The 243,793-nt window shown below is 42.0% G+C and overlaps 5 protein-coding genes across 20 annotated transcripts; 3 read left to right on the plus strand and 2 right to left on the minus strand.

Annotated features, from left to right (window-relative positions):
• Nucleotides 1–7,933: 7,933 nt before the first annotated feature.
• RFTN1 (raftlin, lipid raft linker 1) lies at nt 7,934–122,450 on the plus strand. 7 transcript variants are annotated; one of them, XM_027822000.3, is made up of 10 exons: nt 7,934–8,248; nt 15,900–16,052; nt 44,801–44,987; nt 62,838–62,946; nt 77,573–78,008; nt 83,444–83,647; nt 92,396–92,514; nt 105,977–106,080; nt 107,549–107,630; nt 120,178–122,450. In XM_027822000.3, the coding sequence occupies exons 2-10, from the start codon at nt 15,908–15,910 to the stop codon at nt 120,628–120,630; spliced, it is 1,839 nt and encodes a 612-aa protein (XP_027677801.1). In that variant the 5' UTR covers nt 7,934–8,248; nt 15,900–15,907; the 3' UTR covers nt 120,631–122,450. The 7 variants fall into 7 exon arrangements, with proteins under 7 accessions (XP_027677801.1, XP_037746394.1, XP_027677808.1 ...); XM_037890466.2 differs by having other exon boundaries at nt 7,985–8,248; nt 92,399–92,514; XM_027822007.3 differs by having other exon boundaries at nt 8,025–8,248; nt 15,897–16,052.
• On the minus strand, nt 116,755–170,245 carry OXNAD1 (oxidoreductase NAD binding domain containing 1). 8 transcript variants are annotated; one of them, XM_037890473.2, is made up of 8 exons: nt 170,110–170,245; nt 161,239–161,318; nt 159,756–159,819; nt 155,033–155,139; nt 149,301–149,442; nt 141,848–142,090; nt 134,046–134,154; nt 116,755–119,451 (listed from the first exon to the last, which is right to left on the minus strand). In XM_037890473.2, exons 1-8 carry the CDS (start codon nt 170,170–170,172, stop codon nt 119,399–119,401), a joined length of 861 nt encoding a protein of 286 aa, XP_037746401.1. In that variant the 5' UTR covers nt 170,173–170,245; the 3' UTR covers nt 116,755–119,398. The 8 variants fall into 8 exon arrangements, with proteins under 8 accessions (XP_037746401.1, XP_037746395.1, XP_037746399.1 ...); XM_037890467.2 differs by lacking the exon at nt 116,755–119,451 and adding an exon at nt 132,867–133,292; XM_037890471.2 differs by lacking the exon at nt 116,755–119,451 and adding an exon at nt 132,867–133,292 and having other exon boundaries at nt 161,160–161,318; nt 170,110–170,135.
• DPH3 (diphthamide biosynthesis 3) lies at nt 170,146–177,311 on the plus strand. 2 transcript variants are annotated; one of them, XM_037890475.2, is made up of 3 exons: nt 170,146–170,278; nt 173,975–174,049; nt 175,417–177,029. In XM_037890475.2, the coding sequence occupies exons 1-3, from the start codon at nt 170,171–170,173 to the stop codon at nt 175,477–175,479; spliced, it is 246 nt and encodes an 81-aa protein (XP_037746403.1). In that variant the 5' UTR covers nt 170,146–170,170; the 3' UTR covers nt 175,480–177,029. The 2 variants fall into 2 exon arrangements, with proteins under 2 accessions (XP_037746403.1, XP_037746404.1); XM_037890476.2 differs by lacking the exon at nt 173,975–174,049 and having other exon boundaries at nt 170,150–170,278; nt 175,417–177,311.
• A 13,957-nt stretch (nt 177,312–191,268) lies between these two features.
• Nucleotides 191,269–195,668, plus strand: LOC102945695 (vitelline membrane outer layer protein 1 homolog). The gene is made up of 3 exons (XM_007053244.4): nt 191,269–192,364; nt 192,456–192,571; nt 194,509–195,668. Exons 1-3 carry the CDS (start codon nt 192,092–192,094, stop codon nt 194,804–194,806), a joined length of 687 nt encoding a protein of 228 aa, XP_007053306.2. The 5' UTR covers nt 191,269–192,091; the 3' UTR covers nt 194,807–195,668.
• Nucleotides 195,669–195,692: 24 nt separating this feature from the next.
• GALNT15 (polypeptide N-acetylgalactosaminyltransferase 15) lies at nt 195,693–236,817 on the minus strand. Of its 2 annotated transcripts, XM_027822032.3 has the most exons (11): nt 236,460–236,817; nt 235,702–236,265; nt 230,196–230,362; nt 227,795–227,999; nt 207,572–207,739; nt 205,067–205,184; nt 204,048–204,242; nt 201,481–201,612; nt 200,118–200,219; nt 198,297–198,437; nt 195,693–196,693 (listed from the first exon to the last, which is right to left on the minus strand). In XM_027822032.3, exons 2-11 carry the CDS (start codon nt 236,262–236,264, stop codon nt 196,547–196,549), a joined length of 1,938 nt encoding a protein of 645 aa, XP_027677833.2. In that variant the 5' UTR covers nt 236,265; nt 236,460–236,817; the 3' UTR covers nt 195,693–196,546. The 2 variants fall into 2 exon arrangements, with proteins under 2 accessions (XP_027677833.2, XP_043396927.1); XM_043540992.1 differs by having other exon boundaries at nt 235,702–236,800.
• Nucleotides 236,818–243,793: the final 6,976 nt, after the last annotated feature.

Below are 243,793 nucleotides of genomic sequence, written 5' to 3' on the forward strand. Positions count from 1 at the left end.
TGAAGAAGATGGATCTCTTTAGGAGGAAAGTGTACTCCACCAGAGGGCTCCAGCTTCACATTGCGAACCAGCAAATGATCTCAGTTGCTATAATTTTAAATCCTGGGATGCAATGACAAATTTAAAGACTTTGTGTTGGCAGACTCGAAGTCTGAGTTCTCTGCCTTGGTTGATGAGGGCAAGGTGGAGGCGAGGACCTCATCGTAGGCCTTGCTGGACTCAGCGGACTCAGCAACCTGCACCATATCTTTGGGGATTGCGATGCGTCATTGCTCCTGGCTTCCGGCCTCCGGGGGGAGGTTCAACAGACTATTCATGACTTCCCGTTCGAGGGCTCCACTTTGTTTTCAGAAAAAAAGGACTCGAAGCTGCATAGCTTAAAAGATGCTCGAACCACTTTAAAATCTCTGGGGTTGCACACACCTGCCACCCAGCACAAGCATTTTAAGCCCCAGCCTATGCTGTACCCATATCAGGGGTTCTCAAGGCAGGACTTCAATAGAAGAAGCAGAAACCATTGGGATCGCCAGTCTCAACCCCCTACCAACCAGGGGTTGGGGTCATCAAGACAACCCCCAGGTCCTAGGCACGCTTTTTGAAAATGTGTCCAGGGCGACACACCAACCCAAATCCTGGATCTGTCACTACCTTCTCGGCCTGTCTATCCCATTTCTACCATGCGTGGTCCCAAATTACCTTGGACCATTGGGTACTACGCATGGTAGAACTGGGATATTCCCTCCAATTCAGTTCAACCCCTCCTTCCCACCTTCCTTCCCTGTCCCTCTTCAGGGACCCCTCTCATGAGCAACTCCTAATACAGGAGGTACAAACCCTCCTGTTGGCAGGAGCAGTAGAGGAGGTTCCACAGGAACTAAGGGGCAGGGGTTTTAATCCTGGTACTTCCTCATACTAAAAGTGAAAGGGGTCTCAGACCCATCCTAGACTTGTGCAGTCTCAACAGGTTCATGAAGAAACTAAAGTTCTGTATGGTTTCTTTGGCCGCCTTCATCCTGTCCCTGGATTCAGGGGATTGGTATGCCACCCTCGACTTGAAGGACGCATACGTACACATTTCCATAATCCTGCCTCACAAGAGGTTTCTTAGATTCGCAGTGGGCCACACTCACTACCAATTTACAGTCCTCCCCTTCGGCCTGTCATTGGCCCCTCAGGTATTCACCCAATGCATGTCAGTCATAGCCACCTTCCTGAGGAAAAGACAGTTACAGATATTCTGGTACCTTGATGACTGGTTGGTCAAGGGCCATTCCAAGATGCAAGTGGAACAACAGGTCAAATTGATAAGGTCCACATTTGACACTGGGTCTCCTGGTGAATGTGCAAAAGTTGACTCTATCCCCTACTCAGAGAATACAGTTTATAGGGGTAGTGTTAGACTCAAGGCAAACCAGGGCTTTCCTACCACAGTCTCATTTTCAAGTTATGCACAACATTATACAAGGCATCACCCAGTACCCCATAACTACTGCAAGGAATTGCTTAAAGCTTCTCAGGCACATGGCATCTTGCACGTATGTAGTGCAACAGGCAAGGGTGAGGCTCGAGGCTCAGACCACTCCAGGCCTGGCTAGCATCAGCGTATTGATTGCTCAGACACATTCTGGACAAAGTAGTCACTCTCACTGCGGGTTCTTGAGACTCTTCAGTGGTGGCTCGATCCATGAGTGGTGTGCGCATTGGTCCCCTTCTCCAAACTGCATCCCTCACTGTGTCTGGTCACTGATGCTTGGCAATGGGATGGGGAACACACCTCGGAGAGCACAGAACTCAGGGTCTCTGGTCTCCAGCAGAGCTGTTGCTTCACATCAATGTCAGGGAGCTGAGAGCAGTTTGTCTGCCAAACTTTCCAGATTCATTTGGCAGGAAGATGCATATCAGTCCTGATGGACAATACAAGTGATGTTTTATTTAAATAGATGGTGTGGAGCATGCTCCTCTCCCCTATGTCAGGAAGCTCTCAAGCGCTGGGACTTCTGCATAGCCCACTCAATACTCCTAGAAGCTTCCTACTTCCCTGGATCTCAAAACAAGCTAGCGGACCACCTCAGCAGATCCTTTCACAATCACAAGTGGTTGTTTGCCCACATGTGGTGAACAACATTTTCCAATGGTGGGGTGTTCCCCAGAATGACTTGTTCACCACAAAGAGCAAAAGGAAGTGCCTACAGTTCTGCTCTTTCCTGAATCGCAGTCTGGGCTCACTTGCAGATGCATTTCTCCTTCTGTGGAAGGACCACCTGTTCTACGTGTTCCCACCTATCCTGCTCGTTCACAAAGTCCTCTTCAAGATCTGGAGGGATGGAACCTCAGTGATGCTGGTGGAGTTATCAGTGGACACCCCAATCACCCTACCTTTAGTTCCAGATCTGATCACCCAGCATCACGGCCGGCTCCAGCATCCCAATCTCGAATCTCTCCAGCTCACGGCTTGGAAGCTGCATGGTTAAACCCGATAGAGATCAAATGCTCAGCTCCTGTTAGGGAGGTTCTCCTTGGCAGTAGGAAATCATCCATCAGGACTACCTATTTAGCCAGGGGGAAGAGATTCTAAATCTGGTGTTCGCAAAGCTGTACCTCTCAGATGCAGTCATCAGTACCCTTTACCTTGGACTACCTGCTACATTCACCTCTCGTAGATAAAGGTGCACCTGGCCCCCATTTTGGCATTCCACCCAGGAGAGGCAGGCCGCTCGGTCTTCACTAACCCAATGATGTGGCATTTTCTTAAAGGACTGGATAGGTTATACCCACAGGTTCAGCAACCGACCTCGGCTTGGGACCTTAATCTGGTGCTTTCAAGGCTGAGGCCTCCTTTCAAGCCCTTAGCAACATGTTTAGTGCTCTACCTGTCATGGAAGGTGGCTTTCCTGGTCGCTATAACTTCAGCTAGAAGGGTGTCCGAGCTCAAGGCCCCTCACATCTGAATATCCTTATACCATCTTTTACAAGGATAAGGTGCAGCTTTGGCCACACCTGACCTTTCTCCCTAAGGTCGTCTCACATATTCGCGCCAACCAAGACATTTTTCTCCCAGTTTTTTTCCTGAAGCCCCACGCTAACAGCTGGGAGTAGAAGCTCTGCTCTCTGGATGCTCGGCAGGAATTGGCTTTTTATATTGAAAGAACAAAGCAGTTTCATAAATTGAATCAGCTGTTTGTCGCGGTGGCAGACAGGATGAAGGGCCTTCCCAGTGTCCTCCCAAAGGATATAATTGTGGATCATGTCCTTTGTCCGAGCATGCTACGATCTTGCAAAGATACCTGCCCCTGCGCTGACGGCACATTCCACTAGAGCACAGGCCTCTTCGGCCGTTTTCCTGGCCCAGGTCCCAATCCAGGAGGTCTGTAGAGCGGCAATGTGGTCCTTGGTCCACACTTTCACTTCTCATGCCATTATCCAGCATGCCAAGGATGATGCAGCATTTGGCAGAGTGCTGCTTCAGTCAGCATTTCCATGAACTCCAACCCCACCGTCTAGGTAAGGCTTGGGAGTCACCTACTTGGAATCGACATGAGCAAGCACTGGAAGAATAACTCGATTAACAAGACTGGGACTTTTCAGCTTGGAAAAGAGATGACTAAGGGGGGATATGATAGAAGTCTCTAAAATCATGACTGGTGTGGAGAAAATAAATAGGGAAGTGTTATTTACTCCTTCTTGTAACACAAGAACTAGGGGTCACCAAATGAAATTAATAGGCAGCAGGTTTAAAACAAATAAAAGGAAGTATTTTGTCACACAACAACTCCTTGCTAGAGGATTTTGTGAAGGCCAAGACTATAAGAGGGTTCAAAAAAGAACTAGATAAGTTCATGGAGGATACGTCCATCAATAGCTATTAGTCAGGATGGGCAGGGTTGGTGTCCCTAGCCTCTGTTTACCAGAAGCTGGGAATGGGCGACAGGGGATGATTACCTGTTCTGTTCAGTCCCTGTGGGGCATCTGGCATTGGTTGCTGTTGGAAGACCGGATACTGAGCTAGATAGACTTTGGTCTGACTCAGTGTGGCTGTTCTTATGTCACATCATAGAATGAAATGTATGTGTGTAGGAGGTAAATGCCATACACTGTCATTATGAATGATGTGACCACTTATGAAATGTTAGGGAGAGGTGTGTGGATTGTCACACCTTGTAGCTGTGAATGACATGACTGTTTATGAAGTAAGGGTGGAGGGCGGGTGGCAAGAACTGTGCATTTTCATTTATGGCTTGATGTAGAAAAATGCATTGAGTAAAAGTACTTGCCTACTACTTCCCAGTTACCGCTTATCATATTTACCTTTTTATTATTTGAAATACAAATTATATGATGTGATGCAGTGATGGCAATGACATTTCTTAATAAATTAAAAATCTTTATTTTTGAACATATATTAGAAAAGCACAATATTAAACCATTGTCAGGCAGGCCAGCTACCATTAGCACAGCAACGCAGCAGTAATAAATCAACACCAAACTTTTAACAAAAATAAAGTTCATGTACAATGCAACCAGTTCCAAACAATAAGTCCCTACTGTTGCATGTCCCCTGGCCTCCCATTCTCCTTTCACATTTAGTGGGCACTTGGCGCTGCATCAGGGGGTGGCACTGTTCAGATGAGTGCAGGCTTGCAAGGGAGAGGGTGGTAGGGGGTCAGCGTGGGGCAGATTTGCCCTGGCTAGCTGCTGTCAAGTCCCAATTGCATGGGCCTGCCAACCATGGAATTGTCCAAAGTGGTCTGCAGCACATGGTACTATAGAAGGGATTCAGGATGTGGTGCAAGTGCAGCAGGAGCCTGTACGCTGGTGGCCATAAGCGTAAGCAATTTGGGTTTTTTCATACTGTGACAGTTTCACCAAGCATCAAATTTCTCTTTTGAGGGAAATGTTGCTCTCAGTCCTCTTGCCCACTTACAAGATGGGCTTTACTTGAGGTCCTAAATTGGTTCTAGACTCACCTCCATGGGGCAGTGTTTTTGTTCTCTGTTTGCATACCACCTAGCAGAGTGGTTCTCAAACTAGGGCCGCCGCTTGTTCAGGGAAAGCCCCTGGTGGGCCGGGCCAGTTTGTTTACCTGCCGCGTCCCCAGGTTCGGCCAATCGCGGCTCCCACTGGCCGCGGTTCGCTGCTCCAGGCCAATGGGGGCTGCGGGAAGGGCGGCCAGCACGTCCCTCAGCCTGCGCCGCTTCCTGCAGCCCCCATTGGCCTGGAGCGGCTAACCGCAGCCAGTGGGAGCCGCGATTGGCCGAACTTGCGGACGCGGCAGGTAAACAAACTGGCCTGGCCCACCAGGGGCTTTCCCTGAATAAGCGTTGGTCCTAGTTTGAGAACCATTGACCTAGCACAATGGAGTCCTGCTCCATGACTAGGGTTCCTAGGACCTACAGCAACTTTAGGTCAGTTTTGTCTACCCAAGTGGTTTTCAAACTAAGGCTGTATACCTCTAGTAGGTCACAGAGCACTTTCAGGTGCATAGTTGTTTCTGGCACAAAGCTTGAAGCCTCTGTCTTTTGTTCATTGTAACTCAGTCCAGGACTCTTTCTAGCATCTCCAGAGATTTTTGTGAAAAAATTGGAATGTCTTTGCATGGGATTGTTGATGTTGACATTGATTTCCATAGGGCCAGAAGTGCAAAGGCAGGTTAAAGCAGTTCATTAGCTCAGTACTCGGAAGGAGCTGAGCCAGTGAGGCTAGACAGCTTAGTTCTAATGTTAGTCCTCAGTTTTCAAAGTAGCTGGCAGCTCCTAGTAAAATTTTTTTTATGTATAGTGGCTGGCAAAACTATGGTCTGGTCTATAGGCTTGTAAAAGATGACCCAGTGGAAATTTTAAAAGAAATTAGAAAACAGGTTTTTTTTTTTCCTTTTCTCAAGTAAAAATTGCTTCATGGCAGGAACAGAGTACAGCAGTGTATTCTGGACTTGTTTTGATTGGATACCTTCTCTTTTTGGCTGAAGTCCCTTCCTATGACAGAGGAAGTATTTGCATAGCAATAGCCCCTAATCGCTTTGAAGCAAGGTATTCTTCAAGTTCAATCTGTGATGTGTAGTTCACCAATCATGTGGCATCCGCAACCACTGCCTCGCACCCAGGACCTGGGTTCTGGAGCCATTCATGACCTGACTTGCTTATTATGCTACTGGGAAAGCTGTACTTTCACTCCTTGCCCACAGATTTAGTGCTTCTTCCCCATATGCTTTAACACCAGTATCAGAAAAACAGCGTAATTACATGGCCCCCTGATGTGACTGCATGCTGCTTTCTCACACAGTCAGAAAGCCAGACAAGCCATTGAGTGGGGGGGGGGGGAATGATGAGGTACAGAAAGAGGGGGAGAGAGAGGAAAAACACTGCAAATAATAAAGGGAAAACTCCAAGGAAAGAGCGAGAATAAGGAAGGATAGAGGAGAAGAAGAAAGAGAAGAGGGACTGAAAGACAAGGTAAAGCTATTGGAAAACTTACACAAAAATGTACGGTAGGTGATTGCTTTATAGTTAAGAATAGGTAAGAAGCATTTTATACAATTGATGTTGTCTTTAATCTTCTGTTTCTCCCTCTACTTTAATCTTTTCTCTATTTTGTGTGTCTTCTTTACCCAATATGATTTAGAATAATATTTTATGTTTACATCTCACACTGTTTTACCGTTAATTAGTGGGCTGTGCATTGAGAGCTCGTATGTGGTATAAAAGCTGTGCTGCTCTCCACTAACAATGGTTATATTCTTTAGCACCTGACAGAAAAGTGATAGGAAGACAGTTCCGTCTGGAGTTGTATGTGTGACTAGAGCTCATGTATGCACAGCACCAGCCTTAAATACGATTAATATTCTGCAATCATGGTCACAATATTGAAGCTTACAGTACTGGTACTGCAGTGTTTTCTATTAATACACAATAGATTTTGTTTTTAATAATGGCAACTGGATTTCTACACTTTACGTATAGTCTCCCCTCTCACCTGTTTTAAGCACAATGTGCCTCTAAGAAGCCACAATGAGCATAGCATGGAGGGAGGCTGGGTTGCAAAAAGACTTCCATTGACATTAAGGGTCAAAGTGGGGCAGTGTACTTGCAGTAGTGTAGCTGAGGGTAATTTGAGTAAAGAGAGTTTACTGACTTCTCTGGAGGAATATGGAGTTTAGTTCAGGTAGGTTTAATCACTTATTTTTTTCACCACTCTTCCACTGATTGTGTGTCTTGAAGGTGAGGCTAAACTAAATAATGGGAGAAGTTCCAGCCTTAGGCAAGGGAGTTGGGCTTCATTCTGATAGGAGTAGGGTGGCTAAGGAGAGCGGGATTTGAGTGTGATGAGGAAGCAGCAGTTCTAGAGCTCATCAAAGGGAGAAGCATGTGATGATGGGGGGGGTTCTAGATTGGCCAAGGGGAGCAGGGTTTGGGTGTGATAAGAGATGGGTAGTTCTAGACTAGCCAAGGGGAGTGGGGCTTCAGTGTGATGGGGGGCAGTTCTGGACTGGACAAGGGGAGTGGGGTTCAGTGTAATGAGGAGGAGGCAGTTCTAGAGCTGGCCATAGGAAGCAGGGTTTGAATGTGATGGCGGGAGACAATTCTAGAACTAGGCAAGTGGAGCAGGGTTTGGGTATGATGATGGGGCAGTTCTAGACTGGCCAAGGGGAGTGGGGCTTGGGGTGTGATGAGGAGGAGGACAGTTCTAGAGGGGACCAATGGGTGTGATGAGGGGGAGGGCAGTTCTAGAGCAGGGAGCAGGGTTTGGGTGGGATGAGGGGGGCAGTTCTAGACTGGCCAAGAGGAGCGGGCTTTGGGTGTGATGAGGGGGAGGGCAGTTCTAGAGCAGACCCAGGGGAGCGGGCGGTGGGTGTGATGAGGGGGAGGGCAGTTCTAGGCCTGGGGGGGTGCCTTTCACAGGCTGGGGGGACCGCGGCCCGTAGCCCCTCTCCTGCGCCCCGCGGCCCGTGCGCTCTGGCGGGAGGCTGCGGAGCGGAGCAGCGTGTGCCGCCGAGCTGAGAGGAAGAGGAAGTGCAGCGGCTTCGGCTCGGGCTCTGCGCGGAGCCACCGAGGCGCCTCCCAGTCCCAGAAGCGCTGCCTCCCCCGGGCAGCGGCAGCGCGGCGGTCTACGCTCCCCACCTCCCCAGCGGGGCTGCGCGGCACAAACTTTCTGCCCTGCTATAAGCCGGGCTGCGAGCGGCGGCGGCTCTACCATGTCCCTGCCCGGGCGCTGAGCGGGGGAGGTGCAGCGACCCAGCAGAGACGACCCGCTCTAGGTAAGGGATCCGCTACCTCCGCCCGCCGGGCACCTTTCACCCCCGCCCGGCATCGCCCCTCCCCAGCCCGTGGGGCTACGGCTGGCTCCAAGCCCTGCTCGCCCGGCAGACTTCCCCCAGAGACCCCAGCTGGGTCTCCCGCCGCCCCCAGGGCGTAGGTGCGAGGGCGCGGGGCGCTGCAGTCACCGTCCCAGCCAGCGCCCGGGCTGGGGGAAGCGCTGCCCCGCGCTGCGGCTGGAGTGCGCGCCTGGGCGGGAGGGGAGCCCGCTCTCCCTGGCTGCCGAGCCCGGGGCAGCGGGGAGCAGCCCCTTAGGGAAGCGGCGCTCAGGCTTTTCCTGTGCGTCCTCTTGAAGTTTGACAGGGGATCCCCGGGCACCCGCCTCTCCTGAACAGGGAGCTGAGTGATAGGCGGCCGCCAGGGGATAACGGGCTTTTCCTGCGTGTTGTTTTAATGAGCCGCTGGATGCCTTCAGTTCCGCCAGGGCACTTCTGGGGTTGGGGTGGGTTATGAACGGTAGCTGGGCAGAAAAAGCCCAGCTTTCTTTTGTTTCCTTGTTGTGCGAGGGCCTGATCCAAAGCCAGTGAAGACAGCTGGGGTTTCCAGACTTTCATGGGCTTTGGATCAGGCCCCAAATAGCCAAGCGCATGCATTGATTCATCTCTGACAAGCAGCCCTGTACACCTTAATGGTGATGTTGGGACTAAACTGGCAGCTCATTCAAAATACTCTTAGCTGAAAATTGACACATTAGTTCATGGCTGCTCTTCTGATTCTTTGATGCTGTGTGTCCTGGATTTCAGGACATTGCAGTTATTATACCCCTAGGGCTGGTAAGTCAGGTCACAGTTTCCACCTTGGTGGAGATATCGTCTCCAGAATTGAATACATATGATAAGGGCCGAAATGAGGAAGGAACTGGAGATTTTTTTCCCCATTAGGTAAGCAACACAATGACCAAAACCAGTTTAGGCTACCATGTACATAATCTAAGCTCTGTAGTACAGCTTCACTCTGGCTTCAAGCAGAGGAGGATGCCTGAGGACCAGTGTGGTAATGGCTTGTTAGTCTTTCTGGCTTGAAATTCCTCGGTAAATTAATTGAGACTCAAGAACAGTGACACACTGATGTGATACGGTTCACAGAGATAATGGATATCAGTGACATTTTGGCAGTGTAGGACAACAGTTATTAAATATGTGTGTACAGGAATGTGTTTATGTGTGTGTGTGAATATGAACTTGGTTAATCTAGAAAATGGGAATGATGTACTTTTTTCCCCTAGCATTGTTTAATCTGCATCCTTGTAAGAGCTATTAATTTCTCTGCTTGCCATTGTCCCAGTAGCCCCGCATACTCTTGGAAAAGGGGAAGTGTATGGGTTGGGATGGAATGGGAATTGGATGAGCTCATCTGTAATGTTCACAACTTGGCCAAAGGATTCCTGTAGGACTCAGTATGCTCTTCCTATGGCACTCAGAGCCTTAATGGGGAAAGCAAATGGATCTAGAGGCTGCTGTATGGCAGTGCAGTGCACCAGCTAAGCCACCAAGCTGGATTGATAGATGTGTTTTATCCTACAAAATATTTATTGGGGTAAAACTGTAAATATTCCATTATACTGTAGTTTCCAAACTTTATTTGAAAATTTTAAAGGATATTTTATCTGGTTAAAAGAAAGGGCCAGTTGTTCCATTTGGAACCCAGTAGTACTCAGTTACCTTTTTTTGACTTAATAGAAAAATAATTAACATTGCTAAGACATAAATGATCTTCAGTTTACAAGGGGAAAATGTTGTTAATCTTTTTATGTCTATTAGTTTCAGTTTTTGACATTAGTAATAAATTATATGAATAATGTATTTTTTCACAATACCTGTGGTCACATTTATGACTTTATTTCAGTCTACCTTCCCTGCATTTTTTAGAGGAACATTTAACTGGGTCTCATAAATTTGTTACATCAGGCATGGGGTTTTCCACCCCTTGAACATTGGTAATCCCCTGGCCTGAGAATGAAAATGTAGTGCAGAGCAAGTATGTATAAATATTACTAAATACTTACAGCAGCCCTGAGTTGTGCTGCAAAACATAATTAAATAATTTTCTTTTTCAAATAATTTGGAAACATAAATTATATAAACCAGTAGTTCTCAACCATGGGTACGTGTACCTCTGGGGGTACACAGAGGTCTTCCAGGGGGTACATCAACTCATCAAGATATTTGCCTAGTTTTACAACAGGCTACATAAAAAGCACTAGCAAAGTCAGTACACAAATTTCACACAGACAATGACTTGTTTATACTTCTCTATATACACTAAAATGTAAGTACAATATTTATATTCCAACTGATTTATTTTATAATTATATGGTAAAAATGACAAAGCAAGCAATTTTTCAGTAATAGTGTGCTGTGACACTTTTGTATTTCTATGTCTCATTTTGTAAGCAAGTATTTTAAGTGAGGTGAAACTTGGGGTTACGCAAGACAAATCAGACTCATGAAAGGGGTACAGTAGTCTGGAATGGTTGAGAGCCAGTGACATAAACAACCATTGTCTACCTGTGTGTAACAAAGCTATGTCACCTACTATTCTTGTATATTTACATACAAAGTTATTTGTAAACACACTTATAAAACACATGTAGATAGTTCAGGACAATTTCACTTTTATCATGGGAAGGGAAGTCCTAAAAACTCTTACAAAGTATGTGAGAGATTACAAATTGTAAAAGAAGGATGAATTCAAACACTTTGTGAGAGCTTGGCAGGAGTCAACTGTCGCTTCTGTATGCCCACTTTCAGCACAATGTGCTCCCTGCTCTAGTTGATTGTGTGCCCTATTTCCAAAGTCTGGTGCTGTCCATCATCTTCCCCAGTCTTGGTTCTCTCCCCAGTACTTCTTGCCCCCCTTGTCACTCTTCTGCTTCACATTGAACCACTTTTGTTTAACCGTGGTGGAGGAAGGAATCAGCTTTCAAGCAAGTCCTGTCCTCAGGATTTAGCTTAAAAGCTGAGTGGGTTTGGGGCTGAGAACCTCTTTATGTTTCTTCAGTCAGTGTAGGGAGGAGAGAACTGAAGCCATGCCCATTTGCCCTAGACTGGCAGTAACTGAGCTAAGCTAAAACTTCTGCAGAGCAAAGCTGCTTTCACCAATTCCCTCCCTAAGAGCCATTCTGTAACTGAGTAACATACTTTCAGAGGAGCTTTGATGCTTCCTTCTCCAGCGATGTATTAGGCCAATGGCTGGCCAAAGCACTGAGCAGGGTCAGAACCAAAGCCCTTTTCATTATGGAGTCCATCAGTTGATCCTCTCCAAAATGGGAGGATTAAAATTGTGGGAGCTTTAAAAAAATGTGTGATCCCCTTGATTGCCTAGCAAATCTAAAGCCCTGTACTTATTTTTTAAAAAGCCTTCCAACATCCCTGTAAGGTAGGTAAATATTGTCCCTGTCTTACAGAACGGGAAACTGATGCAGTGGGCAGTTGTGACTTATTCAAAGTCAGGGAGCGGGTCACAGAGAGACCTGTAAATAGAATGAAGTGTCCCGGCTCCTAGCCCTTACAATTGCCACTGAAAACACTGTCTTCCAAAATGCTGTGAAACAAACTTCCAAGAGATTTTATTTCTTGCAACTGTAAGAACCCATGAATAAGTCTTCACTTCTACTATTTAGCAATCTTCATTAGATTTTGCCATTTAAAAAAATCATTCAAGTAATTTCTAGAAACAAGAAGCTGTTGTATTGATAATGAAGATGCATTCTTAATGAAACGCAGTTGTCTGAAAATTTAGAACAGACAAATATTTGCTATTCTCATTTTCATACTAAATGTAATGGGTTGAAAAATAATAATTTTCCACCTTACCATACTAAAAAGTAAATAAGGATCAATAATCAAATTCTTCTTGTTGAATTGTGCATAAGAGCATGTTGTTACTTGTTGTTTAAAATTAACGATCTCTTAAAAAGATGGCATGATGGAAATTATAGAAAACTTGAAAAACACTCTAAGAAAAATTCTAGTGATTTATAGATTTCTAAGTTTTTTAAAATCTTTTTTTATTACTAAGAATTCTCATGTGAATGCAGGTTCTTTTATTTTTTAAGAGTTTGTCTCTTCTGTCATCCCACTTGAATCATAAACCTCTGTGACATCATAATCGTTTCCATAGCAATTGATTATGCTGTCACTGTGGAACCCGTTTCTGTTTCTTATTTATTCTTTTAACTTCTGAGAAAAGATCCTGTTTTCATACCCTTACCCCAGGCATTTAAAAATACCTAATTAAAAGAAAGGTGGGAACTTGCTGTCTCAGGGATTAGATATGGGTTATGGCATCTTTCACCATTAGGTCATTAGTTGACGTTAATTGAAAGTTATAGCCATTGCGTAAATAATTATTCAGTGCATCAGAATGAAAATAGTTGGTGTTGTCAATCCAGTCCCAAATGCAAAGGTGTCCACATCTTAAAACTCACCATTTTCAGCAGAGACACCAACATCTGAATGAGCAGGAAGACGCAAAAGATTGTCCTCTCAGAACAGGATTGAGAAACATTGCCAGGGAAGCCTGGGGAAGCTTGTGTTGCTATATCTTTCTGTGGTAATCAGAGACATTAATTCTCTAGGACTGTCAACTCAAGTCAGAAAAAATGCAAAATTGTCTGTAAAATTGAACAAAGTTTTTAGTAATTTCTCAAGTCATCACAGAGACTTTAAAGACTTCCTCCTTCACCCCTTACTCACTTGAGGAATCCTATGGATTCCTCTGGGACGCCTCACATGAAGAAGGGTTGCAGGCCCTGAACTAGTAATACTAACAACTTACATAGCAATTTTCATCCAGAGTGCTTTATAAACATTTGCATACTTATTAGTGTTGCCAACCCTCCTGGTTTCGCCGGAAGTCTCCTGGAATAAGGCTCTATCTCCTAGAGGCTACTGCAGACAAACCAGGAGTTTTTAGGCGCTAAAAGCCTGGTGGCGCAGCGGAGCTAAGGAAGGCTCCCTGCCTGCCCTGCCTCTGTGCTGCTCCTGAAAGCGGCCAGCACGTTCCTGTGGCCCCTGGGGGGAGGGTCAGGGGGCTCAGCACGCTGCCCCTGCCTTGAACACCGACTCTGCAGCTTCCATTTGCCGGGAACTGCGGCCAATGGGAGCTGCGGGGTCAGAGCCTGCAGGTGTGGGCAGCATAGGCCCCCTGACTCCGCCCCTGTCCTGTCTCATCCCAACCCATTCCCCAAAGTCCCTGCCCCAACTCCGCCCCCTCCCTGCCCCATTGGTCTCCTTCCCCAAATCCCCGCCCCGCCTCTTCCCAGAGTGTACTGCATTCCCCCTCTTCCCACCTCCCTCCCAGTGCTTGCCGTCACAAAACAGCTGTTTCACGGTGGGAAGCGCTGGGAGCTAGGGGAAGAAGCGGAGCCGCGGCGCACTCAGGGAAGGAGGCGGAGCGGAGGTGGAGGTGAGCTGGGGCGGGGGGGCAGGTCAGGGAGGTGAGCTGCCAGTGGGTGAAGAGCACCCACCAATTTTTCCCCATGGGTGCTCCAGCCCTGGAGCACCCATGGAGTCAGCGCCTATGGTGGGCAGCACACGGAGCTCCCTGTCCCGTCCCCCCCCCGAGGGGCCGCAGGAATGTGTGCTGGCTCCACAGCTCCCATTGGCCGGGAATTGCAGCCAGTGGGAGCTGCGGGGACGGTGCCTGCTGGCAGGGGCAGCGCGCGGAGACCCTCTGGCCCCCTTGCCTAGGAGCTGCTGCCAGAGGGATGTTCCGGTTGCTTTTGGGAACCACCCAAGTTAAGTGCTGCCCCCCTCACCCCCTTCTGTACCCCAACCCCATGCCCCAGGTGTGAGACCACACCCAAACTCCGTCCCAGAGCCCGCATCCCCTCCTGCACCCAAACTCTCTCCCAGAGCCCACGCTCCACACCCCCTCCCACACCCAAACTCCCTCCTAGAGCTTGCACTCCACACACCCCCGCACCCAATCTCCCTCCCAGAGCCCACATCCCACACACCCTCCCACACCCAAACTCCCTCCTAGAGCTCACACCCCCTCCTGCACCCCAACCCTCTGCCCCAGGCTTAGAGCCTCCCTCCCACACTTCAAACCCTTCAGCCCCACCCCCCAGTCCAAAGCCTGCACCCCCTCCCGCACCCTAAACCCCCTGCCCCAGCCTGGTGAAAGTGAGTGAGGGTGGGGGAGAGTGAGTGACTGAGGGAAGGGGGCTGGAATGAGAGGGGGCAGGGCCTCAGAGAAGGGGTGGGACAAGGGTATGGCCTTGGGGAAGGGGCGGGGCAATGGTGTTTGGGTTTGTGCAATTAGACAGTTGGCAATCCTGTACATAGGGATTATCTCATCCACCACTGAAATACAGCCGAATATTGGTTTTCTTGATAAGACTTCTTGCGGCCTTTGGCCCTGATTCAGCAAGGAACTTAAGCATATGCTTAAGATAGTCCTGTTAAAGTCAGTTGGACTTCTCTCATGCTTAAAGTACGTTATCAAATCAGTACGTTAAAGTACAGGCTGCTTTGTCACATTGTTTTAACATATTGTTTTCTTTGTGCTAGCCATATTACCAAGATCCTTTGTTGTACTGTGAATGGATATAGCTAAAGAAGCAAAGCAAAGGAATTCTTATTTGTAAAAGGAAGCTCAGTCATTACATAACTCTGTTAAATATTTTTGGCTACCAAACATTTTTGAAATGTTGACTATCGTCATTGATCGCAGACTGTGCTATCTAAAATAGAAAAAACATTAGCAATGCTTAGCTTTTAATGCACTAAGTAAAGTATCTAACTCCAGCTTTATAGAAATGATTTAAAATAATGAAGTTCATGTAATTCTGCCAAAATAAACAGAGAAGCATTATTTTTTCTATAGGGTAAATGGCAAAACACTTAAAGCTTGGCACAACATATAACACACATTTATGTAACATTTCTCTGGACACTTTCATACTGAAGCAACAAATCTTCTTTTTAGCACATGTTGATTTCTGTTTCCAATTTGTGTTTAGGCTATCATTAGTGTTCAGCCAGCTTTTATTCTATTCTAAAGTTGACTACCTAAGGTAACTTTTATTTCCTGTAGCTTACCCTGAAAAAGACGAGAGGGATGGGATAAAAACAAGATTTTTATCTAAAAACCCATAAAAGCTGAAACATCTAGTTTGAGATACATGTTTTTTTTCATTTAAATACAGATCTAAGTGATAACTTTTAATATTAGGACAGATCTTGCAGTTGGATAGGTATAACTATATTTTCTATAGCAGTCGTAGATCTATAATAGAATTGTTGCTTTATATATATATATATATATATATATATATATATATGTTGACTGCTTAATAACATTATATTGCATTTTATATCATTGTCTTTGACTGAACATGTGTCCTTCAGAGTATATTACAGGTAAATTACATTTTCAGCTTTCAATAAAATAATAGTACACCTGGTAATTTTATCTTTAAAAAAGTGAGTCAGGAGTGATAAATATAGCTTGTTTAAAAGGTCTATGGATAGCGTATTTAAAATAAATATAAATCACAGAAACTTTAAGACTGGCATATGAAATAGAAAAATGAGTCCTGTTATTTTTTTTCTTTCCCCTTCCCCTACCTCTCTGAATCAGCAGCTGTTGAAATGGGTTGTGGACTAAACAAATTAGAGAAACGTGATGAAAAACGGCCTGGTAATATCTATTCAACTTTGAAGAGGCCCCAGGTAGAAACCAAGATAGATGTTTCCTATGAGTATCGTTTCCTGGAGTTCACTACTCTGAATGATGGTAAGTACAAAAGTCTTTTTCTTTTCGCTTATTTTTGATGACACTGAGAAGCCAATCCATTCATAATGCTTTTAACTAGTATGGTACATGTGAGTATTTAGAGTTTTTAAAAAAATCTTGTTTAATCTCTTTGGTCTTAAATAACTTTTAAATACATGCAGTCACAATGATCTTGATGATTTTACCACCTTGACAATATCTTACTCAACATTTTTTTTCTACCATAGATTTTAAACTAGTGCATAAAATGTAGCTCTTCAGTTTTTAGAAGGGATTCCTTATATTGAGTGTATTTGATATGAAAGGATATGTTTAGATTCCTTTACCTTTGCACATTATCCAGATTTCATTTGGTAAAGTGATTCAGAGCTGGAATGTTGGACAGTTTTCCACCGTTTCCCCCTCCCACTGTCATCCTCGATAGCTGTTTTTAGAGGTTGAATTCAGTGTTGTCACTTTGCTGACCTGTCATTCATAACCCTCAGGCTGTGACTAATGCCTATGGCATTCATATGCTTGGAAAAATGGAAAATGACAGAAGCCCACTTTAAAAAAAAAAAAAAAAAAAAGCTGAAAGGCACACAGCCTTGTAGTTTTAATATATCTCTTAACTTTGTCCAGCAATGAGCCTCTTCCTTTCAACAGTATGCCAAATATTCCACATCTTAATCCGATGACTGCTCATGAATATTCCATTTATTTTCTCTTTTGTTGACATCTATGAACCTAGAAGCTCTTCCAGAAATGCCAGGCTGCAGTCATCCATGCCTTTTTGTTATTTCAAGATTAGGCTACTATAGTATATTCTACATTGGGCTATACCTTAAATTTCTTTGGAAACTGAAGTTGGTGCGGAGGGCTGTGGCCCACTTCTTAACATATGACAACTGTGCTTTGGAATCTGCATTGGCTGTTGGTTTCCAGACAGAGTTTAAAATCATGGTTCTGCCCTATAAAGTGCTAAATGACTAGGGACCTGTCTGTTTGAGAGATCACTTCTTTCCTGGTGCAACTCTGTCAGTGTAGAAGCTCAAGCTGCAAGTCACTTATGTGAGAGCGGGCATTGCTGGCAAGATGTTCTCCTTGAGAGCCTCTTAAAACTCACTTTTCATCCAAAATAGCATGAATTGTTTAACCTCTAGGGCATAAGAATGGCCAGGCTGGGTCAGATAAGTGGTCTATCTAGCCCAGTATCCTGTCTTCTGACAATGGTCAATGCCAGATGCTTCAGAGAGAAGGAACGGAACAGGGCAATTATCAAATGACCCATCCCCACTCGTCCAGTACCAGCTTGTGGCAGTCAGATGTTTAGGGACTCCCAGTGCATGGCATTGCATCTGTGACCATCTTGATTAAAAGCCATTGATCGACCTATCCTCCATGCTGCAAAGCCCTTCTGTTTGGCCAGGCATTTGGAGAAAGTTGAGGATTTGGAGGGGGTGGTTGAGTAGGAATGTGAATTTGAGTGAAATGGAGTTTGGGGACGTGGGATAGAGAAATTTTGGCTTTGTGGACTAGTTTCTTTTGCTGGAGAAGGGATGTTTAATTTTTACAGCTGCTTCTGTCTTAATTGGAATGCGTTTCTAGTTATTTGTCAAGAACATCAAGAGGCTGGGTTAGGCATTCTTTTTATATTTGTGTGTTGAAATTGAAGTAAATAAATACAAAATCAAGTCAAGTAGCTCATTTTGAAATTCTGAGAGCCTTCATGTCTGTACTTTGATTTTCTAAGCAATCTTACTGTGATATATTGCATACTGTGGAGCTGGTGGAAATGAATTAATAGTGGGGACATTTGTTTTATAGTCTTTTCTATGTCACTCATCACCACCATATCTGAGTGCCTCAGAATCTTTACTAGATGTATCTTCCTAACTAGGGCTTAAATTCTCCCCAAGTATTCTCTGGAGCCCTGGGGCTCAGGGTTTCAGCCTAGCGGGGTGCACCAGCGGGGTGGCTCTGACTGAATTTAAGCCCTGCTCCTAATACTCTGAGGTTTGGAGATGTTGTTATCCTCACTTTACGGATGGGGAACTGAGGCACAGAATGATGGTGTGATTTGCAAATAGCCACACAAGAACTCTGTAACAGAACCCAGATTTCCTGCGTCTGGGTTAAGTGTCTTAGCCACAAAACCATCCATCCTCCTACACTTGGTCCCTTGGTTAGCAGGTTCATATGCTAGGTCTTGTGTGCAAAAGTCCTGAAACAGGAGATATACAAGAACGTCCATGGGTCTGTCTGCAGGATCAGTCCCTTTATAAACACGCTGCTGCAAAGCTTGTATTCAAAAGAGGAAGTCAGAAATTGATTTAGTTCTGCATATTGTTTAACTGATTCTTTACTTGTGTGTGTTTGTATGTTCCTTAGTGTAACAGATAGCATCTTTATAGTAAAAGAGAGCAGAAAAAAAAAAAGCAAAGAGATAAAGGTTAGAAAAAGAGAACTCTTGAGTTACTTCCATCCCCACTTCTTTTTCTGTATTGTCGTCTTCTTAAGATTATATTCCCAGTTCTTTACTTGTAGTGTGCAAATTAAAGTACATGCATATGTCTTTGCAGAACTGGGGTCTTAGATTAGGTCCATTCTCTGAATAGATTATATCTTTGTATATATCTTTAAAATGTGTGACATGCTGTTGGACATGAGACAAGTAACATTTTTGGTGTTCAATTATATTGTTCAAACAACAGTTGTTTCAGATTTATTGAAGTCAGTGTTTTTTTTTTTTAAATCAAAACACACCATTATGGTATAGATGAGCCTTTTATGAGGTCATATTTTATGTTGTAAAATCAAAAGTTAAGTGAACCTTTACTATTGAAATATACTTAAATTAGTATCATATTTCAGTTATTGTCTCGACAAGGTACTTAGTTTAACTGATCACAATCTCACTGGGGGGAATCTAATTGTATTCATAGCTGGGTTTTGGACACCTCATGCACTGAAAAAGATGCAAGTTTTCATTGAAAATTTCTATTTTCTGCAGGATATCGCATTTGCTATTTACTTCATTGATTACCTTCCCTTTCTAGCAGTGATTTTGATATTACATTAAACAGTTGCTTGTGCCTGGTCTCTGCCTTCTGTTTCCTTTCACAATTCATTTTAAAAATTGTATTAGAGTATGTGGCTGTACATTTTAAAAAATACTGCATTTGCAGGTGTTTTTATTTGATTTAAGACTGGTAAAAGCAATTTTTTTCCAATTTGAAGTTATTTAATTACCTGCTTTCATTTTGTAAGCAGAGGTGTCTAAAGGAAATCAGTATTCTAGTTTTGTATTTCCACTTGACCAGGTAGGTTACCACCATTTTGTTCTTGAGAGTGATTAAATGAAGTTAGCATGGTAAAATATTATTAGTTCAGAGATCTTTGTGCATTGGCTACAATGAGATCATGCACCATATATAAAACAGAGATAAATTATAAAGGAACTTACTTCTCATAAACCTGGCTTCCTAGCAGATAAATATGGAAAGATGAAATCCACAGATTGAGAGCAGTAAGATGGGAAGGAGAAGGGGATGATGGATTACTTGTCTGAAAATTTTTATCACTCATATATCTGAATTTAAATGTTGTATTGCTCTAGGCACTGATCCTGCAAACACTTACATGTGGCCTCAACTTTGTTCATGCATATGCTCACATTGATTTCTATTGGACTACATACATGTGCAAAATTAAGCACATATGTTTGCAGGATAAGGGCATTACTCCCTCTCCAGTAATAGAATCACAATAAAATATGAAAGCAAATATTCTACTTTTTGTCTTCTGATAAGCACATCAGCATTTCCTCAAATGAATTACAGCTGCTCAAAGCAATCTGCAGTAAAATTGCTCGCCACTATAGGTCAAAGCAAAACCCAATTATCAGACTACAGCAATGCATAAAATGTTTTCTCCAAAGCATAGAAACAATTTTTATATGTAATATGACATAAAAAGAACATTAAACATGTTAGTGTTATATGCTGCAGATTTATTGCTTTTATTAAAAATAATTGGTATAACTGGTAGGTAGAACTTCAGATTTCTTTACCCTGTTTGGCTTTTAACTAAAGTTTAATAGCTTGGGAAAGTATATCAACTACATTCTAGTTTTTAAATAGAAACTTGCTTCCCATACTTTTTGTGTATACAGCTACAGTATGATAGACTCAAAAAATTGTTTTTTTTTAGATAGTTTCTTGTTTGCAGCCTCATACCTCTTGACAAGGTATATTTTACAGATGATATATGCTAAGTATTCCAACAGCATGTGTCTCAGATGATTTAATCATTTTGCCTTCTCTTGTAAAACAAAATGTTAAATAATAATAGTTTTCATTTATATAGTACTTTTCATGCAAGGATCTCCAAACACCTTATAAACATCAATTAATCTCAACATCCTAATGAGGTAGAGAAAGATTAATCTCATGTAACAGATGAGGAAACTGAGGCATATAGAACTTGAGTGCCTTATCTAAAGTTATATGTGTGGCAGAGCTAGGAATAGAATCCTAACCTGATACCTAGTCCTGTATTTTACCTACCTGGCCATGGTCTTGCCCAAATGCATGTTCATCAATAGATCTAAAGTAAGGAGTAGGTCAAACTGGCTTTATTACTCAGTATGCTACAAAATTTCTGTACTGAGGTCTTATTAATAACATGCAAATGCCCTGAAATTTTTAAAATAGCCATCAGTCTTGCCTGTGCACTCAAGACCAAACTGCTCTGGGGAAATACCATGTTGTAACAGGATCCGCAACAGGGTAGTTTTTTGTAGGGTAGATGAAAACCTAGCTATGATTTGGTGATTTCTTGTGAACCTAACAATTGCTCATAAAGGACACGTGTAAATATGCAGTTCATGAATATACACTTATGGTGTATGTAAACTTATGGCGTATGTATTAGAGATCAGTGTTTCGATGCTTTGCAAAGCACTTGGACTGTGGAGAGCTTTCTAGTCACATAGGTCTAAGTCTTCTCCTGGGTTCTATCTGCTAAATCAAGGAATTGGTTTTATCAGCTGTCAAGTGCAAAGGCTTTGTTTGTGATTGAATGGCGAAAATTTCTCAACAGCTACAAGCCAGAAGGGCCTGATCCTGTTTCTATTCAAATTAGTGGCAAGATTTCCACTGATTTAAATTGGAGTAGAATCAGGCCCCACAGTTGCTTGTATTTTGTTATGGATTAAATAATGAAACCATAATGGCTTTATGATGGTGCTGGGGTAAGTGGGAAGGAACCCTGAAGTAAAATGTTAGGGGGGGTTTCCATAATTTTTAACTGCATATTTAGAGAAAATATCCCTTGACTTGTTAAGTAACAGACACCATAAAAATATATGCAACGCTTAATTTTAATGGAGAAGTTCTGAATAGTTTACTTTGAGAACAACAGTTGATCTTTGACTGGAAATTTGTGCAACTGTAGCATGATGGATGGAAGGTTAAAATCAATTAATATTGAGTGGTGACAGCCTCCCTGCTGAGAGAAAACAGGAAATCTTGGTGTCACCTAGCTCTTGACTAAGAAGTCACTTTTCTTAATCGTACTGAAAGAAAACCCTGGGGGAAATATAACTCATTTCTTTTTAGTTTGCATTGTAAGCCCACCAACTACAGGGGAAGTAAAAACCTCTCCATGAGAAAAACAACTTGTACCGTTAGCAGTTATACATGACAGGCCCATGAGGAAAAAGCATAATTGCTTTTGAGTGTGTGGGTGAACAGTTTAGTCTTGAATCATAGGCTGCATGTGGTTTGGTGTCATCATGCTGACACCAGACCTTGTTACTATAACAGAAAGGCATAGGATCAAAATAATCCTACCTGTAACAATCTACATACAGCCACAGTCAAGCAACTAGAGATACAGGAATAGTAAGCAAAAAAGATTTTTTTTTTACTCCGTGGACAAATAAGGAACTCCACCATTTTAGTAATAAAAAGGAAGTATTTCAGTGACTCTGCAGTCATTCTGGAAAACTTCCTGTTGACTTCTCTGAGAGTTCTGCTTGTGTAAGTGTAACCTACATACCTCCTGTGTGGTGGTCTGTCCCATCTAGTGGCACTGAGACGAGGGAGGGGGAGAGGGAAAATGTGTGTGTGTGTTAAATGAGTCTGCTCTACAGCCAGTTGGCTTTTAGCTTATGCTGTAGAGGCTCATGCACTAAGCTCCAGAGATCCCCAGTTTGATCCTGCGCGACGATGACCGGGGGTCTGTCGGCATTACATAAGGACCACAGCATTGGGTACATAGGCAGTTGCAGTGTTATGGTCAAAAGTAAAATGGCTTCTCCAATGCAATACAAGACATCTATGGTTTCAAATCTTGCCTTCCTCTAATGTGTGTAGTTTTGAGATAACCCCCCCTCCCAAAGTTATTGAGCAGCATAAAGCCTGTTTTGAACCCACAAATGGAAGAAGTGACATTAAATTACAACAAAAACTGAAACATAAGATGAGAATTGTCTTTAGCTAATTTAAATGTTGCTACCATCTCCCATTGTGCCTAGAAATTGCAATATAGTCACTTATGGGCCTGATTCTGCAAATTAGTGGGATTTTTGCCTGAGTAAAGAGTATAGGATTGGGCACCATAGTTTATATTAAGAAGACCAGATTATATATATAATGTTTAATGGTCATACTTAGTCTGAAGTGTTAACTCCACATTTGATTTAATAGAGGTATTAATTTTTCAGGCTTTTTTATTATTACTTGTTTTTTCTTCCCTTTTAGATATTTTAGGTTATTAGATAATTAGATATTGGAATGTATTTAGAAAGTCTGAGAAATGTACATGAAAAGTCTGATATAACTCTGTAAATCAAGTGTTTTGACATATTTGCTATTTATTAAGATATTGACTAAATAAAAGTGAATGGAGTTACTGAGTCTTGTGATATTTGATTTGATTTTGTGTTAAATTCTCATGATCTACCAGTTGTGTGCACTAAACTTTCAAAATGTGGGTTCAGTTCAAGATGGCCATCACTTCCATTACTCTGAATGGGACTGCAACCACTAGGTATCTGGTTTTCGACTGGAATGCCCGGTTGAAAAGGGACCCTGGCGGCTCCGGTCAGGTCCGCCTACCAGGCCTTAAAAGTTCAGTCGATGGTGCTGCAGGGCTAAGGCAGGCTAATCCCTACCTGTCCTGGAACCGCACTGCACCCCGGAAGCAGGTCTGGCTCCTAGATGGGTGGGTCACAGGGTTCCATGCGCTGCCCCCGCCCCGGCTCTGCACTCCAATTGGCTGGGAACCATGGCCAACGGGAGGTGGCGGGGCGGTGCCTGTGGGCGAGAGCAGCGTGTGGAGCCTCCTGGCCCCCACACCTCGGAGCCGGACCTGCTACTGACCCATCCAGGGTGCAGCGCAGTGTGGAGCCAGGACAGGTAGGGACTAGCCTGCTTTAGTGCCGCTGACTGGGAACCACTCGAGGTAAACCCGTGCCCCAACCCTGAGCCCCAGCCCTGAGCCCCCCCAAACCCAGAGCCCCCTCCTATACCCCAACCCTCTCATCCCTGGCCCCACCCCAGAACCTGCACCCCCAGCAGGAGTCCTAAGCCACCCCACACCCAAACCCCATGCCCCAGCCCAAAGCCCCTCCCAAACCCTGAACCCCTCATCCCCGGCCCCACCCCAGCCTAGAACCCATACTCCTTCCTGTACCCCAACCCCCTGCCTCAAGCCACACCTCCTCCCACACTCCAAATCCCTCAGCCCCACCCCCCAGCTTGGAGCCCGCTCCTGCACCCCAAAACCCTCATACCCAGCTGCCCCAGAGCCCACACCCCCAATCAGAGCCCTCATCCCCCCTGCACCCTAACCCCTTGCCCAGTGAAAGTGAGGGAGGGAGAGTGAGCCACTGAGGGAGGGGAAATGTAGTGAGCGGGGGCAGGACCTCAGGGAAGGGGTTGGGGCAAGAAGTGGGCCTTGGGGAAGGGGCGGGGCTAGGGTGTTTGGTTTTGTGTGATTAGGAAGTTGGCAACCCTAGCAACCACAGGCTGCCTTCGGTCAAGACGGTCACCATTTCCCTACAACGTTGGCACGGGGAAGCGAGGCTGCCCTCGTAATAATAATCGCCATTGCCTATTGCTTCCAGTGGAACTGCCACCTAGCTGCACACCAGGAAGCTACTTGCCTCCTGGGTTTTGTGGTTAGGAGAGTGTATGGGGAAAGTATGTGGCGACAGGAGAATATAATGGTAGAACAGAAACTGTTGGAAGAACAGGGAAATGTTGAGGGCAGGAGGACACTGAAGGAGCGACAGGAGTCGGGGGTTCTATAGATGAAGGCACAGTAATGTGGCCACATGAATGTAGGGGATAGATAGGAGACAGTAGGGCATAGGGGATAGCAGGGAGAATGTGAGCGAGGCGGAGGAGGAGGAGAGGAGTGGGCAGTGCTGGGACTTGGCATTAAGCAGACTAAGCAACTGTTTAGAGCCCTGAGCAGCTCAAGGGGGCCCCTTATTCACTTTTATAGTATGTGTCGTGTGGGCCCCCCCTAATATTCCTGCTTAGGGCCCCCAATGGGCTAGTACCTCCTCAGGGAGCGGGCGACAAGGTAGTGATGAGCATTCAGCGAGAATGGCAGCTACCCTCCTACAAGAGATAAGGAGAGGTTAAGTAGAGTTCTGCTCTGGACTATTAACAGTGAGGTGCGTGGTCTTGTTTGTGCATTCAAGGTTAAATTTTGAACTGAAATGATCACTCCAAAAATTAGAGGTATATGGCTCAAAAATGAGGATGGACCAAAAACCCCTGCAATGTATTATTTTTTTAAAATCTTATCATTTTTAAGTTGCTCTGATGAATTTTTTGGGGAAGGAGGAGTTGATTTATGGCTTATGAATGTTTGAAGTTTGCAGTGGAGAGTAAAAAGGAATTGCAGCACATGCTCCAGGGAAAATATTTTACTAGGAGGGATTAAATATAATTGTTTTCTATTTTTAATGCATAATGTGTACAAAACATATGGGCTTTCTTGAATTCTCTAATAAGGTTGTCAGTTTTCTTCTCCAGCTAGTATGTACTGACACTAAAGCCTCATTCCAAAATGGGATGCTCTAGTGCAAAACCCTATGCCCACAGGGAGTCTCAATGACTCATAGGAGTCCATTATTTCAGATCTCATTTCATGAGTGGAGACCAAATGAAGAGATCATTGCCTGAAATGGGTAGTTGTCTCATTTGTCCTTACAATGGTTTAGCTCATCCACACAGCAACACCTTTGACAACCACTTTGGCATGTTCACGTGCAGTCATGCTTACACAAGTGCACTCTGGGAAATGTGAGGCACTCTAGTGTGGGGTAAGGATAAAAAGACCAGTTGAACCAGTAGAGCTGCAGTATTTGTAGTTTTCCAGCTAAATGGTGGAGAAATCTGTTGAAAACTGTGCAGGTTCAGCTGGACCTAAGGCCCTCCCAGCCATCACAGCCAACTGGTATGACCAGCTTTTGTAAAATGTTGAGCATGGCTGTCGTGTTTAAAAGTAAGATATTGTACTGAAGCTGCAAGCTCAAGGCATTCCAACCAGTAGTTTGTAGAACCTCTTTCCCTAGTATAAACAGGCTTTTCTTTATAGTTAAAATAAATAAATAAAAAATTTAGAAATGCACATATCAGCTGTAGATTTTTCTTGAAAGAAACAGTTTCTTCAAGGGAGAAAAATTCTCATTAAGTCTTTGCTATGAACTGCAGCTCTTGATCAATGCACTAAAGACAAGCGTGACAGTCATCAGGTGCGTTAAAAATGGCAGAAATTCTACTCATCTCTCTTAAACAGTCATTGCGTAAAGGAATTCATCTCAATTCTGAAAATACAGAGCCTTTACATGGTATGTGGTACATAAAAAATTCAAAGCATCAAGGACATGAGGAGTCCTAAAGATGCCATGTGTTTTGAAATGAAATGATAAAAGCCTTAATCTGAAAGGGAATGAGGTATGAGGTTTACAAATTAAATAGAAAGAGTTTTGAAAAAGTTAGAGATGAGTCAAGAAATGGTTACTCATGAAATATAAATAAACATCAGTCTGCTGTTGTTATTCTTTGGTTGCTAAGCCCTATATTGGTTCTCTTTTATTTAAACAATTGTTTCCTGAATTTCTGAACAACTGACGCAAGAATTGACAAATGGTGCTAAATTGCATGGGTTAATTCACCACCACTTATTGTACAATTTATTAAAAAGCAAAAAATTAGCATCTACTTATATCAAACAACACAAAACAAAAGAACGAAAAGAGAGACCGACAGAATAAATGGTCTTTTGTTAAGTTATTGTTGTGTAAAGTTTGGAACTGTGTCAGAATCTTTTTTGTTTTGTTTTTGTTATTTATTTACTTAGGAATGCTAAGCTCAGATGCAGCATCTGTCTTTCTCTGTGGTCCTTCTTCTATCCGATTTTTTTCCAGCTGGGTTGACTGCCTTGATGAAGCCTTTCAAATGATCAAATAGATAAAATTGTATATATTCTGCAGGATTATTTTCATTGTTCTTCACCACATGTGCACTGAATAAAATACTTTATAATTGTCAGACTTTTTGTTATCAAGCTGCACCCTTACAATATTTGTCAGGTTTTTGTTTTAGTAAATTTTGGGGAGGAGAAATTATCTGCTCAGCAGCTGATATTTCCAGGAAAAGCCTTTCCAAAACCAGTGGTAGAAGCTCAAGCTACCTTTCCTTTGAGTTTGGTTAATTGCTCATAGGGCATTATTCAGAAGTCCTAACCATGTAGGAAGATTTCTCTACTTAGGAAATTCCATTATTGGGCAATGGAGACCTAATACTACTTAGAATCTGGTAGCTTTATATACACATTGGGAGCAATTCTCCATTCCAGCTGATATGCATTCAGCACAGGAATGGTGAAGAGAGGAAGAAAGGTGGCTTTTAAGCCACCTCTGCACGCTCTGGTTTGTGAGACCTTGCTGAGATGCTTCTTGGCCCCCAGTGGAACTTAGAAAAGCTTTACGGCTGCTTTTAACTTGTGCCTGGATTTCCTGTGGCCTGCTAAGGATTGTGAACAGCCAAGACTAACCAGAGCACCGTTTCACTCCTGCCATGCATTCCATGCCGGATGCTGCTATTAGGTTGTTGCATTGCTTCTGCCACTGGCTCGGGAGACCCCTGATGCTGGGGTATCCTGCTGCCTTTAAAGCCCCTTTAACTTGTTCATTGGAGGGAACTGAGAATCTGACTCTTTTTTTTTTTTTTTTTTAAAGATGATATGCAGGAGGTGGGATTATAAAACTAATTTCAATGCCACTGATTGTCGTAAAGGATGGTAAGAGCCTGAACATTTCAGGGGGTGAGGAAGAGGTTTATATTTTGTTAAGATGGACAGCATGATGCTTCATGTTTACCATCTTCATAGTGTAGTAGAATCCTACCCCTGTTAGATGGGACATCTGTTATGTCTTTATTATGTGCATTTATTACTTTCGGATAAGATTATTATACCTCCAGTAACTGATTCTTTAGCAGCTTTGAAAGCAAGATGTTTCTGGTACTTGCATTTTTATTTCCACCAAGTATTTTCACATGTTGCACTGTTTTTGAAAGGATCATGTGGACTCTTGACTGTACAAAGCAATGATGTTAAACTTCTGTTTTCTCATCAGATATTTTTTGGGGAATGCTCTATTATTCTTAGCAGGCATTATTATTAAAAATAGTCCAGATCTCTGTTTTTGATCTGTCAGCACTGGCCTCTTGTTTGTTTTTGCAGTTCAGTTCTATTCTCTGGTGCTGGAGTTTGTTACCATGCTCCTATGACCCATATTTAGGGTTTACGAGGTGGTTTTCCAATAGACTTGCAAACTACCAATATAACTCTGTGAGAATTATTCACACACAAATGAAACTGGCCACATTTTTATGCAGAAGGGGAGTAGAAGTTCAACTGCTGGAGGGCAACATCAACGTTTGAGTTAAAGAAAAAAGAAAAGCAATTTTTTTGGCAAAAAAAATTTATTTTTCCTTAGTGAATCCATCACCCCTACTCTGGCTGGCGTGCTTAAAAACAAAACAAAATGGTACACTTGGGAAGTGCTTTGCTAATATTTAAGTGCCTTTTCCACTATTCTTTGGCTTCCTAACAGGTTCTCCTGCCTACTTTGATGTGATGTGGTGCGTTGGTGGTGACATATCTCTCTCAGCTGCCAATGCTGAGCCACAGCCTCTGCCCTGATTGCCATTTTCAGTGTACTATGAAAACCTTATTCCTGATAAATGCACTGCTAAAGATAAAGGGCAAAATCCTGGAGACTTTTCTGTAGGAGTTTTGCATGAATTAGAGGTGCAGACTTTGACTCAAAGGATTTTAGTTGTGTAGTAAGCTTTTTTTTTTAAGTAACAATTTGTGGAGAAAGTGCTGTATAAAATAGTAGTAGGCATCATAAAGGCTTTGTTTGTTTCAACATACCATAGGTAATTTACTAATAAGTTACATAATATCTTTAACCAACCTCCAGTCTAAAAAGGGTAGGCACATCTAGGGTTGCCAGTTTTTGGTTGGATGCATTCCTGGAGATTTCATCACATGACATCTTTAATTAAATTCCTGGGGACTCCAGGACAATCCTGGAGGCTTGGCAACCATAGCACATCCAGTAACGTGTTTCTAATGTGGCTACTGTTCATTATGGATGTAGCCTACCCCTGCCACGATTCTAAAGGAAATAATTACCTAGTTTTAGTCCTAAATGTGTTGAATCTATTCTTTCTCCTCTAGCTTGATGTTTTCTGGAATTAATTTATTTGAGTTTGTGCTGCCATCATAAAAATCCTGGGCTGAGTTTCTCTCTCTACTTTTACATCCATGCCTAACAGAAACTGCTGAGGGAGTGGCATGGTAGGAATCATTACCACTGTATGTTTTCGCCTGTCCCTGCACAGGCCTACCTCTGTGTGACTACAGCCTGGGAGTCAGTCAGGGCTCCATGAGGATTTGTAGATTGAAGGAGCTGGATGAGGGAAGCAGCCATTTCATGACAAGTTTTCCTGCAAATATCTGATCAGCATTAACTCCCATTGGGTCAATTCCTCCTGTGCTGCTATGTAGCTACAGAGGAGACTACAATTAGCAGCTAACTGCTGGGGTTAGGAGGCAATCATAGCCACTGTGTGAAGCTAGTGGGCCTCTGCAGGCCAAGATCAGCTGGTAGAGTGGAAGTAAACACCTGCTCCTCTGACACAACAATTCCAGGATGAAACTCACACCCTGTCCCAACATGGGTGTTCCCACATATGGAAGAATACACCCATTAATAATACAGCTAATCAGAAAAAAGGATGGGGATAAAGGGGAAATTGCAAACAAAAAAATTTTTTTTTGAGAAACTTCATTTGTTTTTCATCACAACTTTCCAACCAGCTGGAATTACTATAAAAGAAGAAAAATCTAACGTATGTTTCACCTTTTCATGCTGTTTTGTTCACTTATTTTGCATTTCACTCTATGTGGAAAATTGTATGAAACTAGATAGGGCCATTTCACTTTTGTTTATAATCTACACTGTATTCTGGTTCACATGTACAAGGCCATGGTATTGTTTGTGTTCACATCACTGCAAGGGAATGCTTTTTAAAAAACAAAACACTGCCAACCTTAGTTTTCTCTGAATGTAATCCCCTCTTCCTATGAACATGTTCATATTACATGTCATCATAGGGTGACCAGATGTCCTGATTTTATAGGGACAGTCATGATATTTGGGGCTTTTTCTTACATAAGTGCCAATTACCCCTCCCCCTGTCCCGATTTTTCACACCTTGTTATCTGGTCGCCCTATGTCATCAAGACCCGACCCATCCCCTCTCCCTTTTGTAAACAAAACCTAATTTGGGGGGCAAAGTCCAGTTTACAGTGCCTTTAAATAAAACTGGGTTCTTAGTTGTACAATGCAGAATGCATGCTCTGTCTAAATACTGCTGACTGCATAACTTATGAGTATTTAATATTTCTACAAAAGCTGAAACAGGGCAATTTACTTTTATGAGAAATCGTACAAGATTGCCCTAATAAAAGATTTTGATTTGAAAGCACATCAGAAAATTATACTTTGAATAAAATGTTTTCAATCAAATGAAAAATGTGAATAAATCTTGAAATAAAGAGAAGAAAGTTATCTAAAAATTGAAATATTTTAAATCAAGTAAACTAAAAAGATGAACATGACTGCTGTGCCTTATTTGATCTAATTAAAGTCCTAAGTGGTTGGTAAGTATCATTGCCTATGCAGAAGAAAGAATGTTATAAATAGAGGCAATTGAAAAACAAGAACATTTGAAACAGGGACATGAATTGGTAGTAGTAATAGGATTGGATAAAAAAATCTAAATTAAAAAATACCCTAAACTTAGCGCACAGTACCAGTATCATCCTAAATAATTTTCTAAATTGCACTGAAGATAACAACAAAAACAGAAGGGAAAATGTGTATGAAACTGTGTAGATTTAATGTGAAAGGAAACATAAACCAGCAGGTAACATTTGTATGAAACCCTCAAACATTTATACAGTCATTTATCCCTTTTAATCTGTGTTGCACCTTGCAGTATGTATAAAATATATAGGCATAATGTGCCAAGAGGATTGTGGTTTCCCTGGAGGCTACCAATCCTCTGTTGCACGAGTTGGCTTGTGGAACAAAGACTATGTTGATAAATGCAAAGGTCTTTTCCAAGGGCGAGCGGATGTGCTGTTGAAGAATTTAGACCTTTATACTGGAGCCTGCATTAATTTAACGCATAGGCCAAGCGTTGTCCTCAATTTTCATTTTAAGTGTACCATGAAAACTGTAACACCAATAAATGTACTTTCTAAAGATAAAGGCTCAAATCCTGTTTACCCAATCAAAACTGCTGTTGACTTCACTCTCTGTCTTCCCCTTTTTCATGAATTATTTGAAATTCTCTTGTTACCTTTTGGAAACCACCCCTGAAGCTTCAGTGAGATTTCTGTGTACTAATTACCTTGTGAATATGGAAAAGCCTCATAATATAATGCATATAACCTACTTTGTTCTTCTATGCTTGATTAAGAAAAAACAATAATTCCAAAATTATTCTCTGTTGGTTTGGATGGAAATTTGTAGGCTGATGCAGTGTTCTTTGTACCTTTTTAATTCCTCACAGTTACCAGATAGCAAATTTTAATGACAATAGGGTTCAGTGATAATACATAAGAGGCTCTCAAAAATTGTACATTTCCTTTTTGAGGAGATTATTTCTCATTTACTGTAGAATGCAATAAAATGAATAAAGTTTGTATAGCTTGCTATTTATTTAAAGCTATAGTATGTGTATACTTGGTACAAATATGCTCGTGATATTGTAAACATCTGTCTTGGGCCAAACTTGGTTAATTTAGATTGGCAAAGATTCTCAGTTTGTTTCTCTATTGTTTCACTAGCATTAGAATGTGGAGTAAAAACTTGCCAGGTACATGGAAAGCATATCAAAAGGAGCCAGAAAAAAAAGTGTGTGAAATGCCCATATGAAAAGAAGTGCATATTAAAAAGAACAGAAAAGTTCCACAGAGTGTATAGTTAACCTCTGAAACTCATTGCCATAAATTGTTATTGAGGCAAAGATCTTAGAAAGATTAAAAATGACTGCATAAGAATATAATAATAATAAATGAATGGTAAGTACATGAACAAGAACATTCACAGATACATTAGCAAGAGAATACGAAATAATAAGGTGTATCAACCCTCGCATGTCAAGCTACCACAAATTACCTGATTTTGGAAGAAACTTCTCCAGATGGTAAGTTATTTCATAATCGTTGGGTTTCTTGAATCTTACTTTAAAGCACATGTAATGTCCACTGGCTATGACAGGATGTGACTGGTTGGATTACTGGTGTGAGCCAATATGACAATTCCTAGATTCCTTTCTAAAGATGTTGAAATCTTGAAATGAATGGGGTATATTGGCTGAAGCTGGGCCTAGGTAGCTTTAAGTAACATGACCAGCACTCACCCCATAACTCAGCCATTTACCCACTTTCTCCAGTTTGTGGCTCACATTCGTACATGGATGGAATGTTATAATTTTGAACACTTTTTTCAATTTAAGCATAATTAGACTTTAACATGTGGCATGTAAATTATCTTTCTGCCTCCACATGTCTGGTTCTATAGTCCTTATGTGAGGAAAAACTCCCTATCAACTTGGGCAATGGCAGCAAATCATCCCCTCCTGCATTGATGTTATGTGGGAAGGGACATAATCACAAAGTTCTCTTCACAGAGCTCCCTATGAATTCTGCCATTGGAGGGATGGGGTTGGGCTCTTCCTACCTTCAGGGCCATCTGAGCCGAAGTGCTATGCTCCTGCACCTGGTGTGGGCCACCCCCATTCTTCCAAGTTCATGGGTCATAAAGGTTAAATGCAATTCAGTATGGGCAGAAGATGTGGAAGCAACAGCTTTTTCAGTAGTGGAAATGACTGAAGTAATCGTATCCCCTGTTTCCCATGATGGGTCCAAAGAAGTTCGATTTACTATTCATTGTTGGAGGCAGTTTCATGATAGAATGCTGTACACAGGGTAGAGTGTGCATAAAATAACCCCACTGATTTTTTTTCCCCTCAAGCCTGTTGTTCTTTCCCCTTTTGTTTCTCCCTTATCCCTGCTCTGGTCTGTTAGACTTGCCTCCACTTTGCACTCCTTCTTTCTCTGTGCCCCTGCCAGTGTCAGATGAAGGTGTGAATCATACTAGCATAATTAGTGGGGCATGTAGATTGAACAGAAGCTGTCTGACAGGCTGTGGATAGTTGCAGGAGGAGCATCAGATGAATTCCTTAGTTTCTCTTAAAAAAACTAAAACAAGCCCAGCCAGTGTGCAGTCTCACATGTTTTAATATTCTTTGGAGAAGCTACTATGTCCCCTATAAACTCATCCTGCTGGACAGAGACTGTAAGAACAGGAGCTAGGGAGAGAAAATCACTTATGCAGAAATTTATACAATTTCTGATGTGGTACTTTACTGTCTTATCAAATTAAATTTTGATGGGTAATCGGAACACTTTCTAGATTTGACTAATAATGATATCTCTGTTATTTCCTGGAGGTAACAGAAGAATAAATATATATTTATTTTTAAAAGTGTCCTTTATGCTCAGTTCTTGCCTTCTTGAGATACTACGATTTTGCGTTTGAATGTGTTGTTTAAATTTAACATTTATTAGATATTGTCATAAAAGTAAGCATGAGGAGCTTATTGAACATTCATCTTGTTTAAATTCCAGATTTCTCTTGCATATTCATCACTGTTTTCTTTGTTGGGAATATGTAATATACTGCCCTTCAAAGTCAAAAGAAAAACTACTGAGAATGTCACTTAACATAATAAATCAAGAAAACAGCATGAAATATTAACAACCAGTCTCTTGCCTGACTATGACGGAGTCTGAACTCTGCTTTGAGATTATTTTGCTTGGAGGTTCTTTAGAATTTTGGAATCTCCATTGCTCTCCATTCTCATCTCTTTAAAATAATAATAATAATAAATAAGTCAATAATGTAGGTTTAATTAAATATTACTTTAAAACCATTGGGCTCAGCTCATAACAATTGCATTTTAATATTAATGTCTCAAATGATTAAATCGAAGCAACATAGTGTCAGAGACATCTTATTTCTTCTGTAAGTCTAATTAGTTTAGCATTTCAGTCAGATTGTTTACCTTGCTTTCAGTTCAAGCATTCTTAGGAATTATTATTATTTTATTTTATGATTTTACAATGCTGTCCAGACACAAATACTCATGGGAAATGTGTTTACTGCTTTGTGTTTTCTCCAAGTTGTACTAACAATGTTATCATTGCTTGCCGATGAAGGAAATTTCTTGTATATTGTGATTCTTTGATGACACTTTCATTGCTGTTGACAAGAACCTATTTGCAGCCTTAATAAGGAAATGCTTTTAACAGTTAAGAAAAAACCAACTTGATTGTATGGCAAACCAATGCAAACTATTTACGGTTGTGCCAAAGAAAGTTCAGCTCTGTCATATGTAACGTGGGAAAAAACTTTGTTTGTAATGGGCAACTGTTTATTTCCTTTTGCTTGGAACCGGCATTTAGAGCTTGATCTTACATTTATTATGTCAATGACAAAGCTCTTGTTGGCTTTAATTGTGCAGAATCATGGCCTCAGAGAATACCAATATTTCTCTGGTAATATTTATACCATGTTCAAATATAACCTTCTTGACCACTCCTCTTCAGAATAACTAATTAGACTTATTGAAGGTTAATTGTTGGAAGGAATGGTGATGGTGACCCCTTTCAGTGTTCAAAACCAACTGTTCAATTAACTATTGAAAAATACATAGTGCTTGCATTACAATAGCTTTTAAATTTTCTGATTTATAAGAGGGCAAATTGACCCTTTCAGGCCTATGCTGTATCATTACACCATGCTGGGAAGGTCAATGCTCTATCATAGTGGTTTTCAACCTTTTTTCATTTGCAGACCCCTACAAAATTTCAAATGGAGGTGTGAACCCCTTTGGAAATCTTAGACGTAGTCTGCAGACACACAGGGTCGAAGACCCTTCTTCTATGGTAATGACAACCTTTTGCTGACCCCTTAAACATAGCTGGCGGCCTCCCATGGGTCTGCGGACCACAGGTTGAAAACCACTGCTCTATCACTAAGGGCTATATACTCCACACCTTAATCCCACAGAGTGAGGTTAGGGCCTGTGTGAAGTGGAAGTGAGGCTCTGTGAGTTGTTCCTTCATGTAGCTGCCAATGTCCTGTCTGCCCTGTGTGGTTGTTGGGCAAAAAAAGGGGGGGAATGGCTAGGGAACAACTGGGAGAGGTCAGGGAGTAGTGAGTCGCATGTTTCTCCTCCTAATGTGGCCTCATGTCTGCATTTTAAAAAAAAATGCTGCTCAGAGCCCATTAACTCCTCCTTGCAGCTCTGTGTACACCCTTCTCCACACAGAAAAGTGACTAAACGCAACTGTACCCCAGGAATAAATGAGTGTGTAGCAAGAGAGCTTGTCAGGGCCAGGGGTGATTGAGAGGAACATAGAGGATGACCCTCTCAGCATCTTCTCAGGGATCGGTGGTGTGTGGTCCTTAGTAACTTCTGTGTCCACACCTTCTGTCCCACCTACATTGCCACTAGCATTGTGGTGCAAGGGAGGATACAGTGATGCTACTCACCCTCCCTCACAGCAGTTTTTCATGGAAGTGTTCCACTCTTGTGCATTTTTACTCAGGAGGGGAACTTAAGAGTCTAGAGTAGAAATCCTTGCTGAGAGAGACAACATGGCCCCCTTCACTAAATGGAGAACTGAAACAGTGACAATTAAAAGCCTGTTTGAAAATTCTTTAAAAACATGTCCTCGTCAATATTTATCTATCTAATGCATTGAAAGTAATTACTGGAATTTTCCTTTAAAATCAAGCTGGGCAGGCTTTGCTGTCAGGGTGAAGCTGATTTGGCTCAGGAAAAAAAACCTATAATTTTTTTTCTTGATCTGAACAAAGATTTTCAAGATTCTTTTCTTGAAATATGGGCTTTTCTGCAAAGACCAATTTCTTCCCCAGTTCTAGCATCTTCAACCTGTGCTGACTTCATGTGTACTACAGGTTGCTAAAAGGTCGTAATTTCAGCAGCTCTGATAAAATGCATCCTCAATACTTGTGGACAATTACCTGTCAAACTTGTTCATGCAACTTGTTCACACTTGTTCATGCAAATTAGAGCTGGTCGGAAACCAAATTTCTGTTTCATGGGAAATTCTGAAATTAGAATTTTTGTTTGTTGCTTTGTTCTGAAACAGCAAAACAGCCAAAATTTTGAAACTTCCTGTGGGACAAAAATTCTCCAAAATTTCTAATCAGAACCACAGAAACATTTCATTTCAATAATGTTGAATCATTTTGATAATGTCAATGGTTTATGATATTTAAATATATATTATATAAATAAAATAGTTGAAACAAAATGAATCAAATTCATAAACTAGAAATGTCTTGATGTTATTGAAACAAAGTCTAAACAATAAGTAGATTTTGTCCAGTCAACATTTTTGTTGAAACTGGTACATTCCTGTGAAACATTTAGATTTTGATAAAACTGCCTTTTCCATCAGAAAACTCTTCTGTCGGAAAAACAAACTTTTTTTGTATTTATTGCAAATACAGATTTTTTTTGTACGTGCCCATGGATATGCCTTCAAGTATTGAAGGTTGTACTTTAGAAGCCTGTTTAGAACTTGGACTTAAGGAAACTAAAGCCTGGTTTTTATTAATATTTATTTAAATTAAGCAAAATAGGGTGTGTTGGAAAGGAGTAAATATTAAATAAAAGTACCGGTCCTCATGCGAACTAAATGTCATGTGCTTTCCTCTGAGATCCTACACACAGAGGATAGATAATTACATAGAAAAGAGTCATTCACCACATCTTCCTATTCTGTCTATACAACTGGTGGGTTGCTAAAAGAGGCAGTAAATATGGCCAGGAATTCACACATAGACCCAGGGTTTGTGAGTAAAAATGTCAGAAACCCTGTGAGCACAGGGCTAATTTATTCATCATCCATGCCTGTGCTCAGTTGTAAACCCCCTACTCCTAGCGCTGGCCTCACTGCTGCTCTCTGGATGTGCTACCATTAGCTTCCTCCCAGCAGATTTGTAGTTGTGACCCTGCGAGTGAGCTTTGCAGGATGCAACAGAGCAAGCTGATGCTGATGTAGACGTCAAGCCTGCAATCAGCTCCTTCTAGATGCCGGGGTCTGCCTGCTCCATTGTAAAACCCTGCAGGATGTCCACTAATGTGGCCTGGCGCACTGCAGCTTTACTACTATACTAGTGGAGCATTGCCTTTACCTGTTTTCATCTTATGCACCAAGTGTGCACCATGTTTTAGCCATGTGCTACTACAGACTGCTTGCCTTTGCACCACATAACAGAGAAGATATATGTATATTCTGCGTATACATATTTCTTTTTAAATATGTATTTTTTGCCTTTTGTTATAAAAAATTCCAAATAGACCATTTTTTGTTACATCACACTGCAAACTGGGCAGCCATCTAGATCTTTTGGGATTTCAGAATAATTGCCTAATGATGAGAAGGATTACTGCAGGCATGAAAACCTCTGTACAAGGGAACACAAGTGAGTTAAAATGGGTCCAAAAAAATAAACATTGATTTTATGCAACAATTTTATCAGCAGTGTCACTGTCCTCACGGGGTAAATTAGCCTCTAGCAGTTGTGGGTGACTGTGGCCAAGGGCTAAAAAGCTCAATCTAGGAAGTATGTTAAAAGTTAATGCTCTAAAGTCACATTAGGTAAAAATATTAATAAATAAATAGATTTTTTTAAAAGAAAAATCCCATAACATAGGTTGTTACAGCTTATAGTGAAGCACTATGCCCATTCTCCTTTTTCTAATTTTTTAAGTGGCAGTGCTCAGAAGTTGAGGCTCTAAATTTCACTTGTCTTAAAAATGTTATAATCTGGTTGAGGGATTTCCTCTAGTTTTCTAACTATCTTAAAAATATTTTTAAAAATACTCCTCTAGTGCAGAGAGATTAAATAAATACAACTTTGGCAGATAACTAACAAATGCTCTTCCCGGGGCTATGTTGAGTTCCTTGATTATGTGGTTGCACAAGTAGAAAGAAAACAAAAGGAGTAATGTTTACTTTAGTTGTGTTAGAAACAGAAGGTATGGAGAAGGACATTACTCCTTGTCAAATGGGAAAGGTTAAAATTCAGGGGAAAGACATATTAAGTCAAACTAACTCAATAGCTTTCTAACTATTTCTAACAAGCCTCGTGGATAAGGGACAAGTGGTAGATGTGGTATATCTTGACTTTAGTAATGCTTTTGATACTGTCTCACATAACCTCATAAACAAACTAGGGAAATACAACCAGATGAAGCTACTATAAGGTTGGTGCAGAATTGGTTGGAAAATCATTCCCAGAGAGTAGTTATCAGTGGTTTACTGGAAGGGCATTATCAAGTGTCCATTTCTGTTCAATATCTTCATCAATGATTTAGATAATGGCTAAGGTTAAGATTCTGTTGTTGGTATTTTTAGTAAAAGTCAGGGAAAAATTTATGGAAGCCCGCCACCTGTCCCTGACTTTTTCTACAAGTACCCTGAGGGGAGGTCAAACAGAGCGCTGTTGGGGCTTGCAGCTGCTCCAGCCCTGCCCCTGCTCCTGTGGCAGGGGCTCACCCAGCCCTGGCTGCTGCTCCAGTGGGCCAGGGACTGCTGCTCTGGCGGCAGGCTGTCAGTCAGCAGTTCGGCAGTCCTGGGGCTGACCTCTGGTCAGGTTTCTGGGGGCCACTGCTCCAGCATCCCTGGGGCTGGCCACTGGCTGCTGTTCCAGTGGCCTTGGGGCTGACTGCTAGCCAGATGTTCCAGGGGCCACTGCTCTGGGGCTGGCTGCTGCTCCTCTGGTGGCCCCAAGGCTGGCTGCCGGCCGCTGCAACAACAGACCAGGGGCTGACCGCTAGCCAGCTGTTTTGGTGGCCGCTGCTCCGGCAGCCCCAGTACTAACAGTTTCTCTAGCCCTACCCAGAAGAAGTCTCAGAGGTCCCAGAAAGTCATGGAATCCATGACCTCTGTGACAGAATCGTATCCTTAATAATGGCATAGCGAGCACACTTATAACATTTGCAGATGATACCAAGCTGGGAGGGGTTGCAAGTGCTTGGGAGGAGAGGATTAAAATTCAAAATGAACTGGACAAACTGGAGAAATGGTCTGAAGTAAATAGGATGAAATTCAACAAGGACAAATGCAAAGTACTGCATTAGGAAGGAACAATCAGTTGCACACATGCAAAATGGGAAATGGCTGCCTAAGAAGAAGTACTGCGAGAGGGGATCTGGGGGTCATAGCAGATCACAAGCTAAATATGAGTCAACAGTGTAACACTGGTGCCAAAAAAGCAAACATTGTTCTGGGATGTGCTAGCAGGAGTGTTGTAAGCAAGACACGAGAAGTAATTCTTCCGCTCTACTCCATGCTGATTAGGTCTCAACTGAAGTACTGTGTTCAGTTCTGGGTGCCACATTTCAGGAAAGATACGGACAAATTGGAGAAAATCCAGAGAAGAGCAACAAAAACGATTAAAGGTCTAGAAAACATGACCTATGAGGGAAGACTGAAAAAATTGGGTTTGTTTGGTCTGGAAAAGAGAAGACTGAGAGGGGACATGATAACAGTTTTCAAGTACATAAAAAGTTGTTACAAGGAGGAGGGAGAAAAATTCTTCTCCTTAACCTCTGATGATAGGACAAGAAGCTTAAATTGCAGAAAGGGTGGCTTAGGTTGGACATTAGGAAAAACTTCCTGTGAGGGTAGTTAAGCACTGGAATAAATTGTCTGTGGAATCTGCATCATTAGAGATTTTTAAGAGCAAGTTAGACAAACACCTGTCAGGACTGGCCTAGAATACTTAGTCCTGCCATGAGTATAGGGGACTGGACTAGAAGACCTCTCAACGTCCCTTCCAGTCCTACAATTCTATGAATCTATGATTCTATGATTATTTTCAGATTTTGTTAAGATATTTGCATAATATGAAAAGTTTAATATATTTATATGATTGTCCTCCTAATCATGGGTGAGGACAACTGATGTATTATTTCACATAATTTCCTTATAGTTCTTATTTGTGAAAGGTGTAGACTGCAGCTTCCCAGAGTTATCCAAGTCTAATTGTTTGATACAGGTGGAACAGCCCACTGCGTTTGTAATATTCTTCTCTCTTAATATCTGATAAAGGATGCATCTGCTTATCTCAGCATAGACCCTAGCACAATTGCTATGGGTGTTTTGGCTTAATTCCAGGGGTTATGGAGTCCTTAAGGGAACAACAGTATTTATAAACATTGGCCCAGAACCACAAAAAGACTTGTTCTAATTGTCACATTAAGCTCCTAAAGCCAACATTTAGGCACCAGAGTTCATCAAAACCTCACTCATCTGCTGCCTAATTCTGTTTATGTCTAAAATCCCTTGGCGCCTCAGTTTCCACCATTAAAGTTCCCTAGGCCAGCGGTTCTCAATTGTTGGTCAGGACCCCAAAGTGGGTTGGACCCCTTTTTAATGGGGTCACCAGGGCTAGCTTAGACTACGTGGGGCCCGGGGCTGAAGCAGAACCCTGAATCCCACCGCCAGGGGCTCAAGCCCAAGGGCTTCAGTCCTGGGGATTGGGGGTCAGGTTACAAGCCCCCTGCCTTGGGCTGAAGCCCTGGGGCTTTGGCTTTGCCCCCCTCCCTCCCAAGGTGGTGGGGCTTGGGCCCCCCTTCTCCCCCCACCTGAGGTGGTGGGACTCGGGCAGGCTCAGGCTTTGGTCCCCCCTCCTGGGGTCATGTAGTAATTTTTGTTGTCAGAAGGGGGTAATGGTGCAATGAAGTTTGAGAACCCCTGCCCTCAGCAAAGCCTAAGTCCTTTTTGTGGATTTAGCCCATTGTCTTTTGGAACAGATCACCTTGTGATTCAGGGACAAGACCTGGGATAGCCATAAGTGGGTGAACACTGGGAGCTTTGGACATCACCAGTGCCACTTTCTATGCAAACAGGGGGACAGTGCTACCAAAGTAAATACTCTCTATATCTCTCCGTGGCTTCTGAGAGGGTCACTATGGTTGACAAAAGTCCAAATTATCCTCTCTGGTGCAACAAGCAGAGGAGACAGAGATCCATTGGACTCTGTCCTGTGGGACACTAGGGGAGTTGCAGATTTATGGCATCATCTGCTCATCATAAGAACTTGTTAGAAGCCTCTCTGCAGGGACTAGGCTTTGCAGGGTTTTGGGGAAGAAGAAGATGGACCTAGGTACTAGTCGCTCTCTGTGGCGCCATTCCTTGCTAGCCTTTCTGAGTTCTATTTCAAATTCCAAGAGGAAGTTAATGCTGTTGGAAGCAGTGTTGATTTCTGTGGATTCTCCTGCTCAGCTGCTAGTTTGCAGCCAGAAAGGGTTCACCAAATGGTAGCCTTGTTCCAGAAAGAGCTGTGCAGTCAGGAGAAGATGAGGCCACCAGAACAACTCCAAGGAGTCCCCTTGCTGTAGCTGCCTCTTCATCTGTGATTCTCAGTCTTCGCTTCCCTGTGGACCTCAGGATCTGTGAGGTTGGGAAATTGCACCTCCACCTTGCACTGCCCCTCAGATAGGCCCAAGCACCTGAGGGAACAATCCCCTTCAAATTTTTTACAGTTCACCCTCTAGAATTCTGTGTCTGCTCTGCCTCCCTGTGTTTCTCTGCAGGAGGGAAACGATCTGAGATCTCTCCTATTAGCAATATAGAGTTTATGAGCTAACCCTGAAGTTGTAGACTCCAGGAAACTCATGGCCCTTATGGATGTCAGTTGTTTCATGGGGGAATATTCTTTTCCTTCTCTAGGATCTGTAAGATACTGTTTAATCTGTTGGTAATGAGTACTGCTGGAAATAGTTGCAGCTTCAATTATCAGCCAAGCAGCAACCTAATTTGCCTGGGAATCAGTTCCAAACACACCCCACACTTCTGTTTCTACTTTCAACTTTAGCTAAATTGAAAAATACAGCATCTGTCATTTACAAGCTTCTCACATTCTCGTCTAAACCTAGACTGAATAAACAGAGCAATCACTGAGGTCAGGAGGTGAAGTGTAACAATAAACATGGAAATGTGGAGCAGAATCTGCAAAAATGTTAGTAGAGCTACAGACACTTTAAAACCAAGATTGACACCACAGAGAAAAACCTGTTCAGAATTTACTGGACCTGTGGCAGGATACACAGGTTTGCCGTGTGTAATTATTGTAAATACTGGAATTGTGGAAAGGTTTGCTCTGCCACTGACCTGCTGTGTGACCTTGGGTATGACACTTTACTTCACAGCTTCAGTTTTCCCATCTTTAAAATGTGGAAGGTGAAAAATGCTATCAGTTATTGAAGTCAAAAGGACTTTTTTCATTGACTTTAATTGAGGGTTGGATGAGGCTCTATGAGAGTGTTAAGATAGATGGAAATAATACTAAGGATTTTTAAAGTGCTTGTCTTGGGGCACAAATATGTTTGCTTTGACATTTTCCCATCGTATTCGGCATTTGGGAGGAAGTAATTAGGCAACTGTCTCATACTAATGTGCTGACCGCTGTTCCCTCTAAGCTGCGCACGTGTGCGCGCGCACACAGATCCTAAACCCCATGCACACGGCAAAACACTGCGTGCACAAAAATTTGCACAGAAGCACAATAATTTGCACAGAAGAAATATTTTGCGCACACGGCCTGTCAAAAATTAGAGGGAACGTTGGTGCTGACCTTCTTTTAGATCCCCAAATCTTTCTTTTAGGGTGTATGCAAAATAATCCAGACATAGGTAAAGACACATTCAGTGTCCATGCCCAAGGTAAGCATGAGTAAGGCTGCGAGTTTGTCACAGATTCCGTGACTTTCCATGATCTCCGTGACTTTTGCAGCGGCTGGTGCACCTGGCTCAGAGGCAGCTCAGGCAGCCCCTGTACCAGTCATACCGGCCTCTGCTGGGGCAGTTCTTGGGCCACTGCCCCCCGCCCCCCCAGCACAGTTTGGGTGTGGGAGGGGACAGGGGTTGGGGCAGAGGACGGGGTGAGGCGGACTCTCAGCAGCGCTTACCTGGGAGTCTCCCCGGAAGCAGTGACATCCCCCCCTCAGCTCCTAGGTGAAGGCATGGCCAGGCAGCTCTGTGCGCTGCCTCTGCCTGCAGGCATGGCCCCTGCAGCTCCCATTGTTCCTTAAACAAGAGCTCTGAGAAGTGAAATCACCCCTATTCATTGATGTAGGGTGTTAACTCTGAAGCATACCGAGGATAAATCAATGTCAACATTAACTGTCAACATTTTAGCAAAAATGTTCTGGTGGTGAGTTTTTATATCTCAAAACATAGGGTAGACTAGATAACCTAGCTCTTTACTTTCCACTGGCTAGTGTGGCATTGTTCTCTACTACATATGCTCCAGGGGTTTGTCGAGGTCAGTTCTAAATTTCTCACACAATAGGGCTCCCACCATTCCCTTTGAGAAACTATTCCATATTCTTGATAGATCTCACTGTTAGAAAGCTATTTCAGCCTACATTTTCTTTTTATTAATATCATTACTTCTCGTATACTCTGGGGCTCACAGTGAATAGTCATTAGAAGAAGTGGAAGGGAGAGCCCTCCAGAGGAGGTAGGCGTTTTGAACAACACATAAGTAGAGTTTGGACACTTGGGCTTTTCCCTCCACTTTACTCCCTAACAGGACCAATATAATTAACAGCGTGTTTCATTATTTATATTTATTATACATTATTTATTGGATAGCTCTTTTTATGAATCCCAAGAGATTTGTGTGCTGTTATAGATCTTAGAGAGCTGAAGTGTCTGTCACCATGTACATTTCTTAGGTTTCTCTCTTTATTTACACAATTAAAAAACTGTGTCATATAGCCTTCAATCAAAAGCTTCATTATCCTTGTCTGGAACACGTTCTTATGTGTTAAGAAAAAGTGTACATGGCATAGCTATCCTATTATTATTTAAATTATTCCTCACTATTATTGGTTTTGAATATTTATTAGTTTTTGATAACTTCTTTCATTATTCATAAAGGATACCCACACAATCTGATGGGAAATGAAATACAATAAACCTTTATTTTGCATAACTAGCATCTTTCAACAAACTCTATTCCAGTGCAACTTACAGCAAGGGTCCAGTCCTGTGGGGAGCAGAGCACTTCCTGCAAACGGCTGAGTGCTCTCAACTCCCATCGATTTCAGTGGGCATTGAGGGCACTTGGCACCTCACCTCACAAAACTAGGCTCTTGGGTTGTAGTTAGTTAAAAAATAAATGATAGCCGAGGGAGAGAGGAATTAAACAGCAAAGTCAGGGAGGAAAGATGTGTTTGCAGATAACACTTGAAAAAGTATGGAGGGTGGCTGAGGCAGGTGCAGGAAGGTTGTTGTAAATGATTTACAGAGTCTCTTGTCAAGTATGCAGGGCTACTGGGATAAGATAGGATCTGTCAGACTGGATCAGACCCAAGGTCCATCTGTTTGTAGTAGCCGGCACCAGGTGCTTCAGAGAAAGGGATAATCGCAGTAGGTAGAGTGTGGGTGGGAAGATTATCCCACTTATTATGACTGGATATTCTTTTCATTCATATGAATATCCATTTTTTAAAATCTTGCTGGGATCTTGGCCTCAATGGCATTATGTTGCAATGCGTCCCGCACTCTGTGCATTGTGCGGAAAAAAGAGTGCTTCCTTCTATTATTTTTGAATTTGTCATCTTTTACATTCATTAATGAATGTCCCCTTGTTCTTGTGTTATATTTTGACCATTGGTGCTGATCATTATAGTGGGATAGAATGATGTCTCCTGAAACTTGGAATGGTGCCTACTGCTGCATGCTTACTAAGTCTTCCCTCCCCATGCTATCCATGAAAAATCCAGCAAACTTTGTATTTCATTGTGAGTCTGACCCTTTACGTCTAATTGGACAAGTCATTTATGCAGTAATTAACCCTTTTGCAAAACAATCTGTTAACAATTCTGGAATCAAGTAAACCTCAGTTAGCTACAAGTAAATCAGATGGAATGGTGCACATCAGTGTGAAGCATGCTTACCTCCAAAGAGGCTGGAATACTAAAAAAGATAGTTTACTTTAGGATTATTGATCAATTTATTTTTTGTTTTTGTTTCCAGCTGAGCTACCAAGATCCTCTGCAATCAGGCTCTCTTCCTGGTGTGATCTTCCATCTCAGCTGCAAGAACTGTATCAGCAGGGTTTCATCTTGGCTGCTGTCCACCCTTTTGTGCAGCCAACTGATGAAAAAGAGAGGACTCCCCAGGAACAAATCTTCAGGGCTGTGCTGATCAAGAAGACAGAAAGGTAAAGCACTTCCAGTGAGCTGGGATAAAAATAGACAATGAGATTTCCTGCTGAGTTTTGACCTAGATCAGGAAATTATAGCAATGTCATTGCTAATGTTTGCTGTGCAAGGCTTGGATATTTATTTGTAGGCTTGAATAGACTTAACATGTTCTTCATGTTTATAATCCATCTGCATTTTGTCAGCTAAGACAGAAAATAACAAGTTGAAATCTGCTTTATATTTTGGAATGTGTTGTCATGAAAAAGCAAACAATCCCTGTGCCTAATAATTTGCTAAAACAGTCCATTTTGTGTCCTTTACTCTAATAATTTATTGGATTAAATGCAGCTAGAAAAATATTTACTTTGAAGAGGCATACAGCCAGTGGATAACACAATTAATCTGAAAATTGTAAAGTAACGTGCATTTTTGTACCTATCTACAAACTTTACCCCCAAAACTATAAGAGTACTTTTAATTTTCCAACCCAGTACAACTCATTTTAAATCAACAGAAAATGAGTCTGTTTGCTTTATTCTGTGTTTAAAATTGTACTGAGTATTTTTGTGTAATACATTCAGTGGCTAGGGATGAATAAATAAAAGGGAACACAATTCCTTCTATGTTTTAATCTCCCAATTTAATAAAAATCAATAGATTTTTCTGCTTAGTCATTCCAAAAAGAGAGAGAGAAATTGAGAATAAACATTCATAATAGAATTAAAATTTTTAGTAAAGAGTTTTTAAAAATACCTTTAGACTCATAAACTTTAAGGCCAGAAGGGACCATCATGATTATCTAGTCTGCCCTCTTGCATATTGCAGGCCACAGAACCTCACTGACCCACTGCTGTAGTAGGCCCATAACCTCTGGCTGAGTTACTGAAGTCCTCACATTTTTTATTTAAAGACTTCAAAGAGAATCCGTTTCATGCTGGATTGATAGCCATGGGGACCACAGTCCACTATTTGCAGGACAAGTACAAACAAGCAGTGCAGTCTTCTCATATCACAAATGCTTCTCAGCATTGCTATGATACGGTCTAGATTAAAGGCTTGACGCTGAAGCTTGCAAGGATTATCCCCTGCCTCAAAACACTAAGCCTGCTGTGGACGATGTTGAGCAATAGGCAGATACGTGTCCATTTGGATGACAAAGTCAGCTCGCCCCAGTTCCTCAACAATGGATTGCCATAAGGCTCAGTACTCATGCCAACGCTCTTCAATGCCTACACGAGCAATGTGCCACCAATGAAGTCGTGCAGATTTGTATATGTGGATGACTTTGCTCTGGCGACACAAGCAACCACCTTCAATAACATCAAGTCGACCTTGAACGGGGACCTAAACACCATGGAGGAGAATCTCCTGAAATGGAGGCTCAGGCCAAACCCTCACAAAACAGCAGTCACCTCATTCCATCTTGATAATAGGAATTCTAAGCGCACCCTGAAAGTGACCTTCTGCTGCAACACTGTGCAACATGACCTCTCTCCAGCTTATATAGGAGTGAAGCTGGACCGCACACTAACCTTCCACAACCAGCTGAAGAAGGTAGCCCCGAGACGAAGACAAGGGTCAACCCGGTCCAGAAACTGGCAAGCACAAGCTGAGGAGCATTAGTGCTATGGACATCAGTGATGGCCCTTGTGTATTCCCAAGCTGAGTACTGTACACCAGTGTGGACTGAAATAGCCATACTCAACTTGTTGATGTCCAACTAAACACTGCAGTGCGATGTATCACTGGAACCCTCAAGTTGACCCCAACACCCTGGCTGCCCCTGCTGTTGCACATCGCTTTCCCATATATTCACCGCAATGCCAGAACCCTCTGGGAAGTCCAGCGAATCGAGAAAAACTAATGTCTCCCCATCCACTAGGACCTCAACGATGTCCCTCACCACCGCTTGAAGTCATGCAAGCCCTTTTGGACCTATGCGCTTAACTTATAACAATGTGACTTCAACCCTGATGGAGCTTGGAAAGCTGAATGGAGTTCACAAGAAGTTACAAACACCTTGTGAAAGACCTGATGCAGAAGATCCCTGGCTTTGATCTTCCGTGAAGCTTATGGACAGCACCAAAGAGAATTTGCATAAACCATGGCAGATGTGGACACTTGATGCACAAATGGAAAATTAAAAGCCCTCCAATATGTGACTGTGGGCACCTCGAACAGACTGTGGAACATATAACAACATAATGCCTGCTTCACAAATACGAAGGAGGCATCACAGCATTACAATCCTCTACTCCTGATTCAATTATCTGACTTAACCATTTACATGTGAAATTATAGTTGTTGTTCTACATCTACATCAGCCATAAGAAGAAGAAGCCCTACTATGCTGGAATAATTTCCAGGAATTAGAGAGTATTTCATTCTCCATTGCCTATTCTTGTCCTTATCTTTTTCTGCTGAGGATTCAGGCAAGGAGGCTAATTGTGGTTTGGATACTTGTTCAATAGAAATTGGAGTCAGACCACTGTCTCACTTCATACAGCCTACCAAATGATCATCAGACAGTAGTGACTTGCCATTCCTACCAGCTGCAGATAGGGCCAAATTTGAGCCAGTGGCCTAAGGGAGAAAGGCTCCATGTTTCATTACAAATTACATATAGGCATTAAGTATCCCAGGTAGATTGACTTTTTAAAAGAATTGTCATTCTATACGGACCTGCTTTGGGGCTTGTCTACACTACCGGCCAGATAACGGGCAGCGATCAATCCAGTGGGGGTCGATTTATCGTGTCTAGTGTAGACATGATAAATTGACCGCCGGTTGCTCTAGCATAGACTCTGGTACTCCACCTCAACGAGAAATGCAAGGGGAATCGACGGGACACCGCAGTGAAATCACTGCAGTAAGTAGATCTAAGTATGTTGACTTCAGCTACATTATTCACATAGCTGAAGTTGCGTAACTTAGATCTATTTTCCACCCCCCCCCCCCCCCCCCCCCCCCCCCCCCCCCCGCATAGTGTAGACCAGCTCTTCTTTTTATAAATAAGGAACTTCATGCTGTTTTGCACTACCAATATTCTTGACAAAGGGGGTCACAGTTTTGTGACTGAGACATGGGACTGGGAATAAAGAGATGTGGGGTCTGTTCCTGTCTCTTCCACAGATGTCCTGCATAATATTGGGCCAGTCACTTACCAGAGCTGTGCCTCAGTTTCTCCAGTTGCAAAATGGGTAGTAGTTCCCATGTGAGTAGCTCCCTTGAAGTTACTCAGACTACTTGCTTAAATTAAACACATGCTTAAGTGTTTTGTTGGGCTAGAGAGCTCAGCACCTTTCAGGATTGACTGTAAAAGTGGGCTAGTGTGCATGTACATGACATTATCTTACACACAGTGAGCTTGATTTGTCAGTGCCTTGCACCTTGTGTAGTAATTTACACCTGCGTGAAACTGAACCAAATCTGAATTCTCTGCTCAGTTGTACTGGGGACAGTGTTTTACACCCACTTTGCATATCTGTGAATGAGTATACAAGATATAAGGAAGTGGAGAGTCTGAGTCAGTCAGAGCCCCATTATATTCACACTCTATTTGTTTGCATTCCCTTAACTCCCATCTCTCAGTTTGGTTCACTGAGTCTGAATGGGTCTAAGATGGTGTAATTTATGTGTTTAGGTGATGAAAAGGAGGTAGCAGAAAAAAAACCCCAACAGAAGGGTGAATTACACCAGTTTAGACTCGCTTAGAATCATTTAGGTGGCCTCTGACTTTGGCCAAATGTGTGATGGTGGCTACTGCCACAGAACAAGGGGGAAATGCAAATTTTGAAGATCTCAAGCAGAATGAAGAGAGATGGGCAGCTGACTAAACTCAGATAGCTGTGGCAAGGGGCTGGGCAGAAGGCTTTTTTGCGTAGTCTGTTCTGCAGTCTAAATGGAATAACCCTGATTTTACATGACAGAAAAAAGGATTTCAAGGCTGCTTCAGAAAAATCATCCTTATCAGAAGACATTTTATAAAATAAAATAAAGGACATGTGATTAATCTGTGATCAAGTAAAAAGACCAGTTAAGTATCTTTAAGTTTGGCAAAGGTCTGACATCTATCACTGTCAGGGTTCCTTCCCCACTCTGAACTCAAGGGTACAGATATGGGGACCCGCATGAAAGACCCCCTAAGCTTATTCTTACCAGCTTAGGTTAAAAACTCCCCCAAGGTACAAACTTTGCCTTGTCCTTGAACAGTATGCTGCCACCACCAAACGTTTTAAACAAAGAACAGGGAAAGAGACCACTTGGAGACGTCTTCCCCCAAAATATCCCCCCAAGCCCAACACACCCCCATTCCTGGGGAGGCTTGAGAATAATATCCTAACCAATTGGTTACAAAATCATCAAAGACCCAAACCCCTGGATCTTGGAACAATGGAAAAATCAGTCAGGTTCTTAAAAGAAGGATTTTATTTTTAAAAAAAGAAAGGTAAAAATCATCTCTGTAAAATCAGGATGGAAAATACTTTACAGGGTATTCAGATTCAAAACACAGAGGATCCCCCTCTGGGCAAAACCTTAAAGTTACAGAAAACAGGAATAAACCTCCCTCTTAACACAGGGAAAATTCACATAAAACAAATGATAAACTAATCCGCCTTGCCTGGTTTACCTATACTGATTGCAATATTGGAGACTTGGATTAGGATGGGTTGGAGAAGATGGATTTCTGTCTGGCCTCTCTCAGTCCCAAGAGAGAACAACCACGTAAACAAAGAGCACAAACAAAACCCTTCCCCACCCCCAATATTTGAAAGTATCTTGTCCCCTTATTGGTCCTTTGGGTCAGGTGCCAGCCAGGTTAGCTGAGCTTCTTAACCCTTTACAGGTAACATGATGTTGTTTCTGGCCAGGAGGGATTTTATAGCACTGTATACAGAAAGATAGTTACCCTTCCCTTTATATTTATGACAATCACCTTTGTTAAATTAAACAATTGGGTGGAAGAAGATGATTACTGTATTTGCTGAACACACTATACCTAATGAGAGCTTACATTTAGTGTTAGAAGATTGTAGGCAGTCCAGTTCCAAGCATAAACTCATTAGCAAAGTCACCTACCCTTTGAACCAGAAATGGCCTCTTTCTGTTTTTTGTAGTATCACCAAGAATGCACACAAGAGCTGTGCTATGTCAAAAAAAATCTTTTAGCTTTCATGAGCACTCAATCTCACTATTCACTGCCATTCTGTATGGTGCATCTGAAAGACTGTAGAGCTTACTTATTTTTCTAATGCTTCTTATTAACACTGATTGTTTTGATGCTATTGTTTAAACTTTCAGTTCTCTTACAGTGATCATTATCTGTCCTGTTTTTCTCCCACATCCTTCCTTGCTTTCTGAAGATAGCAGAAATCAAAGAGTTTTGTTAGTTTCTTTTTTGTGCAGTACTATCAATCAGGTATTTGTGTGTACCTAGACATCTAATTGTGCCTTTGAATTAGTCTATATACTTCCATCAGCATTACTCCATTTTATTTCAGACTGATATTTTAACATGGTTGCTATTGACATGCATTTCTAAAATTTTGTTTTTCGTGGGATCACGCCTCCTAGACGTGTGCTAGCAGATGGTATGCCTAGTGGCCAGAGCAGGAGATGGATGTCAAGGCATCTTCCTGATGCTTCCAGCAACTCACTGTAGTCTTCCTGTGCTTTAGTTTTCCCAGCTATAATATGGAGATAATAATACTTACCCCATCCTGTAAAGTACGGTGAGATCCATGGATAAAAGTGCAATATAAGTGCAGTGTATTACTGCTGCTGCTGTTGTTTTGGCATTGCCTTTGCATTTTAACATGCTCAGTGTGGGTTTGCAATGTCATTCTATGGCTTTTTTTTAACATTACCAGGACATTTCCATTAACTTACCTAGGTATTTTTATTGACCCCGTTCTGCTGACCTTATACAGTACCTGTGACAGAGCACTGGGCAACAGCAGCTGAGCCAGCACTCTGATCACTGCAGCTCCAATTAAACACTGCAGAACAAACTCTGTTAAGAAGAGCTGTACCTAATTGGTGGGTGGAGGAGACCTGGAAGGCTAATTAAGCCATTAGGCAGAGGTACAAAAAGGCACAGGAAAGAAGTAGGGAAGGGGATGGGGACAGAGGGATATATATATCTTCCATGCTTGCCTCAGCAGCTGAGGGCTCCCTAAAACTGAAGGAGTACGGCTGTATGGTGTACGAGGATGGTGGGAATCAACATGGTAAATAAACTACACTGGGTGTTTTACTACCATGAAGGTCTCTGAATGGTTTGTGGACTTGAGCAGAAGCTGGAGCAAGGGGGCCCTGCCACACATGGAGGCTTGTCTGGAATCTTAGCCAGTGCAAGGGTTTGGCAGCCTGCATGATGGAGGAGACCCTGCAATGGCTGGTAAAACAGCAAGAATAAATGCAGAAGACCCTGCAAAGTTTTGAACAATCCCACCACAGGGAGAGGCAGGCTTTGTTTGCTTGGCAAGCGGAAAAGCCTGAAAGATTTCATAAGGGAACAAGCCAACATGCAGCAATACCTCCTACAGAATGTGATGAGTCCCATGGTGGGGGGTGGTGCCTGGACACAGGGCCTAAGACTATGTAAGATGGGCCCTGAGAGATGATCCTGATGCATTCCTGTGCACTATTGAGAGGGTAGCTATGGGTGCAGGTTGGTATAAGGCAACCTGGGCCCTGATTCTGACTTCCTATCTGTCAGGGGAAGCCCAAGCAGCATATAGTTTTACAAAAGGTAGATCGTGTCAATCCAACCTGATCTCCTTCTGTGAAAAGGTAACAGATTTGTTAGACAAAGGAAATGCAGTGGATCTAATTTACCTCGATTTCAATAAGGCATTTGATACGGTTCCACATGGGGAATTATTCGTTAAATTGGAAAAGATGGGGATCAATATGCAAATTGAAAGGTGAATAAGGAACTGATTAAAGGGGAGACTACAGCTGGTCACAATGAAAGGTGAACTGTCAGGCTGGAAGAAGGTTACTAGTGGAGTTCCTCAGGGATCAGTTTTGGGACCAATCTTATTTAATCTTTTTATTACTGACCTTGGTATAAAAAGCGGGAATGCGCTAATAAAGTTTGCGGATGACACAAAGCTGGGAGGTATTGCCAATACAGAGAAGGACCGGGATATCATACAGGAAAATCTGGATGACCTTGTAAACTGGAGTAGGAGTAATAGGATGAAATTTAATAGTGAAAAGTGAAAGGTCATGTATTTAGGGATTAATAACAAGAATTTTTGTTATAAACTGGGGACGTGTCACTTGGAAGTAACGGAGGAGGAGAAGGACCTCGGAGTATTGGTTGATTACAGGATGACTATGAGCCGCCAATGTGATATGGCTGTGAAAAAAGCTAATGCGGTCTTGGGATGCATCAGGCGAGGTATTTCCAGTAGAGATAAGGAGGTGTTAGTACCATTATACAAGGCACTAGTGAGACCTCATCTGGAATATTGCGTGCAGTTCTGGTCTCCTATGTTTAAGAAAGATTAATTCAAACTGGAGCAGGTACAGAGAAGGGCTACTAGGATGATCCGAGGAATGGAAAACCTGTCTTATGAAAGGAGACTCAAAGAGCTTGGCTTGTTTAGCCTAACCAAAAGAAGGCTGAGGGGAGATATGATTGCTATCTATAAATATATCAGAGGGATAAATACCACGGAGGGAGAAGAATTATTTAAGCTCAGTACCAATGTGGACACAAGAACAAATGGATATAAACTGGCCATCAGGAAGTTTAGACTTGAAATTAGACAAAGGTTTCTAACCATCAGAGGAGTGAAGTTCTGGAACAGCCTTCCAAGGGAAGCAGTGGGGCCAAACGACATGTCTGGCTTCAAGACTAAGCTTGATAAGTTTATGGAGGAGATGATATGATGGGATAGCCTAATTTTGGCAATTAATTGATCTTCAACTATTAGCGGTAGATATGCCCAATGGCCTGTGATGGAATGTTAGATGGGGTGGGATCTGAGTTACTACAGAGAATTCTTTCCTGGGTGTCTGGCTGGTGAGTCTTGCCCACATGCTCAGGGTTTAGCTGATTGCCATATTTGGGGTCGGGAAAGAATTTTCCTCCAGGGCAGATTGGCAGAGGCCCTGGGGGTTTTTTGCCTTCCTCTGCAGCGAGGGGCATGGGTCACTTGCTAGAGGATTCTCTGCACCTTGAAGTCTTTAAACCATGATTTGAGGACTTCAATAGCTCAGACATAGGTTTGGGGTTTGTTACAGGAGTGGGTGAGATTCTGTGGCCTGTGTTGAGCAGGAGATCAGACTAGACGATCATAATGGTCCCTTCTGACCTTAAGGTCTATTATTCTATGATATGTGGCTCTGAGTGAAGAGCAGGCCAGGAATTCCGAGATGGCGAGGGCAGCCATCCTGGATCGGGTGGATCTGTCAATTGAGAAGTACTGCCAAAAGTTCAGATCCACAAGGTGGACTGGGGGTTTATGGCCCTGGGCAGTTCCCCAAACGTTGATGGACTGGGCCACCTGCTGGTTGAAACCAGAGGGGAAATAATGAATGTTCTGGTATTAGAACAGTTCCTTCAGGGCCTCCCTAAGAACATACGAGTGTGGGTCAGTTGGCCTCGACCAGGTATGGTGGATGTGGCCATGAAATTGACGGAGGAATACAGAGACAGACTTTCCCAAGAAAGAGGAACAACCCAGAAAAGAGGATCTAGAGAGTGGGAGGAAGACCAGAGAACCCACAGCAAGAAAGGGCATAGAGAGGATGAAGGAAGAACCCCAAGGAGCTCTGGCTGGGGCTTGACCCATTACATGCTATCAGTGCAGGTGACAGGGGCACATAAAAAGGGACTGCCCTTATACAGGGACTGTGGTTTTGCCAAGTTTTGTGGCTGGGCCAGAACTGGAGGGAAGAAACAAGGACAGAAACTGTCCACCAATTCGGTAATGATGGGGAGGACATTCCAGAGGGGCCCTGTGGATATGGCCTCAGGTTGCTCTCTTGTCTGGAGGGAGCTGGTGAAGTCTCACTGGATGGTTCCAGGAGCAACTATGGACATAGAATGTGTCCATGGGGATAAGAGACACTGCCCTATGGCCCAAGTGCCCCGGAAAGCCAGGGGAGGTTTAGTTGGAAACAGGTTGCAGCAGTGGAGGGGCTGGAGTCCCTTCCCAATATGGAAACAAGGTGGTGTAAAGAATCCCAGGTTGGGGAAAAGGAAACCAGAAGGGAGAGAAAAGAATAAGCCCATGGGAGAAACAATAGAAACCCTTAAACAAAAAGAAAGCCCAAGTCAGGAGGAAAGGAGACCTCCCCAGGAAATTGAAGGTGGGGGGATAGGAATTTAGGAAGGAGGTATGGGGGAAACAGACAGCCCAAACTCCTTAGGAGAGGTTGAGGGACATATGGTGCTCCCTGCAACACAATCCCACGGAGAAGAAACCCAGGCACCGTTTGGAGGTTTGGGAGAATCTGAGACTCTGAGGGATCAGGAGATAAAGGGAGTAACCTTGATCTTCTGCCAGATACTCTCCCTATTCTCCCCCTTCGTAATTCCCCATGGTGCCCTGGTGTGAAGACTTGTGGGCTGAGATGGAGCTATGGGGGTCTGCTCCACTGACAAAGTGTGACTTATGTGGGTGGAGAATGTGCAGACCCCACAAGGCAACCCAGATGATCACCCCAAGGACAGAGAGAGACTCTCACGGGGTGACACCTCAAATAAGGGTGGGAGAACATGGAAAGAAGACTTACTGTCAGGTAAGGGGGGGAGGTGTGTGAGAGAGCTCTGGGCAATAGCAGCTTGAACCAGTGCTCTGGTCACTGCAGGTCCAATTAAACACTGGCAGGAAGGAAGTCGGGACAGGGGGAAGCAGACGGAGGGAGGGAGAGATTACTCTTCCCTGCTTGCCTCAGGAGCTGAAGGCTCCCTAAGACTGAAGGAGTAAGGCTGTGTGGTGTACAAGGGTGGTTGGGTATCAAGATTGTAAATGAACTGCACCAGGTGTTTTACCAGCATAAAGGTCTCTGAGCAGTTTGTGGACTTGAGCAGAGGCAGGAGCGAATGGTTCCTCTGCCACAATACCCATTTCAAGTGAATAATGAAACAGGGCTAAATTCTCCTTCTGGATGTATATGAGAAGGAGGCATTCATAGCAGATAGTGGGAGCCACATGCATCTAAAGGAAGGTTTTTGCCCTTAAAGTGTTAACTTTGTTATAAAGAATATTAGAAAGACAACAGCTATTTTTCAATCAACATGAAAATTTACGTTGCATTATGGACATTATTAATGATGATGATGCATAAACAAATATAAGCATGTTAATTCTTTAGAAGCAATTGGGGGTGATGGCAGGATATCACGTCGTTGAAGGACTTGATTCAGCTCTCATTAAAGTTAGTGGAAAAACTCTGTTTTGACTTTAATTTTTATCTAACTACTTCTATATCCTTGTTAATGTAGTACCCTGAGTGTTCACACACATTAATGAACTGGTGGGAGTTGGATTGGGATTCAAATGGAAAAGGACAAATTTAGTAGGGTAAAAAACTATATTTTAAGCTTCTCAAAAGGTATTGCAAAAAACTGTAGGTTTTTTTTAAACCTCTCTAATTAAAAGTAGTTGACAGTGATCTAAGTAGTGATTTTTTTTCATATCTTGTTTTAATAATGACTTTGACAGAGATGAATTCTGAGAATTTGGATCTTCAGAAGAGAGATTTCTCAGTTAAACAAGATGTGTAAGGGGCAATGTGTGAATCCAGGCTCTGCAAGAGGGGATTTCTTTTATAGAGGGGTGGGAAGGCAAATATAAGGTTTAGCCTAGAGTCTGCTGATTCACACTTGAGAAAAGTTGATTCACACTGATTTACACTTGAAGAAAGTACTCTAAGTGATGGGCATGTGACAGTAGTATACTAGACGGTGAGAGCCTATCACAGTATGTTTCTCTGGCAAATGGAAAGTAGAGAATCAGTTCATTTCCAATAAATAGAAGGCTCTGGCTAACCAGAATAAGAATAATCAGATCTGTGAATGGCGCAGAGGGAACAAAAGCTTAAATGAGATTATTAGTGGTCCGTTTGTGGGAACCAACTATTCCTCATTGGTATGTTATTTTCTGACTCTTTAATATTTCATCTCAGATCTTTTATTTAGGTGTTCAGCACATTATTAGATCTGAGACTCTACTGCTGTTGCGGCAAACCTACCCCTAACATAGCAGTCCCAACACTGGCCTTTGAATGAGTTGCCTGCATCAGGTCCATAGTGCTGAGTTGCTTTAGTTTTTCCTCCCTGTTTTGCTCTCCCAGCTGCCTTTGGTATGACACTCCTGTCTAGTGTGCTGTAGTTTCAAAATTCAGTGTCAATTAAAATGTTTTCACTTCCCACCCTGACTAGTATGTGCCAAAAAGAAAGCCACTTTCTCATCTGTTAAGAGAGATCTATATCCCAGGCTCATGGATAATTTGCTTAGAATAGTGCTCATGTGTTCATGCTTACTCTCTTTACAGTATTAGAGTGAGGTAGCTAGAAATAAATTGGATCCGGGCGAGGTCTTTTTTGCCACATTGCTGACAATCTTTAAGATTAATCCTTATTCAGGTTTCAGCTCTACTCATTAAAATAATAATTAAGGAAAGAATTTCAGTGCAGGTTTAGAATCAGTGGTTTTATTTGGGGGTAAATTTTCAAAGCCGAGCACTGGGTTTATCTCAGAAACTTTATACATGTTCTCCTTTACTGTTAAAATAATGAAATCTGCTGTACAGTGACACACTTGATGAGATCATGGTGCTTTGTTCTTCTTATTTCCCCACATTCCAAAACATAAATATTCACAATTTGGACACTACAAATTTTACTTACCTGCCAAGGAATCTGACAGAGAGGTCAAGGTGACTCATCAAAATAGCATAGCTTTAAATAAAAAAGAGTTATAACTATTGTTATGACTTGTGATTTATTAAAAAACAACAACAAAATAGCACGAGACAGATCCAGCTAACAGTACTTTGCTTGGTGTAATCAAGGCCCTGGGTGCTCAATGGCAAGCTGGACCTAAAGTCTGTGACAAGGTCTGTGGAATCTGTAGCAGACTTGAAATTTTGCTCTATCTTCATTTAAAAATGGAGGATTTCATGATTTACATGTGCATGTGAATAATGCAATCAGTACAGTAGTCCCTCTGTTGTTTATTTGATGGTGTCCGTACACTTTCAGTTTTCAGTATACACTAGATATTTGTGTTCATAATAGGAATATATTGCATACGTGGTTGAGGATGGGGAAACAGAGTTTGGACAGCTAGGTATGGGAGATTTGAGGCTTTTCACCTTTGGAGAGGCATGGAAGGCAATATGAGGTTGTGGGAAAAACATGTTAGTAAGATGTTCTCCTATATGACTAGCAGTGAAATATTTAATAACGCTGACACCTTGGTTTCATATTTGATGAGAATGGAGTAGTTCACACCTTTTGTTTCAGGTTGTCTATGTACGCAAGAAGATTTACACTCAGTTTACATTTTTAAGGTTATTTTCATAAACTATGAAAGCTAGAAACACAAATTTTAATGAGAGTTTGGATTCTAGAATGCGGTTCTGCTGCAGGGAATAGAAAACCTGGCGAATTCCGCAGTCGTGGAATCATGGTTTATGTGGAACCTTGGGTAAATTCTTCAGATTACTGGCTGCTTAGAATCTTCAATTCATTTCAGTTACCTAACTAACCCCTAAACCAGTCCTGTGAGTTAAGTATGTATAATCCTGTCACAGGTTCGCCTGAACCAGTGGAGCATCTCACAAAGCAAACTCCTTTTAATTTTGCAGCACTCAATGGATATGCAACCCAAGGTGGCCATCTGGGCTTTAAATTCTACAATGTGGAACCTGGCCAGACCTGATTTAATTTTTTTTTTGCATTAAAATAGGGGAAATTCTTCCTCCCCTGTCCAATCATCACCCAGAACTGCCCCTGGGAAGAAGCAACCAGCTGTTTTTAGCTTTCCTGATGGGCCCCAATTGGCTTCTGTCTTCTCTGTCTCTTCTAGCTGCTGGAGGACCAATTCTTATTGGTTATGCTAGCAGATGATCCTGCATGAACTCTTTAGGCAGCTTTTGCAGGTGTAAACTTCCTGCTCTTCTCTCCCAAAAGGACACCTTATTTGGGCAAGGAGTGCCAAGAAAGAGGGCATCAGATACCTGAGTCACCTCATTACGAGTCCCCATTTTACAGATGGGTAAGTTGGGGGAGAGAGATTCATAGATTCCAAGCCAGACAAGATCATTGTGGTCATCTAGTCTGATCTCTTGCATAACACAGGCCATAAAATTTCACCAAAATAATTCCTAGAGCATATCTTTTAGAAAACATCCAATCTTGATTTAAAAATTGCCAGTGATAAGAGAATCCACCATGACCCTTGGTAAATTGTTCCAGTGGTTAATTATCCTCACTGTCAAAAATGTATCCTATTTCCTGTCTGAATTTGTCTAGCTTCAACTTCCAGCCTTTGTCTTTTAGACTGAAAAGTCCATTGTCAAATATTTGTTCCCCATGTAGGTACTTATAGACTGATCAAGTCACCTCTCAACCTTCTCTTTGTTAAGATACATAGATTGAGCTCCTTGACTGTATCACTATCAGGCATGTTTTCTAATCCATTAATCATTCTCGTGGCTCTTCTCTGAACCCTATTCAGTTTATCAACTGCCTTCTTGAATTTTGGGTGTCAGCTTGTCTGGAGTGACTCTTGAACATGGGTACCAAACTCAGGGCAGACTGCTACAAATCAGGGCACAAACCCCAAATTGGTTATATGTTCTATAATTAGATTTCCTCAACCAAGCTTCAAGTGTGTACTCCTTAAGCACTATAACTGCTTTAACTTGGAGTCACGGACAGTCCCCTTGGGCACTCCAGTCTACCTTGCCACCCAGGCAAGCCTGCCTTTGTGATAGATGGTCCTTTACAACAAAAATCACAATAATATTGAGGTTACTCTAAGTCCAAAAAGACCAGTCACTTACCCCAGGCCAATTGTACCTCAGATCTCAAACCAAAGACAACATTTATAGCCAATCCTGTAATAAACTAACTAAAGACTTATTAACTAGGAAAAAAATCAGTTATTAACAAGTTTGTTTATATTTACAGGAGATAATGCTGCCCTCTTCTTATTTACAATGTCCCCAGAAAGTGAGAACAGGCATTTGCATGGGACTTTTGTAGCCAGCATTGCAAGCTATTTATGTGCCAGATATGCTAAACATTTGTATGCCCCTTCATGCTTTGGCCACCATTCCAGAGGACATGCTTCCATGCAGATGATGCTCATTAAAATAATGTGTTAATTAAATTTGTGACTTAACTCCTTGGTGGAGAATTGTATGTACCTGGCACTATTTTACCCACATTCTGCCATATATTTCATGTTCCAGCAATCTCAGATAATGTCCCAGCACATGTTCATTTTAAGAATACTTTCACTGCAGATTTGACAAAACGCAAAGAAGGTACCAATGTGAGATTTCTAAGGATAGCTATAGCACTCGACCCAATGTTTAAGAATCTGAAATGTCGTCCAAAATCTGAGAGGGATGAGGTGTGGAGCATGCTTTCAGAAGTCTTAAAAGAGCAACACTCTGATGCAAAAACTGCAGAACCCGAACTACCAAAAAGAAAATCAACCTTCTGCTGGTGGTATCTGACTCAGATAATGAAAATGAACATGCATCAGTCCGCAATGCTTTGGATTGTTATCAAGTAGAAACCATCATCAGCATGGACGCATGTCCCCTGGAATGGTGGTTGAAGCATGAAGGGGCATATGAATCTTTAGTGCATCTGGCACATAAATATCTTGCATTGCCAGCTACAATAGTGCCATGAGAATGCCTGTTCTCACTTTCAGGTGACATTGTAAATAAGAAGTGGGCAGCATTATCGCCTGCAAATGTAAACAAACATGTTTTTCTGAGTGATTGGCTGAACAAGAAGTATGACTGAGTGGACTTGCAGGCTATAAAATTTTACATTGTTTTATTTTTAATGCAGTTTTTTGTACATAATTCTACATTTGTAAGTTCAACTTTCATGATAAAGCGATTGCACTACAGTACTTGTACTTGCAGGTGAATTGAAATGCTACTTTTGTTTTTTTTTACCGTGCAAATACTTGTAATAAAAAATAAATATAAAGTGAGCACTCTGCATTTTGTATTCTGTATTGTAATTGAAATCCATATATTTGAAAATGTAGAAAACATGCAAAAATATTTAAATAAAGGGTATTCTATTATTAACAGTGCGATTAATCGCAATTAATTTTTTTAATCACTTGACAGCCTTACTAAACAGTAATAAGTCATCAGGACCAGATGGTATGCACTCAAGAGTTCTGAAGGAACTCAAATGTGAAATTGCAGAACTGCTAACTGTCGTCTGTACCCTATCATTTAAATCAGGTTCTGTACCAAATGACTGGAGGATAGCTAATGTGACGCCAATAGATGAACATAATTTGTTGGGGAAGGGTCAACATGGTTTTTGTAAAGGGAAATCATGCCTCACCAATCTACTAGAATTCTTTGAGCGGGTCAGGAAGCATGTGGACAAGAGGGATCCAGTGGATATAATGTACTTAGATTTTGAGAAAGCCTTTGTCAAGGTGGCTCACCAAAGAATCTTAAGCAAAGTAAACTGTCATGGGATAAGAGGGAAGATCCTCTCATGGATTGGTAACTGGTTAAAAAATAGGAAACTAGGGGTAGGAATAAATGGTCAGTGTTCAGAATGGAGAGAGGTAAATAGTGGAGTCCCCCAGGGGGTTGTACTGGGATCAGTCCTATTCAACATATTCATAAGTGATCTGGAAAAAGGGGTAAACAGTGAGGTGGCAAAATTTGCAGATGATATAAAACTACTCAAGATAGTTATGTCCCAAACAGACTGGATCTCATAAAACTGGGTGACAAAATGGCAACAAAATGGCAGATGAAATTCAATGTTGAAAAATGAAAAGTAATGCACATTGGAAATCATAATCCCAAGTATACATCTAAAAAATGATGGGGTCTAAATTAGCTGTTACCACTCAAGAAAGAGATCTTGGAGTCACATCCACTCAATGTGCAGTGGCAGTCAAAAAAGCTAACAGAATGTTGGGAATCATTAAGAAGGGGATAGATAATAAGACAGAAAATATCATATAGCCACTATATAAATCCATGATACCCCCACATCTTGAATACTGCATGGGGATGTGGTTGCCCCTTCTCAAAAAAGATATATTGGATTTGGAAAAGGTTCAAAAAATGGCAACGAAAATGATTAGGGTTATGGAATGGCTTCCATATGAGGAGAGATTAATAAGACTGGGATTCTTCAGCTTGGAAAAGAGATGACTAAGGGGGGATATGATAGAGGTCTGTAAAATCATGATTAGTGTGGAGAAAGTAAATAAGGAAGTGTTGTTTACTCCTTCTCATAACAGGAGAACTAGCGGGTCATCAAATGAAATTAATAGGCAGCAGGTTTAAAATAAACAAAAGGAAGTATTTTTTCACATGACGCACAGTCAACCTGTGGAACTCCTTGCCAGAGGATGTTGTGAAGGCCAAGACTATAACAGGGTTAAAAAAAAGAACTAGATAAGTTCATGGAGGATAGGACCATCAATGGCTATTAGCCAGGATGGGCAGGGATGGTGTCCCTAGCCTCTGTTTGCCAGAAACTGGGAATGGGCGATAGGGGATAGATCACTTGACAATTACCTCTTCTGTTCATTTCCTCTGGGGCACCTGGCATTGGCCACTGTCGGAAGACAGGATACTGGGGTAGATGGACCTTTGGTCCGACCCACTATGGCCGTTCTTATGTTCTTACTGATCTAAATAACACAGTGGGAGTAAGAGTTGCAAAACTGGGGTCTCTGTGTCTGTGTTTAACCATCTGTAAAACTGAGATATTAGTAACTACTTCAGAATGGTATTATGAGATTTATTTGATGTTTGTAAAATGCTTTAAGATTCATGGATGAAAAGTTTTATGTATTATTTATTTATTATGTTGCGTGGGCTGGAAAATATTTCTTACCTACCCAAATTGACTCCATGATTTGCTCAGAAAATGACACATTTTATATTTATTTCCTTATTCTGTAAAGTCAACCACCATTCTTGTTTTTTAAAATATGGAAAGCCCTGGGTTATTTGATTTTTTGTTTGTGACACATTAATAAACTCTTGACTCTTCCTAAAAAGGGGCAAAATCTGGTTCTTGGAGCCAGATAGGCGATGATGGAAGGGATTTCCCTACTTTAACTTACAAAGAAATCACTGCCCACAAAACACTCTCTCCTTTTAGTTCTGTCCCTCTGTTAGATCTCTGTGATGCCTGGCTCTCTCACTTTTATACCTGTAGAGAAGGGGGAGCTCATCTGTCATACTGGTAAAGCAGGCCTGTTATGCTTGTCTGTGTGGGGTCAGATCCACTGTCAATCCATCGGGGTGGAACCTGCCCCCTCCACAGTCCAAGAGGCACATGCGTACTACTTCTTCCCTAATATCATTCTGAAGACCCTAGCTGGGGCATGATACCTTGGGGCAGATGAAGGGATTAGGCAGCCACTTAGGCATAACCCAGCCATCATTTGGGGATAGCTTCCCTCCTTAGGTAATACATAGCGCTCTGAAGCTGCAGGTTCACCTGAGCTATGAAGCTGTGTTGGGTTCTGTGTAACATGTGCTGGGACTGAATGATAGTTCTGCATGGAACCAAACTTTATTAAGAACAAGTACTTAAGGATTTTTGGGGATTTAATTTTAAAAGCTCTACTTGTGTTTTTCTGTCTCTTCAGATCTGTGAAAAGTGATGTTCACAGTGAAGGACACACACTGGAGATAGAACTGTGCTCCTCCTCGGACCAACTCTCGGATAAAAAAAAGATACCAGATTTTATTGAGAAAGTAAGTATAAGGAAAACAACTTGAAAAGGACACAACACGCCTAATGACTGCTGCTAGTTGTGTCCGTCAGGGGAAATAGCCACTGCAAGTTCATCTTTCCTCCTCCTCCTCCTCCTCCTCCCCACATTCTGTATATTTCAAACATTAACAAGGCTTCAGTAGAGTTTGCTACTCTTTTATGATTCCAATATCTGGACAGCATCTTCTCAAGCAATTATAGTGACCAGTGAAACAAGTCATTGACCATTCTGTTATGAGAAAATGACTTGCTGTACCACAGGGTGAGTGATCTCAAGTAGATGTTAATTAACTCATTTTACTACTGTACAATATATCCCTGCACTGTAATTGACTGTTGGGCACAGTCTCAGCTAAAATAATATCTGTTTCCACTTTGGTGCCAATTGTTCGGAATTATTTGAGTTTAACACTGGGATAATACTGTAGGTAAAGAGGCTCATTATTTCCCAGAGTTGTCCTTGCATAAAATTATTTTAAGCGAGATGTGTTCAAACTTCTTCAGTCGTGGTCCCCCCTTACTAGTAACGGAATCTCTCTGTGCCCTTCCCCCTTTACTGCACAGCCAAGGCTTCCTCAGCAGCGGAGCTTGGGCTGAAGGCAGAGCTGGGGTTGGGGGAGGAGCTGGGGCTAGAGTCAGAGCTGGTCTGCGGGTGGAGAGGGAATGAGGGCAGAACCAGGCTGGGGGCCATGAGGAGCTGAGGCTGGGGTTGGAGCTGGTTTGGAGGCAGAGAGGGAATGAGGGTGGGGCTGGGCCTGGAGGACTGGGGGCTGAATGGGGTTGAGGGAGGAGTGAGGCTGGTGGCAGAGTTGGGGTTGGAAGCGTGGTGCTTCCTCCTCCCCCCCCCCCCCCCCGTGGAGGCCGCCTCCCCCCCCGAATGTTTCTCCATGCCCCCCTAGGCAGTGAGGCAGTGAGGTCCAGTCATGATGTCACTTCCCCCTTTTATATCTTATTCCAACTTGCTGGAAAGCTCTTTTTCTGTGACCTGGGTCAAACAGTTCCCATTGTATAGTGTTATCTCTGAGAGGTTTCTATCGTACACAGTTCCTGGGGTAATCCTTATGCTTGTGCATATATCCTCAATAAGCCATCAACTTTGTTTGACCTTTTTATTGTTGTACCTGAAAGGCTGCTTGTGGGTGTTCTCAACCTCATATGTTTCAGTAGCACATACATGGCCAAACTTCATAACTTCACATACAATGATAGCACATACAATCTAATGAGATATTAATGTCTAGCAGATCAAGACTTTTAGAATGATACCTCACAAGGCATACTTTGTATAAAACATTGCAAAATTATATGACAGTGGTGAATATGGGGATGCCAGGGTGGCACAGGATTGTTGGTTGTTTTAAAAAGAGAACACCACCGTTAATCTCCCCAAAGCATGAAACACAATACAAGCTATTTAATTTTTGATTACTGAATATTCAGATCCTCAGTCATGTGGATTCCTACTACCTTTTGACTTACCAGTGACTTTTCTTGGAGTGGAGATTTTTTTCCAGTAACTTAATTATCTATATGAGTTTTATTATGCAATGCTGAACGAGGGTGATTAACATTGACTCTGAGCAAAGGAACATCTTTGATAGTGTCTATCCTCAGTTGACTCTCTGCTTCACCCCAGACACTAGCCATCACATTGCATACAACTGGACTATTTGTTCCTGGAAAATGCAGGGGAAATTCTGCTTGGTATAGCCATAGGTCTTGAACAAACATTAGCAGTTATAAAAAGAAAAAAAGTTTTGATTGATTCAAGTGAAATATCCTGTTTTTCTTTAAAGACACTGAGACATGATGTGAGCATATGTTCTCTTTACTTGAAAACAAAACAAGAAGCCCAAGAAAATCTTTCAATCACATCTGTATTCTAGGTGTAACTCGTGTTAGGAATCTTCTATGATGGGACCTCCCTCTAGCCTCCCACTTTTATTCTGACCTCCCATAAATGATCTGCCATGGCTAGATGCATGAAGGAAGTGTTATGGAGACAAGTGTTGAAGGAAATGTTATGGAGCTTTGTGGAGACAGAGGTGTAGGGAAGGGGAAACTGAACTGATGTCTGTAGGAAGGAGATAGTAATTTTCGAAATGTGTCAATATGTGAATACCAAACTTTGCAAAATAGATATGCTGCTCTCAGGACTTTTGCTTTACACATCAATCTGCGATCCTCTTCTGTAGAAGTTCTGTAACAGACATAGAGGATTCATACATTCCCAATAGATTCTAGATTAGTGAGGCATTCAGGTTAAAAAGCAGTTGCTAGTTGTGATTCATTTTCTGCTCTTTGGCTGTAAAAAATTACTGATATGCATCATTTTGCACCTTTGTCTCCTAGCCAAATAATGTTCTGTAGAAAACTTTCAGTTTGATCCCACTGCGGAGGTTGGACAGCCTGCTTCTCTCTCCCTCAACTCCTCTGAACTCAGTATCCTTCACTGTTCCAGTTGTGATTGGCCTGGGGAAGGCTGAACCAAAAACCACAGTCTGAAACCCAGTGGTGGGCATTGTCTTTGGATCTTTCCAACCACACCTAAGTCTTACTCCATTGCTCTGTCCACTTTCGCTGAAGTGACCTTAAGATGCGGCTTATTGTATTTAACTGGTCTTCAGCAGAATGAGCACCACATACAACCTGATCAGGGCTGTAACTCATGACCTAAACTCACTGTGTATCAGTGAAGTCTGGCTGGGTGACTCTGGTGGACCTGTACTAACAGCTGGTGCCAAGTGGTAACTTTGTGATGCCTGACTCTAGGGGGGACAAGGAAGGAGTAGCAGCCATAGTTTTGCACTCTCAACAGTGGACTAGTTCAAATGTGTTTGCATGGTATGTGAATGCCAGGTTAAAGAGTAGCCATATGATAGTTGTATATAACCACACTCCTGTGGATTTCCTACTGGAGCAGATCAAGCTGCTATCAAGCCTGTTTTTAGCATCCCCCTGTAGTCATAGTCTTTGGTTACTTCAGTGACCGCACAGATGACATCTCCAACACTGGCTCAGAATCTGTCCGTATTCAGCATGTGGTTCTTCTCTTTGATCTCCGAAGCAAATTATGTAGCCAGACACACCCTGACCCTGATCTTTACTGCTCGCTGTACTCATCTTCTACAAATGGAAGTGCCGAGCCAGGGCAGTGATAGTCTACCTTCTGAGACATTAGAATGCAGTGGGATTCTAGGCAATCTGGAAGAGGTATACCACACAATTGCCAGATCGCTAGGCCATTAATCATCTGCTACCCATAGTCATTGATTTACTTAAACCCAGGAGTCAGCACCCCATCCAGGTCTCCCTGGCTCAAAGGCAAGCTGCAACAGATGAAACAGGAAGGTCGGATAATGGACTGTTGCTGGAGGAAGGGCAGCTTTGAATCTGTGGGACAGCATCACAAGGCGATTGTACAAATCTTTGCCAGAACGATGTAGGAAAGCAAAGAAATCTCTTTCTCGTCCTCCATCGTTGTCGCCGCATAGTTACAATAGTGGAGCTGTTCCAGAAGCACCTTTCTCCTTAAGTGCATGAAAGGGCAGATAGATGGGGAAGACTGCAGTTGTATCATAGGACACATGTGGAGTTAGACAAGATACATGTGTATTAACTGGAGAGGGGGAAAGGCTAAAGAGCTACACTCTGTAGTACATTTAAAAACAACTTTGTTTTTAAGTAAAAGGGACTAACACTTTGATTTCTAATCAATTATTTATATCTTCTACAAAAAAACCCACAAAAAATCTTTCAGATTATTTTATTTTGTTAGATGACTGTTCCTGATTTCTTCCAGTTTTGGGTCCTTTTATTCCACATCTCTAACTCTTCATTGCTAGTACTTTGCTTTGGACTTAACCCTCTTTTCAGCAGGAAAGAATAGCTGGACATGGCAATTTTTGGAGTCTATTAATGCTGTTGCTGGGCTGGTTAATGGTTTGCTGCATAGTGGTTGTCATAAATATAAAGGGAAGGGTAAACCCCTGTAAAATCCCTCCTGGCCAGAGGAAATCTCCTCTCACCTGTAAAGGGTTAAGAAGCTAAAGGTAACCTCGCTGGCACCTGACCAAAATGACCAATGAGGAGACAAGATAATTTCAAAAGCTGGGAGGAGGGAGAGAAACAAAGGGTATGTGTGTCTGTCTATATTTTGTCTTTGCCCGGGATAGACCAGGAATGAAGCCTTAGAACTTTTAGTAAGTAATCTAGCTAGGTACGTGTTAGATTATGATTTCTTTAAATGGCTGAGAAAAGAATTGTGCTGAATAGAATAACTATTTCTGTCTGTGTATCTTTTTTGTAACTTAAGGTTTTGCCTAGAGGGGTTCTCTATGTTTTGAATCTAATTACCCTGTAAAGTATTTACCATCCTGATTTTACAGGGGGGATTTTTTTTTATTTCTATTTACTTCTATTTCTATTAAAAGTCTTCTTGTAAGAAAACTGAATGCTTTTTCATTGTTCTCAGATCCAAGGGTTTGGGTCTGTGGTCACCTATGCAAATTGGTGAGGCTTTTTATCCAACATTTCCCTGGAAAGGGGGGGTGCAAGTGTTGGGAGGATTGTTCATTGTTCTTAAGATCCAAGGGTCTGGGTCTGTAGTCACCTAGGCAAATTGGTGAAGCTTTTTACCAAACCTTGTCCAGGAAGTGGGGTGCAAGGTTTTGGGAAGTATTTTGGGGGGAAAGACGTGTCCAAACAGCTCTTCCCCAGTAACCAGTATTTGTTTGGTGGTGGTAGCGGCCAATCCAAGGACAAAGGGTGGAATATTTTGTACCTTGGGGAAGTTTTGACCTAAGCTGGTAAAGATAAGCTTAGGAGGTTTTTTTCATGCAGGTCCCCACATCTGTACCCTAGAGTTCAGAGTGGGGGAGGAACCTTGACAGTGGTACAAAGAGCTCTTCCCTGTATTCTCTGAGTACATTGTCTCTGTTGAAGCTCAGTAGAAAAATATTTTGTAAAAATATCAAACATTATTCTGTAGTTTAAACTGGCATTCTTGATATGCTTTTTGCTTAGAAATTTATTACAGAGCCTATCAGATGATGGGCAGAGCAGGTGGAAATAAAAGATGGAAAGGGGGAAGAATTTGGACCATGAATATTGGTCGTAGCAGTCATTCTTCAAATGAATAAACAGTCTGAATGTACTTGGATGGTTGGGAAATTACCCCTCTAGAGTATCATTTATTACTCAGAGGGATTACTTATCTTGATGTGATCTGAAACTCTTTCAAATCATTTCCATCCTTCAGACCCTTGGTTCTCAAGTGTACGTACAAGAGAACAATACATTTATTTCTGTAACACATTGTAATAAAAACCATCTTAGACCAACTTTGTTTTCTGCATGTTTTCAGTGCAGAGTAATGCTTAATTTTTTTTAATTTGGGTTCCTGGTGTAGATATGATCTAGAAGCAATGGTTAAAACTGGACAGCAATGGCCCAGCTGTTGGCTGTCTGCTGCAATAATGGTATTTGTTGAAGTGTGTTTTGTTAACATTTTGAAAGAATGTATAAAACAAAGTATGGTGAAAAATCACATATACTGTATGTTAAGCAGTATAGTGTGAAGGGGAACATCTGTTCCTGGTTAAACTTCTTTCAATGTGAGTTCTTTTGACTCAGCCATTTAACTCTGGTGTTGAGATATAAGCTGCATGAATGTCACAAAACTATTTTCATGATGTTCCCAGGGGCCTTGGAATCCTTTGACCCAGTAGATTTTGGGGTCATCCTCTTGACCAGGGTAAAAATAGATGTAAACTACACAGTCTATGGCTTCAGTGTTCCAGTAATTGTCTGGAAAAAAAGAAAATATTTGGTAACAGTGGATCTGTTTGTATTTGGTATTGTCCTGAAGGAAGGTATGGGCAAATTGTTCAGTCTGTTGAACTGCAGCTTCTACTGTAGATACTAGATAGTTGTTAAGTGAAAGCAAGTATGGGTTGAGGCTGATATTCTCAGGTTAAAAATAATACTTAATTCCTGCAAATAACATTGTAGATCACGAAAACTAAGACAACTTGTAATATCTAATCTATGTCCATTACACTTTACATTTTGTGTTTTTCCCAGCTTGGACAATGAAGATACACTGAGTCAGTGTTTAGTGTTGTGTCAACTGACTATGAGTAAACCCAGCATAGAACACAGTTTGTCATGATTACACTGACCACTGAATCATATTCAGCCAGCTGACATGATTGTTGAAAGCAATTTTCAAACTTATATTTGCATAAATCTTTACTTGTTCCCGACTTGTATTCACCCATTAGAAACTGTTTTTAACAGAAGACTCAGATTCAAGGCGGTGTTCAGACTTCAAAGCTACAGTCACAAATCTGTAGCCTATACCAAACCATTAACAAACCTCCAGTAGGTCACTGGTAAGATTTATCCAAAGTGACCTGTGGTTAAAGCATATGCAGAGGTTTGTGGGGATTGAGGAGAAGGATGGTTGAAGCCTGGAGGACGTTCCAGGTGTATACCAGTTTTAAAGCGTAAATCTTATACAAAATAAGGCTATGGCTAGGCTGAGGTTTTTTTCTGAAGTTCTAGCACCCAAGCTGGCCTGAGGTTACAGTAGCCACTAGAATTCTTATAATTATGTCATCTAACACTGCTCTAATGACACAGTGGTGAATACACTTGTGGACAGTCTCCACTAGTGTTCTAATGGAGCTTGCACTGGTGCTAGGACCATAAATTTCAGAAGAATCTTATTTCAGGCAAGGTCATCAACAGCGTGGCCAGCAAGGTTGAGCTGTACTGAGATGGGTAAATCCCTGATCTCTGTTATTGTACCACAATCTTAACTTTCAACTCCTGTTACTATTTTAGTACCCAGTGCTTACTTAAGCAAATCTCCTTTGACTTCAGTGGAAGTTTTGCTTGACAGGATACTGAGTTATTTGGGGCCCCTAAGGTTGGAGCCTTTGCTGAGCAAAAATTGCCAGTCATACTAAATAGTTTGATAAGTTTGTGAAGTGAAAAATCCTTACCTTACCTAGCCGGCCAGCTTGATTTGCCAGTTACATTACATTCCCCAGTCAGACCTCCCTGGGGAAACTAATTAGTGCCAGAGTGACCAGAGTGCTGGCTCACCTGCTAGTTCCCAGCTTGTGGGTGGGCTAGCGCCTGCCCACCCCCAGAACTCAGTAGGTGCTAGCTCCCAGCACTTTGTCACAGTAAGATTTGTCACAGTGAGATTTCACTTTCTGCAACCTAACATTCAGGATGCAAAAGTGCTGGAAGTATAAAGTTTAACACTGTTTCTGAGTGGTTATAGAAGTAACTAAAAATCTTCCTTCATGCCATTGGCTATGCTTAGCCTATTTTAAAATGAGCCTTAAATCCTGGTTTATTGTTTCTGTTTTGGAAATGAGCATGAGTATAGCAGACTTACAGAAAGTGTCCAAGACTAACTAAAAGATGCTTTCAATTTTAAATATCTCTTTTCAGAAACAAATACAGAAACCAAGGTGACAAAAAAGGGGAGCTTTGGTATTTATGATAAAGTATGCACCAATAAATCCTAATGAGGAATGATCCAGTTGTAATGCTGTAGCCTGGAACAGTATTTTCATGTCAATTCCTGACATACAGCACATACTATTCTCCTTGCTCCTCACCAGCATGTACTCTTTGCCTCAAGACCTTTGAGGGTATGTCAGTTATCAAAGTACATTTGCATGACTTGTGACAGGGACTTGAGAGATGACCATGAAGTTGTTATAAAAAATAGGAATATTTCTTTTATTAACTGGGACAGCCTAGACTTGTTTTTTTAAAATATCTTTTGACCAAATTTGACCAACCCATTGTTTCTAGTGCAGTGTATTTTCTCATTAGCAGCACTAAGTAGCAACTTTCTGTCTCTGAACTTATTACAGACCTACCCTAATGCATCTGGCTTGTGGAAAATTGGTTGATTGTTACCAGAGAGTGACTTTTTTCCTCTGTCCAAATGGAATTCTGCTTCATCTGTTCTCTGTAAATGTTTTCTGTTGTTTGTTTTGTGTTAGCAACAGTTCCCTTTAATTGGTTGCTACTACATTCACTGGGCACCTTATTTTAGCATGAATCATACACCAAACCAGTCTATAAAGCATTAATGAAATAACCACTCAGATGTAATGACTAGTTTCTGAAAAATTATTACCTAAGTCACCAGGGAGTCTAAACCTCAGAAACACTGCCAGCTGTGATGAGTTAGAGTATCCTGGTGGCATTAGTACAAGGTATATTTACTTTGAATGCATGCCAAGAAATTCCAGCTCCTGGCATCAAAAAGTTAAGAGAAGTTTAGAACACTAGTCTTATTAAAATCAACTGCCCATTTGTGCTTGAAAACCCTTTCCAAGAGACGGGTTTTCATTATTAAATTGTTTTGCTGTAATTTCCATGCTTGTTGATTTAGATGAAATACTGTTCTGAACTTGAAAGAAATGTTTGACCCGCAAATGTCAGCCCGTGGGAGAAATGCACAGACTGCTATTGGGAACAATTACAGAAACTGGAAAAAAAACAGTGTGCTACTCAGTGTTTATATCTGCAGTCGTCATGTTTCTGAATTGACAGCAGTGTCACCTTGTCCATTATATATCAGAGATTATTTGACAGTTGATAATGCAGTTATAAATATACAATCCAAAGTAAACTTTCCAGGAGATTTCATTTAAATAATTTTAAAAAAAATCTATTTATAATTGTTCAATTATAAAACTAACACTTCCCCCAGTCCCTAAAATTTGGATTTCTGTGATGGTTTTTGGTGCCTGTAACTCAAACAGATTATTTTTTGAAAATAGCATTTTGTAAATCAGCTATACCACCATGAGATGTGATTTTACTACATATTAAAAGCAAAGTTGGGATGGGTCTGTAATTAGACAGGAGATATCCAAGGAAATCACAGGTGCCTCAGCAATTGATTCAGTAGGGTGGCACTCTGAGCTATTGCCTCAGCACGGTGTTTGTCCGCACTATACTGTGCTGCTGACAATGCCTTTTTTCAGCTGAGGCATAAAACTAAAGTCCCAACCACTTAGGAAGTAATCCATGATTCTTTTCACAAGTGTTAGGAGGTGTTAGTCAAAGTGTCCTGGCCAAATTCCAAGTTGGGTAATTACAGGAGAGATTTGATGAAGGTCTTGTTCCTGTTCCCACTTGAGTCCACGGGAGATTTGCCATTTACTTTACTGATAGTAATGGGTAAAGCTGTCTTTTTTTGTTTTGTTTGTCATCAAGACAAAATGCCATTTTTATGAAGCAAATTACATGGGCAACATTAAATTCCAAAAATATATAGGTTGTGGCTACACATGAAACTTGCACCTGGTTAAACAGAACCTGTTTTTGAATTGACGTAATTAAATCAGTGCAAATCCATTAATATAAGACAGCTGTAAACTGATTTAAAATGAGTCCACTTACGGATTTACACTGGTTGAACTAAACTGGTTTGAAAATTCTAGTTAAACAGGAATACGTTGTGTGTGTAGACCAGCCCATATTATAATGGCCCATATCAACTAAACAATGCTTTATTAGGTGCTAGAAATGTTTCTGTATGTATCCGAGGAATGAAACAAGAAATTTCTATCCTTTTTTTATCTTATTGGGGCTTCCCTTTGAAAAATTCCAAGAATTAAATGCTAACTTGCGTATAACATGTTCAAAAACACAACAAATTTTAATAAAAGCCTCAGTCAATCTGGAGCATGTATTGTAGGGAAGTTTTTGTTATGTTGAGTTCATTCTGCTGCAGCATGCTGTACAGGTGCAATTTCTGTGTTTTTATGCTCTTGTTTTTCTCATTTAGCAATAGAACATAATGTGAAAAGGACCTTTCACTATTTGTGCTGTGGATTGGCACATAAAGACAACCAATTGTAATATTTGTCCAATCTGGAATACTTTCAGCACTAGCCTGCCAAAATGAAAGTGTTCTTTTCATTCAGTCCCGCTTCACTACATGTATTTCCCCTACATTGATTCTAAATTGTGCATTTGCTGGGATATTTTCCTCAAAGGCTGGTATGTTGGAACAGATTTGATTTCCTGTGTGATGCCTTGAAGGGTTAAAAAAAAAAAATCTGCATTGCTTCAAAGAATTTTGCAGCTGAATTACATGCGTTTTGTTCCATGTAGTCACACAGCTTCTGGGCACAACCTGTCATGGTGTTGGGGAGATTTTTTTTTTTAAAACTCTGTTCTTATAAGCATCTTCTATGACTTCTAGTAAGTACAGTCTCTCATCATGCACATAGTGAGTTTTCATTTGATCTGCCTCATGCTTAAGTATAAAACAGCAGCCTGCTTTGCTACCCTTTTACTGTTACATTGGAGTGTTTGTGATGAAGAAAAGTTGCAGCTCTAGCACGTGCAGTACTTCGTTTTCTTTTTTAAAGAGATGTAGCCAGCCAAGTAGTTTTCTGGGTAGAAAATAACAAGAAAGCCTGTTCTACCTTTTGGTGACTTGCTGGGTGGTAGTGCTGAAGGTTTGTCTTCAGCCTGCAAGAGAAGCTTGTACCTGACTGTCCTTACAGAAGCAGGTGTGAAAGCTACTTTTACATCTACAATCAGGCCATTTACATTCATCAAGTAATTTGTCCAAATGACCTAAAACAAGTTTAGCAGATGTGCTGCACAAGTTACACGCACTTCAGCCAGCAGCACAAGGTTCAGGCTTTCCCCAAAGTGCCAGCTTATATCCTGTCACCAACTCAAACTCCTTTGGTAGGAAGCTCAGACTTCAGATTATTTTGTATTAGCACCCACACCAGCTCCAGTATATTGTTTACAAAGCTTGATTTTTCGTTGCCGTCAGCTGTTTCCCAGTCACTGAAGCTGAAATTTGGCATCCATGGTTTCAGCCTCAAAAGAAGTGGGGGTTGGAGAAGTTGGTGACTGTCTATTTTTAAAAACAACAACAAATAAAATGAAACAGAACCTATGCTGAAAGTTGCTTGAACTCATCATAAACATTCTGATTTCAAAAAATGGTTTAAAATTTGAGCAATGAAGTTCAGTGGGTAATTGAAACTTAAAATAAGGGTGAGCATGGTAAGCCCCAATGACCTGATGTGTATATATAAGTTTGAGATATGTATATTTGAAAAATAATTACTGAATAAATGCAGTAATAACTTTTCAAAATATGAGAAATTTCAATAAATACTAGCTGTTTTGAAAATGCATCAGTCCAATCATGGCCCAGAGGTTGTAAGACTCCACGCAGATGCCTTAAGTTGATTAGTCCACTAGGCCAACAAAACCTACATTTCTTAGGGCTCTAGGTAGGATTCTAAAAATAAAATCAAATTCTAAATAAAAACTGCCTCATTTTGGAAATGTAAAATGTTAGGAGTTGATTCTTTGATTTGTGCCAAGGGTCAGCTCCTACATGTTTCTGTGGAGAGTGGGGAGGAAGCATTATTGCAGTAAAATGATACATCTGCTGATGTATAATACCTTTCATTGCACTGCTAGTGTAACACTTTCACTATCCCTGCCTCATTGAAATTAATTAGATGCTTGCCCCACTGATTTTATTGGGACCATGTACAATGGGATTTCAAACAAGGCACTGTATCCTGGTTACTGCTTTATTGCTGATTAATTTATTTGTAAAGTGCCTTGAAATAAATTCTACATGGGTTTTTTAAGTCTCTACGATATGGTTACAATCCTAGGTTGATCATGATGAGAATATCAGTCTATCCTCAGTTCCCCTCTGTCCCTTCTGAAAACAAGAGCCATTTTCCAAGAACTGATATTTCTAAGAACAAACACCTTTTCTGGATGTGCTGAGATCTTGCTGCAGTACCTGTGAATGCTGCTGTAATTCAGTGCACAGTGTGCGTTAGCCTGCTATGGGGTGACAACCAGTGTTCCAAGACCAGTAAATTATTATACCTGTACTGTGCTCAAACTCTGGCAGCTGCCTACTAGTTAAATTACTATAATTAGCTGATCTGACATTCTACTATACGAATGCAGTTTAGATTAGCACTGGAAGATGAAGAGACTTTGTAACACTTGCTAATAATGAGTGTATTACAAGTATTTGTAAAATTGCAACAAGGAGTCAGACACATTAGGCTATTATGAGTGCATAATATCGTTTGCATGCACTTGGATCAACTGAGCAAGCCAGTCAGGCACTGACTTTCTTCTAGCCCAATACAAATAACATGCTTCAGTTTATTTATAGAGACCTCTAATGCTGTCCGGCTTTCTTCTATTAAATAGGCCACTGTAATAGCATTTTTACTTTCCTGTTAATTGAGACGAGATTGCGCTGTGGTAATTATTCCATTTTAGCAATGAGCCTCACTCCAGTCAGCAGCTCCTGTCCATCTGCAAACTCACCCTGCTGACTGTCACCCTGTTTCCTGGGGAACCATGCTTCAGTTCCTACCGTCACACTCTTTAAGAGTTAATTAAACACGAAAAATCCCAGTCGTTTGAAAGAGGAAGTTCTCTGTGTTGATCAGATGTCACCTGTAGGTTGTGTATATATTCAGCACAGTAATGTGATTCTCAGGAAATAATGATTCATAAAAAATGTCTGTGGGTGGGGGCAAAATGCAGAAATGAGCTTCCTCTTTATTTTTTAGTGTTAAATAAAATTGTTAATATCTCAAACTTCTACCCCGCCCACCTCACTTCCCAGTGCTGTAGAACTAATGTGATGGGTTCAATGGATAATTCATTCTTTCACTTGCAATTGAAAAGCCTGAGCAGCTTTTATTTAGGTTCATATTAATCAGAACTGTAGAGAATAACCAGGATGCTCCAATTCAGCTGGATTATTTGCCTTGAAAACACAGTATTAGCCTGAGGCTGAAGAACTCCTATATTCTGAGGCCATTTCTTTTTATAATTTGGGGTTTTGCTTAAATCAAAATAACTAAGAATATGCACCAGAAATCCACTAGTCACTAGTGTCTTTCTTCTCCCGGAGGGGGGCGGGGAAGAGGGGGAATACTGATGCATGAATTAGCAGCCAGTCACCTCTCTCCCTGACATTTTAAAAGTCTAGCTTATTCTCCTGGTTCTCTTCTCAATTCTACTGGTGCAAACAGATTGAAGTCAGTGGGAGTTTGAGTCAGTAGCATTGCGCCTGTTTAACTAGAAGGAGAATTTCAACAGCCTCTTGCTGCTCTGTCTTGGACCTTCCATCTGTTACTTCCTGCTCCATTCATATATATTTGTTATTACTTGTACAGTCTCATTATTGTTCTTGCATTCTTACAATTTCATTCCTACACTTTCCCATCATTCATCTTTATCTAAAATTTTAAGAAGCAGAGTACCCAGGGGTTGGTCCTGAGGCCAGTTTTGTTCAACATCTTCATTAATGATATGGATGATGGGATGCATTGCACCCTCAGCAAGTTCGCAGGTGACACTAAGCTGTGGGGAGAGGTAGATACACTGGAGGGTAGGAATAGGGTCCAGAGTGACCTACACAAATTGGAGGATTGGGCCAAAAGAAATCTGATGAGGTTCAACAAGGACAAGTGCAGAGTCCTGCACTTGGGACAAAAGAATCCCATGCACCGCTACAGGCTGGGGACTGACTGGCTAAGAAGAAGTTCTGCAGAAAAGGACCTGGGGATTACAGTGGATGAGAAGCTGGATATGAGTCGTCATTGTGCCCTTATTGCCAAGAAGGCTAACGGCATGTTGGGCTGCTTTAGAGGGAGCATTGCCTGCAGATCGGGGGAAGTGATTATTCCCCTCTATTCGGCACTGGTGAGGCCACATCTGGAGAATTGCGTCCAGTTTTGGGCCCCTCACTACAGAAAGGATATGGACAAATTGGAGAGAGTCCAGTGGAGGGCAACGAAAATGATGAGGGGGAGAGGGCACATGACTTACGAGGAGAGGCTGAGAGAGCTGGGCTTGTTCAGTCTGCAGAAGAGAGGAGTGTGGGGGGATTTGATAGCAGCCTTCAACTACCTGAAGGGGGGTTCCAAAGATGATTATTCATTATTTTTCTTTGTTTATCCACACAGACATTTTTACTCCAAATGTATCTCTATCTCTAGAACTAGTTCAAATACTAAAAAGGTACTACAATAACTTTGTTCTTTGTACTCTCATTTGTTCCTCAATTTAAAATAAGGGGCTAACAAAGATGTATATGTAGCCCAGGGAATTTGTGGGACTTTCACTTGCATATCCATCGAGTAAACAGAGTATATAACATTCTGCTCCTCAACTCCAAATGTCTTTAAGCTGGCACTATAAAACTTGGGTTAGGCAAAACTACATCTGGTAATGTGTCATAAATAAAGCCTTTCAAACACAGATATTCATTCCCAATGAAGAAATCCAATGCATGTTATTGCATAGGCCTTTCTCTTTCTTTTTTGATTTTCACATTTCACAGACAGTTGAAGGAACTTGTCATTCTGTTTCTCTAGAATTTAACATTTTATGTAAAGCTAATTATGAGAACTTCCTATAGTAGCAGATGAAATAGTAAAATTACATGCTAGTTCCCGTTAAGTGTGTTATTTTCAGAATATGTCTAGTCCTGTAAGACAACATGCAAATTTAAACATAATCTCCTTTGATTTGTAGATTCAAGATGCAGCAAGTCAAGGCTTGAAGTTTGTTGGAATTATACCTCAGTACAGTTCCCAGGTGAACTCCCAGGCCAGCACCACTGTGGCACCCACCAGTAACAACTCTGCACAACCAGAAGATGTCAAAAATGCATCAAACTATTCAGAGAATCACGCTTCATTGGATAGCAAGAAAGCAGATGATGCTAATGGATGCAGTGCACCAGCCCCAAGTGAGGAAAATGTTGACCAGAGTGTAGAGCCCAGTGGGGATGTAAGAGGGGAAGAACCAGTTACTGAGCATCTGAGCTTAAACTCTGCAAGGGAGAATGGAGAGCAGTTTCAAGGAGAGAGCCCAAGTGTTTCACCAAGACTCAGAGAAGCAACAGACAATCAAGAAGGGGTAGCACAAAGCGACACATCAGCATTATGTGCAGAACCACTTACTGGAAGTAAGTACTGTAGTGACCTTTGATATGAACAAGCAAGTTTTAAACTGCCCTTGTTATGTTCACAGCATCTTGGAAAAGTGAATGTAGCATTGCAACAGGGAAAAGATGCACACTATGAATAATAAAACCTTTTAACCCACTTTTCAACTTGGCTGCACACTTCATGATCATTTAATCATAAGTGTTTAGGCATTCACAGGAGCAACAGACGATCAGGTGCAACTCCATTCTGACCAATTAGGTTCATCCTTCTGTGTTATTTTAGTGGGGTTGTCGTTTGCAGGGGGCAGTTGTCATCTCAGATTTGGGCTTCCCTCTTTAACTTATTTTTGCCTCTTTCTCATGTGGAAAGTTCATATGCTTGCTGTTCAACTGGATTTGTTTGCTACTGCTCCCTGCTTGTGGCATTGAAGTCCTCAGAGCTCCTGAGCTTGGTTGATTTCCATCTGCTACTTGCTCATCTGAAAAGATAATAATGTGCCCGAGTAGGCTTTACAGTTCTGAGTCACAAATGGGACAGTCCTCAAACCCTTTCAGTGTGTGTCAACACCACTGTAGGTGAACACATAGCAGAAAATAAACCAGCCCAAAAGTTCTGAGAACACAGAGAATCTAGATTCTCAGACAGGTGGAGATGGTAGTTGCAGATCTCCAGTTAGGACAGGGTCAGATAGCAGTAAGAGGGAAGGAGTAGTTATTCATGGTAAATGTTCATTCTCATAAATTCATTACACTTGATCATTTTCATCTTCTTATTCTTATGTATTTGTTCGTGGAGGGAGGTTCATCATAAACTATTTTCCTGTGTCTGTTTTGTTGTCCTCTAGTTGCACACTATACTTTAAATGGGCCATTTTTCACCACTTAAAAAAAAATATCTTGGCAGGGAGATGCCACTGGACTCCCTATTTTATCTGTTTACTTCTATGTAGCTTCACCTGCAATTATTGCAATTCAGTAACTTCACCTGCAATTACAAATAAAATACGGGTTAGAACAATTTAGAAACACACAGTGTCATTGGGGGAAGGAAATGTGTACTCTTACCTTTTCCCAAATTATTCTGAATTGAATCTTATGATTAACGATTAGACCTTACAATATTTTTCCCTATCTTGTCTAGCTTCTTATAAAACACTTTTTACACTACTGCTTTGCTTAGTTGTCCATTTGGTATTAATTATTACTTTATATAATGAAATTCCACCTAACTTATTTTCAGAACCATCATCTCCTTGGTTGTAGTTTATTCCCATGCCTTATATTTTACATAAGCTCATCCAAACTGTTCTATTCCTCTCAGGATTCTGTATCTGACTGTGAGAGTGACTTCTTAGCCTTCTCCATAGAATATTGGCCTGATTTTTTTGTATTTTTACATAACTAGGTTGGCAGGAGGGCTTACTCAAACTGGCCACCTTTTACTGTACTTTCTTCATTGTTTGTGGGACAGTAAAGCTGCCAGATTTATCCAAAGTATATCCCAAAGTGGTTGCATTTGTCTCTTATTAGAATAGTTTATCGAGATTTGTATTAGACCCTTACGCATCTCAGCATTGTATTTGCATTTACAACTGCTTCTAAATAACGGGTACATCCAGTTCATCCAGGCAAGTTACTCTCTCTTTCTTACATAAGAGTACTTTTGAGAATACTCACTTCCCATGTTTTATATTCTCCTTAGCTTTACATTTTTCTACACTGAATTGTATGAGCCTCTTACTGCATTTTCCCATTCTTGTAGTCTGTACAATGTATTATGAAGTTTATCCAGGACATTGGATACATAAAGTGAGGAAAAACCGGTTCCAATCTGGTTTCCTGAAGGGCACCACTTGTCTGTCTGGCACAAACAGTTTCCATTCCCTAATTCCATCTGTCTTCAGACTCTGAGATAGCTCATCTGTGCCCAGGTTTCTGACAATTGTACTGAAACTTTTAGTTGTGGAACTTATTTTAAGGCCTTCTTGAAACCCCCCAAAATTTCACCCCAGCTGCTGATTCACTAGAGAAGATCTTCAGTTTCTCAGTCTCTGCTGACCTTTGTTTAACTTCTTTCTCCTGAGTGCTTTCTGATTTGAGAGTACTTCTCAGCCAGTGTACAGGTTGGTAATGCTTCCATTTTCCAAAAAGGGGGATCTGAGAAGACAGTTTTATGAAGTAACTCACCTGTAGCTGGATTTTTCCAAATATATTGTCGCCACCATATAGCTGATTTCTTTATTATTCTTGAGTGACAGGGAGTTCTTTCAGCACTTCCTTTTTCTTCCCTGGAAAATGAATTTCAGTCTTTGGCATCAATCCTGCACCCACCCTTGTGAACATGGAATCCCTGCATAATTTTTGCGTTGTCTCCCTTTTCTTTCACCTTTTCTTTCTCTGCTCTCTCTTGGACTTTTCTTCTCCTGAATTCATCTTTTGGAAATGGTTGTAGTATTTGTTACAGTTTGTGCAGTCTTCATTTTATTATTTAATGTAGGGTACATCTACACTGTTGCTGGATGTATAATTACCAGCTTGTGTAGGCATGCCTGCACTAGCTTTGATTGACCTAGTGTGCTAAAAACAGCAGGGTAGTCATGGCGGCATGGGCAGCAGGGTAGTCTGTCCACTCAAGTACTTATGTAGGGTCTTGGATGAGATTGTACTCAGGCAGCTAGCGTGTGCTGCCACTGTAGCTACACTACTCTTGTGCTCTAGCTTAATCAAAGCTGGCATGTGTATGTCTACCTGAGCTGGAAATTACATCTCCAGCTGCAATATAAATGAACCCTTTGTGTTTCTCATTCTTACACTCTTACAATATCATTGTTACGTTTGCCGATTTGTGTCTTTGCCTAATATTTTGTAGAGCCCATATGCCTTTTTCTCATTTTTTATTACTCTTTGCATGTCTTTGTTTATCCACATTGACCTTTTTCTATTCTCATGTGTATGTATTGCCAAATGTTCTATGCAACTCACAGGCATACAGTACTTTCTCACAAGAAATTCTTCCAAGTGCTTTCCCCACCTGCCTTTGTTTTGTCACCTAGCTAATCCCCCCCTTATGTAGAAGTTGTTTTCTTGACTTTATTATCTGTATCTATTGTTACATTCTTGAGCCAACATGTTTATTTTTATACCTGTAAAGAGCCAACCACCAACTTAGCTGCACAAATAATAGTAGTAGTAGTTGAACATTTCTCTTTTATGTTTTTTTTCTTCACTGAATTCCATTCCTCACTTCTCTTATGGCTTTTGAAATTCAGAATCTTTGTCCTTTCTGCTTGTATACCTGTCAACAGTTGACCCATTATTGACAATGGCTTTCATCAAGGGGTCCTCCAAACCTGGATTGGAAATTATTTTAAGTGCACGTGTAACCAGGATAAAATATTTTGAGTAGCATTTCAGAAAATACCATGCTTTCTGAAACTGTACTGAAGAGGATTTTGATCTTTTTACACTTTGCTGAAAGTCATTGTCAACAATGGTCTATTTTCAAGTGTAGACAGGACTTCTTTGGTATCAAATTAGTTCTGATTACAAACCAGACCAGATTTTTCTTGCTATTGTTTGTGCCTACATTTACACTTTCACTCACGTCATCAAGGGCCTGGTCTAATGCCTATTAAGGCCAATGAAAGAATCCAATTGACCACAAATGTTTGTAGGATCAGACCTGCACAGCTCAAAACCAAATCAAAATAGCTACCTCCCTACTTCCCTTCATTTCCAAGTTGAAAAGTGTTATAGTTATCATATCTACAAAAAACCTTCTCCATCTATTTCTACCTTTAATAATCATGTCCTGGTTTATCTCCAGTTAGTTAACATCTCTCCTGATTTATTTATGTTCTCTGTTCATATGGTTTTTTGAGTAGTATACCCTTTTGAGTCACCTTATCATCACTTTGTTCTTTCTAAACAAGTGGTGTGTAGTGAGTGAATTCCTGTTAACGTTCCCTTTGCTGGTATTAATTTTGAGTTATGTCTCTTCTCTGCATCTCCTTCCTCCAGGACTCATCAACTGTTGTTTCCCAGCCTTCCTTTATATAGAGAGAGTATTGAGCTCTTCTCTGAGGTACACTCTCTATACTTGATTAAGCCTTCATTCCCTTTTCGCTCCCCACCATGCTTACTTCAACCAGGCTTTAGCTAAGTCATTGGCATTATAATCCCATGGAACCCAGTTCCACCATCGTTGTTCACATTGAGTAGTGACTTACTCTAAATTTTCCCTGTTTGCTTTGTGTTCTTTTAGTTCCACGATGAGACCTCCATGAGAAAGAACTGTCAGAGTGACTCTCTCATAGTAACACCTGGGATTAGAAGATATTATCTTTACAAATATAATATGAGATACTTCCAAGTTAATGGGCTGCCTGAATTTTTTATTATTTTTATTTGCTTTAAAAAAATATCAGTTCAATTGGGGTCCATTCCTGCTGTGTTTGAAATCAATGGGAGCTTTACCATTGACTTCACTGGGCCATTAATCGGGCCACTAATATGTAAAATAACAATATATTAATATTTTTCATTGTAGAAATTTTACTGTTAAGTTTAGTGTTTCTTTCTTCCTGGGAATTTTGATTATCTCTTTAACTTCCACTTAGCCCCAGTACTGCAGATGTCTGTGATGATTTTGTTGTCTACAGAGACTTACCTAATGATGAGATTTAAATTCGTCGCTCCTCAGGTGGGCTGGAAGCTACATCACACACACTGGTATCTAGCTAATGTCCTCATTTTTAAGGATCTTCGGAATTCCATTTTTCCTCCCTATTCATCTGCTCATCTCTTACTGCTTTGCCTCTTCTCAGACACGGAGTAAATCAACTAAATAACCCATTTGGCCTCAATATTTGTTTGATCCACTGTACATTCCTGATTTTAGCTCTCCCACTTGCCATTTCTGTGCGCAGCCCATATAACACCAAAATAAGTTATTTACTTCTTTAGTGGAAGGTCACATCATTGGAAATGTAACTTGCCCTAAATTTGCAGTAAGATCTCAGATTTGAGCTATGTCCTTGATATCACAGTTAGTAGCTATCTCCTTTGTGGTGCTTACACAGAGGCAAACAAGTATACAATTTGGGTGAATTTGCTAATAATACATTAATTCTACGATGATAAATTCTACTAGTAATGCTCATTTGTTTCCACTATGTTATTTATTTATGCTAGTCGACTGTCCCTCTGAGAGGGAGTTCCATATTACAACTAGTTAATACTTATATTATGATAAGGCCCCAGTCAGGATTTGGGACCCTGTTGTGCCGGGCATTGTATAAACACGTAAAGGAGATGACCCAGCTCTGAAGGGTTACTATAGAAAAACAAGCAGACAAAAGGGGAAGGATGTGATTATGATAGTTATAATAGGAAACAATAATGATATCACAATATGTTTATTCTAGTATTACTATTTAAAAACTTTTTTTTAGCAGTGGAAATATTTGCTATCTTCAACAAGCCAAAGACCCAACAAAGATGCAGCCAGTACTATACTGTGATGATTCCTATGAAGATCTCCAGGAATGGGCAGACTGTAAACAGCTTAGAAGCAAATTGGCTGGAGCATATGACAGATCACTTCAGGAAAGGAGGCTTGCTGGTGAACGCCATCTTCAGCCTTGGAATGGTAAATGGTATGGAATTTACTGAAAGCACTACCCTGTGACTCTTTTTCCTTTTAAGGGGCTTACTGTAGTTGAAGAGAAGACATTTGATAGGTGTTTTTAGGATAAAAGCCAAAGCAGATTTTGGTTTTGATCAACCTATTTCAGTGATGGAAATACCAAGTACAGGAAATACTTTGGTGATTGAATGAGGAAACCTGAGATCATGCATTATATTTTGTGTACATTGTAGAGATGCTTCTGCATTCACAGAAGTATGGAAACGTAGATAACTTCTGCTTATTTACGTGAGTCAGTTTTTGATCTTTAATCTTTGAGGTTTTAACAAAGAGTAGCCTGTTTTTTTAACTACACTCTGGAATCACATACCATACGTGCAGATTACTTGTAGATTTCACCCCCACAGCAGCTCGTGAAATAATATCTCAACATTTTAAAGCAGTTGAAATAAACTAAGGGAGGCATTTCCTATAAACTGCCCTGCTGTACACTGCTTCTGGGTCTGAGTGTAGGTGACTGCAAAGACACTACTGATTCTGTTTATCCATTATCTAATCAGTCTGTCTAGGTTCTTATGCAGCACCCATCACCTGAGTACTTCACAAAATTACAAAATGTACATATAATCTCTCTTTTACTTTGCCTTCTCCGATCTGGAGTATGTGCTGGAAAATGGAGGTGGTTCATTTGTTTTGTTGATGTTATAGTGAGAAGAGTAGATCAAATAAATGGGTGGTTTTGTTCTGAAAATTAAGCATCTTTGCCAGGATTTGAACCCTGCTCTCTTGGTTCCATAACCAGTACTTAGAACATACTTGGCCACAATGCTTTACTTAAAGTCAAGCCTTCAGCCCTGTTACAGAGAAGTACAATATTGACTTAGGGGTGTTCCGGACCCAGAAAGGATGGAAAGGAAAAGAAGGGCCAACGGAGGGAAAATGTAAGACAAAAAAGAAATGTGCAGGTCATAGACAACAAACTAACTTTCTTGGAAGAATATGGTAGTAGTCCTCTCAAGACTAGAGAAGTAAGACCCTGATCCTATGAATGCTGAGTGCCTTCACATTCTACTGACTTCATTGAGTTTGTTTAGCCATTCCTTAGTATTAACTCACTGGCTAGAGTGCTGATTTAGGGGCACAAGGTTTGTGGCAAAGTGAGACAAGGACTGCTGCCAGAAGGTTTTCTTCCTCTTTTGCTGCCGGCAGAAGTCTCTTGGCCAATGATAAAACACAAGAAAATTAATTTATCCTGTTAAAATTCAATTGGGAAATTAACAGTCAGTCCTAATTTTTCATTCTGCAGCAAATAGCAGCAAAGAGAAGGTCCAAAGTTCACATGGTGGAATGATTTCTCAGAGCTTCCTGGCAAATCCTGTAATTGGTAGTTAACTTGCTTAGAAACAAATGGTCATTTATTTTGTGTATATAAAATTGAAATTTATAAAGTATGAGTCACTGAGCCTGATATGCCCAATTATGTCTGCTTTTTAATGCAAGTATTTATTCCTGGCCCCTCATCAGTGTACTATTAAACACAGCATATGAAAAGTATTCTTATGTTATTTAAACATTAAAAGTTTTTTTTACATAATATTGCTCTGGGGGAGGTTCATGCACTCAGATACCATGTTGAGGAGTGCTTGGAAAATGCCTACATGCAGCGGTGAAGAGGGATTAGAGGTTAAGTCTTAAATGTTCTAAACAAACAGAATAGTACAGTTAGTTTAGAACTGTGTAAAAATGACCAGATCCAGAGTTAAGCTAGAGTAAAGGTTGTAAACAGACCATTAATTTACAATATTATTAGAATTTTTTTATTGTGAAAGCAAAAAATTTGAAAATCAAGAAAAAAGTGTGGAAATAATGAATTTAGAACATTGTTGTTGACTCAACCTAAATGTCACGAGGCTTAGAAATAGTCAGTATTGTGCCAACACTGTCCTTAACTCTGCCCTTTATCCTTAATCTCTTTCAATTCTGGGCCATAGAACACTGTATAAACTGTGGCTAAACCCACTAAGTAGCAGCTAGAAGCCTGCCCCTTCACTACCTTCATGGTAAAGGTAGCCCACGAAAGCTTATGCTCTAATAAATTTGTTAGCCTCTAAGGCGCCACAAGTACTCCTGTTCTTTTTGCGGATACAGATTAACACAGCTGCTACTCTGAAATAAAACATCTAGGTATCCCTGCTTCTCCATGAGATGATAGCACTTGACTCTACCCATTTACTCTCCCAGTCTTAGTCAGAAACCTCATATTCCAAACACAGGTCAGAAGTCAAATTTTCTATATTCATTCAGAACTAATGAGTTATGGGCCCTCCATATTCTAATTGCCCTTCTAAGGTGGGCTTGAAATCCTCCTGTACTTGAGGAAGGTTGGACGTGTAGCTGCAGGTTATGTCATTAGAGAACAAAAGACCATATTATTGTGATTCATATATAATATACAAAGATTTTCATGTGACAGCTAGTGCAATTCTTCCACCAGTAAGAAGAGGCTAGATGAAGGCAAAGGGTCAGAGTTAAGCTTGGAGTTTGATACCTTAGCTGAGTATTTCCAGATTTTATGTTGTTTAGGTTTTTTGTTGATTTATAGTCCTCTAAATCAGTGGTTCTCAAACTAGGGCCGCCGCTTGTTCAGGGAAAGCCCCTGGTGGGCCGGGCCGGTTTGTTTACCTGCCGCATCCACAGGTTCGGCCGATCGCGGCTCCCACTGGCTGCGGTTCGCCGCTCCAGGCCAATGGGGGCTGCAGGAGGGGCGGCCAGCACATCCCTCAGCCCACGCTGCTTCCCGCAGCCCCCATTGGTCTGGAGCTGCGAACCACGGCCAGTGGGAGCTGCGATTGGCTGAACCTGCGGACGCAGAAGGTAAACAAACCAGCCCGGCCTGCCAGGGGCTTTCCCTGAACTAGCGGCGGCCCTAGTTTGAGGACCACTGCTCCAAATTCTTAGTTTTCCTACATTTGCTTGTTACCTTAACTCTGAATTTCCAACTTTTGGACTTTTAAAAAATATCTACAATGTGCAAAAAAAACCAAAAGCAAAATAGAAGAGTTGCTTGGAAAAACAAAATGTCTGGGACATTACTGGTCACACTGGACAATAATCATTGCTAGTGTGACTGTACTGACCTCAGTGGAGTTGGCCCAGGATGCATTTGGCCTATTATTTCCCTATATAATTAACTAATGTGGCTGGGATTCTTGTCACTTATGCTGAATTTGTGTGTGTGTGTGTGTATGTGTGTGTGTGAGCGCTCAGCCAAAGGCTAACACACAGATCACATGCCAAGTAGAGTTTATGCCAGTATGTTTCACTCAGTAAAAACAATAACAACATGAAGGTTAACTTTATAGATGAGGTGGCTTAATAGTTCAAAGACAACAGTGGGGAAATTGTTGCGCCCTAGTATAGCTGTCATGATAAAATAAGAAATCTTTTTCCATACCCTTCGTTTAAATCACAAGCAAGAACATTACAGCAGCATTTTGCCAACAGATCTGCATCAAATATTTATACAGCCGAGTGAAAATAGCTTATTGTGCACAGTGGGGGAGAATCTTTACCTTAATAAAAAATGCAGTGATAATGGACCATTTGCTGGTGAAGGAGGGTGATTTAACCTTTGTATTCTGAGCCTTCACTCTGAGAAAGAATGAAGTTGTATGAGCTAGGAGGATGGAGAGGAAAATGACACCATGAACCAGACAAAATCGAAAGAGGGTTTATTTTAATAGCATGACCAGCTGTGTGGCCCAATGAACCATTACTAATGGAAATGGCCCAATGTTTGATTGCAGCACAGGGCTTGCTAACAGTATTTGAGAACTAACTGGTTGAATGTAATACACTGACTTCCAAGAGATTAATCACACTAATGAAGAGATTATTGAAAGATGAGTAAAACACACAGGAATCAGGGAGAAGTTAAATTGCTGGCATGGTAGATGGTGTAACTACTGCAGACTACTGTAGGAATTGTAAAAGAGAGTCTTGTTGTGTGGCCTGCAAAATTTTGGATGGCTATTTTTCTCGACTTGAGACATGATGGTTATGTCCCAGATCACACACGTGCTTGCACATTAGGGTATATACTTAGGGTATATCTACAATGTTGAGCTGAAGATATAAATTCCAGCTCACAGAGACGTACCCACACTAGCTCTGATAAAGCTATTGTGCTAAAAATAGAGTGTAGCTGTGACAGTGCAAGCGGCAGGATGGCCTAGCCAACCCAAGTACATAACTGTCCAAGTTGCTGGGAATGTGCTTGGGGTGTCTAGCCCCTCCTGTTGCCCATGCCACTCTGGCCACACTCTATTTTTAGTGCACTAGCTCAATCAGAGTGAGTGTGGATATATCTCCTTGAGCTGGAATTTACAACTCCAGCTCGAAGTGTAGACGTACCTTTAGTAGCTTCAATAGGTGGAGCTCATAGTACATACCTGCATGCTCGAGCAATATTTTTATACTCCTCCCTAGTCATCTGTCCAAGTTTTCACTTCTTGTAAGCTTCCTTTTTGTGTTTAAGCTCACCAAAAATTTCTCTGTTAAGCCAAGCTGGTCGCCTGCCATATTTGCTATTCTTTCTGCACATCGGGATGATTTGTTCCTGCGTCCTCAATAAGGCTTCTTTAAAATACAGCCAGCTCTCCTGGACTCCTTTCCCCCTCATATTAGCCTCCCAGGGGATCCTGCCAATCAAAGTCTGCTTTTCTGAAGTCCAAGGTCCATATTCTGCTGCTCTCCTTTCTGCATTTTGTCAGGATCTTGAACTCGACCATCTTATGGTCACTGCTGCCCAGGTTGCCACCCACTTCTACTTCCCCTACCAATTCTTCCCTGTTTGTGAGCAGCTGGTCAAGAGGAGCACCGCCCCTGGTTGGTTCCTCCAGCACTTGTACCAGGAAGTTGTCCCCAACACGCTCCAAAAACTTCCTGGATTGTCTGTGCACTCTTGTATTGCTCTCCCAGCAGATGTGGGGAGGGATAGCTCAGTGGTTTGAGCCGTGGCCTGTTAAATACAGGGTTGTGAATTCAATCCTTGAGGGGGCCATTTAGGGATCTGGAGCAAAAATTGGGGATTGGCCCTGCTTTGAGCAGGGGGTTGGACTAGATGACCTCCTGAGGTCCCTTCCAACCCTGATATTCTATGATTCTATGTCAAGGTGATTGAAGTCCCCCATGAGAACCAGTGGCTGTGATCTGGAAACTTCAATTAGTTGTCTGAAGAAAGCCTCATCTACCTCATCCTCCTGGTCTGGTGGTCTATAGTAGATGCCAACCACAACATCACCCTTGTTGCTCTCGCCTTTAAACTTAACCTAAAGACTCTCAACAGGCTTTTCTCCAGTTTCATACTGGAGCTCTGAGCAATCATACTGCTCTCTTACATACAGTGCAACTCCTCCACCTTTTCTCCTTGTCTTCTTTTCTGCTTGTCCTTCCTGAAGAGTTTATACCCATCCATGACAGTGCTCCAGTCCTGTGAGTTACCCCACCAAGTCTCTGTTGTTCCAATCACATCATAGTTCCTTGACTATGCCAGGACTTCCAATTTTTCCTGCTTGTTTCCCAGGCTTCTTGCATGCATGTACAGGCACCTAAGATAACTAGCTGATTGCCCTACTTTCTCAGTATGAATCAGGAGGCCTCCACTGTTTCACCCACCTCCTTGTGTTTCCTCCCGGTATCCCATTTCCCCACTTATCTCAGGGCTTAGGTCTCCATCTCCTGGCGAACCTAATTTAAAGCCCTCCTCACTAGGTTAGCAAGCTTGCCTGCGAAGGTGCTCTTCCCTCTCTTCGTTAGCAATCCTCCTTCCTGGAATAACATCCCATGGTCAAAGAATCCAGCCTTCTCTCCGAAAGCCTTCTCTCCGAAACCACCTGCGCAACCACGCATTTACTTCCACAATTCGATGGCCCCTACCTGGGCCTTTTCCCTCAATAGGGAGGATGGACAAGAACACAACTTGCGCCTCAAACTCCTTTATCCTTCTTCCCAGAGCCACATAGTCTGCAGTGACCTGCTCAGGGTCATTCCTGGCAATATCATTGGTGCCCACATGGAGGACTAGAAAGGGGTAACGATCCGAGGGCTTGATCAGTCTCGGCAGACACTTCGTCACATCCTGAATTCTAGCTCCAGGCAAGCAGCACACTTCTCAAGTTTCCCAGTCTGGACAGCAGATGGCTGACTCCGTCCCACTTAGGAGGGGGTGCCTGACCACCACTCCCGGAAGCGGTCGGCACCACATCCCTGCGTTCCCTGGGGGAGGGGAGGGCAGAGGGCTCCGCGCACTGCCCTTGCCTGCAGGCATTGCCCCCTGCAGCTCCCATTGACCAGGAATGTGGAACTGCGGCCAGTGGGAGCTTTGGGGGAGGTACCTGCAGGCGAGGGCAACACACTGAGCCCTCTGCCCCCTCCACCCTGCCCCAGGGGCCGCAGGGACATGGTGCCGGCCGCTTCTAGGAGCAGCGCGGCATGGGGCCAGGGCAGGCAGGCAGTCTGCCTGAGCCCCACTGCGCACTGCTGCCACCCCAGAGCCGCTCCAGGTAAGCAGCACCAGGCTGGAGCCCACACCCTGAACCCCTCCTGCACCCCTGCCCTGAGTCCTTTGCTGCACCCCTCCTGCACCTCAACCATCTGCCCTGAGCCCCCAGCTCCCTGCCGCACCCCTCCTGCACCTCAACCCTCTGCCCTGAGCCCCCTGCCGCACCCCTCCTGCACCCCTGCCCTGAGCCCCCTCCTGCACCCCAACCCCCTGCCCTGAGCCCCCTCCTGCACTCCAACCCCCGTCCCAGCCCTAGCCCTTCATTCATGGCCCTGCATACAATTTCCCCACCCAGATGTGGCCCTCGGGCCAAAAAGTTTGCCCACCCCTGAGCTGGGCACACTTTTGATGTGTTCTCCCTTGAAGGCAGCAGTGCTATCTTTCTAGCACCCCATGAGTTCAAGACATTCCAAAGGGGGTGTGGGAAGGAGATGGGATCAGAGCAAAGCAGGCTGTTGTGGACAAGCAGATATGTCAGGGGCGCAGCAGTGGGTGTACTTGCTCCCTGCATGTCTGGGAGTTCTGGGAGTACTGTGATGCCTGGCTCTCCTATTGAATGGCGTTGCTCTACATCACCTCCTTTGTGAGCCATGGACAAAAAGCAGCAGTTGAGCCCATGGTTTTATCATTGGCCTTTAAAAGAGGCCAGTGGGTTTGTCCAAATGGGTTGTCAGCTCTACGTTCATGTAAGTGTAATTGTCAAAGAAATGCTGTGTGGATAGTTTCTGTTCCCTCCATGTAAATGTAGATGAATAAAGACCCCAACTAAAGGAAATGATAGGAGCCTTGACAAGGCACTACACAATAAATATAGGCATTGGCTCAGACTGAAAACGTCTTTTCTAGCTCTAATTTGTATGGTTTACCTGCAATATTTCCAATAGCAAATATGACAACTACTAAAACCTTTTAATAACAGGTTTACTGAACAAAATGTGCCCTTGGAGTCACTCTTCTATGGAGAATCCATCATTAGGTTTGCTTTTCTTTGGATGTGTGTGATTTTCATTAGTTATCTCTGTGTGATCTATCGTTCGGGCATATCTGGTTCCACTCCAAAATGACAAATTATGGCCATGTGCAGAAAATAATTTAATTAAGAATTAAAAGAAATTATGCTATAAAATGTCACTTTTTTTGCAGGGAGAGAAAACATGTGCAAGATCTCTTATAATCAATCATCCAAAATAAATGTGTTATTTAGGAGCTATTTTAAGGCAGTCTGGCTGAAAACATGTTTTACTAAGCAATGTAAAAATAATTCACAGTACATTCTATCATACACAGAGTAATCTTTTGTAATCGTTTTTGAAATATATGTTGATTATTTCATAATTTAGATTATTTATCTTACAAGGAACAGTAACTCAATTGCTTCTCAATTGTGTATCTTACAAAATAGCTCCTTAATAGAGCACATACTGCAAAACATTAAAGAAAGGAATTGGTTAGTGACTTCTACTTATGAGTACATGACTAAGGCCTAGGAGAACATGCTGCTAAAATTACTTAGTAATGATCTATGAAAACCAAAAGAAAGGCTGAACATGCAGTTATATATATGATTGAAAAGGAGTAGGGGACACTGGCCCTAGTGATCAAAGTACTTTCATAATTCATGCAATAGTTGTGAGCACATCTTTGCTCTCACACAGTCCTTAATTTGCATATGCTAATAGTTACTTTGTGCATGTAGATTAGGTAATTGCACTTGCAAGTGCAGTGGGATTACATGACTTGTGTGGACTAGTAGACGTATTCGTTAATATTGTAAGCATAAATAATGAGGCCTGTGAAAATTTGGCAGTAAATATTATGTCATATGGTCTTCATCCATAAGCGTATAAGTATGTGTATAACTTTAAGCATGTGAGCAGTCCCATTGGTTTGGGGCCTAACGTGGGCATATTTCATTTGGCATATTCAAACTGAAGTAGTTATGTTGTTGAAAATAAACACATGAACACATAAGTGATCATGAACCTTGCTCTTACAGAATCAAGGGTATTATTTAAAACTGCAAGATGAATTAGTCTCATTCACTTTAGCTGAACTGTAATGTATGGGGGTCTCCGCCTGTGTCCTTTTTTATTAACATGCTGGGGGAAAAGATCAGATTTTGATCATTAACAAAGTAAAATGCCTTGCTGTGTGTAAGGTGTCTACCATGCAGCTTACAGAAACCTCTTGTTTTAGCAGATTCCATGCAGGGCTTGACAGATGGAGTGTTTGTCTTTGAAGATCTTTCCATGGAAGACAGTAAAACTATACAGGGCTATGATGCTATTGTTGTGGAACAATGGACTGTCCTGGAAGTAAGTATATCATTTACTATAATTTTGTTTCCACCATCACGGTATTGTAATATTTTTCTAAATCATAAGCTGGCAAGATGGTGTAATAGACTTCCACATACTTCATGGGTTACTGCCTGGTCTACACCGAGGGTTGGGGGGGGGGTTGATCTAAGTTACGCAACTTAGTTGATGTACTTAGACCTACTCACTGTGGTGTCTTCACTACGGTGAGTCGACTGCTGCTGCTCCCCTGTCGACTCTGCCTGTGAGTCAATGGGAGAGTGCTCGGGGGTCAATTTATCGCATCTAGACTAGACACGATAAATCGACCCCCGCTGGATCGATCACTGCCTGCCGATCCGGCGGGTAGTATAGACATTCCCTGAGGTAAAGGAAAGAGGGGGCTTGAAAACATAATGACATGGTAAGTTAACCATAAGTGGGATGTGTACGTGGCTTAATAAGAGATGTTTCGTGTGTTGTACATTGCAGTTCTCAGCTAAACTGTTTGAACGGCATGAGTGGTGGTGACAGATAGAACTCAAGACCCTTCTGTTCCAAAAACATGCCTTTGCTGCATGAACTATAAAGAGAATCTCCATCAGTTGTCATGGCAGCATAATCAGGCATGCTAGCTCAAGTTCTAACATTACATTCATCCTGGGGATAGTGGTACTAAAAAGATCTTAGATAGATATAGATGCCATGAGTACACATAACTAGTAATTCGCTTTGTAGTGACCTCTCTGGCCAACACAAAAAGAACTGACAAGGGATGAGTAGAGATGCGTCTTTGGCCAGAATGACGGTCAGCACTAACCAGAGTTGAGTGTTCGCAGATTAAAGGCGAGAAATCGGAGCAGAGTGCAGAAAAACTAAGCATGCAGCATATCACCTTATTACTATGAAGTCAGTAGAAAGACTCTTTGGATCAGGCCAAAAGGTGTATATCTCCAACTGCAGGCAAAACTAGTTCAACGAAACTGAGCTTCAGAATTCTTTGCATCTAAAACGAAGGATCAAATGGAACAATGCGTGTGTATTGTCACCCACGTTTTTACTTTAATTTGCTTTTTGTATGTCTATGTCAGTGCTGCCAGAAAAAAATAATATGTATTAAAAAAGATAATGGCTACACGTCTAGTTTGCTGTGTGGAGTAAAAGGGTATAAAATCCGGAGAGAGGCTTAAACAAAGCATGGTTTCACGACAAGTATGCATAACAAAAAATGTTGGGCAACCACCAGTTTAAATATGTAAAATCCCAAGCAATTAAAAGTTAAGCACCACCGATTTTAGTGATGATCAAGGGATGGCTTGCGGCGTAGTGAAATAAAATGGCCATACAGTAATGTTCAGAGATCTGATCAAAGAACAATACAGGCATTCTGTTAACCAGCTAGTGGTGGGTCCTCTTGTGGCTAAAAGTGTCTGAATAAATAATTTGGGTATTCTGTTCACTCTTAATACAGATAGTTATACTCTTGAAAGTAAGTTGGAACAGGCTCTTTTTTGCACATTTTAGGGCTAAATTCTGGCATTAAGACAGAGCTTTGCAAAGAGTGCCTGTGAGCCTTTGCATCTCACAGAGGCATTGTATCCTAGTTGTGCACTAGGCCTCCAGGTGTTCTTAGGGAGTGCCCTTGCAGAAATTCTTACAGAAGCTGCAGCATATGCTCCTTTCCAGGGTAAGGAGGGGGAATACCACCATGGCCTTGCCTATGCCTTTCCAGTTTTAGGGTGACTGCTGCTTGTAACCGTGCTACACAGAAGCAGTCCTCATGCTCAGGAGCACACAATAAAACTGTGGTCGGCCCTTATTTTCTTATATAAGTGTAAGAGTCAGGGAGAGAGGTTCTTTCTGACCTCCCCTGTCTTGCTTACCCACATACGGGCTAGGTACAGTCTAGCCTGTCTGTGCTTTAAGAATGCATTTTAACACCAAGTTATTTCAGCATTTATTTTTGAAAGAGCTTGACTTTTATCCTGATAAATATTCCAATTGTATAAATTGAATTGTTAAAGAGAGGATATATAAACAATTAAAACCCTTTGAAAGCTACAAAGCCTTTCTTGCTATAAACAATGCTTTACTTTGTTTTCATAAATTTTAACTGATTTGGGTGTTAAGTATCAGGCGACTCAGAGAAAACAATAAATACTCGTCTTGTGAATTTCCACAGGAAGCTTTGGAAGTCTTATTGATTTCTTTCAAGGTACAAGCCTTAAAACTATATATTTTCTTTGCTATTGTTGCTGTATAATATTTTAAACATTTATAGCATTTGCTTCAGTTGGATTGTTGCAATTGTATTCTCTTTTTATTGATTATATCACTTGATAGTTTATCTTGATAGATTTTTGGGTTAGGTTTTCCTCACTGGCTGAGGCATGAGAATACTTCCCCCAAACCATCTAAGACTTTTGAAAAGTGAAAATTGGAAGTGACTTCTGAGGGAGTGGAAACTATTCAAAAGACTTTTTTAAAAAAGGCAAGAATGAACACATTTCAGAGGCAAGTGGGCCAACAAGCAGAAATGGCTGACCTAAAAAAGAGTGCCATGCATATCCGTATCCAGGGTGTGCAGTTGTTTCACCCCTCACATTTTGCCTTTGTAATTATCTGTCAGCCACAGTGGTTCTTCATAGAACATCTTTGGGATGGATTTTGGACCCATTGCTAATTGGACAGATTCTCCAAGTCTCTTGAGTACAAAAAAGTTTTCAGATTTTTTTTTTTTTGCCTTTTCTAGGGCTAACTAATCCTCTTGAGCAAACACTTCATCAAAATGCAGAGTAAGATAGGCTCTTTGCATGCAGCATTATTCAAGCTATAGAAGGATATCCAGGTATAATTGTAGTACACTAGGTGTTAAAATCATCAGTACTCATACAGGAGGTAACATGCACATAAGATGGGGTACACACCGTGTGGGCCAAATTAATCCCTTGTGCAGTTCCCTTGACTTGGTTGTGAGATAGGTCATTAACTGGGTAGGATGTGGATTTGAATTGGGAGAATCTAGGTTTATATAACTCAGGTGCCATGGCTAGATCATCACCTGATGTAACTTGAGATCAGGATGGCTTGCATGCTACCTGGCAATCCTGCTCTTTATGTTTGTGTTGATCCTAAGAAACTCTTGCATCCAAACCAATTCAAGAAGATTGAGAACCAATGAATTTATCACATAGCTAGAAAAGTTTGAGTAGCAGCCGTGTTAGTCTGTATTCGCAAAAAGAAAAGGAGTACTTGTGGCACCTTAGAGACTAACAAATTTATTTGAGCATAAGCTTTCATGAGCTACAGCCACTGAATGCATGCGATGAAGTGAGCTGTAGCTCACGAAAGCTTATGCTCAAATAAATTTGTTAGTCTCTAAGGTGCCACAAGTACTTCTTTCCTTATAGCTAGAAAAGTATCTCAGAGATTTGTTGGGAAGCCATGTAAGCTGGCTATCCATGACATCATTTCCCTTAAGAGACTTAGCCCAGTATTAGTATTCCTATAATTCTTACTGTTTTCCTTAGAGTCCCCAACTGAGATCGGGCCCCCGCTATGCTAGGTTCAAACACATTAAGAGACAGTCCCGGCCCTGAAGAGCTTATACTCTAAATCAGTGGTGGACAACCTGCGGGCCACCCGTGACCCATCAGGGTAATCCGCTGGCGGGCTGCAAGACAGTTTGTTTATATTGACCGTCCACAGGCATGGCCACCTGCAGCTCCCAGTGGCCGCGGTTCATCGTTCCCGGCCAATGGGAGCTCTGGGAAGTGGCAGCCAGGATGTCCCTGCGGCCCGTGCTGCTTCCCGCAGCTCCCATTGGCCAGGAATGGTGAACCGCAGCCACTGGGAGCTGTGGGCAGCTGTGCCTGCAGACCGTCAATGTAAACAATCTGTCTCGTGGCCTACCACGGATTACCCTGACGGGCCGCAGGTTACCCACCACTGGTTTAAATAGACAAGGTAGACAGTGGAAGGTGGAACAGAGGCAGAGAGGGGAAGTTTGCAAGTCAGTGGAAGAGATGGTATTGGAATTGGGAATGGCTGAAAAAGAAGAATTCAGAAAAATGTTGAGGTTTTGATCTTTGTTTTCATTTTCCATTAGAACAAACTTTTATGAGAATGAAAGACACACTAACACCTAGGGCGGTGATTAGGGTGCTCATCCTGGAATATGGGGTATCCAAGTTCAAGTTTCTGCTCTGCCTGCTTCAAAGCAGGGATATCCAAATCCCAGGCAAGTGCCCTAATCTCTCAGGCTTTTAGAGTTAGTCTCTCACTCTCTTCTCCATCTTTCTTGGTGGAATTTTTCCACTTATATAAATAGTTAAATATTCACTCAGTCAGCAAGATTGACTCTGTAGCAGTTAGGTCACTCCCCTGGCATTTGGAAGGATCCCAGTTGGAGTCTGCTTAATTCAGAGCAGGGAATTAAATCTGCCTCTCCTGTGTCTCAGATGAGTGCCCTGACCACTGGGCTGTTGGCTATTCTGGAATGGGTCTCTCTCTGTGATTTCTACCAGAAAGTCCATCCTGGACCTGAGAAAGTTTTGTCAAAGCCAATATGTTTCAATGAATAGGCATTTTCTGACCCCCCACCAAAAAACAACATTTACTGAAAATTTCCCAACCATTTCTAGTTAGAACCCAAGCTGCCTGACTCCTATGCCAGTGTTCTGTCCAGTAGACCAAACTGTCTCCCAGCCAGATATTCTTAGAATTCACCTTTGTTCACAGACAAATGCAGGGAAATCAAGCGGCCAGAGATGAAGATTAGATCACAGCTGGAGAGAGAGGGACTTTAGGTTCATGGATGACAGAAGAACTCACTGAGACACAGTGGAGTTATCTGGAACCTTAATAAGTGCTTTGCCTCTACTACAGATACACCAAAGAATCATGAGCAGAGTTTTTCAGAGGGGTGAAGTGTCTGGTTAATCCAGACTTTCTCATCCTTATGCAAGCTCATGGTTGGAGCAGTATAGGCTATGCTCATCTTTTCTAAAATTCCATCCTGTTAGAACATGTCTGTCTTGCACCAGACATATGGAAGAAACATCCATGGACAGTCAGAAATTCATGGATAAATTGACTCCCATTTTGAGCTTATATCAGACCTGCTTATCTTGAAGCTTCAGAATTTTGGGGATGGAATCAGAATTATATGTACATTTCAGTGTAATTTCTGCAGAGCTTATCCAACTTCCCTTGTTTGTGTCCTCCTTCTGGGGATGAGAACTGGCTTATCAAATATGTTGTTTCTTTAACTGTGCTCCAGTTTAAAAAAATGCAGCCACAACTATGAAAGAAAAGTTGCCATATATCTTCCAGTCCCATCAATAATAAAGTAATAAATAAAAAGATGATAATACCCCGCGTTTATACAGTGCTTTGCATCAACAGATCTCAACGCGCGTTACAAAGATAAGTGAATCTATTGAGACTAAATAAAAGGTAAACTTTCCAATAATCATAAAGGCAAATGAGGGGGAATTGGCATGCCTCTCTACAGAGAAAATACTGCCTGTTTAATTGCTATTAAACAACCGTAATGCTTCCAAGTCTAATGGCGAGAACAATCTGAACACTCTGATGCACTTGGTATGTGTGTAAAATGTCAGTTTGCAAGAGGATGTAAAGCTTGCAGCTGTCACAGTATGCGGTCCGCCAAGCAACCGACAGGATGTAATAGTTCTGAGTTATTTAACTGTTTCCACTCAGACAGAACAGAACTCTGGTATCTTTGCAAATGACCAGAGAACTCTTAATGACTAAATGCTTCCCTCGACCCTATTGCTTTAGCCCTAAAAATGTCAGGCCACATTATTTTCACTACAGTCTGTGAGCTCTAGCATTAAAACATCTTTGATGGTTTTAATTCTGCTTGTGCAGGCAAATGTGAGTAGGCAGCTCTGATTAATCAAGAACTGTCTGGTTTCCCTTCTCCCCAACTCCAATCTGTCACCTTCTCTTTCCTGTACCCAAGAAACAACATGTTGACAAATTAACCAGTACTTTATTAAAATGAAGTGCTATAAACAATTATTTCAAATATTTGCATTGTTTCTCACTCGTGAGTAACAGTCATTCTGAAAATATTTTCCTTGGCTAAAGGCTGTTTCCCCACTGTGCATCTTCAGCTCTCGCTTCAATATTTTTTTTCTTCTATGTCTGCAGCGTGTTGACTCGAATTAAACTATAAGCTCCTAGATATATTGTGATGTTGCAGTGTCTGGTAGAATGGAAGTCATGTGATATAGTATCAGCTATAGGTGTGGTAAATGTTCATAATGTGGTACCTATCCCAACAGACAAAACAAAGTTATTTCTTCAGCTAAGCCTGGGTGACAAGTTTCCTTAATTCAGTGCTCTTTCTGGAAATTTCTCTGGACATCTGGCCTTAATTTAGTTTTAAATCTGATCTACCTTAGATTCCAGTGACTTTGATCTCCTCACTTTGTTACACTTGTCAGTCTGTGGTCATGAGAAAGACTCATGACTAGAATAGCAGGAGGGTTGAAGGTGATGACTACTAAATTCAGTCCTATGAAAGGCCTGTACCACATAAAAGTAATCTGCTCAGTGGGGAAAATATTGGCGGTTTGTCCTTGTTTTGCTCCTTTATCATGTATATACAGCTAAAAAGCTTGGGGAAGGGCATTGGGGTTTTTTTTGTAATGTTTGTTTCTTATCTTAAAAAAATAACAGAAATGCCAAGTCTGATCTTCCCTTGGTTTTGCTGGAGGTCTTAGTTGGGGAATCTAGAAATGTGTATTCAGACCTTTTTCAGCCCTTGACTGCAAGGACAGGAATGTTAAAATTCTAACACAGACAGCATTTCTTCTGTCTACTTATAGGGGGCTTGAGTTAAATAGGTGTTGCCAAAAGCAGACAAAATACAGAGTTTTAGACACTCTTAATTATGATCACTTTCCCTCTCACTCATGTTTTGTTTTGGTATCTATGATTTTGTCATAAGCCTGTTAACTGTCCACTCGTCCATAGAGTCTTCAAGGAAAAATTGGGAAGGGCAGACGCAGACCTGAATTTCCAGTCTGGAAACAAGCAGGAAAAAAACTCTTCTAGCCCTTCTTTATACTTCATAAAGAACCAAAAAGGCACAAATTCATTTCCATTCCCTCATCAGGTCATCTTTAAGCCATGCAGTGGAGATGGGAGTGAAGCAGCTGAACAGGGAATTGGGTGCTGTGCATCCCCCTCCTCCAGACTAACTCTGAATAGGCCTGTATGTTGGAGGGATCTTTGGAGGCAGGCCAGGGGATCCATGACAACACCTATCCAGTAGCCCCAACCCTGCATAGAGGAGGGCAATGGCTGCTCTTCCATCGACTGGAATAGTGATGGTGAAGGGTCTGCTCTTTAGCTCTGTGGACTGCCTAAAGACTGGGGTGCTGTGTGTGTGTGGTAAATTTCATACTCATGGAGTTGTCATCACAAAGGCTGATTACTTGGGCGTTGTCCAGGCAGGGGGATGAATTTACCCTGAATGACTTGCAGTGGGAATCTGAATGAATAACATTGAACAGTGTGTGCTATGAAGTGTGCCTGGCTATCATCAGAGATATCAGTTCCTGAACAATAAATGAGCTAATTTTTTTCCAAACATTGTTGACTGACAGATAGTAGAACCAGTACCAAAGTGAAGCTATGTGAGAATCTAGTAGAGCCTAATTAAACAGGTGTCACAAGAATATAACTACTGAAATACACCAGATGCATTTTATGGTCTAGATAAATTGGTTTAAAAAAATATACTGATAAAAAATTGTTGGATTATATTTCTCATACCCTATGGCCAAGAATGTGAAAGTTTCCCACAGTACTGGCTGTGAGAATTGCCATTGAAATGTTAGTTTAAAACATTTACAAAGACACGTTCTAGTGATGAGTGAACTGTATTGGTGTGTTAGCCGCATAGAGCCATATTTACAGCTGAGCCTCTACTCTTCCTCCATTGTGCAAATTGCATCTCTACATAAACATGTCTGTGCTCTGCAGGTGCAAACACCAAGTGTGAGCACTTGAACAATCCTAATACATGTGCATGTGTCGGGCTAGAATCTGCATCCACAAAACCCACTAGGAAAGGAGATTTACCGTTGACATGCACACAGGTGTTAAGACTGTTCAGCAACACACACAGTTTTGGACTTGTGACATTTGGGTGCATTTAGGAGCATGCAATTTGGCCCATGCACAGTGGAGCTGGGGGATGAAGATGTAACTGATAGAGCAGAATTTTTCTCATCTTCATTAAGCTAATTCGCAAATCCAAAATTCTTACAAAACAACTGGTAGTCTCTCACCCCTGTTCTCAGTTAAATTGTCATAGCAATGTGCTGTAGTGATTGTACTAAGACATTCTTACTTTCTCAAAATATACACAGTGCACGTGTACCATGAACTATCTGAACTACACCTGTCCAGAATAACTTGCAAAGGCCTCCCTGTGATTTTGTTGTTTTTACTCACTGTTGTCTGAATCCTGCAAACTGATCTGCTAGGGTAGATATCACTCACACCAGCTGGAAGTCACTGGGCTCTATATAGATGCAGGGGTTTGCCCAAGCTGATGAGTTTGCAGGACGTGTGTCTAATTTAGAAAGCTGGTAGTCCACCGTGGACTTCCCAGTCAGTGCAAACTAGCAATGTTCTGTTGTGCTGTGTATTGAAATTTAGGATGATCCCAATATGAGAGCAGGATAGTTCAACTTTTATTGCTGTACCCTACCCAGACACATAACTAATCTTTTGCTAACAATAAATATCTTTTTAAAATAGATCAATAATATTATATGATCAGCCCAAATGACTTTATGGGAAGAGTGCAAAAATAGAACAGAAATATCATTAACAACTCCATATTAGGGATTATTTCACCTCATAATGCACAGAGGACAATAAACATTCCCCGCAGACCCTCACCAGCCTGTTCTCAGTGAGCCAGACACATTTTTATTCCTCTCTCTTTTTCTGTGGTGCAAATCCTGCTCTCCCCACTTCCCCTTCCCATGGGGCTATGGAGAGTCATAACTGCAGTATGACTGGGGGCAGGTTGTCCGAATCTGATACAGGGGTGTGCATTCCCTGTATGATTATGAGGCTGCTAGGTGTTATGGCAATACAAATAATAAATAAAAATAATTGACAACCCATTTCCCCACACAGAGAAGCAGGGGACAGTTACAATTTGTCTGCGTTTCTGCTCCCCATCCTGATTGCCAGGATTCCTTCTCCACCTCCAAATCCTATCATTCTTTTCAGTGCACAGCTCATCCGGATTTGCCTTACATGCTTTATTAAGACTTATTTAATGGGATGCTCCACCTTTTATTCCTTAATCTTGGTCTGTTTCATCTCCACATTGCAAGAAAATATACATTAGGCAGTGACCAAAGTTGGCTTACTTGTAACTAAACTACATTTACTTAACTCAAGAAAAATAAATCATTTTGACTGAATTTTTTTCAGTCGTACAAGAACTTAGCAGTCTTTTTTGTGTGTGTGTTGCTCGGTGGCTAAAACTGCAACTGTAGAAGAAAATGAATATTGTGAATACAGTATGTTGTATGGTTTGCCCTAGATATTATCTTTACCTTTTTTTAAAATCAGGTTTTAGGAATTTCTAGTTTTCTAATGAGCTGAGACTATTGTGGAGGGAAAGAAATGTTGAAACCAAACAGCAAAACAATAAATAAAAATGAAATCTTATTATGTGTTGCAAATCAGGGAAAAAACACAGCTCAATGTGTTCTAGTTTTTTGACACTCAAGGTGTGATCAGAGATTACTTATCAACCACAGGAGAGTGGGAAGTGAGTTAATTACAGTTTTGCTCCCTTCACAGAATGAAATGTCTCCCAGTTTGATACAGGGTATTATTTGTGCACCTTCTTTTTCATCAGAGCTCTGTCATGTACTTTCTACTTCTTCTGTCTAACCAACCCTGAGCTTCAAAAACATCCTGATTACAGTAGTTAAATCTCATGCTCTTCTGTATTTGAACTTAATATAGCTACATTTAATATAAGAATATAAATTACATTTACTAAAAGATTCGAGACTGCTTTTTGGTGCGTGGCAAGATTGTGCTAAAATTTACTATGTATTTAGCTGTTTTTTGTGTTGGAAAGAACTATAACGGTGACACTTCGGCATGGTACCACACTCAGGCTTATTATGAATATGTGTATTCCCATGTGTCGTAGTCAGCTATGACTCCTGGTGGAACACAAGTTCCAGCTGTGATACAATTACACATCATGGCCTCTTTTTGCCCTTCCATGTTAGTGCCTCTGTGGCTCTTGGTTCTAAAGCTGCTAGTACTGCCAGTGAAGAGTTTGAGCTCCACTTGAAAAAAAAAATTACTTAAGGTGAAAAAAGGCTGCTGTCCTCTCCCCTACCTACCACCACTGAACAGAGCTAGTTGGGATGGGGCAGGAGGTGTGTGCCTGCAGATCACTGGCATGGTGACCTGGGGAGAGGTACTTTGGCTGATTCCACAGAGGCATTGAGTGACTTCCAGCAGAACTGTTAAGGAGGGCCATGGAAGTGATTCTAGGGCCAGGTATGTACCTTGGCAGGGTATGGACATGCTTTTTCATGGGTGCTAGAAACCCAGCTGACTGGTATTCGGAAAAAAGGGTGGATAAAAAGGCACCATGAGACTAACACTTACAGAAAACAGAAACCACCTTTAGAACAATTTCTATCCACCCTTTTCTCCTAATCCTTCCCCTTCAATTTTCTTATACACTTCAACCTTCTGAACTAATAAATGCTTTAATTTTGTTGAACCCTAGCCTGCTCTTTTCTCTCTCTAAGCGTCTATTGAGACATATAACATCATCTGCTACAGGTGATGCATAGATCTGACAAGTCAGACAGGTCAAAATCCCACAGGGTTTCATTGTCTTGCCGCTGCAGGAGCCTGCTGAGAAAACTGGCTGTGGCAGGAGACAACGCATTGCTGAAATGGTTTGACTCGTGCAGCAGCCAAATGTGATTTGTGTTGTCGTGGTGCTCTTCCTGGTTGCCATAACTACTCTCGGATTTTGACATGTTTGTCAAATTTCTCGATGAAACAGGAAGGCTGTCTTTGATAATCTTAGCCCTGAGGTGCTGAATCTGAAGTCTGAATCCTTCCTGCACCATCAGACATCGCTTAGGGCACAAAAAAGGCTCCACCATCCCTGTCTGTCCTGAGCCACTCTTTGCATGTCCTTTGTTGTTAAGTCCCGAAAGTTTTCCCGCTCATGGTACTGTGCGATAGAGGGAATTTTTTTTCAATCAGCTCCTTTTGCAGCTGCCCAGTGGCGTGCCTGCCACAGCAAATGTTCTGGTTTCAGTCTTTATCCTTGTCCTGGATATTACTATCTTCTTTTCTGGATAATTCTGGAGATAAGGAGTTGTTGAGCTCTCTGACAAATCTCCGATTTTGTTATAAATTCATTCCAAAACACCTAGTATTTTCCTAGTATTTGCTTTCAAAGGCATTTGGACATCTGTCTGTACCTTTAATAGATTTTCCTCAGGCACTGGGCCATTTTAAAAACTGAAAAGAGGAAAAGGTCAGTTTGGCAGCTGGAGGGAGGGAAGACAAAGATGGTGGGGTTGGTGGAATCTCTGATTTGTGCAGCTCTGAGGCTCCATAAACATGGCACTTCTGCTGTCATGGTAGTCTTGAAGAAGTTCTGATAAGCTTCTGAGGAATTGAGTCAGAAGCTAAATTAGAATTTATCTTTTCTCTTAAAAGCCATCTTCTTCCTTTCCTGTACCTTCATGCTGCCTTATATAAGGTGATGCTGCCAGTCCTTGCAAATATGTCTCACCTCTGTAAGTAGGTGTATCATTGTGAGCATCTGACAGATTTTGTGAAGAAACCCAAAGCAAGGTTAATCCAATGTGTGCTCATGTGCATATTTTAGGACAGATTTTCAAATCATGGCTTTCCTTTAAATGGGTACAGTTTTGCTCCTTTAGTTAGTTCATATATAGTTTAGGTCATGTTTCAGAGTAGCAGCCGTGTTAGTCTGTATTCGCAAAAAGAAAAGGAGTACTTGTGGCACCGTAGAGACTAACAAATTTATTTGACCATAAGCTTTCGTGAGCTAATTTGTTAGTCTCTAAGGTGCCACAAGTACTCCTTTTCTTTTTGCAGTTTAGGTCATGTAAGTGATTAATTACCCAGCTATACCTGCCTTTCAGTTATATAGCTATCTAAGTGACATAAATCGCATGCACAAAAAGGAAAGCCCAATTAAGACTGAAAATCAGGTCCTCTGTTTAAAATACTACAGTAGGATATGAATTATGTCTGTTCAAATTATTGTTATTACAATATGTATAGACTTTGATTTGAACTAGTACCTTACTGATTGACACTGATCACTGGTAAAACTATAGTGCTTTACCCTGTTTTGAGAATTAACAAGAAAATGAATACACACACACACACTCACAGCATCACAGAATGTATTTGTGCATTTATTTTGGCAAGCAGAATTTATACTGTCATGTAGTGTAATAGTATTTGTAGTGACAAGTGTATTAGCAATTTATGATAATACTTCAGTAAGATTGGTAACACTGAAGAGTAAATGTGCAATAGATTATTTTGTACGATTAGTGCTCCCTGTAGCAATCTTTACTGAGACTACTGTTTATTCCTTTCGAGCGAATTATTGGGTTTATAGATTAGCAGAGAGAGAATTAGCAAGGGTCTATTGTTCAGCATCTCTGAGTGAAGCTAGACTTTCACACTAAAAGGTAACGTTTTGGTCTCGCCCACATATTTCCTGATTCAGAATAACAAAGAGGCAATGTTTATTTGCCTGCGGTGACAAAAGGAATAAAACAAATTGTACTTATATTTTCTTTCTGCTGCTGGATGCAAATAACATGGGTTCATTACCACCATACTATCATTTAACTCCCCATGAAATGCTTTGAAATCGGAGGGCCAAATTTAGCTCTCAGCTCTGCTGGTGTAAAGCAGAAGTTAACTTGCTTGTCTTCAGGAGAGTTGCTCAGGATTTGCACCAGCATGATCAAGAGCAGAATCTTGACCACACAGTGTAATGCGTTTTTGTGCCTCATGAATTCCTTTTTGTTTGCAAGGATGTAATTCTTCTTTTTTCAATGAAGATTGCAGGAGGCCACTTGTCCAAGGGAGCTCTGATAAAACAAAATGAATTAGCCCTGTTTATCTGATTCATCAGCTGTCACATGAACGGTTTAGAGCCCAAAAAGAAATTTCATATTTGCACTGTTTAAACAAATATATTTAACTCTTCAGTGAGAACTGGAGAATGATCCTACATGTCTTGCATTTTCAAATATTTTCTTAACTTGCAAAAATGATCTAACTTTGTAAAGAAACAACACAAAACACTGTTTTAAAAAAAAAATTGTCACACATCAGGCGATAATCCTAACAGTTGATTTTTCTTTCCCAGGGAGTTGAAGTGCAGACAGATTATATTCCACTGTTGAACTCTCTCGCGGTGTATGGTTGGCAACTGACTTGCGTGCTTCCTACTCCAATTGTAAAGACAAACAGGTACTGTGTGGGCACTGCATTTTGGTTAAGGAAGTCTCTGTATCAGCATGATAGTTTGTGCTGACAGCTCCCTGTTCTCCTAGCATATAGTTCCCTGCACATGCGCACTAAACTGTCCAAGAAAGCCACATTGCAGCTGCCACTGGGCCAGTCTGAGCACTTCTGTCCCCACCTCAGCCCTGTCACAAATCTTGCGGGCAGGAAGGTTAGAATGCTGCCAGACTTGTATGTGGAGTGCCAGGTTGCAGGTGTAAGTTCTTAGTTCCATTTTAAAAAAACATAAACTAACTGTGGTTCCCTTTGTAGAGTGGTGTGGCCTAGTGGTAGAAGCACATGTTGTCTTTCATCAGTAGCTATCAGAACAGTGTGTGGTGTTATACATCGTTTGCTGCAGTAGCTCAGCAAAGTGGGTGAAATAATACTGATAGTACTGTAGTAGCCTTCAGCTGGAATTTCCTTTGTTGGTGGGTTTTGGTCATTTTTATATCTACTTTTACATCGTGAGCATAATTATATTAATAGAAATGTAAATAGTTTTAAAACATTCTTCATGGGGACTGGCTAAAAATACAGGCATGTGACAGCAGTTGATCCTTACTACGGCACATTCCGGAACTGCTCTTCAAATAGGTGACTTCATCAGTCATGAATAAAAAAAATAGATCTATATGCCAAGTTGTTGTTTATTAAAGCACCAACATTGTGTCCAGTGGTGTATGAGACGCAGATGAAGACAATTCCTGTCCTTGAATGGTTACAGTCTATAAAGACCAAACACGCTGGGAAAGCCAGTGGAAGGAGTTATTCTAATCTAATGTTTTTCATACACTCTTGAATAAATCTGTGGATGAAAAATCACAAATAAGGATTTTTAATCCCTTTTTGCAACATTGTGCTGTGTCCTCCCTTCTTTCCACTCCTTTCTGTCAACCATTTTATAATTACCTCCATAAAATGCTTCAGATTGTTCGTTAGTGCTGATTAACGCACAGCCTGAGTGATGGAGGCATTTGGCTTTGCCTTGTGCTTTCCTACACACCCGAGCTGTGCATTAATCAGTGCTATCACTATTGCAGAATCTGGCAGCTCTTATTGCTTGGCTAGTAAAAGCACACTGCAATGTGTAATTGACATTGTAGTGCACATAAAGATTATTATGCCTGTCACTAGACTGATTTTTTTTCAAAAACTTTATTCTGTGTTGATACTTGAATTCTCAAACATTTGGCAGAAAAAACATCAGCGATTGAACTGGGATTTTAGGTGTATCAAATTAGACATGAGCCTAAATTAAGATGATGGTTCCCAACAAATACCATTCTATCCATATGCATTTGAGACAGTCAGATGTTTCGGTTATTTCTGGTGGTTCTCTTTTGCCCAGTTTAAGCAAATGACTGAGGTATTTCTTGGATTTTGAATCCTACTTTGTATGAGCTTGACTCATTTTCAGGATTATGTTTTACAGGGAGGGGAATTTAGCCACTAAGCAGATTGTCTTTCTTCAGAGACCCTCTCTACCCCAGAAAGCAAAGAAGAAAGAATCTAAGGTAAATGACCTTGAATTCCTGTGTAGGTTTATTGTGGCAGTACTCTAATATTCTAATTGATTTTCCACATCAGTTTCAACATTTCTAATGACTTAGAAGGTTTGCTGAATATTATCAAAACACTTTAGAACTCTGGTGTGAACTATTAAACCAAAGAAATAACAAAATACTCAAAGGACATGAAAGGTGCTGTCCTTCACTCTTCCTTCCATTGGAGGGAGCTAGAGACTATGTGGCCTACTAAAAACAATAAACACAGCGAGGAATTGGAGTGGGATTTAGGAGATGTAGGCTCAATGCCTGGTTGTGCCACAGACTTCCTATGTGATCTTGGGCAAGTCACTTAATCTCTGTTTGCCCCTGTTCATGATTTGTGCGATGGGGACCGTAATATTTCCTTTCTCCCACCCTTTGTCTGCCTTATCTGTTTAGACTGTAAACTCTTTGGGGCAGAGGACTGTCTCTTGCTATATTTTTGGATAGAGTCTGGTAGAGTGGAGCCTTAATCTCAGTTGGAGCTTCTAGGTGCTTCTGAAATATAAATAAATACTAACATATGAGATTGGGAGAATTTCACTAATCTATAAAAAGTAACCAAACCAAGCTAGCGTTAATGGAGCATGCAGCTGACAGGTATCAGTGCATCTTCATTTTATTCCCACTTCCCTGAGGTGTTTCACTTCTCTTTATTAAATGAGCAGCATGCAGAAACCCTGGCCCAAACATGTCATACTTTAAAGGATAGGAGAAAATGCAGAGATTTGTACAAGGCAAAAAATGGCAGATTGCCGACCAGCAGGTCTTGTTCACATGTGTTTCACCTTTCCCAACCTGCATGCAAGGGAGCCAAAAAAGTGAAGTATGAAGATGAAATACAACCCATCTAGTGAAAGCAAGCCATCAGAGGATGAAGAAGCTCCTAGTGCTGCCTCCATTTTATTCCTGCTCTATCTACTGCAGCTACTCTGACATTAGTTACCAATGCAATGGGATGACACTCGGGGACCATTCAGAAGTTCAGCTAGTGCAGAATGTTGAGCCTGCTTATTAAGTGGAGTTGGACATTAGGAGTAGAGCTGGCCAAAACACAGGATTTCCAGTTCACAGAAAATTTTGTAGTTTTAAAATTTGGTTTCATTCCGAATGGGAATTAATTCAGTTTGTTTTTTATTTCCTATGAATCAGAAATCCCCCCAAAATTTGTTTCAGAATCACTGACATACGGAGTTTCCAAAGTAAAATCTGCTCCCCAGTCCCAGACAGCTACTGAGTAAAATTGACAGTCTTGTCAGTTTCATCACTATTACTAGCAGCATCAAAATTGACAAGACTGTCGGCTTCACTGTCCTACTGCCAGGGCTCCCAGGATCTACAGTTCTGGGGTAGTCCCACCATGTGGACTGCTTTTTAACCAGGATGATTTGTTGCCCAGGATAACCTTTTTCGTGGCTGTTGGGCATCCACTAGGATGTTCTTGATCAATTACCAGTTTTTGTTAATGCTTCCCATTTTAAATTTATATTCCGTCAGTTATACTGACAATTAATTGCCTTATTCTTTGAAAAGTTGGCCTCTTAAAGTTCCAAATAAACATATTACTAGTTGGTGCCATATTCTGTTTGCACAAAGTAAATATAATCAGATCATGATCACTAGTATCTAGGCAACCACTGATTTTTAGGCCTGCTATTAAGTCACCTTTGGCCATCAGAATGAGATCCACTATTGAGTTCCCTCACACCATTGTACTGGTTTCAGGACTTTCTGTTTTAAGAAATCATCAGCTATTAATGTTTAGAAACTTTAAGGACATTTCATTACTGGTTACATGAAATGTCCAGCAAAAGTCCACCAGGCTGAAGTTACCCATGATAACACAATCTTTTCCTTCTACCCTTTATGGGCAGATGCCTAAGGAGCAGTTCATCCTGCTCACTAGTGGAATTTGGTGACCTGTAACATATGCCCGCCAGTAGCCCATCTTTGGTTTTACTAGTTAGAACTTTAATCCGTAAGCTTTCAAGGTTCTGTGATTCTGAATCCTCTATGACTCTAACACTTCCCAAGAGTACCCAGGGTTGGGAGGCACCTCGCTACCACCTGCCCTTAGCATGAAGAAGCCTTATCTGTGTCTATCATGTGTCAACTTCCTGACTCCACCAGCCCTGGGCAACATAAGCACTCCTCTCTCTGGCCCTCTGCAAGTCAGTGATAGGAACACTCAACTGCCAAGCCCTCCAAGCATCCCCCAGGAGCGTCTAGCCCTTGGTCCATTGGACACTCACAGAATTCACAGATTTGCTGTTCCCAAAGAAGCAGAGCACTCCCGCTTACCAGTTTCACCTCAGATCACAGTTCCATTTAACACACCGCACTTAGATATATTTATGGGAAAAACAAGCAAAAGTTTGTTTAACAAAGAGAAGAGATTCAAATGACGGCAAGTAGAAATATTGGAAACAAATAGTTACATATAAAATACTTTCATAACTTGCATTTTAGAACCTGGATTTATTTAACAAGTTACTTTCCTGTCTTATATAGCAACGCCCATCCCAAAGTCCTCCCAGCGTTTCACAAGCCAGGCTCAGTTGTGATCTTTGTTTGTGAGACAAGTCACACTGCCAGCTTGCCTACTCAAGGAAGGGTGCGGGAGGGTACTGTGCAGGGGAGAACTCTGCCCCCCACATATACTCCAACAATTCATTTTCTTTACTCATAAACAGGATCCCCCTCCTGCTGTTTTATTTCTTCTTGTAAATTTCCTCTCTTGAAGATTTCACAATCCCTTGATTAGCATTTTGGCTCCAGATGCAAATAGATCTATATTGTGCCATGGATAATACACAATGCCCAGACAGGGAAATAAGCATTTATTACATCCTGTCCGGAAGGAATCAGTCTGAGTCACATCATCTCCTGGTTACCTGCCTTAAGGCCTAGGCTTTGTGACTATAACTTCTATTATAGATACATAGCTCCTTAAATATTAACTTGTACATACATTTCAAAATGATTATGATGATCAATGGACTACTGGCTCTCAGTAGAGTCCTCACCTATCACCCTTTGGTGAATTATTATGTGCATACCTGATGCAGGGGATCCATGTAAAACTCTGTGCATCTCCTGTGCCCTCTGCCAGTTGGCATCAGGAGGTCCCTGGGTAACACTCTCCTGTGTCTTTGATGTAAAGTGCTACTCCCTCCTCTTTTTTCCTCTATTTCTATGGAATAAGTTGTAACCATCAGTTTTAATGTTCCAGTCACATGAACCATCCCACAAGTTCTAGTAATACCAACCATATCATACTTCTTCTCATACATGAGCATCTCCAACTCCTCTTGTTTATAACTTAGGCTCCTAGCATCAGAATATAGATGATTAAAAATGTGTCCCTTACCTTTACCCTTTGTGCTTGGATTTGTCATATGCATGACACCATGTGGCTGGTTTACATATTTGGGTGTTGGCACCACGATTGCTCCATTAACACCCTCTGCCTTTCTGGTTAGTTTAAAGCCCTCCCAGATACCCTCGCTGGTCTATCACCCAGGAGATCGGTGCCCCAGTATTCCACAAAACCTTCTCCCCTACACCACTTACTTAACCAACTGTTCACCTCTGATTTCTTCTTTCTTCTCTCACTTGAGGCATAGGAAGGATTCCCAGAAGATAGTCTGGATATTCCTCTCCTTCAGCTCCCTTTCTAGATCCCTGAAGTCTCTGGAATAGTGCCAGGTGTAGTGTCATTGGTGCCAATGTGGATCACCACCTAAAGCAGAAGTGGGCAAACTACGGCCCGCGAGCCACATCTGGGCCACGGGACCCTCCTGCCCGGCCCCTGAGCTCCTGGCTCGGGAGGCTCACCCCCGGCCCCCCCCCTGCTGTTCCCCCTCAGCCTCAGCTCATTGGGCTGCTGGCGCAATGCTCTGGGCGGCGGGGCTGCGAGCTCCCGGGGCAGCGCAGCTGCAGAGCCAAGCCTGACCTGGTGCTCTGTGCTGCGCGGTGGCGTGGCTGGCTCCATCTGGGCGGCGCGGCTGTAGCACCGCCAGCCACCAGTGCTCCAGGCAGTGCGGTAACGGGGCAGGGAGCGAGGGGTTGGATAGAGGGCAGGGGAGTTTGGGGTGGTGGTCGGGGGCGGGGGTGTGGATAGGGGTTGGGGCAGTCAGAGGGCGGGGAATGGGGGCAGCGGTCCTGGGGGAGCAGTCAGGAAGGAGAGAGGGGGTTAGATGGGGCGGCGGGGGGGCAGTCAGGAGCAGGGGTTCCGGGGGCAATAAGGGGACAGGGAGAAGGGGTGGTTGGACGGGACAGAGGTCCTGGGGGGACAGTCAGGAATGAGAGGAGGGGTTGGATGGGGGCGGCAGGGGGCAGTCAGGGGCAGGGGTTCCGGGGGCGGTCAGAGGACAGGGGGGTGGATAGGACAGCAGTCCCTGGGGGGCCGTCAGGGAACAGGGGGGGTTGGATGGGGCAGGAGTCCTGGGGAGGGGGGGCATCGGGGCAAGAAGCGGGGGGGGAGGATAGGGGGCGGGGGCCGGGCCATGCCTGGCTGTTTGGGGTGGCACAGCCTCCCCTAACCGGTCCTCCATACAATTTCCGAAACCCGATGCGGCCCTCAGGCCAAAAAGTTTGCCCGCCCCTAACCTAAAGAGTCTCTCCTTTCGACTTCAGAATCTTGTTTATTCCTGTGGTGATGTCCTTTGTCTTTGCTCCTGGAAGGCAACAACAAACTGTCTTGCTGTCCTTCTAGCCCTTGCAGAATGTCCTGTCCATTCTCTTTAGCATGTAATCCCCATTGAGGATTGTCTTTCTCTCTGGCCAGTTGTGGATATGCTCTCTTGAACTTGTCTGAGACCATCTGGTTTGAGCTGGGCAGCGGTTCTCAGGTCTTTTCTCCGCTGTCTGTAGGTCCTTTGCTCCAATTTAGTCTTGCTGGTTGTTCTTTTCAGATGTCTTACTCAGCACATAGTAGTGATTCGATATGTCCAGCTGTGAAGACGCCCTTTGGGTTCTCCTACTTCTGGTGATGACAAATTTCCTATCTTCATTTCCTTGTCTGCTCTTGGCACCTGATTCTGTTACCATTCCCTGTGGGATTTTCTGTAGTATTGACCAGAAAATCCTCCATATCCCTGGCGCTTTCCAAGGTAGTCAGCTGTTCCTCAAGACCACAAACCGTCACCTCCATCAGGGCTACCAGCTTGCACTTCATACAGACAAAGTCTCCTCTCTCTTCAGGCAGGAAGCAGAAGATGACACATCCACTGCAGATCACTGATGACTATCAGACTAGCTAATGACTCTCTATCCTTGTTGCTGAGTCAAAACCGTACTTATAAAGCAAAAATCCCCCAAACTCCCTCCTGGAAACTCCACTATTAGCTGCTCACTGTTGCCACAGCTGAGATCAGCAGAGATGCTCAAGCTCGATCCCCCTTAATATAAACAAGAATAAGCTGCTGGCATGGTGTTCTTTTATGTTAGAATTCACTTCTGCTACTTGGTTAACCAGAGCCCAGATTTATTACTCTTCTAGGCATGCTGCAAAGCCTGTCTTTCTCAGGCCTTTTAGGAGGAGCTGGGCTGAGGGATGGGGTGGTTATCATCATGGGCAGTGCTTTTGTTTGCTTTGTGAGTTTTTAGTGAAGAGGATGGGAACCTATAATACATATTAGTATAAATTCAAATAGATAAATCCATAACTAACGAGTTGACGGTAGTGGCAGCTGCAAACCACGAAGTGTGACTGAAAAGGTTATTTTTACATATACCATTGAAAAGATTCATTCAAATTTTACAAATGTCTATTGATAAGAGATTATTTACATGCAGGAAGTCTGAAATAAATGTAGTACAAAAATACAAGTAATAAAATATGATGGTTTTCACATTACACCTATGATGGGAGAGGTAAAATCATCCAAATTCATACTAGTTCTGTAAAAAGTTATCATTGTTATTCAGCTGCTGGTAAACGCCTGACATAAACCTCCTTACATTTGATTCAGTTGCTAAGCATTCTGCACAGCACAAAAGCATAGGCACAAAGATCAGATAGCTTTATTTAATTTTTGATTACAACATGTTTAAAACTTTCTTGTAGATAAACACTTGGAGGGGGGAAATATGAGGTGCTGATAAGATTAAAATGATATTGTAGGGGTGGAAACTAAATCCTACATATGAACTAGTCTGGTGCTATGCAGTTCAGCCAGCAGAACAGAAAGGAAACATATAAGGAATTGTACAAACTCTTCTGTAAGACAGCGATAACTGTATCTCTCATTGCCCCATCACAGGCTGCAGGTTTAATCTAATTACTCATAAAGTTTATCTGCTGTTTCTTGAGACAAAATTAAGGCTCATTTCAGCAGAAATTAGGCTTCATGAACATTAAACCCTGTAAAGGCTGACCTTAGTTCAGAAGAAACTTTTTAGCATTTTGGGCCTGATATGCAGCCTCTACTCAGGGAAAACTCCAGCTGATTTAAATGGGAATTGTGGGTGCTCAGCACTTCTGAAAATCAGGACACTTTTTTCAAGTGTCTAAATTTAGACACTCAAGTTAAAAAATTGCGGTGTTCGCTTTAATATATTTATATGCAAGATACATTTGGTGAACGACATCTAGGCTCAAATAAAACATAAAAGAATATAGGCTAAATCTAGCTACTGTTAGGAGATTTTTTGCTCCCTCAGAGTTTGACCAGCTGGAGCATTACTTCAGCATTATGAAGTAAGGGTCTCAACCATGCCTCTGTATGCTTGTAAGCAATTGCATGTGCAATTAACTGTGGGCATAACATATGGGATTTACACAACTACCTTATCTGTGAGCAGAACCGGATCACAAATGGCAGACTTTGTGCTCACAGTTATTTGTGGGCTTAAAACTGTGGGTGCAAAATGGGGAAGGCTGGTTATCAAAATTTCATTTGGAAAATGTTTTTTCTCTAAGATATGGTTTTGGGTGGTGCTCTTGCATCAGATTGCTAAGGAGGGCAAAAGATTTGTGAACGTGAGCTGTCCTCTTGGTGGTCTTTGGTATAGACCTGTAGCATTGGGAAAATGACTTCTGGACTCCAGCTGGACAGGCAGAGGAGAAAGCTAAGGTCCACAGCCTCCCGTATTTTATGTAGTATGGAAAGCATGGATGCCAGAAGAACTGCAAATGTGTGAGGCAAAGTGCCCTTCACCAACCTAACCTTCCCCTCCCCTCACCAACCTGACCCTCCTGGACTCCCTCCCTTCTCCCCTGACTCCTTAGTTTACCCTCCCTGCTGGTGAGCTCTCAGGTAATGGGTCCGTCCCACTTCCTGGATCTGCCCAGTCCCCGATAGGAGCTGCTGCTGAATTTTTGACAGCTGGCATGCTGTTGGCATGCAGCACGATGCAGAGTGGGACCTGGGTGCTGGCAAATTGGTGAGGCAATTTGTTTAAATGGTGAAGTAACTAACCACTTGAAAGTTTCGACTGACTTTGCTTGGGAAGGTTGACTTTTTTCCTTCAGGGATGAGGCAGATAAATCCTTTGCCCTCTGACTAATTTTTGGATATTATAAGCACATTACACCTATTAGGGGTCAGGAAGGGATTCTCTCCTCCCCCTTGTTTCTTTTTTCTTTTCATCCTTCTGAAGCCTCAGAGATGGTCACAGCTGGAGATGGGACACTGGACAGAGTTGGCCAGTGCTCTTAGGTGCTTGGCTGGCTGGTTCTTGCTCACATGCTCAGGATCTAACTGATTGCCATATGTGGGGTCAGGAAGGAATTTTCCCCTAGGTCTGATTAATAGATTCATACATTTTAAGGCAGAAGACATCATTATGATTATCTAGTCCAGGGGTCAGCAACCTATGGCATGCGTGCCAAAGATGGCACGCGAGCCGATTTTTAATAGCACACTGCGGCCCACCGGGTCCCAGCCGCCAGCCCCGCTCAGCCTGCTGCCAAACCCAGGTTGGGACCCCGGCAGACAGTAGCATGCCATTAAAAATCCTGCCCCCTCTCCTGGGGGCAGGGTGAAGAAGCTTGGTCCTGCCGGCGGCTGCTGCAGGGCAGGCAAGGTCCCCCCTCCTCCGCCTTTTCCCCCAGCGTGCTGGGTTCCTGCCCTTCCTCTCCCTTCCTGCCGTCGATCAGCTGATGGCCCTTGCAGGGGAGGGGGAGAAGTGGAGCCACAGCACAGTGGCTGCTCTGGGGAGGAGGTGGAGAAGAGGTGGGGATGGGGCCTTGGGGAAGTGGGGTGGAATCAGGGTATATCCCCTCCAGCCCCTTGCCGTAAGCCGCTCTGGGCAGGGGGCTGGGAGCACCCCAATGACCCTAGCTCACCCCCCCCAGCCCTCTGCCCTGACCCCTGCACCCCCCTCACACACACCCCAGCCCTCTGCCCTGACCCCTGCACCCCCCCACAACCCAGCCCTGACTCCTGCACCCCCCTCACACACACCCAGCCCTCTGCCCTGACTCCTGCACCCCCCACACATACTCAGCCCCCCAACACCCTCTGCCCTGACTCTTGCACCCCCACATTCTCACCCCCACCCTGAGCACCAGCGGGAGCTCCTGCACCTGTCCACCACATTCCCACCTGCACCCCTCGCACCAAATGGGAGCTGCCCAGGTAAGCACTCCACACCCAAACCTCCTGCCCCAACCCTGAGCCCCCTCCCTCATTCTAGCTCCCGGGCAGACCCTACACCCCAACCCCCAGCCTGCTCCTTCACCCCCAGCCCTGCGCTCAGCGCACTCCCACCCTCAGCTCAATGCAGAGAGAGAGAGGAAGAGAATGGGCTAGAACCAGGGAGATGGTAGGTACCCACTCTACGTGGGCAGAGCCGGGATCCCAGACTGGCAGCAGGCTGAGCGGGGCTGGCAGCTGGGACCCTGCCGGCGGACGGAACCTCAAACCAGCAGTGGGTTGAATGGCAGTGGCTGAGCCGCTCAGCCCACTGCCAGTCTGGGGTTCTGGCGACCAGCCCATGCCAGCTGGGGTCCTGGCCGCAGGCCTCACTCAGCCTGCTGCTGGCCTAGGTGAACGGAACCCCAGGCTGGCAGCGGGCTGAGCGGGCCGGCAGCGTAAGATCAGCATTTTAATTTAATTTTAAATGAAGCTTCTTAAACATTTTGAAAACCTTGTTTACTTTACATATGACAATAGTTTAGTTATATAATATGTAGACTTATAGAGAGAGACCTTCTAAAAAACATTAAAATGTATTACTGGCACGCGAAACCTTAAATTAAAGTGAATAAATGAAGACTCAGCACACCGCTTCTGAAAGGTTGCCGACCCCTGATCTAGTCTGTCCTCCTGTTTACTACAAGCCTCAGAACTGCCCCAAAATAATTCTGAGAGCATGTCGTTTAGAGGAGCATCCATTCTTGAGTAAAAAAAACTGTCAGTGATGGAGAATCCACCACAACCCTTGGTACATGATTCCAGTGGTTAATTACTCTGGCCATTAAAAATTTACACCTTCTTTCCCGTCTGAATTTGTCTAGCTCCAACTTCCATCGCTTGGATGTGTTATGCCTTTTTCTGTTAGACAGCTGAGCACATTATTAAATATTTGTTCCCCGTGTAGGTACTTATGGCTGTAATCAAGTCACCCCTTAATCTTCTCTTTGATAAGCTAAATAGACGGAGTGCTTTGACGCTATCACCATAAGGCCTGTTTTCTAATCATTTAATCATTCTTGTGGCTCTTCTTTGAACCCTCTCCAATTTATCAACATCCTTCTTGAATTGTGGGCATTAATACTGGACACAATATTACTCCTAAGCGAATTCTTTGCCAAAAAGTTAAAAATTATGTGCACAACATTTTAAAATTCTGCAAGTTTTATTTGTCAGTAAATAAATGTGGCTCCAGCATGGCAGCACAGGCCACTGGCTGCATTGAGGTGGGAGATCACCCTGAAGCCTCCACCTCCCCCAGTACAAGGACTCAGCAGTGAGGCTGCACCTGACCCTGACACAGTGCAAGGGCTGGGCCTGCCCCAGAAGCACCCTGGGGGCATGCCCCCCTGTGCCAGGTATGGCTGGGCAGGCTCAGCCCAGCAGGATCCAAGTGTGGAGAGGCTTAGTGTGGGGGGGATCCAGGTGTGGGGTGAGAGGTTTCTGTGTGGGGCAGTCTGGGTGTGGGCGGCTCAGTGGGTGATCTGGATGCACAGGGGCTCGTTGGGGGGTTCCGGATGCAGGGACAATGGGACTCTGCAGGAGGTTCGGGTGATCGTGGTTGGGTTCAGCGGGGGTGGGGTCTGAGTGTGGGGGGAGATGGGGCTTGGCGGGGTGTGGGGGCTCAGTGTGGGGGGAGTCTGGGTGTTGGGGTCCAGCTGCAGATGGTTGGGGCTTAGTGGGGTGAGGGCCTTGTCAGAGGGGTGCAGGTGTAGCGGGGGGTAGAGCTTGTCAGGGTGAGAGTTTGATGGGCCTGCTTAACGGGGGAGCCCCAGCTGCTGCCAAGGGGACACAGCATGTTAGGCTCCCACTTCCCCGCTGTTATTCCCCTATTCCCTTTTCTTCTCCATCCCCTTCCCTTCACTCCCACATTGCCCTCTCCCGGCCCTGTTCCACTCCTTCCTTCCCCTTAGCCCCCTTCCCTCATTTCCCACCATTACCCAGCCCCGCCGCGGGCACTCATTGTTCCACAGAAAACAGGAAGGCTCCCAGCACACAGATGGGGAGCACGACTGGCGCCAGGAGGCTGCATGCAGAGTCAGCGGAGCCCGAGATGCAGCCTCTGAGCTGGGCAGCTCTGCGTTTGCAGAAATGTAACCCCGTGTGCTCCCCCGCCCATGCCTCAGCTCTGTCTGGGGTGGTAACCCCCCGCAAAAAAATGCACACATGATCGGCCCACCTCCTTCCCCCAAGTGCAGCTTCCCTGCCGTTTTCTGCAGGGAAAAGCAGGAAATCTGCAGGGGGAGGGTGTTTTTTCTGCAGGTGCACAGTCCCGCAGAATCCCCCGAAGAGTAACAATATTCCAGCAGTGGGTGCACAAGTGTCAAATACAGACGTAAAGTAACCTCTCTCCTCTTACTCGAGATTCCCGTTTATGCATCCCAGGATCGCATTAGCTCTTTTGGCCACAGCATCACACTGGGAGCTCATGTTCAGCTGATTATCCAGTGGTCTTGGGGTGGTTTCATTTCCCTTTGCAGCATGTGGTCCAAGTTGCCTGCCAGGTTCATCAGGGTACCTCTCAATCAATTTCCTGCCCTTCCTGGGGCCTTGGTGCACCTCAGTCTCTCCTATTCTTTGCCTGTGGCACGCAATAGTCTCCTGAGGGCTATACCTTGATCTAATTTCAGTTGTTGGGTTCAGTGTGTGAGTGGTAGGTGGTTTTGATGGCCTGTGATATATTGGAGGTCAGACTAGACAATCTGGTGGTCCCTTCTGATTTTAATTCTATGACTATTGCATCAACATTTCAAGAAACCATAGTTACTTTTATTGCTAGTCAAAATAGAGCCTTCAGCATTAGTCAACACAGATCATCCAAAATGGTGGTCAAGATGAGTCTTGTGGTGTGGTGTTGTATGAGGTGGCCTTGTGCATTCTCCCCCTGAAACTTTTGTACAAATGGCTCAGGATGTTTTGCTACTTACTTGCACTGTTTATCACTTGGTCTTTTAAATGCTCAGTGTTTAAAACATTGTACTGTAAAATCACTTCTGGATTCTGCACTGTATGTATGGCTTAGCACAAGCAGCTCAGATTATATATTTGGAATTTTTTAGTCCACAAACTGACTTGGAAAAGTTCCTGAAAGTTTCAAAATGTTGGTTTAATCTTGCAAATGCTGGTCTTGTGGGAACTGTGAGCTTCTGAAAAAGAAAACCCTTTAGAGTTATTTTGTGGCAGACTCCAAACAGTACATAGGATAGAAGTACAGTACTTTTCTATGTGACAGACAATACTTGAATGATTTTCTTATAAAACTGTTCTTGCACAGCTCTTTCACATTTTGGTTTTATATCAATGTGTACATAGCACACTTTATATACACACTTACACATATCTGAGAGAGAGGATAAATAGTCATAAAACAAGCAGTGGGATTCCACCTTAAAAGCTGAATATCTAATTTTTCTGAGTTGCTGTCTTCACACGCTTAGTGAATGTGTGAGCTTGTGTTCTCAGTCAGGCTTTGTTACTTCTGCTGCTAACTTGTTGAAAAACTGGAATAATATTCCAGGATCTCTTCCTCTGTTTGTCTACATTAGCACAGCTTTCCATTTTCTTGCTTTCAGAACAGTTTGGAATGTCTGCCAGGATATTGTGGGTTATTACCTCAGCACTGAAATATCCTTCATCAAGAAACTTACTAAGCATACAAAGCAGTAGAGACAGAGAAAGGAACAGAAGCTTTGTATCTACATGTGTCTAATAGCTACAAATGTAACAATTTTAATGGGTACTCATATACAATATATATTTTGAGGTTGGATCCTTTGGCCAGATCAACCATTATTATTTCAGAAAGCAAATTTCTACTTGAGTTTTTATTTTTGTTTAAAGTGACCTTTAACTTTCAAATCTTTTATTTATAGTTTCACTGGAGGTTCTCCAAAGAAGAGATGCACAACAAACAAACAAAGAAATCAATCAAGGCTAAACTAAGTTCGAGGGAGAAACAAACAGCAGAAGAAAAACCAGAGGGTGAAGTTATAGAGAACACAAGAAATTTAGAAGCACAATTGTCAACAATTGAAAATGTTGGGAACTGCAAACCAGTCTTGAATGACCAGCTGGATAGCGTCTCAGACAAGGCATCTGAGATACGAGAGGACAAAGACACATCGATCCATGGCAATGAGGAATCAGAAGAAAAATGGCATCCAAGTCATGATACTGATCAAAAAGAAGTGGAAGTGTGCTTGAGTCACAATGATGCATTGGACAACTGTGAGAACCAGATCATGCATGAAGGAAGCTGTGTTCTAATAACTGACAATTGGGATGGGGACAATGGGGCTGGAGCCATGGATGCTTCTTGCGATTAATCACCTGCATCTCAAGATTATTGAAAGAGTTGCAGATCTTTTGCCAAACTAAAGGACAAGTTTTGCTAATCATCCTCACTAGCTTCATTGCTTAATACAACTTTTAATTTGGCTTTGTACATGCCCTATACAATTTTATTCTCTCCAATTAACATACACAGGCATCTTAAAGTTCCAACTAACTGTAGGGCCCGCTTTTGTTCCCACATAAGTTAATGGCAAAATTTCCATTGACTTTACTGAGAATGGGACTGGCTCTACTGCCCTTAGTTTCTAAAGGTACAGATGAAATGTATTGTGATTACCAAGCTGGGAGTGAAAACATAGTCAGGCTTGTTCTGTGACTCAAGAAAAACCACTGACATTTAAACTGCTCTGTGCTGTTTTAACAAAAACAGGTTTGTATTCAGTATTTCATATTAGTTTAGGAGAAGCATTTTTAGTCAAAGTATCATTGCTGAAACAGTTATTGCACCCTGCCGTGTTGTGTTGTCAAGAAAATGGTATTGAGGCTTACAGAGGCTGGAACTGGGAAGTTTGATAAAGTGGCTGTAGCTGTATTTATCTTCAATAACGTATCTACTCACTGCTATTCTCTTGAATTTAGTTTACTCTTGCAGATATATAAAGCAATAAACAGACCACGAATATTGTAGGTACATAATGGGAACCTGATGGGGAAACAAACCTCTTGATGAATGCATGTTGTGTGTTAAGCAGATGGCTCTAACATAATGCCTAAGATTCCCTATTCTCTCATTTTGGTGTTCTGGATTTTTAGGTTGCTAATCAGCCCTTTGGCAATGCTTGCTGGGGTTTCAAGAAATAGAAAAGAAAATGAAAACTGCACGTAAAATGTAACTCATTAATTGTACATATTCACTAACAGTGGATACACTCGCCATCTGCTAGCACTGCTATTATGTGACTTTTCATCATTTATCAACTGGAGTAGTGTGTGTCACATGAAAGATGGGTTTTTTTTTAAATCAAATAGCTACCAGGCAAATGTCAGTGAAAGCTACCAAATGACCCTCAAGAATACAACCTGATGACTAAACCTTTCTTTTACAACAGGTAACCATGTTTTTCAGCTGACATACAAACTTTATGATGTAAAATGGTCAACATTTTCATGTTTGGAGGTATATTAAAATCTTTACAGTAACATGTACGTGTAACAGTTTTTTTAGATCATATTTGAATATACTCTTAAACAGTTTTAGTCAGCTTAAAAATGTAACATGTAGTAGCTTTTCTTTTCTTAATAAGCAAAGAGTCCCAGTTTATAATTAGTTAGGCAGTCCTGCGTGGTGTTTTTAAAAAATACCTTCTGTTTTTCATTTTCTGTAAACAAAGTAATTCCATAAACAATAAAGTTTCTTGACACCTTAAATGACTGCTTCTTTGAGTAGCTAGTCCTGGAACCCACAAGAGGAGAGACAATTCTTGATTTAATCTGAAGTGGAGCACAGGATCTGGTCAACAGGATATAGCTGAATATAGATGAACTACTTGGTAATAGTGTCCATAACATAATAAAATTTAACATCCCTTTGGGGTTGGGGGACACCAAAGCACTCCACCATGGTAGCGTTTAGTTTCACAAAGGGGAACTACACAGAAATGAGGAAGTTCGTTAAACAGAAATTAAAAGATACAGTGCCAAAAGTGAAATTCCTACAAGCTGCATGGAAACTTTTTAAAGACACCATAATGGAAGCTTGATTTAAACGTATACCGCAAATTAAAAACCATAGTAAGAGGACCAAAAAAGTTCCACCATGGCTAAACATCAAAGTAAAAGCAGCAGTGAGAGGGGGAAAAGGCATCCTTTAAAAAGTGGGAGTTAAATCCTACTGAGGAAAACAGAAAGGAGCATAAACTCTGGCAAGTGAAGTGTAAAAATATAATTAGGAAGGCCAAAAAATAATTTGAAGAACAGCTAGCCAAAGACTCAAAAAGTAATGGCAAAACATTTTTAAGTACATCAGAAGCAGGAAGCCCACTAAACAACCAGTGGGGCCACTGGACAATCGAGAAGCTAAAGGAGCACTCAAGGAAAATAAAGCCATTACAGAGTAACTAAATGAATTCTTTGCATCCATCTTCACAGCTGAAGATGTGAGGGGGATTCCCAAACCTGAATCATTCTTTTTGGGTGGCAAATCTGAGGAACTGTCTCAGATTGAGGTGTCATTAGAGGAGGGCTTGAAACAAATTGATAAACTAAACAGCAATAAGTCACCAGGAGCAGATGATATTCACCCAAGAGTTCGGAAGGTACTCACATGTGAAATTGCAGAACTAACAACTGTGGTCTGTAACCTATCATTTAAATCAGCTTCTGTACCAGATGACTAGCTAATGTGATGCCAATTTTTAAAAGCTCCAAAGGTGATCCCAGCAATTACAGGTCAGTAAGCCTAACTTCAGTACCAGGCAAATTGGTTGAAACTATAGTAAAGAACAGAATTATCAGACACATAGATGAACACAGTTTGTTGGGGAAGAGTCAACATGGTTTTAGTAAAGGAAAATCATGCTTCCCCAATCTACTACAATTCTCTGAGGGAGTCAACAAGCATGTGGATAAGGGTGATTCAGTGGATACAGTGTACTTAGATTTTCAGAAAGACTTTGGGCAAGGTCTCTCACCAAAGGCTCTTAAGTAAAGTAAACTGTCATGGGATAAGAGGGAAGGTTCTCCCATGGATTACTAACTGGTTAAAAAATAGGAAATGAAGGCTAGAAATAAATGGTCAGTTTTCAGAATGGAGAGAGGTAAATAGTGGTATCCCCTAGGGGTCTGTACTGGGACCAATACTGTTCAACATATTCATAAATAAGCTGGAAAAAGAGGTAAACAGTGAGGTTGCAAAATTTGCAGATGATACAAAACTACTCAAGATAGTTACGTCCAGAGCAGACTGTGAAGAGTTACAAAGGGATCTCACAAAACTCAGTGACTGGGCAACAAAATAGCAGATTAAATTCAATGTTGATAATGCAAAGTAATGCACACTGGAAAACAAAATCCCAACTATACATATAAAATGATGGGGTCTAAATAAGCTCTTAGCACTCAAGAAAGAGATCTTGGAGTCATTGTGGCTAGTTCTCTACAAACATTCGCTCAATATGCAGCGGCAGTGAAAAATGCTAACAGAATGTTGGGAATCATTAGGAAAAGGGATAAATAATAAGACAGAAAATATATTACTTCTATATAAATCTATGGTATGCCCACATCTTGAATACTGTGTGCAGATCTGGTTGCCCCATATCTCAAAAAAAGAAGAAGATATATTTGAATTGGAAAAGGTACAGAAAAGGGCAACAAATTAATTAGGGGTATGGAACAGCTTCCGTATGAGGAGAGATTAATAAAACAGGGACTTTTCATCTTGGAAAAGAGACAACTAAGGGGTGGATATGATAGAAGTCTATAAAATCGTGACTGGTATGGAGAAAGTAAATAAGGAAGTGTTATTTCTCATAACACAAGGACTAGGGGTCACCAAATGAAATTAATAGGCAGTAAGTTTAAAACAAACAAAAGGAAGTATTTCTTCATGCAACACACAGTCAACCTGTGGAACTCTTTGCCAGAGGATGTTGTGAAGGCCAAGACTATAACAGGGTTCAAAGAAGAACAAGCTAAGTCCATGAAGGATAGGTCCATCAATAGCTATTACCCCAGGATGGGCAGGGATGCAAAACCATGCTTTGAAGTGTCCCTGGCCTCTGTTTGCCAGATGCTAAGAATGGGCACCTGGCGATGGATCACTTGATGATTACCTGTTCTGTTCATTCCCTCTGAAGTACCTGGCATTGGCCACTGTTGGAGGACAGGATACTGGGCTAGATGGACCATTGGTCTGACACGGTATGACTGTTCTTATGTTCAATGTAGTTTTTCCCATAGGCTGATTTGTGCCTGGTAATTCTCATTAGTCTTTCTTTGCACAGTATTTTGACTCAATAAAATGTTTTCTAAGTGCACACCATGCATGTTCAAGCTATTTTCTTAAACTACAGTCCACATCTAAAAGCAATAATGCAATTTGCCGAACACTGCAGGGAGAAAATAATCATACAACTTCAAATGCCCATGTAATTTGGATAATCGCGGCTAGATTTAAATCACTCCATTTCATGCACAGAAAACATTAGTATTTTTTTCCCCACAGTAATGGAAGAGTATTTATTTTAATGGAATATTAAAAAAACAGGACTGTAAATAATTTTAATACCTTATGGGACTTTACAGTGAGTTCATTCTGTACCCTGAGGCAAAGGTTTGTTCCCATACCCTAAACATGCTTTCATTTATTTATCCGATGAAGTGAGCTGTAGCTCACGAAAGCTCATGCTCAAATAAATTTGTTAGTCTCTAAGGTGCCACAAGTGCTCCTTTTCTTTGTACTCTGGATAGTTAGCAAAATTTGTTTGCAGATTTTATTGGCACAGTATCTTTTCACTGAGTATAAAGCTGGTCCTTAAAATGCAACCGGTGTCTTAAGTTTCTCTGAATTAAAAAATTACGTCAACCAGCGTTCTAGGAAAATAGTTATAATATCGTGGCCATGTATGTTAAATAGTGAATTTCCACTGGAAAACGTTTGTTTGGTTGCACATTATGATGTACTTTGCTCTAATTGGATGCCAAACGTTTACAAAGCTAAAAGAAGAAACAAATGTGAGTGGGAGGCATCTTATTTTACACTCTTGCCATTAGCTTGGCCTAGAAATAAGCATGATCAGTCATGCTGGTGGGTGGTTAAAGCAATATTCCATTAGCATTAATTGCTGATGTTACAAATCTGGTTAACTAGTTCACTGGCCCCTATTTGAAAGAAATAAGGAGAGGCTATTAAGGTTTAGATCCTCAGAGATATTTAGGCTCCTAACTTTCATTGATTTTAATGGAAGTTAGGAGCCTAAATATCCATAAGGATCTGAGTTTAAACCCTTGTACCAGATTAAAGGTGTGATTTAAAACTGATTTAATTAAACTCCTGTTTAATTTCAACTTAAACTAGGCTAATGTGGTCTATGTTAAATCAATTAGGAATCTCTTTAATCTAAACTGCAATAAACCACTTTGAAACCACAAAGTGTTTGCACCACTTTAACTATATTGGCTCAAAATTATACCTTCAGTTAAACTGATGCCACTTCCTCCATGTAGACAAGGTTGAGGAGATATTGCCCCAGTAGGTACAATACATTTTTTCCAATTGATGTACTTTTCAGTCACTTGCAGGTTCAGTGACGATTAGAAAAAACTTGAAAAAACAGTTCTCTATTCTTTTATTGGGTTATAATTACTGAAAATTTAAAAACCCTTTCTCTGGGAGCATTTGACTCTTCACACCCTAGCAGTTTGTGTGTACTATTTCCAAATCCTGAAATATTCAGAGGGCCAATTATGGCAATGATTTCCACTCCAAGACACCTCATAGTCACAGATTTTTATTACTTACCAGTACCCAAGTGCAATGGTTGACATTTTCAAAGGCAAGTAGGGCTTTATCCACACACGTTCCACTGAAATTAACAGGACCTGTTTGGGTAAATCCCCTAGTTGACTTTGAAAATTCTCATCCACTGTCCCAAGGGTGGCTGTGATGGGGGTGGAGAAAGGGGGAGAGAGAGCAAGGTTCCAATGATAAGATCATGCAATTGTTTAATTTAGTCAGTGTTAGCTCTCCTTGCCATTCAGAGACTCGAAAGAGAGCAGGACAGAGGCAAAGAACATGAAAGTGACTGCCCAGGTGCTGTACTTGAAATCTGGACAATGGGAGGTGCTGGGCCAGAGAAAAGGAATTGCTAGGGAGGAGCTTGACTGACATGCCTACACAACCAATCATACTCAGTCTAGCCTGCAAATGGCTGGGACTGCCCAGACATGGGTATCCAATCCAAACAAGCATGGTATTTGGGGCAAGATAAGGGAGTTGGCTTCCAGCTGCAGGGGATAAGGTCTCTCTGTTGCTTTCTGCATTGCAGGAAAGAGAGCTCCAGTTTGCTTCTCAGCCAGAGGAGCATAACCAACTACAAGCACCCAGCTTCACAGCAGTGTCCCCCCTTCAGATAGTTCTCCCGCAGACCAATTTGTTTCTCAGAGGCAAGAGGCAGGGAGAGTAGCTAGTCCCCTTTCCTTCCCCTCCCCGCACCATCCTCAAGCCAGATCTAGCCAGGACAGAGAATTACCTTGCTGTGGTCAACAGATTCTAGTACTCAGTGGGACAGGCCTGTCTGCCACCTGTTATGCCTATGTCTTGAACAAGAAGCCAAGGGAAGACCAAGTTTGAGCAACCCAGGGACTTGCTCCCTGCCAGAGGGTGAGCTGCGTGCCTTGTAGAGGGCTGACATCACAACAAAGAGCACTGATTGCACAGTTAGGAAAGGGCTTTTCCAGGTGAGTTAAATCCTGGTGTGTGTGTGCTTGGCGCAGTGAAAGCTCAGCCAAAGGGTGTGCCAATAGCACACCATGCCAGTGATGCACAGGTCTGATGTGACTATTTTAGCATTAAATGTACCTTTATTAAACCTGCAAACTTTCTACAGCTTTTACCCACAGTTTAATTCATTTATGTCCAGCACTGCTAATGGTGACATGAGTCTCATTTAAGTGGGGCTGACGACCAGTGCAAAAATTGTCATCAGCAACAGTGTACCTATACTGTTGACTGGAGTCAATTACCATGTTCAGCACGTCATCCATATGAGGAAAAAGTCTTCACAATTTAAGAGCTTTCTTTTATTTGTTCTAAAACTCCCTGTTAGCGAAGGCAGTGGATATCTGTGAGGTGCTAATGGTAACTAGCCATAAAACATTTTCTAGTTAATTAATGGAAAGCCTATAAGAGTATCTCATCATACCCACGATACTAAATGAGCTCATGGTGATTGATACAAAGGGAATTAGGAATACATTTAATTTAACAATAGTACCAACACAAGGGTACCTTGAAAACCATTTTTTAAAAAGATATAAGAATTCATCAGAATTGTGGGTTTTTTTCAAGTGTCTCACTTTTTCTAGTACCGGCCCATCCCTGTTTACCACACAAAGCTTGAAGAATGCTTTTCCAAAATGAAATGCTATGGTTCTTCAACACAATCAGCAGAATGATTGTTGTTTCTCTTTAAATTTGTGCCCTTTAAAGAGCAGAGGTTTCTTCGTGTTTCCTATCACTATAGGCTAAATAAACACTTTTGCTGCTGGCCTGCATGTCTGTATGCTGCACGAATAATTCTTCCATTAAGATGGCTTCAGAGCAAATGAATTATAAATTACTATGTGGTTTGAAAATGCTGGTGTTTCACTATTAGACTATTAAGATGCAGAAGAAAGATGCCAAACTATTCATAAGTAAACAATCACCACAGACAACTAGTTAGTGATGAGTCTTGTGATACAGCATGGCCAGAGGGCAGCAGGAGAGTGTTAGAAGGCAGCCTTATTCCCTGTAGAGGGAAGAAAGTTTGCTATAGATTAATTAAAGCACCTGAAGCCAGTCACCTGATAAAACCCCCCTACTCCAATCAGACAAGGGAAGGAGTTGAAGCAGAGTGGATTGGTGTTAGAGCAGAGAGCAGTTTGGAGGGAAACAGAGGGGAGTTTGGAGAGGTGCTGCGGTGGGCTAAGAAGACCAAGACCCTAGGTAAAGGGACACCTGGTTTGTGCAGAGGGAGGGCAGGAAGCCCCACAAGCTGAAGGGCAGGAGAGGGAAGTAGCCCAGGGGAAGGAACTGCTAGTTCAAGCAGTTTACCGTTATCCCTAAGGCCCCCTGGGCTGGGACCCGGAGTAGAGGGCAGGCCTGGGTCCCTCCCTCTCCACTCCCCTCCTCTAGGACAGTAGTGGGGCAGTTTATACCCCCGTTCAAGGGCAAGAAATGGTGCCCTGAACCCTCCCCAAAAAGAGAAAGCGCAAGACCCATCAAAGTAGTGCTGGCAATTTGCCACAGTCTAAAGAACATAATTTAGTGTAGCAATTACATGGGGATTTTTGGACCACAAGAAAATTTTCCAGGTAAGTCAGAATTTGAACAGCCATGTTGTGTATGAATTTAAGATGTTCTGTGCTCAGGGTAATCAAAGGAAACCTGTGCATTCGCCAACAGGCTAAAAGGTCACAAGGAAAGAAAACATGTATTATGAATCTGATTATTTTTTGAATTACATCTGTTAGTTCTGAGCCTATTAGTGCAGATGGTCATGTTGCTGAAATTATTTTTGTTATACTTCAGCTGTACATAACCACTTACAATAAACAAGACATGTCCTTTTCCCTGTCTCAATCTGCATGTAACATGGGATGCCAGAGGTGCTGGGGAGGTGATAATTACAAAAGCAAAAGGATATGAATTGTCATTTGTTAAGTAGCCATCTTCATTTAACTTTGTTAATGTTTATGTTTAAGAGAGCAGGGTGTGAAAGGGATGGTATTTGTGATACAAGGAGAATATGCCCTATTGATATAGTGTAAACCAGTTTAATAGCTTAAGAGTCAATGGGAATCCATGTTTAAAGATTGACTTTTAATTGGGAAATGGAAAGCATACTGGAAACTGGTTTCTGGCCTCTTCTTTAGGGCTCTAGCACTGCCAATGGCACAGAATCTCACTTTTCAGGAAGATGATGGCTTCCCTCCAAACTAAGCCTTGAAACACTAGTTCTGATCTCTTTAACACAACAGATCCTGACATTTATTTATGTGGACAACTGCTTTGTTCCCTCTGCACTTCTGGTGTGAGCAAACCAGACACTATTTTTCTTTAAAACAGCAATATCAGGCTGCCACATGGACCCCTTTGAACTTACATTTGCTGTCTGTGGGAATGCCGGCTGTCAAATGCAAACCGCACACCTGACGCCTTCCCACAGCCCTGACCCATGGAAAGCAAATAGTTCTAATCCCTTCTCCCAGAGTGCGGGAGGTGGTGTGGTTCATTTTTCCAGGGGCCCCAATGTTGTTAGGGGCAGTAGGAAACCCCCATTCGTGGGTGCTGTTAGATAGGGATGGTGCTGGCAGAAGAATAAAATGGTGCATCAGAGAACCATATTTAGCTCCAAGAAAAGCAATAGGAGCTACAGGGACCAGTTATTACAATGACAGGTGACAATATAAAACTCAATGCTCTATGGCAGCAACCTGAACCCAAAGAGCAACTACCACACAGGAAATTGCTAAGGTTGCTAGATGGCCCCATATCAATACACTACCAGCTAGCTCTTTATTATTGTGACGCACCCTTGGGAAACAATGGTGTAAACAGTAGTATCCACGTGTAAACAGTAGTATCCTACTATTTCTCCTTACTGGTCCCTACAGCCTGCTAGTAATGGACTGGGAGAGAAGTCAGTCCCAGAAAGGAAATCAGTAACGAATTTTCCATCCGCCGTTCATGTGGAACGTTGCAACCACTTTGGCCAGGAGCTTGGGCTGAGGCCTGAAAGTAACCTGATCCTTATAAGGGGAACCTGCCATGAAGGCCTGAATCTCCTCTACCCCTAAAATTGATGTAACGGCTACTAAAAAGGCAATTTTCATCAATAAGAGGTAAAGGGAATAGGTTGCTGACAGTTGAAATTGAGGACTCCTCAATACTGTTACTATGATATTGAGGTTCAAGGTGGGGGGAGGCTTCTGCCTGGAGGGAAAACATGAATAGAGCCCTTAAAGAATCCAGACCTTTAGGATGAGAAAATACGTGGCACTGGGTAGGAGGGTAATGCACAGCTATTACCACTGAATGAACACTTCTGTCGCTTACAGAAAGTCCAGATTGCTTCAGAGATAGCAAATAGGCCAACAGTGCTGAAACTGGTGTGAAAGAAATGGATGCTGAGATGCTCACATAGAAAACTCTTCCACTTAGCTTTATAAGTCATTCCAGCTGAGGGTTTCCTGCTTTGCTGCACAATGTTCTGAACTTTAGGTGAACAGACTCTTTTGGGTGATATCATCCAGCCAAGCATCTAGGCAGTCAAATGTAAAAAGCTGGGTCTGGGTGTAGGGTCTGTCAGGCAGAACACGTAAAAGTGTTTCTCAACCAGGGATACATGTACCCCTGGGGGTATGCAGAGGTCTTCCAGGGGGTACATTAACTCTAAATCAGTGTTTCTCAACCTGGGGGTTGTGACCCCCAGGGAAGTTGCAGGATGAGTTTAGGGGTGTTGCAAGTGCAGGGCCGGTGTTATGGGGTGGCAACTGCCCGGGACCCATGAAGCTAAGTTACATGCTTCAGCCCCAGGTTGGGCTGGGCTTGAGCCCTGCCTCAGACTCCTGAAAGAGGTACAGTAGTCCGGAAAGGTTGAGAACCACTGAGCAACGTGTTGAGAGGTTCATCAGATCGAAATATGAGAACTGCTGGCCAGATGTCTCAATAATCAACCCTGCCTCTTGCATCAGTTTCCTCAAGTCCGTAAGTATCATGGAGATCGGGGGGCAGGAATACCTCAATCCCAATATCCAGGGGATGAGAAAAGCGTCTGACCATGAGCTTGGATTGGAGCTCCCCGCTCAAGCAGAACACTTGGCATTTCTTGTTGTGGCAAATAAATAGGTCTAGAGCTCTGCTTGTGAAAGACTCCCTGTAGCACTGGGTTCTTGATCAACCACTCGGTGTTGTCTGAGACCTGTCTGCTGAAGTGATCTGCTAGCAAGTTCTGAGGGTCTGGCAGATGCAGGAGCAGTGGTGTGATCTGGTGGTAAATACACCAAGACCAGAGCCAACTGGGCTTCTGGCAGAGCAGAGAGAACCTGGTCCTTCCTGTCTCCTAACATAATGTGCTGTCTGGCAGCAGCTGGCTTGTGGCTATCTGGGATGGAGGTAGGAAGGCTTTGAATGCCAAGTGGATGGCACTAAGCTCGAAGTGGTTTATGTGTAGCTGTGCTTCCCGCAGAATTTGGAAGTAGGAAGCTTCCTAAATTTGTAGGTGAGCCACCAACTGTCAGGCTTGGTAGGGGGAGGTGTCTAAGTGAGCTTTAAGTCAGTCAATGAGAGTCACTATGATTTGGAATCACTCCTGTTGGAAGGTAAGCTTACACTGCTCCTATGAACTCTATGCTTTAAGTCGCAGTAAGTGAGACTTCTTCTCAGTCTTTGAGGCCCAGAGTGAAAAAAGCTTTAAGATGATTTGAATCCTTTTGGGGTGATCTTCCTCGGATCAGGAATCCTCTCTTCTGCATGGATGCTGAGCAAATCAGTAAGCTCATTATCAATCTTAGGAAAGAGAAAAGTCTTCAACAAACAAATCACATGCATGTTTAAGTATCTTAACAAATCATACTACAGTAGAGTTATGAACCCCTTGGGCCTGAACGGAGGTTGTTCATAACTCTGAAATGGTCATAACTCTGACCAAAACATTGTGGTTGGTCTTTCAAAAGAACTGAACATTGACTTAGTACAGCTCTAAAACTTTACTATACAGAAGAAAAATGCTGCTTTCCCTTTAGCTTTTTTTTAGTAATGACATTTAACACAGTACTGTACTTGGCACTTTTTTGTCTCTGCTGCTGCTTGATTCTTCTGGTTCCAAATGAGGTGTGTGGTTGACTGATCAGTTCATAACTCTGACATTCTACTGTATTATGCAATTTATTTAGCACTTTGTTGGCCTCAAAACGTTTCACATAATTACAAACTATACTCATACCAGAGTATAATGATCATTTAACTTACCACCAACACAGTTGGCAGTGGCATACAGAAGTCCTTCTAAATGGGTTTTTCCCTTGTACAGCAGAAAGTGAATGGGTAAATTAGCCAATTAAATAAAAGAAAGTTTAGGTAAGCAGAATGTAATTTAGAATTAGCCCAAGAAAAGGTGAGACTGCTCTAGTCTTCTGAATATAATTATAAGATCTTTAATACCTGGAAGTGGTCAAGAACTATTTTAAATCTCATTCGAAGAAGAGTTGTCTCAGGAAAACAGCACCCTTATCAGGCTGCGGTATCTAAATAGGACTCTAGGAATTGTGTCAATATCACTATCTGCAAAGCTGGGAGATGAGACCCTCACCAACTAGTGACCCAGTCTGGCCTTGCTTAGCTTACAAAACTAGGGTCTGAATTAATACATTACAGACTACATCTGGTCATTTTTACACATTTAGTTAATTGCAAGTTATAGCTGTAATGAAAATAGTATTTGAATGTTTAAAAAGCTGCCTCATTAACAAAAAAAAGTACTACACAAAATCAATAGCAAATGAGTGAAATACAAAAATCAAATGGCTCATGTCTTTAATATAAAATACATTATGCTTTTTTTCAAAAGCAATAAAACAATAATGACCCAAATCAGAGTGCATTATAGGATAATTTAAGAATTGATACTAGATACAAGAAGATTTCATGTGCCTATAGTGAAATCTTGCAGTCAGTGAGGTCATAGTAAAGTCCATCTTCTGTGCATTTCAGGCACTTTTTATCTATCAATACATAGATTAGTTTTCAGTTTTTATTTTCTACTAAGTAGCTGTTGCTACCACCACTTTTCAAAGTAAATGCAGTCTGTAGGAACACCAAAGTTTTCTAGTAGTTTGGATATAGATTCTATCATTGGAGGTGGACCACAGATGTACCATAAAGTATCCTTAGACACATGTTTTTCTAGTTCCTTTTCAGATATTCTTCCCTCTACCAAAGAGAACATACGTAGTTAAGAACGGAAATTCATATGAAGATAGATATTTATACAGTCAAAAGGCAGTGACCTAAAGTTTCTAACATGGAGTAGTGATTCTGGCATTTTGACACTGGCCCTCTGAAAATCAGGCCTGTTTAAGGTTGCTCAAGTTAGGAAACCACACACACACAGAGGCATCCAAAACCACTTAGTAAGCTGAAAGCGTAGATCAGTGTTTAAGAAAACAGTGTCAATTTACAGGACATTAGTTCTTCAACTACCATTAAGAGTAACACAATACTGTAAAACTAAAATATCCCATATTTCGTTGAGAATAGATCTCTCTCTCTCTCTCTCTCTCTATGTCAAGGCCAACTTAAAGGCCATGGGTTTATCCTGCTTTGTCACTGCAGCTTTAAACAAAGTAAATATAAGTGTTGAACACACAGAGGAGTGGACTGGGTATGAAATGTAAATAAGAATTAACAGCAAGTAGAAGCAATTCAGCCATAAGTGTAACACAGAACTTGTGCAAGCACACCTGAGATAATTCAGAGGACCAAAAAGTACATAAAATTAAATCATTCATGTTTCTCATGTACAAATTTTCCCACTTACCCACTGGGCTCCTACCCCATTTTGTATGATAATTTTTTAGATATTGTAAAGCATTATATTATGCACATCAAACCCCTCTAAAAGTATAGGCTGAACAACACTAAAGTCATAACTTTAACATCTCTAGGCATCACCACAGTACGTACCAGTGATATACGGCTGAAGTTCTTCACAGATTTGTGAACTCTGTTGGGTAACGTGGAAACTGCATGTGATCTTTCCAGGAAATTCGTTCATCAAACCAAAGATATTATTCTGGAATGTTAAACATACTTGGTCATACCACAGAGTCTATTAAATCAAAGCAGATGTGTACACAGAATCCCAGAACACGGTTGATTGTACTATCTACTAAGATTCTGCACATCATACTCTCTATTTAAGAGTTTGATGGTTTGAGTTTTAACAAGCCAGAACTTTAAGGACTTTGGACTTCTTTATCTGGAATCTGAATATGCAACCAATTATATTGCTGATGTTTTTCTCCATTTCTGCAACTGTTTGTAATTAAACCACACTTGCATCTTATAACTATTTCCGCTCTTTTGTGGCTTCTCCTCTTGCAGCTGTGAAGCTGTCAAAAAAGGCAAACTGGTCCCCATTTCCTCCCTCCACCTTCCAGAAACCTGATGTTTTTACTTTAAAATGAACATATTGTGCATTTCAGTGCTTTAGGTCCAAGCCTGGAATCACCTTCACTTGGTAATGTTACTGGCCTATTTTTAAAAAAATTAAAACCACCTACAGGATAAATTTTAATCCTATTAATACCTTGAGTAGAAACTCACTGATTCTCAATTCTGTAATCCACAAATGTGATCGTTCTCACCAAAACCCCAGTGGCCTCATGCCAAGCCTCAGTGAAAACATACTAGACAAGTGCTGTAATGAGGTCTCACAACTACGATTTCATCAGTTACTATCTAGATCAGGGGTGGGCAAACCTTTTGGACCAAGGGCCACATCTTGGAATAGAAATTGTTTGGTGGGCCATGAATGCTCACAAAATTGGGGTTGGGGGTGCAGACTCCAGGGTGGGGCCAGAAATGAAGAGTTCAGGGTGCGGGAGGGGGAGGGCTCCGGCTGGGGATAAGGAGTTTGGGGTGTAGGAGGGTGCTCCGGGCTGGGACCGAGGGATTCAGAGAGTACGAGGTTGGAGTGCGGGGAGAGGCTCAGGGTGCAGGCTCCAGGCAGTGCTTACCTCAAGCAGCTCCCAGAAACAGCAGCTATGTCCCCACTTTGGCTCCTATGTTTCCGGAAGCAGCGTGGAGCAGCCTCCAACCCTGCTCCCCGGCTGGAGCGCGGCAAGCCCCAGACCCCACTCCCCAGTGGGAGCTTAAAACTGCTGGCAGTCCGGATCCGGCCCCTGGGCCATAGTTTGCCCACCCCTGATCTAGATTCTAAGCTACTTGGGGCTTTCATAACTATAAAGGGCATTGGTAGTGCTCTACAAATTCATTTTAAAGAAAGTATATTATAGAATATTTGCTAGATTATTATGAAGTAAAACCAAACTATTTTGTGATAGTATCCTGGATTGTTTTATCATTTGTTTGTTTACCCACTAGTATGAGTAAACTGTCATGGGTCTCCCAGTCAATAAGAACGAGACTAACTGCAGTGTATATACAGAGAGGTATATAGAGAAGTTCTTGAACTCACTTGGAAGACTTGTTTTTAATTTTGGGGTGAACTTCAGTGTTCATGAAAGTAAGAGGACTTCAAATAGGGTAAGGCATACAGACAGACAATTCTGCAAACAGCTCTGCCAATACCCCTCATACGGACCCATTTTTACTTCCCTGCATATCTTCTGAACAGAAGTTAGCAATAATATGGAACTGTGCAGTGTTCTGTGGTACTTTTGAGACAAATCTTCTCCCAAAGATTGGAGACATCAGGACCTGGCTAAGCAGGTTCCCCAGCAGATTCACAGACTTCCCCCTTACTTGTACGTGTATTGCCTATACATTCACTCTCAAGGAGTGCAGGCCATGATTCTACACAAACCTCAATGACAAAAACTGGTGCAGAGAAAGGCAGTGCCTCCCCAGCATCCTTGCACCAGAGGTGGTTTTCTTTATTCTGTCTGGCTGAATCTGCCAATTGACAACTAATGTACAAAACAGATATGGCAGCTGGACAATGAGATTCCCCACTGGGGAAAAGATCTCCCTTCGCATAGCGACTGGGAGGTGGGAAGGGAAGAACAGTCACGTTCACATTTAAAGAAACTTGAGACAGCTATTTAAGCAGAGACTGGCAGTAACTACATTAATATGGCATAATGTATCTAGTGGGTAATATACCAGAGAGCTACATTTTCAAAGAGTTGGGCAACAGTAACTGCCTATGAAGTTGCCTAAGAGCATGCAAAAGAGTAAATGTCAGAGCAATGATTTACTGTAACTTGACAAGGTGATAGAAAGGAAGGTCTACTTCACAAGTAATTTTTTCTTGGGGGTTAAAGGGTCCTCTGTATCCTTGCTGAAGCACTAAAGGTTTCCTGGGGAGTTTAATATGGAGTTGTCTCATGATAACAAGGAGCACCAAGCAATGATCGTGTGTGCCCCATCCTGGTGTACAAATTTATCAAAGCATTTTCATACATATTCTGAATGCTAAATTTCAAGACATCATTGCATAATAAATCATTCAAATGTGGCAATGCAATCTCTAGTCACATCTCATTATCACACTCTGTTCTCTTGCAAAATGTTCAAATACAAAGGCTATGCTCTCACAAAATTGCAGAGGTAGATCTTCTAGAACGTATGGACACCCCCACCCCCATTAAAAATGGTATATATTTATTTATAAAACACACACGAACATTAGTAATTGTTCTACTGAATGAAGCTATTGGTGCAAGTGTGTTGTTCTGCCCCCAGCAGCAAAGAACATTAGATGCTTTAGTGGAAGCAAACACCTTCTCTGCCCCGCAGGATGCATCTGGCTTAATTATGCAATACTGTGTGTAGAAGGAAAATTTTTTACTGTGTCCTGCAGACAATCTACCTTTCAACTGGATGCATAAGGTTTGATTAATTTTGACTTGCCTAGCACAACTGAGAAGTAAGGATGATGTAATTACCCACTTCCCCCCCAATGTATTGCTTATTGTTTGTATTACAATGAAGTCTATAGGCCCCAATAAGGGGCCCCGTTCTGTTAGACACTATACAGACCCACTGTGAGAGATGGTCTGCATCCCAAAGACCTTGTAATCTAAATAGCATGACAAACAGAGGACTTGCTGCAAGCATCATACAGTTTCCAGATTTTTTTTTTTCTTACAGACACTAAGAAACATTACCTTTTATATCTAAACATCCTGTCTTTTAATTTCATAGTGTCATCTCATACTATGCAACAGGGTTTTAGTAACTAAGAAGAGGGACTCATCAGTTCTTTTCATAGTTTAATATATTAAGTCCCTAACTCCTGTCCCTGAGACACTAAACAACCCCACTATAGAATCACTGGATAAAAGTAGCCCTGGCATTCTTATAGCCATCTTCCTTGCCTTTGTAACTATATCATTAAAGTGCTGTGATCAAACATGCAGACATTTCATTAGATGAAGGCAAATCATTGCCAAATGTCACAACAGCTTTTGCATTATTTTACTCATTTCATATGCAAGAAATTATTTTATTCTAATTTGGCTATGCAATGGGTAGATGCCTTCACTGACCAACACAGATTGACTCTCTTTTTTTCACTCAGGAGAATAACAGAAGTCAGAGTCTACCGGCAGATATGAGCACTTTTGACAATGTTATACTAACAGGCTTCACCTTGCATTTTACCTTGGATAACCTCAGCCATCTTGCTACTCAATCCCCTAATGTGAGAATTTCCTAAACTTCAGTCTTTGCAAACCAAAATATTGTTTCACCTGAAGTTTTCACCCATTCGCTGTCTACTTCCTCCAAGTCATTAATATATTAAACCAAACCCAGTAGTGACCCCAGCCTCAGGCATTCAACCCATTTACTTATCCACATTCAGAGGAGCAGATCACACTGATCAGCCATTTTTTATATCCACACAGATCTTTGCCCTTTACCTCGTATTTATTTTCTTCAATCCTTTATGACCAAAAGCCACTGAGTTCTTCAGAGAAACCTAACTCATTAGAGAGAGACAATTTTCCCTTATGGAAGCTATGCTGATTTGACATTAACAGTGTTATCAGTGACCCTACATCCAAGTGCTCTACTACTCAATCCTTAAACTGTCACAAACATTGAGATGATGGCAAAGTATTATCACAAGGACTATATTATACTAAACAACGAACATAGTATGAGATGTAGCACCAACATGATGGTTGATCAAAACTAGGGCTGGCAAAAACACAGAACTAACAGCTTTTTCCCCCAATTAACTTGTGTTTTCACATTTTCGAGTTAGGAAACAGAAGCAACTTAAAAAATGTTGTTTGAAGAAAATCTGTATTGGTACTTACACACCTAGCATTAGCAAATTCTGAGCACCTCATAATTGCTAACATTTTTTAGCCTTGGCACCCCATTGATGTAAGGAAGCATTATTCCCAGCCCTGTGCTACCATCTCTACTTAATTTTGTCAAAACTCTTGAGTATAAATTTGACCAAACCCAGCTATTTGAAATTCACATATGCAAAATTTCATGCAAAAAAAAAAAAGTGACTTTTTGTGTTTTCAAATTATGCAAGAAAATTCTCAGTCTCTTGACATTTCTAGGTGTGAAATTTATGTTACTTTTTTAATTTGGTTACATTTAAAAATGTTATAGATTCAGCTTATTTCATCCAGATATAATCAAAACATAACAGAGATGCCAACTTTGCTCTGAGACTTTTAGGGATGTTTATGGAAAAAAAACTAGGGAAGTTGCTTGGACCTCTTCCCACCTCCCTTCCCTTCCCTTCCCCCTAAAGGCGGCAGACCTCCCCATCCCTTCCATGTCTATGGTCAAAGGCAGGCAGAGGGAAGCGGAAAGCTGCCCGCCTATGCCACTTAGAGCCTCAATTATCTTGGTCAGTCCTTGCCTTGGACCTCCTTCCATCCTCCTCTTCTCTCTCCTCTGTCACGTTCCCTCTCTCCTACTCTTACTGTCATTGCCGCCTCCAACCCCTACAGACTCCCTGGTAAGGGTTTAATGGAAGACAAGCTGCAGTGATTATCTGTAGGGCCACAGCACAGGCTGCATGTTGTCCTCTCACTGCTGCACGCGGACCCTCCTGGCGTGCTCTAGGTATCTACAGCACATTAACGTAGTCCAGCAGCTAGAGCACAACACACAGCCTATGGTTTGAGCGGTTAATTCAGCAGAGCCTCAACCCATTCTAAACCATCATGGCTTGCCTCCTATCAGACCCTCACTGTGCAGTCTGGGCACATGCCACAGCGGCTACAATACTATTTGCTATATTCGTAGGACCTGAGTGGTGGTTAGTGACACAGGCATACATTTAAAAAATATATATATATATATGTATATATATATGCGTGTGTGCACACTTGAAAGATTTAAGGCTGACATAATTTCATAATTACATGTAAAAAAAACCAAGAGAGTACCAAAAATAAGGGAGGGTTGGCATGTCTGACGTAGCAGGTCAACAATAGTACAGTAAAAAAAAAAATACAGGGTACATCAGTAAGGCAGAGCATAGAGATAAAAATACACTATATCTCTATGAAAAAGTTTCTTTCCATTGGTTGAAATAGTATTGATATATTAAAAATAATAGCAATGAGTAGATTGTTAATGAGAACTTTTCACCATGAGGTCACTAAATCCAGCCCAGTTCTGTAATGAACAAGCCATGACTATATGACAGCTGTTTAGTGGCCCATGTATAATTTACTCCAGTTCCAAGTGCAGGAGTGGGCAAACTACGGCCTGTGGGCCACATCCAGCCCATCAGACCTTTTAATCTGGCCCTCAAGCTCTCGCCGGGGAATGGGGTCAGGGTCTTGCTGCGCAGCTCCTGGAAGCAGTGGCATGTCCCCACTCCAGCTCCTACACATATTGCCCCCGCCCCAAATACCACCCCTGCAGCTCCCACTGGTCAGGAACCACGGCGAATGGGAGCTGCAAGGGAGGTGCCTGCAGACGGGGAAGCACGCAGAGCCACATGGCCGGCGCCACACCTCCACGTAGGAGCTGTAGGGGGGCATGCCGCTGCTTCTGGTAGCCGCGAGGGTGGCGCGTGCAGATGGGGCAGCACATAGATCCGCCTGGTCGTGCCTCTTCATAGGAGCGAGAGGGGGGACGTGCCGCTGCTTCAAGGAGCTGCTTGAGGTAAGCACTTCCCAGAGCCTGCCTGCACCCGAGCCCCCTCCCCCATCCCGGGCCCAACCCCCTGCCCCAGTCCTGATCCCCCTCCTGCCCTCCAAACCCCTCAATCCCAGCCCCACCCCAGAGCCTGCACTCCCAGCTGGAGCCCTTCCACCCCCCACCCCCACCCCCTGTCCCACCCCAGAACCTGCACCCACGGCCAGAGCCCTCACCCCCTCTTGCACCCCAACCCCCCAATTTTGTGAGTATTCATGGCCCGCCATGCAATTTTTATACTCAGATGTGGCCCTCCCACCTGTCCTAGTCCATATGTTCACATCACAAAAAAGCAGAGGAGAATTGCTGCTACCTCTGTTGGGAGGCCAAGAACCAAATGAACAGGGAGACCAAATAACCCTTTAACCTCTGGACCAGGATTCTGACACACATTTGCGGGATACTGTTGACAAACTTACACTGCCACTTCACACAGGATACCTGTACCTCTTCTGCATGCTGAAAAATAATGCTGCATAACACATGCTGCTGTTCTGTGGGGAAAGGACATCGATCTGCAGGGCTATCAATCCAACAACAGTCAGCAGCACTACATTCACCAAATCTTTTGAAACAATACCAATAAATATGTTCAGCCATTCGATGTGTACAGATATATTCAACAGGGTGTGATACTTCAATATTCAGTTATGGTTTACATGGAGCAAAAATGTTTTGGAGCAACAATTTTGATCAGTTTGATAAATTCTTATTGTACAAGCCAAGAATGTGAATCACATAATCTGAAAAAAGCTGAATCCTAGCTTCTCTGAAATTCCATCAGTGTAACTATATGATTTGTTTTCAAGAGTGGTCTCTAGTTTCATATACTCAGCTTTAAATACCAAAGGTCTGATTATCAGGAATGATAAATCAGTGTCTTAAGAAGAGTACTCAGAAATAGAGGCATCAAAAATAAGATGCAACTTTTGAAAAATTGGCTAATTGTCTTTGAGGAGGTAATTTGTCTAGATCTGTACAAGAATCATAGCTTTTTGACTAGAAATTTGAAAGGCTTATTTTGGAAACGTTTGTGCTTTAACTGCAACTGTGGTTAATGCCACAAGCCTATATTAGTTTAGAAGCTCCCCCTCATGTACTGATGCTGCTTCCTGACTCTGCAATTTTTGCAAATGTGGGCACCTTGAAGATACACAAACATGTATGGGCCTGTGCGTAATTTTAGCAAGAATTTTTCAGAAGACATTTTCCATTAGAACTGGTTTTATAAATCGACTTGACAACCCTGTGACTAACTTTCAATTGTCTCTTTGGCAACCATTACACTGGATCATAAGGTCAGATGCTCCCAAACAGAAAGCAAATCAAAGGTATTTAAGTTCAATAAAAACAGCAACAAGGGGGGAAAGGCAGAACATTTACACATACAGGGCCTGATTCTGCACCACAGAAGTCAATGGGAGCAGGAAAAAAGATATGCAAGCTTCTTGAGGCAGGGACAGTTTTTTTGTTCTGTGTTTGTAGAACACTTAGCGCAAGAGGGGCCTGGTCTATGAGTAGCACTCCTCCTCACTACATTAATACAAACAAACTGAACAATAAGCCTTCTGAAAAGAACAAACAATTCAAGAAAACTCTACTTTCCTTTTACCTACCTTAAATAAGAGTTCATTTGTGTTTTTTGCACTATAGTACAGCTTCACTGTTCCCATTTTATACCCATTTTCTTCACTCTCTTGATTTCTATGAAAATCTGCTACATGTAGCAGTATGGAAAACAATGGGTTGATTCCTACTCCCCCTGCTATCAGCACAAGGTTTACAGGGGAGTCAGCAGGTTGAGGATCAAAGAAGAAATTGCCTCCCACTCGCAGAGCCACTTCTGAGTCAAGGGAGCACTAGGGGGCAGAAAAAAGAGACAATTTTAACTTTAACTAAAAGCAAAGGACAAAATACAAGTTGTCATACATCGTTAAATCATAAGACAAGCTGGGCTTCAGAATAAGATAATCATTGTTAGTTTTTACATATTTTACCTGTGAGGGGAAGCTCAAGTATTTTAAAAACACACACTCAAAATCAACCCAGTTATCTGAAGTCAGTTGGTTGAGTGCCCTGAAGGGGCCTGTTTTTTGCCTTCAGGCCAAGGCATTGCCCTGATAAAGAAGGACCGATGACATTCCCCCATGAGGGCTGATCCAGGATATTTCACACTAGGGAGTGATTTATGTTAGGATTTTTTCACAATGAAAATGTGTGTTGTTGTGAAGATCCAAGGTTAAAGTATGAGATTCCCATTAAGTCCAGGGCCCTTATTCTCAGAAAGGCTCTGCTAAGGGGAAACGAGTCAGGCTACAGGAGGAAGTCATGTTGCAGTTTTGTGGACCTAAAAGGATGGTCTTCCCCACTGCCACTCCAAAAAAGGAGAGAACCTCCTTCTCTTACAGTGATATTTCTATCTGCTTTATTAAACTACTACAAAAATCACATGGTAAAAATGTTATCCTTTCCCCCTCAAAATCAAAATTCTAGCCACATATGAATAGAGGTAGTTTCTGGGAGCAACTCTGCAAAGAAAGTTTATTACATAGAAAAGTGAAACTGCCTTAAGTATATCATACTGGGATAATAAAAAGGAGTACTTGTGGCACCTTAGAGACTAACAAATTTATTTGAGTATAAGCTTTCGTGAGCTACAGCTCGTAGCTCACGAAAGCTTATACTCAAATAAATTTGTTAGTCTCTAAGGTGCCACAAGTACTCCTTTTCTTTTTGTGAATACAGACTAACACTCTGACACTGCTACTCTGACACTGGGATAATGTCCTCTTGGAATATGAGAAAGCTTTTTCAATTCCAGACTGACACCCTTGCATGAAGGGGGAAATGGAGATATAGAAATTAAGCAAGTTGTCCAAGGTCACGAGTTAGCAGCAGTACCAGGAACAGAAGACAGAACTCCTGATCAGAATCGTATGTTCTCACTCTAGACCACGCAGACGGGGAAGAACAGGAAAGAGGGACAAACAAAAAAAGAAGGAGAGGTAAAAATACAAGAAAAGGGGGAAAAAAATCTTCCAGGAACAGCAATTCATCAGTCACAGACAAAAAGCGCTGCCTCCAGAAAGTCGCTTCTACTATCAGGAAATAGCAATTGAAACAGACGAGGCCAAATCACTTCACATTAAGGTGAGAAAAAACTAAAAAGAAAATGTTGAGGCAGGAGGCTAAAAGACTGACCCTTATTTGTCATTTTGGTGGGATGCTACTACTACAAAACCATTTATTAAGTGAACCTGAAGATTAAGCTAGTCACTTGTCAGGCTCCAACAGACCGAGAAATTACTCTCTTAAGTGCTTTACAAACCAATAAGTAAAGCAAAATCAAAAAGGCGAATCTTGGGCTTAGAGTTAAGTGACATTGTGTCAGCCACGTCTACTATGAAGAGTAGATTTCCATCAGCGACAGGCATATATTAAGTAAAGATCCATGTCCCAAAAGACTACCTGTACCAAGATGAGGAAAGATCCTTTGAAGCAGAGTGTTACATACAACTAGGATTGTAAGGAAGCAGGAGGCCCATAAAGTGACTACCATCACCTGGATCGATTGGTTTTCGGCTGTCGTTAAGACTACGCCGATCACAACACGTCTGCCATTCTTCTCGCACTCTTCCCTTTCTTCTCCACGTTCATCCGAAATGTTTAACAATGTAATCTTCCCATCTTCTTGGAAGCCAACCGGGTCGTCTTTTCTGTTCTCGCAGGTACCACTCAGCAATGATTGTGGTCCACCTATTGTCCGTGAGCCGTGCTGTGTGGCCCACTCATCACATCTTGTTATGTCTGCTTTCCACAACAATGCCTTTCACACCTCTGTGTTCTCTGATCATTTCATTTGGGATGCGATCCAGAACGGAAATTCCCAACATAGCTCGTTCCATTGCCCTTTCAGCTACAGACAGCTGCTATTCTCTCTTCGTCAGTGCCCACGTTTCACTGCCATACAGCATGGCTGGCAGCACTGTTGAACTGAAGATATTTGTACGTGTGGTCTTGTCGATTTTTCCTTTGAGGATGTCTTTGATGGAATTAAACGCACACCATCCTGCCCGAATCCTTCGTGAGAGATCTCCGTTCAGGTCTTGGCGCATATTAACTTCTTGGCCCAAATATATGTACTGTACCACTTTGTTGATTTCTTCTCCTCTTACCGTTATTCGGGCTTTTCGTAAGATGTCTGATCACATGTATTTCGTTTTGCAGCGGTTCATTGTCAGGCTGACCTGACTTCTTTTGTCGTCAAGTCTTCGTAGCATGCTCTGCAGTTGGTTGGTGCTTTCAGCAATTAGTACGATGTCGTCCACTAATCTGAGATGGGGTAATAGTTTTCTGTTTATGTTGACACCACTCCTCCAACTGATCTTGTTCATAACCATTTCGAGGCAGGCAGTGAATAGTTTCGGTGAAATCATATCTCCTTGCTTTATGCTCTCTCGATTGGGATGCGGAGGAGAGTTTCGAGGAGAGTAATGTCTGTTGTACATCCAGTATTTGCGTCCTTCAACAAACTGATGTACTGCATGTTAATGCCCTGCTCTGCGAGTGCCTTTAATATTGCGTTAAACTCGACGCTATCAAAGGCCTTTTCATAGTCGACGAAAGCACTGCACAGTGGGAGTTTGTATTCCCTCACTCTTTCTAGGAGCTGCCTAAGGGTAAATATATGGTCAATCACGCTGAAATTTCTTCGAAACCCTGCCTGCTCTCTCGGCTGTTGTTCATTCAGACTCTGTGAGAGTCGGTTCTTCTTTGTAAAGAGCTTGTAGATGTGAGAGAGCAGTCATATAGAGTAGTAGTTCTTAAGATTTTCCTGATCGCCCTTCTTGTGCAGCAAGATGGTATTCGACTCCTTCCAGTTTGATGGTATTTTTCCTTCTCCAACATATCGACTAAATCTTAAAGTGAGGGCCTTCCAAAGTTTTTTGCCTCCTGCAGAAATAATTTCTGACGTTATTCCATCTTTGGCTGGAGCTTTTCCCTTCTTCATCTGGTGTAGTGGGCTTCGGACTTCGCTGACGATTACTGGGGGGATGCGTTCTTCTAACTCTTGGAGCATTGGGAGAGGGACGTTGATTCTTGATTTGAACAGTTCTGTAGAGAAGTCCTTGCAGACCTCCTCCATCCCTGCTCTGTCGATTACCGTCTCTCCGTCCTTGTTCTTCAATGCTGTTACGGTCAGTTTATATTGCGTCAATTCCCGCTTGCATGTCCTGAGGCTCTTGCATGATTCAGCTGTTTTGAGGAGCTTTTCTTTCCGGATGTTCTCAAAGTTGTCCTTCAGTTTTTGATGTATAAGCTTGCACAGAATGGATGGAGTACTTGAGGTTATTATCCGAGCTCCTTTTCATGTTTCTCCACTTCTCCAACAAGCTTTTCATTTCATTCGAGAGTCTTCCCTTCGCCTTCTTCAGCTTTTCAATTTCAGCTGCTTTTATGCATCGTCTCAGCTTGTCAGCAAAGATACTATAGTTCTCCTCACATTTTTCCATCTGGCTCCAGTCAAACCCAGAAATCGCTTTCTTTAGCTTTGCTTCATCAAATGTCTTCAATCGCTGTTTCCTGTTTGCCATCTGTTACACCTGCTTTTCCACTGCTTTGTCGAAAATCAACTTCGCTCTAAGCAGGCGATGGTCACTGCCAGTGTTGAAAGGCTGCACCACAGAGACATCTTGAACGATGAGCCTTTTATTGACTAAAATATAGTCAATTTCATTCTTGCTTTTTGCGTTTGGCGCGATCCATGTCCACCTTCTTGCGGTCTTCTTTTTGTACCAGGTGTTTGCCACGTACAGTTCTTTCGTTTCTGCCATCGCTACCAGGCTTTCTCCTCTTTCATTCCTTTCGCCACTGCCGTATCTCCCTATGAACTTTTCGCCAGCTTTCCCTCGCCTGAACTTGGCGTTGAAATCTCCCATTGTGACAGCGTAAGTGGACTTTTGTGCAAGGGCTCTTTCGAGCTCTCGGTAGAATTCTTCCACTTCTTCGTCCTCACCTGCACTTGTGGGACCGTAGACCTGGATGACCTTGAGGGTCGCTTTTGACTCCATCTGAAGATGCAAAATCCACTGCAAAATCCTACCTCAGCACCTCATCGTGGTGCAGCTGTGACCCTGGCTGTCTGACAGCTATGATAGCGGGGCATATGCCCTGGTAGGTCTAACCATGCTACAAAGGTGTCGGACTATCCAATCCAGGGAGGGGAATTGCTCTCTCAGAGGAAAGAGCGCTTTTCATTCTCCTTAGAGGTTGAAGGCTAGCTAACCTTGAGGAGGTATGCATGCCTGCCCGCCTAGCCAGTGGGATGGCTTGAAGTTAACGGCTAAAACAACACGAGTAAATGGGTCTTAGTTCCCTGCGCATCATCGAACTGTTCTACGGTGGCGGAGCAAAAATTGAGCGACGAGAGGTTGCTAAAAATGTCAGGTGCTAGGCCAACATGGAAAAGGACAACCCTTGCTGTGTACACTTACAATTGTAGGTTGCTGGTGAGGGAGGAAACGTTAAACCATCTGATGGAGGAGAAGAAAAGGATAAGATGCGATACCCTATGTGTCTGCGAAACCTGACGAAAGGAGGAGTTGGAAGTCAACTGGAAGGATGGAAGCGCTGTGAGGCTCGGAAAGGGAGATGGTGCTAGAAATGTTGGAGGAGTCGGATTTATCATCAGTAAGGATTGGTCTTCGAAAGTCATATCATGCCAGCTAATTAATATCACGTATTGGTGTGCTGCATCTTCAGTGGCTACCATCATCACCCTAAAACCCAAAATGTTTCTTTCCTTGCTAATTGCACTGTGTAATGTGGACAAATGAGTGAATTCCTCTTATCTGTCAGTCAAGTGGTATTAGACAATCCGTATGTGTTATTTCTGAGCCCAGTTCCTCCTCCTTTTCCCAACACACTGGCAGGCTCTTTCAATTCTTCCATGCCTCACAGAGGCACCTTCCTTCTTCCAGGCCTCAGAAGAGGTCAAGTACCACCTGGAATAGGGGAAGACAGACTTTCTCCCAGAAAATAAAACAGGAAGAGACAAAAGTGCCCATCCCTGTCCACTTTGTATCCCTCACCACCTTGGCCTCTTGTAGAATGAGCACAGTCAGGCCTCAGGGTGGGGCGTGGCTCTGAGTTAGGCAACTGTTTTTTACACCAGCAGCCCCCTGTGCAGTTCAGGGACCAATGGAATAACCTGGCTGACAGATGAGCAAGACACACCTATGCATCTCTACTAATGGAACCACATTAGAGAAGAAGCTTATTATTAAGAGTCACCATGTTAGTGAAGACTATTAATTCTGGGATGATTTGGTGGGGAAGCATCACCCTGTAGCATAGAACTAGCATATTCTACTAAAATTGCAAGCATTGCATTGAAATGGTTTAGGCAGAGAGAAAAAGAAGATGGATCAAAAGCAAAAAAACTACCCTACAACTTTATCCACAGAAGTGTATCTTCTTGAACTTGTTAAGATTATAAAGTGTATTGGAAATGTGCAGATGAAATATACTATTATAAATAAGTTATTAAAGGTTAAATACGAAAAAATCAATTTGAAAAAATCAGGTGCAATAAGTAAATAAGACAAATAATATTTAGCATTTCTAAAGCGTCCTATATCCTGGAATCTCAAAATGCATTACAAATTAACTTTAATTAATTAAATCTCACGGCTTCCCTACCAAATAAATGTCACAAGATTCGAAGAGGTCATTACATTTTTTCCTTCCCCTTTCCTCATTACAGAAATAAAGCACTTGCTTAATAGAAAACTCAGCTCATATCCTGAGGATTCTTCTGCAGCATCAGCGTTTGAACTAGTTTACATGTGAACTGAGTATTTTCCTGTGAATTCACCTAAAAAATTCAACAGCAGTGTTAAGGAGGGATAACAGCTTCAGAGATGCCTCAGAAATGGAAGATTAAGTTAGGCTTTCAGTAGTATGTACTGAGCAACACCAAAGAAATAGGAAACGTCCCTGTATACTATCATTAAGTGTGCAGCTAGTGACATTGGACCTACATTTTCTACATAGCCTTTCAAAACAAGTCATTTCTTTTGAAGTCCAGTGATGCATGAAACTAACCTGATTTAACAGCAGCAGAAGTGCAGTGCAAGGTCACATGGTAACTGCTGGGTTAGGATCAACCTGGGGATTCTCACTGCTTGATTTTTACTGTGACTCTTCTGCTCAATAAACAGAGCAGCAATGGCTGTAACCTTGGAAGAATCTGTTAGCTTAGACCTTGGAGCCACACTTAGAGAACTATGGACGACAGGCATAGGATAGTAAGTAGGAGGAATGATATCTGAACGAAAGAGCAACAGCGTGGAAGGAAATCTTGTGACCACAATTAAACTGTGGTAAATAGGAGAATGTATGTAAAATGTAGAATGTAAAAAATGCTCCAAAGCCTCAAGTACCACCCATCACAAAACAGCAGGGGAGAAAAGAATCAGACCACTCTTAGCATGACCAAAAACGAAAAAAACAAACAAAAAGAGGCTTTAAATTGTCTCAAAGTGTAATCCAGAGTATTGAGATTTTGTCAGCTCTGAAGTATTGTGCTGCTTTACCAATTATTTATTACCGACATAAGGGTCCCTTTTATAACATAAGATTTTTGTCTGTCAACCATTTGTAACTGTATAAACATTTAAACTTACTAACTGTGACCCTTCAGTTAGACATGATTGCTGGAAAGTTCTACAAATACAGGATGTTAGATATAGCTATGTAATAACAGAGCTGTATCTAAGAGCCAGATTCAGAAGAGAGGCACCAACAAGTTAGAAGATCACAACTTTAGACTCAGGTTACCACACACAAATTATGTTATTTCACGGCCTCTTACAAAGCAGATTATTTTATTCATGATAAAAGTTAGGGCCAATTAAATGAGATGTTTAGAAATTGTGTATTAATAAGGGCCCATATCCTACTCACTGAAGTCAATAGGAGTTTTGCTACTGACTTCAATGGGACAGAATCAAGTTCTAAGTGAAAAATTACTTGTTCAGTGTGTAATCATCTGCAAGTATCGTTTACCTGAGTGTGAATCCAGTGAGCAGGAGGATGTACAGTATGTTTTACTGCCAGTTCCAATACTCTCTCTTGTTCCAGTAGACCAGGGCTGGAACATATTGAGAATCCACCAACTACGGCAACTTCAGGGATAAAGAAATCTACCCTAAGAAACAATTAAATAAAAGGAACTTTAAAAACAATGTGAGAGAATGTTCACCGAGTTTCCTTCAACAAAAAGCAGTTGGCTTGATCTCAGCTACTCTGTGTTTACCAAAACGTGTGCATTTTGATTTCTATAAGGTTCAGAACCCAACAGAGATAGTGCACTAGCAGTTTTTGTATCTGTATGTTTCGATAACAAAATAACTGAACAAAACTTTTTTACAAAGTTGAGTAACCACTTGTTATTACTAGCTTAATAATAAGAAGCATTTGGCATCTGAACACACAGCTTGAGTAATGCCATCAAATCAGAATTCTTTTCACCTATGAATGTAAAGGGACAGGATTATTTCTTTTTATTTCCAGATTGCCAGAAAGTAAAATACATCTATACTATACTGGCACATTTCTAGGTTGTTCTTGAGGCTTAAGTGCAATGTATAAAAGTATTAGTCATTTACTAATACTATTAGTCATTTAAGTATTAGTCATTTACTTAAGTCTAGCTATGTATTTAAAAAGTCAGTATGGTCCAGCCAGAGGACTCAGTTCCCACCATTTTCAGCACCACAGATACTCCCTTTCATTTTTCAAACTATTGTACCTTACTGGGAAAGGGATTGGAAAACTAATTTAGGAAAACAGATTTTGACGGCATACACATACATTCTTCTGAGAGTAAGAAAAAGGACTGTAAAAAAATTCTTTACATACCTATTTATTTTTAAATGTCAAAAAATGAAAGCTACTAAAATAAGTGATACTGCTTCACATGCTAAACTGCAGCACCCTCTAGTGACATACAACATTTTGATAATGTACAAGAAGCATTTTTATAACGTGTGTTGGTCTAAACTAAATTTAAAACACATGCTTAAGAACTTAAAGTTCAGAAATTAACATGTTATAGAATGCTAGGTATATCAGTGGCTGGCAAGTTACAAGACAAGCCTTTGCCATCAGGGGTTCTCTCTGTGCATATGGATCGTTCCCAAATGATGCTAATAAAGCTATAGAACAAAAATATATCATAAAATATAAGAAGCCTACTAAAAAAAATTGGAGTCTTAGTAAATGTGTTTCACATCGTATTGAAAAATAAGGTCATGTTACTTTCAGGGCAGCTAAAAGTCAAATTCAATGCTCAACAACATTACAATTCTGTGTCTTCCATTTTCATCCAGCTGCACTCACAAATGAAAGAGACAGATACCTCATAGTTCAGTTTAAATAACTTCAGAAAACTAGGGGTAATTTTCAGAAGTGATGAGCATCAACCAAGGTCAATGGGAATTGTGGTGTTCCATCATCTCTGAAAATCAGGTCTTAACTTGGAATCTTCTATTGGTGCTTTTCAAACTCCTAAAGAGAGCTGCCTTAATATTTAAGCCATCAATAATATTCCCACTTCTCTGCTGCAAACACCAAAATTTGGACTCTTATTATAAACTTTGTTAAAGTCATTTGGGCTGCTCCCTTTGTGAACTGAGCACAGTGGTAATGACTGCTAAATATGGGAGAATGACTGATTAGTCAATTAAGGTCTGAGATGACACCCCGCACAAAATACTGTAAAGTAAATATTCAGTTCTGATCAAAATTATGTCTGTCAGCTTCTTTAATAGCCCCAGATAATGCACAATGAGTTATTAAGTTGGCTAGTTAAATGAGGATGGCAGTAGTGTGGTTTAACTTCTATTGCATGGGTGTTTTTGAGCAGTGTTTTCAACTGGTGGGTTGTGATCCCAAAAGAGATTATAAACGGCAGGTGGGGCAAGGAACTGACAATTTTATTATCTAAAGCACAGAAAATCTCTCATATCCACTCACAGCACACCCTTGCCCTTCAGAGAGAAGTATTCTTCATCACTCTCTCAAACACACACACACACACACGTTACATAGGCTTATCATTAATACATTTTTTACTCTTTTATAGTAAATGTATGGTCGTCATTTTTTGGGTTGCCAACCTGAAAAGGCTGAGAAACATTGTTTTACAGAACAGGAGGCCTGAGGAGACTGCCTAATCTAGAGAAATTAAGGGCCTGAATTTCAGATGTCCTCAGTGCCTGCTGCTCCCATTGCCTTCAGATGGAGCTGTCGGTACTGAGCACCTCTGGTAAACAGGCTCTAAAGTAATTAGACTGGGAAGTTGAGTAAAGATGATCCAATTCTGTGCTGTAATACTTACTATACCAAAGAACACCTCAACTGAGGATACTAAAGCTCTGTACCACTGTGTCCAGGACAGGAATAAACTGGAATGCTCAGATTAGGATGGAGGGCACTTAAACCACAAATCATGGTCCATAATCATGCCAAAGTAAGTATTCTGGTTATGGACAGCGGAAATTATTAGTTTCTTAGAATCCTGTTTGAGATCACATTAAATTAAAAAATTATTAAAAAGCATGACTTTTAAGTAAAGATTTTACCTTCTAAAACAGTATTTATGCAAGTGTGTAGTTAGAAAAAAATACATAATTTTTTTAAACTTAGCTCACTCCGGACAGCAGACGTTTTAGTAGGCTATGTACTATGTTGTAGTATATCATCTTAAACTGACTGCTGCTTCTGAAGGCTTGCCTTACTTTAACAGTGTATGAGAAGACATGGGAGGACTTCCAAAGTAATACATTACTGGTGATGGTTTAAGTGGAGTAATTCTAGAAAAATATATATATCCAACAAGGGGAAGCCAAGATAAGGGAAGATGCTGCATTTAAAAAGAGGAAAGAGAATTTGTAAACTTTTAGGTATGTCTCAGTCACATAACCTCCTTTGTCTCTTAAAAGTTTTTAAAGTCAAAGATTCAGAAAAGAGATAAATATCCAACAGTTGCTGGAATAAAAAGTTAGAAGTATTAAGATGAGTTCAAAGTTACTGGTCCTTTGTCCTTCATGATACTTACAAACATATGCATGCACAATCTGTCACATTCAAAATGCCTTATTACAGCAATAAATCTCTTCTTGTTCATTTTAATTATTACTTGTAACTTGATAGACAACAAAAGTCTATTATATCCTGGGACAACAAATCAACTTTTGCTTATGTAAACCAAGATTATGAAAGCTGCATTTTCTGTGTTTATGCTGTGAAGACAAACTTTAGCTCTGGCATCTCACTATCACATGTAACTGACATGTTAGGGTTTTCTATTCAGGAAATTGTTGATTCTTGGCACTGTTCCTCAGAAAACATGACCTCAGTTTATAGCTTCCAGTACAGAGAAGTTGCCATGCCAAAAAACAGCCTTGGAATACTTTCAAGGAAAAAAAATATGAAAAGAGTAATTATAATTAAAGCTTTCATTTTTCAGAGTGATAATTGCTAAAACATTTTTGATGGTTAAATGTGTTTTTCGAAGAACTGGCAAGCAAGAATTTAATATGCGTCACTCCACATGCGCAAAAACTGCAACAAATTGCTCCACAAACAAAAATTATTGCAATCAACATCTTGTTTTTCTGGTTCTAAATGTAAGAGTCTGGATATTAAGACTACACTGGTAGCACATGCTGTTAACACCCTAGCAGTTAAACTTTGATTCCAGCAAAAGCAGTTTCCAGCTGGACTAAGCCAACAGGAAGTTTAAAAAAAAAAAGTGAAAGGACCACTGTGAAGAGTTGTTTGCAGTGTTGCTCCCAGGATATCAGAGAGAGAAGGTGGGTGAGGTAATATCTTTTATTGGACCACCTTCTGCTGGTGATAGAGAGAAGCTTTCGAGTTTACACAGAGCTCCTCTTCAGATCTGGGAAATGAAGAAGAGCTCTGTGTAAGCCTGAAAGCTTCTCTCTGTCACCAACAGAAGTTGGTCCAATAAAAGATATTACCTCATCCACCTTGTCTCTCACTGTCCAGAGTGAGAGGTCCAGATTATACTTATCCTACAAAATAGTATTTGAGTTGAAACATGAAATTCTTCCTGATCCTGAAAAATTCTAACACTCCTAAAACCATAACATTGTTTAAATAGCAATTGTGACCCAGGGACTGCTTGGTGCCAACTGCCAGAGGGCACAGGGGGTGCATAGGTTTTTACAGGTATCCGTCAGATGTATGCATAATAGTTCACCCACTGGTCATCATACTCAGCGCAAAATATACACAAAGTAATATTTAAGAAGTTATATATCTATACTAAAAATTACGTTCTTGAGGTCTTGAATTAAGACAGGTGACATAACGCAGAAATGTTCCATTCAGGCAGGAGGTAACAGACACCTATGTCCTTGTCTGGTCAACTGTGTGTTGTATACCTCACAATGGATGCCTATTTACCTTCTGAGCCACAGGCTAACTAAGAGTGTGCAAAATCTAGAAGAGAGTGAATTCCCAGGAGGCAACCAACACCTAGGTGAGGGGTGCTCTGGTTTATGAATAAATAAAAAGGATGGGTCTGTTATATATTGGATGCAAGCAAACCCCCAGGTCCTTCACTGAGAAGGCAAGCTGACAGCATGCTTATCTCGTAAAAGGAGGATCACAGCCAGCCTAACCATAAATCGCTGCAAGGATTTTTGGGTGAGCAAAACTTAATAAGACATGAAATATCTTGTTAATTACGTTTAGGGTCTAGCATGTGTGTTATGGTTTTATTTTATATGTAACCATTTTTGTTTCCAATACTTCTATTTGTTATTACTTTGAATCTCCATGCTTTGTTAAAGAAACTTATTCCTGATTTCACCATAAATATATCTAAGAGCTCCATGTTCAGTAGAGCAGCAATCTGAGGTGGAATTGGTAAACTGGGATGTACTGTTTCTTTGGAAGAAGCAAATCTGTGAACACTGCAAGCAACCAGCGAACGAGGGGCTGGTCACTCCAGTGAAATGATTAGAGGGCTAGAGGATTAGTGTGTGCCAATTGCTACCTGTAGAGTAACTACAGGACTTGTAAGGCTTAGAGGGAAGTACTTGTGTTGCTCATGGCCAGTGGAATTGGGGAGCTGACCCCCAGAAGTCACAGACATGGCTTCTTCATGATAAAGACAGGTGGTAGCAAGGAGCCTTAAAGCCCTGGGTATCCCTGGGAAGTGTCACAACAGTTAATCCATAGAATGGCCTAAGCAGTGAATTGGGTTTGTTTTCAAGTATACGCCTACCCAAACTAACCCAGCAGATCTAATGTTAGGGGGACAAAGGTCAACATTACTTTTTGGGGTCTTAATTAGAAAACTGTAAAACCAAATTAAAATTAACTTTCAAATTTGCAGCACTCAATCTCTGCTCCACTGTGCAGCTAAAGTAATGGAATACAAGTAGTGTGTAAAGATGTTCATATAGCAAAAAGTTAATGGATATAAACCACAGGTCATCACTGAAGGAATGAAAATGAAAACTGGCAAATATTAATTTTTATTTTTTTTTCTATTTGTATGAAATATGGATGTATTTAATAAAGCATAGTTTACAATTATGAGGTCGAATTTATCAGCTGTTTTATATATCATTTATGACTAAAATAGTATGTTATATAAATATAATGGAGATGCTTTATCCCAGTATCTTCCTTTTATCACTTCATCATCCTGGGCTTTCTGTAAGCAATTTTCCCCCCACAAAATCAGAGAGAAGTCTTACCACTGTCCTGCTTTAAAAGTAAAATCCTTATTTGTGACAGCCAAGCGAAGTCTTTTAACTGTTTCAGATTCATTGGTGATGCCACACACTTTTGCTGGAGATATAACCTAGAGAAATAAGAATGAATCATTATATTACAGTGGTGTCATTTTCAGCAAATGTGCTTGAGACCATCCGTGGAAGTTATGCGTCATCAACTATAGCATTTCATAATTTTAAAACATTAACAGGTATCCACCAAAGTGGCAAAATAATAATGGAATCACACAGAAAACCACACCTCATTAAACGTATACTACAACTCCAAGATTTTTTGGTAATTTTAATCAGGGTTAATCTAAACCTGTGTATAAAATTCAATTTAATCTGGATTAAAATAATGTAACTATATACATTCTAGATTATTGGTTACCTCTTAAAAAAAAAGTAAGATAAATCTAGATCAGAGGTGGGCAAACTGCGGCCAGCCAGCCACATCCGGCCCACGGGACCCTCCTGCTCGGCCCTTGAGCTCCTGGCCAGGGAGGCTCGCCCCCAGCCCTTCCCCTACTGCTCCCCCTTCTCTGCAGCCTCAGCTCGCCGTGCAGCCAGCACTGTGGGTGGTGGGGCTGCGAGCTCCTGCCGTGAAGTGCGGCTGCGAGAGCCGCCGGCCTGCCCCAGTGCTCTAGACTGCACAGCGGTGTGGCTGGCTCCAGCCAGGGGCGCGGATGCCAGTCCTGATGCTCTGAATGGCATGGTAAGGTGGTAGGGAGTGGGGGGATTGGATAAGGAGCAGAGGGTCCTGGGGGGCAGACAGGGGATAAGGAGCAGGGGGTGGTTGGATAGTCATGGGAGTCCCGAGGGGCCTGTCAGGGGGTGGGGGTGTGGATAGGGGTCGGGGAAGGCAGGCGACGGGGGGGTTGGATAGGGGATGGGTTCCGAGAGTGGCAGGGGTCCCGGGAGGGGGCGGTCAGGGGACAAGGGAGGTTGGATGGGTCGGGTGTTCTGAGGGGGGCAGTTAGGGGGCAGGAAGTGGGAGGGGGCAGATAGGGGGCAGGGGCCAGGCTGTTTGGGGAGGCACAGCCTTCCCTACCCGGCCCTCCATACAGTTTCGGAACCCCAATGTGGCCCTCAGGCCAAATAATTTGCCCATCCCTGATCTAGATACAAACGTGCAACATTATCCCCATCTGGCTATTTTTACTGAACATCTATAATGTACAACATTCACACACCGCAAATAGTGTGAACTGAATGACAGTGGAAATCGTAATCTTCAAAATAAAGACTCTTTTCAGATATCCAAAAATCTCTAAAATGGAACTACTATAAACAGTCACTATGGCCCTGACTCAGCAAGGTACTTGTTCCATCAGTTTTCATGGGACTATTACTGTGCTTGCTAAATTGGATGTTAGGTGATCTTTGGTGAATTTGGGGCTACCACCAGTGGTTCCCAAACTTTTTCTCTGTGTGATGGGAAACCTCATACAAGAGCTGAAGGGGTTAAAGAGCAATTCTGTGCTCTGATGACCCAGCCCAGCCGCAGCTGCAGAGCATGCTCCAAATTAAGGTGGAGCTTAAAAGGAAGCCGAACAGCTCAGAAGGTGAGAGCTGTTTACAAGGCAGAGAGAAGGCTACCCTACCAGCTCCTGTGAGGGGTACTGCACAAGCCAACTCTTAGAGAAGATGAGCTGATCTGCTAGACTCTTTTTCTATTACCTTTTCACAAGAGAGAGCAAAACTTGGAAAACAAAGTGGGTGGTAGAAAGGGTCCCAGGGAGGGCAGCCTTAAGATGTTCCTGAATGCTGAACCCTTACTGGTAAGGGGGCAGGAGGGTTGGACAGAGGGCAAGGGAGTTCAGGGTGGTGGTCGGGGGTGTGGATAGGGGTCAGGGTGGTCAGAGGGCAGGGAACAAGGGCGGTTGAATGGGGGCAGGGGTCCTGGGGGGGGGCAGTCAGGAAGGAGGGGGGGGTTGGATGGGGCAGGGGTCCTGGGGGGCCATCAGGGGACAGGGGGGGTTGGATGGGGGCGGGGGCTGGCCCACATCTGACTGTTTAGGGAGGCACAGCCTCCCCTAACCAGCTCTCCATACAATTTCAGAAACCTGATGTGGCCCTCAGGCCAAAAAGTTTGCCCGCCCCGATCTACAGGATAAAACAATCAATCATACTAATGTTCAATAATACAGGGATATAAACAGACTGTCAGCAATGTGTATCAAAACATACAATTCTTGTTTTATAATATTAACAACTAACTTGCATGATACCTGTCCATCCTCCTTCCCCCACAGACTTTTTAGTTATTGTTGAAAATTCAGCAAAACAGAATTACTATAACTAGTTTAGTAAATAGGCCAGTCTATGTCCTAGGCTGTAAAGCATTTTAAAAATGTTTAATGCCATCTACTATAATAGCTCTCCCAGTCTGATGTTTCCTATAACACATGATTGTGCCATTTCTCATCTGTACAAGATCAAATAATTTAACAAATGAAACTTTAACCAGTCTTGCTCTAATTTAAAACACATGGCAGGAAATGAATTTCTCCATAAAACAACATTTGAACATGTCTACTGTCCAGTAAAAGAACAGAAGACTTGCCAACTTAAAACAAAATTAGAGTAGTGTACTTTTCTTTTCCACTTTAATAGACAATATTAAACAGGAAATGCAGTCACACTGGTTAACGAGACAAGTGTCAGGTAGGCTATTTAAATGTTTCTCCTATGTAAAGGTCTTAGTGCAGGAAATGTGCATACACTTTTGACATCCCTTTTCCCCTTCCCTCCCCAACACTCCTCCTGAGTTGTTCTTTGGCCTTTTTGACAAAACACTGGAATTTTAATTATTATTCAGTAGTAAGTTAGTGCAGAAAACTAAGTTTGATGTAGGGTGATCAAGGACCTTCAAAGAAGATTCTCACCATTCATAAGAGTAACCAACTGGCCCAGATCAAGATTTGGCAAGAGAAAAAAAAAAAATGAATGTCTGGGTCTTTTAATCTTGATTTCATTGAAGGAGGACAAAGTTTCAGCTGCTCTTTCTTGCACTTGCTACTTATGCTACATCCTTGAGTATGTGATAGTTAGTGTACTCATCCACATTACTGCAACACAGAAATATCCTACACTAATCTTTCCAAAGCATTAAAAAAACCAAGCAAGGTAATGTGGAGAAGGAAGCGAATTACATAGAATATACAGCTAAACAGGAGATTTGAACTGACCAGTTTCTAACCGGTCAGAAATCAAGTGACAACATGTAACAACTAAGAATAAATTAAGCATGGGAAAAAATAATTTCCCAGATGTTCCAGAAAGTTGAGGTAGCAGCACTGAACCCTCCTTCCTTTACTTGCCCTGCATAGTTCTTCATACCCTCTTCAAGCTAACCAGTGCCCATCCCTTAACACACCTCCACTTCCCAGACACATTGAAATTCAAAAAAGGATGTAGAATCACTTTAGTAGTGAAACCTTATTAATGGAGAAAGCAAGTTATTTATATTCAGAATATTTACAACTCTTGTTAACTTATTTAAACTAATTCATTACAAACAAAAGAAAAAAATTGTATGTTAAAGATACAGCACTTTCACCCCTTAAATCAAAGTATAGGGAAGTTCACAATACAGTAACTCCTCACTTAACATCCTAGTTATGTTCTTGAAAAATGCAACTTTAAGCGAATCCAATTTGCCCATAAGAATTAATGTAAACAGGGAGGGTTAGGTTCCAGGGAAATTTTTTTCACCAGACAAAAGACATTATATACATATACTGTATAAATTTTAAATAACTTTAAACAAACCATGTAATACTGTACTCACCAATGACGATTGTGAAGCTTGGTTGAGGCAGGGGCATAGCAGGGTCAGGACATGGGGGCTTGCCCCACTCTGCCTGCCTGGCATTCCAGCAGGGAGTGAAGTCGGGGCAAATGGACTCCAGCAGGAGCGCCAGGAAGGCGGAATGGGGCAAGCCCCCGTGCTCTCTCCCCACTCCCCAGCAGAAGCACTGGGTGGGCGGAGCAGCGGGAGCCAAACAACATTCTAAGGGAACACTGCAGGACATAAAAGGAGTATGTTCTCTAATAGACCAATGACCTAATAATGACGTCCCAGTTAATGTTTCGTTAAGTGAGGAGTTACTGTACATATCAGATACCTCTTGAAGATGTTCTTTGGTTCTGATGAAGGACAAGACTTTACATTCCTTATATTTGTAACCTAACACAAGCAAAGAAAAATCCTTCCCTCACCAAATGATCTCTGAATTTTTCAGCCCTTCTTTATACATCACAAAATAAGAAGGCAAGAGCTATTTTTCTCCCTTTCCAGGTAACCTTTAAAACACTAGAAAATAAAATTAAAAAAGGGAAAATTGCATGGTTCCTTAAAAGCCTATGTATCAATGATGGTACTACAAACAATAAGTGCCTAAGATTTCCTTAACTAAAACAATCCACACTGAACTAGGGGATGACTAATTCCTGATTAAACATGTCAAAAAGGAATGACAGACACTGATTCTTTAACATCATTTTGTTTCACCCATCCAAAAGAAAACATGCCCTTTTATAACAGTGTCTTCGTAATATAAATGCAAAAAAGAAAAATGACAAATGGCACAAAATCTCATATAGAAAAAAAAGAAGCCTAATCACCATCAAATAGGATTATCTAGTCTCTTCATAACACAAAAAAAAACATTTCCCTTCTGTAGAACAGAACACTAACCTCCTGTCGAAAGTTATTTGCCGTTCTCTCCAGATGATCTGTTTTCCTTTTGGATTTCATTGTGCTTCAACAAAAAGCAAATCAAGATTAACGTCATTATTGCAACTTCAAAGTATTAGTGCTTCGCTTAAAAGGTAGAAATTTCTATTGACAATGTAATCACTTTAATCAATCTACCATTCTACACTATGTTAATTTAAACAAAAATTAAATGAAGTCAGACACTAATCTCACCTCAGATTTAATCTTAGAATGCTAACAGCTGGTTGGGAAATTTTCAACAGAAAATACTCATTTTCCAAAAACAAAACTTTTCACAGAAACATTTGTTTTGACAAAACTTTCATCACACAGGTTTCTCTGGTCCAGGGTGGAAATTCTGGTCACAACTAGAAAAAGAGAGATCCACACACACACACACCATAACAGCCAAGCCTGGTGAATACTCACCAGTAATTTGGGAGGCCAAAGTTCAAGTAGATGTTCTGCCTGATTAAGAGCAGAGACTTGAACTTGGATCTCCTGCATACCAGGTGAGTGCCCTAACCACCAGTGGCTCTCAACCTTTCCAGACTACTGTACCCCTTTCAGGAGTCTGATTTGTCTTGTGTACCCCAAGTTTCACCTCACTTTAAAAAACTACTTGCTTACAAAATCAGACCTAAAAATACAAAAAAGTGTCACAGCACACTACTACTGAAATAGCTCACTTTCTAATTTTGAGCATATAATTATAAAATCAACTGAAATATAAATATTATACTTCATTGCAGCATACAGTAAATAGAGAAGTATAAACAAGTCACTGTTTGTATGCAATTTTAGTTTGTACTGACTTCGCTAGTGCTTTTAATCTAGCCTGTTGTAAAATTAAGTAAGTATCTAGATGAGTTGATGTACCCCCTGGAAGACCTCTGAGTACCGTCGGGGTACACGTACCCCTGGTTGAGAACCACTGGGCTGTAGAACCTCTCGCCCATGAATATTTACCTAGTTATACAAAATGGAACAACTCTAATAGTAGAGATAGACAGAGACTAACTCTATAGCCTGGTGATTAGGGCACTCATCTGGGTCAGGCAGAGCAAGGACTTGAACCAGGGTTTCCCACAACCCAGGTAAGTGCCCTAAGCAATAGGCTATTCATGTCTCCCTCTCATGTTTTTTCACAAAAATTGTTGAAAGATTTCAAAAACCCAGTTTGAACACCAACATTTTTTGTGAATGGAATTCTTGTTTGACAGCCATCCTTATTTACTAATGTCTTTAAAATACAACCAGGTGATCGATAGAGTATTTCTATAGTTCTTTAAAGTTTGTTCAGCCTCTGACACTCATGACATTTATCATCACAATCTCTTTAAAAACAAAATATTTAGTGGTGTTTGTAGACTGATAACCTACCCATTCATTGTGCAGTGTAAGAAAGCAGAGTACTTCAACCGTAACAATGCAGAAAGAGTGGGGAAAATTCGAGCAGTACCTCTCAGTAACTGAGGAATAGCAAAAGCAGCAAAAATGGTAGTGTGGGCCATGGTGTTCCCTGGTCAAAGTCACCAGCTCCTGAAAAAATTCAATTTAAAATAATTATTCAACAGTTTATTATTCAACTTGATTGCTTTCATCTGTAAATCAATAGGCATCAGGTTTGAAAACAGTTCAAAACCTCCAATATCCAGTAAACATCTCCCCTTTATCCTAAACTACAAAACATAGTTAATTTTGAGTATATATTTTATATCCATCAAATACTAGTTAATTTAAAAAAAAAAAGTTTTTTTCTTTCAGCGGTCCATGTGGAATGGGTTGGTCACAGTTCGCTCCCAAGGGGCAGGTGCCCAGAGCATAAAAATCACAACCAAAATTGTAATATCAAAGATTGCAAAGAATTGAACAGGCATGGAGACAACTATCTTCTCACCCCTACAAGTCGTCCCTCCAGGTCATCACTGAGGGCATACTGGTTGGACAGCAAGGGAAAGCTTACACAGCAAGTGCCTAGGACACTTGCACACACCCTGATCTTTCCTAATGATTCAAAAATTACCTTTAAAAACGATGAATGTACAGCATGATGATGCAATAAGCATAATATTGCACTATAGTGATTTGTATATCCTCAATAAGACTCATGTTTGTAAAAGCCTGAACAGTACATTTTCATCTGAAGGTGCAGACAGTTACATAATACGGTGAGATTATAGCTTTTAAGATTCAGAACCACCTACTATCTGAACCAGCAGCTGCACCAACCGACCAGACAAAAGCAAAGTGATCAAGAATAGTACAAGAAAACAAACTAGGAAACCCTCGTGGCTTCACTTTCAGGATTAGGCCCCCAATGAACCAATATGTCTTTCTGTTAGTACATGCCTCTGTTTTTTTTGAGATTGGATTACCATAATTCTTGATCTCATTTTTAGGATGCATTTTACTGATGTCGCAGCCTCCTGCATCTCTACAAGTATTCTTAATCTCTCATTCACATTTAAAAGTCTTACTTTGACATACACTGGATTTATGTATTGATTTTAGAAAGGATTTTTTTTTCCCACTGTGATTTCTTTAAAATGGCAACAATCCGGTATGCCTGACTGATTATACTGTATATTCGTAGGGTTTCACTAAGAACTGCATTGGCTGGTTACCGAATAAAGTCTCCTGTTTATACTCTTGTGAAAATCGAAGGCAGAGCTTTCTTAAGTAGATCCCTCAGAAATGGAATGCATTTATTATTTATTTAAAATGCCCAATTTCAGATTTAAGAAGTGTTCGCTGCTGCTGCTACTTTTAACATTTCTCAATTAGTGATAACTTTGTAGTGTTTATCTGCACAGTACACTGCAACTTTTTAATATAGGATTCTATAAAAGTGTCTTGTCATAAGGCACCAGGACTGAACAATGGTTTATCAAAACTTTTTCCTGCAGTATATGATTTAGAACAGATTTAAATGATTTAAATTCTGAGCTTGAGAAGCAGCCAGAATTTACCAATGTACATTGCCAAAGAGCCACAGTAATATGTCAGGTTTCAGAGTAGCAGCCGTGTTAGTCTGTATTCGCAAAAAGAAAAGCATAGGAAAAGACTGGAATAGACAGCAGGTAGCTTTTTCCCTTAACTTCAAACCCTGCTACTGGCAGATAACTGTAACATCATGTGACATCACCACAATAGCAAAGATGCTAAGTACATTTCAGAAAATCAATAGCCAACTGTTAATAAGGGATATCAGAATATCTAAGGCTTTTTGACATAATCGACAAAATTATAAAACAAGTAACATCACTGTCCTTTTTCAGAGATGCTTCTTGTTTAATCCTCCAATATCCTTAAAAACCAGTTCTACTAACCATAACAACATCTGCTGGTAAATGGCCTAACTTCAGAATCCCACTGCAACTTACTTTTAGGGATTCAGTTTGGGTGGTTTGGTTTAAACAGTTGTGTTTTGAATGTGTTTGCTTCCCTTCAGTAGTTTGATAACGTTGAAGCTAACTTTCTGTCCACCTTTACATGACAGCAGGGCCGGCCCACAACATTTTGGCACCTGAGGCGCGGAGCTCAAATTGCTTGGGCCAAAATTTAGAAAGGTCTCAATTCTGCCTTCTTCCTGTTCTACTCCTCTCATGGTACTGCTCTGCTACCTGTCCCAATAAAGGAGAACTAACAACTTAAAATGCCTTGTTCAAAAATTTTAAGTAACACTTAATTTTCAAACGCCCGCACAGCAAATGTAACTTTTCTTGTCTGCATAGTAAACACTGGCATTTTTATCTGTTTGAATAATCAAAGTAGTGCTTTCTGTGCCTTCTTGGTTGCAAAGATTTGAACTGCTTCCTCCTGAAGGTCCACAGTCTGGGCCAGCTCATGCTCTATTGAGATGGTTGCAAGGATGACCAGTCTCTCCTGTGTCATTGTGGAGCATAGATGTGTCTTTATTAACTTCAGCTTGGAGAAGCTGTGTTCTCCACTGGCAACTGTTACAGGAAGTGTTAGAAGTATGCGCAGAGCAACAAAAGCATTTGGAAAGAGGGTAGTCTTCTTATTTGTGCACATATATTTCAGAACAGCCTTTGGAGTTGATCCTGCTGAAATGTATCTTGAAAGGGCTTTCAGTTTATCACCTAAATCACTCGCATCAATATCACACGTCATCATGTGTTAACACTGACTAGTGCCCTGCATTGCTGGTGTAGGTCTTCTTCAGGTATAGTGAGGAGTTTTGGAATATAATACAACATCCCAAATATACTGCTGTGTCCCTTGAGCTGCATGAAACATTCAGCTGACTGTATTGCACAATCTAGCACCTGGTTAAAGAATTCAACTTTGAATTGTCGTTTGGCGTCTCTTATGGGATTATCTCATGCCTAGTAATCAAAATGTCTTCTTCTTCGGTGACTCTTGTATTCTTGAATTGGTGGGAAAATAGCTTCAGTGTGAAGTTTCTCTGCCAACTTCTGTGCACTCTTCAGAATGTTTTGAAATCCCTCATCTGACCAGTAAGACTGTAAGGATGACTTTGTTTTGTCCAGTTGTTCCATTGCCCCAGATATATCAAGGTCAACACCTTGGAGTCTCTTGCTTACGTTTATTTCAAACAGTATGTCATGCCACAACACTAAGCCACACAGAAATTTGAAGTTATGTATGTTTCTGGTGATTCCATTGCCCTCTGCCACTGTTCTCCCATGAACAATTCCTGTCATAGCATTATCCTCCATAATGGCAACTATGGCATCATCTATCTTCCCAATCTGGTGTCTGATAGGCTTTATCGCCTCCACTCAACTTTCCCATCGTGTGGCACTCAGTGGTTTCAGTGTCAGAGAGGATGTTCCCAAATGTTGCTTCAAAATTTGCCATCGATGAGCTGATGCAGAGAAAAACACAGATGCTTTGAATTACATTAAAAAATTCAGCAGCCTCATTAAAAGCTGATGCAGCATCACTGACCACCAAGTTCAATGAATGAGAACTGCATGGGACAAAAAAAGCTCGAGGGTTTAACTCTCAGATCCGTGTCTGCACTCCTCTGTTCTTTCCTCTCATGTTGGCAGCATTATTGTAGCCCTGACCTCTCATGTCAGCTATTGCAATTCCCATATCTTCCAACTTTTTAAGAAGTACATTTGTCATACCAGCTCCTGTAGTATCATCAATGTCAATAAATTCTAGAAAATGTTCTCTGACAGTCACCATTGCAAGGACATTTTCAGTAGATTCTGTTGTTGTTGTTGTTACAAAACGCACCATTAAAGTCATTTGTTCCGTATGGCATATGTCAGGTGTGCAGTCCAGAATAACCGAGTAATATCTTGCTGACTTCAGATCTGCCACAATCTTCTGTTTGACTTTTGTTGCCAGTAACTGTATGATCTCATTTTGAATTGTTTTTCCAATGTAATGGTGTGCGTACATTTCTTGGGTGGTGACTCCACTTAGTTGCTCCTGGAGTACTGCATCAAACTCAGCCATCAGCTCCACAGTTTTAAGGAAGTTTCCATTGTTTGGCACATACAGCTGATCTCAAGTGCCACGCAGTGCTAGGTTTTGGGTAGCAAGCACTCTCACAATGACAATGAGCCTTTTCAGAACATTTTGCCAGTGAAGAGACTCTGAGGCAATCTTCTCTTGATGCTGATCATCTGTGGTGGCCTTTAACCTTAGTCTCATCTCAAGCTCTTTCTACCTATGGAATGCTCTCTGGTGATTTGCTGCCTTCTCATGGCATGTCAGATTTCTAGCCAGATTTTTCCAGTCCTTTGTTCCTGTAGAACCCAATGTGTCTGGAACATTAGACTGGAAGAGTCTGCAACAAAAACAGTATGCAGCATTCTGGGTTTTTGAGTACATAAGCCATGGCCTCTCCACTCTGTCACCATTAGGGATTTCACGCCAGTAATGTGTTGGATGGAAACTTCTATTTTCATTGTCTTTGGGGAACATGAAGTTTTTCACTTGCTGTGGCCCATGCAGTACAAGGAAGTCCCTCAGGCTACTGCTCAAGTGGGTCCACAGTCCTGGATCATTTAGACTTAAGGAACTAAACTCAGCAGCAGCTGTTTCTTGCGCCTCCACCACACTCTTCTCTGATCTACACTTTTCTTCAGGAATCTGCATGGTTACATCCATTTGAGATGGAGATACAGATGCTGCAGTAGCTGCCAGGTCACCTGCGCTCTAACTGGAAGATCAGGCATCTCCTCACCACTCACATCCTCACTGGGGCAGGAAGGCTCACCGTTAACATTTGTGTCTATGTATCTCAGTAGAGTTCCTTCCTGCTTAGATAGGAAAGCTTCCTTTGCTTTCTTTCTTTTTCTGAATCCTGCCCCAGAGGGACATTTTCTTCTTTCACTCATGACTGCTATTCTGTGCCAGCTATAGTGGCTCTCAACACTCAGTTGAAGGGGACAAATAAGCAGGCTGGTAGCAGGGCCTGAGTGAGGGAAGACATCAGCGTCTTAAGGGCCTAACTGGCTCCTGCTACTTCAGTTGACTGCCTGTTCTCCTCAAGTGGGTTCAGGGAAGCAGCAGGAAACAGGAAACTCCCTGAGAAGCTGCTGTTAATCAGTCCAGGTTCCTGGGGGTGCTAGAAAGGTACATAAAAGGCTCCTCCTCCTCTTTCCCTGCAGCTCCTGCTGCTTTGTTATTTCCCCTCACCTTTTCTCCTGCCTGCCTCTTATGTCTCTTGTGCCCTCCTTCCTCCAGCACAGCACTCCACCATCTCTGTGCGTCTAGAGCAGAGACAGTACATATGCACCAGCAGCAGACACAATTTTTTCTACACCCTGGATCCTAGTGGAACTCCGACACAGTCTGGCACCTCAGGCGGCAGCCTCAGTTCGCCTCATGGTAAGGCCAGCCCTGCTTGACAGTGCCATTTCCTTCAAGAGGGGAGCGGTTTTTATCTTTAAATTAAGACTTTAAAAATGGGGGAAGGCAAGGCCAAAACATGAGCTGAATAGTAAGTCATTATAGCGAACACAAAGAAATAGACTGAGTTTTGCTGTAAGAGCTGCAATACTCAGTCAGGGCTTGAAAGATTCCCTTAACACACACAGTAGTCAGCTAAAGACTAAGACCATGTCTACACCAGCGAGCTTGTAGCGGCACAGCTGTACTGATCACTCGTGTAGCCACTCTATGTCAAGAGGAGAGAGCTCTCCTGTCAACATAATAAAACCACACAACGAAAAGCTCTCCCACCAACACAGCACTATGCACACTATCACTTATGCTGGCAAAACTTATGTCGCTCAGGAGGTGTTCTATTTCACACCCCTAACATTAGTTTTGCCGGCACAAGTGGTAGTGTAAACATGACTGTAGGGCTTGTCTACACTTACAGCGCCTCTGTAGCGCTTTGTGAAGATGCTACCTACACCGACAGGAAAGCTTCTCCCATTGGCGTAGCTACGCCACCTCCGCAAAAGGCAGTAGCTATGTTCTCCCGCTCACACAGTGCTGTCTACACCTGGAGTTAGGTCGGTATAACTGCATGACTCAGGGATGAGGATTTTCCATTCCTGCGAGCAACATAGTTATAGTTGTAGTTGGTAGCACAGACCAAGGCTAAGCCCTACTAGTTAGTGGAAAAAAATCTGTTCTGCCAAGCATGCTCTCTCAAAGCTACCCCTACATAATTTACATTGCCATGTAATCAATTCCCACCCCCAACTAAATCAATTCTAACACATCATCCTATAATTAATAAATTCCAAACTCTCCTATAAATGAGTTCTGAGTTCCTCTCCCTAAGTGAATGAATTCTGCGCTAGAAATTCCACCCTAGAAATTACTTCTGGATGTTTTCTGTTCCCATTAATGAATTAAGGACAACCACCCCCACCTATTAATGAACCATAGCACTGTCAAGTAAAGGTGGAAAGAAGATTTAGCTTCAACTTTATCAAACTACTGAAGGGAAACAAACACATTCAAAACACAACTGTTTAAAACAAACCAGCCAAACTGAATGCCTTTGCAGTGCATCTTTAAAAAAAAAAAAAAATATGAAGTGCTTTGACAATAAGCACTCTATAAAATGTTATTTTGGAGCTACTGCCCTCCTAGATGGGCACGAGGGCTTTCATTTGCCCAGCACCTCTTCATCTGAACTGTTCCATTCCTTATTCCCATTTCCACTCCTCTCCCTTCCCTCCAAGAAAAGCAGCAGCAGTTCCAATCACTCTATTCCTCCCTTTTCCCCTCCATCCTATTAGAGATGTGGTGCTACTTCCTTGTTCCTCTCCTTCCACTCACGACAGCACTACAGTGGATCCAGTCTGCTTGCTCCCTCTCTAAGAACAGAGCAAGTAACTCAGGAGATGCTTTGCTCCTGGCTCACTCACCCAGGGCTAAAATTCTGTTCGACCATGGTAAGTATATATATTTTTTCCAAACAGTATCCAGTTTCTCAAGGACAGCAAGCCATTTTAGAAGATGACAGTAAAATATGTTTGCAGAGTGCACTACTGTAAATTTCACTCCACTAATGTTCTGTTAGAAAACAATATACAGTAGAACCTCAGTTATGAACAGTGAAGTTATGAACTGACCAGTTAACCACCACATTTGGAACCAGAAGCAGACAATCAGGCAGCAGCAGACACACACACACAAAAGCAAATACTGTACAGTACTGTGTTAAACGTAAACTACTCTGAAAAAAAAGGGGGGGGGGTTAAAAAAATTGACAGGGTAAGGAAACGGTTTCTGTACTTGTTCCATTTAAATTAAGATGGTTACAAGCAGTATTTTTCTTCCCTAAAGTTTCAAAGCCATATTAAGTTAATTTTCAGTTGTAAACGTTTGAAAGAACCATGTTTTATTCAGTTATGAACATTTCAGAATTATGAACAACCTCCATTCCCAGGGTGTTCATAACTGAGATTCTACTGTACCTACAAAAAGCTGCCAGTCGTCTTTTCCTCTTTCTTAATAGCATAACAAGAGGGCCTTAAAAACATATTGTTGCTTCTATAGAAGAGTCATAATTGCAAACTTTTATTTTAGAGGTATCCTAAAACTGGTTGCTGTCACTGTTAATGAGCATATACAAGGAATAGGTTTTATGTATGTGTATACATGTGTGCAACCCATTATACGGGACCAACATCGCTAGATTAGGTTGTAGCATCACGTGGAAACATTTGCTTTCAGCCACTCACGCCCACTTACGAATGTCACTTTTGGAACCGATATCGCTATTTGCCTGTATTATATTTCTGTCACGCTTGGTGGAACCCGCGGCACAGGAAACATCCGACCAAAGCTAGGGCTAAACTAACTCCGCCCCTTCCCCCTGAGCAGGGAACTGCCCGCAGGAAGTGCACGGGTCCTACCCGGCCACCTTAGCTTCCCGCTAACAGCGGGGCCCAATGTACCCCCCAGCCTCCCTGCGCGCTCTGCTCGCGGTGTCCCGGGCCCGGCTCAGCGGCGCCGCGTAGGCAGGGCAGCGTCGCGGGCAGGGGGGCGCCGTTCACCCGCAGCTCGGCGCCCGCGGGCCCAGCGCCCGGGTTTGGGGGTTCCCTGGCTCCCGCGCTCTGGGCGCTCAGTGCGGCACGACGCACCTCTCGTCCCTCGCTCTCTGGCAAGGCCCTGCCCCGCTTCTCCGCCCGCGCCAGCGACTGGTTGCCTCGGCAGGTCCCGGCCACCTGGGCCTCCCCCCGGGCGGGGACAGAGAAGAGGGGCCCAGCCAAGCCTCAGCCGCCACCCCGGCTGAAGAAGAGGCGGAGTCGGGGACTTGTTTCTCCGCGCGGCCGCTGCGTGACTGTTTGGCGCTCACACACACGCTGGCAACTCACTCGCTCCCCCTTCCTCCCGCAACCGCCCGCCCGCGCACGTGCACCCGGCACCCCAGCTGCCCTACCGGCGGCGCATCCGCATCACGTGATGGGGGCGCCCGCCTTCCGCGACGCCAGTCCCATAGTCACGTGATCAAGGCCACGCCCCGCCGCTCGCCTAGGCGCCTACGGACCCGTGGCCCGAAGCGCAGGCGAAGTACCGCCTGCCCCATCAGGAGCTGCGCCCCAGGGCGGGGGGTTTGGGGGGAATAACTGTGCTCGCCCCTGGAGCTGCGCTGACAGGGGACCAGCAGCCCCATTTCCCCCTCTCGCTAGCTCTGAGGCAAGCCCTGCTCTCTCCCCATTGGCTCCCCGCGGGCTGTGACGCATGTGGCGGAGGGCTGTCGCAGAAACACCCCCGCCGTCTCGTCCATGAATGGCGCATGAGCTGTGGCCGGCCGGAAAACGGTTTCGGCGCACGCGCAGTGCGCCTCCGGCTTGACAGGCGATTGGCGCACACAGCCGAGCAAGCCCGGAAGTGGACGGGCGGCGTACTGGACCTGAGTGCCGGGGAAGACGGACGGCACATGCGCAGTTGAGAGCCGCCGGCGACGTGGGGTCATGTCGGTGTTTCACGATGAGGTGGAGATCGAGGACTTCGAGTACGATGAGGAGACCGAGACCTACAGCTACCCGTGCCCGTGCGGGGACCGCTTCCTCATCACCCGGGTACGGAGCGCGGGGCGGCAGTGCACAGAGCCCGGCCTCTCCCGGTCGGGGCGCGGGGCCCGCGCCGGGCTTCGCCCCGGTGCTGGGGAAACGTTACCAACGGCCGCCGGCTCGGCCTGCCCGCGGTAGCCGTTACTGAGAGCTAGGTGCGCTCCGCGGCTGCCGCGCTCGCTCGCTGGCCGGGGCGGCGTGTTGAGCTGCTGGGGGCAGAGGGCGGGTTGCGGCCGGCGTGGCCCGGGTAAAGTCAGGCTATTCCTGCCTCTTGGGCAGGCGTGCTGCAGTTAGGCGCGGGGCTCTTGTACGTAAAAGCCGGGAGGAAGGTGTTGTCTGTCCTCCTTAGCCTCTTTCCACTGCAGGGTAGGCCACAGAGAGTCTGCAATAATTTTGGCACAAACGTATGACCAGGCTGCCCTCTGATTTTGCTTCAAAGACAGTTTCTCATGCCTTTTCCTCATCAGTTTTTATCCCCCCAGTTTTAACTAGTTATCTGTGACACCTGTACAAATGGGGTGGGGCTGCAGACATTCAGAGACAAATACCTCTGATGACTTAGAAACAGTGTTAGCCAAACAGTCAGTGTTAGAGTTTCAGAGTAGCAGCCGGGTTAGTCCGTGTTCCCAAAAAGAAAAGGAGGACTTGTGGCACCTTAGAGACTAACACATTTATTTGAGCATAAGCTTTCGTGAGCTACAGCTCACTTCATCGGATGCATTCAGTGGAAAATACAGTGGGGAGATTTTATATACACAGAGAACATGAGGAACAGTGGGTGTTACCATACACACTGTAACCAGAGTGATCACTTAAGGTGAGCTATTACCAGCAGGAAAGTGGGTGGGGGGGAGGGACTTTTTGTAGCGATAATCAAGGTGGGCCATTTCCAGCAGTTGACAAGAACGTCTGAGTGTTAGAGTTGTCAACTATGGATAATAATGATTCATTAACACCTGAGTCAGCATTGTAATCTGTGTCCTCAGTGCTAAGAAGATGTGTATTTTTCCACCACGGTAACGAACATGTATTACCTATTCCCTTGTAAAAACGTAGTGTAGGGTCAGACAAGGCACTTTAGTTCCACCAAAAAGCAAACTAGATGAGATCAGCAGTATGCCCTCCCACCCAGTTCAATGAAAAAGAGTAATGGGATCATTCATTTTTAAAGAATCCTTTATTTTTGGCAGTACAGAACAGTCAATATGTCAGAATGAAGAACATCACTGAAATGTATCATAACAAAATATGTAGCATACATAAAAGGGTGTGAAATTGAAATATGCAATTAGAAGTATAAATAATCTACTAGAAAAATCAACATCTATGTATGCAACAAGTGAAGTAATAGAAGAGTAAATTGTGCACCATAGTGTTCAGAGGATGGGAGATTACTTACAGAAATTAGGATTTTTAATAAATTTTCAGTTACAATGGGTGTGGGTCACATTCCTGGAGGTCCAAACCCATATTTAATGTTATAGGAATGCACATCCATTTTAGGTAAAGTAAAAGCTGTGTTATCCGGCCCTGTACCAACCGGAAAGTTTTATCAGCTGGTATTTCTAATCTTCATAGAAAGTTCGGTTTATAGTCCGGTTGGCTCGGGGTCAGCAGGCTCCCTGCGTGGCTCCCCGGAAATGTCCCAGCTGCTCCTAGGCAGAAGAATGGCCATGAGGGGTTCGGAGTGAGGGAGGGAGTGTGGGCTCTGGTAGGGAGTTTGGGTACAAGAGAGGGGAGGGGGCTCGGGGTGCCAGATCCGGGGAGCACTTATCTCGGGTAGCTCCCCACAAGCCTCGATCTGTCCTGGCTACTCCTAGGCGGAGGCGCGGCAGGCAGCTCAGCGTGCTGCCCCTGCCAGCAGGCGTTGCCCCTGCAGCTCCCATTGGCCATGGTTCCCGGCCAATGGGACTGCGGAGCCAGCGCTCGGGGCAGTGTGCAGAGTTGGCTGCCGTGCCTCCGCCTAGGAGCAGCTGGGACAGGTCACCGCTTGGAGGGAGCCGCCCGAGGTGAGCACTCCCCAGATCCGGCACCCTAAGCCTCCTCCTGCGCCCAAGCCCCGCACCCAAACTCCCTCCCTCTTAGTTAACTGGTGTTTTTCACTTACTGGCATGCCCCAGCCCCCCAGCATGCCAGATAAAACAGCTTTTACTGTATATGGATTCTTTGGGAGAGGTAACAGCACAAGTATGAAGCTAGTGCCCCTGAAGGCACAGAAACAAAAAGGCAAATAGCAAGAATTTTTTTTTTATGTTTTTCTTTTAAATTGCATGACTTTCAAGTGCATAACACGATTGTTAGATTGAGAACCACAAGAATCCATTTTGGGGTTGTATATTTTATTGTATATTGCATATAAAAATAACAGTAAAAATTTGCCTGTGAGAAGGATTTCATACAAGGTAGAACAGTGCCCTTGGGACCAGATTTTTAAAGGTATTTAGGCTACTAGGGGGATTCTCAAAGGCATCTAGGTGCTTTCAACCTTTAAAAATTTGGCCTTTAGTGATTATTTTGGAATCACGTTCTATACACAATTGGTGACGTGGAAAAAGCACTAGGGTGCTGAATAGGGAGGCAAATAACAGTTGACAAAGACAGTCCCCATTGACAGATCAAAGGAAACTGAAGAGTTTTGACACTGAACCCAGGAAATCAGTCAGTCTGGAAGTCATATGACGCCAAAGAATAAAATTGTGTAATAAAAAAAATACCAGAAACACAAATTTAGAATTAAAAACGAATATCACAATACTAGAAACGTTGTGAGATGTGATTGCTAAAGCTACTAGCAACTATCAATATTTTCACTGATACTTTATTTGCTATTAAAAATATAAACAAACACAGTAACATCCATCTGCACAATGTTAACAAAGGTAAATGATGAAGTACTAAGAGTAATAAAAATAACATTTTAAAAGTAAATCATTTAAAGGAGTGAAACTTGTAATCCACTGTAAATGTAGAAAAAGGCAGTCCGATTCAGGTAATCAGAACAGCAGCTAGGATAATCTGTGAACTGCTGTGTGGCTTTATGCAGAGATATAAACTAATATGAGATTCTTTTAAACACTAAACATGTGTGACAATTATAACTTTTGGAGGAGAGTACATGTAAAAATATTTCACTCCTTTAGCAGATCAATACATCATATCAGTTGGGAAGAGCTGCCTTGTCTAGGCATTGGGTGCTGAATTTTTAAGAACATAGATTGGGAAGTGGGTGCTGAAGTGGAGGGTGTGAGAGCAGCAGCCCCCTGCCGTAGTTTTGTAACCACTGCAAATGGCTCCCATTTGGAGTAATGTTTTCACCTCTCCCCCTCCCTATCTCAGAGTTTTCCTCTGCCACCATCTGGCAGTGCGGCACCTTGGTTCTTAACCCTGTCCCCGATTTTGCCTCTCATCCCTTCTCCTTCCTCGAGCTGTTTAATCCTCCTGTGTATTCAGTCCCCCCCCCCCCCCCCCACACACACACACACATCCCTCCCCTCCAATTTGCTCCCTTTAGTCCCTGTGACTAGCAAGGCAGCTAATCCTCAGTAAGGGCAGAGTGAGGGTAACAGATATTAGTGAGCACTCTAGCTCACATGAGCAAGCTTATAATAGCCAAGCAGCACATTGGCTCAGGCGGAGGAATGCAACCTTACACCAGCAGTGCCGCACAGTTGCGGAGCAATGACTGTGTCCCTGGCTCTGTTGCAGGAGGATTTGGAGAATGGGGAGGATGTGGCCACCTGCCCCAGCTGCTCCTTGATTGTGAGGGTGATCTATGACCAGGTGAGAATGGGGCCAGCCTAGGGGTGAGCGGGAGCGTGGGGACGCAAGTGTCTGTCTTCCTCAGTGGCTTTGTGGCAGCGGGTGACACCATCGAGGCAAACAGGTGTCTGGTACATCTTTAAACCCAATCAAGGTTTATCACATTAACAGCATGCTGGCTTGTCCCAGAGGACCCCAAGCTCCCCCTATGGTCAGCTGTGACTGTGTAAAACACTTGTGAAGATGTTAAACCTCCACACTAGTTTAAAAACATGTTAATTATAACACGTTGGTTGACACAGTGTTTTCGTCTGGACATGTTCTGAGCCAGGACATCTGACCGCAGGCATACAGCTGCCACTGGTAGCTATAAATGGCTCATCCAGGTAGGTCACTGTCTCCTGAGAAGTTGCGCTCAGGCCCTGCCTACACTAGGAAATTTCTTACCTGTATTTCAGCAACCAGTGTGGTTGCAGTAGTACCACCCGCATGAGTGTTAGTATAGATGGCTGCAAACAGTCTTTCCCTCATGTGGCTAGATCTGTTCCAGACAATTATGTGGCATAACAGTGGTAATGCCAACAGCCAGTTTACATTTATGCTGCCACCATTGCCAGCAATGGTGGGAGATCTTCCATGAGAAAAAAAAGTCATTGTAGATGCATTCTTTTGGGCTTTTTTTATAAATTAAAGGGGCCCTCTAAGGATTAAGTCATATATTGTAAATAAATTTTGTTTTCTTATGTGTTTCACATTTCACTGCCCCAGCCATCCATCAGCACAGCTTTGAAGTTCACAAACATAATTGAGATCTAATCGTATATGCATATGTTCAAAAACCCAGAGTGAATAAACATTTCAAACTAGCAGAAACAGTCCTGTGCGCTGACTAGATCATGTCAAGGAGCTCACATAAATCAAATGTGAAGTTTCTATGCCATGTACAGGTGCTAGTCGTTGTTGATACTATTTTTCAAACTTTGAAAATAAATATTGAATTAGAATTTTTTTTCCAAAATTCACGTTAATAATTGTTTTCCCCAATTCCCTCTTACCCAGTCAGTACATATCTTAAACTCCTTTTTGGTAGGAGGGTAGATAAAATGGTTCTTATAATAAGAAGCTAGTTAACAACCTTAATTGTAGTGCCTCCGTAATCCAGATTTGCAGTGATGTTTTTTAGTTAGCTAAGTGACAAGCCTATTTAAACATACTTGTGTGTTATCAGTTCTTGCATATTTTTATATGAAAGTTTAATTTCAGGCTTCAGTTTCAACCGTGCCTATAATAAAACTGTTTTGCCATAAAACAAAATTATCTTACGTTATACTGCTTGTGGGAGTGGCAGTGGAAATTAGTTATAACACTATTCATTTTTGTTGTTTTAGGAACAGTTTGTGTGTGGTGAAGTAGTCTCAGCACCTACAAGCAAGGAACTGGTTAAATGCTGATGAATGCTATATGGACTCTGCTCTTCTTGAACAAAAAAAACCCAATGTTTGGCTGTCAATGTGGAAAAGACTCGCAGTGTTCTGTACTTCTGGAGATGTTTGCTCCTCAAATACCAGTGCCGTGATTGGCTACTATCAACCAACTGTCTCTAGTAGCCAAAACATAAGTGGGTTTGTGCCTGAAAGCATATAATTCTTAAATTATTGTAAAATGTTTTAAGACTTTGAGAAGCTCTCCAGGATAGGATGCAAATCAACAAAAGCTTTTTCCAGTCCATTGCATATAAGGTTGTGAAATTTGTATGCTATACCTAGCTAAAGAATAGTTATTCTCCAGTCTCCGGACCTTGTATCTTCACAGAATGAAATACGTGGATCATCAACCGTTGGGGGCTTAAGAAAAGGTTGGCTCTATTAATTATATATGTTACAAAATGGTTCACACATGGAAAAAGTTGGACTGTTAGAATGGTACAAGAATTTTTCTGGTTTGGGCAATAGAAAGTGTTCTGGTTAGAAACAAACAGCTGCAGTTTCTGCCTTCAGTAGGTACAACTTATTTGTTGAACCTGTCATATCTGTTGCTTGCTGCATTAAAGTAAACACATCTTTAGTCCTAGAGTCTTAAGCAATCATGTGGTTATGGCTACCAAGTTAAACTTACTTAAAACAAACTAGATAACTTCTGATTCCCTTGTTTAGATTGCGTGAAGAGAGACACGGTGGGCCACATTCAGTAATACTCATGCAGTCCTGGTAACTTCCCATGAATGCACCTTCACTCCCAGTGGGGTGAATAGGTGTACCTGCGAGTAGCATTTGATCCAATTTTTTCTGAACAACTTGGATGAACTCATCTGACCCTACTACATCAAATACTCAATAAGGCTGCAAGTTATTCTTAGTGCTGTTTGTCAATGTATGAATAGTGAAGCTGTGTTTCTGTTGTACTTCTCAACATTTATATTAGGCTTTACCAGTATAGACCCTGGTCCAGTAAGTGCTTTCCCAGCAGGAGTCTTTTCATGAGTACAGGTTTGCAAATGGTTGTCTTAAGACAGAGAGAACCTTGAAAGAACACACTCCAAAGCGCTTTATTCTTGGGCTGCTTTACAAATTTATACTTTATAACACTTCTATGGTTTGTTTACTACTCACAGCACTCAGCTTGGGCACTGAATATAAAAAAGTCAGTTTCGCTATTTCTAGCTTTCCTGTGTTAACCCAATCCTGCAATAAGTGAGTTTGTACGTGTTAGAGGGGAATAACTACATCTGAACAAAACCATGTTAAAAATTATGAGGGTTAGTAAAACCTTGTTTTTGCAAAACCTAGATGGTTCCAGATGGTTCCAAAATGTATCTGTTAACTAAAAGTTCTGAATCTGAACTGGATGATACTATGATTCTAACAAATAATTGTTTCATTGGATGGCCACAAGGTGGTGCTGGATTCCTATGTTTAAAAACTGCTGTGGTCTCGATTTATTTTAAAGTATATTTTTTACAAATATTTATTTGTTTATTTAAATAAAAGTTTTTAAAACTGTATCATTAATTGTAAGGGACCATCATTTATTCTGATTGTATAGCACCTAGAACAGTGGGCCCTGTTGTATTGATACTGATTTTAAAGGCTTAAAGTGTTAAAGATCTTCGTAAACTCTTTCACCGTCCAGCATTAAACGGTGATAGATAGGCTCAGAGTTATTTTTGACAGAAACCTTGGATTTACTTGATTACTGGCAGACACGCAAAAGCATTCATTCAGGTTGACAGTTTATTGATTAAACAAAAAAGAGAATAAGGAATTAAAACAAACTTTTATATTGAGACTGTGGTTGAGTGATTATACAAAACAAACTTAGTCAGACCCTATCAGTCTCCTTCCTTATAGAGTAAAAACATGATTAATAATCTTCCTGATGTGTGAAGGGCATTCACTTATCCTGTTGTTAACAGAGAGAGACAAAAAGAAAAGGAGTACTTGTGGCACCTTAGAGACTAACCAATTTATTTGAGCATAAGCTTTCCTGAGCTACAGCTCACTTCATCGGATGCATACTGTGGAAAGTGTAGAAGATCTTTTTATATACACACAAAGCATGAAAAAATACCTCCTCCCACCCCACTCTGCTGCTGGTAATAGCTTATCTAAAGTGATCACTCTCCTTACAATGTGTATGATAATCAAGTTGGGCCATTTCCAGCACAAATCCAGGTTTTGTCACCCCCCGCCCCCCCCCCCAAACACACACACAAACCCACTCTCCTGCTGGTAATAGCTTATCTTATTAGTGATCACTTTAGATAAGCTATTACCAGCAGGAGAGTGGGGTGGGAGGAGGTATTTTTTTCATGCTTTGTGTGTATATAAAAAGATTTACACTTTCCACAGTATGCATCCGATGAAGTGAGCTGTAGCTCAGGAAAGCTTATGCTCAAATAAATTGGTTAGTCTCTAAGGTGCTACAAGTACTCCTTTTCTTTTTGCGAATACAGACTAACACGGCTGTTTCTCTGAAACCTGTCATTATGCAAGAGAGAGACAAGGTAGTGTAGAAACAGGATAGAAAATAAATGGGTGAAACATGTCTTTTGTGGATATTTTTGGAAGACTGGACAGCTGGTTCCTTACAAGTGGATGCTTTAACTGGCAAGTCAACATGACACCTGCTGCTTACACCCTGGTTCAAGCTCTGGTCATGGATGTCATCTGGTTGGATCCTTTCTCCTTAACAAGGAAGGATGAATGCACTATAGTTGATTTCAGGATTCAGTGAAAAGCCCAGAGAATGAGAGAGTAAAGAAGGGGGATAGAAAGCAATACAACAAGGGAAGGGGCACTTAGAGATTCCCCACTGATATGAAGACTGGATGTCATGATGATGCAATGACTTTCAGCACTCTCAGATGAAAACAAAGTTCCTTAAACAATGATAAGGGTAGCTGGTTTTCCTCTTGAGAAGAAAGTCCCGTAGCCTCATCTGCTCTTTCTGACTTGAGGCAGCTGAGATGAGTTGCAATGCTGGCAAGTTGGCAGATGAGCTGGGGATAGTCTCTTTTTAAGATTTCCCCTCGCCCCCCCCTCCCCCAATGGGAGTAACAGTGGATGACACATTTTATCCTCGTTATTTTGTACACCAATTAAATCTATTTCTGTAAAACCACAGTTGGCATAGGTAACTTTGTTCCCACGTTTTCTTGTTTACTAAATATCTCACCACAGTCCTTGACTTATATCAGTAGGCCATTTTTATTTGGACTAACTCAATTTTTCTATTTGGTTTTCTTGCACCTGTCCATAACATTCATTTATTGAAAACAACTTAACCCATTTTCAATGGTTAATTCCTAGGCAGGCAAAAAGTCTTAGGTGGTTGTTACATTTTGTGAACTTTTACGTACTTCACACAGTTGAGCTCAGGGTACATTTTTAGGTCCAATAATCACAGTAACCCTACTGGTGACTGGCTGCCCACTAGTGTAATATAAGAAAGGCTCTTTGTACTAAATTTATGAGAAAAATCCTGTTTTCCAGCTACATTAAATCTGTAGTCATGGGAGTGGGTCAAAAGTGACAAACAGGACTGTGCAGTCAAGCATCTGCTTGTATCATTATACCTATTTTATTGCTACACATACTATTATCATTAAGTAATCGAAGAGAGGGCTTCTAGACACCATGGTTGTTCCAAGAAAGTAACAAGGTTTTATATTTTTACCGGGAGTAAACCAAGAAATGATAAATTATGCTTCTTCAGAGAGATGATAAATACAGAGCTGGAAGCAATAGCCCAGCTGGTATGTGAAGGATATTGGTAGATTACCTCTGTGTTTTGTGCCAGCCTTGGCTCCAAATTTCCTTATTTATGGGAATGTTGTGTCTGTTTTAAATTAAACTCAGAAACTAAAATAATGCTAAACCTTACCAGGCTGTGGAATTTGCCCCAGAATCTACTCCTGGTGCTTCATAATCCAAACTGTCCTTTAAAAAAATATTCTAGCCATTTAAGTTTGTGAAGGGAGTACAAACCAATGCTGCAGTGTCTGCTTGAGTCTGAACAGCCTGCAGTAGTTTCTCCCTCTTGGGACCCTGACTTAAAAAGAGATCTGCTTTTTATGAGGCTATTGTAGTGAATGACATTTTAAATACATTGATAAAGTTTGCGTCTATACTCCTGGTAGTAAAAGAATACAGACCTACGTACTGGATGATAATTGTAGGGAAACTAATTGCATAAGGGGAATAACCGCTAAATATAGTTTATCATTGGTACCAGCCCTTTGTAAACTAATTAATTTTCCTATAACTCTTCCCCATATTTTCTATTTTTGTTTTATGTACTTCAGGATATTGAAAAAGAGAATTATTCCATTTTCTTCTCCAGGTCAGTTTCATGACGGTCTTTAATTTATATTAACAATGTTGTTAATTCTAGGCATTCAAAATTTACATGTTAGGCCCCCCAAAATCATGATTTTAATAGCAATTGAGGTCTTTTTATTTGTCTTTTGGTGTTGGAGCCTTCAAGGGTCATATTTTCAAGCTTGTCTTTGCAACCAATGGGACTAGAAACTTACTTTTTTTTAAAAAATGAAAGCTGAGATTCTTACCTACTCACCTGAATCCAAGAGCTGGGGCTTTAAGAAAAAAACCAAATATCGTGAGGCTCACAATAAAATTGCAAGAGTTGGCAATGCTGTATTACATAATTTCTAATCCACCTTGGTAATGATGATGCCTTTTTTCTCTCCCCTTGCTATGGAGAGTGTTGTTTATTGTTTGGATTCACCCTTATTTTTTGGCAAGTCTGCAAACAATTTTTTGACACATCCTCCATTCCACACCTAACTGATTTTGTCCACCATAAGGCTAAACGGTTGCAGTATTTTTGACCGTGGACTCTGGTGGGTAGCCTCGCAATGTTTACACAAAAGATACATTTCTAGTATATATTTAAAAAAAACCAAAACCCTATTTCACACGTTAAAAAAAATTGAAATGATAATGCCTTAAAAGATCTCCTACAAATCTTCAGTCTTAGGCCCTGATCCTGCAAGGGGAAATCCTGTACCAACAGAGAGCCAGCTGGGGGTGGAGTCATAACTTCTCGTATTACTTTCCCCTTCAGGCTAATAATAGGGAAGGCTCTATGCTCCACAGGTAGCCTGTGTAAATTCTACACCAAGAACTCTGCATTCTGCAGTACTCCATTGCAGGAGATTGGACTTTCTTAGGCAGATTCCAATAAGCTTAAAATTTAGGTGTTTGTTTACTGAAATATGAAAATGAATAATACAAACTCAACATTATCTAGTTACTCTGCCCCTACATTTTTAATACACTGGAGAATTTTGTATTGACAAATAGTATTTATAGAAACTGTTGGGGACCATGACTGTCTTGGAAAGTGGTGGACAGCTGGGGCCTTTTGAATGTGGGAAGATATGGGAGGCATTCTGGGTTTGTTGGATAAACACATTAACTGCAGATTAGTTTGATCAGGAGTGAAATAGTTAATACTTAAACAGCTGACTGTGAAATTTACATAATTAGATTTCAAAGTTAACACCCATTTGAGAGGGGCAGAGATCTTATTGCAGGCTGTTCACAGACAAACAAATATTTTCAGCATTGGTTGCGTTAGGAAGGTTATCCTCACATTTAAATGTCTAGAATATATATTTTTTTAAATTTAAATGACAACTTGGATTATGGAGCACAACTTCCATGGCCTGATAATCAGATTTAACATTATTTAAATATCTGAGTTTAATGTAAGACAGAGACACAAAACTCCCATAAATAAGGAAATATGGAGCCAAGGCTAGCACAGAACTATTGAATTTGTTCCTTTTTTTCTAGGCACTAGAACAAACAAGGTTTTTATCATGGGGTCTGCAATCCACACTGGCTGCTATGTAGCAAAGGATACAAGTTAAGGTCTTAATAGTGGTAATAAAATAAAAGCCCTTCATAATCTAATCCTTTCGACTGATCGCCTCTCTCCCTTACTATACTCTTTTTGGCTGCTACAGACAGTCAGGCTAGGGGACTTTCAGTGCATAGGTACAATAAGCTCTAGGGTAGAGATAGGGCTATCTTAGGCCTGGTCTACACTACAAACTTAGGTTGATGGAAGCTGCCTTCCATCAACCTCATAATGTATGTGTCTACACTCACTGGTCCTTTCTGCCTACCTAACTCACCTGTTATGTCAGCTTAATTACTCCACCTCCACGAGAGGCATAGCGCTTAATTTGATGTTGATGGGTCAACAGAGAGGCAATATAGATGCAGCGTTGTGTATGTCAACTGAATTGGCTTCCAGGAAGTGTCTCTCAATGCTCTGTTGTGACGGATCTGGTGATCATTTTCAACTCTGCTGCACGGCAGCCAGGTACACAGGAAACATCCACTCCCCTCTTAAAGCCCCATGAAATTTTGAATTCCCATTTCCTGTTTGATCAGCATAGAGAGCTCAGCAACCCAGCTGATCATAGTGATTCAATGTCCCAAACGCGCTCTAGTCTGGAATACACAGGAGGTGGTGGTTCCTACTGGTCTGTGAGGAGAAGAGTGTGTGCATGCACAGCTCTGATCCAGCCGAAGAAACGTAGACATCTATGAAAAGATCGAACGGAGCATGGGGGAAAAGGGCTACACCAGGGACACGCAGCAGTGCTGCTTGAAAATCAAAGAACCGCAGCAGGCTTACCAGAAGTCAAGGGAGGCGAACAGTCATTCTGGTTCTGCACCACAGATGTGCCGCTTCTACAATGAGCTGCACGCGATTCTTGGCGGAAACTCCATTACTACCCCAAACGCAGCATGGATACCTCGCAGGAGTCTGACTCCTGGTCCACCTCAAGTAACAATGAGGAGGACATTGTGGACAAGAAAGAGGAGGAGGAGGAGAGCAGGGGATCCAACCGGTTGCAGGACAGCATGGCTGATGGTGATGGTTGGGAAGGCATCCTTGGTGAGTGTGAATTCCAATCAAACCGTAGGGGTTACATGCTCTTATATCTTATGTTTAATATGAAGAAAAAGTGAGGTGCTGTGGGTATCTGCTTCCCAGTGTGCACTCCAGCTACACAGAGAGTTCCCTGTGGAAAAGACTGTTTATGTGCACAGGGATGTTTATGTGCTCCAGGAATCCTCCATGGAGATCTCCAGGAAATTTTCATGGAGATACTCTGCAATCCTTTGCAGAAGGTTTCTAGGGAGGGCTGCCTTATTTCTTCCACCACGGTAGGACTTTTTCCCATGCCACTCCAGTATTAACTCTTCTGGCATCATTGTGATACACAGCACAGCAGCATAAGGACCAGGTCTGTACCCAGATGCTTGCAGCATCTGCTGCCTTGCCCCCTCTGTTACCCTCAGGAGACTGATACCACATAGGGACACCGAAGCGGGATGGTGGAAGTTTTCATTACAAGTGTTCATACTGCAAACAGGTTTCAGAGTAACAGCCGTGTTAGTCTGTATTCGAAAAAAGAAAAGGGCATGTGATCCCCAACGCATGATTTCCGGGTCCCTCAACCATAGTTTCCCTAACATGCCGGTGGTGTGGGTGGCAGGAATTGGCATTGACCTCAGAATCTACAAGCCAAGGGTGACTGCTATGAGCAGTGATGGGGGCATCGGGGATTGGGTTTCCTGTGTTCTCTCATGCCCCTCCCATGCCCTCCCCCCCGGCCCCAGAGCCGCTGCTGACAAAGGCTGCAGTTTGGGAGATTTAACGCTGGTCCCCGGTCTCCAAGCACCATCCATGTTGCTAAGGGAAGGGGGCACTGTTCACCTGCCCACCTGTGATCCCAATGTGGGTTGCCCACAAGTTGCAGCACAAGGCCTGTTGCCTGTGCTGCTGGGCCATACTCACCATGGCTGGAAAATCAAACCGATTCATTGAATAGCTAGAGATTCCGATTATGTTCTGGCTTGCACTTCAGTGGGGGGTGCTGAGTGCGGGAGGGGGTTCAGGGCAGGGGTGCAGGGAGGGGTGTGGAGTGCAGGAAGGGGCACAGGGCAGGGGGTTGGGGGCTCAGCACAGGGGGTTGAGGTGCAGGAGGGGTGCGGCAGGTGGCTCGGGGTGCAGGCTCTGGTCTGGCGCCACTTACCTGGAGCAGTGCCAGGTGGCAGGCTCCCTGCCTACCCTGTCTCCATGCCGTTCCAGGAAGCGGCCGGCACCACGTCCCTGTGGCCCCTGGGAGAGTGGGGGCAGAGGTCTCCATGCACTGTACTCGCCTGCAGGTACCTCCCCTGAAGCTCCCATTGGCCGTGGTTCCCCGTTCCTGGCCAATGGAAACTTCAGGGGACGTGCCTGCAGGTGAGGGCAGCGCATGGAGCCCTCTCCCTCCCTCCCTCCCCCAGGGGCCGTAGGGACGTGGTGTTGGCCACTTCCCAGAGTGGCGCGGGGCCCGTGGCACCACAAGGGTGGCAGTCCCGCAGGCCAGAACCAAAGCCCTGACGGGCTGGATCCATCCCATGGGCCGCAGTTTGCCCACCCTGGATTTAGTTGGTGTTGGTCTAGATGACCTCCTGAGGTCTCTTCTAACCCTAATCTTCTGTGATTCTATGGACAATAAAAATCAGTATTTTGAGACTAATTACTCTTTATTTATTCCAAGCATTGGGGTTTGGGGGAGGGGAAGGGGAGGTACAGGGAAACTGATGCAATGGAAGGAATGGTATGGGAAGGCACAATGTAGATAACCGGCGCACATTACTGTGGCTCATTACTGAAACAGGTTTTCAAAGCATCCCGGAGTTGCAGAGCTCTTGGTGAGCTCTTCTTATTGCCCTGATATCTGGCTGCTCAAAATTAGCTGCCAGCCTATCCACTTCCATGCCCCACCCCTGCAAAAACTTCTCTTCCTTTGCCTCACAGCAGGCAGCGCTAACAATAGGGATATTGCTTTCACTGAGGTCTAACATAGTAAGCAAATTGCACCAGCGACCCTTTAAATGTCCAAAGGCACATTCCACCACCATTCTGCACTTGCTTAGCCTATTGTTGAACCATTCCTTACTGCTGTCCAGGTGGCCTGTGTGTGGCTTCATGAGCCATGGGAGCAAGGAGTAGGCTGTGTCTCCCAGGATCACTATTGGCATTTATACGTCATCAATGGTTATTTTGCGATCCAGAAATAAAGTTCTGGATTGCAGTTTTCTGAACAGACCTGTGTTCCTAAAGATGCATGTATCATGCACCTTTCCTGACTATCCCATATTGATGTTGGTGAAACACCCACTGTGATCCACCAGCACTTCCAACACCATTGAAAAGTATCCCTTTCGGTTTATGTACTCTTTGGCAAAGTGGTCTGGTGCCAAAATAGGGATATGTTTGTCATCTAGCATCCCAGCACAGTTCGGGAACCCCATCGCGGCAAAACCATCCACTCTGTCCTGCATATTTCCCAGAGTCACCATCCTTCTTGGTAGAAGTCGATTAATGGCCCTGCAAACTTGGATCACAACAACTCCCACGGTGGATTTACCCACTCCAAATTGATTCCCCACTGACCAGTAGCAGTTTGGCGTTGCAAGCTTCTACAGAGCTATCACCACTCGCTTCTCCGCTGTCAGGGTAAATCTCATTTTACTGTTGCTGTGCTTCAGTGCTGGGGAAAGCTCTGCACAAATTTCCTGGAAAGTGGCTGTTCGAAAGTTCTGCAACTACTGCTTGTCATCCCATAACTGCATAACAATGCAATCCCACCACTCAGTGCTCGTTTCCTGGGACCAGAAATATGTTCAGCTGCTGCGTGGCTGCCAGCAGCAACCGGGAATTGTTTCATTCTCTGGCTTGCAGCAGGGCTGCTCGAAGGACATGGAAATGTTCCGCATTGTGACTCCTGTCTCAGCTCTGGAAGTACCGCAGGTTAAGGTGTGAGGTGTTTGTCGTGCTCACAACAAGAGTGCACAGCTGAGTGGGGTTCATGCCTCTTGTGCTATGGTGTACGCACAGCTAAGCCAGGCTTTTGAAAAAAGTATGGGTTATTTGACATTGTTATCAGGGGAGGGAGGGAGGAAACTGCGTGAAAGGCTGATGCATTGAGGCAGATTTGTCCTTATCTAATTTATGTTCGCCTTCCCCCACCACTGCTTTGGCTTTACTTGTTTGGATCTTTTAAGTCATTTTCTTCCATATTCTTTATGTTGGGAATTATCATTTACATTACTTGTTATATGCTCCATAAATGTCCACGGTCTTTCAAAGCCGTTGCCCTAGAAGCTTTGTTTGGTACAGTGGTTTTCCTGAGGGCTATTTGGTTGCCCTGTTGCCAGATTCTTTGGTTGAGATTGGTGGGCCTGTTATTGTAGGGAGTGGGGATGCTGCCTGTGATGTGCCTTAAACAATGGGGTCCTACCGTGATGTATTGGCTTGTGTACCACCTCCCTCTCCTTACAGGAGAAAACCAGACCTGTTCAGTGCTTATTAGTGTGTTATAGTCTTACATTCTACACTTATACATTTATACACTTACATTCTAGTGACTGCCCTGAAAAAAGGATAGCGAGTCTGATTGTTAATGAGTCATTAATAATTACTGTAATAGAGTGTAGGGGCACCATGAACAAGGGGCTAACTGTAACTCAGTTTCCCCTCCCTTTGCATAGGTACTCAGGGAAAGGCTGCTTCTTGGGACCCACAGGGAAGAGCACCTAAAATGAGGTTGGCATGGAAGTGCTTTCTCAGCCTCAGCGCTAACCTTTTCTGTTGAGAACACGGTACACAACTGAATGTTGACAAATTTTGCAGGCGGCTAGTCAGAGGGTCAGATCCTGCAGCCCTTCCTTGAACAAGTAAGGATTCCCATTCACTATAATGGGGCAGGAAGAGACTCCTTCCGACAGATGAAACCCCTCTTCCACAACAACAGAAGGCTGCTTAGCAGTAGAATTGATGTGGTTCTGCCATGCAAGGGGGCCTGCATGATGGGAACTGGTGCACAGCTCCATATCCTGCAAAGAGCAAGAGAGAGAACAGCTTGTGGCAGAGGCAGGTCAGGAGGATATGCTGGTATATGGGTTCTTCCCTCCCTGGGGGCTGCAAAAGGGCTTGGGGAAGCTACTCTGGTTTGTGAGGGGAAGATTCCTCTCCCCAGCACAGCTATTTGTGCTAGGCACTGGGCACAGGATTTGCTCCTTAATTAGTAAAGCCTAGTGAGCAGTTTAGTGTACTGTGCTGCACACCTACCCAGATACAGAAGGAGCATAGATGTGTTATGTATTGATTGTCTATGCATGATACCTTTATCCTTCATTAGAAATTATATGTGGGTGACTTCCTCATGTTCAGCCTTGTCTTGAAAGCTGTTATTCCATCTGTTCAGAGTTGAAAATAAGAACTGCCGTACGTATAGGTGCACACACACATTTCATTTTGGTTGATACAGAAGATTACCTTGTTGGAATAATTTAATATGTTTCCCTATAAAACGCTCCTTGATCCTTTTAAGTCCTTTTTGTTTGTTTTCGTGTTAATTTTTCAAGTCTGGGAGTTTCCTAGCTAAAGGACAATTCAAAGAAATCAGCAGTTGGAGAAAACACGAAGAACCTAGTCTGACTCAATGTTTTAAACTAAGAGGCCCACTTTCATGATATACATAACAGGATTTGATAGCACTTTCTCAGCCAGAGAAATTCTGGCAGTACATTTGCCAAATGAAAGCTCTTACAAAGGGAGGATTTGATAGTATGCCAGGTTAAACCAAGCTTTTCATTCAGAGACAATGACTGCCAGTCCCACACAGATTGCAGCGAGGCCACCCAAATGTAGAATTTCCATTTAGAAAGGCCAAATTCCCCATACTCTTTTGATTTTTGCAACTGTAGCAGGGTTGTGTCCTTGATTTCTTTCCATGCCAAATAAAGTGTCTGCACATTTTGTCTAGTTCGTTCTTGTACTATTTAGGCAGTTATATCAGGAGCACCTGCAAAAATAAAGTATTCTGGAGAAAGAGGCTCAGGTTTGATGGATTGATCATCCCAAGGAACCATGAAATTATCATGCCAGAATTGTAAACAGGTTTCTAAATTGCATTGCAAAGGCAGTTTATTAATATTAATTAATAGGCTGGGGCTATTCTGCGCTCTAGACATGTAAAGCTCTCTGAGGAACAGTTGATATAAAGTACCGGTACTTTATAAATGATGCTTTTGGCCAAGCTCTGCAGTTATATCTGCATAAATCCTTGGTAACTAAATCTGGAGTAATTCAAGCTACTTTTATTACATTACTCCAGATTTACACCCATGAAAATAAGAGAAGAATGTTGCTCTTAGTCTGTATTTGAAACTGGCATAGTTTCACACCAAGAAATATTAATCCTAAAAACTGAAAAATTATCTGATCCCTCAGCATTGCTCTTAGATGTTTACAAACAGATGAACTACCCAGGATCAGAGAATAAAGGACATCAGCAGCAAATAGGGGGATTCTGAGCTCCCTGCCTGTAACAACTATTCCTAAATTGAATGTGGATGCCCATGTGTTAGCTGAAAGAGCAGATTGGACATGAGGGAAAGAAGGGCTCAGATTACAAGTCACTTTTGCAGACAGAAGTCTGTGCTTTATAACACAGTGACACTGTTCTGACTGATGTCTCATCTACATTTAGAGCTCTCTGAAGACCCTCAGTATTATTGCTTGATAGTCAGTGCAATGAGTCATTACAGAGTGATACATCACACCAATTTTGTTTAGCAGTCATACAATTGTTGTGACTGACAATAACCTCCAAATGTCTGAGTTCTTTTGACTAGAGTCACCGTTACTTGTAATAACTTGCCGTAATGCATCAGACTATTGGCCCCTTTTCTGATGCTTCAGAAGAAAGTGACAGCTCCTACCCTGCAAACACACCCAATTCACCTGGCCAATTGTGCAATGCTATATGGAGAGGAAAATGTCAAATGGAGCATTGTAGGAAACACATATATGCCTGAAGCATGATGTGAAAGGTTCCTTTTGGTAACTTGCTCTTGGAAATCCCATCATTTTTTCATTACCTAACAGTCCAATGCAAGCCAACCCAAAACTAAGACAGCAGGGTTTCTTAGCTGTGGCAGAAATCTGTATTGCTCTTGGATATCAATTAATGAACAGTTCTGGGCTCCTCCACTCTTAGCCTTGTGGAACTGAAAAGGGAGCTTTAATAGGAGAGGTTCTCTAGCTCACTGGAACAAATCACCACTTGCACATCCTGAAGACTGCAGAATGAAAATCCCCTTTAGGTTTGTCTTTCTGATTAAATGAAGAAAGAAGGAATAATGGGCTCTTACTGCATCTGCATGGTCTGCATGCTGTCTCTGTAGCTTGTTTTAGGCCTGGCCCTTTTGAACAGTTACCCAAATGCTGTTACCGTAGCTTACTAAAAACAGTCTCTTAAAAATATTCCTTGTATTTTCTTCCTAAGAATGAGTAGAAAGTCTATCTTCTCCTCTTTGTATGTATAGCAAAAACTTATCTTTTGTGTAAACATCATGAGAGTACACATCAAAGTCCGTGCAGAGAAATATTGCAGCTGTTTAGAAAGAGATTCAATTATTCAGCCTTCAGGTTGTACTGTACACTACCCAGGTTCACACTAGAATAGAACAGAATATCAATGCTGACATCTCACATCTGTTCTGTATCATCAAAGTTCCTGATTACCTTTCTACCTCATCCAGAAGCCTGGCACAATACAGCTTTCTGGTGACTAATATAAATTATAGATCACTTTTTAAAAACGTTAGAAATTATATTTTTGAAAATGCATATTGTTATGACAGGTCACTAGATGGTGCTGTTACACATAATCTTACAAGTACTTTTTCTTAGTTTGTGAGGAAATTTTAAACTTGAAAGAAAATGCTGTGTTGGTTTTGGGGCCTGGGTTTCTTTTGGGGAGATGTGGTAAGCAGCAAGTGTGTTTTCTCTTGGCTTTAATCTCGAACTACAGTCCATTCTTGAGGCAGAGTTGCTTCCTGGAAATTGGGCATTGGTGTGTGGGCTGAGAACCCTGGAAGAAGGTATTGCCTGCAGGCTGTCTGTGAGAACCTCTGTTCCAGGACTGATGTATGTTTGTGTACTCATACACCACACCTCTGATTTCTCCTCCAAAGGCAAGCTGACCTGCAAGGCCTGACATCTACTGCTTGGCAGAGAGGTAACAATATTACATGCAATATCTGTATCCACCTACTTCTATAATCATAATGTTAGGAAATGTTTCTGCACTATAAGTGTCCAAGATGTGTGGTCATTCAGCAAGGTAAAAGTCCCTGAGGTAGCCTTTGGGGTGTTTCACAGGTTGTGCTCTCTAGAGGTTAGTTGCTGCAGTGCCGTCACAGACCTGGTCAGGCTCCCCTTTGCTAGATACACACCAGGCTGCTGTATTTGGATCCATACCCTGAATGTGTGCTTTTAAGTTCTCCTGGGTCTGGGTAGGTTCCAGGCCTTTCTTTGGCCACTAGGCTCACTCCCTGGGCATAGACTCTGCCTGCTACCTCTTCTTGTACATGGGACCCAACAGTCCAGCTGCCCGAGCCCCAAGACCAGTATTGAACCCATCCCAATACACTCCAGTAGCTTAAGCATAGCCTCCCACAGAGCTCCACCCTCATGGGTACATTAGTTATAGTTTAACTCTTCAGGAACATATAATATTTGAAGCAAACAGGCACAATCGTTGCAGATGGATTTCTAAAACAAAGCACACTTTACTCATAGACAGCACAAAAGATACACAAATGTAGGTAAAATAGTAAATCCTCTGTAAACCAGTCTAGGACTTAGGGTTTTTTTACCACTTTTGAATGTTCCTTGGGACCTGGTCAGTGTCCTTTCAAAATTCCAAGTCCCATCTCCTGGACTTCACTCCTCCAGCCCAGGCTTCTCCTCCAGATCATGGAGTCTCCTCACTGACTCCTGCATCAACTTTGGCTGGTGTGCCAATCATAAGATTCCCTCCTGCCCAGAAAGCCAAGCCCCTTTTTCCTCCACCCTTGATCTTCTCAGCCTCTGTGTTTTTGAAGGTGTTCACTAACACGCAGATCTCCTCTTTGGGGAATCTTCCATTTTCTTGTCCTCCATAGATAATCTGGAGAGGACTGATTTTACCTAGGTTGCTGCGACACCATTGCTCTGCTTGGGCAAGGTCTATTTGGTTGTTTGATGGTCATTAGTGACTATCACATTCAGAGGTAGTTGGCCAGGTCCCACTCCCTCTCTCATTAGCACAACAAATGCGATGGAAGAATACGGTGAAGACTACCAAAAGGGCCTAATGCAGTATTGCGAACACTTGTGAGTTTTGTGCAAGTGACAGGATTTCAGAGGTGTCTGGAGCTCGTCTCACAATGATGCAAGAAGCTCCAGTCCACTCACAAAGCTCAGCCCCACCAGAAGCCAGCAGAGTCTCTCTTCTCCACATGCCATGCTCACAGGGGAAGGAGGGAGCAAAGAGCTTAACAGCTCAGTGCAACACTGCTCCCTCATCCCCCCTCTCCTACTGTGAGAAAAATGGACAGGGCAGCATTTCTGCTCCTCCTTCTCCCCTTGTAGCCCCTGGCCCAGGAAGGGAAAGACGGGGGTGAAAAGTCCCTGGAGCTTACCCCTCATAGCATGGCAGGAGGAGCAGGGACCTGGCTGCAGTCCACCCAAGCATGGGAGAGAGTGAAGAACCCCAGGAGGAGTACAGCACACTGGGGGAGGCTGAACGGGAGGGATGAGGCTGAACTGATGGGGGCTGGGACTGGTGGGGGGACTGGGTGGGGACAGAACTGATAAAGGGACTGGGGACAAGATTAACTGCTAGCCAGGGGGTGGCCAGATGTGGCGGTGAGAGCTCCTGACCAGGAGGTCCACATCACCTTACCTAATACATTTGGGATTGTGGGCAAGACTAATTGTCGCATACAGACTCAGAATGGGCCGGGGCAGTTCAGTAGCCAAAAGGCATACTGAAAAAACACAACATAATCTTTTTTAAACATCTCATGATTTTTTGGGCCAATCTCAAGATTTTTTTGGAGTCTGAATCATGATTTTGGAGTTTGAATCACTGAGGTCGGCGATGCTGATAACCATACACAGAGTTCATAATATGAAATAGCATTCATAAGCTGTACATAGATTGCCATATCATCACCGGTGCCTACTCAGACAAAACTCCTATTGACTTCAATGGAAGTTATGTTGAAGGACTATAGGATTTGTTTCCAAGTTAAGGTGGCACCAAGGGAATACAAATCTCCTATAGGTCTCTATGAGGCTGCTAATCAATTGTGATGTGGACACCTTTCCATTAGGAACCTTCCATGGAACTATCAGAATAATGTACTAGTCAACGTGAGTAAGGGTGACAGAATCTGACCCTAAATAATTAGATAAACCATGTAATAAATAACCCCTAGGAACAAAAATGCAACATTTCACTGTGCACTGATATATTTCATTCAGGGCAGAACCTGAGGGCTGCAGACTTTCCAGATTTAATTTAAGAACACAAGCCAGTAAATCACCATTGCAAAACACACTGTTTGTTCTACTTTCCCATGTGACAATCTTGAACACATTTGTTATTTTAATCAAATTGGCAGAGATAAAATGGGGTATAAAGGACAGAGTGCAGTAACTAGTGCTATGGCTCACACTACTTCATCCAGCTGTTATAAAATGCAGGCCAGTCCTATTCTCCTTTTGGTTGGCTTAGCCTATGTCTGCCCAGTCTTTGGTGAAAGAGAAATCCGCGCTAATGGCACTTTCTCAGACAGAAAGTATTACAGCTCAATAAACGTCACTAATGGAGGACCTTGGGGCACTTGGACATGGACTGATATGTGCCCAGAACATTTCTATGCTACGGGATATAGCGTAAAGGTAACTGAACCTGATTACTTTATCCATACCCTCGTCAGAGCTATAGGTTCTTATCATGTTAATGATCTTACTGTATTTCTGTATATTTTAGGTGGAGGAGTATCGAGGAGCTAGTGATGACACTGCACTAAATGGGATCCGTTTATTTTGCATACAAATCAACAGTACGAATAGTGCTGTCTATACCGTTGAATCTGATTCTGGAAAGTAAGTTTAATGGTACTTCAACCTTTTATATTTTGTTTGATCTATCGTAAACCAGATGATGAGGAACCTGAGAACTTGTAGCACTGTCAACCAGAGTGCAGCCTGTTATTGCCTCCAGGTTGCTCTTTTTAAGTTTTTATGCTGGGAATATAATTGTTTACTACTACCGAGGAAGCAGCCACGTTATGGTCTATGTTACACCAGGGTAGCCAATGAATTTGGCTCAAGGTATTAATTATGCATGATTTGCAAAATTCAGAGAGAAAAGGCTACAATTTAAATAGCAGACATTGACTGTGTTGTGTCTGAATTTCCTACCTTTTGCCCCAGGCACGCTTTGATGGTCTTTAAAGTTAAAACTGACACCTCATCCTCACTTGAATATTTGGCCTTTACAATTTTCTTTACAACAACTTGTGTTATAGGGACACAGTCAATCTGGAATCTAGTCACTTTAAAAATAACAACTTAAAAGTAATTCCAGGTATTTTACCTGCTCCTGAGGCCAAAATGTTGGCCATCACATTTCCCTGTTTTTATATATTTTTTTCTTTCCCCACCTTGCTGTGTAAAAAGTTCTGCCCAAGCAGCGGAAACTAAGTAACTAAGCCCTGACACTGCAATCAGATCTACTAGCGTAGACCCTTCCACCCCAACGGGGCACTGCATAAGTGGAGGGGTCCAGCTAATAGATCTGATTGCAGGATCAGGACCTGGCTGACTACAGAGGGGAAACAGTGAAAGTGACTATACACCAAGTTCTGCCAAATGCACAAAGAAAAGAAACAGAAAAAGAAAAGAGAAATATTTCCCCTTCATTTTTCAGTTATAATAGTCTTTGGCATTACTTGTAATGGTAATAGGGAAATGTTCATCAACTTTAAAATAAACACATTTCTGTCTGATGTCCCCTTAAGGGCCCAGTTATCAGTTTCAACTTTGAATGCCTCACCCTCTATCAGTTGTATCAATGTATTTATGTAATGTAAAGAGTGTTTTTTAAATGTAATTTGTGTATGAAAGGATCTGTGGGTCACTGATATATATGGCTCAGTCATTTAATTGAGTTTATATTATCTGATTTTAGGAACTGCCATACTAGATCAGACTCAAGTCCATTTAGTGCAGTATCCTCTCCCCTACAGTGGCCAGCCCTAGATGCTTCAGAAGACAGGCAATGATCTTCCAGTAGGCAGATGGGAGAATGCACCCTGCATAGGTCTAATCCTGGTTTCTGATAGTAGAGATTGGCCTGAATCCTGAAGCACAAGGTTTAATATCCCTTCCAAAATGTTTGTTGACGTTAATTATGAACACTCTAGATATTCTTAATATTCATGTAAATATCAAAGTTTTAAAGAGCGAACATAACATATGATTTTGAAGTATGGGTATAATTTTTTTCCAGGCAGACGCTTACAATTATTGCAGGCAACAAAGAGTAAACTCCAAGCTATTTTAAATTGATATTAAGAAACATATTCTCCTCTTACTTCCACTGATGTGAATGGATTTACTTTAAGGCTTTTTCTGGAGTGCATATATCTATAGTGAATCTTGTTTTCTCAGGTTTTCTTGAGTTTGACACATATACTGTGAACAGGACATTCACATTTCTTCAGTTTTGTTCCAACTTTTTCCTGCCCTCAGACAGGAAAAGCTCCTTGCTGCTTTGTGATGAGTTCAGCTTGTGATAACCTGCCGTTATTGTGCTGTCGCTTTATTTTTGGAATGTAAGGAATGGTATCCGCTGTGTATTCTGCAGAGTCCAAACACAGCTGGTGTTCAACACATAATAAATAATACATTCAAAATAATTCAGAAAATCTGGCATACTTCCCATTTTAAAAATTGATCAGACTTGATAAAATAACATTTCACTAACTTTTATGCAACAAGTAGAGAAAAATATATTGAAATTCTCTTTCCCCCCCTAGGTTTGGGCAATGGTCAGGAATCACTTGGTGTCCAACTGGGTTCCTAACATCCTTTCAGCTGAAAGTTGAAGAGCCACAAGGAATTTTAGACGATACAGCCGCTAACAGTATCAAATTCCGCTGTAGCAGTGGTGCTATCATAGAAGGAACAGGCGGTAGTTTTGGTGATTATGGTGGATGGAGTAATTCGTGCACAAGAGGTGGAATTTGTGGCATTGAAACCAAACAGGAACCATACCATAATATTTTTATTGATGACACAGCACTCAATGATGTTCGTTTCTTCTGTTGTGACTGATTTCTATTGTTGAATGTTATTTTCTGGGATTTCCCAAAGGCTGACACCTGCATTGTTCTGAACAGAACATTCTGTTATTTTCAGCCTTGTGCCAAGCCCCACTGCAAAGTCAATTTGCTCTAAATCTTAGTAATAGTAACATTTTCTGTCTCTTTAAAAAAAGTCGCAATAAATTAGGTTTCAATAGTGATGTGCTGCCCCCTAATGACTGTCTGAAAGCTGTGATTGATTGATATGGAAATGAATTGTGAGCTGATCTAAAGGAAAGCCAGGTAGTTAGGAAAAGGCTCCATCCTGCAATCACCTCTCTGTTTTGCCAAGCTTCTCCCCCTCCTATTTTGGAAGTACCTGAAGGTGTCAGCCCTATTTGATTTCATTCCTAATTTAAGGACTCCAGATAAAGTGTTCATGCAAGTTAGACTTTCTGACACAGAGAGCCTGACACTATGGTCCTCATATTATAATAATTGCTGTTAACTTCAGTGAGAGACTTGAGGTCAGAAGGGATGCATGATCACACTCCCAGTAAAAGAACCTTGATGAGTTACTTTTGAGGACCATCTATGAGACCCATGGTGAGTAAGGGGCTATAGGAATCCTCTTTTCTAGAGTCAGCAATGTCAACACTCTTATTCTTTAAAGTAGCTAGCAGCAGATACAGAAAAAGGAAGCAAACACCAATATGTTCTTTTTACGTAGCTATAAAGTCTTGTGCACCTAAAGTTCTTCCATTTTCTGCTTTCAACTGGAAGTTTTACAACTTTGCTTTAGTACATTAGTGATACTTTGCTTTAGTACATTAATTCTTCCCAACGTTTTATGAGCCAAAATGGAATGCTTCAATAAATTTCATGTCAAAATACATGTTGTTTGGGAGGTTTTTTTCTCCTAAATATTTCACACTCTGCTCTTGTTGGGTGTCCTGAAGCCTACTAATGGAAAGTTTGCTGACAAGGAGTTACTAAATCCCAAAGGAAACTAAAGCGTGAACATTGTACATCTATCCATTTCTTTGGAGTCATTGTCCCATCCAATTTAGATTGTGGATTAAGGCGGAAAGAGACAATGGGCCAAAGACAGGGAGCCTGATTGTACTCCCATTGACATCAATGAGAATTTTTAACAAGAACAAGATGTAGCCCAGTTCTGAGCTAATTCACACACACTGTGCAATCTCACTGAGAGTGGGGTCTTGGCTCAGTGTATTTGGACAGGAATATATTAACTATTTCTTACAAAAGTAATTATGTTCTACTTTGATACATACAAAACCTACTTTGTTTTATATGGGTCAAGTACACTGTACAGCTTGGCTAAACTCTCATCTCAACAAGGCAGACTTCCTTTGAGAGAGTTTCTAAAGTTTCACAAAGATTCATCTTCCTGTTTTCTTAGAAGTTTTAGAAGAGAGACCCTTTGGCAATTTGTCTTCCAAGTTTCCTTAAAAGGGCAAACTTCTTGTCTTCTGCAGGTGTAGAGCTGCAGAGTCATTACTGATACTCACAGTACTTTTATTTTCTGGTTGAAGAGAACAAATAGTAATTTTTCGCTTGAGTTGGTTAAACCAGGAGCCTACTGCAATTACTTGAGCAAGACCTTCCAAGCAAGGTCTTTCTAGCGTCTCCTGAAGACCGTGGCAAACATACACAACTTTCTTTTGCATGCAGGAATCTGTGTGTGTTGAATCCCAAATGAAAGTGACCGTGAGGTTTGGAGACAGTCTTCACATAGACCTGTCAGTCATCTCTCATCTAGCACATGTGAGTGATCAAATCGCCACAGCTGATTCTCATTCTTGTTACATACATGTAAGGACAAGTCCTTCTCAGCTTCAATCTTCACCGCCTCTAGGCATTTACCAGAAAGGATGTGGACAATCATTCCACTCTACAAAAAGACAAAAAAGGGACAGAAGGAATGGAGAAAAAGTAAAGGACTTTCAATAAAGATCAGAATGTGTATTTTAAACTTCTAACAAAGAAATGCAATCAGTAGGGATCGGTGATTATTTCTTTGTTTGGAGTAGTACTTTAAATTTAATGATTACTGAAAAAGCCTTAGGGTTGATCCTGAAAGGTGGTGAGTACCCATAGTTCCTATTGAGCCAATGGGAGTTGTACATACTCAGCACCTATTCAGATCAGACCCCACCCCACTCCCAGTGCCTTCTGCTTTTTAGAGGGTAAATGTTGTCCCCAGCATAAATTGCTGGACTGTGTCTTGCCAAGACTAACCTAGTCCAATGCTGGGGAAAATGAATCCTCACTGGGATTAGGAAGTAGAATGGTAGCAGAAGTGCCCCATAACTGCAACTATAATAGACTCAGAGCTGTAGTATGCATGTGATTGCCATGCACCTCTTCTGTGTGTGGAAAAACTGGAAGTTCATCGAGTCAGAGTTTAAGTCCAGGAGGGACCTAGTCTGACCTTGTGTATATCCCAGGCCACCAACACCACCCAGCATCTGCACACTAAACCCAACAACTGAAATTAGACCAAAGTATTACAGTCCACAGAGGACTAGACAATGATGTGCCACTGGGAGAGAACAGGCGGGAACGACAGACACCAGTGCCCGAGGCTCCTGTAATGGCAGGGAAATGATTAAGTGAGATATACCCAGATAATCCTGGCAAGTGACTCTCACCCACATGCTGCAGAAGAAGGTGAAAAAACCCCCAGGTCACCACCAATCTGACCTGGGGGAAAATTCCTTTCTGACTCCACACATGGTGATCAGTTAGACCTTGAGCATATGAGCAAGAACCAGCCAGCCAAGCACCTGAGACAGAGAATGCTTCATGCCACCTCAGAGCCCTCGCCCACCCTGTCCAGTGTTCAGTGTCCTTCCATCCTTTCACAGGAAGGAGACAAAAAAAAAAAAAAAACAGAATACATTGGCAGCGGTGGGGGAATCCCTTCCTGACCCCTGCAGGTAGCTGTCTGAAGCCTAGACGCATGAGCTTCTAGGAACATAAGACATAAACTGGTGAGTCCCAGGGCTGCTGAGCCCTGCCCCCTACCATGACAAGCAACCCATCATACAATCCCATTCATAAATCTGTCTAGATCTCTTTTAACACTTTGTTCCATATATTGACCTGGAGCCTTAAAATTTCCCATGCTGCAGATAATTTCCTACCTTGCTGGGTGAATTCCACTGAATAATACTGAATTCTTATAGAAGGAGATACTCCTATACTGCAGTAGAGGGGGAATTTTAAGGCCGCACCCTACTCCCAAAAGGGATCCAATTCAAGCCAAGCAAGGGGTTCTAGAGCATGCGGTTCTATAGAATGATTGCTTTAACTCTTATTCTTAACTAAATTTATATGAGGAAGTTGGTGTGAATAGGACAAATAGCTTCACAGTACCTCGGATGCAAACTGTGATGCAGTGAAACCGTAATCTAAAACTTCTGGTAACCCCTTCCCCACAACTTTTGGGGTGTTTTCAGTTAGTCTAGCTTCATCACAAAATCACTACACACCTCTTGGACATCCCATTGTTGCTGGTTATTTTCTGCCTCTTGCGTACAGTTTTGAAGGATAACCTTCTCATGTCTGACATCAAAGCAAAACTGCAGAGCGGAACCAAACCGGATTTCCTTCATACTGTTATATTCAAAATGCTAGAAAAAGAAGGGTTTGTTTGCATTAATAAAGCTGAAGAATATTCCAATTCATTTTTAGTTGCTAGTATCCAAAATCATTTCCTGTCTGTTCACATACAATGCCAAGATGAATGAAGGAGACACAATAGGCCTGAACCTGCAAACCTATTTTCTTACAAGTAGTCCTTGCACGACTACTTTCCTGGGACTATTTCCATAAGTAAAGGTTTTTAGGATTGGATAACATGTACAAAGTAGATGCAGAATATAATATTTGTAGGCAATGTTTTTCTGGTTTGTTTGTTTTTTTTAAAAGGTCTGGGAATGTCCGGCTGGTGGGACATTCCCAGACATCAGAATATGGGAAAAATCCATCTCTGTTATTCTAGAGTTGCTATATTTGTTCCCTAAACTTCCTAGTCTTCCATTTCCCCAGATGCTACTGAAAATAATAAATAATCACTTTGTACTCACAGGCCCAATCCACATGTGTTGGACAGTTTCAACTCCCACTGAGTTCATTCTCAGCATTCAAAAAGAGAGATGAATTTAAAAGTTCAGGGGAAAACATCTATCTTTGAGTCAATCAGGAAGCAGAACTTTTGCAAACCAATCAAGACACAAATATTGGCATATACAATCTAAAGTCCTAGTCTTATATTTCTTGAGCTACCAAAACTTCCCCTATCTTTAATGGGAGTTTTGGATGTAAAAGGATCAGAGCATAGAGTTCTAATTGTTTAATGTTATTGCAGAACTCAGTATTGCTGACTGACCTCTATGGAGATAAAAAGTAAAGACCTCATTTTTAGCTTGATGTAAGCCAGGCTTTCATTTTTGCATCCACAAATGGACAGAAACACTTTAGTTAATGTAGATGACTGAGTGTGCTGCAGATCAAATACTTAAATATCAAAATGACCTAAAATGTTCAAAAAATTTCAGGTGAAAAACAGAAGCCAGCTTTAAATATCTGTCATGGAAAATGAACAGACATATCTTAGGTGTTGGTGGTTAAATTACACTTTGCATATTACCTTAAAATGGAGAGGTAGAATACAGTAAAGCTGTCACAATGCTGTTTGTATTTTCATTAGACAAAGACTGCTTACTGAGATTTCATTTGAATGAATGAATGTTTTTGCTGTATTGTAAATCTTTGCTTTAAATTATTGTTCTGTCAAGCAGTATGCTAAGTAATCATTCTGTTATATTAACTAAAATACGATTTTTCCCTTTCTTAACTTTCCAAAAACTGATTGAAAAAATAACAGTCAACTTCATGAAAATCTTGACATTTACCATTTGCAATAATTCAATATACTGCAGTATTTGTTGTGTTTCAGTCCAATCACATACATTTTTCATTTTTAGTATAGAGAATACTGAAAATGTCATGGGATAGTGGTGTGGTGAACCTCAATATTTTAAGGTTCAGATGAACTGATTCCCAAATGGAAAAAAAACCAAAATTTTTTGGATGGGACAAAATCAGCAAGACATATTGTTGCAGTAATTTAGCTGGTCAGCATTTAGGCCCTGATTCAAGAAAGTATGTAAACATTTGTTTAACTTTAAGCACATGAGTACTCTTATTGAAGTCAGTGCTTAAAGTTAGTTAGGCACCAGCTTAAATACCTTCCTGAATCGGGGCCTTAAATTTGATGCCAGTACACAAAAGCTTTAAATATACAATACCTGGTTAATATTATCACTACAAGGAGTCAGCTCAATAGGACCTTCTGCAGCACCCCACGCAGATCTGTAATCTGCACAGAAGCCAACACCAGTATTGTACAGCTGCAAATAAATATTTGTACTTTATTTCAGTACAATCAGTTAAAAAGGAAACGGCTTTTAATTAACTTTTAATGATGCTTGGGTTGTATCCTTTTTATTGTACGTGCTATGGCTAATTATTCAGCCAGTAGAGTTCTTTCACTCATAGGCAAGATCAAATAGTCTCGCATATTGAGCGAAACTGAGCCTTGTCAGTAGAGTGACACAGGAGATCAGCTTGGCCCAATGCTATTTGGCAAAGTTAAAGTTAAACCTCCACTTTATCATTAGTAGATCTGGTCGAACCTTTTCCAACAATTTTTTTTATGGAAAACTGGGTTTTTGACAAAATTAAAATTTTTGCAGAAACTGTCTGTATTCCCTGAAAATGTTTGATGTTTTTGTCAGAAAAACTGAACACCCAAAACTCTCCAGATTTTTGGGTTTGGGTTTTCAGTTTTCAACAGAGAGTCACTATTTTCCACAAAAAACCCTATTTTCTGATGACCTTTAATAATTGCCCTGTTTGTGTATATGGTACTGAATTTAATACATTAGTCACAAGAATGTTTTCAGTATCATGACCATATTACATATCCTGGTATGTTATGACAAACGTGGAATTATATATCATTCTATACAATATGAGGATAACTAGTAATATATTACATTACAGTTTCTGAATCTATCAACCAGAATGCTAGGGCTATGTCTATACTCTGAGCTCAGGATGTTATCCCCTGCTCATGTACACATACTCGCTCTCACGCTCGTTGAGGTGCCACTAAGCCTTTTCAATTGGGTCAGATTTTGAGATCCTAAAACAATGCTTAGTCTTTTCCTGGGCAAACTCTCATTAATGTCAATAGGAACATTCCTGAGAAAGGACTGAGTAGAAACTAAGAGCCTCAGGATTTGGCCCATTAAGCAGTTTTATTAAATGTGTATTTTAATAAGTTATAATTATTAAATGTGAAATCCTATAACTTTTGGGGAGGCAGCATGAGCTAGGGAATAGGGCACTGGACTGGGAGTCAGGAGAAGTGGGTTCACTTCCTGAGTTGGAACTTGTTGTGTGATATTGGGCAAGTCACTTTTCTCCTCTGTGCCTTTGTTTTCCCTCCAATTCTTTATCTGCGTTGTCTATTTACATTGTAAACTGTCCAGGCTAGGAACTGTCTCTTACTATATATTTGTACAGCACCTAGCACAATGGGATTCTGATCTCAGTTGGGGTCTCTAGGTACTCCGGTAATACAAATAATAATAATTTCCCTCTTACCTTGCCAGAGAATCTTGGTTTGTACTCTGGTGGGTGGAGTTCGGGGTATACATTTGATATAAACCAATGAAATTTTCTACAGCCCAGTCGCTTTTGGAGTTGAAGGCGCTCGTTGCAGTCTGGCTTCTCAGCCTTATATGAGAAAGCATAGGGCAGTTGAATGGATAGTAAACAAGTATTAATATATTTGGTTTTGAGAAGCTGTAAAAGAAATATACTGCCCAGGGAGGGCTCAGTTCTGCCACCCCGTATGTACAGCAAGTTACAATTAGTGTCTCTCAGATGCATTACACAAATGAGACAGACTACTTCTACACCCCCTGTAAACTTATACTAAAATAACATTTAGTCTGGGGCAAGAAGGGGATTGAGTGTCTCAAAGACGAGACATGGGGTAGGAATAAGGATTTTCATCATCCATAACAAGTACAATTATCTTGCAAAATCAGTAATTCTTTGCCCTCTTTTTAACAAAAAACAAATTCTACACTAACTGCACTGAAACCAATGGGGTTCCATAGGCTGTTAGAATTTGGCTTATTGATTGCCATTTAATGCCCTGGCTTTAACAGACCAAAATCTTCTCTTGAAAGAGCTTAGAAGTTGGTCTAACATATGCAGTAATATTGATCAAATTGTACATATAAACAATTGATTTGACTATTTTTCCCATTAATTGCTCATTTTATTATGTGAATAATTTGTTTCTGCAGACGCTCTACAGGGCAGGAACCATCATTTTGTTCTGTGTTTGTACAGTGCCCAGCACAATGGTGTCCTGGTCCATGATGACGGCTTCTAGGCAGCACGGTAATACTGGTAATAAATAATAACAATAAATGGTTGAATAATATTCATAGGATATGTTATTTTCTTCTGTCACATAAACTATTCCAGCTCTGAGCCTGCGATGAAGAAACCACATCCTAAGAGTTCAGACCCAGAAAAAATAAATTCTGAATGGAAAAAAATATATAATGCAATCTAAATTGGGGTTAAATTTTTTAAAAATTACTTAATAGACGTCAATGTTCAGCTAATATTCCCTGGATTTTTCCAGTGGCCAGTAGATGGCCCTATTTACCCTATTAATTCAACAAATCGCGGAGACTATTATGATGATTGCAAGTGAATGCACTGCAAATTATTTCATTCATTACCTGTATGGATTAATACACCATGCTATACTAACACAAAAATACTGTATGTGGAAGAAGGTAATAGATTAATATTACGTTAGCTGAACATGAATATCACTTCAGGGTACTTCATATTTGTGAGGTAATAACAGTAACCTAAGCAAAATAAACTTTGAGGCCAAAGGCAAAGGTTTTGATAGCAAATAAACTGCAACGCTGGAAGCTGAAGGGTTTACTAGCTCAGGATAAAGTTATTACCAGGTTAACAAGAAGCACCTTCAGTTAATTATTAAATGAAATAAGAAACCAGTCATTGATCTCTGCAGACCTGGGCTCACATTCTCCTCTCAGTTACACTGCTAGCTCATTGACTCAAAGAGACAGCAGGGGTATAAATAAGATGGAAATTTGGCCCATGGGGTTCAAGTCCTGCAATATAAGTAGCAAGAGAAAATTCAGATGGAAAAAAATCAGATGAAAAATATTAGTTTGATATAGTCTCAAACTTGTCATAAAATTTAGCATGATTGGGCAACTCAGGACTACAGCAACTGGAGTTTGGCAGATGAGGATTGAAATGCAGTGCCAAAATTGTTTGAGGAAACTCATACAGTGCTAAGTGCCAACCCACACACTGCCTAGATGTAGCATTAGTCTTCAGTTTTGTAAGCACAGCATTTTAAAATTAATGACATCTCTCCTTTACTGATTCTACTTTTTCACCTGCTTGCTAAAACTGCTCAAACTTCGGCCCTACCAGTGAGTGGAAAAGGTTCCTGGTATAATGAAATGTACCAGAGCCAAAGAAATAGGGCTAGCAGCAGGATTGTCAACAACTCTGCTGTTTGGATTTTAAGAAACCCATGTTTGGGTATATGACATATTTCAGTCACAGGGCTGAACCCAAACAGCTACCACCTAAACTGTGGTTCTGGAGCAGGCTGAGTCACTCCAGGAGGATTTGTGAGGAGTGATGCTTTGTCATTATGGTACCACACCCTAACTGTAAGACAGAATGGCTACTAGTATCCAATCCCCTTTTCAATGCATCCTTATGACTCCTCAAATGAAAATCTAATTGGTGTATCATGGTTGGGGTGTCTATCGCTCTTAGAGCCTTTCTGTTATCTTCCTGTGTGCTTCACTCTAGTTTTGTGAGAATACAGCCAGTTTCTTCTGGACAACCCTGAGCTAAACAGGACGTCACCTTTACTGTGAGTGTTATACCTCAATAAATGCTTTCCTGAATCTGGTGTACTGGCTGTCTGTTTCTCTTCACTTCCCTCTGGAAGTGGCTAAACAATAGGTGGGACATTAACAGGCAGCATTCATCAGCTATGAAAAGAAAAACTCTCTCTCCTCCCCTTCCCCAAATGGTAAGGATTTACTTTACTCCCTCCTGAGATGGACCATCACTTATGTCTTTACTTTACTAATTAGGAATGCCACTGTGTCATGCTTGTAGAAAATCTCTTTAAAAGAATCCAGCCAGGTCTCTGCTATTCGGATTTTGTTCCTCACTGCAGCCTCTTCGTTGGGAAAAGTGTGCGGGATGTGATTTCGAAAGATGTGCCCCACCCGAGAGCATGGAAGGATTTCAACAGAACCACCACAGAGCCAGGCCTGTAACACAGATGAAGACAAAAAGGGCTCTAACATGGTGTATCCGGTATGCAGGCAGTACATCGCTATCAACACCATTTAGCAAATGGTAAGTAATCGAGATGTGCAAAGCAAGGTGAAATAGACACTGACATGAGTAAAAATCTGTTCTGGCCAGTAGCCTTGTGGGTTCATTTTTATCTGATAGCAATACTGATGGGGCCAAATTAGGGGTGCCCCTAGGAGGAGGCCCTCAGAAGGAGGAGGAAGTCCATTCTCCCAGTGCACCTATGAAGGACGCAGCTATAATTTAGTTGCCTGTGTTCTGAGGCCTTATCTAGACTAGGATTTGGGAGGTGTTAGCTCACGTGCATTAACAGCCTAGTGTAGACAAGGCAGTGTGTCTTTAACATGTGTGTAACATGTTGATTTACTCAAGTCTTTAACATTAATTGTTAAACATGTGTTAAAGGCACACTGCTGTGTCCATTCCAGTTGTTAAGATTCTGCAGCTAACACTTTCCAAATACTACATGCATGAAAGGGTTCATTTGCAAAATGCAGCTTGCAGAAGGTGCTAAAAATATTGTCCTTTCACGAGGTGAGGGTCAGCCAAAGAAACTTTGTTTTGATGACATACTGATTCTAACTTAGTGGTTCTGTGTGTTGTCACTTGACATCTTGCTGGACAACTTTAGGGGTAGATTTCTCTGAGAAAACAGTAATTTCTCTTCACCTGATGCAGTTTTGTACTTGGTTTTTATTTTCTAAGTTGCTTCTGGGCTCTTAAATGCGGTTCTCTTCAACACACAATTGTTACTTGACATTTTTCTTCAGATTCTTACCCTTATAGATAATTCTAGGTTTTCTGCCCCCCATAGAGTCATGTCGGAATCATAAGCGCCAATATTTTGGAAGTAATGTCGGTCCATTGCCACTACTCCACCAGGCACCACGGGACTTCTAGACAGAGCACAGTTTAAAAGTGAATCTTGCTGCAATTTAGGATGGAGAGTTTAAATAGAGAATGAGATTTACTCTGATCATGGAGAGGTCTCTATAAAACAATGTATGATCCTGTGGTGGGCCTTATAATCACTGAGAAGGTAGCAGGGGAATTTTAAAGTGTCAGTTGTGTTTCTAGTTTAAAAGGTAGGTGTGTGTGTGTGTGTGTGTGTGTGTTGCTTTCCACTTGCTGAGTACTCAGATTTTGGGACTTTGCAGTGAGCCATTTTGCTGTTGGGAGAGAGATGGGGCTCAGGGTATTTCCCAGTGTAATTTATTTATTTTACAAATGTACACAATTGCTGTTTACTTTAAACGGAGATGGCCAAAACTACACTTGCAGACACCCCAGGTAAGACACTATTGTGTAAAGCTGTGCAGAGAAGAAGCTGCTTCCTTCCCTCTGACCCTCTTGCTCTTAGCACCCTCTCTGTTTCTGAGTCCTGCCCTCAGTCTTCTCACCAAGGTTACTCATTAGCCTAGATTCTAGGGCTTACCTACAATTTTACTATGTTTGAACATGGTTATGAACACCTGAGTTAGCTGACCTGATGTTGGCCATAAGTTTGCGGTCAGCGTGGACCAGCCAAGAGATGTGCCTGGCATTGGGTCAACTAAACTGTGGAATCACTAAAGGCTGCTGCTTCTTTGATCTCTCAGTAGCAGAGTTCTGTCTCTCAGGTTATTGCCTCATCTCTTCCAACATTCCCCAGCCCCCTGTGACCTCCAGTCCATTCAAGTCTATGACTGCTCTTCTATACTCATTCCCTCCCACCCCACCCCATTCTCCCTGCTCAATCCTCCTCTTTCTCCACTGACTCTGTTGCTGAATCCCTTCACTTCTCTCCTCCACCATTGACTCTTTTCTCCTTCTTGACCCCCACTGTAAACTCTGTCCTACTAACCCCCAACCCTGGCTCACCTCAACCTCCAATTTGTCTGGTCTTGTTCTGTGCCACTGAATGCCCCAGAAATCACTCTCATTGTTGCACAGACTTCTTCCACTACATATTTGTTCTCTTTTCCTTCATGTTACCATTTTTCTTGCCAAACCAGCACTACACTGCCACCTTCATTGAATGCCTCTGACCTCCACCCATTCTCTGTCACTACTGAACACACCACCATTCTCCCTGTCACTCAGTAAACTAGGTCTGAATTTCAACTCCTCCCTCTTCAGACACTTCTAGGTGATATCCAAATCTTGCAGCCTTTTTTTTTTTCCTGCACAATATTTTGAGGCTCTTAGCTGGGTGAACAGAGAAAAAAGATTAAACCTCCCCCAGATTCTCATCTCAAATACTTCATCACCTCCTCCAGGCCATAAAAATAGAGCAGATAAGATTATCCTCACATGTTGATCTGACCACATCTCCCCACTTGAAACCCTCCTCTGGCCCCTCCCCGCCCCCCCTTGTCCACCTCCACTAAGCTCAGACTTCTTGTGGCTGCCTTTAAGGCTCTGCATAATTCTGCCACACTTTACTTCTCCCTGCTTGTCTCTTATTTTGTCATCCCTCTCCCCGCTGCTCCACCTCAGTCATCTGCTTCTCTTACCGCAATTCCCACACTTTCTTCTACTCCATATAAAATCCTTTTGCTTTCAATTTGGAGTTAGGTGCCTAAGTATCCTTGAGGATCTGAGCCTAATTGAGTACATCAACTATTAATCTATTTCATTTATTGCATGACTGACTTGTTCAACTCTATGGAGGGAAGGAAATATGGAATTGAAGTTGGAAATTGGTACAGGAGAAAGAGGCAAGAGAGGAATGGTTGAGTGAGGGTCAAGGGATGGGGAAATTAGCATATTTTAAACTTATACACACACATACCCCCACATCAACATGTAGTTAATAAGCCACGTGACTATCATTATCCTAATAACTTTGTATATGGCATCTTCCCCTCCCCCCATTCCTTGTCTTTTCAGTTTGTGTAGGTGCTGGAACTACAGATTCTGGGGGTGCTGCCACACCCCCTGGCTTAAAGTGGTTTCCGTTATATCCAGGGTTTACAGTTTGGTTCAATGGCTCTCAGCACCCACACTATACAAATTGTTCCAGCCCCGCTGTCAGATTGTACACTGTTTGGATCAATGTCTGTGTCTGGAAAGCAGGTGCCATAACATAGACCCTATTGTAGTCTAATAATATTATTAATAAATTAAAACCTACCGGATATGTAAACTTAATGTAAACCAATAACCCTCTCCTCTCAAAAATTATGGGCCAAAAAAACCTGTGAATATAATCCTCTCTCTTCTCAGTTAGCTGGAGGGTGTGTTAGATTTTGTGATTGTGTTGCTGAGGGGAGAGTAAGCATATTGGCTGATGAACTGTTACCTGATGGGGCTGATGGCAGACTGGCGTACCTTCTCTTCATGCTCTGGCAGCGGCTCCCAATGGAAATCTAATTTCCAATCAAAACCACCTCGTTGCAGGTCCACAGAGTGATGATACTGAAAAGTCTTCCAGTCAATGACATCTATGACAGGGGAGACGATTCGATTTCTGAAAAGAATTTATTTTCTTTTGAAAGCCAAGTTGGGGAATAAGTTGGCAGTGTGTTAGTAAACCATTTGTTCTAGGATTTGACCCTGCAAGGTGCTGAGCACTCCTGTGAGGTACCGATTGCCCTCAACTCCTCTGCTGATGGGAGTTCAGTGTGCTTTGCCTGTTGAAAGATTGAACCTATAGTGAGTAAAGTAGGGGACACTAATTTATTAAGAAAGTATAATCACAGTCATTTCACTGTTAATTGGGCCTTACTTTGGTTGCACTATCAAAATGTACAAACACAGAACCAAGAGATGGTCCTTGCCCCAAAAAGCTTACAATCTCTGGATTTTGCACTGAATCTTTTACACAGCTGGACACATTCTGCCCACTGTTCTACCTTCTGATATCTCAATTGCATAGACAAAGGGTCAAATTCTGCCCTTACAACCTCACTGGTTTCAACAGGGTTTCATGGGTATGACTAAGGGCAGAACTATTCTTGAATAGTGGAATTTAGGAGGTGTATTTTGCTTATAATTTTTCATGGACTGGTCATTGGAAGAGACCTATTTTTCATCTGATAAGGTTAAATTGAAAAACACATGTGTTCAATATATAGTATATTTATTCTTTTTCTGTACTATATTATAATGGTTGCTTTGTAACAATCTGTGTAGTTAACATTTCCATTCCCTCTTAGCATATACTTGTAATTTTCTTGCCACTGCACTGTTTCCATATATTGTCTGTCTGTAATAGCCAGAATAGAGCCCATACCCCATGGACATATATCCTTTAATTAATTTCTAACTTCAGTTAAATCTGGCTTTATCTGAACAGGACTATTCTATATTTTTCCATGTCAGACATCTCATGATGCTTCACAATGAGCCTCATGACATCCTGAAATTATCAGTAATTCGGCAAAGAACAAATTCTGTGGTATCAAAACCTGTTTCCTAATCAATGGTGCGTGACATTTGGAAACCATCTTAATAGTTCAACTGCTACAGCATTACAGATCTGACAGCTGCAGGAAAAAAGCTGTTTGGAAGAGGAAAGTAACCCATTTCTGCTCTATTACACAGGAGCTACTCCCATTGACTTCAGTATAATGGCTAGTCTACACAGGGAAGCTGTTCCAGAATAAGGTAGGGTGTGCGTATAAAGTGGGAATAGCTGTTGTGGATTAAAGCAAACCAGAAAAAGACACTCTGATTCTGCAATAAGAGTAGTTTTCAGAGTAGCAGCCGTGGTAGTCTGTATCCGCAAAAAGAAAAGGAGGACTTGTGGCACCTTAGAGACTAACAAATTTATTTGAGCATAAGCTCATACAGCTCACAATAGCTCACTTTACCTGATCACTCTTGTCACAGTGTGTATGGTAACACCCATTGTTTCATGTTCTCTGTGTATATAAATCTCCCCACTGTATTTTCCACTGCATGCATCCGATGAAGTGAGCTGTACCTCACAAAAGCTTACGTTCAAATAAATTTGTTAGTCTCTAAGGTGCCACTAGTACTCCTTTTCTTTTTGCGTATACAGACTAACACGGCTGCTACTCTGAAACCTGTTCACATGTAGACAAGCCCTAAGTGAGAGAGAATCTGGCCCCTTCTCTGTAGAAAGCAGCATGTTTTGCCAAAGAGACACCAAAGGCCTTCTCTTTAAAAGTTTTAGCTCTGCTGGTCTGAGATCATTCTTAAGAGGAGCTGAGTTTAAATACACTCCAGCCAATAGGGAAAGGTCAACACCATAGTCTTCAGTATCCTGTTATCTGTTCACTGTTTGCCAGGGCAATGAAAGAGAGACTGATGCCAGCTTTGGGAGCTGACAATTCTGCGTGATGTTTGTATGACCTTGGCATATTTTTGCTGCATTTACAATCACTATAGTGATGGTTTTCAGTGAAAGTAGGGAGGGACTCAATCCTTTTTTCTATTACAGTTCTCATTCCACTAGTGAGGATTTTAGAAATGTGTGGAGAAAAACTGTCCATGGGTCTTCAATGGCAAGAGGGGAGTTGTAGTATTATGGAGAGTATAGTTAAAACTGCTCAGTCTCTCCTTTGTCCCATAGTAAGAGAACAGGGAGTGTCACCTGATGAGTTAAAAGCAGGTAGATTTAAAACAAATAAGTGAAGATACTTGTTCATAAATGACTATATCAGCCTGTGGAATTCACAATCATAGGGGCTCATAGAGACAAGCACTGGATTTATAAACTAGATTAGATAACTTTATGACCAATTATAACATTTGTAATCATACAGGTTAAGACCAAGTAACTCATTGTCATGCTCCAGGGTATGAGCCAATTGCAGTAGGGTTCAGGAAGGAATCTCCCTATGACAACATTGACAATCGGCCAGGAATTTTCTGGGCTTCACTTTCTTTTGAAGCGTTATTATACTGTCTAGGCTATATATTTGTACAACACCTAATATAATGAAGTCCAATCCTGACTGCAGTTTTATGGTATTACCATAATACAAATAATAAAGATCAAATTCTCATTGCATCCTTTGATGATATCCTGAGAGATTTCCCTGTATTCAGAATGACAGCATTCCACTCAAACGAAAGCCAACAGAAGTCTTTCCAAAGAAAGCTGGTGTCAATCCTTGTTCTCCAACTGAGAACACTAGGGCAAAGGAAAGAGGCGGAATAAAAGTCACCACCTTCTTCTGAGATGTGCTAAAATTGAACGCAGTTTACTGCTGGATTTACTTAATTGGTTCAGTCATGCATTTTTTTGTTTTCCTTTTACTAAGGAATAGCCAGATGAAGCTAAAAAATGTAATACATCTTGCATGACTAAATTTCAAAACTTAAAGAATATCATATAACTCCAATGCAAGTCAATAAAACTACAATTTAAATGGCAAGCAACAGCAGTGTGCACCATTTAGAGTAAAGATTACTACTGAGGTCCTCCTCCAGCATAAACACCTCAGTGCCTCTTACAGCTGCCTGAGTGGAAATGGGATTGATGATTATAATTGGAACTAGACACTCCTGCTTCACTTTGCTGCTACTAGATGAACACACTCTCGTCTATTGCTTCTAGTCTACATATTCTTACCTAGATAGAACTGATAAACTAATTGTTGTAAGGTAGTTTATTTTAGAATAACATTTCATATTAGAGTGAGAGAGATTAGGAAGAGAAGTATGAATGGGGAATTATTTAGAATAAAAAATTCAAAGATGCTTGAGTAGGATGCCAGATTTTTACCTAATGTATAGTTGTGTAAATCTAGAACAGTGGGTTTTTAACCTTTTTTCATCTTGAATGTCCTTTGGAAATTCAACCTGTGGTCTGCGGACCCCTACCATAGAAGTCTCAGACTGAAAACTGACTGAACAGAATTCAACTATAAACGTTTCACATGCTCAGCACAGCATTTGACACAGCATGAGACAGGGCCCTAAACAGTGGGCTTCTCTAGTAATGACAATACTTCCAAGTTTTGACCTGTAGGTGGGAGTATTCACATACCCAATGATTGATCAGAAAAATGGCATGCCTTTTTGGGGATCTGAAATTTTATTTTCCTAGTCACCTTTCCCGGACCTCTTAGACATAGTCTGTGGACCACCAGGGGTCTGCATGCCACAGGTTAAAAATCACTGATCTAGAATAATGACAGGTTTCAGAGTAACAGCCGTGTTAGTCTGTATTCGCAAAAAGAAAAGGAGTACTTGTGGCACCTTAGAGACTAACCAATTTATTTGAGCATAAGCTTTAAGTGAGCTGTAGCTCACGAAAGCTTATGCTCAAATAAATTGGTTAGTCTCTAAGGTGCCACAAGTACTCCTTTTCTTTTTGATCTAGAATAACTGAAGTGAAGTAAATATTGTCACTCTGGATTTACACTAGTATAACTGAGATAAAATTCTGGATCTAAGGGTGTGATATTGGCATAATTCTTCTTATTATATTTTCCATTCATTTACATCTCATCCTTTCTGGATTTAGTTCTCTAATTTGTTGCCAATATCAGAGCCCAATCCTCCAATAACACTTTTGACTTCAATGAGATTGTTCATGGCAATAAGCACTAAAACCAGAAGTGTTTGCAGGAGAGGGTCCTTTTTTTAAAACTATATGTTGTTGTTGTTTTGTTTTAAATCTGGGATCCAGACCGTCAGTGCTATGCAAACAAAACTTCTGCACTACCTGGAAATAGGCTCAGCCAATCAGGAAACCAGAACCAAATCAATCACAACCACCAAACCAGGTAAAAATGTGCTTTCAAAACAACGTACTCTTCTGAACATTTTGCACAATTTTGCCTACTCTCTTAATCTGTCAGAAGCAGAATAAGTGAGGCTGTTTAAAATTTGTTCAGCAATGGAAAGATTGATATAAAACTAAAACAAGCAAGTTTTTTTTTTTTTTTAAAAAAGGACTTTTGGATAAGCATTAAATAAAAAGTTTGCACATGGAAAATTATGAAACTGAAGACAATTGATAACTCATTGGATATGCCATATTGCACCTTACCTCAAATTCTTCAGTAAAAGAACCAGTAATGTATTTTTTCAAGTGAATTATATGCACTACAAACTGATATCTGTGTTTTAAAAATATTAGTGTATAAATGATAACACCTTCAGAATTCCGTGCTTCACAGGGTTTTAAGATACCATTTAGAAATTTAAGAGTCAGATCCTTAGATGGTGTCAATAAGCATAGCTCTACTGAAACTAGTGGAGCTGTGCTAATTTACACCAGCTTAAACTTCAAATTGTTACAAGGTCCTTCTGACCATAAATAAGGAATCTAGCAGCTTTAATTTTAGTAAAACTAATCAATATCCAATTCTTATTTTAATCAAGTGTTGCCTTATCTTTCTTGTAATATTAAAGTATCCTTTCTAAAACATCTGTTTTCTGAATGTTCAATGGTGGATTTAGTGTTCACATGGCTAGAAATGCACATTTTCAGCCAAAGGTAATTGAAAGTTGGAAGATGTTGCTTGTAATTTGTTTTGTTCTTAATTCAGTAGCTGGCAGACAGTCAGCACCTTCTCGGAACTTTGAAATGAAATGTTCACCCTGGCAGACAGCTGCTAATTTTATTCCATGGAATCTGAAGAAGAAGGGGAGGAAGGAAACTCAAAAAGAACTGGCAGCAATGCTTTGTGCAATGTGAGTGGGGCGTTATTAATTTGTGAATATTTCAAATGCCTGGAGCACATGAGACCTACGAAAAAGCAAACAAACATAATTTCCTGTTTGGGGATTTCTAAACCAAATACAATTGCAAATGCAATGTTTTCCCATTACCCGTTATGTAAGCTGTGGACATTGTGTTCTTTGCTTGTAAAAATACGAATAATGAGAGAAAAAGAAGAATTAATTAACCATTCTGCTTAAAGTTTCATACAGACTGCTTTTAGAAGGGCTTTGTATTGATTTGTACCATGCTTTGCTGGGAAAGGAATAGATTGTTAAAATGAGCACAGGCAATGAAAACAACTGTAAAAATGTTCCATTGTCCTCAATACACTCTCAGAGTGGATCTTTTCCTACAAAAATGAGATGGCTCAGGAATCCAAGCTACATGTTGACTCTCTTGCTCAGGCCCAAATTTGGGGCGAGCATCTGCCTTTGGGAACTGTCTGGGCACCTGCATTTCCACTGAAATCACCTTGCAGGAAAGCTCCCAAGAAAAATAATACTGCAGAAAGTTTTAAATGAGGTGGAGCTAATAGGATTAAAAGGAAGCTTCTGCAAGCAGAATGGCTAAGGCAATGATTTAGCAAGCACTTCAGCATGGGGCTTAGCTTCAAACATGTGAAAAGTCCCTTTGAAGTTACTAGTTCTACTCACATACTTAAAATTAAACATGTGCTTAAATGCTTTGCTAGATCGGGTCTGAAATCAATATTTGTTTTTAAAAATTCCAGAAAATCTACTCCCACTGTGGCCAACAAGTCTCTTAGATCAAAAGTTTCAAATTTGGGTATGAGATATCAAAATCCATATTAATTATCACCTAAATCAGTGGCCTGATTTTCAGAGGTGCTGAGGTCAGTTGGGAGCTGTTTGGGTGCTCTGTACTTTTGAGAATCAAACCTCTTTTTCAGAATCATGCCTGACTTTAGCCAGCCATATTTGAAAATCTTGGCTTTCAACCTTAACTTCTGTTTCCCCACCATTTCTAAAATGGGAGAAATACTTATCCATCTTTGTAAAGGGTTGTGAGATCTTCAGATGAACATACTATATAAGTGCAAAACATATTAATGAGTATTGTTCTAGACAAGTGGAGGGCCTGAAAAGAAGAGCAGAAAGAGAGACAAAGTCCATGAAGTCAGCTACATAGTTGCAGGGGACTAAGTATGTGAAAGGTTTTAAAAGCAAGGTCAGTGTTGAACAGTATACTGAAATGAATGCTGAGCTACTGGCATTGTGTGAGAATGGGAGTGATAAGTTCATGCTTCTTTGTGCATGTGAGAAGGCAGGCAGCAGTTTTTTGTGAATTTTGGAATCTGGAAAGCTGGGATTTGCAGGCCGTACAGAAGGGAATTGCAGTAGTTGTGCTGAGAAGAGATGAAGACGTTTGATTTTTGTAGAAAACATTTACATTCTTCAGGCTAAATCAGCATAAAACTAACACCCGCACACACATTTTCTAAACAATAGAACTGTTTTTGTCTGATCCTGGACACCTGGCAAAACTCTGATTTCTAACAGCAGCAAACAGACAATGTGGCAATTTTCAGTTGCTGTAGTAATTCTTAATTATATTTAACAACAATTTTATAAATAATTGGTGATCTACATTGTAGAACCAAATGAAGAGATCCAGATTGTTAGAAGATAAATTAACTTCTTTTAACAATTTTGAAGCCTTTGGACCCAGCTCCACAAACTCTCCGTGTTGCAATGCCTAACACCTAGAAAAATCACAGGAACCACACTGTGATTCACAAAGCCTGAGTTAGGTGCCTAGGCTCCCTCTACAATATATGGGGAGAGATAGGTACCTTAGAATGTGAGCTACAAAATCCAGCATGCCAGGAGGCGTGATGCCTAACCTTGCCAATGAGAGATGTCGACCAGAGGGATGTGTCTTACACCCCGTCTGCCTCATGAAGACAGGTGCCTCCATGATGCCTGGATTTAGTCACCTCTCTCTGCTGGCAATCCATGAACCAGGAGAAGATGGGTGCTCCTCTGCCAAACACGCTTCTGGGGTCCAATCCAGCAGACATGCTCAGAGGCTGTCTAATGCCACACAAAATGAAGAGGCTCACCTTTATAACTTTTAGCCCAGTACTTAGGGTACACTTCCAGGATGTAGGAGGCCACAGGTTGAAGTCCCCCCTCCACCTGATGAAGAGAAGGGATTTGAATAGGGTTCTGCCACCTCTCAGGAGAGTGTCTGAGCCACTGGATTATAGATTAGTCTGATGTGGATCTCCCTCAATCTCTTCTATGAAAGTTGTTCCACTTGATTAATTAATTAAATACTAATTGAGCACCAGAAAGATTGATAATGACTCTATAACCTGGTAGCTAGGGCACTCAGCTGAGAGGTAGCACATCCCTATGCAGATCCTTTCACCTCACCAGGCAGAGGGGGGATTTAAACTGGGAGGTCTCTCACATCCCAGGTGAGTACCCTAACCACCTGGCTAAAGGTTATAAGGGAGGTTCCCCCTCCAGCTCTTTTGTATGGAGTTAGGCAGCCTCTGAGCATGCCTACAGGATTGGGTCCCTGAGGCGAATTAGGAGTTTCCCCACCTATCTTCTCCCAGTCCAGGGATTGCACTGAGGGTTAGACAGGAGATGGGCATCCAGACACCTAGAGGGAGGCAGTAATACACATGTCCAGAGGCAGAAACATAGGCACATAGGGAACTTTTACTGCAAAAGCTTAGGCGCTGAGTGAGTTTGGGTGCCTATGGGGTTAAGCAGTAGCTGAGCAGGTGGTTTGTGGATTGCAGCGATGCCTAAAAATTGAATTTAGGTGCCTAAATCTGGGGTTTAGGCACCCAAGAACCTTAGTGGATCTGTGTTTCTGTTCCTAATTCAGTATTTGAGTATATAGTGTCCAGTAATAGAGGGAAATATCCCATGATGATAGATTTGAATCTAAAATAAGGGTCGAGGGAGAGGTGCATCCAGAAAGAGGTCTAGTGTGAGATATTTTGACTGCTAAGGGATGAGAAAACCCTGCCTTCCTACACTCGAAACATGGAGTCTGTGCCTTTTTACAGTCAAACCTTCCACAAAAGACATAACCAGGCTAATTTTTTCTCCATTTGGTGTTCTCAGGGGCCAAGCATCAAACCTACTTGATATGCTTTTCCCATATGCAAAAAATCAGCTATATCCTCTCAGTCTGAATTAATTGTATTTTAGATTAAGGGCTGTGTGGTGGGCTATCTACCTCATATTGGCACTGAAATGGTTAACTGGAGCTAGAGAGCTCAATTAAGGCACCTGCTTGCACCTGGAGGGAAGGCTAGGTCCAATTGAAGAGGAGGCCCAACTGGGGGAGAAGCTGGGTCTTCATAAAGGAAAGGAGCACAGAGTAGTGGAAAAGGCACAGGGAGAATACCTAGGTGAGAGGTAGTTGGGAGTTTTCTCTCTTGGGCTACAGGCAGAGAGATGGCTGGGAGGCCTGAAGCTTGCAGCCAGAACTAGAGGGGCCTGAGCCAGGAAGAAATCTGAGAGCCCACACTCTGAAATAAGAGCCAAAAAGAACTTCACAATAATTAGGCTGAGTCATTTCAAGAAGTCCTGAGAAAGGAGGGCATGGGACCTGGAAAGTTAGCCCAGGAAGCTGAGGGTGTTAGGCCTGGCCACCTGAGGCTAGGAAAACCTTGTGTGTGGACAGTTAAAAGGCAAAGGCCACAAGAGATGGTGATTCTCACTGCATTGGGCCCAAACAATGGTTTAATATGGAGCTGTGACTGATGGAGTACCAAGATGTCAGGAGATGTGGGGTTCTCCCTTCATGACAGGGTTTAGCAAAGTACTGGCAGCTGAGTGTGACTAGAACTACTTGTGTGGGGATTTCCTTGCATGGTCTATGTTGAAGATCCCAGCTGAGGACCTGTGGGCCTTAGTAATTCCCCAGGAAGAGGGGTGGAAGAGAATGGAACTTTAGGTATCTTTTTATGTAGACTTGGGACAGCAGTCCTTTGGAATAGGAGAGACTTTAAAATGACATGCCTGGAGGGTCAAGTTGCAAGGAGAGGCAGGACTGGAGTGACTGTCAGCAAGGGGTACGAGAGAAGAAGGCAACTGTGCCACCACCAGCTACAAATGGGCACAGTAGCAGTGAGTCCATTCTTCTACAAGAAATAACCAAAGCCAGATCTTCATGATAGAGCACAGTATGTGCATCGTCTGCAACAGGCTGCCACAAAATGGTAGCTCCAGCAGACTCCTAGAGATTTAAAGGTGCAATACACAAAACAGTAATAATTACATAGCTATGAAACTATATATTATTATTGATCTGGAAGCAGACTGAAATATAGACTGGTGTAGGATGAAACTATCTGAGGGGCATCTGAACTGTTTTCCAAAACACTGTACGGGTTGTTATATTAGTCATCCCTGAACAACTGAAATGTCAAGAAATTCTTTACAAATCAAAGATACATTCTTCAAGGAAAGACAATATATTGTAACTAACATAAGAATGGCCACACTGGGTCAGACCAATGGTTCATCTAAACCAGTATCCTGTCTTCTGACAGTGGCCAGTGCTAGACGCTTTAGAGGGAATGAACAGAACAGGACAATTATTGAGTGATCCATCCCCTGTCATCTAGTCCCAGTTTCTAGCAGCCAGAGCTTTAGGGACTCCCAGAGCATGAGGTTGCATCCCTGACCATCTCGACTAATAGCCATTGATGGACCTATCCCCCATTAACTTATTTAATCCTTTTTTTAATCCAGTTACACTTTTGGCCTTCACAGTGTCCCCTGGCAATGGGTTCCACAGGTTGACTGTCTGTTTGTGAATGAGTACTTATGTTTGTTTTAAACCTGCTGTCTATTAATTTCATTGGGTGACCCCTGGTTCTTGTGTTATGTGAAGGGGTAAGCAACACATCCTTATTCACTTTCTCCACATCATTCATGATTTCGTAGACTTCTATTGTATCCCTCCTTAGTCATCTCTTTTCAAAGCTGAACAGTCCCAGTCTTATTAATCTCTCCTCACATGGAAGCTGTTCCATAACCCTAATAATTTTTGTTGCCCTTCTCTGTATATTTTCCAAGCCTAATACATCTTTTTTTAGATGTGGTGACCAGAACATCACACAGTGTTCAAGGTGTGGGCGTACCTTGAATTGATATAGTGGCAATATGATATTTGCAGTCTTATTATCTAAAAACCTTTCATAATGGTTCTTAACAGTCTGTTAGCTTTTTTGACTGCTACTGCACACTGGATGTTTTTAGAGAACTATCCACAATGACTCCAAGGTCTCTTTCTTGAGTGGCAACAGCTAATTTAGACCCCATCATTTTGTATGTATACATAATTTGGGATTACGCTTTTCAATGTGCATTACTTTGCATTTATCAACATTAAATGTCATCTGCAATTTTGTTGCCCAGTCACCCTGTTATGTGAGATCCCTTTGTAACTCTTCACAGTTAGCTTTCGACGTAACTATCTTGAGTAATTTTGTATCGTCTGCAAACTTTGCCCTGATCTACACTACAAGTTTAGATCGAATTTAGCAGCATTAGGTTGATTTAACCCTGCACCTGTCCACACGACCAAGCCTGTTTTGTCGACTTAAAGGGCTCTTAAAATCGATTTTTGTACTCCTCCCCAGAGAGGGGAATAGTGCTAAAATCGACCTCGCTGGGTTGAATTTGGGGTAGTGTGGATGCAATTTGATGGTATTGGCCTCCAGGATCTATCCAGAATGCTCCATTGTGACTGCTCTGGACAGCACTCTCAACTCAGATGCACTGGCCAGGCAGACAGGAAAAGCCCCGGGAACTTTTGAATTTCATTTCCTGTTTGGCCAGTGTGGCGAGCTGATCAGCACAGGTGACCATGCAGAGCTCATCAGCACAGGTGACCATGGAGTCCCAGAATCGCAAAAGAGCTCCAGCATGGACCGAATGGGAGGTACTTGATCTGATCACTGCATGGGGAGAAGAATCCATGCAGGCAGAACTCCGTTAAAAGATGAAATGCCAAAGGCATGATGAACAGAGGCTACAACAGGGACACACAGCAGTGCCACGTGAAAGTTAAGGAGCTGAGGCAAGCCTACCAAAAAACAGAGGATGCAAATGGTCACTCCGGGTCAGAGTCCCATACATGCCGCTTCTATGATGAGCTGCATGCAATTCTAGGTGGGCTACTACTACTAATACTACCCCACCACTGTCCGTGCACCTGCAAGGGGGGAGTCTCATGCAACAGGGATGAGGATTGTGTGGATGAGGAAGATGAGGAGGAGGAGGAGGTTGAGGATAGTGCACAGCAGGCAAGTGGTGAATCCCTTCTCCCCAGCAGCCAGGAACTGTTCATCACCCTGGAGCCAATATGCTCCCAAGGCGGGCTCCCGGACCATGAAACCGGAGAAGACACCTCTGGTGAGTGTACCTTTGTAAATATAATACAGGGTTTAAAAGCAAGCATGTTTAATGATTAATTTGCCCTGAAGACTAGGGATGCATTCGCGGCCAGTACAGCTACTGGAAAAGTCTGTTCACGTGTCTGGGGATGGAGTGGAAATCCTCCAGGGACATCTCCATGAAGCTCTCCTGGAGGTACTCTAAAAACCTTTGCAGAAGGTTTCTGGGGAGGTCAGCCTTATACCGTCCTCCATGGTAGGACACTTTTACCATGCCAAGCCAATAGCAAGTAGTCTGGAATCATTGCAGAATAAAGCATTGCAGCGAATGGGCCCAGGCTTTGTTGGCATTCAAGCAACGTCCGTTCTTTATCTCTTTGTGTTAGCCTCAGGAGAGTGATATCATTCACGGTCACCTGGTTCAAATACAGGAAATTTGTTTAAGGGAACAGTCAGAGATGCCCGTTCCTGCTGGGCTGTTTGCCTTTGGCTGAAAAGAAATCATCCCCGCTGTTAGCCACGCGATGGGGGGAGGCCCTTTCATGCTGAGCTGTTTGTGTTTGGCTGACAAGGATTTTCCCTGATACTAGCCACGCGGTGGGGGGCGGGGGGTGAAGTGATCATCCTAGAGAATTGGGGTGGGGGGTTGGGTTGTGCTTTACATTCACCCTAAAACCGCAGTCCCTCCTTTTAAATGGCCAACCCAACGGGCTTTGTTTGGTATGGGAAAGGAGGGTGCTGCTGTCTGAAACCGTTCCCACATGTTATGAAGATTGAAGAAGACGAAACCCTTTGCCTTACCATGACTGCCTGCAAGCCGAATACTGTTGCCCAGCTGAGCGTGTGTGATGTCTCACACCAAACCGGCAGGCACTCAATATAAGAGGCAAAATGCGACCATGTATCAAAAGCTCATGTGCTATGTAATGTGAATCACTTGATTCAGTGTGAAATAGTCTTCCCTTTGTTCTCTAAAATGTATCTTTTTAAATACTAGTCTCCCTTTTTTTCCTCCTACAGCTGCAAATGTTTCTACGCTCCCCCTATCATCTCCGTCCCAGAGGCTAGCACAGATTAGAAGGCAAAAAAAACGCACTTGCGATGAAATGTTCTCAGAGCTCATGCAGTCCTCCCGCACTGAAAGAGCTCAGCAGAATGCGTGGAGGCAAACAATGGCAGAGACCAGGAAAGTGTTAAATGAATGCAATGAGAGGAGGGAGGAACGTGATGAGAGGAGGCAGGAGCATGATGAAAGGAGGCAGGATGCAATGCTGAGTCTAATGGGGGAGCAAACTGACACGCCCAGGCGTCTGGTGTAGCTGCAGGAAAGGCAGCATGAGCACAGACCACCGCTGCAGCCCCCGTATAACTGCCTTCCCTCCTCCCCAAGTTCCATATCCTCCTCACCCCGATGCCCAATAACGCAGGGGGTTGGGGGGGGGAGGCTACGGGCACCCAGCCACTCCACCCGAGAGGATTGCCCAAGCAATAAAGGCTGGCATTCAAGAAGTTTTGAACTGTAGTATGGCCTTGTCCTTCCCTTCTCCCTCATCCACCACCCCACCCAGTGCTTCCCTCCTCACCCACCCCTCCCAGGCTATCTTGCGAGTTTTCCCCCTATTTGTGTGATGAATTAATAAAGAATGCATGATTTTGAAACAATAATGACTTTATTGCCTCTGAAAGCGGTGACTGAAGGAGGGAGGTCGGTTGGCTTACAGGGAAGTAGAGTCAACCAAGGGGGCAGGTTTTCATCAAGGAGAAACAAACAGAACTGTCATACCGTAGCCTGGCCAGTCATGAAACTGGTTTTCAAAGCTTCTCTGATGTGTAGCGTGCCCAGCTGTGCTCTTCTAATTGCCCTCATGTCTGGCTGTGCGTAATCGGCCACCAGACGATTTGCCTCAACCTCCCACCCCACCATAAACATCTCCCCCTTATTCTCACAGATATTGTGGCGCACACAGCAAGCAGCAATAACAATGGGGATATTGGTTTCGCTGAGGTCTAACCTGGTCAGTAAACTGTGCCAGCAAGCTTTTAAACATCCAAATGCCCATTCTACCACCATTCTGCTCTTGCTAAGCCTATAGTTGAACTGCTCCTGACTACTGTACAGGGTGCCTGTATATGGCTTCATGAGCCATGGCATTAAGGGGTAGGCTGGGTCCCCAAGGATAACTACAGGCATTTCAACATCCCCAACGGTAATTTTCTGGTCTGGGAAGTAAGTTCCTTCCTGCAGCTGTCCAAACAGACCAGAGTTCCTGAAGATGCGAGCGTCATGCACCTTTCCTGGCCATCCCACGCTGATGTCTGTGAAACGTCCCTTGTGATCCACCAGTTCTTGCAGCACCATTGAAAAGTACCCCTTGCGGTTTACATACTGGCTGCCAAGGTTGTCCGGTCCCAAGATAGGGATATGCGTTCTGTCTATCGCCCCAGTTAGGGAACCCCATTGCAGCAAAGCCATCCACTATGACCTGCACACTTCCCAGAGTCGCTACGCTTGATAGCAGCAGCTCTGTGATTGCGTTGGCTACTTGGATCACAGCAGCCCCCACAGTAGATTTACCCACTCCAAATTGATTCCTGACTGACTGGTAGCTGTCTGGCATTGAAAGCTTCCAGAGGGCTGTCGCCACTTGCTTCTTAACTGTGAGGGCTGCTCTCATCTTGCTATTCTTGCGCTTCAGGGCAGGGGAAAGCAAATCACAAAGTTCCATGAAAGTGCCCTTATGCATGCGAAAGTTTCGCAACCACTGGGAATCATCCCAGACCTGCAACACTATGCGGTCCCACCAGTCTGTGCTTGTTTCATAGGCCCAGAATCGATATTCCATGGCATGAACCTGCCCCATTACCACCATGATGTCCAAATTGCCAGGGCCCGTGCTTTGAGAGACGTCTGTGTCCATGTCCTCATCACTATCGTGATCGCGCTGTCGAAGCCTCCTCGCCTGCTTTTGCAGGTTCTGCACATACTGCAGGATAATGTGCGAGGTGTTTGCAATGCTCACAACAGCAGCGGTGAGCTGAGCAGGCTCCATACTTGCCTTGGATTGGCGTCTGCAGGAGAGCAGAATTGCAGCGGAAGCGGTGGATGACGACAGATGCCATGAGAATAGATATTTATACAGAACGACGAGAGGACCTGCGAGGTGGATTCATGGCACCGGGAGAGTGGAGTTGCAGCGGAAGCGGTGGAGGATGACGGTTAGCACCGTACACATTTCCCGAGGAAGAACACAAGTACCCGGGAGCACATGACAGACAACATGGAGAAATTCACTATGGAGACAAGAGCAGCAGAGCAGAGTTGCAGCGGAAGCGGTGGATGACGACGACAGTTAGCAGTCCTACTGCACCGTCTGCTGACAGCAGTATGGCGTCTGCACGGAAAAAGGCGCGAAACGATTGTCTGCCGTTGCTTTCACGGAGGGAGGGGCAACTGATGACATGTACCCAAAACCACCCGTGACAATGTTTTTGCCCCATCAGGCATTGGGAGCTCAACCCAGAATTCCAATGTGCAACAGCGACTGCAGGAACTGTGGGATAGCTACCCACAGTGCAACGCTCCGAAAGTCAACACTAGCCATGATACTGTGGACGCACTCCGCCAGCTTAATGCGCTTAGTGTGGACATATGCAATCAACTTCTATAAGATTGACCTAATTTCATAGTGTAGACATACCCTTTGCCACCTTACCGTTTACCCCTTTTTCCAGATCATTTATGAATATGTTGAATAGCACTTGTCCCAGTACAGATCCTTGGGGGACCCCACTATTTACCTCTCTCTATGGTGAAAACTGACCCTATTCTCATTATTCTTACCCTTCATTTCCTATCTTTTTACTGCTGCACTGTTTCATAGTAAATCTATGGTTCAAATTTATGGTTCAAAGAATTCATCCTAAACAAGTCTTACTTGAGGCTCTGTGCACATGGTAATTATTTTAGGAAGATTTTGTAGTTTCTGGGGAAAGAATTTTGATAAGGTTATCAACTTAAGCCCGAAAACCAAAAAATAACACAAACTAGTCAAGTACCCCTGCTAAGTGAATTCAGTAATCCAATAAGGTGTATAGTGATCCTTTTTCAATAAGGATGGAAAGAGCTCTATAATAATCTTTCCTTTCTCTAGAACCTTTTATCACAAGGTATTCCAAAAGGCTACATAACCTTAGGCAGGATGTTTTTCTGGGTGAGCCATAGGCTGGTGACTTGGGAGCCCTGAGTTCCATTCCTAGTTCTGCCATGGGCTTCCTTAGAAAAATTCACTTCACTTCCCTACTTCCTCATCTGCGAAATGGGAATAACACGGTTTATCTGCCTCAAATGGGTATTTGTAAAATGCTTGAAATCCTTGGGGAAAGGAACTATTTAATCAACAAATAATATGTTATATTCATAGATGGAGCTGGCAGTCACACCTATAGTTTAGCTTACCTAACATTTTGCTATTGAAACTTACATATAAGGAGCACTTTGATGATCCCGACTGAAATGTAGCCCTCTCTGAGATGGAATTCAGTGGCACACAGTAACACAACCCAACATCTGAGGACAGGAAATGGAAAATGACACCCCTAGCTAAATCTTTAGGGAAAGGTAGGCAGGCACTAGGCAGCATGACATTGGCATTTGTGTGGGGTAGTAGAGTTACCAGCATGATACCTGAGGGCATTGTACTGTGGAAATTAGTTTATCTTAGATGAAACAAATTATACTTGTCTTAGTTAAAGATCCCATGGCATTTTCCCCAAGAAATAAGGTTACGATTGATATCCTGCATAAATTCCAACTCTATTACTTACACACTGCCTACAAGTCAGTGGGAACTGCAGGTGTTCAGCCGGTCTGAAAATCAGGTGTCCAAGGTGAGCACCTAACAACTGAGGCATCCTAAAGTTAGTGGGCACTTTTGAAAACAATTGGCCTGATTCATCAGATCCACTTCCTGGAGCAACTAAGTATTTCTTAGGGGTCTGCCATCCATCCTCATGGAGTCTTGGAGAATGGGAACCTTTCTATATATAGAACCTATCAATATTCTCTATTTTAATGCTTAAAAAGTCTACTGAAAAGGATATGATTCCATATGGGGTTGTTTTTTTTTGAATAATTCCTATACAAACCTACTGGTTTCATACCTGTTAAATTGTATAGGTCTTTGCCATAAGAGACTGGGGCCTTGTCTTACTCTGAGGTTTTATCAACTGGTGTAGATACACCAATATAGCTACACTAATACAAGCCCTCAATGTAGAAGCGTTGCACCAGCATAAACTGTGATTTGCTCCTGATTTGAAACTTGTACAGTTGCACCAGAGCAGCTAGAACTGTGTAGTTGCACTGGTGTCTAAAACCCCCAGTGCAGAAAGTGAGCTGGCTTGGGATTACCATGTAATTAGTCAGTATTTTATATGACAAGGAATCTGTGCTTACCTGTATTAGGTTACTATTTTCACCAGCTCCTACTGCATTAGGATAATAAATGCAACTCAGGAGACCTGCATTCATAGTAAAGTTTCGAAGCTGTATTAAGTCAATGTTCAGTTGTAAACTTTTGAAAGAACAACCATAATGTTTTGTTCAGTTATGAACAACCTCCATTCCCGAGGTGTTCATAACTCTGAGGTTCTACTGTAAGTGCAAAGTATTATTAAACCATCTTTCTGCTGCTTATTCTTCAAACTTGCTTTTTGCAACATGATTGATTCACGAATGTGTTTGGAGTCTTGGGACTGCATGATTTTCACAAACATCTGAAATTGTTTGCTTATGACTATTTCCTTGATATCAGAAATAGAAAACCAAAAGTATGATGCTGTTGCCAGAAGCCTGTATTTTGTATTTCAAAAGGAATAACTTAACTCGAGTTGAAGCTGTCTGTGTAGATAAAGTATCTGATTCTGCCTTCACGTTGGATATTACATTAATATCACATTTGTCTCCCTGTAGTAAGTTAGTTTGAATTTATATATATATGTATATTTATTTATATATATAAATAATATGTATGTATAAATATATATATAAAATTTGTTTTGTTCTTTCTTTTCCTTTTTAACATTAGATCTAGGAGAGCATTGGATTGTTATTGGTTGGAACTCCTGCAAAGGTTCAGACATCAGAAAGGCAGTATATAACCCAGGCAGTTGCTGAGTCACTTTCTGTAGCTGATGAAGTGCTCTCCTACGCTAAAGCACTTTCTTTTACAGCTAAAGTGAATGAGTGACAACTTAATTAGTGCACAATGAGGAAAAGAGGTGGGTGTTTCGTGAGTCAGTGAAACTTTGTTTTCTGCTTCACTATTGTATAAGGAGGTGAATATAGATTCAATTTCACAGCTCCTCACCTGCTTAATGAATTCAAGTTTATTATACTAATGCCTTGCACTTCCATAGCACCTTCCATCCAAGCACCTCAAAGACTTTATGAAAAATAATGACGTAACTTCCCCCGCACCATCACCTCCATCGGATAGATGGCATTATCATCATTTTACAGATGGGAACCGTGAGACATGGTGAGGTTAATGATTTGCCAACTGTCTTAGCAAGTCAATGCAGAACCAAGACTAGAACCCAGCTCTCCTGACTGACAATCCTGTGTCTTAACTACTACAAAATTCTCCCTTGCTTGGAGTAGGAACATTTCTGCTATGGTATTTAGAAAGGGATGATTTGGGCCACCACTGTTTTCCAAATCAGGCTACATTTCTATTCATGGGCCGCAAATCCTGCAGCCTTTATTCAGGACTTAAATCCTGGTTCCCTGTGCAAAACCGGAGTAAACAATCAGCACATTGGCTCTGCACAAGGTTTGTTGGTGTGTGCTGTAGGGGTCAGAAGCCTTTCCCATGGGGCACAAGGCACCAGTGAAGCTGCTCCATGATCACTATGGAAGCCTGGGGGTGACAGTAGCATTGGTGGCTTCCTCACTCTCTTGCCATGGGGAATTTTAGCCAGTGAATCAGTGTGGCATGAATTTGTGCCATTGGATCCATGGGCCATGCTTCCTCTCCTGCTCTTGTAATTTCCCTGTGAAGTGGCATGTAAAAAGCTTCCATGGAGCAGTGCGTCACTGTGACACTCCTTTAAGGGTTTCTGTAGCTCTTTTAGGGTACATCTACATTGCAATCAGGAGATATGATTGCAGCATGTGCAGACATTGGATACTAAGTCAAAGCCAGCTTGAGTCACAAGAGCAATGAAGCTTCAACAGCGTGGGCCACAAATAATCCAGAAGACAAAGCAATCTGCTTTTACTGGGAGACCCTTTTAGAAAAGGGCAGACATGGAATCCTAGAACAGTATTGTATTCCACATACTTACAGCATCTTTCATTTTGCATTTGAACAATGCAATCATCTCTAAAAGCGAACATGAATGAATTTAAAAGCAGATATTGTTAGCAGTAAAAGCAGCCTATTTCATTGCCTGGGAACAACCTTGTTTGCATCTTCTTACTATGGTTACTTACTGATCTAGTAAGTGTTTTAAAGGAGGCATTATATTTTTCTTTTCAAAATACACCCACACCGCCTCAGCAATTCATTGTATTACAAACAGTCTTAGTTTACTGTTATGTTACAGAATTTAATGTTCAAACATTTACTTTTCAGTGGCTTCAGAATTCTTTCTTTATTAAGGAGTATGTACTTACTGCATATGATTCTTGAAACACTTCAGTAACCTAACCTCTTTGTGATGCTTGGTGATTGCTGAATGCTGATCACAGCCAGGCTTTATCTCTATTTGTCTTTGTGAACTTGGTGTTGGTGAAATAGCTAGGATTTAGGCAGCCCGAAAAGTCTTCTGTTTTTCCATAGATCAACCACAGGTACAACGTAGGAGAAAGCAGCGCAGCCCTTCCCACCCTGCCCCGTCAATGTGCATCAGCTGTGATCTGACAGGAGCAGCTCACAGGAGGAGAAGGTAATCCAGCCTCTGGGCCTATTCAATCCTTGGCCTCGCTATTAAGACTGCCAACAAGTGTAGCAAATAATGCCAACTGTTGTAGCAGTTTCTCTGATGGATGCTTGTCATCTGTTGCTTGCTGTCTGGGATTGCCAACTCATTTCATGTTGGCCACCATATGCTCCAATACGAATGCATTTCATACACTACAGACACAGGCTGTATTCCCTCTAGGCAGCCCTAGAGAGAAAGGGTTTGGTAGTGTGTCTTATTAAGTGCCTGATCTGTCTAGTCTCCTAAATTTCAGGTTAATGCACATGGAGTAAAAGTAAAATAACACAGTATGGATAAAGGGATGAAGAGACCATGAAAACCCAAGGTAAAAATGAATTTTGAGAGATCATGAGTGTTGTCCTATTATCAGGAATTAGTATAAACTTGTGCATTATGAACAATATAAATAGTTCAAGGATCACAGTTCTTCACGGTGATACGCTCCCTTCTAACAAGCATCTAAACATTTTGTACACTAAGCCCAAAGGGATATTTACCTGTCAGTGGCTAGTCTGCCCAACAGGGGTTCTAACCAGCCTGTGTGACACTCACAGTGGGAGTCCATGAAGACCAGCACGTCCCCAGTTGCCCGTGCAGCTCCCAACATACGACCCTGGATGACCCCGAGTCTCTTGTTGCTCCTGATCAATTTCACACCATCCAGCTTGGAGATGTATTCACTCAGGGCTGACTTCAGATGCCCTGCAATAAATATAACAGTCATTCAGATTTCAGTGCTGATTCAATCTGTCATCAAAAAAACAAAACCAAAACCAAAAACAGTTTGTGGCAAAAATGGTACTCCCCAGTTAGTAAAATGATTTCTGGTTTAGCTTTGTATTCATCCTTCTCATCCATGCAGGGAGTAAAGGGGAGCAAAGCCTCATCTCCAGCTCCTATTTAGCTAAGTCAGACCTTTCTAGCTTGCAGTTCTGGGCATTGGGGCTGTGCTGAGCCACCCCTTTCTTCCCCCTCCCTTCTCCCCCCCCCCACTGTGAGGAAATTGGGTAGGGAATGATGGAACCGTGGTTTTGCCTCCCCACAAGTCAGCCAGGAGAACTGGCTGGGCATACTGGAAGGCGTGTGCAGGCCCCTGGAAAGGAGTGCAGTACACTACTCTCCCCACGTGACATCATTGTGAAAGGGGAGAGTTGGGAAGGAATGATGACTTTCTCAGTCAGAGTTCCTCTTGAGGCTACTCCTTGGGCAGTGAATCTTAACCACCAATTTATATGCCAAGGGCACAATCTAGCATTTTATTTTTAATGTGGTGTTGGTTTAAAAACAGACGCAAGGTGAAGTGAATTTAGAACTTGTAATAGATGTTGGACTAACACAGTTGTGGAGACTGAAGTCCTCTGTTTCCAATAGGGACAAGCCAGGAGTAATGTGACCTTCCCTTACATTTCCCTACTTATGTGTCCTTCCATTATAAACTGGAAGAACAAACTCTGAGGTGAGAGTATAATTTACTAGCAGTGAAGAATCCATGTTTTCCCAGAGCAATCTATGGAAGAAGATCTCCCTGCAAGCAGTGTTATCAGAAACGATGCATGGGGAGGGGGAGAAACACGGGTCACATGCCCCCCAGATTTGCTACTTGGCTTGTACTGAACATGTTCACATGGACTGAGCATGCTCAGTAACATTTGCTAAAGCCACTGCTCTCCCTCTGCCCTCCCCACTGTCAGCAAGTACGGGTCATCTCTGAGTGTTACCACCAGCTTTCCCCAAATTATCACAAGTCTCATGACATCTGTTCTTTTTCTTAAAGTTGCAGCTCCTGGAATTCTGTAAGAATCTCAGCTTTCATTGGGAAAAAGTAGTTCTGCATTTGGAAAGAAGCAGGATGATGCACTTTGTGTCACATGAGGATGAGGAGGTACTTTCCAGTCCATTAGTAACTAAGGTGTCTTTAAGCAGCATCTACTAGGGATAAACATCTTTAAATCAGCAGGCCCGGATTACTTGCACCCCATGGATTTTAAAAAAGGCTGGCTGAGGACATCTCTGGGCCACTGATATTAGTTTTAATAAATCTTGGATTAATGGGAAAGTTCCAGAAGACTGGAAGAATGCTAAGGTTGGGCCAATATTCAGAAATGGCAAATAAGATGACTTGGCTAACTATAGGCCATTTAGCTTGATATCAGTCCTAGGAAAAATAATGGAAAAGCTGATTGTCATTAATCATATTCCCATCCTCTATTAATCAACATGGTTTTATGGAAAAGAGGTCCTGTCAAACTAACTTGATTTCATTCTTTGAGATTATAAATTAGGTTGATAATGGTAACTGCATGGATGTAAATATACTTAGACTTTTGTAAAGTGTTTGACTTAGTACCACATGCTATTTTCATTTAAAAAATTAGCGCTATCCCCAATATTTAAAAAGCACACATTAAATGGATTGAGAACTGGCTAACTGAGGCATTTCAAAAAGTAGTTGTAAATGGGGAGTCATCATCAAATGGGGGTGTTTCCCATGCAGAGATTAGTTTGAGGTCCACCATTATTCAGCCCCTTTATCACTGATCTGAACGTAAAATATAAAATCACTGGTGATTAAAATTTGTGGTTGACACAAAGATTGGTTGAGTGGGACGTAATGACTAGGACAGGGCAGTCATGCAGAGCAATCTGTTTGGTGAACTGTGTTTAAAAATAAAGGTTTTAAAACTATTGGAAATGACAGGAAAACACAAACACTTTCAAACGTAGGATGAAGCTGAATTTTAGGGGAGGAAAAGTAAAATTTGGCAACCAGTTTTCTCTATGTTTAGCTTGCTTTTGGAGGGTCCTTCTAGTTCCATTCTCCCTGACCCTGCCATGCAGTATTACAATTTCCTTCCAAGAGCTTGAAAATAGAATTTAGGGAGAGCAAAAGGGAGCTACCTTGTTGACTGAGGTCATCGACAAGGATAATTTCCTTCAGAGAGGCCCTTGGGGCTGTATCCATAACACTGTGCACAGTTCTCAAGAGAGTAGACCAGGCTTCATCATGGAAACAGATGATGACACTAGCTGTAGGAAGGTTGGGGTCATAGTCCTGTTGCAGACAGCTGTATGTGATAGAATGAGAGCGGCACAATATGGAAGGTTGCAACACTTCTTTTTTGTTTACTTATTATTATGAACACATCCATTTCTCTGAGGCTGAAAGTCACAATCTACCCTTACTTCATTGCAGACAGCTCAAAATCTTTGCTCAGGGTGAAGTGATGGTTAAAAAAGCAAACGAAATGTTAGGATGTCTAATGAATGGGATAGAGAATAACAGTGAAAATATTATAATGGCATTATAGAGAACAATAGTTTGCCCTCACCTGGAACATTGTGCTTGGTTCTGGTCATCCTACTTTGAAAAAGACAGAGCTGAAATAGAAAGGGTCCAGACAGACAACAAAAACGATTGGAAGCATGGAAAGACTTTAAAGATTTAAAGATGTGGCAAATAAGGAATAAGATAGAAATTAATTAATTAATGGCAGGTTTCAGAGTAGCAGCCATGTTAGTCTGTATCCGCAAAAAGAACAGGAGTACTTGTGGCACCTTAGAGACTAACAAATTTATTAGCGCATAAGCTTTCGTGGGAAGTGGTCTGTAACCCACGAAAGCTTATGCGCTAATAAATGTGTTAGTCTCTAACGTGCCACAAGTACTCCTGTTTTTTTTAAATTAATTAATGTTATAGAGGAGGTCAGTCTGATGCGCCTATTTTCCTATTCTCACAAAACAAGAACAATTTATTTGTCTGTTCCTTGAAAATCAACAACTTTTAAATGGATACTACTAATTTACACAATGCATAATAAGCCCGTGTAACTCATTGCCACATGATATTATTGAAACTTAGTATGATCAAAGGAAGATCAGACGTTTATATGGATAATGAAAACATTTATAGTTACATTACATAGGTTAAATATATTTTTTTTCTAAAAAGGGTATACATTCAAAAAGGGTTATGGTTCAGGGCATAAGCCATCCATTGATGGATGGAGGTTAAGCAGAAACTCTCTGAGTGGGCAGATTATTCCATAATTGTCTACTTCAAGATTTCTTGCTCCTTCCTTTCAGGTTTTTGGTACTGGCCAGTTTCAGAGAGGATTTCTGACCAGAAGGCTCACTGTTCTGATCTGGTGTGGCATTCCCACATGGGGTATATTCCTGATCCTGTTGACGTTAATGGGAGTTTTGTCATTGAATTCAATGAGGCCAGAATTTCACTTATGAAAGTCACACATTGGGCCAAACTAATTAACAAATTAACAATTGTTGGGCCAAATTAATCTATGGTGTAACTTTATTAAAGGCAATGGGATCAATATGGCTCAGGTTTGTTTGGTTTTTTTGTTTAATATCTTTGTGTTGTCACTTAAGACAGGAGAAAAGGGATAAACCCAGTGTCTTGAAGGAGGCAATTTGTGTTTCCAAGCAGAAGAATCTGATTTAACAATTGTATTCAGAGACAGGGAAGGGAAAGCAAGAAACTGATGCAGCCTCTGAACCAGGAGCAACAAATACTGCCATAACCAACTGTGGATTTTTGCCACAATCCCATAATGCTTTGCATCTTCTAGTGTTGTCATGACAAGAAAGTTGATGCTATTTTGGGGGGTGTTGATCGGAAAAGGACTGAAAATGACTGCTCTGGACTATGAAGCCTAGCTGGTGTGGCATTCAGTTGCCATGGTGATTGACAAGGAATTAAAATTACAAATAACTAGTCTTCAGTTAAATGAGAGGGGCTGTTGGCGCATGAAACTCCTTTTCTATACTTCGGGGCAGCTGCACAGGCTGTCAAGAAGGGGCCCATAACTGGCTGATCATTTCAAACAAGTAAAGGTCATGACTGATAAGGGACAGAGCAGAGGGGTCTAATCTGACCCATGAACAATACTGAATTGTGGTCAACACTACATGAATTCAGACAAGGCAAGGGCACTGTCAAAGGAGACTCCTGCTCGGTTTCAGAAAAATGTCTTATTGAGATTCAATTCCCAGCAGCATTTCAGTGGGAGCTGTAGTTTTGTGAGGTAATTTAAAACCTTTTAGACATTTTGTATGTTTGCATTTGCCTGGGTACATAATATCTGACATTTAAAATCCCAAGAGAGAAGAACCGTGGTTTGTGGACAAGGCCCTGTCATAAAGTCAAGATGACAGGATTGACTCACCCCCACTGTCCAGGGGGATGCTAACTGCACCTTGGCAAGAAGAAAGCAGGTGTTCTCAAAGGTGGCAAATGCACCCCTGGGGGATGATACTGGAAGGGTGTTGAGCATTTGTACCTTCAGGGTCCTGGTAAACGAGAGTAGCATTAAAGTACAATTGGCCCCATTAGCGGAGGATTCCCGGGGCTAGGCGTGGTCACCTGGCCACGCTCTCTCCCGAGCCAGAAAAGTAAATGGGATTACGTGAGGTATGATTTTGTCCTATTGATAAGTTTTCGTGAGAGGGTGGAGTGCATGTTGGCAGAGATCCAGGACTTCTATTCATACATGTTTTGAAAAGTACCACCGACATGCACCAGGGATACGCAGGAAAGACTATGGTTGTACGGAGCAATGCTTGACGTGTAAGGTTGTGGGGTGTAGCTGCAGAGGTCAAAGGGGCCACCCTCCACATTGGATGGTCGGGTCCAAGACTTTATGGACAGCGCATGAGTGGCAGGCTGCAGCGAACAGCAGGCAATTTAGTTGTTCCAGTGCACTGCTTTAATGCAAAAGACAATGCAACGGTTTGGTGTCAGCTCTAAGGGACAGCACTTCTAAGAGTATGTTCTATGACAAACTCCATACATCTTAAAGCTGATTTATTAGTAGATGAAATATATAGAAGTGGGGGTTTATCATTATTATTTTGCAGCATGCAAGTAAGTTAGGTACCTCAAAATAAGTAGGTATGGTCCCTGCCACAACAGTTTACCACCTAACTTCAGACAGGCTGCAACAAAGGTAGAATTGTATAGAAATAACTCTCTGGAACATTTCTAGCTGGTTTTGGTTGGGTAATTATAGAATTATATAATTCATCCCTGCATTGCTCTAGTTTTTCATCCGTGTAACTCAGCTGAAATAAAAACAAATTAAAGATAATGTATATCAAACACTGTTAGCAAATATGGAAAACATCCCCTAAGTCTTGAAGTTTGTCTCCTCAAACATGGACTGCCATTTGTCTCTAGTCATCAGAAAATGACCACTGCAAAAGATATCTGAAACCTCTTGCTTGCGTAGGGCCAGATCACGTCTTTTTGGTATGCTGCACTACTCAAAGGGGATGCATCAGAGACAGTCTGCCTCAGAAAGGCAGGATGTCTCTCAGAGCTCTCCCAGTGCTCTGGGGAGCATGGAAGCTGCTATATCCCTGTAAGACTTGCTACATAACCCATCTCACATGGCTAGCCACATCAGAGGGAGGCAGAGCCATGGCTCTACTTGCTTTCTCTCCCCTCCTATACCACATTCTGGAGTCACACCCCCTCAGATGATAATTGGAGTAGCAGTGAGTTCCGGAGCTGCTATTCTGCCTTAAGGAATCCGTTCAGGAAGGGGGATTGATGCTCTCTCTGTCCTCCACTACCTGCTTGGCTAGGTACCAGGTAGAACCTCACCCATCGAGACCAACTGATGCACAGACTAACTGCCAGTGAACTTTTCACTAGATCTTCTTAGCAGGCTATAGCCCTGTAATCTACCTGTGCCTCAGTTCCCCCATGTGCAAAATAGGAATAGTCCTTCTCTACCTCTCAGGGGTGTTGTGAGATAAAATTAATTAATGACTGGAAGGTATTCAGATACTATGTTGATGAGGGTTATATGACTACCATGACATAAAGAGGAGAGCTTACAATCTAACCAAACAAGACGAAGTGTAGGAGGCCCAGAGATTTTCTGTTATTCTCTGCCCTTTCCCCAGTGTTAGTGGTATCATCAGCTCCTGCAGGGAATACACGAAACTGTCCACTTGAGAATACAGAATATAATAGAAAATAATGTTATCGCTTTACTAGCTGAGTGGCAATGGACACCAAACAGATCAATACTTTTATAGCCCTTTGGACATGCATCAAATGTCCTGGCATTCTGTTCACATCAGGTGCACTGCAAAATATTCAGCAGTCAGGGAGCAAAGTCATTTTTAGACCAAGATTCTGCCCACAGTGACACCCAAGCAAGCCCACAATAACTATACGCAGGGGTAACTCAGTGCTGAATTTGGCCCAAGTTGTTTTGCTTATTTCAGTCCCCAAACAGTCAGTGGTCCCGCACAAGTGAAATTCAGAGCAGAATCTGGGCCACTGCCTACATATGAAGCACTCTGAGAACAAAGGATGGAATCAGCTGAATAGAATACAGTAAATAAATAAGTTTAAGTATATGTGATTATTTAACAAAAGACACCTAAACAAGCATAAATAAGTCCCTTATATTGGCATCTTATGGCTAGCACAATTCATCTGCGTAGCTTGCCTTTCCAACAGACCAACCAGCCCCGTAGTTCTCACACACCAACAGATGGCTAAATAGCACTGACTGGCCCTGGCACCTGTTAAATAAAGCAGCCAACTGCAACATTTTCCCATTCTGATATGTGCCAGCAGAGGCCGCCATACTCCTCATTAAATGAGCAGGCTAATAAATAAGTGCACTCACAGGTTGAAAAGTCAGAACTTGTTGGCTACCTGGGTGAAGTAGGACGATTGCCTCTGCCAGTGAAAGTGAAAGGGCAAGAGAGGTACATAAACAAGGAGCAAAAGAGTTTTACAAATAACATAGCCTTGTACACTAATTCATTGTACACTTGTTCTTCCCTCTCTGCTGGGACTGGAACCCCCAGAGTGACTGGTACGTTGGTCCAATAAAAGATACTACCTCACCCACCTTGTCTCTCTGGTACATTGTAGACATTCTTCCTTCCACGCCGCCTTATTGTTTTAAGAAAACCAAAATCCCCACAACAACTATAGTATTTAAGAAAGGGAGAAAATGGGACAAGTGTCTCTCATGGCTCTTGTTATAGCATTTGCTGTGCTCTCAGTATCCCCAGGGGATGATATAATGGAATGAAATGAAAGCTGTTGTACCCTAAGTTATTTAAGGAGACAGGAAGAGGAGTGTGCTTTGTCTAACTAGGATGTGTCTTGCTAGTTTGAGCTCCAATTTCTGATCTGTGTTTCAGGGTCCCAGCTCGTAGCATGGAGTTTGGGAAAGGGACATGGATTTGGGGGAATGGATATATTTCCTTATGGGGAGGAGGGCTGGTTGCTCCAACTGAGGAAGATGATATGATAGAAAGGGGACAGGTTTCTTAGGGGTCAAGGGAAAGGTTTTTTAGGGGGACAATTGGGAGGGGTCAGGTTTCTCATAGGAAATAATTAGGATGTTTTACTTACAAAGGATGCCGCACCTCAGGCAGCTCCCTGCGCAGAGAAATCCGCTCACTGAGCGCTTCATTAAAGCCATGAGTTTCCAGGCCAAGGATTGCCAATTGCTCACCCCCAGCAGCCTCTTCTGAATCCTGTAGAGGAAAGGACATGAGCTGGGACTCTTGGTTTCCCCTGGGCTTGACATTAGTCTTTTCCTCCTGCCTTTTGCTCTGCTGCTTCACCATTCGGTATCCTTTTCTAGCCTTGCTGTCGTTTCTCCTGGCTATGGGTGACACAATGGCCACTAGCAGCTCGTCCTCCCGGAGGGAAATGAAAGGGGCTAACCCCACCATGGGGTAGTACTGCTGGCTCTCTTCCTGAGTCTCCAACATTTCTTGGGTTTCCGGAAAGTCCAGCTGATACCCTTCTCTGGCACTGAACTTTAATGGCTGGGATGTCCCCTCTTTGTTCAGGTCCCGGAATGGTGGATTCAGGATTGTAACCATCAGTAATAAAAAACCCAGCATCAGCAACAACAAGAGAAACTGAAGCTTACGTGATCCATATCTGCACCTCTTCTTCAAGAGCATACTGTTGGTGACAAAACAATACAGATGGTCATGCTAAATATCACTTGGATATTTTTTACAGCACAGCTCTCTGGTTTCTTTGCAGCAATAAACTGGTCATTACTGTCTGCTGTGAGGTTCCCCCTCCCCCTCGCATTTCACTGATGTTGTTTCATGCTTTCCCGTATATTTGTAGACAAAATCAAAAATACCTACTTATGAGAGATAACATAGATCCAATTAGATAAAGGAGATCCTTTATTATACAGAATCCCAGATTGTCTAAGAAAGAATGTATTTAGCTGACCAAAAAGCTCATTAAAAGGTGCTTTAAGTTTGATTTTCGTTTTTAATTCTGAGAAAAAGTAAAAATAAATTCCATTTTTTATAGTTTCCTTCCAGAATATTTCCTGCCACTGCAAAGTTTCCAATCGCTGCCTGGGCTGGAGTGATATTATCTTTGCAAGCAGATCTGACAGCTTCCCCTGTTTTGACGCGTCAAGTTAACTGTGATCAACAGATGAGAACTAGTCAGTCCCTGACTTTCTTTCACACATAACTACAGCACTCAGTCAAGGAACCCTTTGCCAGACATAATACAAAGCAATGTGTGTGTCTTTCTCTTGGTCCTAATGCCCTCACTGTTCTTGTCCTATCAAATCAAAACTTTGCATGGAACTGTTAGAGGTGCACTAGAAGGAGGCAAATGCTGTTTCGGGAAACAAATCAAGAAGCACACATGATTCTAGTTTAGAATATCCTTATTAAGCGGGGAATATATATAACAAACTGAATTGAACAAAGGGTTGAATGCACATGATATACTGAATGCTAAAATGTGTTTGCATCATAACATCTTGACTCTGGAATATATAGGTATTTTTATGTGTAATAAATATTTATATCTTTAGTCATTTTAGTGCTGGCAAAATGTACTGAATTATCAACCCTGGAGACTGGAGTCCCTAAATCAGATATTGCATTGGCAGTAACAGTGCAAGCTTTTCCACCAGTGGGTACTAATGTGTTGCAACCTGATCTGGAAGGACCACCGATGGGACTGAAACGGTAGTTGAGTCTCTGTGGCATCTTTGCTGATACTACTAACAAGGTTGGTGCTAGCTGGTGCTGACTGGGGCATTTGTTTTTGTGAGACGAGAATAGGAAATGGGCTGAGACTATCAACTGCACATCCCATGGAATCATGTGCCTCTCAACCTGGCAAGGCCCAAATATGGGACAACATCACAATTTTATAATGTGATATTTGGTAATTTTCTTAAAGCCTCAGCTCCTGGAGGCAAGTGATTATATGAGAATCTCTGCTCAGTTTTTAAAAATGTATATTTCTAGCCCTTTTAGTTGTAGAAAAAAGCCTGAAAACATAAACTGAGTGTACCTTAAAGGTTCAGGAACCAGACAGCAAATAAAAAGAATCCAATATTTTTTATTTTAACAAACAGTCTCATGACTTTTAAGCCAATCTTACGATTTTGGGGGCCTGACATATGATGTGTTAACACTTGGGGTTCACAATATGGACTGATCCTAAATGAGGGACACAAAGACGTATTCCTGCAAGACATTTAAAATGCTACCGGATTCTTCCTTTAGTCTAAATAATCCCTTTGTTATAAGCTACAACTGTTTCATGAGTCTTTGTTTCTGATGTAAATAATTTTCAACAATAAAAATGAAGGCACTAAAATGAGTGATGTCCCATTAAACAAGAAGATATGATGTAGCATCCTCTAGTGACTGCAGGCTGGCTCTTTTTAAAAGGGTGTACTATCTGCCATGTCAGAGTGCACTCCCACAGCACCCTTACACACTAGTATGCTGTATCTTGGCTCCTTCCCTATCTTAGTTGTGCTTTAAAAGGTATGCTATAGCCCAAAGCATATCTTGGAGAGAATTGGTATGTAGCCAATGTTTTGGAAGCATCACCATTGTGTGTGCCTTTTCCACTTTTACCCACATAACCAGTAACATCCCAAGCCACCATTAGTTCAGAGTTTGTCTGATGAGAAAATATTGCTCTTTTTACTGGATTTCATAGAAAACATTGTGATGTCTTCAATTCAGCTGGGAAGCATTACCAATTTTCATGAAAAAAATCTGAGTTCAAAGCCTTCATTGAAATAACAATGCATGTCAGCTACAGAAAGGCAAAATGAACCATCAGTGAAGAGACCTGTCCTAGGCAATTTGCAAAGAGCTGGCACCAGCAACTTGCAGACTATTCAATTTCATAGGAAGGGAGAAGCAAGGATTAAGGAAGAGGGGAGTGGGTGAAGTATTATTGATTTTTCCCCCAGTTGACCTAACAAAATGCATTTATTTGATTTGTAATATATTTTTTAGCAGGTAAACCGTTATAACATGCTTCTGTAATAGCTCTGGTCAATATAATTCTGGGCTGGTGGTGGAAATCGGAGTTATAACATGACTCTGTTCTTCACTGAAATGTTGTGTAGTGCTGAACAACTGCTGCTCATCTTTCTCTCTAGGGATAGCTGCATTTCAGTGGCAGGTAAAGCAGTCCAGTTTGCAAACACACAGATATCTTTTCTACTTTTAAATTAAAGGTTGCCAGTTAAAATTAAAGTGGAAACACATAGAGTCTAACAGATAAGTAAACCCTAGCCATTTAGAACCATGGAACTGAACAATTGAGGAAGTTATTTGTACGTAGATATTTCAATATGCTCATACAGTTCACACAGTCGAGTAAATAAAATGTACATGGGTAAAATACCACATTGCACAGTCCAAAACAACCTTAATTCCTTGTCTAGCTTCAGTCTCTAAACTCAGAACTTTCTTACACACCACCACACCATAGTATACATTTCTAATACAATCAACCAACCCTCATAAACTGTTTACCATCAACAGACCATTTCTTAGGTCACCTCCCCAGTTTGGGTCAGAAAAATGAGCATTGTGCTTCCTGCCTTCTCTATACAACCACTGCCATGTCATTCCCATGTGTCAATTTTACTCTGGTAAGGAAGCTACTTCTATCCCATCTTACTTTCCATATACAGTCAAGATACAGCACCATTCTCTTATCTGCTATTCCACTCGGAGGCAGAAAGGCCAGTCTTCCCAATCCCCCTGTCCTGTCCAGATGGAAAATTCAATGTATACCTTCTCTGTGTACCCTGCCAATGTGAGACAGAGGCTCCTCCTTGACATACAGACCATAAAGAATCTAGAGATGAGGTCAGCTAAAAATCATGTTCAAACAACAGGAGAGATGTTTCAGGTCTGGGAGAGAAAGAACCCAGGAGCTGTGAAATATGAGGAATGTCACTTTCTGAAAGTTAGCGGTGTTCCCAGAAAAGTGTGGAGGGATTAGTAAATGATCTCCAAGATGGCAGCTGCCAGGAAAAGGAGAAGAACTTTCTTCTGATGTTAGTTTAAAAAAAGAAAATCAATGCCATTACATAATACATTATTTTAGATTGTAAATTCTTTGGGGCAGGGAGTGTCCCAGCGTCTAGCACAATAGGTCATCCCAGTGCCTAGCACAATAGGTTGTGGCCTTTAGGCACTATCACCATATAAATATTAAATAATGATTATGTTGCTACAAGCTGAGATGAAAAAAGAGCTTTCCTTTAAACTTCTCAAACTCATTTACAGTGTTACAATATTTGGTGCTGAAGCCCTGACTCCTGGAAGCACATAAATACATGAGAATCTCGGCTTTCATTTATTTAAAAAGGTAAGTTTCTAGCCCTTGTGGTTGCAGAGAAAAAATTGCTAAAAATGACCCAAGTGTACCCTTATAGTTAAAAAAACAGAAGGCAAATAAAAAAAATCTCAGATTTATAATTTAAAGATGAAATCGTGATTTTTAAGCAAGTTTCATTACTTTTTGAATGGTTGTGATGGGCAATATTACATTTGAACATTTTAGAAAGAACCACAGAGTTCATCTTGGGGCTTTAAGAAGCTTGCAGCCAGTTGCTGTGGACAGCTGAAACAAATTTCACTGTGCTTTTAACAAACAAACAAATAATAAAATAATAGGTTGTTCATAGTTGAATGGCAAGGGCATTCTCGTTTACAATGTCTGCGGGTACTGGAATCCTACAAGTTTCAAATGGCTGTAAAATTCCCAAGTCTCATGTGACTGAATTATATTGGTAACGCAGGCTGAGCACTGGACAAGTCTTCCGTGTGTTTGTATGAATGTAAAAGATGAGATGTTTGTGTTGCTTCCTCAAAGTGGGAAGGGGAAATAGAGGATAGTCTCTTCTTGTGTAGCTGGTACATAAATAGTGGGTTAGTGATGCGTATATTAGTACCTGAAATACTGGACAGTATGGTATTCACTATTCAGTACTGATTAGATGAGCCATACTCAATCCCATGCTAGTGTGTGGGTATAAATTTTGTTTTATGTTTGCGCATAAGTAGGGGCAAAGTTACGGTTATTTTGGGGGGCTTGCCTCAGTTCTGCACTTTCAAACATTTGGGTTTTTCAGAATTTAACCTATAACTTAGAATTTCCAGGCTTTTAACAATTTACTGTTCATAAAATTGCAACATTTCATAAGGATTTCTTTCTTTAAGTTAGGGTACATATTTACGAAGTAAATACAGCTTAATGATGTTTTCTGTCCAGGATTTATTCTTCTAGTGTGAAAACAAAGTTATGTGCTTCCTATGCTCTTGCAGCTTCCCATGTAAATTTGAGTTGATCATTAATCTACTCTGATTCTTAGGGCCTCTAGTGTCCAGATAGCCATCAGCACCTAGCCCCTTCAGCTTTCTCCGCCTGATGGCAAAGATAGAAGGCATTCACTTTCACCCATTGCTGAGCAATCTGCTTGCTAGTCATTAAGAGGTAGAACATATCAAACATAGGATTTAATATTCATTTGAAATATAGGGGATTTATCCAGAGCAATAAACCCTTCAATCACTATGTTACATCACTCATGCTTATTCTCCCCATCTCTCTCATTTTTGGCATGTATTTTAGTCCCAAACATTCCCTTTCAGTTCAATGTTAAATATTAAGTGGCATGTTATGTTATCCATACACAAAGAGCCAACATATCCTTTCAACCTGAATAGTTTTTATTTCATATTCAGGAAAATCACTAAAAAAGAAAGAATGAACACAAGTCTGCCCGGGAGAGAGACTGTATATGCATAGGTTGCTACTCTATAATAGCCATCTCGACTTGATTTATACCCCTGCGCCAGGAGCAGATGATCAGGAAGACTCCTTATATTTAAAGCCCTGCATATATCTTAACACCTCCCCTCCATTTGCATAGCTACATACACCCCATAGTACAATTCTTTTCTGTATCCTAACATCAGCCTTATTTGCATGGATGTGAAGAAAATAAGTATATAAAACATGGAAGTAATTACATGTTATGTGTAAGCAGAGTCAGGATGAGCTCCACCCTGACATCTGGTGGTGAGTTGTGGCAAGTTGTGGAAAAGAACTTCAGGGCTGATCTCATTTGCATAGACACACCCACCCCACCTAGCATAAGCCCACAGCTGCCCAAATGGTCACTTTGGCTGCTGTGGGATCCCCAGTTTCAGCTCTTAGTAATTTTAGCTATGTCATGATTTCAGCTTGTAGTAGGGGAGCCTCAGTGCTGGTGCACCATTGGCCCAAAGTGAATTCAGCTCAGCAGCCTGTAACTAGACTCTTAATGGAATCAAAATTAGCTCTGATATTCCACAGTGGAGCGAGAGAGAGAGAGAGAGGTGGCGGGGGGGAGTTTGAATTAAATATTAGAGGAATTTCATTTTCGTAGACTCATAGAATCGTAGGACTGGAAGGGACCTTGAGAGGAAAGATAAGAATTATGGCAAGAGACCACCCTGGTTTTACCAGGAGAGCTTCAATTATTGGAAACTCAAAAAAGAGTCCTACAAAAAGTGGAAACTAGGTCAAATTTCAAAGGATGAATGCAAACAAATAACACAAGTATGTAGGGAGAAAATTAGAAAGGCCAAGGCACAAAACAAGATTAAACTAGCTAGAGACATAAAGAGTGCCAAGAAAACATTCTATAAATACATTAGAAGCAAGAGGAAGACCAATGACCGGGTAGGCCCATTACTCAATGGGTGGAGGGGACAATAACAGAAAATGTGGAAATGGCAGAAGTGTTAAATGACTTTTTTGTTTCAGTTTTCACCAGAAAGGTTGGTAGCGATTGGACGTCTAACATAGGGAATGCCAATGAAAATGAGATAGGATCAGAGGCTAAAATAGGGAAAGAACAAGTCAAAAATCACGTAGACAAGTTAGATGTCTTCAAGTCACCAGGGCCTGATGAAATACATCTTAGAATACTCAAGGTGCTGACTGAGGAGGGCAACTTGCCATTAGCAATTATCTTTGAACAGTCATGGAAGATGGAAGAGATTCCAGAGGACTGGAAAAGGGCAAATATGGTGCCCATCTATAAGAAGGGAAATAAGGACAATCAGGGGAATTACAGTCAGCTTAACTTTAATACCCGGAAAGATAATGGAGCAAATAATTAAGCAATCAATTTGGGAACATTTAGAAGATAATAAGGTGATAAGTAACAGTCAGCATGGATTTGTCAAGAACAAATCGTGTCAAACCAACCTGATAGCTTTCTTTGACAGGGTCATTCTTTTAACACGGTTTCTGCTAATAAATCATATGGGCAATGTAAAATGACGTCTGAAAACAGTGCAATAGTCCTGGGCAAACTAATTCCTAGAGCTGAGCTCTCAACTGCATTGTGCAAGCAATACTGTGGACATGAAAGCCATTAGGGTCTTGTGGGAGGTGGGCAGAGTGTAGCACCTGAGTGGCTGCTGCCAGACGCACGGTACCCCAGCCCCTAGATAGCAGCAGCTGCTCCCTTATAACTTTTAGCCTTGAGGAGAGGGTACACACCTTGGTAGTAGGAGACCCGCTGCCTGGGGGAGAAGGAATGTGAACAGGACTCTGTCACCTCTCAGGTGAGTGCCCTAACTCCTAGGCTGTGGAGTATTCTGATGTGGAGCTCCCTCAGTCTCTCTCGTTGTTCCACTTTAATTAAATACTTGAATAATTAAATATTAGGCCAGTGAAAGAATGAGACAGTCTTTAAAGCCTTGTGGTTAGGGCACTCATCTGCCCTAACCAGAGCAGAGTCCTGTTCAAATCCTTTCTCCCTCTCAGAAGAAGGGGAGACTTGAACTGGGGCTCTCTCAGTGTCTGGGTGAGTACCCCATCCACTAGGCTAAAGGTTTTAAGGGAGGTGCCCCTCCCCTTCTCACTGTTTTGTGTGAACACAGCTCAGGGGCCCAATCTGGTAGGCAGCCTCTGAACGTACCAGACCAGACCCCACACACAATTTAGGTGGTCAAATGTCTATCTTCCCCAGTTTGTGAATCACTTTCGGGATTAAACAGGACATAGGACAAGTACAGTGAGGCAGCAGTGCACATGCTCAGAGGCCAAAGAGTAGGCACCTAGAAAATGTTTACTGCAAAAATGTAGGCGAAAGTGAATCTAAGCATGTACAGGCAGCAGCAGAGTG

This window comes from Chelonia mydas, chromosome 2 (assembly GCF_015237465.2).
Source record: "Chelonia mydas isolate rCheMyd1 chromosome 2, rCheMyd1.pri.v2, whole genome shotgun sequence".
Taxonomy (NCBI): domain Eukaryota; kingdom Metazoa; phylum Chordata; order Testudines; family Cheloniidae; genus Chelonia; species Chelonia mydas.

Excerpts from the sequence above, each read along its gene's own strand:
- GALNT15 (XM_027822032.3), bottom strand. The coding sequence starts at position 236,264 with ATGCTCTTGAAGAAGAGGTGCAGATATGGATCACGTAAGCTTCAGTTT. Across the intron at positions 228,000-230,195 it reads CGATGACCTCAGTCAACAAG|GGCATCTGAAGTCAGCCCTG; the intron begins GTAGCTCCCTTT and ends TATTTATTGCAG. Across the intron at positions 196,694-198,296 it reads AACAATGGGATGTCCAAGAG|AGTGGAATGATTGTCCACAT; the intron begins GTGTGTAGTGAT and ends GTCTTTTTGTAG.
- RFTN1 (XM_027822000.3), top strand. The coding sequence starts at position 15,908 with ATGGGTTGTGGACTAAACAAATTAGAGAAACGTGATGAAAAACGGCCT. Across the intron at positions 106,081-107,548 it reads CCAATTGTAAAGACAAACAG|GGAGGGGAATTTAGCCACTA; the intron begins GTACTGTGTGGG and ends TATGTTTTACAG. Across the intron at positions 107,631-120,177 it reads CAAAGAAGAAAGAATCTAAG|TTTCACTGGAGGTTCTCCAA; the intron begins GTAAATGACCTT and ends TTTTATTTATAG.
- DPH3 (XM_037890475.2), top strand. The coding sequence starts at position 170,171 with ATGTCGGTGTTTCACGATGAGGTGGAGATCGAGGACTTCGAGTACGAT. Across the intron at positions 170,279-173,974 it reads ACCGCTTCCTCATCACCCGG|GAGGATTTGGAGAATGGGGA; the intron begins GTACGGAGCGCG and ends GCTCTGTTGCAG. Across the intron at positions 174,050-175,416 it reads TGAGGGTGATCTATGACCAG|GAACAGTTTGTGTGTGGTGA; the intron begins GTGAGAATGGGG and ends TTGTTGTTTTAG.
- OXNAD1 (XM_037890467.2), bottom strand. The coding sequence starts at position 170,172 with ATGACCCCACGTCGCCGGCGGCTCTCAACTGCGCATGTGCCGTCCGTC. Across the intron at positions 161,319-170,109 it reads CCGTCTTCCCCGGCACTCAG|GAGCTGGTGACTTTGACCAG; the intron begins GTCCAGTACGCC and ends GAATTTTTTCAG. Across the intron at positions 134,155-141,847 it reads CAAATGAACTCTTATTTAAG|AATAATATCTTTGGTTTGAT; the intron begins GTAGGTAAAAGG and ends TTAACATTCCAG.
- LOC102945695 (XM_007053244.4), top strand. The coding sequence starts at position 192,092 with ATGGGGTATAAAGGACAGAGTGCAGTAACTAGTGCTATGGCTCACACT. Across the intron at positions 192,365-192,455 it reads CTACGGGATATAGCGTAAAG|GTGGAGGAGTATCGAGGAGC; the intron begins GTAACTGAACCT and ends TGTATATTTTAG. Across the intron at positions 192,572-194,508 it reads GTTGAATCTGATTCTGGAAA|GTTTGGGCAATGGTCAGGAA; the intron begins GTAAGTTTAATG and ends TTCCCCCCCTAG.